This window comes from Zootoca vivipara, chromosome 8 (assembly GCF_963506605.1).
Source record: "Zootoca vivipara chromosome 8, rZooViv1.1, whole genome shotgun sequence".
In the NCBI taxonomy this organism is placed as follows: Eukaryota; Metazoa; Chordata; class Lepidosauria; order Squamata; family Lacertidae; genus Zootoca; species Zootoca vivipara.
The window spans coordinates 23,189,047-23,477,404 of NC_083283.1; the positions used below are offsets into that span (position 1 = coordinate 23,189,047).

The 288,358-nt window shown below is 43.1% G+C and overlaps 9 protein-coding genes and 1 non-coding gene across 15 annotated transcripts in view; 4 read left to right on the forward strand and 6 right to left on the reverse strand.

Annotated features, from left to right (window-relative positions):
* Positions 1-5,290, forward strand: part of NIPAL2 (NIPA like domain containing 2) — a 55,469-nt gene extending 50,179 nt beyond the window's left edge. The window contains exon 11 of the mRNA XM_035125965.2: positions 1-5,290. This exon is cut by the window's left edge and continues 3,930 nt beyond it. The gene's annotated coding sequence lies outside the window, so the exon portion shown is untranslated.
* A 7,455-nt stretch (positions 5,291-12,745) lies between these two features.
* On the reverse strand, positions 12,746-36,274 carry POP1 (POP1 homolog, ribonuclease P/MRP subunit). 2 transcript variants are annotated; one of them, XM_035125919.2, is made up of 16 exons: positions 36,151-36,274; positions 34,672-34,809; positions 33,504-33,578; positions 32,970-33,145; positions 31,478-31,726; positions 30,852-30,939; positions 29,328-29,515; positions 28,091-28,341; positions 27,217-27,310; positions 25,402-25,513; positions 24,788-24,904; positions 20,497-20,612; positions 19,322-19,513; positions 18,207-18,361; positions 16,613-16,945; positions 12,747-14,790 (listed from the first exon to the last, which is right to left on the reverse strand). In XM_035125919.2, the coding sequence occupies exons 2-16, from the start codon at positions 34,805-34,807 to the stop codon at positions 14,136-14,138; spliced, it is 2,937 nt and encodes a 978-aa protein (XP_034981810.2). In that variant the 5' UTR covers positions 34,808-34,809; positions 36,151-36,274; the 3' UTR covers positions 12,747-14,135. The 2 variants fall into 2 exon arrangements, with proteins under 2 accessions (XP_060133676.1, XP_034981810.2); XM_060277693.1 differs by lacking the exon at positions 36,151-36,274 and having other exon boundaries at positions 12,746-14,790; positions 33,504-33,661; positions 34,672-34,733.
* A 7,548-nt stretch (positions 36,275-43,822) lies between these two features.
* Positions 43,823-53,772, forward strand: RIDA (reactive intermediate imine deaminase A homolog). The gene is made up of 6 exons (XM_035125539.2): positions 43,823-43,980; positions 49,253-49,358; positions 50,332-50,386; positions 51,199-51,267; positions 52,104-52,159; positions 53,001-53,772. The coding sequence occupies exons 1-6, from the start codon at positions 43,916-43,918 to the stop codon at positions 53,064-53,066; spliced, it is 417 nt and encodes a 138-aa protein (XP_034981430.1). The 5' UTR covers positions 43,823-43,915; the 3' UTR covers positions 53,067-53,772.
* A 274-nt stretch (positions 53,773-54,046) lies between these two features.
* Positions 54,047-64,503, reverse strand: ERICH5 (glutamate rich 5). Of its 2 annotated transcripts, XM_035125537.2 has the most exons (4): positions 64,055-64,499; positions 60,097-60,582; positions 58,485-58,592; positions 54,048-55,948 (listed from the first exon to the last, which is right to left on the reverse strand). In XM_035125537.2, the coding sequence occupies exons 1-4, from the start codon at positions 64,353-64,355 to the stop codon at positions 55,926-55,928; spliced, it is 918 nt and encodes a 305-aa protein (XP_034981428.2). In that variant the 5' UTR covers positions 64,356-64,499; the 3' UTR covers positions 54,048-55,925. The 2 variants fall into 2 exon arrangements, with proteins under 2 accessions (XP_060133677.1, XP_034981428.2); XM_060277694.1 differs by lacking the exon at positions 58,485-58,592 and having other exon boundaries at positions 54,047-55,948; positions 64,055-64,503.
* Positions 64,504-67,017: 2,514 nt separating this feature from the next.
* LOC132591097 (tigger transposable element-derived protein 1-like) lies at positions 67,018-72,150 on the reverse strand. Of its 2 annotated transcripts, XM_035125536.2 has the most exons (3): positions 71,995-72,150; positions 70,308-71,747; positions 68,505-69,187 (listed from the first exon to the last, which is right to left on the reverse strand). In XM_035125536.2, exon 2 carries the CDS (start codon positions 71,397-71,399, stop codon positions 70,323-70,325), a length of 1,077 nt encoding a protein of 358 aa, XP_034981427.2. In that variant the 5' UTR covers positions 71,400-71,747; positions 71,995-72,150; the 3' UTR covers positions 68,505-69,187; positions 70,308-70,322. The 2 variants fall into 2 exon arrangements, with proteins under 2 accessions (XP_034981426.2, XP_034981427.2); XM_035125535.2 differs by lacking the exon at positions 68,505-69,187 and adding an exon at positions 67,018-68,005 and having other exon boundaries at positions 70,308-72,150.
* A 348-nt stretch (positions 72,151-72,498) lies between these two features.
* Positions 72,499-75,796, forward strand: RPL30 (ribosomal protein L30). Its single transcript, XM_035126287.2, has 5 exons — positions 72,499-72,592; positions 72,728-72,778; positions 73,960-74,105; positions 74,881-75,011; positions 75,699-75,796. Exons 2-5 carry the CDS (start codon positions 72,758-72,760, stop codon positions 75,746-75,748), a joined length of 348 nt encoding a protein of 115 aa, XP_034982178.1. The 5' UTR covers positions 72,499-72,592; positions 72,728-72,757; the 3' UTR covers positions 75,749-75,796.
* On the forward strand, positions 75,386-75,521 carry LOC118090578 (small nucleolar RNA SNORA72). The gene has a single exon (XR_004693274.1). It is a non-coding gene; the product is annotated as a small nucleolar RNA SNORA72 (small nucleolar RNA).
* Positions 75,797-79,416: 3,620 nt separating the features above from the next.
* On the reverse strand, positions 79,417-144,101 carry MATN2 (matrilin 2). The gene is made up of 19 exons (XM_060277695.1): positions 143,941-144,101; positions 136,634-136,798; positions 133,337-133,906; positions 131,091-131,213; positions 124,804-124,926; positions 114,967-115,089; positions 112,181-112,303; positions 110,394-110,516; positions 107,081-107,203; positions 96,452-96,574; positions 96,008-96,130; positions 95,010-95,132; positions 94,803-94,925; positions 93,182-93,304; positions 90,505-90,918; positions 84,850-85,002; positions 82,079-82,141; positions 81,459-81,569; positions 79,417-80,065 (listed from the first exon to the last, which is right to left on the reverse strand). Exons 2-19 carry the CDS (start codon positions 136,746-136,748, stop codon positions 79,938-79,940), a joined length of 2,907 nt encoding a protein of 968 aa, XP_060133678.1. The 5' UTR covers positions 136,749-136,798; positions 143,941-144,101; the 3' UTR covers positions 79,417-79,937.
* Positions 144,102-154,386: 10,285 nt separating this feature from the next.
* Positions 154,387-205,443, reverse strand: LAPTM4B (lysosomal protein transmembrane 4 beta). 2 transcript variants are annotated; one of them, XM_035126285.2, is made up of 8 exons: positions 205,271-205,443; positions 182,440-182,551; positions 178,425-178,498; positions 177,812-177,934; positions 170,552-170,650; positions 160,804-160,899; positions 157,598-157,645; positions 154,387-156,798 (listed from the first exon to the last, which is right to left on the reverse strand). In XM_035126285.2, the coding sequence occupies exons 1-7, from the start codon at positions 205,370-205,372 to the stop codon at positions 157,637-157,639; spliced, it is 615 nt and encodes a 204-aa protein (XP_034982176.1). In that variant the 5' UTR covers positions 205,373-205,443; the 3' UTR covers positions 154,387-156,798; positions 157,598-157,636. The 2 variants fall into 2 exon arrangements, with proteins under 2 accessions (XP_034982176.1, XP_034982175.1); XM_035126284.2 differs by lacking the exon at positions 157,598-157,645.
* Positions 205,444-209,682: 4,239 nt separating this feature from the next.
* Positions 209,683-232,142, reverse strand: MTDH (metadherin). 2 transcript variants are annotated; one of them, XM_035126276.2, is made up of 13 exons: positions 231,465-232,142; positions 222,672-222,776; positions 221,500-221,584; positions 220,467-220,643; positions 220,148-220,216; positions 219,190-219,408; positions 217,659-217,745; positions 217,157-217,255; positions 216,082-216,209; positions 215,746-215,865; positions 215,300-215,416; positions 214,074-214,230; positions 209,683-213,150 (listed from the first exon to the last, which is right to left on the reverse strand). In XM_035126276.2, the coding sequence occupies exons 1-13, from the start codon at positions 231,894-231,896 to the stop codon at positions 213,080-213,082; spliced, it is 1,866 nt and encodes a 621-aa protein (XP_034982167.1). In that variant the 5' UTR covers positions 231,897-232,142; the 3' UTR covers positions 209,683-213,079. The 2 variants fall into 2 exon arrangements, with proteins under 2 accessions (XP_034982167.1, XP_034982166.1); XM_035126275.2 differs by having other exon boundaries at positions 219,163-219,408; positions 231,465-232,141.
* Between the last annotated feature and the right edge of the window lie 56,216 nt (positions 232,143-288,358).

Sequence of the window (288,358 nt, forward strand, 5' to 3'; positions counted from 1 at the left end):
ACCCTTCTAAATTTGATGCATTGATGTTTTTAGCTGGAGAAATATAGTTTTTTTGAAACTGGTTAAATGTGCAATTCATCTAATTAATTCTGTAATCATCATCATCATCAAGAGGGACCTGAAATTTAGATGTGGAAACATCTCAAAAAAACCATGTACTGGCAGAATTGCGAATCCAGCATTCATTCCACAACCATGTTGGCTCTTAAAAAGTCAGCATCCTGGTCACCCTGCAGCTCCCTCTAACATAACATTAATGAATCTAGAGTGTGTGCTGCCATACAAGGAGCTATTTTGCACAAGAGATTTAGAGGAGTTTCATGTCATCCTGCTGGCTCCAACACCATCCTGGAAGAAGCTCCACATACTGAACAAGAACTGGGCACAGGAAGAGGAAACTGGAGGATACATGTGAATGCCATCCTATATTACTTATGTTTTCTAGACACATGGGGAATATTCAACGAAACAGTTGTGCCTATGGTAGCCAGTTCAATAAGGCACACTAGTGCAATGGGACTTCTCCCCAGAATAGCACATGGGGGGAGGACAAATGCTTGCGTTGACGGAATGACCGCAATAGCGCAATGTTGACTTCCACCCATGAGGTTGTATCCAATTCTAGCCCTGCTCAGTGTAAACCCATCGAGATGAATAAACATGACTAACTTAGGTCCATTAATTTCAATGGGTCTGCTCAGAGCAAAACTTGAGCTGGCTACAACCCACACTTACTGCTCTGAATAAAGCATGTGTCAGGGTTGTTGCAACTACTCCAGAGTAACGACTTTCCACATGCTTGTCTTTTAACAGTCTTTATTGGTGCACTCTATTCACAGTGTAACGAGCTGTTGGATGCATGTCTGCTCATTCCGATCCAGAATCCGGCACTGCCCCTTTACGCGACTTTGACCAACATAAAAGCCGCAGGACAGTGAATCTCCTCCCCTTTCTCCTCCTCCTTAATTCTGGTGCCGGGGGAAAGGGTTTACGATCTGTTCTTTCCCTGTCCTCCCTTTCCGCCTCTTTCTCTTCCCGTCTGTGGAGCAGGGGCTCTCCCATGCTGCCAGAGACCTGGCACTTTCTCTCCGTGTCCTGACTAGCCCCTTCAGACCCCGCACTTTCATGGCTGCTCGGGGATGAACTGCTCCTGATGAGAGGGGGAGGTTCTCTATAATCTCTCCCCCTTACAGCATGCAACAGGAATCCAAGAACCTGCTTGCATTCCTCTGCCTAGGATGCACATGTGCATAAAAGAGAGAGAAAATTGCATGTGCAGCTCACACTGGATGAAGAGCATCACTCAGAAAGAGCCCAGCCCACATAGCTCTTGCAACTGATCCCAGGGCTGCATTCACACAGTCCTAGCAGAAAATCGGCAATAGCACCAAGCAGCTGCTTGGGAATGAGAGCAGGCGGGTCCCTGGTCCTAAGCACACATCTAAGAAAGTTTTTTTAAGAATATCAAAGGCACTTTTGTTAGTCTTTAAGGTGCCACAGGACTCTTTCCTGTTTTTAATGCAATGCGTCCAGGATTACATTGCAAATCATTTGAATTAGCCGAACGGCAATATCATGACTAAAATGCTTACTTTGACCGAATTCCCAACAGACCTTTCCTCTGCTGTCCAGCTTCGCATGTGTTCTGTGTGAGAAGCCTACAGCGATTTGCTCTGTGATTGGGATGACTCATTTGCTAATGGCTATTTTGCGACCAAAACCTCTTCCAGTGAACCAGGGTTACTGCTCTTTTCCACACATAACATGAAAAATATCCTTCCACCAAGCAGAGTGAGCTATAGCACATCTGCTGGAACTTGGCTCTCGTTCACTTAAGCATTACACATGCCCTTTGGTAAAGCAAACCACCTGTTGCCTGCGCACAATTTAGCCCCAAGCGCTCTAAATGTTTCTCCGAGGAGGAAATCCATCCAAACCACTGATGGGGAGTGACAACCTTGGCATTCTTTTCTACTCCATTTGCTGGTGTGCCATTTCTTGTACTCTCCAAAGAGCCCTGCGGTCTTTAGCCTAGTTTTTGCCCCTGTAACGAAAACAAAATGGGTTCACACGATGCCAAAAGCAAACAGATTCTGCATTTCCCATTTATTAAGTTCTCTCGTTTCCCAAGTGGGAGCAAAATTCCCTCTTTTCCCCATGTCACCATTCCAGAGCCTAAGAACGTACGCGGTAAATAAGGTTGGGTGGGGGAGGGTTAACATCCTACCCTTTGCAACATGATATGGTTAAATAAGCTGCTATGCTAATCTAGCCTGTATTTTGCTTCTGGTACGAGGCCAAAAATTTACTCGTACTTAAATATTTTATTTTTAGAAACATAAGCTAATCAGTAAGAGTGTGCCAAAAGTCCGTTTCAGGCCAGATCGTTTGAGGAGTAAAGTTACTAGAATGTATTTTTGCTGACATTTTGTGAGGTTACTAGTGTTTCCTTTCACATAGACCCCTGCGTGGTGAGAGATCTGAAGATGACCACGTCGAAGCGTAACTGCGAGACAGGTTGAGCTTCTACTGGCTATGGTAAATCGTTGTTCTCAGCCTGAGGAAGGGGGATGCTGGAGAAATGTTTGCCAGATGAAAGTGAAGGTCGCCTCTTCTGTTGAACTTCCGTTGAAAACAAACATTTAGAATCCACGCTTGGATTCCTTGAAAGCTGTGTGTATCCCAAAATCACGCACTCACTAAAGTTGACAAGAGTTTTTTGAGACAGGGGAATATGTGTAACTGCTTCCCTCAACCACCTAAAGAACATTGAGCATGATGGCCATGCACCCAAGCACACTGTTTGTCTAGTTCTCCAGGGGCTCTTGAGAGTATGCACATGAAGCAATTTCAGCACTGTGGGAAAATCTTATGACAGTTGTGCACACTTGAAGCAAGTCTTGTCAAGCTCAAGTGCCATGTTTAGGATCTGGCTTTAAGAATAATGCCATGTGAGTTGCCGGGGACTTGTAGGACTCCAGCAACGCTTGCATCCAGGCTGCTGCAAAATCCCAAACAAAGAACTCCAAGCATGTGTAGGACTCTCCACTTTCCTTAGAACAGGGAACAGGGGACAGCTGGTAGAATACGTATAACCTTCACTGCTTATAAAAGCTCTTAGCTGCATTTCATTGCCTCATTTCCAAAACAGATCTATCTACATATGCTAAAATTGCCCTCCTCCAGAGTCCTGAGGCACAACTGGGACAAGCAAGTATTTTAATGCTCTTACTTTAAAAATTTATGGCTGAGGCTACAGCGCAGCTTTTTTCCCTGGCTGCTTCAGCTAATAAAAGTGGCTCTGATGTGATCTGTTTGTCTGTTTGCTCCATCTACAATATTATTCCAACAATGTCACCACAGGCAGTAATGATACATTCTGTTAATAATAATAATAAAAGGAACCAAATGGAGATATTTTTACAAGATAAAATATAGCACACAATTAAAATTCCCCTTCAAAATAAAAAAACAACAACAAACATCTGTTTTCCTAATAGCAGGGTTATATCAAATCTATCTTGTAAAAAGAAGGCATTCCTGACCTTTGGGAATTTAAAAATCCACACATTTTTAAAGCCTTCTGCAACCATAAATAAGTAATTTGCATATTCCCCAGCAGACATAGACAAACCATCTGGATTGGGAAGCAACAACCTCCAAAACTTGTAGATTCCCCAACAGATGCGGGAATCTGCATGTAGACGTCTTTGAGCAATGGGTTTCTATGGGTGACTTCTAAGTAAGAGGGGCCCACGTCTTGGCAAAGGAATATGTGGCTCACTTTCTTTCTGCTTTGGATCTCAGTATGCAATTTGGGGGGGGGGGGGACGGACAGACATGGTTATGTTCAGTGCTATTTTTCTAGAAAAAGAGGTGCCAGAACTCACCATGAATAGCACCCATGTTGTGTTATAATGGCCATGGCGCCAACCTAGTGGCGTAGCAGTGGTTGCCAGTGCCTGGGGTGGGTGCATGTCAGACAGGGTGTGTCAGCCCAGCCTTCGCCGCCACTGCCAGAGTGACCCCACCCCCACCAGAGCAGACCAGGGCTGTGCTGAACCGCTTGCCCTCCAGCCCCTGGGGGGGGAGCCTGACCGGCTGACATGGCCCCTGGCAGGTGGGTAGGGCCACACTGGGGTCACCTGCATGGAGGTGCCTGGTTCACCCCCACTCAAAAATTGTGCACCTGGCACAATGCCCCTCCCCCAGCACCCCCCCATGTTATGCCCCTGTGCCTACCTAAGAAGTGCCAGAACTGAGTTCTGGTGAGTTCCAGCTTTAAAAAAACAACCCTTGTTGTGTTCATTTGGTTCACTAATTTATTAGACTTTTGTAAAGCATTGTTCTGCATGTGATTGCATGTGGGAAGGCTTTGCCCAGTGGCCCACAGCCTGGAAAGAGGTGGAGAGGTAGAGTTCTTTTTTAAAAAGCAGAAGTTGGTAAGATAAGGAGAGCCCTGCTTGTTCAGACCACTGGCCAATCTTTGTCTACCATCTTTTTTCATATCCAACAACCTTCCAACGCTCCTTCTGAGTTTCTCTGAGCCTTTGCGTTCACATCCAATGCTATGAACAAGAAATATCTATTATAATTATTTATATCCCGCCTCTTAAGGAGACAAATCCTTCCTATGTGAGTTGCAAGCAAAATCAAATTACCTTGATAGAATCGCAACGAAGCATTATCAAAGGATCTGCAGATGTTAGTCTGTGGGCAGAAAACTGCAGCGAACAGGAAGCCACGGGCTCTTAATCTTCCTGTCCCCACACCCCCGTGCCCCATCATGCCCCCCAAATCACTATGAACACATATAATTTATAAAGAAAATTCAGCTATACAGACTCTGCATTCATTTGACAATTGCTCTTAACTCCCCCTGGATGATGGGCAAACAGGAACTCAAGACACATGGCACGTAAAGGTTGCTTAGTTACAATCAACATGCTTTCTGTGGGATTAAAAGTAGATTTTTCGAAAATCTGATTACAGAGCACATTTAAGTCCTTCCCTGTACTTGCCCTGGTGTTCCTATGCATCTCTTCATCTGCTTTCCTTTGGAAAGATCTGGTTATAGTTCTTAGCTAATTTGATACATTTTTGTGATATAATTTGGAGTCCCTTGATATATTTGCCAACTAACTTACAAGAACTATTGCACCGCGAAAGTATTCGGGAAGCCTGGATGCAATTAATATGCTGACAAAATGGCTTGCAGAAAGCAGTTCTGGTTTCGTTAATTCTTTAAACTTGGCAACAGACTAAAACACCTCAACCAAAGTGTCCGCATTACCGCAGCAGGTTGGTCACGTCTTTTGAAAGCCACATTGCATTGGGGGATACTAATCTAGGGGGAGTCTCAAGGTGTGTGGAGCACATGGGCTGTTTTGCATATGACAGTCTGCCGTGTGGGCCTGGGTCTTACATGCAAGGCAGTGCTGCCAAGCATAGCAATAATCAGCCCAGATCAGACAAACTGCTGGTGGTCATTTCTAGTAGACTTCTTTATTAAGCATTTGTCCTGATTTGTTTGCACAAAGCTGGTGGGGAGGTTATACGATGTTGGCTGCTTATGGAACATCCGTGCCAATTTGTTTGTGGGGAGGTTATACAACGCTATGGCAAGCAATTGCTATCCCACGATTTTAAGTTCTCTTTCCTTCCCACAAAAAAGTCCAGCTTTGGTTTTTGGAGGCAGTGTCATTGGGCAGTTGCACAATCTGAACTTGCCCCTATATGACAGAATCACACCTGCACAATAGTGACATTTTGGAAAAATCCTTGGTCAAGTTGGGACCAAATCTAACAAAACTATGCAACGTGAGAAGAAGAAAAAACACCTGATGTAACTGTGAACCCCTATGTACCTCTTGACACTTAGCACGGTGGTCTCACATCAGCATTAAGATCCTATCCTGGCAACCACAAAGAAGTCACGGAGATAAATCTTCTAGTTTTTAAAAATGGCTCTTTCAAGTCTCAGACATCGACTGTGTCACTTGTGGAAAACAAGTAAGGCATCAAGGGGCTTATTATGACTGCAGCATACCGGTAATTGTTGTTGTTCAGTCGTTTAGTCGTGTCCGACTCTTCGTGACCCCATGGACCATAGCACGCCAGACACTCCTGTCTTGCACTGCCTCCCGCAGTTTGGTCAAACTCATGTTGGTAGCTTCGAGAACACTGTCCAACCATCTCGTCCTCTGTCGTCCCCTTCTCCTAGTGCCCTCAATCTTTCCCATCAGGGTCTTTTCCAAGGATTCTTCTCTTCTCATGAGGTGGCCAAAGTATTGGAGCCTCAGCTTCGCGATCTGTCCTTCCAGTGAGCACTCAGGGCTTATTTCCTTAAGAATGGATAGGTTTGATCTTCTTGCAGTCCATGGGACTCTCAAGAGTCTCCTCCAGCACCATAATTCAAAAGCATCAACCGGTAATTAGGGGTATTTTATTAAGCTCAGTATGGACAAAGGAAGCTGCCTTCTACTAGACTATTTGTCTGTATAACCAAACAGTGTCTACTCTGAACCTGCAAAGTCACTGACAGACAGGCAAGATCTCTTAAATTACCTTAACCTTTTTAACTGAAGACGCCAGAGCCCTAACTCACCAGCAGAACACATGCAGAAGGACCCAAAGTCTCAGCACCTCAGGTGGAAAGATCATTGTCTGAAGCTTTAGGGAGCTGACATCATCTACGTGTGCTTCAGATGTTTTTATTATTTATTGAATTTATATACCGCCCTATACACAGAGGTCTCAATTCCCATCAGAACCAGATAGCAAGGCCTGATGGGAGTTGTGGTCAAACAACTATTACTAATTATTGTTATCAATAATCAATAACCATTCATTGTTATCAATAACTAATTTAAAACAACCTACAATCACCAAAATAAGGTGAGTACTGCACTCAAAAGATACATCTCAGGCAATTGCCTCTCTCCATTAATACTATCACTGTTTAAATATTCAGAAATGGTTTTTTCGGTCGCCTGTTTATGAATTCACACTTCTGGCTAAAATATCAACACAGAAAAAAATATAGGTGTGAAGGAACCCTCATATTCCACGTAATTCTACTCAAATAGCCATTAAGTGTTTATTTAAAAAGAAAAGAAAAAACCACCAACCACTCACAGAAAGCTACATTTTCAACATTGCCTCAGGCAACAAAAATTCACCAAGGAGGCCTACTGCCTCAAGCAGTTCAGAACTAGAAAAATATCCTAAAAGTGGGCAGCGGGTCAGAAGTGGTGAATTGACCAAGACCTTATTTAAAACCTTTATACAGACACAACAGGCACTGACTCAGAGGAGTCATGGGTCTTTTTCAAGAGTGAGTTTCCAGATGAGACAGGCATTTGGTACTCATCAGTAAAAAAAAAAGACAACAGGTAGGATTTGAAATTCTATGTCAAAGGGAAAGTGCCAGGAAAGATGGTTCACCAAATATTGTAAAGTTCTCAGTGTTGGTCCCTGGCACTTATCTGAGAGTTATGAGGCAAGATAGTCTCCTTTTGTCTTTGTCAAGACCCTGATGTTGGGAAAGATTGAGGGCACTAGGAGTAGGGGACGACAGAGGACGAGATGGTTGGACAGTGTTCTCGAAGCTACAAACATGAGTTTGACCAAACAGTGAAAGACGTGCTATGGTCCATGGGGTCACGAAGAGTCAGACACAACTAAACGACTAAACAACAACAGTCTCCTTTTAGTAGCCATGAAGCTCTTTGGGCTTTGACATTCATTCTAGGAAAAGGGACCCCTTTGCCATCTCAAGTACTGAGCAGCAACTCTTTGTACGGATGCTAATATTGTAAGCAGGGATGGGGGAAGCTGTGACCCTCCAACTGTTCTTAGACTACTACAATTCCCATCACCCCATGACCATTGGTCTTGCTGGTGGGAACTAATGGGATCCAGAGTCCAAACAGCATCTGGGTGGCCACAAATTCCCCCATCCCTTATCTTAGCAGTAGCTTTGGCAAACATTCCCCTTGCATCCTTTGCTGTGGTCAAGCTGGCTTTGTACCAGACAAACTAATCTGAGATACGACACTCTTCTTGATCATCCATGTACACTACAACAGAAAAGTGTACCAGAGGGAGAGGGGGGAAATGCTGTTGATGGATTTCCCTGGGAAGAAAGGCTGACTGTGAAACCGCTCTGGAAATTGTAGCTCTGAGAGGGGAAAAGGGGTCTGCCGACAACTCTTGGCGCCCTTAAGAAATTACACTTCCCATGATTCTTTGGGGGAAACCATGGCTGCTTAAAGAGGTATGATACTGCTTTAAATGTATAGTGCAGATGGTAAAGGGCCATAAATGGCAACTCTTTAACAATGGGAAATAGCAGAAATGCTTGTGATATATATTCAGAGTGGGATATATATCACATAGCATTTCAGCTTACTCTGGCAACCAGATGGAGAGGACAACTCAGCACAGTCTTCAGATTGTTCTAGGGTGGACTCAATTTCTTGTCAAAAACCACCCCCATATATTAAAAAAAAAATTGCTCGGCTTTAGATTCATAGGCTGAAATGCCCTTCCTCCTCCATATCAACGTGGCTTGCACAGCACAGTGTCAAATACCTAAATAAGGATTTCATCAATACTCCTAACTTGAAGTCACCAAGTTAGCACGTACACCCCATGTTCAAAATAATAACTGGGAAACTGGCCAGCAAAAGGAATCAAATATGTAAGTGGATTTAAAAGAAACCAGGATATATTAGCAAAGTTTGCAAAAACCGAAGCTTGTATTTCCCCCAAGAGCCAAAGTGCTAATTCGGGAGAATGCTACCTCCTTACCAAACTATCTGACCCCAAGGCCTGCACCATCTCTATGGCATCTAAATAACTGGTTAAATGTATTTCCTGGGTTTCTAAGTACAGGTTGAGCAGCTCCCCGAGATGAAATGGGACAGGGGGAGCCATGCAACATACAGAGCGTGAAAAAAATATGGTAAATTAACCTATCAAAATCCACACCAGATTACTGTATAAAATTAACTTGGATCCAAATGACAATGGTTTGCTGGAAACCTAGATGCACACACTTGAGACACCAGGATGCAAGCACTGCAAAATTTGAGACTGAAACAGTCATTTTTTTTCTAGGCTTCCTATGCCACATTTAAATCTAGATAACAATGTTATAAAGGTAAATGTAAAGGGACCCCTGACCATTATTGCGGCGCTCATCTCGCATTATTGGCTGAGGGAGCCGGCGTACAGCTTCCAGGTCATGTGGCCAGCATGACAAAGCCGCTTCTGGCAAACCAGAGCAGCACACGGAAATGCCGTTTACCTTCCCCTATTTATCTACTTGCACTTTGACGTGCTTTCGAACTGCTAGGTTGGCAGGAGCTAGGACCGAGCAATGGGAGCTCACCCCGTCGCGGGGATTCGAACCACCGACCTTCTGATCGGCAAGCCCTAGGCTCTGTGATTTAACCCACAGTGCCACCTGCGTCCCTACAGCGCCACCCGCATCCCTAACAATGTTATAACGACTAGTAAATCTGGACTGTCAACCAAAGAACAGGAGAAAACAGAGCACCAGGACTTCCTCAATTGCCAAATCAATGGTTTGAAGTACTAGAAGCAATCAGTTGCTGGAAACCACAGATGGGGAGAGTGCTCTTGAAGTTGAGGCATCTGATTGGCCACTGTGAGAAGATGGACTAAATGGGCCATTGGCCTGATTCAGCAGGGTCTTCTTATGTTCACTCCAGGCTTTACTTATTGCAATTAGCCAAAAGTGCAGCTAAAGGAACAAATGTTACATGTGGAGAGACAGGACAGGCAGAAGCCAAGGAAGCATGGTCCCAGCTCTGCAGCTCCCACCATCCCTGACCAGTGGCCATGCTGGCTGTGGCTGATGGGAGCTGGAGTTCAACAATATCTGGCAGCCAGTAAGTTGTGCAGAGCTGCCCATCGTGAGCCAAATATAGGAGGCTATGTGCTAAGGCAGGGCTGGGGAACCTGCGGGTCTCCAAATGTCATTCCCTATCGCCCTTGACCGCTGGGGCTGATGGGAGATGGAGTCCAACAGCATTCAAGGGGCCACAGGCTCTCCATCCCTGGCTTAAGGGATAGTCAGGGCAACAGAAAATCCTTCCGTTCTTCTTTAGGGAATCAAGAAGCAAGGTGTAATTAGCCTCACCACTGGCAATCGTTAATGACTTATCTCACTGTGTTCTGTAGACCAAAGCCCGTGCTAGTAAGCCAATAAAAATTGTTGGCTTTAAAAAAGGAAGAATGAAAAAGAGGTAGTTCAAAACAAACATGATAAAGAGCCTTGGAACTGTCTTTGAATGGGAAACAATTCAAAAGGTTGACTGAAATCCATCATTGCTGACCTGAGAAAAACACGCTCAGCCTATTTAAAGGTTTTTATTATTTGCACATGGGTATGAGACGAGTTATCGACTCAAAACCAGCCATTGTTTTTCCTATGGGGACATCTTGTGGCCATTTTTAATGTTGACAGCACTGTTACTTGAAACAAGACTATTGCTGTGGCTTCTGCAAATAAGGAAAACCCAAGAACCAGACACCACCACAAAATAACCAGTTGTAAGCTCCTTAAGCTGCCGCAACCTGCTTCCTGTCTAGCAAGCAGGTGCACTGTGTCAGGCTTAGCAAAGGAATGGCAAATGTCCCTTAATGAGCTACATGGAAGTGCCAGTGACCCAGCACACAACAAAGAGTCTTTTCTGCAAAGCAGCTAATTAGGAGGACATCTAGCTGGAACTAAGGAGTCTACAAAGCATGGCAAATGCGGCCTTTGAGAAACCCCACAAGCAATTAATCCACCCAGAGCACATCAGTATCTGAATTATTTAACTCCCAAGACAAATAGCACTAACCCCTGTTTCTCCACTGTCCACAGCAGCCACTTAGAGAACTTAAGTACCTTAAAGCCGTTGAAAACCTGCCAAAGCAAAACCTTCAGTTTCTACAGTTAAAAGCTTTTTGATGTTAAGCAAGCCTGAAATACAAGCTGCCCTGGACTTCTTTCAGAGGAAGTCAGTTAGATCAAGCCCTTCCTTTTATTATTATGCTGAAAGGTTGTGTATTTTATATACTGGATTTTTGAATGGTGTTTATTGTGTCAATAAAGAAGGCTGATCGCCGAAGAATTGATGCTTTTGAATTATGGTGCTGGAGGAGACTCTTGAGAGTTCCATGGACTGCAAGAAGATCAAACCTATCCATTCTGAAGGAAATCAGCCCCGAGTGCTCACTGGAAGGACAGATCCTGAAGCTGAGGCTCCAATACTTTGGCCACCTCATGAGAAGAGAAGACTCCCTGGAAAAGACCCTGATGTTGGGAAAGATGGAGGGCACTAGGAGAAGGGGACGACAGAGGACGAGATGGTTGGACAGTGTTCTCGAAGCTACGAACATGAGTTTGACCAAACTGCGGGAGGCAGTGGAAGACAGGAGTGCCTGGCGTGCTATGGTCCATGGGGTCACGAAGAGTCGGACACGACTAAACAACAACAAAGCCAAACCTGTTGTTTCTCCCCAATCCTTTTTGTTACTGTACAATGCTAAGATAAGCCAAGACTTGGTTTAGACTAGAGCATCATCTCGACTACGGCTTGCAGTTAAGCTTGTTTTCTTAGGTATTTTGTGTTCTCATTTTGTAATTTTGTGTTATGAACCGTCCTGTGATTGTCAGATAAATGCCAATATGCGAATTAAATAATTAAATAAACAAATTCTCACCATGGTTTGGCTTAATGTGGTGTGCAAACTGTGTCTCTGTGCTGAGTTGCCAGAAGCTGCTATTCTTTATTTTGCCCAGGCAAAGCCCAACTCAATCATGAAACTCATTGGTTGACCTTGAGCCAATCAACATTTCTCAAGCACAACCTATCTCAAAGGCTTGAAGGGAAAAAAGGAGGGAGGGAATTATGTATTGTAAGCTAACCTGAGCTCCTTGGAGGAAAATGATAATAAAATAAATAATAATAATAATGTCAGTTAGAAGCATGTAGCTCCTATAGTTTAAACTAGTCTCATTATCTTATACTCCAGGATGGAAGATGCTGTTACTCAACATTGGTCCTCTTTGACACTGTTGGTCCAGCAGCGCCATCTGCAAATGAGGGGATACCTGAAGACTTAAATCAACCCAGGCTGGACAATATACAATAGTATTTGGGATAGTTCCACACCTGGAAGAACAGTTGACTTTCAATATTCATATAGTGGTACCTTGGTTCTCGAACAGCTTAGTTGTCGAACAAATTGGCTCCCGAACACCCCAAACCTGGAAGTGTTCCGGTTTGCGAACGTTTTTCGGAAGCCGAAGATCCGATGCAGTTTCCGCTTGAGTGCAAGAAGCTCCTGCAGCCAATCGGAAGCCACGCCTTGGTTTTGGAATGGTTTCGGGAGTCAAATGGACTAAGTTCGAGAACCAATATACCATTACATTCATTTTGATGAACTGGAACTTATCTGGCCCTGCTGTTGCGTTTTTTGTCAATGAATTATGACCCCACCACAATTTTATAACAAAGAAAGGTTAGCAGACAGGTTACACAAGAGATGAAACTGTGCTTCCTTCCTTTCTCCTTTTAAAAAAATCTTTATGATTTGACTTTTGCTTAGTTGTCTCAAGCAGGAATTCTTTGTTGAAATGGCATCTTTTGACGTAGACGAGTTATCGTTTTTTCAAAAAATGAAAAGTAATATTTTTTGAAGTTTGCATTCACCAGATGGTAAAGCAAACTAAAAATACGGCAACAGGTGCAACAATTATCTACTGGTTTGGGGAATATTAAGTATGTATCCAAAACAAGACACACTATTAGGTTACTATTTAAGGCAGGGGTGGCTAAGATGGGAGCCTTCAGGTATAGGTGGGGGCAACAACTCCCATCTGCCCCAACCAGCATGGCCAATACCAAAACTATAGGAATCTGCTATACACAGTCAGAACTTTCCTCCATCTGTCCACACTAACTGGAAGCAGTTCTCCATGATTTCCAACAGGGGGCTCCCAACCTTATCTATCTTTAAAAGGTAAAGGGACCCCTGACTTGTAGGTCCAGTTGCGGATGACTCTGGGGTTGTGGCGCTCATCTCACGTTCTTGGCCGAGCGGCGTACAGCTTCCAGGTCATGTGGCCAGCATGACTAAGCCGCTTCTATATTTACAGGAGGTCAAAACACTACGACAAATGTTTTTATATTGTGAGCAAGTTTATTGCCTTCTATGTGTTTCAGTATACTTACTGATTACAGAATATCACCTCTCGCAATAAATTCATATTTAAGGTGAAGGTAACATGATTCTTCTAACATGATTCTTCTACTTGATCATAAAAGGCAGTGTGGCTTACAGGGCAAGTCAAGCCATCTTCTCTCGGGAATAAGTGAAGGAGTTTTGTCCAAAGCGGAACACTTGCACTGTATAATTTGTTCAGAAAAGCTGAGGCTAAGGTGAGGGAGCCAACCCTTCATGCAGTTACCATGGCTTTATTAACATTATTTCAATTCGACATCCGGGGGATAGGGGGAGGGGCAGATTTGGGGGAAATTCTTCCAGTATTAACTGAAACATGAGGGAATACCGTGGTTCCAGAAAAAGTATCATCTTAAATACCCTAAAATCTTACTTGCTAAATTTATGGGCCCCAAAAGCCACTGTAAGCCTGAAATGTGCAGCCAAAACCACCATGTTACAAGGGGACGGGGGCAGAATTCCTTAGTTGAGGCAAATCTGTATAAGGGGGGGGGGGAAGAGAAGATAGTATACACCAATGTGGGGAATTGCTGAACTACAACTTCCATCAGCCCCAGAAAGCATGACCAATTATGGTAGTTACAGAGCAGCAACATTCAGAGAGCCAAAGATTCCCCACACCTGGTTTAAACATAAAAAAGTAATTAGCATTTGTTGTTTAAGTATAGATGTTTAGTGTGTGTGACTAAGCAATGGAAGAGATATTTGATATTGAACACAATATGGAATAGTTTTAAAGTCTACTTCATGTCACATACGCACAAAGATAAGGTGTTTTCAGAAGCTCTGACTCAAAATTAAGATGCCTGTACATGTTCAAGAGAAAAGCGTCTTTGGTACTTCTGAATGCCAATGGGTTCCAACCAAAGTTAGACTTCAACCGTAAGCCTAGCAAATCTGTATTGTAGGGATGCTGGGTTTCTTAACACCACAAGCCCTTTCTTGTCCACTGGCTGACCCACCAACATTTGCAGCAGCCCTGTCAGACTAACAAACCCTAAAGCCTCACCACAGCCGGAGGCCAAGGAGAAGTCCCCTTGAGTGACAAATCCCAAGAGGACTCTGGAACAGTGTGATGTAAGATCTGGCAAAGGGTTTGGCCATAAGCCCAGAACCAGATCTTTATGTTCCGTTGGCACAGCCTTCGTTGTATTCAAGGCATTGCTGTCTGTGGCCTTCCCGACGTCTTGCCTCTTTTTCCTTCCCTTTCGTTTCGGCATCTTGCTCTTAAATCTGTCGCTGTGCTTAGGTTCCCGAGGACCACAGTAGTCTTGGTCTTTGCTGAGCTGCAATAAATCTCCTTTGGTTGGGATGCAAATCATTGCGTGTAACTCTGGGCTACCTTTTTTGAGAAGGGACAAGCTGACCCAAACCAGTGACCTGGGATAGCATTGAAAGATAGGCAGGAGGGCATCTTCAGTCAGATCCTTCTGATCTGGCCTGGCAACAAGGCGCTGGAGCCTCCGATTTCTCCCAGGTGTTGGCTGGCACCAGACCGATACCTGCCTTAATAATTTTCTGCTCCTATTGAAAAAGATACAACAAGAAGTTATGTTTTCCTGCAGTTGAGTACAGAACAAGTGGGCCCTGCAACGTAATGTTGCAGTATGGAATGCTCCCGTACAGAATTCCCACCCTTTGCCAGGGAACACCGTTCCATTTCCCCTTCCTTGTTTTCCTGTAGTTAGTCAACTGTATGTGGTCACTGAGGTTGCTCAAGTCTCAATGGGCTGTTTATTTTATTTTTTGTTTGTTTTATTAAAGGTTTTCTTGAGTTACAGAAATATATGCAATGTCTTTCATAACATCTTTACAAGTCAGTTTCATTTGTTGAGACATTGGGAAGAAAGAGGGGGATAGAAGTAGATGGGGGAGATGGGGGGGTCAGGTGACGGTGTTTCTATTTTACTTAATATACGTTGGGGGGTGTCAGCGTCGCTTGTGCAGGTTCTCTGTTGTTTCCTTGTGTTCCTTTGGTGATGAGAGAGGTTGGGGTCGGTCTAGGGTATGGTTATTCATTTGTGGGTGGCTGTAGTGGTTTTTGTTTCGTGTGTGAGTGGGTGTTTTGGATCAGGTTAGCCATATTGATTTGTATGCTGTTGGTGGATTTTTTTTGTTGTCCTGTTGGGCTGTGTACTTCTGCCTTCCCTTGGGTGCATGGATCCATGCCACATAAGGATCCATACCTGCAGAATGAACTCATTGTAAGTATATAGGACAGGGGTAGGCAACCTAAGGCCTGGGGGCCGGATGCGGCCCAATCGCCTTCTTAATCCAGTCCACGGACGGTCCAGGAATCAGCGTGTTTTTACATGAGTAGAATGTGTGTCCTTTTATTTAAAATGCATCTCTGGGCTATTTGTGGGGCCTGCTTGGTGTTTTTACATGAGTAGAATGTGTGCTTTTATTTAAAATGCATCTCTGGGTTATTTGTGGGGCATAGGAATTCGTTCATTCCCCCCCCCCCAAAATAGTCCGGCCCACCAGATGGTCTGAGGGACGGTGGACCAGCCCACAGCTGAAAAAGGTTGCTGACCCCTGATATAGGATGTTTTGCTATGAAAAAGTACAGTATCTGTAAAGATGCTATTTGTCTCTCTCTATGTGGATGATGAAGAGCTTATGGAGACTGCACAACTTTGTTCAGAGCTTAAATACTGCATTTATTATGTGTTTATCATGCCCTTCCTTCAAGGAGCACAGGGGTAGCATACAATGTGCTCCCGTCCACCTTTTAGCTTAACTTTCACCCTGCATTTTAGGCTAAGAGAGTGGCCCAAGGTCACACAGTACGTTTTGGAGTAGAGTTGGATTTTGAATATAGGACTCTTGCACTCCTACGCCACTCAGAAAATATAAGCATGGGAATTTGCAGGGCAAGAGACTCCTCTTTAAGAACCAATTGCTACAATTCTGTCTTCAGCCTGTTGAAACAATCAGGTGCTAACTGACCACACTCATTTGAAACAAGCCTTTAAAAGCTCCAGAGTGCAGAGGACATTTGTGTACACAGGTAGTTCGTAAGACATCTCATAAGCAGAACAGCTTCTAAAGCTTGTCACGTCTTACCAGTGTAAGCCTCAGAAGATGAAGTACTCAAGGATCTAACTCAGGCATCCCCAAACTGTAGCCCTCCAGATGTTTTGGCCTACACCTCCCATGATCCTTAGCTAACAGGACCAGTGGTCGGGGAAGATGGGAATTGTAGTCCAAAACATCTGGAGGGCCGAAGTTTGGGGATCCAAGGCAACAGCTTGCACACTCAGAATCGCTATGTATGGATTCACATGAGTCGAAAGTTGATTTCCCACTATGGTCAGTGGGGGAATTGATTTGGTGTGCATACCTGAGAACACAGAAGGTCCAACCTGATGCAGCTTCATCTCTCTTGCATAGACCCATCATTTTTCTCTCTTCTTCCACCTGCATGTTTGGGGAGCTCATCTCCATTTGCTGTTCTGAACTGACAGCCACAGGTGATTCAGCCGCAGGTGCTCCAGAGCTGGGGCCACAAGATGCCTGTTCCTCAGGTGCGCAAGACTCCTGGTCTGATATGGGCACATGTTTTGCAAAAGCTCCGTTTCGGGCCTCCCAATCTCTGTTCAGCTTATCCCAGGGACAGAGGAATGGTGCCAAGGTCCCATGCTTAACATAATTGGCTCTTTTCGCAGGAGGACGCCTATGATAAAGAAAAAAACTCCTCATTTAGAAGCAGCAAAACATAGAGGGAAATACAAAATTATTATTATTAATAATAATTTATTTATATACTGCCTAACTGCCAAGAATTACATTGGTAAAAAGGATACAGTATATTCCTGCGTATAAGACTACTTTTTAACCCAGGAAAATCTTCTCAAAAGTCAGGGGTCGTCTTGTACGCCGGGTTGTATTTCTTATACAGTGAGTATATCCCAAACTCTATATTTTAACTGGAAAAGTTGGGGGTCGTCTTATACGCCCAGTCATCTTATACGGTAAATTCTTTTTAAAAAAAACTTGGCTAGATTAAAAGAAATTATTTCCCTAAATTATTGGCTGGAGGAAAGTGCTTTCGCGTCTTTTGCCGTATTGAGTTGTGACCTAAATTGTCACGTTCCCACTGCCTCCGGAAAGGTAATTTTTGTTTATGACGAGCTGAAGATTTTGGGGGAGGGGGGGGTTTAACCTTTCTTAAAAAAGCCAGAGACCTTTTTACTAAGCATCATAGGCAATGACATTCCGAAAAATTTAAGAGAAATATTTTATATGCCACAGCAGCAGCCCAAACATTGATAGCAATGAACTGGAAAGGGGGAAATGCTCCAACTATAATGGATTGGCAAAACAAGTTACAGGAATATGTAGACTAACAGCTTGAGAGGCAACATAAGGCAAGCATTCGCACAAAAATGGGGAAAATATAAGAGATATTTACGAAATCACAACAGTGGTATAAAGTCTATGGCAGCATTTGATTGACCCTGGATCAATGAAATATAAATGAAATAAGTCAAAGGTTAAGTACTGTTCTAAGAATGTATTAGAAAGGGAAAAAAAGGAAAAGCTAATAATGTTAGGTATATTTATCATCAGAAGGAAAATACACATTGGTAAATGATAGGAAGTCCAATTATGTGTGTTTTTTGTTTTTTTTAATCTATGTTAATAAACAGAGAAGAAAACAAGATATAGTAGAAATATAAATGAAGTTTATTGTTTATTAACAAATGGAGTATTACTTGTACATGGTGGTTGTTTCGTTTATAAGATTTCTACTCATGTCTAGTTAAAGAAGATGTATACTATATTTGTTGTATAAGATTGTCAATAAAGTATTAAAAAGGACCCCCCCCCCAAAAAAAGGAAAGGTAATTTTTCTGAAGCTTTAATCTGAATATATACCACATGTACTGGCTGAGGTAAGGGAGGAAGCTCCCAGGTGCATCTCAGACACCTACCTCTTAAACTTTTCAAGAAGATTTCTCTCCAATGTTTTGGCGAACTGCATGGCAGGAGGAGAGTCCGGGTAATCGTGTGGGATATGCGGTGTTCTCTTATACAGGGAATGTTTCAGAGCCTCCTGCAATCCCCCAACACGTGCACCTCGATATAGCTATAAAACAAATGTGTAAGATTGACTTTTATGTATTTAGCAGTTATGAGTCGCCTTTTACGTAAGGCTCAAGGTGATTTAGAGACAGGCCATAAAAGCAATTTAAAAGTAGAAACAAGGCGATTTAGAGACAGGCCATAAAAGCAATTTAAAAGTACAAACAGCATCTGAAGATAAACAAAACAAAATGAACACCTAAGGAAGGACATTTTCATCGAGGTGGGAAAGCTTGCTGGAACAAAAGTCTTCATCGTTTTTCAGAAGATACAGATATCAGGTGGCCATTGTATCTCAGTGATGCTGTTCCACAGGCTTGGAAGCTTCAAATTGTAAGAAAAGCTAATACTGTATTGACAAGGTTCTTAGAAACTGCCCAGGTCAGTCCAAATAATCTACTTCCGGTTTCATTGCGAAGAGGGTTTTTTTTTAATAATCCACAGCAGTTTCAACGTTTGGTTTGCATTTTGTAGCCTCGGGATCTAGGCATAGGGACGGCAATGCGATATAAAAACTCCTTCTGCAACCATTTATACCATTGTAAGTTAAGAGAATGCAAGAACAGGAGGAAAGGTCCGTAAACTAAAGTTACTGCTGCTTTTCTGGATTGCATGAAAACATGGCAGCAGATTTGCCTGCAATGAATCCTCATTTTGAACACTTAAGGCTGGGAGAGGAGGGGCTGCAAGTCCTTTTAGGAAAGTGAATCTAGTGCGGATGCTCAGCTTCCATTGCCTGTGGGGCTCTGTTTCTCCAACAGAACGGGAGGAACAGAAGTGGTATCAATATAAAACCATAAAACCACCATGGGATACTTCGTAGAAAACATGGAGTTAATTTCATCATGAGCTGTCAGGGTGCGTGCATTTTTAAAAATGTCTTAATCGTCCTGAAGAGCAAAGGTAGGTTAGTCAGCAATTATATTTCATTACCCACAGTCTTTCAATCTGAAACATAACTTACAAAAGGTAGCCAAAAAGCCATGCCCCAACCTTTGGGCAAGCAAATATCCCAGCCACTACCCCATCCTGGTCGATCTTCTCCAGCCATTTTTCCAGGCTGCTGAACCAGGAGTATAGGAATCTTGGATTCTCGGGGGCCTAAGTCAAGACGTGATCCAGGCACCAAGAGTTTGCTTCTCAGATTATTCAAGTCCTGGGATGAGAGGGGACAGACAAAGCACACAAAGGGTTGCTTAAAAAAAGAAAAAAGAGGTACCAGAAGAAGAAAATATTCTTATTCTGCATTGTAAGGACTTAAATTTATCTTTGCCTTAAAACAATTTATTAAGCCATAATTAAAAGCTTCACTGTAAGCTATTCCTGGAACACAACAATTTTTCTTTAATGCAGTACGTTTCCTGTGTGTTAGTAGAGGAATATGGCAACTTGCAGGCCTGATCTGATTTTCTTTCTGCCAATGGCTCTGTAGTTTAGTAACTGTTTATAAATCACTGTTGAAATGAGAGATAAGAGCCTGACATGTCGCCCATCTATATCAAACAAAACTGTGTCTGCTATGATGCCATTTCCATGTTTACAGATCTCGGGACACAGGATCCAGCCACCTTGCTGAAACCAAGCAGGTCTAGGTCTGGTCTGCATCTTGATGGGAGATCGCCTAGGAACCTCACATATACTTCTTTGAGGTCCTGATGGAAGAAAGGCGGGTTATAAAATATACTCAGTAGATTGCCTGCGGGCAGTATCCGACTAAACACTTCTGCAAGAACAAAGACTTCTGGCTGTGCAACAAAACTTCCCCTCCCTCTCCTCTAACCATGTGCCCCCTAAGTCTGTGATGGGGGTTCCTCCCTCCACCCTAACACTCCAGAGCAGACACAGAGGGAGAGGGGAGGGAGGGAGGGAAAGGTCCGTTTTGTCAGCTGTCAGTCCTTGCCCCAGCAGAATGGTTTAGCTGGATATTGCCCTATGTAAGTGCAAATTATGTAACTAGAGATGGAGAGTAAATGATGAGGTAACATTTTGAAATTAGAAAACCAAGCCTACTCTGGTACACTTCACCAGCTGGAAAGAAATTGGGCAGGATTTTGAAACAGACAAGTCTCAAAGTAATTGCACTGAGCGGCTGACATTTCTATCCAACTGCTTCACTGTAATTTCTGATGCACAGGTTACCTGTTCTGGCATTTTATTTTCTGTGACATTCTTGCGGACCTTCTGGTCCCAAAGAAAGCTCTGCGCACACTCTGCTGGCACCCCTTCCAAGATCAGCTGCTTAACTTTTTCATCCTCTAAAGAAAAGGAAAAAAAGAGGAACCTGTTGTCACTAAAAGGTTAAGAGCATACAAAGGGGAATGCAGAACAGCAAGTTGTGGAAAGATCATCAAAGCTTCTAACCTTAACAATTTCAGTTCATAATCCACGAGAAACTAGCTGAATATCTTAGGAGCATAGCAACCCTTGCTACTTCATTTAAAGGGGTATTTTGTACAAAGAGCAAACACACATTTAACAGCACAGAGAGAAATGAACCTTGAGTTCTACTCTTAGAAGTTAAAGCCTTCTAGGAGTTGGAGCTGTAGGCAATAGTCCTAATTTTACAGAGGTCTAAAGCGAGGGAGCAACATTTTATAAGACACAGTCTCACTTTAAAAGCATGGGTGGGGAACTTGTGGTCTTCCAGATATTAATGGATTCCAGCTACCATCATCCCTAACACCTGGCCAAGTTCGCTTGGACTGATGGGAGCAGCAACAACAGGCTCCCCATCCCTGCTTTAAAGGCTGATGTGAAGGTGGTGATTTCGGAGTTCCCCTTGTACTTTATGTTCTGGAACTGCTCTCCTTTTCCTGCCCGAGCATAATGAGATCCAAGCCTGATGCACTATTTTCTCACTGCAGAGTCAAGCGCCACTCTCTAAGAGAATATTTAAACACCCCTTCACTCCTATCTACAGATCTTCAGGAACTGTGTGACAGGATCAGTGTGCACTCATATGCCATGCAGATAGTTGGTATTAGGTTTTGGGTGAAGAGTGGGGAAATTGTGGTGCCAAAAGATGCATGTGTTTAAGAGAATGGTTCTGTTGAAAGGTGGATATGCCTGTGGCCCATTGTCACCCTTCTTATTTTTAGTACAGTGGAACCTCGGTTGCTGAACGCAATCCGTTCCGGAAGACCGCTGGACTTCTGAAACGTTCGGCAATCGAGGTGCAATTGCCGGTTGGCAAAATCCATTGAAAAATGGAGAAACGCACCTTGGAAGCCATTCGACTTCCAAGGCGCATTCGTAAATGGAAACATTCACTTCCGGGTTGTTGGCGTTGAAAGCCAAAGTGCCCAACTTCCAAAGCGTTCGGCAACCGAGGTTCCACTGTAATAGCTATTCCAGCAAAAGGAAACTTTAGATTGTGATGACGTGCTTAGCAAATCAGTATACCCTGCCTAAAGTACCCAACTTCATGTGCGATACTTGGAACGCTTTGCCCAAAACACAGGGGGCAATGAATCTTCAAATGACTGCACCTGAAGAAATCCTGGCTCCACCATGTATTTTAAGGGAGATTGCAGAACCTTAATGAATAGAATGCCTCCCTAAGAATGTGAAAAGCATGCGTGCCAAGTAAGAGAATGAACTACTAAATAATTATAGTTAATATGTAAGATACAGAAAACCAAATCAATGTTTCCTCCATGACTATGGGTTGTATCCATTGCCAGTTGTACTCAAGAGGAGACCAACTGAAATTAAGGGACATGGCTAACTCATCCCTCTAATTTCAATGGCCCTCCTCTGAGTAACAATATTAAGAACCCTGCTGGATCAGGGCCAGCATCCTGTTGCCAGTGGACAACCACATGCCTATGGAAACCTGACAGCAGGACCTGAGCAGAACAGTGTTCTCCCTGTGCTTCCCAGCAACCAGGTTCAGAGGCACATTGCCTCTGAGAACAGAAAGAGAACATAATCTGAGTGGTCAATAGCCACTGAGAGCCTTTTCCTCCATGAATCCTCTAATCCTCTTTTTAAGTCGTCCAAGTTGTTGGCCAACATTACGTTTTGTGGGCTCCCATTTCCAGCAGGACTGTACCATCCCAGGGATTTATTGAAAGAAATCATAGCTGTATAATCATGTGTGTGGTCGAAAAGGATGATCTGAGCTTCGTGGCTCCCTTGATCAGACTTTTTCCACCTGGGTTATAGAATATATGATTTGTTGGATAAGCTCTTTGGGATGCTTGTATTCTCCATTTCTCTGTACCTGGTAAATCACATTTCAACCTAAGATGCAAGACACAAGCCATTTGGCTAAGCATTTGTCTCACATGCTTACTACAGATCTGGCCAAAAGGGCATCTGGCATTCCTCTTTTCTTTCTGTAAACAAGCCTTTGATGTAGATCCTAGAGGTGGTAAAACCTGTTTCCTGGTGTTCCCCCTGCCTAATCCTTTCAGGAATTCCTATTGCTCCTCTTTCCTGTTTACATGTATGCATGGAGAAATGCTTTGTAGTATTAATAAGAGAGATGTTGGAAGGGGGTAGGATTTCAGGATAGCTTTTTTAATTATTCACTGTACTAGGATCTTATTGGAGCGTTTGAATTTTGGGTTGCCACCTTGATTATAATAAAATAGCCTGGAGGGAGAGGAGGAGGTTTCATTCTTTCTCTCTCTCTCTCTCTCTCTGGGCTTCTTGCTGGTCAAAAGCTCTCTTCGTTTGTCTTTCTTTTCCCCTTTTCCTATACTCATGAGTAGACTCCCACACAGGACATTGTTGGACACAATCCTAAGCTAATGCAGGGGAAGAGCTGTGGGGCACTATCCAAAAGAAGCACCAGCTTTCCTTAAGATTTCTTTCTTAGGTGGCATCTGTTTGCAAACACGAGTCTTCAGCCATCCAGGCTCCCATTGCTGGTCCCCCACATACATCCATTTAAGATCTTCTCTTGCTACCCTTTGTTCTTCAGCCATCAGCCTTAGCTTGCATGCACTCCTTATGGGCATGCACTGCCTGCAGAATGCCTCAAAACAGAAAGGGTTATTAAATTCACAAACATATATAGTGAAAGGCTATGGTAGATAGCAGAGTCACACAGGCTAGGAAGGGCTGGCGTGTCCCTCACTGCCTTGCACAACCCAAAGTTTCTCACAGGGCTATTTGTGAATCTACACCAAAGCAACTGGAAGTATCAAACCACGGCTACCTGAGTGCATATTTATGGCTGAAAAGCACTTTATTAGGAAACACCAAACAATGTTGCCCTGGCAAGTGGAGAAGGACCTTATAATGTAGAAGAAAAGAACCAAAGTTTTAGGGTTTTCTTATGGTTTGGTCCAGGAGCAGGAGCCACAACTCAACATCATGGCACATCCTTTGCAAATAGAAAAAAAAATCCAAGCGTTAATCCCTGGCATCTTCGGGTAAAGGATCCCAGGACTAAGAGATACACCCTACATAACAAAATGGAGAGCGGCTTCAAGTCAGAATATACTGTTTGGTTTGATGGGCCAGTTGTCTGTAGCAGTTAAATCCATATTAAAAGGGAGAGATGTAGATAAGCCTAAGTGAAGCAGATGCCAAATGTAGACAGGTAAAAGAAATGTGTGTTCAGAGGGATTCCCTTTGCCCCAAACTTGCCCCATTACTGAAAAATAATTGTTTGTGTGCAAAGAAATGGTGAAAAGTGAAATAATTATGGAACTTCTGATTCTTACTCTCATGACAGAAAAATATTTCTAAGGCTAAATTAGCGTGGCAAGCCAAACCTTCGGTTGTTATATGTGGAGAACTCTTTAACACTTTTTCTGAAGTGTATGTTTGTAGGCAATACAAGCACGTAGAAATGAAGTGTTGCATCTTGAGGTATAGCACCTGTTGGCCTCGCCAGGATTCGAACCTGGATCATCTGTACCATTTAACAGAGGCTTCCATTGAGCACAAGACCAGTTTGGTGCCAAGTCCCTTCCTCGCAACTGCCATTATTCTCTACAGAGCATTAATATAGGATGTGTGCATCTATTTGGTATGTTTAATGGAACCCTAAAAAGCCATGACATAAGAGCAACGCTCCCTGGAATATACTCTATGTTTTAGGAAATGGTTTGCCTGTTTGCCTGCGTGTTCTCTATAGGTTTGGCTACCTCTTGAGATTTCCCCGGAGAAACTCACTACAAAGGTTCCCAAGGTGAGGTTAAGTGGTCTTTATCAATGTTTGGGTGGCAGCCATCTTGAATCAAGATGGTGGACTAAAACGTGACTTTGGCATGACTCCGCCCAATTGTTAGCATGATGGGTCCAAACTCACTACACTATCCCTTTAAAAATCACAATACGTTTTGGTTTCTAAAAATTCCCAGGTAGCCCTGGGCACTCTCTGCTAATGCTTAATAAAGACACATTAACTTAACCTGACATAAAAGTAGACCGATGTACGCTCTACAGTCACATATTAGATGAGATACTTTACCTTGATATCTTTCAGGATTTGGCATGGCTTTCGACCTCTTTTTAGGCAAATTCACTCGAGGATCCCCCACAGTCAAACCCAGTACAGTACCTGATGGAACGTCTGATGAACTTAACCCTTTAAACACATAAAATGGATGCGCCTTTAAACATAAAAGTTTTACCGACAAGTACAGGTGAAACTCGGAAAATTAGAATACAGTATCATCAAAAAGTGCATTTATTTCAGTAATGCAACTTATTATTTTTTCTTTTTCTTTTAATTTTTACAAATGCTTTCTTTTGGAAATTCCACAGTAATAAAACAAATAGTTACAATAATTCAAAAATAAACATCGCTATTGCATTTCATTAATTACATTCCATTTATAATTGAACTGCCTAACAACAAATAATTACAATTGCAACAAATAAAGGCTTGACATATCTTGCGTTGCATGTCATGCATTTATCTCCTATATTGGTTTCACCTTTTAAGTTGCATTACTGAAATAAATGCACTTTTCGACAATATTCTAATTTTCCGAGTTTCACCTGTATTACATTTTGATATTTCAAGATCAGATGTACACCAGCAAGTATATGAAGCATGTAAACAGAAGGCTAGAATGCTACCTTGCAACAATTCAAAGATGGCTTCTTGACGGCGATGAAGAGACACCAGATCAGGATCTCTGCAATTATCTATCCACCAACTGTTGATTTCAGAATCTGTAGGCTCCACTTCCTAGATAACCAATCACAACACGTAAGGTAAGAGGGGGAAATATGTAATTCGCTGCTACAAAGCTCAGTTCCTCCCCTTTTACCTCAAGGACTGCCAATGGACATACCGTGTTTCTCCGAAAATAAGACACCGTCTTATATTTAATTTTTCCTCCAAAAAAAACCACACCATGGCTTATTTTCAGGGGATGGGATGTCTTATTTTTTTTAATCAACCATGCATAAATATTGTACTTTTGCACCAAGCACTCTGGGGATGAAAGCAATTGCATGCAATTAAAGCTTGCATCAACCATGCATAAATATTGTACTTTTGCACCAAGCACCCTGGGGGTGAAAGCAATTGCATGCAATTAAAGCTTGCATCAACCGGGGCTCGACGCAACGTGCACTGCGGCTCTTGCCGGATCCTGCCGGGTCAGGGCTCGGAGTGCTACGCGCTGCAGCTCTTGCTGGGTCGGGGCTCCACGTGGCGCACGCTGCTGGCCGTTTTGGCGGGGCAGCAGCATCCGGTTCCGGGCGCCGACAGGCACCTTCCTCTTCCATGGCGCCATCCAGACCTGCTCCCACCACTACGGCTTATTTTGGGGGGTATGTCTTATATTTTGTCAACGCATGAAAATCCTGCCATGGCTTATTTTATAGGTACGTCTGATTTTTATGAGAAGCACGGTATGTGTAACTGTCTCCTAGAGAACCAACTTCTACATGCCAAGACTTCCATGAAGTGTGGTCAAAGGCTTGGTGACGATTGCTACGAATCGAATCCAAAGGATGGCAATGTACAACTCAAAATATATCCAAAGCACTCAAGTGTTTTAGAGTGGTTTTGAGTACTGAGCAAGGGAGTTTGCACCAGCGCATAGTAGAAGTAATGATCCAGCATCCTGGCGTAACCAAGTCAATTGGTCTTCCTGCTCATACCAAAGAGAGCCATAAACTTCTGCTTCTGCTACCACCATGCACACAAGATTGCCACAGAATTTCTCTTGCAGTTGGAACACAGGAAGCAGCCAGACCCCTGGTTCACCTAGCTCAGTACTGTCTATACCAGAGTATCCAACATGGTGCCCTCCTGATGCTGTTAACTACAACTCCCATCATTCCTGACCACTGGCCATGCTGGCCGGGCTGATGGGAGATGAAGTCCACCATGTTGGTTACCACCAGTCTATTCTAAGTGGCAGGGGCTACCCAAAGGTTTTCCCCAGCCCTTCCTGGAGATGCCAGGAATTGAACCTGGGATCTTTTGCAAGCAAAGCTTGTGATTGACTATAGTTTTAAAAGAGGGCTTACTATACAGCTCTATCCATTATACAGCTCTAGGCATTATCCATTATTATTTTATCATATGGAGGTCCAGAACATTAGGCCAGTGGTATGACTAACACATGATGCCCCAAACCAGGCACCCCCAAACTTCGGCCCTCCAGATGTTTTGGACTACAATTCCCATCTTCCCCAACCACTGGTCCTGTTAGCTAGGGATCATGGGAGTTGTGGGTCAAAACACCTGGAGGGCCACAGTTTGGGGATGCCTGCCCCAAACCTTTCTAGATGAGTTGGGAATCATATGCTAATGTAGTACAAACATGTGTAGTACCACAATAATAGATTCTAACAGTTGACTACAGCAATGCAATAACAACAATACGATCTTGAGCACATGACAAAAGCAAGCATGAAAATTGCTGATCAGCTTACAGTATGGACGCAAGCAGCTTTGAGTGCCTCCGTAAGGACGCAGTTTGAAAGGGGACCAATTAACCGAAATCTGAGAATCTCCATTGTTAGGTCGCTGGAAGAGACAAAAGCTACATGTCAAAACATGAAGTCAGGGGTGATGAATTAGTCCAGTTCCAGTTTGTGTCCACTTCACATGGTCTGATTCATAAATCTGTTCTGTCACATTTTGCATTCATCTGTGTGGTTTTTTTAAAAAAAATCTGAAAAATTATTTCAGTACCTAATTAAAACTGTATTTTATCACAAAATATGCACAGATCTAAGTTTGTATTTTCCATTGCATGCATTTCTAAATTATTTTACCCTGAAATATTTCATCACTGCTAAATTTGGAGAGCGTAAAATGCAAAGGAGAATTATGGTCCTATCTGGATAATTAGGCTCCATCTGCACTATACATTTAAATCAGTATCACACCACTTTCAACAGCCATGACTTTCCCACAAAGAATCCTGGCAACTGTAGTTTGTCAAGGGTGCTGAGAGTTGTTAGGAGACTCCTATTTCCCTCAGAGAGCTACAAATCCTAGAGTTCTTTGGAAGAGGGATTGACTTTTAAGCTACTCAAAATTGTAGCTCTTTGAGCGGAATAGGGGTTTTATAACAATTCACAGTACCTTTAACAAACTACAGTTCCCAAGATTATTTCTGCTTAAAGAGGCTGTTTAAAGTGGCATGACACTGTTTTGAATGTATAGTGAAAATGGGGCCCTAGTTCAGGTGATGCAGATTAGGCCAATTTGCTTACCAAAGTTCTTCTTCATCCCTTTGTATAATGAAGCAACTTGACTAGACTATAAATGAGAAATGTGTTAAGAGTACCAAACAAGCACCTTATCACAACTCCAGTAGTTTGTGATGTCCAGCGATAGGACTGGTGGAGATCTCTGGTGCCATCGCCAATAATTTTTTTCACTGGGACAGCCATTTCGCCTCCATTGTCTTTCCTCTTCCTTTTCTGGCCAACTTCCTCAGCAACAGCCAACTGGCTTTCTTCACGAGGCAATATCTCAGCTGGTTCAGGGTTACAGACTTCCATGGGCTCAGAACACCGGAAGGCTGCTTTTAACTCAGCCAAGATCTCCTAATGGGAAGCAGGGAAAAGGGCTCATCAAATGTGAAGGCCACCATCTTTTATGCAGGTTTCAGGCAAGAGATTTACAGCGGCGCCCTTGGAAATAAGCAGCTGAAAGAGAGGGCCGGCAGATGGACTTTCTAGCTCCGCATTCTCTGTTTGCCAGCCCTCTAGACGGAGCTTAAGCCCACTCAGTAGCATATCCTGCTGTCAAAAGAATAAAGGGGCTTTTTATATTTAAAAAGATCTCAATGACCCGACAAACGATTGATGTAAGACTCTTTTTAGAAAGCACTTTCTACAAATCTAGTTTCGCCAGTACCACGTAAGATGAAACAGTTGCTCAGGCAAAATGTCAGAGTTCTTAGCTCAGCTTTTACAGCCTGTGCAGAAGGCCCCCAGGCTCAACCCCTGGCATCTGTGGCTAAAAGCTTCAGGTAGGCTGAGTGGAAGGCCTTTGCTCGAATTCATGGAGAGAGCTTCCGCCCTTAGGTTAGTTGAACAAACAGGTTGACCTGGTATAAAGACAGCTTTCCCTGATCTTCTACTTGTCCTAAAGGGAGGGTTCAGGCACTCCCTTCACCCACAAGACCTTTCTGACCTTTTTTTAGTGGGAATAAATCATGTGAAAGGCTTCCACTTCAGGCCTACTTCCCCTTCACAAGAGGTTAGCTTTTTAATACACGGATTTTTTTTACTACAGTGGTACCTTGGTTTGCGAACGCAGTCCGTTCCGCGGAGGCGTTCGCTCGCCGAGGCATTCGTCCGCCGAAGGCACGCTTCTACGCATGCACGAAGCACCGATAGAGCGCTTCTGCACATGTGCGAGCTGCGCAGATCGCATCTGCGCATCCGACGCCACGGAACCCGGATGTAAACACTTCCGGGTCCGCGGCGTTCATAAACGGAGGTGTTCATAAACGGAGGTAGTAGTAAACAGAGGTTCCACTGTACATGAATTATAAATGGTAGAAAAGAAAAGAAACGGCTTGTACCTGCTTAAAGACAGGGTGGGTCCATATCCACAGTTGTCTGTTTTCGGAAGTACTATCAGTCCCATCTCTGGGTTTCCAAAGGAAAGTAACCGGACCGAGTGCACCTGCAGGATACTGGTCTGCCTGGTACATGGTGAGAGCACCCTGCCGTTTCCCAGATAGACAAGGAATAGCTGCAAATGTTGGCCCTGAGAAGAGACAGGCTAAAAATGCTCAAGAAAATAGTGCCCCCTTAGAAAGATAATATAACCTTTGTAACTGGGAGACCACATCTAGAAGTAGCATTCCGAAGTCTAAACTGGCAGAGTTAAGAGATGGAACATGGGGGTGGGGGGGAGAATAGCTCCTTACAGTAAGTTCTTGCTTTAAAGAATTCAGAGCTGGTCACACACCAGGTCCACAATCAACCTTCTTAAGATGTTTTTATCCTGCTAAAGTTGTATTGGGAATGGAAAGGAAATGACAGCTTAGTGTTGTTTTTTTCCTAAACAAACTAGTCCTGATTAGCTATGACAAGAATTTCTTCTAGCTGATTAACTATAGACTTGTTTTGTTTTCCCCTCACAGACCAACATAACATAAAATGATTAACAGGCTATGGTTACACTAGGACAATACAGTGGTGCCTCGCAAGACGAATTTAATTCGTTCCGCAAGTCAATTCGTTTTGCAAAAAAATCGTTTTGTGAATCGCAGTTTCCCATAGGAATGCATTGAAAAAATTTTTTTGCCCATTGGAACACATTAATTAAATTTCAATGCATTCCTATGGGAAACCGAGATTCGCAAGATGAATTTCTCGTAAAACGAATTCGACTTGCGAGTCACCTTCAGATCGCAAGACTCATTCATCTTGGGAAAAATTAGTCTTGCAGGGCATTCGTCTTGCGAGGTACCACTGTAGTCCAAACAACAGTTTGGAGAATCTTGAACAAGCCATGTATGCATATGCTTATACGTCACCCCCTTCTTGATTTAATTCCTTATTTTGCCTTTTGTTCTAAGCAGAGTTTACTGCAATACACAAGCTAGCAAACTATGGTTTGAACCACTCCTCCAAACATGAACGGGAACCATGGTTTGGAGGATTGCTTCAGTGTGGGAGAACAACTTTGGAAGATGTATCTGGAAGGATGCTCTAAACACAACATGGCCATCACAAGTGATCACTGCTGCGAAAGTCACAGTATGCTTTATGTTACAAACTTCTAATGTGCCACACTGATCACAGGCATCTATGTCACAGTGGAGCTAAACTACACTCAACAGCAAAATAGATAATTGATTTTCAGCAAATTAGGTGGGAGGAGAAGGAACAAATAATGCAAAGTGCAAATAACTATTTCAGTAAATATACACCTAGCCCTTCATTATGCCCTTTCCCCTTGCATAATATGTGGTTGTATTTTGCAAAAATACTAAATGTGCATACTTAGTACCACCCAGCCCTAGACAGCAGGCGCCCATGCCCAACCCAACAGTTGGTATTCACAATGTATGCATTTTGAAATAAGGAAATATTACCTGCATCTATGCTACACATTCGAGCAAGTGCTGTAAGCAGCTCTTCCTCTTTTCCAGTCAACTCCAAGCAACAATAATAAGATAAATCCTGATGTAAAAGAAAAGCTATTGAATTTTAAGCTGGGAAAGAGAAAGCTGGTATGCTTGAGAGGTCAGAAGAAAATGATGGGTTTTGTTTATTAAAAAACTGAGTCATTCTTCTAGACTAATTCACATGTCAGGAGACTGAGTTTGCAGAAGCATGGCAAGCATTTAGAAAATGTGGATAGAAGCACTACTCAAAATCTATCTCATCTGTTGATAAGCAACATTCTCTGACTATCTTATGAGGTGCATGAAGACCAAAAGCTGAGTTAGCTTTAGATATGCAGATTATTATATGTTAACAAGGACTCAACAGCCAGTATACTGAAAATATGAGGACAGGATGGTACAGAGAAACAGACAGATACCGATAAGCCAATTTCATTTTCTTTCTCCACTCAACAGGTGCTTTAGAACAGTAAGGAGAAAGACAGTCTATGGGATCGAGTCCCCCAAGAGGACATGCTCTGGAGCTTGTCTGGTTTCTTAAAAAGCTGAAGTGTTTCTCCTGCCAAATCTGAAGGCATCAAAAGCCACAGTACCTGAAGGAGGCAGTGGCTAGTCATGGCCCGGTAGCAGGCCCGGTAGCTCTTGGTTGTGGGCCTGTCTCCTAAGCAGTACCCCCACTTCTTCACCATGTGAAACCGCTTTGCATGCCAGATGTGCGTTTCCAGCCACACGTTCTTCTTTTGCCTGCGGTTGAACTCCACCACCAAGTTTGTATGGCGCCGCCTGGCTTTACGGCACTTGCTCTTTGACAGCTCTTTCTTCTGATGTTCAAATTTCTCTGTCTGCATAGGTAGAACAAGGGAACAATGGTTTCTCCCCCTTGGATTTGTTTCCCAAAGAGAAGGCAACCCAATTCAATTCACCCACATGACTTTTAGAAGACATCTGAAGGCAGCGCTGCACAGGGATTTTTTTATTATTATTATGTTTTATTGTGCTCTTAATATTTTGTTGGGAGCTGCCCAGGGTGACTGGGGAAAACCCAGTCAGATAATAAAATTATTATTATTATCATCTAGGGCAGTGTTTCTCAACCTTTTTTGGGCCACGGCACACTTGTTCTATGAAAAAAAATCCCGCGGCACACCAACTCTGTGCCGCCCTATATTTAGTTTAGTTTGGAGGGGAGACGTAATCATTACACACACGGGTGCAAAAAGTGCATGGTGTAAAAGTTGGAGTTTAATGGCAAAAGACTGTTGAGGGGTTCCTTTGCGGGTCTGTTCTGCATTATGTCCTTGGCGGAGCCACTCGCCGCCTTCTCCCCGTGCGCGCAGCCCTGGCGGCGGAGTTTCTGCAGCGGAAGGGAACAAACGACGGACCGACCTCCGATCGGTCCCTGTCTGTGTGGGCTGGGGCTTCTTGGTGAGGCTCCCTTTTGAGGCTCCCACATGCGGCTCCGGAGCCGCGGGTTGCCGACCCCTGGGCTAGCAAGAAGAGCACCTCACCTTCTGCAGGACTCCTTGCCGAAGAGGCCGCTCACTCCCGCGCCGACCAAAAAACTCCCGGGCGCCGCCAGCAAGAGGAGCGAGAGCGAGACAAACAGCCGCGGTGGTGGCTGTTGAGAGCTGCGCTCGCCCCGCCCCCGTCGTGACCCGGCCGGCTTCCTTTCCGGCGGGTCAGCGCCCCAATGGCAGCCGCCAGTCACGTGACAGGGCAGCAAATCGCCCTTCTCGTCGCCAGCATCTCCCGGCACACCAACCAGCGTCCCGCGGCACAGTACTGTGCCGCGGAACAGCGGTTGAGAAACGCTGATCTAGGGTGGAGGGCACAGGGACTCGTGGGGTTTATATTGGAGACAGCACAGTGACCTATCACTACCGTCTAAGCCCTCCTGCCAAAGAATACGGAGAAACCATCTGGCGTGGGGGAAGTCCCACAGAGGCCTGCCATGCCTTGCAGCAGCAATTACATTCCCCACCCCCCACCCCGCAACACACACACAAAAGGAAAGGTTATTTACAGGGATGAACTATTACACGGAAGCACCAGCAAGCTAACTGGGAAAACAAGCTAAAGACACACCTCTATTCTGGCAAGCTCACGAAGTCGCCTGGGCAGTCGTTTGATATTGTGGCTCATAGCTCGCCTCCTCATGTGTCTCGGTAGAGACTGAAACACTAAAGTGTTGGAAGACTTCTGCGTAACAGCTTTCAGCATAGCTTTTATTTCAGCGGCACGAGCCTGAACAAAAGGAGACACTGAAATAAAGAGAGATTTGTTTAGCACCTGAAAGCACTAAATGAGGGCAGCTTCCCACTTGGCAGCAATGAGGTTCATAAATTGTATTAAATCTCTTTTTAAAATCTCTTAAAACTATGGGTATGTAAATTAAGGTTGAACATGGAGAATGCTGAAACATTGCTGGAAGAAGAACTGTGATTATTAAAAGTCTGCAGTTAATTGTAATTATAAATTTAAATCTCTGAACTCCTCCTCAGTGGCTGTGCAGATGAGTCTGTGGCTCTCTTTGCTTGTTCTTATTGCACTAAGAAATAGGTTAGTTTGACATCTTAACACAGACATGTTGAGTGATATTAATTGTTCATGTATGCTTACCTGTGACATATTTGGGCATTTCACAGGAAGCTTTTTGTTGTGAAAAGCCCTGTTGTGAGGTGTCAGAACGCAGATCTGTTGGCAAGTCAAAGAAGAATTACCGTGTAAATTGATTGAAGTCACAAACTAAGAGCCTACTACAACCTATATCGATAGCCCTGAAAGAAAATTGATTCCAGAATTTGGCAACAACTCTCCTATCACTTTGATACGTTTAAAAGCTCAATCCTTCCTTTATCTAAACAGCGTTTAACATTTTACAGCACATTTTAACACTTTTAACATTTTACAGCAGTGAGCAGTTCTGGAGTTAAGTTGCCGCCTCTTCATAAACACCTAAACACCACACCAAGTGATAATGAAATACACCAGCTGAAGTTTATTGAAGCTCCAGGGTGGTGCATGGTATTCCACTCACAGGGTCTTTTTTTGTAGTAACTGCAATACACAATGTTATATGCTGTAAGATTTTTAATTACATTTCTATAGGCATGCTGCAGACCATTGGTGGTCTGTGGACTGCAATTTGGGATTCTCTCCTTTATTCCTACGATCACTGTTGGACACTCCAACAACGCTGCTTTTCAAGCATGGAATGAAACACAACCTCTTCTTTCCCAACTGGAGGCATCTGCTGGCCAGCTAAGCTACTACACGCATACAAACTTGGGGACTAATCAATGCTGCCTCCTTATGTTTGACAAGTGGACCAACTAGCCCAAAAGCAGCACACAAGGGAGCTATTTCTCAACCAATCAGCCAGTCCCCTTACCACCACAAAGTTCTCCGGACAAATCTCCCTTCCTTCCCCCCCTTCCCTTTTTCAAAGTTACGTGACCACACATAGCCCTCCTTTGGGCCAGTGGAATAGGACAAGGGCTGTGTCAAATTTGGCCCTGTTTTTAAAAGGCCCCTTCTCTAAGGTTTCATTCTTATTTCCAGATTACCTCAAATTTGTTAGAGTCAAAGTTCCATGGGTAATTCGTACCAATTCAGATGTCTGTACCAGTAAAATGGGGATGGGGAACCTCCAGATGTTTTGGGATTGAATTAATTCCCATCCTCTTTGACCATTGGCCATACTGGCTGAGGCAGATGGGAGCTGGAAGTTCAACAACATCTGGAGGACCATAGATTCCCTAGACTTGTACTAAGCCACAACAGCTACCTTGTTTCTTGCATTCATCACCACCATTTTGAAAGAGTATTTCACTGTGGCTTGGCCCACCATCGAAGGTAAAGGTCACATTGGTAGGCTGGTTTTTCATCTTCTTTGCTCTTTTCTTCTCTTTTGCATTTGACATTCCTGTGGTAGCAAAACGTAAGTGACTAAAGATGTAATTTCACCATTTCCACCTAGCATTGTAATACAGTAAGCCTGCAAATCATGTGGGAATAATGTTTCAGGAATCATGCCTAAAGCCAAAATCACATAGTCAATGCCCTTCGGGTTCAATGGAAAGTGGAAGTGACAAAGCTATTTTTCCCTTTCAGGTTTTTTGTTTTTGTTGTTTTGTTTTGCCACTTGCATAAAGCTGAATGTGCACAAATTACATGTGCCTAAGTTGTGGGGTCAATAGCATAATGAATATATGTAGTGCTTCAGATCTGACGAAGACCTGCAGCTCTTCAAAAGATTCATTACAAAGCAAACATCTTTTTTTAAAAAAGATGGTTGCAGAACTATGATTAACAGCAACATCCTACCAGAAACTGATTTTCACCTGTTTTAGTACACCAACACATAATCATGTCTACGTCTGTAATTTATGGGGGGGGGGGAATAAAAATACTATGAAATGAACAATATCAAAGGCATTGTACCAGCAAGGAGTGGACAATGTTGCATTAAGTTTTCCCCTCCCACTTGCCTGCATTTTCGCAGAGTCATCCCATCACTCTCACAGGCAGCGCCCAATACCGAGTCAGCATCTTTCTCTTATTAGGGCTGCACTTCCATCAACACCAGCAGCGTATAACAATACTGTTTACTCTAGTGCAGAATTACTTTAGGAGCAGTAAATAGAAGAAAAGCAGCAGCAATTTGGGTGTTAGAAGCATTCTGGTTAACAACTGCCAATCAGGGCAAAAGAGGCTGGGGAATGAGTCATGGCATCATTTTCACTACCATTTTAATTTGTGCAATGCCACAGCAAACATTTGCACTCATTTTTTCTTTAAAAAATTTACAGTCTGCTATATATTCTTGAGCAGCCTAGAACAAAAATGCACGGGCAAGGGAACTATTTTTATGCGTTTTTCCTAACGCTGCAAAGCAACTGCAGGCTTCCCAGGGCCTCTTAGTGGCTAGACTAGACATCCCTAAGTCTGATCTAGCGGGGCTCTTGTGCTCCAGTACTGTATTTTAAATGCATTTTTAAGAACATGCGCTGAAAATTAAGCCCCTGGTTCCTCCCCATTCCCAAAGCATGCCCTCTCCCCCTGTCCCCAGGGGGGACAAGCCAATGAAAAGGCAAGGACACAAATGCGTTAGTGTGGGACGTCCAGTTGGAGAGTAGAGAGCAGGATATGTTAGAAACTGCCTTCTTACAAGTCACTTCTGCACCATGAGCACCATTCAGCCGGTGGAGCGAGCCTCCTTCCCCGTCCCACGCCCTTTCCCCACAACCCGCTACCTGAAACTTGCCTGGGCTGGGCTGATGAAGCAGGCCTTTAAAGGAAAAAGGAGTCAGCCAGGCTCTTCTCCTGCGGATCCGGCGCGCTGCACTTCGCCCAGGCGACCACGTTGCGTCCACTTCCGCCTCGCGGCAGTTTCTTTATTCTCCTATCTGGCCCCTTAAACCTCAAGACTACATGCCCCATAATCCTTCGCGGCAGGAGGCTGTACGGTGGGCGGCGAGGGACTCAAAAGACCGTATAAAAAAACAAAAACCCGCGTGGTTTTAGAGCTGGGGGCGGGGCATTAAGTCTTTTAAAGTTCAAGCGCAAAGAGCCGCCGGCTTCGTTCGTCCAGCGGTCCGTTGAGCGAGGAGGTGCTGCTTGTTGCTGCGATGGCCGCCTTAGTGAAGAAGATCATCAGCACCGCTAAGGCTCCGGCTCCCATGGGCCCTTACAGGTAAGGGCAACGTTCCTCCCATGTACGCGGACTGCAGTTCACCTGCGGGACTCGCTGCCACAAGATAGGCAGATGCCAGCGGCTTTAGAAAAGGAAGCGGGTGGTGGTGGTGGTGGTGTTTCGCTGGAGGAATCAAGAATGGCCACTAGCCGTTGTTGTTTAGTCGTTTAGTCATGTCCGACTCTTCATGACCCCATGGACCAGAACACGCCAGGCACTCCTGTTTTTCACTGCTTCCCGCAGTTTGGTCAAACTCATTTTGGTGGCGTCGAGAACACTGTGCAACCATCTCGTCGCCCCCTTCTCCTAGTCTTTTCTTCTCATGAAGTAGCCAAAGTATTGGAGCCTCAGCTTCAGGATCTGTCCTTCAGTGAGCACTCAGGGCTGATTTCCTTCAGAATGGATAGGTTTGATCTTCTTGCAGTCCATGGGACTCTCAAGAGTCTCCTCCAGCACCATAATTCAAAAGCATCAATTCTTTGGCGATCAGCCTTCTTTATGGTCTAGCTCCCATTTCCATACATCACTACTGGGAGAACCATAGCTTTAACTATACGGACCTTTGTCGGCAAGGTGATGTCTCTGCTTTTTAAGATGCTGTCTAGGTTTGTCATCTGCAGTGATCATGGAACCCAAGAAAGTAAAATCTCTCACTGCCTCCACTAGTCACTATGGCTAAACCCAATAAAGTAAAATCTCTCACTGCCTCCACTAGTCACTATGGCTTAATATTCCAGGCGCAGAGAGAGAGGCATCATATCTCTCTGAATGCAGTGGTTAGTTGCTGGGGGGTTCACAGGCTCAGCGAGCTTGTGAAAAATTCAGGAAGTACGGCAAAGGGCTTCAAATCGCCCCAAATCTGGAAAGGACTGCTGTATGTTTGGAAGAAAGCACTTATTCACCCACCTGGTGGTTAAACCATGGAACTTCCTGCAGAGAGGCAGTGATGCCCACCAACTTGACATGGAGGTTGCATCCGATCTTAAAAATGGAAAGCGTAATGCTAGTGGTCAACAAAAGAGGTTTAAAGACTGTCTCAAGGAAAATCTAAAAAAATGTAATATAAACACTGACAACTGGGAAACACTGGCTTGCGAGTGCTCCAGTTGGAGAACAGCCTTTACTAAGGGTGTCATGGGCTTTGAAGACGCTCGAACTCAGGACAAAAGGAACAAACGTGCTAAGAAGGCACTTTTGGCAAACCCTCACCATGATCAACTCCTGCCTGGCTGGTTGCATCTACATACGCTGAACAATGCTGAGGAGCGGAAATGGGTAGAAGGTAGAATATTTAAGGCACGGGGGGGGGGGGGCTTCTAAAGTTCTTAGAAAAAAGAGTCTAATTTTTAATGTTCTGCCCTGAACAGCAGAAAGGTTGGTCCCAGGCTAGGCTTGCATCATTTTAGCTTGTTTTAAGGTGTTCCCATTTATAATTGAGTGTTGCAATCTGCTGTTCTACATTAGTTGGCTAGCGCACCATGTATTTAGGCCAATGTTCACTGAGTTGCATGTTAAGGGAATGTGGAGGGCAGTGTCCTTTAGCATTAAATTTGTGCTAAAACGATGCAGTTAGGCGCTTTGAAAAAAATACTACAAGGGAATGCTTAACAACACAGCCTAAATTTCTATAGTAGTCATTTTAATTGGTGTATTTTGAGGTTTAAAGGTAGATTTCAAATATCTAAAAAAATTGCCCAGTAGCACCTTAGAGACCAAGTAAGTTTGTTTTTGGTATAAGAAGTGTGCATGCACACAAAACCTCCTACCAAGAACAAACTTAGTTGGTCTCTAAGGTGTTACTGGACATTTATTTATATTTCGACTGCGTCAGACCAACATGGCTACCTACCTGAAGGTAGATTTCAGTAACATAGCATTTGCTGTGCTGTGACAAGAGCTGTTCAGGTAGGTGAAAGCAAAGGTCTGGCTCGCTGTTTCTAGCTCCACTGCCAGTTCAGTTTCTGCTAACAGGATTTTTGCAGAATCTTTTGGGTGTCCATCATATACTGAAACTCACAGATAATGTTGTGGTGGTTCGTGGATTTCTGTCGCTCTGACTGAAAAAGTGTGATGATATGGTTCTCTGAACTCAGCCTGAGTGTTCCTAGAATTGGTGTAGGTAGCAATTGGAATGACTAGCAGAGCATTAGATTAGAATATTTGCAACTGCACTGGTTCCACCAAATAAGAAACTTTTAAGCCAGGCATCCCCAAAACTGTGGCTCTCCAGATGTTTTGGCCTACAACTCCCATGATCCCTAGCTAACAGGACCAGTGGTCAGGGATGATGGGAACTGTAGTCCAAAACATCTGGAGGGCCAAAGTTTGGGGATGCCTGTTTTAAGCCTTAGAAGGGGAAAAGAGAACTTGAAATCACATTTATAGTAGGCGGCAGATTGCTGCTTTCCATTTGGATGTTTGCCAGGCGGCAGTGGTTTTTGGCACCAACTGAACAGGCATGTGACAAGGACTTTACTTAACTTACCAGTAATTTTGAGAATTTACAGAAAAGAGGCAGTGTGCTATATTTATTGCGAAACCTAACAATGCAATCCTATATATGACTGAGAACCAAGCCCCATTGAGTTGAGTGGGTTTACTCTCAAGTAAGGGACGCAGGTGGCGCTGTGGGTTAAATCACAGAGCCTAGGGCTTGCTGATCAGAAGGTCAGTGGTTCGAATCCCCACGATGGGGTGAGCTCCCGTTGCTCAGTCCCTGCTCCTGCCAACCTAACAGTTCGAAAACCCATCAAAGTGCAAGTAGATAAATAGGTACCGCTCCGGCGGGAAGGTAAACAGTGTTTCCGTGTGTTGCTCTGGTTCGCCAGAAGCAGCTTAGACATGCTGGCCACATGACCCGGAAGCTGTACGCCAGCTCCTCGGCCAGCAAAGCGAGATTAGTGCTGCAACCCCAGAGTCGTCTGCGACTGGACCCAATGATTAGGGGTCGCTTTACCATTAAGGGCATATAGGATTTCAATTTAAGAGTCTTTTGGCACCTTAAAGACCAATAGACTTATTGTGACATTAGCTTTCATAGACTAGAAGACATGTTTGGAAGACATGAAGTGTAATCCTCAATGGATTGTTTACAGAGCCAAACAAGGATGAAACTTAAGAGACTGTGTGTGGCAATTCCATGTAAAGCTTAACATGTTTAAGGTATGCTTTGTGACCATTTATAATAGCAGTATTAGGTGTCGTTGTGAATTGCTGCAGTGCTTGTATACATTTAAGCTTTGCATAGAATTCTCATAGACAACAGCGCCTCTCACATTTTTACAGCTTTTAAGTGGCATGAAGGGCTGCAAATTTTGCACGTGCCCCCTCCAGCAAGTGGAAGTGCTTTCTATTACACAGAAGCCACCATTGGAATATAGGCCCTTGGAGTTAAGGAGGATTAAATTGGAATGGACGCAAAGTTGTGGGGTACAGAAGACTCCTGCACTGATTTTATAATGCAGTTTGACATCTTCCCTACAGGGTGCACGTGTGGAGATTGAAGCTATTGCAGTCACTGGACCTCTTCAAGATGCCCCAGCACCTTAGTTGTTCTTGGTAGTTGTTCTTGGTATTTCCTTTCCATGGGATCAGGAATGATTTGTGTAGGGATTCAGTTCCGACACTGGCTTCTTATAATGTAGTCAAATTCAGGATTGGGATCCTGCATGAATTCTTCTGGCAAAGATTCTCCTCCCGCATCCCCTTTCAACTGTGCCATAAATGCTCTGAGCCTATGCAGGATTTGGTACATATGAAGCTCATTCAAGATCTGAATACTTGGGTACATCTTGACCCTTGAATTAGTATTTTGAGGGAGACTGTGAAATAGTTTATAGAAAAAATTAACGTAGATTCATTCCGTAGTGCTTAGAAGCCAATATAGCATTCTTGCTATGCACTACATGAAACAACCCTACCTGTAAAAATGTTTGCAGGAAAGACTATGATGGATTCTTTCGGAATATTGTATTGGAGGTGGATGTTAACTTTAGATTTAGCCACTTTAAAAAACATAGTCATAGAACCTCTGTCCTGACCCCATCTGACTTTCTAAACAACCTAATGTTGATGCCAATTTTATACTGAGAGGATCTTTTGAGGTGTTTTGTGTTTTTAAATAACATTACCTTCAAAAGTTGTTGTTGTTGTTTAGTCGTTTAGTCGTGTCCGACTCTTCGTGCCCCCTTGGCCACAGCACGCCAGACACTCCTGTCTTCCACTGCCTCCCGCAGTTTGGTCAAACTCATGTTCGTAGCTTCGAGAACACCGTCCAACCATCTCGTACTCTGTCGTCCCCTTCTCCTTGTGCCCTCCATCTTTCCCAACATCAGGGTCTTTTCCAAGGATTCTTCTCTTCTCATGAGGTGGCCAAAGTATTGGAGCCTCAGCTTCACGATCTGTCCTTCCAGTGAGCACTCAGGGCTGATTTCCTTAAGAATGGATAGGTTTGATCTTCTTGCAGTCCATGGGACTCTCAAGAGTCTCCTCCAGCACCATAATTCAAAAGCATCAACCGGTAATTAGGGGTATTTTATTAAGCTCAGTATTGGAGCCTCAGCTTCAGGATCTGTCCTTCCAGTGAGCACTCGGGGCTGATTTCCTTCAGTATGGATAAGTTTGATCTTCTTGCAGTCCATGGTAGCTAATTTTAATTAACAATGTGGTTTTGGGTGGTGTTACATAATAAACCAGTTGCATAAAGTATAAAATGTAGACTTGTTTCTTCATTCACAAATAAAAGTGTTTGGGTGTTTAAACTGGACCTTCTATTCTTAAAAATACCACATAGAAATAGGTAGCAGTGAAGGCCAAGTAAGTACTGCTGCATCACAATTACGTCATTCACAGTGACACTTCCAAGCCAAATTACATATTATAATCTTAAGAATTACCTCTGTAAGAACTAGTTACACAAACCAAGCATGGAATACAGGTGTGAGAAGAATTTAAGGAGCTTTTTGGAGCACTCCATATTACCTGCACTTAGTATGGGACATGTGCTCTTAATTTGTACATGTACTGAGGCAAATGCATTAAAAATGGCAATAAACTATTTTCTTCCTATAATTATTTCACTCTGAAGACTAAATGGGCAGATAGTCCCTTCCATTGCAAACATGCAATCAAGCTTTGAAGACTACTTCACCACACTTAACCCATTTGTAGGCAGGAAAATAATGTATGTACTGGTGGCAACAGAAGAGTCTTGGTGCTGCCATTATGAAAGTTGTTGGCAAAAGATTTATGTGCCTAGAAGTTTGATTGGCCTGAATACCCCACACTAAAGCTTTTACATAGAAGTATTGCCTGAGTAGAAGGATAGAATTATCTGTCACAGCACTACACTGTTCGGCATTTTCAAAAGCTAATGGTATGTTACAAAATTTTGCCATCTAAAAAAGCCCCTTAACAGGCCTCCCAAGACTGGGTGAACTTGCTTTGCCTCCGAGGTGTGGGGTAAATGACTCCTCTGTAGGAATCCTTGCCTTGGACTTGTATCTCACCTGAGGCAAATAGGCAGCCCAATTAATGGATACCTTCAAGCCCTTATATGCACCTATTCCTTCCTTCCAGGAGATATGATTGATTACCCACCTAGATTAAAGGAATACAGATTGTCAATTGGTATTCCGTGGTGCAGAACAAATACACAGAGCAGACTACTTCCCAAACCAATAAAAGTGATACTGATTGCAAACTCTGCTGAAGTTTCAGGAGCATCCTAGTATAGGGCCAGCAGTACTTACCATGCTAATACCTCACAAAAATAAGTTATCCATCAAGTCATGGACACTGATAGTATGCAAGTTACATGTTCCTTACAAAAGAAAAATGTATTGCAAGCGGTTTCAGTTTCCAAAGATAAAGGTGTGAAACACACAATACAGAAGCCTATAGATATTAGAACAGAGAATCAGTTTTCATGCAGATTTTTCATAAATGCTTTATTTCAGTGTTTAAGATTACCATTTTATAGACTACATGAGGCACCAATCCCAACCATTATCAAGTATACACCGGCATAAAACAAAGGTTTCCTGGTTCAGACATAAGGTGGGTGAAGATCAGCTCTGCTCAAGTTTACCCAACTTCTCAAAAATATGCAACCAATAGAATCACACTAAACGTCTGGGGGAAAAAAAGTTTTATGTGAAATTATTTTCTGCTCACCTATAAGATTTGCACTTCAAGGTTTCTCTTTGAAAAGACTGAAGGGTTCACTTTTCATAATTACTATCAAATAACAGGTTCATTAAGACAAATAGAATCATATACACTTTGGGGGGGAATCTATAAAGTGTTCTGGAAGTACACATAATTGCACACTAGAGGCAGCAATTCATTTGGTTTATAATTTTACGTTAACATGTGTTTTCAGGAATTGATTAGAATTTTACAGATTTAAAATTTAACATTTTCATTTTAACACAAGTGCTACCACCACAATACAGTAACAGTGTATGTTGCTGTTGTGCTAATCAGTAGTTTCTTACTAGAGTGTACAGAATTGCTTGTTTTGTCAACAGGTGACAACCGTTATCCTGTGTTTTCAAAGTGCCATAATTACATGCTAGCTCTCATCCCCTGAGTGCTGGATTGCAGTGACTACTTTCATTAGTTTTAAAAAATAAGACATGAATTGATGCATCTTTCCAAATTGAACCAAAGCAGCAATATTAAGTTCCAATATCCATACTTGTTTTATGTAACAAAATTCACTTAAGAGTTGTACTGGTAGAGTTAAAAAACCTCATGGCTGCAACATTATTACTAGAACCTAAGAATGCTCAGACCCTTTCATATCTAGCGCTTGGGGAATCTCCATGCACCCAGTTCTACAATTCATGGTGTCAATACAGTTTGCCCTAGCAATTAATTTTTTAAAACTGAAATATAGTAGATGAAGTTCTTGATTTGCAACACATGATTTCACTTAAATGGAAGTTTACAGAAGGCACTCTATGGCAAACATGAAAGGTTGCCTGGGCTGGGCTGATGAAGCAGGCCTTTAAAGGAAAAAGGAGTCAGCCAGGCTCTTCTCCTGCGGATCCGGCGCGCTGCACTTCGCCCAGGCGACCACGTTGCGTCCACTTCTGCCTCGCGGCAGTTTCTTTATTCTTGATCCTCAAGACTACATCTCCCACGATCCTTCGCTACAGGAGGCTGTACGGTGTGCGGCGAGGGACTCAAAAGACCGTATAAAAAAGCAAAAACCCGCGTGGTTTTAGAGCTGGGGGCGGGGCATTAAGTCTGTTAAAGTTCAAGCGCAAAGAGCCGCCGGCTTCGTTCGTCCAGCGGTCCGTTGAACGAGGAGCTGGTGCTTGTTGCTGCGATGGCCGCCTTAGTGAAGAAGATCATCAGCACCGCTAAGGCTCCGGCTGCCATAGGTCCTTACAGGTAAGGGCAACGTTCCTCCCCTGTACGGGGACTGCACCTCACCTGCGGGACTCGCTGCCACAAGATAAGCAGATGTCAGCGGCTTTAGAAAAGGAAGCGGGGGTGGTGGTGGTGGTGTTTCGCTGGAGGAATCAAGAATGGCCACTAGTCGTTGTTGTTTAGTCGTTTAGTCGTGTCCGACTCATACATCACTACTGGGAGAGCCATAGCTTTAACTATATGGACCTTTGTCGGCAACGTGATGTCTCTGCTTTTTAAGATGCTGTCTAGGTTAGTCATCTGCAGTGGTCATGGGACCCAAGAAAGTAAAATCTCTCACTGCCTCCACTAGTCACTATGGCTAAATATTCCAGGAGCAGAGAGAAGCATCATATCTCTCTGAATGCAGTGGTTAGTTGCTGGGGGTTTCACAGGCTCAGTGAGCTTGTGAAAAATTCAGGAAGTACGGCAAAGGGCTTTCAAATCGCCCCAAATCTGGAAAGGACTGCTGTGTGTTTGGAAGCAAGCACTTATTCACCCAGCTGGTGGTTAAACCATGAAACTTCCTGCAGAGAGGCAGTGATGCCCACCAACTTGGATGAGATGGATTAATGGATAAGGCTGCCAATGGCTACTGGCCATGATGGCTATGCTCTGCCTCAATGGCCAAAGGCAGGGTACCAGTTGCTAGAAGGGTCCAGCTTGGATGGTGAAATAGAGGGGCCTTTTGCCTGATCCAACAGGCTCTTACGTTCTTAAATCAAGTGGGCCAATGCAGAAGGGCCCAGGTGCAATCCCTGCTGCAGATACCGGTATCAGGTGATGGGAATGGCCTGTAGCCTGAAATCCTAGACAGTCACTGTCACTTGGAGTAGTCAAGTAGTCTGTCTTGGTATTAGGCAATTTCCAGGGTTCTTAAGTGCATTGTGTTAACTTGCTATGCCCCAATATGTGAGGGGAGATGTGCTTTATAATATTAATAAATAATAATAATAATAATAATAAATAAATATTATGTCTGCATGTTTGTAGCCAGATCAGTCAATTGCTTGTGTAAAGGAGTAATACTTTTAAAAACATGAGTTCAGCCAAAAAGGTAATTGGTTGAAAGTATTATATTCATGTACGTGAATACCCCAGATTGGTGGGGTATAAATAATAAATTATTATTTTTCACTCAGACTTCGGTTGTAGTCTTGGGTGGAGCTCCGTATTAGTGCCTTTTACCAACCTGTAAAATGCATGATAATATCTTTTTCTGGCCTCTGGAAAATTTCCCTCAGGGTGACGCTTCAGTCTGGCAATCTTTTTTCCCCCTTTAACCACCTCCCTGTTGAGGGATGAGGAAGCTACTAATCCTTTCAATTAGAATGGTTTTAATAAGGACGTGAAGAGCTTTAATACATTTCAAATTTATTAATAAGTCAAACAGAGGCAGGTTGTCGTAAAACCTGAATACAGTATATGTAAAGTTTCTTGAACTCCTCAAATGGAAAACGCTGTCCTACGCTAAACGTAGTAATCTGTCCATTGAGCAAGAGCTGGTTTGCCATTACTGGACTTCTTAATCATTAACGAAGAAGCTAGCTGCACTCAAAGTTTAATTAGTGTAAAATGAAAAAGGCCAAGTAGTCTCTTCAAGGCGAAGTCTGGAGTAAACTGATATACCTGTAGAAGGCATGTTAATAATCTTTAATGAGATCTCAATATTGCAAAAGATATTTTCTTCCCCAATAATAAGAGGTGTGGTCAGCTTTGGTTTCTTAGTTTGTAGTTTCTGTTCTGCACATACCTCAGCATCTGCAAGTAAAGCTATTCTCTTACATCAAGCAAGACACCAGTTGTAGACATGTCTCATGTTCATAATGTACACACTCTGAGGTGGTCCCGTTCCTAGGTTGTAGTCTGCCATTAATAATAGGTTTGGGTCCATATCTGAATCCCGACCCAGATGAAGGCCTCCTTCCCCTGTAACACACAGTGGCAGGAGGTTGCATCCGATCTTAAAAATGGAAAGCGTGATGCTGGTGGTCAACAAAAGAGGTTTAAAGACTCTCTCAAGGCAAATCTAAAAAAATGACAACTGGGAAACACTGGCTTGCGAGTGCTCCAGTTGAAGAGCAGCCTTTACCAAAGGTGTCATGGGCTTTGAAGCCGCTCGAACTCAGGACGAAACGTGCTAAGAAGAAGGCACTTTTGGCAAACCCTCACCGTGATCAACTCCCGCCTGGAAACCAATGTCCCCACTGTGGAAGGACGTGTGGATCCAGAATTGCCCTCCACAGTCACTTACAGACTCACTATTAAAACCATGTTCATGGAAGACAATCTTATTTGACTACGAATGATCGCCAAAGAAGGAGGCTGCAAGTGGGGGGGGGTGTGTGCATGTCATGGTCTGGTTGCGGCCTGGATATGGTCAGTGAGCATGGAATGCTGACCTACTGGGGGAAAGCTGTTTGTTGGGAGGGGTGTGGAAATAAATTTAATGCTCCTTGGAAAATGCTGCAGAACCCTAAATAGGAGCACACTACATTTAATGGCTGGTTTCATCTACATATGCTGAACAATGCTGAGGAGCAGTAATGGGTAGAAAGTAGAAGAATATTTAAGGCACAAGGAGGGGGGGGGCTTCTAAAGTTCTTAGAAAAAAAGCTCAACCCCATGTGATCATCAAATGAAGAGATTTTTATCCTTTTGTGGCATGCACTTGGCTTTGTTTACCAACTTGTAACTATTAGTCTAATTTTTAATGTTCTACCCTGAACAGGAGAAAGGTTGGTCCCAGGCTAGGCTTGCATCATTTTAGCCTGTTTGAAGGTGTTCCCATTTATAATTGAGTGTTGCAATCTGCTGTTCTAAATTAGTTGGCTAGCGTGCCATGTATTTAGGAGAGGCCAATGTTTGCTGAGTTGAATGTTAAGGGAATGTGGAGGGCAGTGTCCTTTAGAATTAAATTTGTGCTAAAACGATGCAGTTAAGCGCTTTGAAAAAAATACTACAAGGGAATGCTTAACAACACAGCCTAAATTTCTAGAGTAGTCATTTTAATTGGTGTATTTTGAGGTTTAAAAGTAGATTTCAAATATATATATTAAAAATTGTCCAGTAGCACCTTAGATACCAACTAAGTTTGTTCTTCGTATAAGAAGTGTGCATACACACGAAAGCTCATAACAAGAACAAACTTAGTTGACCTCTTAAGGTGCTACTGAATATATATATATATGTATATATATGTATATATATGTGTATATATATATATATATGTGTGTGTGTGTGTGTGTGTTAGACCAATACGGCTACCTACCTGAAGGTAGATTTCAGTAACTTAGCATTTGCTCTGCTGGGACAAGAGCTGTTGAGGTGGGTGAAAGCAAAGGTCTGGCTCGCTGTTTCTAGCTCCACTGCCAGTTCAGTTTCTGCTAACAGGATTTTTGCATAATCTCTTGGGTGTCCATCATATACTGAAACTCACAGATAATGTTGTGGTGGTTCGTGGATTTCTGTCACTGACTGAAAAAGTGTGGCGATATGGTTCTCCGAACTCAGCCTGAGTGTTCTTAGAATTGGTGTAGGGTAGGAATTGGAATGACCAGCAGAGCATTAGATTAGAATATTTGCAACTGCACTGGTTCCACCAAATAAGAAACTTTTAAGCCTTAGAAGGGGAAAAGAGAACTTTAAATCACATTTATAGTCGGCGGCAGATTGCTGCTTTCCATTTGGATGTTTGCCAGGTGGCAGTGGTTTTTGGCACCAACTGAACAGGCATGTGACAAATGCCCAGACTGCCATAAAGCTGTGTGACCCATCATCCTATAGCAAAACCTACCTTGATGAATCTGTTTATATCCTGTCCAGCATACAAGGATATCTGTACCAGTAACAACAACATTTCATAAAACACAATTGGTCTTGTAAAATACCACAATACACCAGATTCAATAAAGACAGTAGGTAATGCAAGCTTGAGTAAACTGCAACAATGCTAATGTCCAAAGGCCTGAGCGAACAGCCTTTGTGTTTTAATCTGGCGGCTGTATGTCTGCAGTGTAAGTATCTTTAAATATCTTTGTTACTTACCATTAGTTTCTTTGGTTTCCATCCAATACTGAAGGTCTCACTGAATTCAATTGGACTTACTTCTAAGTAAGGTGTGCCTAAGATTGCATCGTGAGTTGATTTGGAAAGAGAGCTTTATGGCTGCTTAGTTGTAACCTGCAAGTTTCTAGTACAGTGGTACCTCGGTTTATGAACACAATTGGTTCCGGAAGTCTGTTCATAAACTGAAGCGTTTATAAACTGAAGCGAACTTTCCCATTGAAAGTAATGGAAAGTGGATTAATCCGTTCCAGATGGGTCCGCGGAGTACTCAACCTGAAGCGTACCTAACCCGAAGCATGGGTGTGATTGGTTCTGGAAGTCTGTTCATAAACTGAAGCGTTTATAAACTGAAATGAACTTTCCCATTGAAAGTAATGGAAAGTGAATTAATCCGTTCCAGATGGGTCCGCGGCGTTCGTAAACCCGAAAATTCGTAAACCAAGGTGTTCATAAGCCGAGGTTCCACTGTACTTCATTTGGGTCAAAACTACATGTTATGTGGAGTTGTGTGTAACTGTAGCCTGATTTTTAGATTATTATTTAATGGGAAGCATTCACAGATTGCTGTAATCTTGAGCAGAGCATTGGGGGAAGATCCATCTTTCCTCAAACCATTTCCCCCCTCAAAATCCCCCTCCCCTTGCTTTTTCTCCCTTTGGATCAGGATTTCTTAGCAGCTGGACAAAGTTATATTACATGAGAATTTAGAATACTGTAGCTAACTTCAGGACAGAATGAAGAGCAAGATCTTTCTACCACCCAGAAGACTGTGATGTACTGATGCTTCTATGTTGAGGATTAAGTCAAGCTAGGCTTGTTGGAGACCTTTCTGTTCATTCAGACATTTTCAATAACTCATGTAGACTGGTCCTCCATGGTTTTAATTAAATCAAAATGTTTTAATTTCGAGGTCATGTTTTGTTTTGTTGTTGAATTCATGTTGCTTTTGGTTTAATGGCTCTTTTATTTTGTATTGGGTTTTTTTAATTGTTCATTATAATCCGTCCAGAGAAATTTATGTTGTGGAGCTGCATGCAAATGTCATAAATAAATAAAGCAAGCAAGTGCATGTCTAAATTAAGAATGGGAAATCTTTGGGAAACCGAAAGAAAATACTTTAAGATAGCAAAAAAGTAAATCACTTTCGCTTGTTCTCTCTCTGTTTTGCTCGACTACTGAACCTTAGCCAAGCAGTGTTGGTAGACAGGACCATGTATATCTCAGGACAACTAGGCTTGGATCCCTCAAATGGACAATTTGTACCTGGAGGAGCAAAGGAACAAGCCAACAAGGTGAAACACGGTTATTATGCTGACAATGAGTCTGATGTCATTATTCATGTAGCATAAATTAAATCTTATGGGCATGTCTGCAAGGCTCAAAATAGAAGATCAGGTGTACTGTTTCAACATGTCCATTCCTGGGGGCTCTGGGGGCTGGGTCCCACTTAACCACATAGCTGCCAGGGACCATTGAAGATCTTGGTGCCCTGCACCCGAGGGATACTGGATGAAAGAGTGCCCACGCTTTTCAGGACCCTTTTGGGTTACAGTGCTGAGTAGGAGCACACATTCTGGGCCCCTATTTGGGGAATGGGGAAGGCCATAGCTTAGTGGTAGAGCATCTGCAAAACATCCTAGGAACAATCCCCAGCATCTCTCTGCAGGGCTGGGAGAGGCCCCTGTCTGGAATCCCAGAGAAGCACTGCCAGTCAGTGTTGACAGTGCTGAGCTGGATGGACCAATGGTCTGACATTGGCCCTGTGTGACAACCAGCTGCCACATGGATGTGCCTTTAGGGGACATTGCAGCAAAAACATTTCTATGTGATTTGCAATTTTATTTAAACAGTTGCATTTTATTAATATTGGTGTTTTTACTATTTTATTGTTCTATCTATTTAACTCGCATGCTGCCTGGAGGCTGATTGCAACAGGTAGTATATACTTATTTGTATAAATAAATGACTAAAATCCCAAGGTTCTTGTGCACATTGTTGCCACTGCAGAGAAAGCTAGTTTTCCTTACATTTCATTGAAATTCATGGAACGTAGGCTGGTTGTGACTTGACTTGTAAGCACAACTCTTTCTGGATGAGGGCCTTGGTGATTTAATATTTTGCTGAATTTTGTTTGTCATTATAAATTGCTGGTTCCCACCCTGTTTAAAAGTTTTTAAATGGTGCATATGTTGTAACCGGCTGTGACTCCTAGGGGTGAGGTGTGCAAATCCAAATAAATGACTCAAACCCATTTTATGTGTTTAGGCCCTTCAAAATATTGGAGAAATTCTGAAAGCTGCTGGCTGTGACTATAACAATGGTGAGTAAAAGCTATGCTAAATGAGTTTCTTCTGAATTATCTTACCTTGAATCAGACAGGAATAGGAAACATCTCTACCTTGTGAGAGACAATGATAGAGGTGGGGCTGCTGTGAATATCTGCAGGATTGGAATCAAGAACACTCCCTCTTCTCATATTTACATGACCTATGTCCCTTTACAAAAAAAATTCTGGTTGATACAAACATCTTACTAAGCCCCCATTTTGGTGGATTTTGAAAGCTCTTAGTATGTCACCTTCTTTTTGAAGGATTACCTTTATTCTTAATGTGAAATTCTGAATTAACAGGTACCAGTGATCTGAACTATCTCCTGGTTACCATTTAACATTAAGTTGCTATCTGCACCTGGGAAACTAGTTATTTGGGTTTGTTTTTTAAGGTATAAAAGGAGAATTCCCAGGTTCCAAGATCCAAATTTGGGGCAAGTACTCTTTGGTGAAAAAATCCCAGCTTAAATTTAAAATCACAAAATATGCAGCAGCAAAGTAAAGCATAGAAATATAGGCTGGAAACATAGACCTTTAAAATCTGCCCTTCCAAGTTCCTTCCAAAGTTTCCTTCTTTCCGACTTCCAAACTCTCCAAAGGTCAGATTCATGGGCTTTTCAGTAAAAGGTGCAAGGAGTAAAACTTGGCTTAGTTACAAAGTGGTGATTGTTCTTAAATTATTGGTATAGGAACTCAAGAATGGCAACCAGCTCAATCCATAACACACGCTGAAACATTGTTATTATAGTTTTAAAGCTTGATAATTGGGAATGGAGTTTAAAATACCATTTTCTCATGTATAGTGGTGAAGACTACTGTGCTGATGGCTGACATGAAGGACTTTGATGATGTTAATGAAATCTACAAGCAATGTAAATACCGCTACAGCTCTAACACTTGTGTACCGCTAGCTGTACAAGCAACAATGTTTTGCCCTGTAAAAAACATGAAGTGATGTGGTCTCCACCAAGATGGCTTCAGCTGACATGACAAGAGCGACACAGAATGGAATGAGAAAATCAAGATTGGGGGTGGCGAGTGGGAATGGAAAGAGAATTGTTCTGTTTTGAATGCTCATGCTCTTGAGAGCCCTTTTGTTAAAACAGTCTGCGAGTTGCTTTTTTTGTAAATGGTTATATCCAGTGCTAGGCCCATGGGCATAACTTAGTTCCATTATTTCTATATGTCTACTCTGAGTAGGACTTAGTTGGATTCCAGCCAGGCACTATCACTAGAGGATAGCATAGAGCAGGCCTGGTGAGGAATTATGGCCTAGTGAAAATGTTGATAGGCTTGGAGGGCTGGATTTGACCCCTGGCCTTGACATACCATGACATACAAACAAAGCCTCTCTATATCAAGGACAGCTGAATTATACAACCTGTATAAATTATTCAAAATATTTTTATATTATAAGAGCTTTGTGGGATTTCAATGCTCTGCTCCTTGATTACTGAAAATTCCTCTTTCTTGTAAGGCATCACTAGGCATTTCCCACATATCTGCAAGCATTTTCTTGTCTTAAGGCTTAAAAACTTAATAATACTGATTCTACTTCTTGTGGTTGCATAGTACAAGACTATAGATAGCCTACTGTATCATTGGTGAATCTATTTACCTAACTCGGCAAGCTGCTGCAAATGTAAGCAAAACTCCATCTTTAATGCTGTCAATATAATCATGGAAATATCTTTTCTATTCTACTCAGTCTTCAAGAGCAACTTTCCAGCCCGAGCCGCTTACCAAGTTGCTGCTCTGCCAAAAGTAAGTGCTGTTCTATTGCTACAAAAACAGCTTCTATCTGATTTATTGCAGATAGAACTGCTTCTAAAATTATTTAAAGACACAAGGACTTTAAATACTTAACTTACCAGTAAGTTTGAGAATTTACAGAAAAGAGGCAGTATGCAATATTTATTGCGAAACCTAACAATGCAATCCTATATATGACTGAGGAGCAAGCCCCATTGAGTTGAGTGGGTTTACTCTCAAGTAAGGGAAGCAGTGGCACTGTGGGTTAAACCACAGAGCCTAGGGCTTGCCTATCAGAAGGTCGGCGGTTCGAATTCCCACGATGGGGTGAGCTCCCGTTGCTCAGTCCCTGCTCCTGCCAACCTAGCAGTTCAAAAGCACAAAGTGCAAGTAGATAAACAGATACCGCTCCGGCAGGAAGGTAAAGGGTGTTTCCGTGTGCTGCTCTGGTTCGCCAGAAGCGGCTTAGTCATGCTGGCCACATGACCTGGAAGCTGTACGCCGGCTCCCTCGGCCAGCAAAGCGAGATGAGTGCTGCAACCCCAGAGTCGTCTGCGACTGGACCCAATGATTAGGGGTCGCTTTACCATTAAGGGCATCTAGGATTTCAGTTTAAGAGTCTTTTGGCACCTTAAAGACCAATAGACTTATTGTGACATTAGCTTTCATAGACTAGAGCACATGTTTGGAAGACATGAAGTGTAATCCTCAATGGATTGTTATTACACAGAAGCCACCATTGGAATATAGGCCCTTGGAGTTAAGGAGGATTAAATTGGAATGGACACAAAGCTGTGGGGTACAGAAGACTCCTGCACTGATTTTATAATGCAGTTTGACATCTTCCTTACAGGGTGCACGTGTGGAGATTGAAGCTATTGCCATCACTGGACCTCTTCAAGATGCGCCAGCACCTTAGTTGTTCTTGGTATTTCCTTTCCATGGGATCAGGAACGATTTGTGTAGGGATTCAGTTCCGACACTGGCTTCTTATAATGTAGTCAAATTCAGGATTGGGATCCTGCATGAATTCTTCTGGCAAAGATCCTCTTCCTGCATCCCCTTTCAACTGTGCCATAAATGCTCTGAGCCTATGCAGGATTTGGTACATATGAAGCTCATTCAAGATCTGAATACTTGGGTACATCTTGGCCCTTGAAGTAGTATTTTGAGGGAGACTGTGAAATAGTTTATAGAAAAAATTAACGTAGATTCATTCCGTAGTGCTTAGAAGCCAATATAGCATTCTTGCTATGCACTACATGAAACAACCCTACCTGTAAAAATGTTTGCAGGAAAGACTATGATGGATTCTTTCGGAATATTGTATTGGAGGTGGATGTTAACTTTAGATTTAGCCACTTTGAAAAACATAGTCATAGAACTTCTGTCCTGACCCCATCTGACTTTCTAAACAACCTAATGTTGATGCCAATTTTATACTGAGAGCATCTTTTGAGGTGTTTTGTGTTTTTAAATAACATTACCTTCAAAAGTAGCTAATTTTAATTAACATTGTGGTTGTGGGGGGTGTTACATAATAAACCAGTTGCATAAAGTATAAAATGTAGACTTGTTTCTTCATTCACAAATAAAAGTGTCTGGGTGTTTAAATTGGACCTTCTAGTCCTTAAAAATACCACATAGAAATAGGCAGCAGTGAAGGCCAAGTAGGTACCGGTGCATCACATTCGGTCATTCACAGTGACACTTCCAAGCCAAATTATATATTATAGTCTTAAGAATTACCTCTGGAGGAACCAGTTACACAAACCAAGCATGGAATACAGGTGTGAGAAGAATTTAAGGAGCTTTTTTGAGCACTCCATATTACCTGCACTTAGTATGGGACATGTGCTCTTAATTTGTACATGTACTTACCCCACACTAAATCTTTTACATAGAAGTATTGCCTGAGTAGAAGGATAGAATTATCTGTCACAGCACTACACTGTTCAGCATTTTCAAAAGCTAATGGTATGTTACAAAAAACTGCCATCTAAAAAAGCCCCTTAACAGGCCTCCCAAGACAGGGTGAACTTGCTTTGCCTCCAAGGTGTGGGGTAAATGACTCCTCTGTAGGAATCCTTGCCTTGGACTTGTATCTCACCTGAGGCAAATAGGCAGCCCAATTAATGGGTACCTTCAAACCCTTATATGCACCTATTCCTTCCTTCCAGGAAACATGATTGATTACCCACCTAGATTAAAGGAGTAAAGATTGTCAATTGCTATTCCGTGGTGCAGAACAAGTACACAGAGCAGACTACTTCCCAAACCAATAAAAGTGATACTGATTGCAAACTCTGCTGGAGTTTCAGGAGCATCCTAGTATAGGACCAGCAGTACTTACCATGCAAATACCTCAGAAAAATAAGTTATCCATCAAGTCATGGACACTGATAGTATGCAAGTTACAATGTTTCTTCCCAAAGAAAATGTATTGCAAGTGGTTTTAGTTTCCAAAGATAAAGATGTGAAACGCACAATACAGAAGCCTATAGATATTAGAACAGAGAATCAGTTTTCATGCAGATTTTTCATAAATGCTTTATTTCAGTGTTTAAGATTACCATTTTATAGACTACATGAGGCACAAATCCCAGCCATTATCAAGTATACCCCGACATAAAACAAAGGTTTCCTGGTTCAGACATAAGGTGGGTGAAGATCAGCTCTGCTCAAGTTTACCCAACTTCTCAAAAATATGCAACCAATAGAATCACACTAAACGTCTGCAAAGTTCTTGCTTTTTATGTGAAATTATTTTCTCCTGCTCAGCTATAAGATTTGCACTTCAAGGTTTCTCTTTGAAAAGGCTGAAGGGTTCACTTTTCATAATTGCTATCAAATAACAGGTTTATAAAGACAAATAGAATTCATATACACTTGGGGGGATTTATAAAGTGTTCTAGAAGTACACATAATTGCACACTAGAGGCAGCAATTCATTTGGTTTATACTTTTACTTTAACATGTGTTTTCAGGAATTGATTAGAATTTTACAGATTTAAAATTTAACATTTTCATTTTAACACAAGTGCTACCACCACAATACAGTAACAGTGTATGTTGCTGTTGTGCTAATCAGTAGTTTCTTACTAGAGTGTACAGAATTGCTTGTTTTGTCAACAGGTGACAACCGTTATCCTGTGCTTTCAAAGTGCCATAATTACATGCTAGCTCTCATCCCCTGAGTGCTGGATTGCAGTGACTACTTTCATTAGTTTTAAAAAATAAGACATGAATTGATGCATCTTTCCAGATTGAACCAAAGCAGCAGTATTAAGTTTCAATATCCATACTTGTTTTCGGTAACAAAATTCACTTAAGAGTTGTACTGGTAGAGTTAAAAATCCTCATGGCTGCAACATTATTACTAGAACCTAAGAATCCTCAGACCCTTTCATATCTAGTGCTTGGAGAATCTCCATGCACCCAGTTCTACAATTCATGGTGTCAATACAGTTTGCCCTAGCAATTAATTTTTTTAAACTGAAATACAGTAGATGAAGTTCTTGATTTGCAACACATGATTTCACTTAAATGGAAGTTTACAGAAGGCACTCTATGGCAAACATGAAAGGTCAACACATTGCAATTCTTCAGTGTCTTGGCAACTTGACTTCCCAAAATAAAATCATTAAAATGGTTTCTCCCCTAGTGCTCAGAAGTGACAAGTCCATACAAGCTTCTATAAAAAACCAGATTATACCAAAACTCACAGTGCTAATATTATTTGAGCAGCCAAAGATGAAGTCCAGGCAGAAGCCACAAGTCACTCTTCATTATTTGTAGCTTCTGCAATATAAAACAAAAACAAAACCCAAGATTTTAAAAGTGGCAATGACTTTTAGACAAATATATTCTAGGAACAGTTCTTTGAAAGGAAGTCATCTTTATGAATCATATGAAGAAGCTTCTGCTGCTAATATTTAGCATGTCAGAACAATGCAAGCAAGGCAGTGAATCTTAAAGTGGATTATCGGGAAGAATCAGATCAGATGAAAATGGTGATCCTTTCTTAACTGGAAATAATTGGCTATTAAATTTATGACTGTCAGAGAACCTTTTTCAGCCTGATGGCTGCATTCGCTTGGGGGCAATTAGGGGCAGGGGGTACATACCAGGCCGGGCCAGAAGCAGTAGTCAGAGCAAGCAATATAAATTTTACCTTTGTACAGTAGGCTACTTTCTGCACATGCTTGTATACTCCTTTCTATCCTCAATCCAGGCTAGCAAGTAGTTTTTATTACCATTGAAGGACACATTCCAGCAAGGCAAAAAATACTTGAGGGTGGTACAAAACATGGCTGGAGAGGTATGGCCTGGGAGATGTTCCCCACCCTGAGGTTCCCCACCGTGGTCCATAAATACATACTGACTTCCAGCATCACAGAACAGCTAAACAAAAGCCAAACGGGAGTTCTTAGCACACTGGAGGATTGAAAGGAGCATGTGCAGAAAGGTCCATAAAACAAGACAAAGTCATCTGAGCATCTGTTGACCACTAATAAGACTACCTGATGCAAAGTGTCGCCATATGATAAAACATTTAAAGTTCACACTTGCTAAGAGTCATCTTTTGCTTCAAATTGGTTTGAGAAAGCAGATTCAATTAAAGGGGAAAAAAGAAATCTTGACACTGGTAATCTGAGTTTTCAAAGAGTGAGCAATGCGGGAGAGGGGAGGGTTGCAACTATTTCTTATTTGTAATTCTGCACGACTCAAAACAGCAAGTTATTAAATACATATACGTGTGAGAGGGAGAGCTAGGAAGACAAAACACAGCTATCTTTTCATGGGCATATTTATGCACAGGCACTTCCTCTTCCCACTATAAGAAATTCCAGTAATTTTATCAAGCATTTCTCCTGGGTGGTATGAGCTTTTAATTGCAGACCCTGGCTTCCAAAGCAGTAGGGGGCCTTCAGTTTCACAGAAAGGAAATCTCCACCATCAATTAAGATTGAGGGAAATTAAAGTGCTGTAATGTTAGATCTGCCCTGAGCAATGAACCCTTTTGCCTGCCTTTTCATTTGTTCTTTTGTCTCTAGTCAAAACCTGTACTTTTGTCTCTAGTCAAAACCTGTACTTTGTTTTGTTTTGTCCAGTAAATGAGCTAAACCCTACCCATTCCTCACCTATTATAACAGAAATCCGAGAATAGGAAATCCCAGAGCCATGGTAGCAATCTGATCATTATTAGAATGTGTTTGGCAAATAGTAACTATGGAATTAAATGTGTATATTTAAGCTTCTCATTTCCCACATGTGCATCTTTTCCAAGTCTATTTTTAACTAGCTTATCTGCTTCAAATGGCTTGGGGCCAAAGTAGACGAAAGTAGACGAAAGCAGGTAGTGGTAGTCCAATTTTGACAACAAAAGGATTCACACAATACCCACTGTGCCCTGCTGCTTGCTTCCCTACAGTCTGACCCCTCCCCAAAGGACTTTTCTCTACAGCTGTGCTATTATGCCAGAAGTGAACCCAAATAAAATAAAAAAAATTCCTTCAGTAGCACCTTAAAGACCAACTAAGTTTTTATTTTGGTATGAGCTTTCGTGTGCATGCACACTTCTTCAGATACGAAGAAGTGTGCATGGTATCTGAAGAAGTGTGCATGCACACGAAAGCTCATACCAAAATAAAAACTTAGTTGGTCTTTAAGGTGCTACTGAAGGAATTTTTTTATTTTACTTCGATCCAGACCAACACGGCTACCTACCTGTAACCAGAAGTGAACCCAGTTGAAGTGAGGGCTTTCCAAGGGGGTTGTAGGAGGTAAGTGGCAGACAGACAGGCTCTACTTTCCCCAACCTGCTGCCCTCCAGATACTCTGGACGGCAGCTCCCATCGTCGGTGACCACTAGTCATGCTGGCTGGGTTAGTGGGGGTTTCCTTCCAAGACGTGGCGGGAACTCATTTGGAGAAGGCATCATTCCATGTCCCTACTGCCATTTTTAAACAAAAGCTGACAAGCTCTAGATGAGGTTAGAGCAGACCTAGACACACAGACCAGGGATGAGGAACCTGGTTTTCTCCAGATATTGCGAGGCTACAGTTCCCATAATCTTTGGCCACTGCTCAGATTGGCTAGCAGCTGAAGGAAGTCAAAGTTCAACATTTGGAAGACCACAGGTTCTCCACCTCAGAGTTAATCCTACACAACCTAGGCAGATTTACAAATAAGCAATTTCCTGCAGGACACTGTTTAAATACCTCTATTTAAATAATGCAGGCAGCATCCAGGAGGTGCCGATGAAAGGTTATGAATACGAATACAGCATTTAAAACTTCTAATATATTAGCCCTTTGCTCCTCCATCAACATACCTATCTCTGTTGCTGCCGTAGCTTCTCCCATTTCTTCTTCTTTTGTTTCAAAGCCCTCACTTACTGCAACACGGTGCATCTCAGTTTCCTCCTTTTCTCCTGTCTCACCTGGAACAGTAACCATAGAGATCAAGCCAGGGAACACTGAAAGAGTATTGAGTGCCCTAGCAGGTTCTGCACGGGCGGCTGGCACCCTTTGGAACTGGTAGAATGGAAGACAAGAGAGGCCAAAAGTAGGTGGAGCCAATGACAGGCAAAACCCACTACGGTAATTCCAGCTTTGTCCCCATCCTCTTCCTTCTTGCAGAGTTCTATAAAGGGCAATACTCAGACTGAGGAGAAGCCACCCCTGTGGCTGATGGTAAGGCAGGCAGGCAGGTGGTGTCTGCCTGAAGCTAATGGGACAATGTTCCATTTGTATAATGGAACAGCCCCCACTAATGCTCTGGGTGTTCTTTATAACATCAAAGAAGAAATAGTTGAAAGCACAGGAGAAATGCAGCACTTGCCAGCTGATATAAATGTATCTGCCACATAAAATTGTACCTACCATTGTCCTCTGTGTACTTTTAGAAAAGTTGCTGGTGAAATAAGTAACTTAAGTTGTATTACTAAACTTCAGTCAAAAGCTTATTATATGGTTTTCATCTGTCAGCGTTCCATGTGTCAATACATGTACGTCCATGTAAACAGAATTTCCATTCACCCTTGCATTAAGCGATTTTGATGTTTTTCTAACCATTCAGTAAATGAATGCAACCTTGTTTCCTACAGCCTGCATTTTGCAGAAATCCCGCTGCACATAAGTGGTACAGAAAAGATTTATCATGGGAAATGGTTATCATAGCTAATAGCCACTCAGCACGAGGTATAATTCTTGACATGTTCAGATGCAGAATACCTACAGTTACCAAAAGCCAGGGCCAAACAGCATCTCAAAGTGGAATTTTCCTGGTGTGATGGGAGACCGATAATGGACAAGATAAACGCTTGATCTAATGCAGCAAAGCAAGTCTAAATAAATACTATTACTTCACAAGCAGACTGAAACCAATAATAGTGTTGTATTTTTGGTTAACTTATACACCGCAATAATTTTGACTGGACTGATTTGGAATTTAGCAATAACTTGTGAACCGCCCTGTGATCTTTGGATGAAGGGCAGTATACAAATCTAATAAATAAATAAAATAAAAAAAGAAACAAGTTATTTTGATGTCAGAATGTTCAGATCCATCCCCAAATCAAAGTACAGTCACCTTTGTGTCATTTGTCTTCTGGCAATATGCACCAAAGCAGGGCTTTCCCACCCACTCTCTTGTTAGCATCTCACCTAGCATAAATGATTGCTGGGGGCGGAGGAGGAAGTTAAATATATGAAATGAGAGCACAAGGAAACAAAACAAGGCAACAATTGGTGGCACTGACCTGTTATTCAGATGGGCCCCTTTTAGTCTAATTATTTGTCAAAGCTACACATAACTCAAACCCACAGGGCAAGATTTTTGCCCTCGGGTACCTGCATGCAAAAAATAATAATAATTAAGCTCAGCAGAATCTGCATACAAGTCAGAACTTGGCCTTCTCAATCTGAAATAACACTACTTATTACCCTCAGTCTGTTGTTCTTCATCCACTTGCAGCTCCTTCACAATTTCCGTTACAAGACTCCTAACAATTTCATCAGTTGCAGGCTCAGCTGTGTCTGTCTCTGCTGATTCAACAGGATCAAGCTGACTGTCCTCTATGGTTTCCAGAGGCAAAGTGTTGGCAGTTTCTGTGGCAGCTTGAGGCTCACCAACCTCTTCGGCTGGTTTCGCAGGTCGAGGCTCACCGGCTTCTAAAAGGGCGACAGGCAAACTGTTGCTGAACTTCTCTTCCGGCGCCACTGGTTGAGGCTCTGTGCCTTCGGGGTCGACTCTTTGACAGGTAGAAAGGGCACAGTTGGTCATTCCAGGGATCAAAACATCTGCTTCCTCTTCAGCAACACCCTTGCTTAGTTTTGCTCCATCCGAGCCCAGCTCCACTTCTTCCATTGCCCCAAGTTTGGTCTGATCAGAAACGCTTTCATTTTCGACTGCGATGGGCAAGTTGTCCTCTAATTTAGGAATGTCGATGAAGCAAATAGAAAAGAAGACCACAAATTATTACTGAGAGCAAATCTATAGTTAGGTTCATGTATTTTAAAGTGTTATATATCCCATTTATCCATACAATCAACTGTTCTTCTGTGAACTTGATGCCACCCATATAAAAGCACATCTGAAAGAGTAATTTCTAGGAGTGGCATTACTATACCACCAGAAACAACTCTAGGGCTACTTTTTCTTTTTTGATAGGGTGGTTATCAGTACAGGTATGCATGTTAGCTATAACTTCTAATGAAACACGTAGAATGCACTATAAGAAATTCAAAACGGAGAGTGGCTCAATTGTCCCATCCAGATCTAAATTCGGACAAAACAGAGGGGTGCATAAAACCTGCCCCAGTACTAAAGTCAGTGGGAGTAAGCCCACTCCAAACCAAGTACTTTTACTGAGCTCCTTCCGTATGTGAATCATTGTCGTTTATTGCACATAAACTACTGTTCTTTTACTGCAGCCAATACAGTGGACCAGGCCTTCAACAATACAGACATAAGGCAATGCATAACCCTTCCTCCACAGTTATCTTGCATCTCATGATAGCAGCTATTTCACGAATTATTGAATGAACATGTCAAGTCATTTAGTTCTGATGCTTAGAAGCAAAAAGGTTCATGTTGTAGCCTGAAAGCAGAGGTATGCATAGATGTTACCCACCTCAACAAGTCTGAATGGTAATGACGAGCACAGTGTCCCACCCAAATTAATTTTGACAACTTATTAAACCATCCTACAAAAACTGTTTTGAGTGAAGAAGCCTTAATGGAACTCAGGAAAAAGCTTATAACAGCCGAATGACACGTTTGTTTCCTGGTAAAATGATCTCACCAAGAGTACAGCAGAATTAGTTACATGCCTTTATATATTCAGTGGCCTCCTTACCTTCCACTACGTAGATGTGTAAATCCTTTAAAAAGAAGAGGAAGGCCTCATTAAGATTTTGCCATATGTGTAACTAATTGCTAAAGCCCTTATTTGTCCAAAATGTCAAAGGGATATAATTTCAACTTTAACCATAGGGTTGATTATTTCCCCCAGAATTTTTTTCCCTCTTTTTGAAGTGTTATATTTTTAATTTTATACTATAGCTTTGCCCTTGTCCATTTGTCGTTTATTCACACATTGAATGTAGTCCACAAACTGGAGAATAGTGGATTTGTCACAAAATCAGCATAATATGTCCCTAACTTGCAGCCCCCAAACCACAAAGTCACCCCATTCTGGACCAGTCACAGTTTCTACACAGCCTTCAAGGCCAGCATATAATGGCTGTCAAGTTGATAAGTTAACCACAGTAAATTTTTAGACCAGTTGTAAGAAATTGCATTGTTTAGTAGAGTTTGTGTCACATTTCAGACTCCTGAATGCAATGGAATCAGACAAGCCACTTCATCCAGGAGATATCAGAGCATCCAATTTAAAAACGAAGCAAAAACTTTTATCATAAATGTTTATACTACACATAAAATCTGGACTCAAACAAAAATATGAAAAGCTGTTTATTCCTAGGTCTGTTTTCACAATGCCAAGGCTGTATTGTGTTACTGGACATTAAAACAAAAATTTAGACATAACTTTTTCATGTGGCATTTTATCAAGCAGTACCAGGTAAGTTAAAAGTCTGATTAAGAAATATATACTTTTAAAAATCTTTATTGAGAGGACTAGCATGTATCAGCATTTGCACAGTTGTTAAAATACAGTATAGAGAAGAAAAATGACTGTACAGTAGTGCACTATTTACAAACTATGAAAGCCTGAGAACCTTTTTGCAAGTGTAACCAAGATATGTTTATTTAAAAGTAGGTCCTACCATGTTAACTGAGGTTTGCTGACCGGAAAGTATACACAGAATAATAACCGAAACAATATACATCCTCAGTGTGTATTGGGTGTAAACACTATTTGTTTATATGCAAATTTATATACAACTTATTCTCAGGCAAGTTATGCAGAGTTTCAGCACAGCTTTTTTTTTTGAAGCCTGGTTATAATTTATACTGGAGAGTTAATGCCTCTTAACTCTTAGCAGTCCAGTTTAACACAGGTCTGTAAACTAGGTTATTAAAACAAAATATCTGCCAAACTTACGTAACAATGACACAGCCATATGCAGTTTATTGGTAGTTACAAAATAGGTCCACAGTCCTATAGTGGCTTATTTAGAAGTACAATTAAATGGACTAGCTTCTGTGGATCAGGATGAATATTGCCAGAATGGCAGTTTTAGTACTAGAACAAGCCAAGATAAACTAAGGTGGGAGGTGGGCTCCCGCCACCCCAACTTTTGATTCTTTTCCTTATCTCCATTAGCCACAGAGAAAGTAAAATGGAGGTATGGGAGTAGGCAAGAAAAGAGGGAGCAAATTTAGTGTTCTATTCAACTAATTTTTTCCTCAGAATAAACCCAGTGCAATTAAGGGACCTAAAGTTAGTCATGTTCATTATTTTCCATGAGTCTTCTCTAGGTAGGACTAGTAGGGAATACTACCTTACAGATTAGAGGTTAAAAGTACTGTATATTCCTGCGTATAAGACTACTTTTTAACCCAGGAAAATCTTCTCAAAAGTCAGGGGTCATCTTATACGCCAGGTCGTATTTCTTATACGGTGAGTATATCCCAAACTCTATATTTTAACTGGAAAAGTTGGGGGGTCATTTTATATGCCAAGTCGTTTTATATGCCGGATATACGGGTATCTTCCCATCTGAAGAGAGCAAGGAATGCAGAACGTAGGATAATCAAAGGACTGTTACCTGCCTCTTTACTGGTGTATAGAAGGAAACAGAACTTCAGCAACTGTACTTTATTATGTAGGCTCAAGGAAAGCGGAATTCCCACCCCAAAAGAACAGGAAAAGAACAGGTAGGTATGGTGACCCTAACAATAATACGGCTCCAAACGGATTTGAATCCTTCTTTCCCCACACCAGATTCAACTCTATTTACTGAGCGCCTCTTGCTAAGAAAAGAATATTACAAGACCTTTAAAAAACCCCAAAAACTTACACACCGTATATTTCAACCACACACAGGATCCTGTGGGAACTGCGGTTTGCTACGGGTGCTGGGAATTATAGCTCCGTGAGGGGCAAACCACATTTCTTGCCCCTTCCTTACAAACGTATTACGGCTCGAGAGGCTTCCTTTGCTGCACGACGCGCAAACCCTCGACTGAGCGGAACATATAATAAAAGTTTCGCTGCCACATAACCCCCAACATATTTATATTACAAAGGGAGCGAATATCAAGCGGGAATTAAATTAGGTGCTGCTTTTACCATTAATTACTACAGGTGTTTTAAATGCTCTCCACCCCCAGCTGTGCTGAGCCCGCGTCAGGGCAGGATAGAAACTTTTTTTTTTAAGGAGAAATAATAAATTGGTAACATCAGCAGCAGCAGGGAGCCTAAGAGGCGCTCACCGCATTTCAGCAGCCCGTTGGCGTCCGGAGACATGGGAGCCGGTCGGCTGCAGTCCTTGACCTGGGTTTGAGCGCTGCTGGAGCACCCCATTTGCGCGGCGGGACCCCACTCCCCACACCGGGCCCGAGGCAAAGAAACGGGTCTCCTCCCGGGGCGGCTCCTCCGCGGGAAGCGAACCTCCCGCTCCGCTGCTGCCGAAGGGAATGCGCGCAGGTGTCTCCTCTCCCAGGCGCTAAAAAGGGGGGGGAAGCGGCCGCCGCCTCCTGCTGAGCTGCGCGTGCCGAGGAACTTCCCTCTCATAGGCTCCCGCCGGAGTGTTTATCGCTCGAGCTCGGTTGCCATGAGAACGGCGCGCGGTCAGGGGTAGCCGAACACGGGGCGCTCCAAACTTTGGGCATTCTTCTTCGCACGGCGCAGGCGCGGCGGGAGCGGGACAGGCGCCTCGTGGAGGCTCGGCGACCCAACGAAGTGATGGTGACGCAACGGGAACGGGGCACGCCGCTTGTGGGCGGCCGGTGTCGCTTTTTTAAAATCGCAATTTAACGCGGCAGTAGGGCCTAGTGGGCGGCTGCCCCCTCTGTTTGCTTTGGGCCTGCCTCTCCTCTCCTGCGACCAATATAGATATTAAAGAAGAGCAGGGAGATAAATTGGTGCTGGGGGCGGGGGCTGATGTCCGGGGGCCCCTTCCAGCAGGGCTGGCTCGCCACAAATTTGAAATAAGTGTTCCAATGAATATGATCCTCTGAAGATGACGTGGTGGGCAGCCTTTGTCTCTCCGGGTGTTGCTGAACTAAAGACTCCCAGGCAAGTTTTGCTTGCTGGGGTTGGTAGGAGTTTTAGCTGGAGTCTCCATATTTGATGGTGTTTCCTGCTTGGCAGGGGGTTGGACTGGATGGCCCTCGTGGTCTCTTCCAACTCTATGAGTCTATGATTCTAGTTCAAGGACAGCAGTAGAGCCAAAGGCTCCCTGTAAATCCTGAGTTTCAAATTACCAATTGCACCCCTGCCTCTCAAAATGTGTGTGAAGCAGCTATAAGGCTCCCATGGTGGGTTTTGTTGTGGATTATATTCTGCAGTGCTGGAAAATAGCCGTTATGAGTGACATGTTTATCCCACCCTTTTGCCAAGGAAATCTGGATGAGGTACATCAAGGGTGGTGTCCCAAGGCAGGAGTGTGACCTGCCAGTACCTCCTATAAGGCCCACAAATAGTCTATTGAAAATGCCCAGTGCACCAGAGATGGTTCGTACTTAGTTCCTGTTTGCACGACTCATCCTCTTTTGCAATGAACCCATGGACATAGCCGAAGGGGGAAGGCAGGGGAGACCTGCTCCCCTAAATCAAGTAAATAAATAAAAATAGTTAAGTACCACTGACCAATCACAGATAGCTTGGTTGTGCCCCCAACATAAATCCTGGCTATGCCCATGATTGAACACCCCCCCCCCAACACTTTAAACATTTCCACATTTCAGTGGATGCCAGAATTCAACACCCATTCTCCCATCCCTTCTGAACAGAGAAGAGGTACAAAGAGCTGCTTTCTGTATGTACCTTTTCCCACTTATGGAGCAGTTGATGCAGAGGTAGTGTATGTTGCACCATATTGTGGTCCTGCCTCTTTTTTTTTATGGGGTAGGCATTTCGTGTTATGCCACACCTACAAAATGGCACCATTTTGTGATTGTTGCCAAGGGATCTTTCTAAAAATTCCAAATGTGCCAACTGGCCCAAAGAGGTTGGCAACTCTTGATGGTAGGTGGTCCCTTCAGTCTCAATCCCCCCACCCAATTTCATCTGTACCACAACCCTCACAGTTTAACCCTGTGAGGAAGAGATAATTGACTACCCCAAAGTCACCCAGTGAGAATCCTAAGTGGGGTCAAGGAGAAGTGGGTGGCAGACCCATTGGGACATCCCAAGATGGGAATGGGTCAGTGGTTTTGTCAAATTTTGCTACACCAGATCAGGCTCCTCAGGAGATCTGTGGGGCTTCAGATCCAGCAGATTCAAATTCGCTGGTGCCCTGTCCCTTTTGGACACTTTCTATGTGAATGAAGGTAGGGCCTCCACAACAGAAATAGCTATATGTCATCCAAACTCTGTTCCCACCTAAACACCAGGCAGTGGGGAAAGACCTATTTATTAGCCAGGATTCGACCTGGTGGTCAGTCACTGCACGTATGTACAGTATTTCAAATATTAATATCCTACTTTTCCTTGTACAATCCAATGTAACTAACATGAGAAACATGAAATACAATAAAAATTGACAAAGGAACAAATAAGAACAGCCACACTGAGCAAAATACATTGCATGTTTCCATTGTTTTAAATGGCTTCAGTATAAGAGTCCTAATAGGCCTTGCTTAAATTCATGTATTTATTTAACAAGATTGTATGCCACCTAAAGCAGTTTACATAAAGTTATGTAAAACATTAATAGGAGAATACCAATAAAATAACAGACTTTAAAAACAAGTAATTATGACCTTTTTATGCATTATATAACCAGTACTCATGCTTGGTTGCTGTGAGGTTGCTGCTGCTTCCTGCGCATTCCTGGTGGCTTCCTTGAGACTGGCATACTTTCCATGCCAGTCCACAAGGTATGCTGCTCTCATAAGCCCCTGCAACCAAGAAAACATTTCTTGGCAGCCTCTTCATAGTGACTGTAATTATGAAACTATGGTGGATGTTTTCATATGACAAACCACATAAACTGGCTCAACAAATAAATCAAACGGGGGTGTTTTCAGTGTAAAAGCAAATTGTTTTGAGGGGGGATGTTATCAATTGTCTTATTAGTTTGGTAACATACCTTTACAATAGATAAATGTCTTTTCTGGGGATGATGTTCTTTGAGTCAGAGTCATAAGCTGCCCACAGCAGAGTCTTAAGCTGCATGAGATCTCTCATGTAGGTGCTGGCTGGACCCCTACCAGTTTAGTTTCAGCATGCCTTCAAACCATAACCTTGATTGCACTTCTGTAGAATTAAAAAAGAAGTTGCCGCACAAAACAATGTGAAAAAGAACTGACAATGAACAAATAAGTTTTGAAACCTAGGGGGCTTTTTGGGGAGGGGTGTTACTTTACGAATTAAAGTTTAGTTAAAGCTCTCCTATAGACCTTTACCTGTAAGCCCCACTGAACGCAGTGAGGAATATTTCTGAGTTGAATTGTACAGGATTGCACTGCAAACGTTTCCTTCTGTGACTATCTCAAGGAATTGTTATATCAGGTCAAAGAGCATGTGATGCTGGTCACTGTTTAACACCAAACGATGCAATAGCGGTGGCATCTGCAACATACCAGTGGATAGATATGAATCACTAAGGACACTGGTTAAATGAAACAACTGTCGTGCTGCAGGGCATGCCTTCAGGGGGCTATGGTCTTGAGGCAAAGTCTAGCACAGAGAATCAGACTAGGTCCAAAATGTGATCCAAAACTACACCCAAGTTCAACATCACAGTGAATTCAGCAAGGTGAGGGAATTGGAAGCAGGACTAAGGATCCCACAAACAAGAAGAGAGATCTGTGTTGTTTCCTACAACTAGAAGGCTAATGTGTGAGACCTTATATACTGTGGCCTCATACATAACACCCTAACCCCAGCTGTTGGTAATAAAGGAGTTCCAACAATTTCTTACCATGTACAACGTCTGGGTCTGTAGACCCATGCTATGTCATTGCTCTTCAGTCTGTGCCCAGGCCAATTGGTGCCAGAGTTATTCAGGACTGAGGGCTGGCTCAGTCTCTTCCTCTGACAGCTCAAAGGGTTCTTCAGACAGTTTCCCACCAGACAGCCTGTCAAGGGGATCCTCAGCACTCATTCCAGGCGATCCAGCATGGACCTCAAAGTTATCCACTTTTGGGGTGTCCATTCCCCCCCCTTCAAGATTTAGTGCCAGTTCAGGGCTAGACATGGCACCAGTTTGTGTAAAGCTGTAAGACACAACAGCCATTTATGTTCTGCCAGAAACCTTTTACATGCAACGCAAACATAACTGAACACAAAATGCACAACTCTTTCACGTTTACTGTAGAAATTTAAAACCTTACATTAACGAAAACAGTGTAAGCCCTCAAATGTCTTAAAATCCAACCACCATAAAAGGTATCAAAACGCATTATGTCAGAGTAATCTTATTGAAACCACAGACCTAATCATGACCACATTTCTGTTGCCAAACAGACTTCAAGAATCTGTGCCGTAGACACCCATTAACTTCTGCAGATGAGAGGCTGTGTATCTAATTGTTCTAATTATTGCAATATTTGCAATAAAGAGACTTCTAGAATGGTTTTTTAAAAAAATGTGCTGTACTGATTGCAGCTTGTTCACAAAGCAGACCAGGGCAGGTGTACAATCTAAAAGCTGGGTGGGGAATCTTAGGCCTGGGGCAAAACGCCGCCTACAAGGCAGGAATGGGGAACTTGCTGACCTCCCTTGGTCTGCTCTGTGAACAAGATCTTATCCCTAAACATTGACCATGCTGGCTTAGACTGATGGGAGTTGAAGGGTCATAGGTTCCCCACCCCTATTATAAAGGAATCTCCTACGACTGGCCTTTAATTGTATGATGGAATAAGATGCTATATTCGTAATAATCTAAGATGTGTACACACTATAGCTTTAAAGCACATTTGAAACACATTCTTCCTCTCAAAGAATTCTGGGCACTGTAGTTTTACCTCTCACAGAGCTAACATCACGAGCAACCTTAACCAACTACAATGCCCAGAATTTCATGGCTTTTTACAAGATTACTTAAGAAACTTCTCTGTATATTTCTGTATAGTTCCGTTTCCCATAGTAAAGTATTACCAGTTTCTTTTCTCTCTGGACTCCATTTGTGTTATTCGAGTGACTCTTCTAACAGTATTACTCATGTTTAAACTGGGCATTGAATGTTTTTAGATATGCTCAAATTGACAATAAGCATCAGGATTTTCTCTGCCCTCCAGCGGACTTCATTCCTTTATCCATTTTTGTTCTGGAACTGTTTTTTTGATTGGATGGCTGAGTGACAAGAAATGTTGATGCTGATTCAGCAAATGCCAACCTTGTTAGTATCCCAAATTCCAGATTTGCTCACTTTGGAACAATGAGGCACAGTTGTTTTCCTGACAATAAATGAATAGGACAGTGCATGAACCAGGGAAAATTGAATGAACATGTTTACACTTGCTTTAAATATGATCATTATCATAAAGCTCAGTCTGCCACTTTTTAATACCCATAGAAAGAAAAGTAATTAGTGTGGGTGCCAGAATGGAATTCTAATAAAGCCTTCTCATTTGTCTGAGGGTACAAAGGCAATAAGTTTAATATCTGCCTGTTTATAGGGCATGTCAAAACAGCTCTGGCAGCTTTTAGAGTATGACAAAGATTAGGATGTCCACACTGATAAAACACAGCTGGACTATAAGTCTAAAAGAAGCCAAATCAAATCCATGTGAGAGAAATATGCATTCTGTGTGGCATAAATTTAAGCACAAATTATCCTCAGGTTTGCCATCTTTAGTAGCAATAGATTATAAAGAAAACAAGAGTGAGTCTTGTGGCACCTTAAAGACTAACAAATGCATTAAGATTTTATGGGCTACAGTCCACACCATCAAACGCATGAAGCGTTTTTCTGAGTGGCAGCTATATATACACATAGTGAAGGGAGTAGGGAATTGTAAACAGTGAGGTCAGAAGGAAAGGAAATCCAGAAAGTTGCGCTATTTTGCAGTGTCCAGAAACTGAACTGCTTGCAAAGACTGGCTTAGTCTTAGGTTGTTGGCACAGTGGGATTTATTGAAGCCTTATAGAAACTGCACTAAGTGCCTCCTGTTGAGATGATAAAGATGGAATCCATGTATCTTGGGTAGAAATGAGACTTTTTGGAGACAGCAGCTAAGTGTTGTTCTAACCAGTCATGAAAATGTTGGGATACTGTGGAGTCGTGGTAACCCATGACAGGGCCATTGATTTGAATACACAGTGGTACCTTGGTTCTCAAACTTAATCCATTCGACTTCCAAAACATTCAAAAACCAAGGTGCACTTTCCCATACAAAGTAATGCAAAAAGGATTAATCCATTCCAGACTTTTAAAAACAACCACTAAAACAGCAATTTTACATGAATTTTATTATCTAATGAGACCATTGGGCCATAAAATGAAAGCAATAAACAATGTACTGTAACATAAAACAGTATTGTAGATGATAAAAATTAAATGTAAATTTTTCTTACCTTCACTGATGATAGTCATTGTTTGGATGGGGGGTCGGGGTCCTCTTCTACAATCGCAGTCGGTGACTCCTCTCCTACTGTTACTTCTCTTGCTTTTTTTACACCACTGACACCTGGTTCAGACCTGCTGATTCTTTTCCTCACTATCATTTTTTCAATTGAGATTTGCTTTTTCCGATGTTTTAAAATTTGTCTAAAGTGAGACATAGCATTATCATTGAAAGTGTTGGTGGCACGACTTGCAGCAGCTTTATCAGGGTGGTATTTTTCAACAAAACTTTGCACTTCAGCCCATTTTGCACACATTTTTTTGATCAGTGCAGTAGATACAATTTCTCTGCTCTCCTCCTCCTCAGATATTTCCTCACGTGCCACCTGTTGCTGCTCCACCAGAGTGTTTTGAAGTTCTTCTGCGGTGAGCTCAGTCTTGTGGTCCTCCACTACCTCCTCCACATCATCACCATTCACTTGCAATGATTTCTCCTCCTTTGTTATGTAGGTCCTCTTTGGCATTTTTTTCTGAAAGAGGCCTGTCTCATCACAGTTGAAAACTTGTTGGGGAACGAAACCCTGTGACTCAACATAATCTTTAAAATCCAAAACAAATCGGTCAGCATCTAATTTGTTGGCACTGGCAGCTTCACCATGTCTCGCCACACTGTGTATGCCACTTCTCCTCTTAAAATTATCAAACCAACCTCTACTTGCCTTGAAAATCTCACCCTCAGCACTTGCTCCAGGGGTGTTTCTGATGAGGTCAGCATGCAAATGTAAAGCTTTTTCACAAATTATGCTCTCAGAAATGCTGTCACCGGCCAACTGTTTTTCTTTTATCCATATTAAAAGCAATTTTTCCACTTCTTCAATTGTCTGTGTTCGTTGCCTTGTGAGTGTTTTAACACCTTTTGCAACATTGGCGCCTTTAATGGCTTCCTTATTTTTTAAGATGGTACAAATTGTAGATTTAGCCATACCAAACTGTGTTGCCAGATCACTTACACGGACACCACTTTCATGCTTGGAAATAATTTGCTTCTTCACCTCTATTGTTGCTCTGTTAATGGTTCTCTTGCCTTTGCAACTTTTATCCATTTTCGCACAGTCACACAATCAAATTGCAAGAGTGCTCCTGAAAATACAGTAGCTGGGTTCCACAAAGTCACAAAAACAAATTAACCAAAATACTCACAGAAACAAAATCGCCAAAGTTGCAAAAACAAAATTGGCAAATATAAGCTCCAAATATCACCAGCGAGTTGTGTGGGTGCTTGGGACCTCAGCGGAAGCGCTCAGAATGGAAGCATTTAGCTTCCAAAAAAGGTTCACAAACCAGAACACTTACTTTGGGTTTGCAGCGTTTGGGTTCCGACTTGTTCGTCAACTAAGGCGTTCGAGAACCAAGGTTCCACTGTACATGTTCTCACCAAAGCTGAAATCATTCTAGGTAAGTACAAAGCAGCAAAGTTCAGTGGCCTGGTGTACAACAATTGTTGCCCCATCCACACTGAAAATAGAATTTCAAGATTTAAGTGCTAGTGAGCCCTGCTTTGCTTTGAATTAAGTCGTTTGTTTACTCCAGAGTAGGATGTTTTACATTTTTTAAAAATTTAAGCAGCTGTGTCTTTCTTCGCAATACATTCTTTGACCATAGATCATATAAGTCAGAGGACTCTTCCCCCACGCCCACCTGAATTATATGCCTTTTTATTTGAGCCTATCCTTTCAAACACAACTGCAGTCTAAGTTAACAGGCCATGCATGCCCCGAGGATGGCTCGACTCGCTCTCTGCGGAGAGAAGCAAAGAGAGGCTGCTCGGGCCAAGTGCGGCATAGAGATAGGAAAATGTAAAGACGCCGCCGTTCTCCGAGAGCCTGAATGGAGGGAGCCGCCTCCTCTCTAAACAGCCCGCTACTTTCAGAATGGCCTTTACAGTTCTTCTCTGTCAGCCTTCTCCAGACCAGTCTACCTCAACCTTGGGTCTCCAGACGCTGTTGGGCTACAACCGGGGGATCAAGTATGATGGGGACCGTAGTCCCAATACTGTTTGAGAAACCAAGGTTGAGAAAGTCTGCAATAGACTTTTTTCTATCTCTATGGTACCATCTCGAGGCTTGTGCGCATGCTCCACGCAACGCACTTCCCGTTTGGGAAATTGGCCGCGGGGAAATTTCCCCCTCTCGCGAGCGTAGCCGTTCTCGGCGGCCGGGCCGCGTGGTTTTGCGCGTTGCATTGCGGGAGCTCCTTCCTTTCCTCGCTGCCCGGCCATCTTGGAGGTGCCTCTCTGGTAAGCGGGTCTCCCCGGGGTTGGGTGAGGGGAGCCGGTGGGGGGCGGGAGCCAAGTTCACGCGGGGCGGGGGGCGCACCAGGTGGGACTGGATACGGTGGGACGTTAATTCTCTCCCCGTTTTCCTTGGCGCAGGTAACGGCAGAGTCGACGTGAGCCGACAGGATGGTGGCCGCCAAGAAGACGGTGAGAGGAGGAGCTGGGCATGGGGGGCAGCAGGAGGGCAGAAGGGGCTTCATGTGGGGAAAGGCAGAAGCGGGAGGAGAGGAGGGTGATCTTCGGGGCGAGGAGCCTGTGAAACTTTGGTCCAAAGCCGGTTGTAGAGTCATTAATTTTTATTTAATCGTCGGATTTTAATTTATAGATCGCGGGTTTTTTTTAAAAAAATATTGGCTTGCTTCAAAGCACAGCCTAATGTGATTTATTTGCTTATTTGGTGGAGCGGTATGCATTTCATAAAGAGCATGTTCTTGGTTCCTTGCAGCTCCATAGGCCATTGCAGGGCTATCCTTGCCAATCCACTACTTCAGTGTTAGTTTCCTAGGCTTTTGCTAGTAGACATGTGTGCAAGGAGTACTGTGTCTCTTCTATACATAAGGAGCTGCCTGTGGCCTATTTGCACAATGGTGGCTTTATATGAACTGTATCTCTCCGTATGTATGATGAGTTGAATGTAAGGTTGCAGGAGAGTGGTGTTGCATGTGGCCTCAACTTTTCTGCTTAATCAAATGGCAGTGAAGTTGGATTGTTTTTGAGAATGACAGGTGTATAAATTGTGGGAGAGGCATGTATTTTCTGTCAGCATAAGGCTGCAGATTTCCCATACTTTGTAAAAACCCAGGCCCACTGAAATTACCAGGTTTTTAAAGTAATTTTTAAAGACTTTGGTATAAAAGAGATAGAATTAATGGGTTTTAGTTTTAGAAAGCAGAGACAATAGTGTGAGGGCAGGGAATGTGTTCAAAATTGTCAGTAACTTACAGTTTAAGAGATATATCCTATCAGCATGGCTATGTAAGTTGTATATTATGAGGAACAAGTTTTGGGACTAAAGGAAAGCAGTAACTATTAAATACTATTTCATTGAGGATGTTTTTCCATTTTCTTCCTAAGACCCTGGGTTTTTTTTAAGAGGGAAAAAGTCTATTAAGTTTTAACATTTAAGTTCCTCATCATTATGCACTTGAATGTATTTTAAATTAATTATAAGCTTACAAAATGATGTGTTTTGTGTGATGCATATTCTTAGATGAGTGCAGTGTAGTAAGCCCAGACATGTGGAATATAGAACTTCATTATTCATAAGTGCTGTATGCATAAATGCTGGAATCATTTTGAAGTTGCCATGCCTCAACATTTTCTTTCAGAAAAAGTCCCTTGAGTCCATCAACTCTAGACTTCAGCTGGTTATGAAAAGTGGTAAATATGTACTGGGATACAAGCAGACTCTGAAAATGATCCGACAGGGCAAAGCCAAGTTGGTCATCCTAGCCAACAACTGCCCAGCTCTAAGGTAAGTGTTTATCTACAGCAGTTTCTCAACCTTTTTCTGACTTCTATTTTCTTCACTTCTCACTTCCCTCTGTAGCCCCCTAGTCTCATGCTGTGGCCCCCCCATTTATGTGATTTTCATCTGTGGCCCCCTTGGAATATTCTGACCCCTGGTTCGGAAACTGATGGCCCCTGGTTGGGTAACAGTGATCTACAGTACTGAAAATTTGAGTTTTTGTAAACAAATTGAGCATGTTGTTTAGATGGCCAGGGTTTGTTTTTTTTCAAGTGGGACTCCTGTGCACACTTGCCTGATGGCAAGCCCCATTGAACTAAATTAGAATTACTTTTCAACAAGCATGCATAGTATTGTGCTGTTAATCTTAGGTGTAATCTCCCAATAAAATAATTTTATAAATTAAGTTCTTCCAAGTAATGATGAAGGTAGACTTGGTCACATTTTCACCATCATATTTTGCTCTTTATTTATTTATCTCTTGGTAAATGGGAGATAAATAAATCTTGATACCAAGATCCAAAATGTACTGGAAGTATTGATTTAGCACTTAAACATGACTATTTTTGCTATGGCATAGTAATGTTCCATAATCCCTTATAAAACAAAGATATCTTTATAGCTGCTAGACTCCCCATCTAGGTAGTAGAAAGTTGCAGGGATAAATCATGAAGACTTTCATGAGGAATGTTTAGTGCTTGTGAAATTTCCAGCCTGTATTGTAGATTAAAATCCATAAATTTAAACATTGGTTTTGCTTCCATGTGTGTTTAATTCTCAGGAAATCAGAAACTGAGTACTATGCTATGTTGGCCAAAACTGGTGTGCACCACTACAGCGGTAACAATATTGAATTGGGTACAGCTTGTGGAAAGTACTACAGAGTGTGTACACTTGCCATCATTGACCCAGGTACGTATTTTATTTGGTACCACAATACCCTTAGATATGCTGAAGAGTCTTAAGGTGATTCTACCGAAGTCCATTCATTACGTTCTCTGGAAATTGTCCTGATCCTAAACCCCCAGCTCTTCGCATATTTATTAAAGAGCACAGTCGTGTAGAGCTAAGTCATAGTGAACTTCACCAAGCTTGCATTATATTGTAGTCTGAATCAATTAATTCTGGTGATACATAGGAAAGCAATCTACAGGTCCCTGAGAATATAAATCCAAACCACTCCAACATCTTCAAAATATCTGGTCAGTTTAAGTAATATCTTACTGTATAAAAGCCATTACTCTCAAACTACTCATTAAGGTATTGCATTTTGAACTTTTAAAGCACTGCGAATATATTCTCGCTGTCCTGATATTTCAGTGATCAGGGCAGGCTAGACATTCGCTATATTATAACTATGTAGTGTGTCCCCAGAGCTAGTTTTGCCTCCCTAGTTCTGGTTTTTAACTGCAAGTAACATCTTTAGAGTGTGCTTCCCCATGTAATTAGAAGTTTTGAATTTATGCTGGAAAATGTTCATATGAATGCACGTCTAAAAGGAAGAATGGGTTGTTTGGGATCTTGATACGAAGAATTAATTGTCCAGCACCATTTGCTGTGAAGTGTTTGTTAAAATATGTCTTTCCCCCCTCCCAACAGGTGATTCTGACATCATTAGAAGCATGCCAGAGCAAACCAGTGAGAAGTAGATATTGCTGAACTTTACATTTTGTGTAATAAAACTGGTTACAAATCTACCATTGGCAGGAGCTTTCTTGAGTTGTATATATTCATAGTTGCAAAACATGAAGACCACAAGATTGGGGAAGCCAGGTCTAGGGTATGTTACCACAAACTTTGGAACACTGATGTGCTTTTGACTGCATCTTTAGTAGAAATTGTGCTACCTTATTCTCCATCCTCTAGAATGTAGTGCCTCGCAGCTGTGAAAGCATAATGTTTTATCATACTTGGCTCAAAACTAGTTCAGGCAACAAAAATGTCAATAGTCACTCAGTGAGAAAGGGAGGCAATTGCTTAACAGAATTTATATTAATGGGAGTTTTGTGAATTTGGGTTGTCTACCAAAATGCCCTGCCCATTTCATCTGGTAACATTACTGGCTTTGTCATGCAAGCCTGTGGCAAGTAAGGTATGAATTTGCAAACAAGGGTGCTATCAATTGAAAATGATACATTACAAGATTGTTACTATTTCCTACCGTGTTTCTCATATTATAAGTCATGTCTTATATTAATTTTTTTCCTGAAAAAAACACAGCATGGCTTATTTTCAAGGGATGTCTTAATTAAAAAATAAGTACCGGTACCGGTATCTGTACAGACCACAGACCTGCTCCCACCGGGTCTTCGCGCGCGGCAGGCAGAGGCTGCAGCCGGGTCCTGGGGCTGCGCGCGCGGCAGGCAGAGGCTGCAGCCGGGTCCTGGGGCTGCGCGCGCGCGGCAGGCAGAGGCTGCAGCCGGGTCCTGGGGCTGCGCGCGCGCGGCAGGCAGAGGCTGCAGCCGGGTCCTGGGGCTGCGCGCGCGCGGCAGGCAGAGGCTGCAGCCGGGTCCTGGGGCTGCGCGCGCGCGGCAGGCAGACGCTGCAGCCGGGTCCTGGGGCTGCGCGCGCGCGGCAGGCAGACGCTGCAGCCGGGTCCTGGGGCTGCGCGCGCGCGGCAGGCAGACGCTGCAGCCGGGTCCCGGGTGTCCGCGCGCAAAGGCTACAGCCGGGTTCTGGGGCTGCACGCGCTGCGCGCTGAGGCTGCAGCCAGGTCTCGGGGGTTAACGCGGCAGCAGCAACCCTTCTTTGCCACAGACCTTATTTCACCACCCGGTATGGCTTATTTTCGAGGTATGCCTTATATTTTTCCACCTCAGGAAAATCCTGCCATGCCTTATTTTGTAGGGATGCCTTAAAATATGAGAAACACGGTACCCTCCCTTCACCCTAAGGTGAAGTTTCAAAAATTAAATAGAATTAAAAATGGGGCTTCTGGGTTCTGTATTCGAATGGGTAAGTGGTCTGGTTGCTGCTCTAAAATTCAAAAATAATGGAGATAATAAACAGTAGCCTTTGGTCTGATAATCATAAGTGAAAATCAAATGTTTTCAGAAATATTCAGAGGTGGCTTCCAAGTGCTGAAGCTTTATTGTATTCTTGCAGCTCAACCAAAAGTATTTATATAAATTCTCTAATGATCAGAACTTTGGTTTCAGGGGCACTTCTGTTTCTTACAATGCTGGGATAAAAATGTCTTACGACTGTTTAAGCTCCAGAAGCCAAAAGGTCTTGGAATCAGTAATGTTCTTCCTTGGCAGCAGAAAGGAGTCTGGGATAGTAGCTTGAGATAAAGCCACTAAAAAACTAGATACTGGGAAGGAAACAAGACTGTTGGGACTTGGGCTTCACTTTTCACGTAATTCAGAGTTGGAGCTGCCTGTATTTCTTAGACTATTAATGCTGAATTGTGCAGTTGTAACAATAATCCAAATGTGCATTGTGGCATAAAAGCCATTTTCTCAATGTACTAAGTGGACATTCCCTCTTTTGCCTTATTGGCTGATATTTTTGGAGTGTACTTGCATCTAGTGCCATGTTCTTTAGGATATTGTATGTTACAATATCACAGGTATCCCAAACTTGTGTTTACTGGTTAACATGAGTGGGGGTTTTGTCAGGAGCTGTATGTACCGTGTTTCTCATATTATAAGACACGTCTTATATTTATTTTTTCCTCAAAAAAACACACTATGGCTTATTTTCAAGGGATGTCTTATTTTTTTCCTCCTCCTCCTGCCGTGGCCAGCATTGCTGCTGCTCCTATCACTATGTCTTATTTTCGGGGTATGGCTTATATTCCTTGAATGCTTAAAAATCCTGCTATGGCTTATTTTATGGGGATGCCTTAAAATATGAGAAACAGGGTATGTGCTTAAACTTGCTAGCCAAGGTGCTCCTACCAGTGCCTCAGACTATTTTCCCTTGAGGGTTAAAGCATCTTTCCCCATATTGGTATTACGGGCCAAGCTTGGGAAGCTGCTTGGTAACATGTACGTGTTTCCACTGTCTCAATTAGATCAAAGACTATATAATAGGGCCTTGTATGTCAAGCCTAAACAATTTAAACTTCTTTTAAAAGCACCATTTTAATATTTCATAGCTTATCTCAATTGATAAAAAATATTACAATTGTATAAAAAATTAAATCTTGCCATTTTTTTTTGCAGTCAATACAAAAATGCAGTCTTGAAGTACTGGAACCATAAATTCTTTCTTCCAGCAAGAGACTGGCTCTTTTACATAGCTTAGATTTGCTCTCTTCATATGTATAAATATCCAACTCAGCACATACTTTTGAGAACACCATCAGTATCTTAATCGATTTTCCAGGGCTTCCATTCTTTTTGACATTTCTTCTAGTAATCTTAAATTAAGGAAACACCTCTTCACTCTTATTTATAATATTATAAAGTATAGACTACAGCAGCACTGTATAAATACCGTATATTCTGGCATATAAGACGACTGGGCGTATAAGACAACCCCCCAACTTTTCCAGTTAAAATATAGAGCTTGGGATATACTAGCTGTATAAGAAATACGAACCGGCGTATAAGACGACCCCTGACTTTTGAGAAGATTTTCCTGGGTTAAAAAGTCTTATATGCAGGAATATACAGTAGTTAGGAATTTTCAACCAACTTGTACATAATGAGGATCACATATAAGGATGTTCAGTAGAAGTAACTTGTCCTGATTCTGGTCTTCCTAGAGGCATGAAGATCAGCACTGTGTATAACAGTATATTGGCTTAGGTAGGCCTTTGGCAAGGGTAAGAGCAATAGGCCTGATCCTGCTGTAATAGAGAGTACTGCTATGCTGTTGCAAATACACTTCTAGGTATATCAATGAGAGGAGATGAGTTAGCCTGTTTCCTACACTTCTTGCCTGCGTGTTCTTGGCTGGATTGGGCTGCATTTGTACTTATCAAAGGTCATCCAAGAATTTATCATTACATGAAATAACCACATCACCCATTTGTAAAGTGCACATGTAAGCCCTACGCAGGTGGTGCACCTTTTGGGATTTAAGTAGCCTATGAGACACAGGCCTAACTACCTATTTGATGCTCGCTATATTCTTTATTTTTCTGAATTGAAACTGCATTACAGTACAGTGGTGCCTCGCTTAACAAACGCCCCGTAAGACAAAATTTTCGCTTAAAGAAAGGATTTTTCTAGCGGAGGTTGCCTCGCTAGACAAATTCGTTTTACGAAAAATTCGTCTAGCGAATTGCGGTTTCCCATAGGAATGCATTGAAATTCAATTAATGCGTTCCTATGGGCAATTTTTTTAAAAAAATATATTCAATGCATTCCTATGGGATTCGCTAGTCAAATTTTTCGTTATAAGAATAGACCCGTGGAACGAATTAAATTCGTCTAGTGAGGCACCACTGTATATATATTGGCCGCAGTTCTGAATTTTGGTGTGGCCACTAGAGGGAGCCTGTGCTCCACATTTATCACCACTAACATTCTTTCAGAAAGCCACCAGATAAGCTAAAATTGCCCAGCTGCTATTGCTTGTGCCTCTGATCTCAGCCTCCCTGACACAGTTCAACAGGCAAAGGGGGTTCAGAGGAAAATCCTTACATCATTAATGAAAAGCAGAGGTTCTAGTGGAATAGAAGCTATGGATGCCATGCAATCACCCCTTTCTGTCTCTCCCACCCCACTCCCCAAAATACTGTGGATGCTGGCTATTGAGCTATTTAGAGTAGATGGGATTGCAACCAACGGGATTTGCATCCTATTAAAGACTAAATGTGATTTAACTATAAATCTGCGTGTTAATTTGAGGATTTGCTGTATTACTTTATCAGAAGCTGAGAATTTATGAAATAGGTATATAAAAAAGGATATGTTGCCGTGTTAGTTTTTTAACTTCAGCATTTGCAAAATTCTGGAACGTCGTAAAGTTTTCACATTTACATGGGTCTTTCTTGTCTTCTGAAGGATTTCCTGAAAAACAGATGGGAGAGGTTTAGAAAACCATACTGTAACACATTAACTAAATACAGATCCATGCTAGAAACATTACTCACTTGGATCTGTCCTATTTTAACATAATGAAGGTCATCAACAAGAAACTATGAAGTACAAAGGAAACTTATGAAGCTGGTTGAGAAAAACTTTTTACCTGTCAATTTTTTATTAGATTTAGTCATGTTTGCTCTATGGCTGAAAGTAATGCATTGATACTAAAAGGGCAATCCATGACAGATGAATCTTAGATCTGACATAAGAGTTGCTCCAGTTGGGACAGAGGAAACATTTCCACCTTCAATGAGTTTGAGGACTTGAATCCAAGGAACCCTTAATCTCTTCCAAGGGGTGATCACTGACTGGGATACAAGGACCAATTTGTTCAGCAAGGAAGCTTGAGAAGCTGCCCCATAGTAGGATAGATTTATTCAAATTTTTACATAATTTCTACTCTACATTCAGTGTTATTCAAGTGTACTGGCTATTGAAAGTTCCCCATGGTTGCAAGTATCTGCTATCTAATACTCTTTAATGGAGATGACAAGATTTAAACATGAATCAGAATGGTAGCGTCATCTAGGCAAATCCCTTGCAATGCAGGAATCTCAACTAAAGTGCAACTAAAATATCTGTGTCTCAACTAAAGCACCTGTAACCTATGCTTAAAAACCTCCAAGGAAGAAGTGCCCACAACCTCCGGAGGGAAGTTCCCATGCCAAAGCATGTGCCCTGCAATTGAGATTATAGTCACTTTCATAGCAGTGCAACATGCAAAACCCAGGATCAAAACAGAAACTTGTATAATCCGTGTAACCCTTCTGAGGGTTGACAATCATGCAGGACAAGAAGTGCATAGCCTGCTGGGGAAAAAAAAATCTCAGGGTTGGGATTATTTGAAGTAAACATTTTTGCACTGACTACATTGATAAAATTGAATACTTAATGCTTTCCCAATTCATCACAAATCCAAGCTGATCCAGCAAAGCCCTCTCCATTCAGATTCAGACTTTGCTGTGATGAATTACAAGTAAATAGCCAATAAATAGAGTAGAGTAAAATGGTACGTGTGTGTCTGGAATGGACTACAGTCATACCTCGGTTTAAGTACGCCTCGGTTTGAGTATTTTCAGTTTAAATACTCCGCAGACCTGTCTGGAACGGATTAATCCACTTTCCATTACTTTCAATGGGAAAGTTCGCTTCAGGTTAAGTACGCTTCAAGTTAAGTACAGACTTCCGGAAGCAATTGTGTTTGTAAACCGAGGTACCACTGTACTTCAGTTGTAGGTGGGAATTGCAACTGAGGAGGGGTCCTCCTGTGTCGGAGGATAAATAACCATGCTAAAGTGCAGAAGGGAAGTAGATTTACCTGAAGCTACTTTTGATCGCAGCTGTTTTTCTTCAAAGAGATACTTGTGATGCACTGCAAAATTGGAACAGGCAAGAACGTCTGTGATTGCTAGGGTAGCTGCTTCGGGTTCTGTAAGGAACCATAAAAAACAAGACATTTTAATATAGTAAGCCACGTTTTATCTTACATATTTTCCTTATTGCCATCCAGCTTTTTACTTTACAAGTTTTGTGTATTTGTGTATTTTAGTGAAAGAAGACTGCGTGCACTGTGCTAAAAAACACAATTCCTCAGTTTGCTTCTTATGTGAAGCTTTTAGATTAACCCAGATCTACAGAGATAATATATAACATGCACAGTATGTTTTCAAAACTAAAGAATGGATTTAGTTGAAACGTTCTAATTTTAAAAATACTTGCCTGCCTGAACTTCTACATAAGGTTATGAAAGAGCATGTGTTGCATATGGATTTGCACCCATTTTATATTGATATAAATACTTAAAAACGAGCTCAGCAACAGCATTACAATGAAAGTGGCCTGATATTACTTTTTCAAGAAATGATTGAGAATGACAAATGCTTAGTGGAGAACTAGGTGAGCTGGAAATGGAAGATACACAGACTTAGAATCTCAAACCTTGAGAATGTGCATCTTCTGAATAAAGCACACTTGCTGGCAAATCCTGGTGGCCTTTCAAACCTGTAAGAAATTTTGTCAACATGAAATAAAATGGCATTTCTTGCAGAAATCGGAAACATACTAATGATCTAGAATAAACTGGGAAGACTAATGATATTTCAGTGTGATTTAGATGGCTAGAATTGTTTTTGGACAACAGAAAATCATTCAACAGGATCGTTTCAGTTGTTACTGCTTGTTCTTTGCTAAGTCATCATTGAATATATATGCATATGTGCTTTGGGAGGTCATGGTCTTGCCTGCAGAAACATGTATTACTTCAGAGAGTATGAAAAATGTTCCTCCTATTGCAGAGGTTGCCACAGATAAAAGGTGAAATAATTGTGAGTGTAGGGATAAAACACAAAAAAATACAGGATACCTGAAGGTGGTATGATGCAAAGTGGGTTATTTGTCAATTATCTGAAGGTGCAAAGGGAAGCATCTATTAGAACCCCATTATTTATTCAATGGATGAGAAGAGGCTGTTTCTCAGTAGGAGACATATTGCTAAAGTCTGAACCTGAGCTTATTTTCAAATAATGTGGACTTTGCATTTCGTTTTATATTTATCTATTATATTTATATGAGAGTTTGTTATGTGAAATGACCTAGGGGGCAAGAATGTGTTGCTATAAATTGATGCCAGTAACATTGTGGGAGGGCAGGAAAAGGAAGATACCGTATATACAAGACACTTGTGCTACATTGTCTGACCAGGACTCTTCTGTATTTTGAGTTTGTAACAGAAAACTGCTCACAAGACTTGCAACCAGGGAGGTGGGGGGAGATTACCCAGGCAAACTATGAGCAGAAACATCTTAAGCTTAGCAAAAACTAGTGGTGGAAGACAACTAACTTTTTTTACTTGCCTCCCAAATTGCCCATGGCTACTGCAAGTGTATTCACCTCAGTCTCCTAGGACTATCGTAGAAGCAAAGGCTAGCAACTGACAGGATGGGACGAAAATGAACTGCTTATTAGGTTTGGGGGGGGGGCTTACTGCCTCCCAAAGAGGTTTTGACCTAAAAGTTCTTTGCCTCTGACAGCCAGTGTGGTGTAGTGGTTAAGAGCGGTAGACTCGTAATCTGGTGAAGCGGGTTTCCGCTCCTCCACATGCAGCTGCTGGGTGACCTTGGGCTGGTCACACTTCTTTGAAATCTCTCAGCCCCACTCACCTCACAGAGTGTTTGCTGTGGGGGAGGAAGGGAAAGGAGAATGTTAGCCGCTTTGAGACTCCTTAGGGTAGTGATAAAGCGGGAAGAGAAGTGCTCCTTTAGCTGACAGAAGGACTCCTTTCATGGGATCCAACCCAAACTTTCTGAAGTGAGGGGCATACAGTGCTACCTTGGTTCTCGAAAGTCTTAGTTGTCGAACAAATCGGCTCCCGAACACCACAAACCCGGAAGTAAGTGTTCTGGTTTGTGAACGCTTTTTGGAAGCCAAACATCTGACACGGCTTCCAATTGAGTGCAGGAAGCTCCTGCAGCCAATCGGAAGCCGTGCCTTGGTTTTCGAATGGTTTCGGGAGTCGAACGGACTCTCGGAACAGATTAAGTTTGAGAACCAAGGTACCACTGTACTCTGTTTTTAGATTATGCATTAATGTGTCATTTTAGAAGACGGATTATTACTTGGTGAGAGAAGAGAGGGGGCAACACCACTTTTAAAGATTGTGCTTGCAGTCAACAGGTTTTTAAAAAAAGTATTTGCATTGAAATATTTTTAAAACCCTCAATCTGCTGCCTAATTAATTGGGGACAGCTTTAGTTTAAAAAAAATGGTTTAATCAGTTACAATCCTGGTAAAAACTAGAATTGTGTATGCCAGGCAGCATGATAAGCACTTGGGTTTTCAAAACAGATCCAGCACTAGTTATCTCCAGCTCCTATTGGGACATTTTCATACATGGCACTAAAAAGAGCAACTGAGATTCTTTCGAGCATTTGTGTCATGTATGAATGCAAGTAATGAACGTGGGAGAGAATATGGAAGATAAATGGAATGCAGGGTTTACATTCATGTTAGCAGCTGACCTGAGAGAATAGCGGCCGCCAGGAAGAAATTAAAATAAGCAATAGAAAGCCAGATCCATGGCTCCAAGAACTGGAATAAAACACTTCAAGCCTGGAGTCGTTCATTTCTGAATTTGTCTACTCATTTTTATTCTAAGAATCACTATGCCAAAGAATATGTTTTTACGGTGACTCCCTCCTTGTTGCCACTCAGCGCTGCCTGTGTCCTTCCCCTGTATTCCATCATATTCCCTCGGATGTGACTAATACTGACCAACAGGCCATCTTAACAGAAAACTATAAATTACCAAATTTCTGCGAAATATCCCCAAAGGAATGGATCGTGCATGGTGTTGTGGGTTTTTTTTAGCAGAACTGATGATCTTTCTGCAGTGTATAGGAAGGGGAGGGCGTTGCCAGTTCTCCTGGGTTTCCTAAGTTGTACATTTCATACATGACTTGTTAAGCTGGCAGAAGTAGTACAAATGATTGTATATGTCCCTGGCGTTAGAATAAAGTCATATATTCCCCAAGTGACAAACAGCTGAAATATTACTCTTCCCAGTGGCTCATTGCTCATTGTGTTTTACACATACCCCTGTGACTTTTGCAGATGTTCAAGACAAATGCTTAGATCGCTTCTGCCAGGCCCCAAACGCCTGCCTGCATTAATTGTTCATACAAAAAAAAAATTGAATCTGGGACAATTATTACCTTCACATATTCTCTTTTGCAGCTTCTCACTAATCTCTTCCATGGCACTGAAATCCTCCGCATAGAAAAGATGCTTGTCTGGAGGGTCGGAAGCGATTTCTCGTAATTCTTCCTCAATTGCTTTCCCTATTCCGATGGCATACATTGTGATTCCTAAAAAAATGAATTGTTTATGGTCAAACGATACTATGTTAAGGCACAGCATGGTCAATGGAAAGGAAAATGCTTCAGTGTCATCACATGACCCCTTACGCCAATGCAAGATAACTCTGCAGGAATGGAGATTAGTGGATATTTAGGGAGGGTGTCCATGGGGACAGGACTTGCATTCAGAAACTTGTCTTTTATTTTATTTTAAAAAAAACCCAGCAGCCCCTAGCTTAAACCCCCATACATGCACTAGCTTAAATCAATGGGGCAAGTTAGTCCCAACAAACTGAAGCAGATTCAGTTGAACCATGATTTGTCTTTGACTGATGTCAAAATGTAGTGGCTGCTATGTTCCTTATTCCAGCCGATGGCTCAGTTGGCTATATCTGGCCAGTCTTGTTTAAAATCTCTATTTATTCATTACCCATTATCACTTCATTCAGATTCCAGAATCTCTACCAAAGGATTTCAGTATAACTGAACTAAAAATAAAATATTTTAAACATCTTAAAACAATTAAAAAACAATGGATTCAAACTACAAGAAAGAAGATTCCACCTAAACATTAGGAAGAACTTCCTGACAGTAAGAGCTGTTCAACAGTGGAATTTGCTGCCAAGAAGTGTGGTGGAGTCTACTTCTTTGGAGGTCTTTAAGCAGAGGCTTGACAGCCATATGTCAAGAATGCTTTGATGGTGTTTCCTGCTTGGCAGGGGGTTGGACTGGATGGCCCTCGTGGTCTCTTCCAACTCTATGATTCTAATTATATAACCTCACAGCTAATGTTTTTCAAGGTTGCCACGAACAGTATCTTTCAGACACCAAACGTCTGGGTAAACAGGCATGTTTTTAAATTCCCTGTGAATATTGATAATGAGGGTCACATAGGCGCACCCCACCAGTGAGGGTATTCCACTGTTGCAGGTCAACACCAAGCAGAGTGAAGCTCTTCCATTTGTGGAAGGCTGAAATTTTGCCCAATCCTATGGCGTCAACTTGCGGCTTGAGTAACCCAGAAACATCACTGATAGCATACTTTTTTTTAAAAGGAACAATGAATAATTGTCCAGATTGCTCTCCGTTTGAAAAATCCTCTCAGCAACATCTGACTTATCAGCAATGTTTGTTTTTTAAAAGGGATATCAAGTACTATAGTTCCTTGTATTTAATTAATTTAATTGAGAATTGCCTTCTTTGGAGGTCTTTAAGCAGAGGCTTGACAGGCATATGTCAAGAATGCTTTGATGGTGTTTCCTGCTTGGCAGGGGGTTGGACTGGATGGCCCTTGTGGTCTCTTCCAACTCTATGATTCTATGATTCTAGTATATTCTTGAACAGAAGTAGATCCATGGTCATTCTTTAAATCAGGGATGGCTAACCTGTGGCCCTCTAAGAGTTTGCTGAACTATAACTCCCATCATCCCCACATTTCCTGCACTGCAGGGGGGTTGGACTAGATGACCATTGGGCCCCTTGCAACTCTACAATTCTATTATTCTACTGGCCATGCTGGCTGGAGTCCAACATCTGGAGGACCATCCATTAGCTACCTCGCTTTAAAGGATATCCTTGTTACTGAAGAAGTCTTCAGAAATCAGAAAAGATTGCTGTACTTGTCAGTTTTTATATTTCTGTGGAAGCCCCTGGGAACAGTGAGTACATCCAGCAATAACTTGCATGTCTATTACATTTTGTCATATTGCTTCTGTTTCAGGGTGGGGAAAACAATGTAAGTCCTCTCCATTTTGAATTCCTCCATCAATGTCCCCTTAAATAGCCTTTCATCAGTCAGGAGAGAAAATACCATTCCAAATACTTGCTTTATTTTCATGAATGAACTATCCATGCTGGACACTCTAAAAGGTGGGATATCAATAATGAAACATTCCAGACCAAACTTCATGCTGAGCACAACTCTTATTGGCTGCTCTGGGGTTGCACTGACTCATAGGTCTCATTTCTGGCAGAATCCTGGCATGTTTGTCAATGGGGAAAGCAGCAGCATGTGCCATTTTTGATTAATGACTTCACTGTATGTCTTTGGAAGTAAATCTAGGCCTGGATCATAAATGTCTCCTCTGCCTCAGAAGATAACTCACCACAGGCCAATTCCTAGCAATGTATCAAATGTTTCTGGTCCCACAACTTGTGCAGCTCATCAATCTCAGGTTAGGTTACCGGGCTGAAAGCCAGAACAACATGCATATACCTTTAAATCTGCTAATGAAGAATGGGGGAATGGGGAAAACCAGAGATCTGTTCAAGAAAATTGGAGATATGAAAGGAACATTTCGTACAAAGATTACCATAATCAAGGACAAAAGTGGTAAGGACCTAACAGAAGCAGAAGACATCAAGAAGAGGTGGCAAGAATACACAGAGGAATTATACCAGAAAGATATGGAGGTCTCGTACACCTCAGGTAGTGTGGTTGCTGACCTTGAGCCAGACATCTTGGAGAGTGAAGTCAAATGGGCCTTAGAAAGCATTGCTAATAACAAGGCCAGTGGAAGTGATGATATTCCAGCTGAACTGTTTAAAATTTTAAAAGATGATGCTGTTAAGGTGCTACACCCAATATGCCAGCAAGTTTGGAAAACTCAGCAATGGCCAGAGGATTGGAGAAGATCAGTCTACATCCCAATTCCAAAGAAGGGCAGTGCCAAAGAATGCTGCAACTACCGCACAATTGCGCTCATTTCACACGCTAGCAAGGTTATGCTTAAAATTGTACAAGGCAGGCTTAGGCAGTATGTGGACCGAGAACTCCCAGAAGTGCAAGCTGGCAGAGGAACCAGAGACCAAATAGCAAACATGCGCTGGATTATGGAGAAAGCTAGAGAGTTCCAGAAAAACGTCTACTTCTGCTTCATTGACTATGCAAAAGCCTTTGACTGTGTCGACCACAGCAAACTATGGCAAGTTCTTAAAGAAATGGGAGTGCCTGATCACCTCATCTGTCTCCTGAGAAATCTCTATGTGGGACAAGAAGCTACAGTTAGAACTGGATATGGAACAACTGATTGGTTCAAAATTGGGAAAGGAGTACGACAAGGTTGTATATTGTCTCCCTGCTTATTTAACTTATATGCAGAATTCATCATGCGAAAGGCTGGACTAGATGAATCCCAAGCCGGAATTAAGATTGCTGGAAGAATTATCAACAACCTCAGATATGCAGATGACACAACCTTGATGGCAGAAAGTGAGGAGGAATTAAAGAACCTTTTAATGAGGGTGAAAGAGGAGAGTGCAAAATATGGTCTGAAGCTCAACATCAAAAAAACCAAGATCATGGCCACTGGTCCCATCACCTCCTGGCAAATAGAAGGGGAAGAAATGGAGGCAGTGAGAGATTTTACTTTCTTGGGCTCCTTGATCACTGCAGATGGTGACAGCAGTCACGAAATTAAAAGACGCCTGCTTCTTGGGAGAAAAGCAATGACAAACCTAGACAGCATCTTAAAAAGCAGAGACATCACCTTGCCGACAAAGGTCCGTATAGTTAAAGCTATGGTTTTCCCAGTAGTGATGTATGGAAGTGAGAGTTGGACCATAAAGAAGGCTGATCGCCGAAGAATTGATGCTTTTGAATTATGGTGCTGGAGGAGACTCTTGAGAGTCCCATGGACTGCAAGAAGATCAAACCTATCCATTCTTAAGGAAATCAGCCCTGAGTGCTCCCTGGAAGGACAGATCGTGAAGCTGAGGCTCCAATACTTTGGCCACCTCATGAGAAGAGAAGAATCCTTGGAAAAGACCCTGATGTTGGGAAAGATTCAGGGCACTAGGAGAAGGGGACGGCAGAGGACAAGATGGTTGGACAGTGTTCTCGAAGCTACGAACATGAGTTTGACCAAACTGCGGGAGGCAGTGCAAGACAGGAGTGCCTGGCGTGCTCTGGTCCATGGGGTCACGAAGAGTCGGACACGACTAAACGACTAAACAACAACAACAACAACAACAACAACAATGAAGCAGGAGACAAGTCCAGATGTGGCTTCTTCCCAGCCTCCTCCCAGCTCATCTCTCTTCTCCAACTTGCTGTAAGTTATCAGAACTCCAGGCATGCCAGGAATGGGATGTATGGCAGGGCTGAGGAAGGAGTGGGGAGTAGAAGCTGTGGCTGCCTTGTCTCCTGTCATGCTGTAATGCTAAACTAGTTTAGCACTACAGAAGCAAGCAATGATGAGCTTTGGCCTCATGTGCTCCCCCATCCCCTTCTCTCACACAGCCAAGAGGAGATCAGGTTTTTCAATTGCCTTTAAATTAACTCAAGTTCCCCTTTACAACTGACAACTAGGAGCTTTGGTTAGTTTAAGCTAGGCATAGGCAAACTCAGCCCTCCAGATGTTTTGGGACTACAACTCCCATCATCCCTAGCTAGCAGGACCAGTGGCCAGGCATGATGGGAGTTGTGGTCCCAAAACATCTGGAGGGCCAAGTTTGCCTGTGCCCGGTTTTAGCTATGAACAAACCATAGTTTGAATGAACCAGATTACCCCAAGTTTGCCTGCAATGAGGAATTGTGATTTAGTGCTATGTGCCACTGAAAAATTGAAAGGCATATGCATATACCTGTACGCTGGCTTTCAATCTGGAAACTCTAATCCAGGCATCCCCGACCTTTGGCCCTCCAGATGTTTTGGACTACAATTCCCACCATCCCTGACCACTGGTTCTGTTAGCTAGGGATCATGGGAGTTGTGGGGCAAAACATCTGGAGGGCCGCAAGTTGGGGATGCCTGCTCTAGTCTCAAGAACTCTGGTGTACAAAAAAATATATCAATGGGTGCTTCCACATTTTCATTGCTTAAAGAAGCTTTCCTCAACCTTGGGTCCCTAGATGTTGTTGGACTACAACTCCCATCATCCCTAGTTAGCAGGACCAGTGGTCAGAGATGACCCTAAGACTTGGGGTGGAAGGATTCATCCATTTCAGTTCTCTCTCTTTCATTTTTCCTAATTATAAATTGTTATGAAAGTTCTCTTGCATATTGGTGCACATTTCTCCTAATAATTTTTTTTACATGTGTGCATTTCTGCAGGCAATTTCTCCTAAAAGAATACATTTTTATGTTATTTTTACCAATAACATTTTAATGCACACATGCAATTTTGTAAACATGACACTGCATCACAAAATTCAGATAAGTGCCAATTTTGAAGGACATCTGTGTTTCAGTTCTCATATTGTTTTGGAAAGTGTGGATTTGGTAGACTGGCCTTTAAACTGTGAACTGAATTGAACTTCTCCCCAGCCCCTACCCCAGACACTCTGCAGGATCACCTCTGGTGCAAGCCCACAATAAACTGTATACACAGGCAACAACCATTTTAGATGCATTTAGGGATCACAAATGCTCTGCCCGTGTGTACAGGGGTCAGGAATGCAACTCCCACACAAAGTGGTTATTGCCTGTATAGTTAGGGTGCAAATACACACCGGTAACTAGCACTTTTGCAGACTTCCCGCTTATAGTTTTAAGTATACTTCCATCATACCCTTTTGCTTTGCTTTAGCAGCCCATTCAGAAACTTCGTCTTGGGCCCGTCCATCTGTAAACACAATAGACACTCGGGGCACTTTTGCCGAGAATCGCCTGGCGCCCTCTGCTTCTGTGAAGCTTCTCTCAGCCATTTGCTTCAGGGCAAGCCCAGTCATGGTGCCTTTCCCCATATATTTAATTTGAGACACTGCTTTCTTCAGGTCTTTGGCAGAGCTGAATTGTTTCAGTGTGAATTCGGTGCGGACCTGAGTAGAATATTGTATCAAACCAACTTGTGCCGATTTGGGAGATATGGTGAGAGTGTCCAGGATTCCCAAAACAAACTCTTTGACAATTTCAAAATTATTTTCTCCCAGACTCTTTGATCCATCTATCACAAACACGAGATCAACTGGGCCTTCAGTGCATCCTTTGAAAATAATATGGGAAAGGAAGAATTAATAAATAAAAGAAAAACCAGGTGTTTTTTTTGTAAACACAACGGAAAAACATAAAACAGCAACATAAAAACAACAGCACAGTGAAATAAACTCAGCGTATCACCTAAGGGTGAATAAATACCTTTTATTCCATTCTGAAAATCCCATACTGACAGCAAATAAATTAAAAAGGAGAAATCAGCCCAGGTTTCCGTCATATCTCAGACATAACTGAGAATGTTATGAGAACCAAGGCTATTTGCAATTAAGCACAGGCAGATTAAAATAAAGGCAGCACAGTGTTCATGCAGGCACACTACTAGGATTTATTTCTTGTAACCAATAAAGTTGGTTTCCATCTCTTCCAAAATCTAACATATATATATACAGTGGTGCCTCGCTTAATGAATGCCCTGCTTAACGAAATTTCCGCTTAACGAAATGATTTTTCGAGCGGAGGTTGCCTCGCTAGATGAATTCGTTTTATGAAAAATTCGTCTAGCGAATCGCAGTTTCCCATAGGAATCCATTGAAATTCAATTAATGTGTTCCTATGGGCAAAAAAAAAATTTCAATGCATTCCTATGGGATTTGCTAGACGAATTTTTCGTTATAATAAAAGACCCGTGGAACGAATTAAATTCGTCTAGCGAGGCACCACTGTATATATATATATATATCCTGTCTAGAATAAAGAAGTGGATGGTAAAAGCAACTACCCAAATCTGGTGCCTGAAATGTACACACAGGGACTCCAGTTCACACGACACACATTGTGTTCCATATGAGCACAGACTATCCTGCCATCTTTAATGGTAGGGAACCCCCAATTTGTAAGTGTGACTGATGGACTTTGAGTCATATCTCTGGAGATCCTTCAGCCAAACAGGGATGGGTGAAGTGTCAGCCAATCAAGATAGAACCTGTCAGTTTTAAAAGTCAGATGGGACTTGTAAAGGCCTTGGCTAAGAGATTAGCTGGATGCTTATGGATTTGCCAGGCAAGGTAAACCAGTCTGGTTCCCTCAGCTCCTGTAGTACGAGAAGATTTCTGTTCCAAAAGCAGAAGAAAAAGAATCTTGTCCCACGAGTGGGTTAGGCAGAATCCTATATAATAAAGTGCAAGTGTCTCTGCGTCGAGTCCCTGTGTCCGTGGGATTGCCTCTACTGCGCATGTGCCCCACGGACAGCCGTTGGGACTTGGAGCGCAGAGACTTCGGACGGGATAAACCAGGACCGTAAGAGAGATTTCATGCTTGCATATACACAACCATACAAAAAAAAAAAAGTGTGCGGCTTCCCCTTGCCTCTGCTGCACTACAGAAGGATCTCTCTCTTTCCTCCTGGTTTCTTCTCCATTAGAGGGGAAGGAGAGGAGGCAGGCGTGTGCTGGCGAAAGGGAAAGGGAAGGTAGGTGGGTGTGGATAGAGAGCGTGCGTGAGCCGCTAGTGATGCGGCTGCTGGGCTGAAGGATCGTTTAGCCGTTACTGAGGGGCAAAAGCAGGAGAGAGGGCAGGCGGGCGCACTCGCGGGGGAAGGGGGAATTAGTCCCTGGAAGTGGGTGTGGATTGGGGGGGGGGTTGGAAGGGCTGCTGCAACTGAGACCAGCGAGGGGGGGAGAGAGAGAGTAGAAAAAAGAGGGTGGGAAATGGGGAAGGAGAGAGGAAGCTGAGGAGGCAGCTGGCTGGGGCGGGGGGCGGGGAAGGGACTGAGTGAGGGTCTGAGGTGGTGGCGGTGGGTGAGTCACCGGGGGGGAGACTCCGCTAATTAATTCTAGCACCCATTAATTTAACGGGCTTCTTGATACTAGTGGGCTACAATCACCTAGTGAGGTTCAAGCTGAGTTGGGATTTGAACCAGGGTGTCTTTAGTCCTAACCCTAACCCAATAGCCTATCCACTTTGCAACCCTACCAGCCTATCAAAGCACAACCCTGAATATGCAGGGGGCTGGGGGCCACCTTATTAAACATTAAGAGGACTGTCACTTTTCATACTGCAAAATATCTGAGTTGGAACAGTCCCGTTCCCAGTGCTAGGCTGGAAAAGAATTGTAGATGTTTATTGATTCCGAAGGAAGGCTACTTATTGTTTCCTCTTGTTGTCTCCTACTGTTGGTTCCTAGAATGCTCTGCATTTTCCAGCTTTCATGACCTCAGATTTTATAGCACTTTTACAGGGCTGGATTCTTTCCTTTAAGAATCAAAGGACACCTGCTGAAGAACGAAACAAAGACTAAAGATCTGGTGACTTACTTCTGCATGTCTTCCCATTCTCTTCCAGTATGAATCCCTCATGGCATTTGCAGGTGTATGAATTGTTATTATTCATGCAAACATGTTCACAGCCATGGTCAACGGTCTTGCAAAAGTCTTTGCCTGAAAACAAATTACCTAGAATACTTAGTTGTTTATCAAAATATTATTAGTAAGTACAAAGATTGTAGAATAGTCAGGTCTGGTGCTTCACATATTTTAATCTTCGCAGCCTAGGGCCTGAAAGAAACAGGGAGATGCACCTGGCTGGCTGGACTCCACTTCCTAACCTGATGCTTCACTCATCTTCCTAACTCTATTTGACCTCCCAACCAGCATGTACCAGAGAGGCAGACTGAAAACATTCTTCCTGGTTTAAACTGCATTGTTTAAAGCAGTGCTTCCCAACCTTTTTATCGCCGCGGACCAGTCGACGTTTGATAATTTTACCGCGGCCCGCTGAGGGGGGGACATTGATTGTTTATATTTTATTTAGATTGTTTTGATTTAATAATTTTAATTTAATTGTATTTAAATGTTCCTTGGGCGGCCCGGTACCAATTGATCCACGGACCGGTACCGGTCCGTGGCCCGGGGGTTGAGGACCACTGGTTTAAAGTGCATTGTCAATGGCTGAACCATGATTGCATCGTTTAAACCAGGCATCCCCAAACTCCGCCCCCTCCAGATGTTTTGGACTACAATTCCCATCTCCCCCGACCACTGGTCCTGTTAGCTAGGGATCATGGGAGTTGTAGGCCAAAACATCTGGAGGGCCGCAGTTTGGGGATGCCTGATTTAAACTACGCTTTACTGGAACAAGCCAGAATCAGAAACCATACTTTACTATTGGCTTGTTTTAATACACCATAGCTTAAACGAAACACAGTTCGACCTCGTCAGACATCACAGGGTCGTCTCTGTGGTGGTATCCCTTTTGTGGAATGCCCTCCCTTGTTATTAACATTCAAGGGGAAATTAAAAACATTTCTGTTCACCTAGCCATTTGAAACTGAAATCCTGGCAAATCTTGAAATTATTGGTTGTGAAGGCATGTTTTTAGATGTTTTTAGGTGTTCTTAAATGCAGTTCGAAAGCACATCAAAGTGCAAGTAGATAAATAGGGACCGCTCCAGCGGGAAGGTAAACGGCGTTTCTGTGCGCTGCTCTGGTTCGCCAGAAGCAGCTTTGTCATGCTGGCCACATGACCCGGAAGCTGTCTGCGGACAAACGCCGGCTCCCTCGGCCTATAGAGCGAGATGAGCGCCGCAACCCCAGAGTCGGACACGACTGGACCTGATGGTCAGGGGCCCCTTTACCTTTACCTTTTAATGCTTTTAAATGTCTATTTTATTTAACTATTGTTTTAACTGCTTGATTGTTTGCGCCCTGGGCTCATTTGGGAAGAAGGGCAGGACAGAAATAAATAAAATAATAATCAATAAAAATGTCAAACTAGGGTTAGTATAGCCCAGAAGCAAATGCCTCCAATCTCTTCTTGTGTGTGCTGGAGTAGCAGCAGGGTTGCATGTGAACTGGGCCTGTTTTTTCTACAAGTAAAACAACAACTTCAAACAACAACAACAATTCATTTGATAGGAGGAATAATCAAATTACTTACTTCCACACATTTTCCCATCTTGCTTTAATAGAAATCCCTCATGGCACTTGCAGGCATATGAATCCCCATTAGTAACGCAGACATGTTCGCATCCGTGGTCAACAGATTTGCAGACATCTCGATCTGAGTAGAGTTAAGAGTTTGCTGATTAAAACAGATGGAACAGATTTACGAGAACTATCTTTTGATCAAGACTGAGCTGCTTACTTCTGCATGTCTTCCCATCATCTCTTAATACAAATCCATCGTGGCACTTGCAGACATAGGAGTATCCACTGTTGACACACTGGTGCTCACAGCCATGATCAACCGATTTACAGAGGTCTTTACCTAATGATAATTTTCATAATGAATACGTTTTCCAGGTGAAATAAATGCAAAGGTAGAATGACCAATATTGCAAAGATGAAACAAAACCCAGATCACGTCCTGCTTTCGCACAATTGTCAAAATGAATTCACATGACGATTATGAGCCCACTTTTCACTGTGTACTTGGTTCAGGTTTTCAAATCCTCCTTTAGTAGGCGTGCTTCCTAGTATTGCAGATATAAGTGATGCCGTATTTATTAGCGCAAACACAGCCATAGCCAATTGATTTGGGGACATATTTCTCAATGGAGACTTTAGATTAGAAACGATGAACCGGTAGCATCCTGCTTACAAGCTTCCAAGTGAGCTCTCCAGGACCTCCCCAGCTCTATTAGGGGGCTGCAAGTCTTCTTCAGAAGTAGCATGCAACTAGCCATGTGCCAGTCAGAGATGCTCTTTGAGACACAATCTCAAATTTGCTGAGGACTTCATTGCACGTTACAAGAAATTTGGGGAAATAATATGTGCAAGTGTACTGACATCTCCACTTTCTGCAGCCTCTTATAAAATACAAAAAGGAAACCTGTGCATTCCCCCCGTGGAAAGATGTGCAAGCTCCAGCAAGACAGCAGAAGCATGGGACCACTCCCATCATGCCTAAGGAGGCCTAGATGCCCTTGGATGCCTATGGATTCAACATGAGATAGCAGCAGGGTCTATCTCTACAGCCCTCACTAGTCCTCTACCTGCCACACCCAGTTAATTCAGTAGGCAAAGATGAGCTAAAGCATGCCACACACCTGAGCTGCAGGGAGGGAAGTGCTGAAACAGCACTCCCAGCCTCTGAGACCAGAGCCTTCAGAATGAATAGCCCATTAAGGAGTGCTTGCTTACTTCTGCAGGTCTTTCCATCTTCGCTCAGTACGAATTCCTCGTGGCACTTGCAGGCATAGGAAACGCCGTCGCTGACACAAAGGTGCTCACATCCATGGTCGACAGATCTACAGACATCTCTACCTGAAAACAGACCATTCGTTTCTTTTGTAACGCTACATGATCACCATATGAGGCAACATGAAGGCTATGAAATCTTTGGCTCTGCTTCCCCAAGCTCCCTCTCATGATCATTCATTTGAACTTTGGTTTGAGCTCAGCAATCATCATACTACACAATACTGCTTAAATCTACTAGTGAAGTCTGAAAACATTGCCCCCCCCCCCGGAATTCTGTAACTGTTATTCACAGTAATAACAACAGGCAATTTTTATTTATCTGTTTTATACAGTCAACAAAGACAAAAAATAAGTTAACTAGGTTGGGGGGGGGGACAAACTTACGTTTGCAAGTTTTCCCATCCCCACGCAGCACATATCCTTCAAAGCACTGGCAGGTGTAAGATCTTTCACTATTTACACACAAATGTTCACAGTCGTGGTCATTCAGCAAACAATAGTCCACTCCTGGGAATAAAAAGGTTGCAAATATTATTATGTATATGCAAAGAAGAGGTCCTGGCACCCAGGGAACTTGAAACCTGAAAACAGGTGAAGGGAAATGAAGGCAGGGCAAACAGGATAATAACTGAGGAAGTTTCTGAAGAGTTGGTAGATTTAGTCTTCTGTGTACAGAATTAAAATAAACTGGAAATAAATAAATAAACCAACCCCCTCCCACCCAATATTTTTTGGGGGGTGGGGGTGGAAGAAAGGACGTGCACTTTCATTTAGTGTCACACCAAGAGCAGACCAACGGACCCTATGACTCTAACTCAACACTTGTGTACTCCAATGTGTATCCGGAGTTCCTGTGCATTTAAAGCAGGCAGAATTGACAATGTGGAGTCCTCCAGAGCAGTGTTTCCCAACCAGTGTGCCTCCAGATGTTTTGGGACTACAACTCCCATCATCCCTAGCTAGCAAGACCAGTGGTCAGGAATGATGGGAGTTGTAGTCCCAAAACATCTGGAGGCACACTGGTTGGGAAACACTGCTCCAGAGGATACTGGACCACAGCTCCCATCAGCCAGCATGGCCATTGTTCAGGAAGTTACAGTCCAACAATATCTGGTGGGTACCACATTGGCTCCCTGTGATTTAAAGTAAAGGTAAAGGTACCCCTGACCATTAGGTCTAGTCGCGGACTCTGGGGTTGCGGCGCGTTCATCTCGCTCTCTAGGCCGAGGGAGCCAGCGTTTGTCCGCAGACAGCTTCCAGGTCATGTGGTCAGCATGACTAAGCCGCTTCTGGCGAACCAGAGCAGCACACGGAAACGCCGTTTACCTTCCCGCTGGAGCAGTACCTATTTATCTACTTGCACTTGATGTGCTTTCGAACTGCTAGGTGGGCAGGAGCTGGGACCGAACAACGGGAGCTCACCCTGTCACAGGGATTTGAAACCGCCGACCTTCTGATTGGCAAGCCCAAGAGCCACAGTGGTTTAGACCACAGAGCCACCTGCGTCCCTGAAGTGATTTAAAGTACCACTTGGTAATTGGACCAATCAATCATTTTATTTGTATGGCACTTTTCCAAAGTTAAAAGCCATGCTGAAGGTGGCTTACAACCTATTAAAAAGAAGATACACAGACTTCCGGTCTGCCGCCATCAGCCGCCGGCGGGGTCCGTTTCGGTCTCCGAGACACCCGCCGCTACCGGGGAGGGGGAGAGTCGCGCGGGCGCCGCGACCTACCGGAGAATCCCCAGATTGTGCGTTCTGGGGGCCGATACCCAGCAGCGCTCCAAAAAAAGCCATGGAAACCGCCCAGAGAGCCCCCGTTGGAGCCTCTGAGAGCAGGCTGTACATGGCGGAGCCTTGGGTCCATTGCTACCCCGGTGGCGGAAAGCTCCGAGCCGGAGACAGAGGAGCGGCAGATACCTTCAAATCAAGATTTGGACTGTTAGTAAGATAATTCAATTTGACTTTAAAAGAAGAATTTGGACCTGGGAGGGGAATAAAAAACGGAGGTCGTTCCCCCCCCTACCCGGAAGGCTGTGCCACAACTAACTTGCCTGCAGCCGATTGAAGAGAAGGGGCGCAGATCCCCCTGAAAATTGAACTTGTATCCCCCCTTAGAAGGCAGAACTAAGGGGGGGAATATATATTTTAGACTGCGTTGGCAAATTTGTTATCGTGTTAAAGAACCCCCCCCCCGGAAACCGGGGGCAGGAGCCTAAAGCCGCGACCAGTTGACAACATAAGGATTTATAAAGAGTAACTGCTGCGATTCTGTGATCCTTTTTTTGGATTATACTTTGGATTATATTTAAGTTGATTGACGTGACAAAGTGGAGAATTGGAAAATTTGGATTAAGAATTTGAATTATAAACGACAAATATGGTTGGAAACCAACAAAGGAACTAGTTTGGACATTACAGCACCATCTCTGGCGGATCAGGTTACAATTCCCACGGGAACATAGAAGGACAAAGAAGGATCCCAGCCAAAACAACCCGCTTACAAATGGAGGAGGTCGAGCTGCAACATATTTTAGACTTTATTAGAGAAATGACAGAGGAAGTACGTTATGGCAAAGGAAACATTCAGACTTTAAAAGAAGACCAACAACAGATATCCCCAACGGAAACTTTAGAATTGGAAGAAGAAGAAGATATCATTGAACAACGGACAGAAAATAAGGAGCAATGGATTGAGAAATCAATGCAACCTGTGAGAGAGGAAGCATTGACGACCTACGTGACTTTGGATGCTAAGGACCAAGATGGACTCTGGGACCTGGTCTGCCCAGTGAGAGAGGGCGACCAGATCCCAGAAAGAAACAAAGAAACTGAGGAGGGAGGAAAGAGTCTGGCCATTGCCCCCCCAGTGAGAGTGAGGGGACGCAGACCAGACAGAAGATTGGAAACAGGGGACACTGGAAATAAAGATGAGGGTGGGAGGCTGGTGGAAGAATTAAAACAACGGAAGGGGAAGAAGGAGGAATGGGGTGGTTTAGAATGGCTAAGAGTGGGTGTGGGGTAAAGAAGGAATATAAGGTAGATGAATGGATGGATCAAAAGGCTTGAAATTGGACAGTATGAAGACGCTGGCCGGGGAAAAGGGGAAACTGCTACCTGGGGAGGGAGGGGGTGGGATATGAGGTTTAGCTAAAAGATTGGATAGAATCTGAATCAGGAAAAGGTATATCTTTTTAGGGGGAAATTATAGGCTAAAGGAAATTATTAGAAATAGTTAAAAGCAATGTAGTTTAAAATTTAATAGAAATTGTTGTGTGGGGTAAAAAAAAGAAGTTGTGAAATTTGATATGGAATTGACCCGGGAGGGGAGGGGCGGGGAAGTCGGGGACAAGATATTGTTAGAGATATTACTTTTCTTTTTTCTCTTTTTTCCTTTTTGTGCTTTTTCTTTTGTTTTTCTTAATTTTTCTTTTCTACTTTTTAAGCTTTTGTATTTTTGTGTGGTATTTTTTATTGTAAAAACTTCAATAAATATATATATATATATATAAAAGAAGATACACAACTAAAAACGTAAAAGAAATTTGTTGGCATTCGTCTCTCTTGGGAGACAATGGTGGGTCACAAAAAGGCTAATTTGCCCCCAATGTTGGATAATTCTTTGCTCGCACAAGGGGCTATAGCCACTTATTTCTCAAGTGTTTTGTATTAGAACTAGAATGAGTGTGTTGGGCTCTTTCCTCTGCTGTTGATTTAAGCAACTGTTAAACTTCTTGTCAATTGAGTAATATAACCCATGAGATTTCCTAGCAGCACAAAAGAAGTAGTGCCTGTTTCTAAATAATAAGCAAGGCAAATTGGGAAGTAAGAATCTCCAGAAGGAAAAGCCATAAAATGGGAAATTTACACACAGCAGTTGTGTATTGTTATGTACTGAGCTGAATCCTAGAACAATAGGATTCAGAATCAGCGGGAGCTACCCAATCCAACTCCAGGTGGAAGTGAATCCGCAACCTGATTGGCCTGCTGGAGCAGCCAATCAGGCGGCTGGCAGAAGTGAATCTGCTACCTGATTGGCCTGTAGGAGCAGCCAATCAGGCTGCAGGCAGAAGTCAATCCACAATATAATTGGCCCACAGGTGTAGCCCTGAAGTAGCCAATCACGCAAGGCCCATTGTGTAAATAATGTATATAAGCAGATGGTTTTGGGAAAAGAGCCATTCGTCTTCTCTTCTCCTCCTTGATGACTATGAGCTGAATAAAGAGCATGAAATTCACTCTCGACTCCGAGTATATTTCACTGGCGACGAAGGTGGGATCCTGCTGAGCTGACCGCCACCACGCACTGCACCGCAGCACCGCCACCTGCTGCACCGCTGCATCGCACCGTGCATCCAGGCTTCAGCTCCAGGACCCAAGGAACCCAGAATGGCAACCGACAGCAGCTTCTCGCCATTCAAACCAGCATCAGGAGACTGGGAAGGGTACGCCGCCCGTTTCAACTTCCTCCTGCAAGCGAAAGAATTCACCAACGATGCCATGAAGAGGGCGACATTCTTCAGCGTCTGTGGAGAGGAGACGTTTGAAATCGCCCGGGCTCTCCTTGCACCTAGAGATGTCGCTACCGTCTCCTACAAAACAATAATGGATCGGCTGAAGGAGCACTTCTCGCCACAGCCCTCAGTGGTGGCTTGCCGAAATGCCTTCTACGCAAAGCGGCAAGCCCCGGGGGAAACCATAACTGGGTTTGTGACCTCCCTCCGCCAAGCCGCCCGGCTATGCAACTTCTCAGAATTGGAGAACATGCTTCGTGACCGCCTCGTCGGTGGCCTGAGGGACGAGATGTTGCAACGACGCCTCTACGCCAAAAAAGACCTCACGTTCCAGATTGCTCTGGAGGAAGCCCTGGCAACCGAAGCCGCCGAGAGGTCAACGCAAGAGGCACGACCGGCCCCGCCATCCCAACCGAGGGTCTACCACGAAGACCTCACCGACGAATCCGAATCTGACAGGGAGGAAGTACACAGAGTACAGCGGCGCACTCAAGCAGCACACACACCACAGCAGCCTCGACGAGAAGGAGGGAACTGTGCAAGCTGCGGGGAGAACCACGAGAGGAGGACCTGTCGTTTCCGCAACGCAGAGTGCAGGCAGTGCAGAAAATTAGGACACATCGCCCGGGTGTGTCGGGCTCGACTCACCCGTCGACAAGCATCAGATGACCGACCCAGGAGCCCCAGGTCACACGGCACCATGCACCAAGGCAACTCGACGGAGATCACGGACTACCAGGTATTCCAGTTGCCCCATCCCAGCACAGAGAAAATTTATATAGAGGTACAGATAGAGGGAGCCCCATGCCGCATGGAGCTGGACACGGGTTCAACTCTATCCATAATCTCGGCCCGAACATTAAGGGAACTGTGCCCTAATGGGGGTCCCAAACTAAGGCTGGCCCCATTCACCCTCCGGGACTTCCAGAAACGTAAGGTCCCTACTATGGGGGTGGGGACCTTCAGGGTGCAATATCGAGGGCGAAAGCAACAATTGGACTTGCTGGTAGTTAAGGGCCCCTACGTTAGCTTACTGGGACTGGCATGGTTTGGACCTCTGGGGCTAGCCGTTACCGGGGTGAACCGCACTAGCTTACAAGTGGACGTGGACGCCATATGCAAAGAGTTTCCAGGGGTTTTCGATGGGGCATTGGGACGATATACAGGACCCCCCATTGCCCTACAGCTAGACCCCGCTGTACGACCCATCAGGCACAAGGCCCGCCGGGTCCCGTTCGCCCTGAAACCCCGCATAGACGAGGAATTGGACCGGCTCGTCGAGCAAGGAGTGCTGGAGCCGGTGCCCAACGCCCCCTGGGAAACTCCAATTGTCACACCCGTCAAGCCTAACGGTTCGGTCCGCATCTGTGCAGACTACAAATGCACCATAAACAAGGCTCTCACGGCCCATGCATACCCAGTGCCAGTGGTCAGCCATGTCCTCGCCACCCTGGCTGGGTCAAAAATCTTTGGCAAACTGGACTTGGCCCAAGCGTATCAACAGTTGCCTGTGGACGAAGCCACAGCAGAGGCTCAGACGATTGTGACGCACAGAGGGGCATTCAGAGTAAAGCGGCTGCAATTTGGCGTTAGTGTGGCACCAGGAATATTCCAGAATCTAATGGACTCTCTCCTTAAAGGGATTCCTGGCGTCACCCCCTTCTTCGATGATGTACTGATCGCCGGGCCCACACCAGAGGAATTTGAGGACCGCCTCCGCTCCGTCCTGCACCGTTTCCAGACGGCGGGCCTCAAGGTGAAGCGGGAAAAGTGTTTACTGGGAGTGCCGCAGGTGGACTTTCTGGGATTTAAGGTGGACGCAGAAGGGGTCCATCCAACCGGTGACAAGGTACGGGCCATTTGTGAGGCCCCAGCGCCCAAGAGCAAGCCCGAACTTCAGTCATTCTTGGGACTATTGAACTTTTACCATGCCTTCCTTCCCCATAAGGCAGCGGTAGCGGAGCCCCTACACAGACTCCTAGATAAAAGGGCCCCTTGGGTGTGGGGCCAGCGACAAAGGGCCGCATTCCAGGCAGTCAAGGACTTGCTCGTCTCGAACTCGGTCTTAGCACACTTCGACGAGAGGCTGCCAGTGGTGCTGGCATGCGACGCCTCTCCCTATGGCATCGGCGCTGTCCTGGGACACCAACTCCCGGATGGAAGAGAGGTGCCGGTGGCATACTTCTCCCAGACGCTTGCTGCAGCCGAACGAAACTACTCACAGATTGACAAGGAGGGTCTGGCAATCGTGAAGGGCGTAAAAAAATTCCATGATTTCTTGTACGGGCGGCCCTTTACCATAGTGACTGACCACAAGCCGTTGCTTGGCCTGTTTGCCCCTGAGAAGCAGACCCCCCAAGTGTTGTCTCCACGTGTCCTCAGGTGGTCAATTTTCCTTGCCGGCTACCAGTATGCACTAATCCACCGCCCTGGGAAGGCGATGGGCCACGCAGACGCCCTCAGCAGGCTACCACTACCAGAAACAGGCCCCGACCCAGCGCCTGCGCAAGAGGTTATGACCCTGGAGCTGCTTCCCGACCGACCCATTCAGGCACAAGAAGTTGCGCACCATTCCACAAAAGATAGGGTCATCTCCCGGGTCCTGAACTGGGTGTGGCGAGGATGGCCCAGCAGCAGCCCCGGGCCAGAATTCGCTGGCTACACAAACCGCAAACATGAACTGTCGGCCCACAAGGGGTGCCTGTTATGGGGAAGCAGGGTTGTTGTTCCCCAGCCCCTCCGCAAAAGGGTCCTCACAGCCCTACACGAGACACACCCAGGGGTAGTGAGGATGAAGGCCCTTGCCAGGAGTTATGTGTGGTGGCCGGGGATTGACAGAGAGATAGAGGCCTGGGTCCAACACTGCCAGACCTGCCAAGAATCCCGCCCGGATCCCCCAAGGGCCCCAGTCCAGCCCTGGGAGTCCGCCCGACATCCATGGTCACGCTTGCATGTGGACTTCGCTGGCCCCTTCCAGGGAAAAACATTCTTCATAGTGGTGGATTCCTACACCAAATGGCTGGAGGTCGCACTGGTACCATCCACTTCTACGGCGGCAGCCATCCGGGTACTACGTAAGCTGTTTGCGACCCACGGGCTCCCTGACACCCTCGTCTCGGACAATGGAACCGCATTCACATCAGAGGAGTTCCAGACCTTCACAGCGCAGAACGCCATCCGCCACATCCGCTCAGCACCATTCCACCCTGCCACCAATGGCCAAGCGGAGCGCATGGTGCGGACCACCAAGGACAGCCTCCGCCGCATAACACAAGGGGACTGGGAATACCGCCTTGCCGCATTTCTTCTAGCACAGCACAGCACCCCAAGCACAACGACGGGCCGGAGCCCAGCTGAACTACTCATGGGCCGGCGCCTTGCAACTAGACTGGACCGACTTCACCCCGACAGAGCTCAGGATGAGGTAGTGGTGGGGAAAGGCAGGAACCCCCGGACATTTGTGGCCCAGGACCCAGTGTATGCAAAGAATTTTGGGGCAGGCCCAGCATGGGTACCCGCCACAGTCACCAAGGTGACCGGTCCCGTGTCGTACGAGGTACTAACGGAAGGGGGGCAATGTTGGCGCCGCCACTGCGACCAGCTACGGCGACGATTCCCAGGAGGAACCCGGGAGGAGAGCGGGACAGAGGGGTCCCAAGGGGACAGCAGGGCAGTGAGGCCTGTAGAGCGAGAGGGGTGGGCAGGGGAAGCAGAAGCAGTAGGCACAGAGGGGCGCCCCGAGGCTGGAAGGACACCGGAACCAGAGCTACAACCTAGTGGTTCAGTGGCGCCAGACCAGACAGCCCCGGCACAGCCAGCAGCCTCGGAACACGAGCCAGAACCAGAACCCCTGACCAAGGAACACCCCAGGCCACAACGCACACGGAAGCGGCCAGCAGACCTTGGGGACTACGAATGCAACTTCCCGGGCAGGACTGGAACTTAGAGGGGAGGGGTGTTATGTACTGAGCTGAATCCTAGAACAATAGGATTCAGAATCAGCGGGAGCTACCCAATCCAACTCCAGGTGGAAGTGAATCCGCAACCTGATTGGCCTGCTGGAGCAGCCAATCAGGCGGCTGGCAGAAGTGAATCTGCTACCTGATTGGCCTGTAGGAGCAGCCAATCAGGCTGCAGGCAGAAGTCAATCCACAATATAATTGGCCCACAGGTGTAGCCCTGAAGTAGCCAATCACGCAAGGCCCATTGTGTAAATAATGTATATAAGCAGATGGTTTTGGGAAAAGAGCCATTCGTCTTCTCTTCTCCTCCTTGATGACTATGAGCTGAATAAAGAGCATGAAATTCACTCTCGACTCCGAGTATATTTCATGTATCAAATATAAAATTTTAGAGCTTTTGATGGAAATCCCAAGTGCTGCCCGGAGGAAAATAAAACTGCATAAAGGATAAACATTTCTCCTATTACCCAGAAAAGAACTACTTCCATTGGTAGGTTGATAAAAACATTTTCAGCAAGCCTGTTGTTTTTTTGGCTAGACTGGATTCAAACAGAGACCTAGGGTTGGGTTAGAATAGCTAGTACTAAAGTGTCATTCCCCTTAATTTTCAGTTTTTCCTTTGAAGCCATAGCATCCCAGTTTCTTTTTTAACTGCTCAACCACAAGGCGTTGCCATATGATTACATACATACTAGGTAACAAAAAGTAAAAAAAAATTCCTTCCAGTAGCACCTTAGAGACCAACTGAGTTTGTCATAGGTATGAGCTTTTGTGTGCCTGCACACTTCTTCAGATACATACTAGGTACTTATCTTAAAGCTACATATTTCTGCTAACCCTGATCAAGTACCAGTAGTACCATAATCATGAATGGCTGCGTAACACCGTTGTCGTTCCGATGGTCACATTGCTTGATTTTACTTTTATGTAGGAAAAAGACTAGCTGATATTAAACTGTTTTACTCAGAGGGAGTAGACCCTTTGAAGCTAATGAACTTAACTAAGGATTTAGCCACACTTCCTGTTGTCTTGCTGCTTTCCCACCTGAGGAAAACTGCTCTTTAGTGCTCAATCAGAGCAAACCGCAATCAGGGGCATTGCAATAGGGGGGCGAGGTGCCAATGGCCGCTGAGGCCCCGATGTTGCTGGTCTTGCTCCTCGCTTCTTCCTGGTGGGGCGGAGGCAAGGGGCGGGCCAGAGAGCAGCGTCAGCGGCGGCCACTGACGCCCCTCACCACTCCACCTGAGTAAGAAGAAGCACATACCCGGTAGTGTGCGGCAAGCCGATCCATAGCACACTTTGTGCTTCTTCCTACTCTGGCGGAGCGGCGAGGGGCGTCGGCGGATCGGGTTGCCAGTGCCGCCACTCTAGCATCAGGATCCTCGGATCCGGGCGGTGGAGCACCGCCCCCAGCAATACACTCCATAGCGCGCGCGCACGAGGAACCCGCTCCGTCGTGCGCATGCGTCATGACGTCACGACGGAGCGGGATGCCACCCCGGGCAGCAGAGAGGCTCTGTACGCGCCTGACGGCAATCAGGTTTTCCATGTCTTGCTGTTTGTTCTGATTTAGAGCTAAAGAGCAGGTTTTCCCTGGGAAAGGAGTGGGCCAAGGGGAAAACCACGTGGCCCCGTGCTTTCTAGGCACGGCTCAAGCGGAAGTGTCTGCAAGCCCTTAGTTAGGTCCATTAATTCCAATATGTCTACTCTAAGTGAAACAGAGTTGAATACCACCCAAAGATTCTCAAAATTAACTGAGCGGGGAAAGGGAAGTTATATCACTCATTACTAGTGATTTGGGGAATTGGGGAATTGGTAAGGTCCAATGGGCCTTCTCCCCTTTTAAACTTTGGCTGTGTACACACCAAAGTGCTAATGCACATATAAGTTGCGCATATTTGTTTTTCCCTTGTGCAAGTTCATCCACACATGAGCACATTCAACTGAATTCTGTCTCAATTTTCCCCATCCACACAAGTGGGGTTTGCTTGATGGGATGTATTCTCACTGTGTGCTGTTTCCCCTTCCCCTCAATTAGTACTAACCCACCCACCCTGAGTTCCACAAACCTGGGGTCCATTGTGGGCATACAGGCAGGTGTTGTTTACCCTTGCATGCATGCTTTTGTTTTGTTTTTAAAGATACAAGTCTTCCAATACACCAGACTCGAGTAAAACAGTGGGTTAAAACAAAAACAAAAAGGTGTGTCACGCCTGGCCCCACTAGCAGCCCACTGAGGAATGCCTCACTAATGGAAGAAAGGGGTGGTGCAAGATGGCAAAGAAAATAACGGGGAATGTCACTATCAATTTTAAAGGGCTAGCTTGGAATATGGGACTATGAAGCTTTGTTTCTGTTTATTGGCTCAAGATTTCAACCTGTCTGCTTTAATTATGGATTCCCAAAAAACCCGAGTGCATGCTATAATCTCGAGTCTTCCTCAAAATTGCCTTTCAGAAGAAAATAAAAAAATTCAGCACTTTAACCCACCTCGTTTTTCTCTAATTATATGCAATAACCAAATCAAGAGACTTACGTGAACAGGTCTTCAGATCCTCATTAATGATGAAACCTTCGGAACACTGGCAAATGTAAGAGTCCTTGGTGTTCAGGCACAGATGCTCACAGCCATGGTTGGACTCAGCACAGTGGTCTTTTCCTGGATTGTTATGTATCAGCAATGGCAAAGAATGCATTGGAATGTTAAAGCATTTTTAAAGCCCAGAAACAAAAAAATATGTGAGTAACAACGATCAGCAAAGCCCACCGTTGTAAAATGTGACTTTGTTAAAACTTTGCACAGAATGGACACAGACTGTACTTTCTGCATTTCATTGTCACGTGGCCCCATTTTTTTTTTACACCCACACCCATTACAGTTGTGCCTTGGAAGTCGAACTGAATCCGTTCCAGAAGTCTATTTGACTTCCAAAACGTTCGGAAACCAAGGCACGGGCTTCTGATTGGCTGCAGGAAGCTCCTGCAGCCAAACAGATGTCACGGAAGCTGCACCAGACATTCAACTTCCAAAAGAACGTTTGGAAACTGGAACACTCACTTCTCGTTTTCGATTGTTCGGGAGCCTAAACGTTTGGCAACTAAGCCGTTTGAGATCCAAGGTACAACTGTATACCTGAAAACTGAGGGAACATCTGATCAAGTGTACTCTATTATATTAACAAAGCAATCCAAGCCTCCCTTAAACTGGGTGGATGGTGGATTGGACTACTGTTTACATTTTTTGAGTAGAAGTCATACTTGGTAAAGTCACCACAATGTGACATTCACAGTGAAATCTTCAGGATTGACTGTGTAGCAGGATTATAATTTAATCATATGAAATGAGGTAACCTGAAATATACTCGGAGTCCTGTAGTGACTTCATGCTCTTTATTGCAGCTTGTAAAATAGTGAATGAAATGCCCCCCAAACCTTAGGCTTTTATGTACATTATTTACACAATGAGTCTCGTCTGATTGGCTGATTCTGCTTCCCTCCTGGAGCCTGATTGGTCTTTTCCTGCAGGCCAATCAGTTGTTGCATTCCACGATCCTACCAGCCTAATAGGCTGATTAACTTCTTCCTGCAAGCCAATCAGATGTTGCATTCTAGGATCCTACTTGCCTATTGTTCTAGGATCCAAGCTTAGTACATAACATAACCTAACATCACCATTTTGCAAATTGGCGTGACTGCTCAGCTGTTGCAGGGGCACTTCCTAACAGAGGAGAGAGAATGCCAGATATGCATGTAACAGAGGATTTCTTAAGGTTTGAAGCCTGGACTGTTTGTTTCTCATGCAAAGGAACAACTGGGAGGTGCAGCTGATACATGCTTTTATTAATGTACATTTCTCTCTATGCTGGCTCTGGTACAGAGCAAAACACTTTCTTTTTCCTGGGGGGAAATAGAGCCGAGAGAGAGAGAGAGAGAGAGAGAGAGAGAGAGAGAGAGAGAGAGAGAGAGAAGGGAAGAAATCCCCTTTTCAAACAAACTCCTCTATTAACTTTCTGCTAGCAGACATTCTTTGCTATTTTTATAGCTCACTCTTAGAACCATTTCAAATAGTCAAACAGTCTGCACGATTCCTCCAGACTGTGTCTAAGTACAGGAATGGGATGGAAAAAGCTCACGCTACATGAAAAGGCACACCCTCTTTGATTTCTATGATTATAGTAGAGGCTATTCAAGGCTGATCGCCGAAAAATTGATGCTTTTGAATTATGGTGCTGGAGGAGACTCTTGAGAGTCCCATGGACTGCAAGAAGATCAAACCTATCTATTCTGAAGGAAATCAGCCCTGAGTGCTCACTGGAAGGACAGATCCTGAAGCTGAGGCTCCAGTACTTTGGCCACCTCATGAGAAGAGAAGACTCCCTGGAAAAGACCCTGATGCTGGGAAAGATGGAGGGCACAAGAAGAAGGGGATGACAGAGGACGAGATGGTTGGATAGTGTTCTCGAAGCTACGAATATGAGTCTGACCAAACTGCGGGAGGCAGTGGAAGACAAGAGTGCCTGGCGTGCTCTGATCCATGGGGTCACAAAGAGTCGGACACGACTAAACAACAACGACTAGTGGGCATTCTTGATTCCTCCAGCGAAACACCACTTGCATGACCTGACTTTTCAGGGCCAAACTGGAAAAGAGACCAGGGGACCTGTGTTCAGGTTTCCTGTGTTTTTTATTGGTAAATAAAGCCACAAGGAGATTGTGGTTTGACATTTAGTATTGAGGAGAGGTTTTTTTTTTCAAACAAACAAACAAATAAACGAACCTGTATCTGTGTACCATTTTCTCAATATGAATTGCCTCCCTGAAGCTTCAGTTGGTTCAGGGTGGAAACCCGTGGTACCATGGAGGACACTATACGTTTTCTGCTACAAAATAGTAGTCTGGGGGCAGATTTTGCATCAGGAAAATGTTACAGGGAGAAAGGATTAAAAATCCCGTCCCTAGTGCCATAGTCCTGATTCTAATCCTACCCCTCCTGCAGCTGCATTTACCATTTTTTTTTAAAAGAGATTTTTGGACAGATGAGAGATACCCTGATTTCAGAGGTGCTGAGTTTCATGTAACATGGGGGGGGGGAGCTCATCGCATGTGCATGGCATCACACATGCGACACAGACATACAACATCACACACGTCAGGAGGAGGCCCTGCTGGATCAGTCCAAGGCCCATCTAGTTCAACATCCTGTTCTCAACCTGGCCAATCAGATGCCAAGTGGAAGCTCACAAGCAGAACCTGGTTGCAACAGAGCACTCCCCACTTGTGATTCTTAGCAACTTGGCAGTCCAAATCATATTGCCACTTACAGCAGAGACAGAATACAGCCTTCATGGTAAACAGCAACTGATAATCTTATTCTCCACGAATTTGTCTAATCCCCCTTTAAAGTTATCCAAGCTGGTAGCCATTGCTACTTCTTGTGGGAGTGAATTCCATAATTTAACTAAGTGCCGTGTGGAGTTGCAAAAATAAATCAGTAAGTCATTTTTTGTGTAAGAGATGCCTAAAGCAAGGAAACAGAGAGGCCCAGAACCAATAACAAAACACACACACGTGTGCTCTCGTTGTTTTAGTTATTTTCTGCACTTTCCAAGATAAGGACCTAAAATACACCCAGCAGTAATTAATTCCTCTTTCTAGAACTTTGCCGCAAGTTTGTTTGTTAAAGAAAAATATTTAAATCACATGCTGGCATTATCTCAGCTTATGTTGAATCTTGCTAGCTTTACAAAAGCCCGTATTTATAAAAGCCTTAGGAGATACATAGCATAGGTTTGCATCAGAACTCTGTCCAGTATACAGATTAACTCCACCAGAATGTCTGACATACTCACTTCTGCATGTTTTGCGGTCACGGTTCAGAGCATATCCAGCTCGACATCTGCAAGTATACCCATCTTCCGTGTTAACACATTCATGTTCACAGCCATGTTTTCCCAAAGCACAGACATTTATTCCTATGGGAAGGAAAGGAAAGCATGTAATGTAGCTATGCTGGAACATAATTGTTTAAAAATAATACTTAAGAACCATCATGCAAAACCATTAAAAAATACCTCACCTTCCAGCTTGGTGCTAGACACCTAAAGCAAAATAAAGAGTTCACTAGGACTGTTTTGCATATGCAAGAGACAGTAGCAGGAGGGCAAGACCTTTCAAAATATTTGGCTATTGCAGGGAATATCTGTGTGTATTGCACTTGATATGGTTTGTTTATGTAGAGTTCTTGGCTGGTTTTAGCAGGTCCACCACCACTGCTTAGCATACCCAGTAGAACACCTGCTGAAACCCAATGCTGCCATTAGTGATGACATTGCCTACTGGGGCCTCCACTGCACCCGCCAACTTATTTTCCCCAAAATGCAATGCTCTACAAAATTTCATTTTTGAAGTGGTGCATTGTGGGGAGAAGGTGACAAACCATGGTTTGCCAAAAAAAAAAAAAACACATGGGGACTGCCATGCTTGTTTGTTCTACTTGTAAAGTGCAGGAATAATTTGAATTGCATTTCATTTTGGGAAAACTAAGAGGGGGTCTGCAACTTTAACTGTTGGCAGTAGTGGATGGTGTGATGGGGCTACAGTGCTCATCTGACCTCCCATCTGTCGTGCTGCTGCTTACAGGCAAGGTGGCAGTAAGGAAGGCATGTGTGCAAACACACAAATGGGAGTGCCAGATAGGCTCCACCACACCAACCTCTCCCTTCCCCCTCTACCGCTTAGTAAGCAGCAGCAGCAATGTTGCTGTCTGGAGGTCAGGTGAGTGCTGCCCTCTCTCTAAGACGTATGCTGCTGGCTCTTGGGGTTCCATTTCACTGCCCCCTACCAAGAGCCTACCATTCAACCCTAGATACAATTCTGCGTCTTAGGGTGGTTTCATCAGTTTCTTTGTGTAAGTGTTGTTCTCCAAAATGCATGGCTCTGGCTATTTCTGGGAATAATAGTCAAATAACTTTGCACTATCGTAATATATAAGGTAAAGGTAAAGGCACCCCTGACCATTAGGTCCAGTCGTGACCGATTCTGGGGTTGTGGCGCTCATCTCGCTTTACTGGCCGAGGGAGCCGGCGTACAGCTTCCAGGTCATGTGGCCAGCATGACAAAGCCGCTTCTGGTGAACCAGAGCAGCACACGGCAACGCCGTTTACCTTCCCGCCGGAGCAGTACCTATTTATCTACTTGCACTTTGACGTGCTTTCGAACTGCTAGGTTGGCAGGAAGTTAAAACATAACTTTTTAACATAAGGTTAAAAAGGTAACATGCAAAATCCTCCACGCAAACCAGCCGCCAAAAGTCAGTGCAACTTCTAAGTTTCATACTGGTTTTTAAAGAGGCTTAGGGATGGTCTTTTGGTAGAACGCCATGGGACCGGAGTTCCACCAAGAAGGCTTCTTAATGCACATGCGCTGCTTTAAGTTGGCACAGAGATACTTCTATGCGCATGGGGGATTGGTTGGTTGATTTTTAGAAATTATAATGCGGACATACGGAGGAGGTGGTTTTTAAATGCATGTTCAAAAGTTACACCTCAAAACGGCAAAAAGGAACTGAAAAAAGCTGTGATGGTGATGTTGAGAAGTAAAAACAGATGAACTTACTATACACTTTAGGACAACATACTTTTGCACGTTCTCTTATCTGGATTGAGAGTAAACCCTTGCTGGCATCGGCAGTAATAGGATTCATCTGTATTGACACACTCCTGCTGGCAGCCATGATTTTGCATTGCACAGTAGTCTGGTCCTGAAAATTGGGAGGGAGGGGGGAATTATTATTATTATTATTATTATTATTATTATTATTTAAGGACCAGGAGTAGAACACGAAGTGAGCAGACTGTAATAAAAAATAAAGGCTTCAGCCAGAGATGTGACTATAAGAAGAGCATTAGTTTTTCACAGAAAATTGGAGAAAATATAAATCTGGGGACAGAAGCAAATCGCAGGCCAGTCTGACACTCCCAAAGCTGCATCTGCAACATGTTGAGGTCAGTGCTGCTCTGCTTTGCCCTGCCCTCTAAATAACTGGCGGCAACAGGAGGTGTTAGGAGGTCCACCCTTGCAACCCTGCCAGCCACTAATGGGAACAGAATACATCTAATTTGCCTTGTTGGACCCATAACCCCAACATTCCGCAAATGAAGATAGGGACCTTCTAGTCTACATCAGTATCACTGCCAGGAGGGGCTTTTTAAGGGGTTTTTGCACATTAATATTCTTATTAAAGTTTTCCATGATACAGACAACCCCTCCCTGAAGCCCAGCTAGCTCCAATGACTCCCATAATCTCCTTGCCCCTGCTACCGCTTAAACTCCAGCCTCCCCCCCACAGGCCGGCCTGCACCCCACCAGCTACACCCTTTCCCTGCTCTTGCCCAGGGTCTCCTCCAGCCACTGTCTTCTCGTCAGGCCTGACCTAGCTCACTTTCTCCTTGTTTTTATTTGGCATGACCAGCTGGATGGGTGGCTAGGGGTCTGCCAGCCTGGAGAGCCGCAACCTCCCATGGCAAGGATGGCAGTGGCAGTGGCTCGGTTGCCTCCTTCCCCTTTCCTCCTCTTCCTCTTCCTGATGCTGCTGCTACTCCACTGGCTGGCCAGCTTGGTCAGCCTGGCTTCCTGCCTCAGACCCAGCACAAGACTCTTCTGCCTTCCTTCCAACTGAGGAGGAGGCCTCAGTTGGCAACACTCTCTTCCCCCAACATGAAGCCATTTCCGGTTAGCGTACCTCAACAGAGATGGGAATTCGGGGCTCAGCATGAGAAAGTGAGAGGCCATGATGGCTTACAGGTTTTTGCGACAGTCCTGCCATTTTCAGGGGCAGTTGGAGACTATGTGGACTAGGCCAGTGTTCCAACTAGCCCATAATGCTGACTACACTATTTACCAGAAAGACAGCTCAGGGAAGCTCGCAAACCGCACTTTGGGTGGCAAAAAGCAGCTGCTGGTGGGGGGGGGGGGAACCCATTTCCAGTTGGCTTGGGGGCTGCAATCTGGATGGGAGCACATGCTGGAACAAGGGCCCTGTGTCGCTTTCCCCTCAAAATAAAATGGCCAGGTTAAGCCAATTTGATAGTCACACGCCATTTGGCCCTAAGGTATACTCTGAATGTTTGCAAAAACCAAACCAAACGAACGGAAATAGAAGTAGACCTTCTAGCAAACAATCCCATACATGCCTACTCAGAAGTAAGTTTCATGGGGCTCCCTCCTAAATGGTTCAGGGCTGGAACTTTAGTGACTTAGTGGTGCTTCACATATTATGTTCTTAAGGCACATATGTAAAATATTTCAAATGTAAAGGTAAAGGGACCCCTGACCATTAGGTCCAGTCGTGACCGACTCTGGGGTTGCGCGCTCATCTCGCATTATTGGCCGAGGGAGCCGGCGTATAGCTTCCAGGTCATGTGGCCAGCATGGCAAAGCCGCTTCTGGCGAACCAGAGCAGCACATGGAAACGCCGTTTACCTTCCCGCTGTAGCGGTTCCTATTTATCTACTTGCATTTTGACGTGCTTTCGAACTGCTAGGTTGGCAGGAGCATGGAAAACAGTACAGTTCAAATGTACTGTATGCTAAAACTGTACTGTGTTCATGCAACAAACACATGTTTTCTGCCACCTGTATCATAGAGGCACAGGGACCCAGGTGGCGCTGTGGTTAAACCACTGAGCCTAGGGCTTGCCGATCGGAAGGTTGGCGGGTCGAATCCCTGTGGCGGGGTGAGCTCCCGTTGCTTGGTCCCAGCTCCTGCCAACCTAGCAGTTCGAGAGCACGTCAAAATGCAAGTAGATAAATAGGAACCGCTACAGCGGGAAGGTAAACGGTGTTTCCATGTGCTGCTCTGGTTTGCCAGAAGCGGCTTTGTCATGCTGGCCACATGACCTGGAAGCTATACGCCGGCTCCCTCGGCCAATAATGCGAGATGAGTGCGCAACCCCAGAGTCGGTCACGACTGGACCTAATGGTCAGGGGTCCCTTTACCTTTACCTTTATCATAGAGGCACATGTACTAAAGAGTGTTGTTAATTGTACATTATGGAAGTACTTCATCTAGGCCAGTTTCGCCTACTAGGAATGGCCATTCAAGAATATCTGCAACCTGAGATCCTTTTCATTGGAGAGGCCATGGACCAGGCATCCCCAAACTGCGGCCCTCCAGATGTTTTTGCCTACAACTCCCATGATCCCTAGCTAAGAGGACCAGTGGTCAGGGATGATGCGAATTGTAGCCCAAAACATCTGGAGGGCCAAAGTTTGGGGATGCCTGCCATGGACTGTAGCCAGGACCTCCTGCATGCAAAACAGATGGTGGTCTGGCGTGGAAATGTGACACTTCCCCTTACAACAGATTGCATGCACCTGTGTGCTACTATCTGAAAGAAACTGAGCATAGATGTGGAAAACTTACGTCTGCAGGTTTTTTTATCCGGATTGAGAATGAACCCTTTGCGGCACTGACAGTAGTAGGAGTCTTCAGTATTAATGCATTCATGTTGACAGCCTTGGTTATTCAAAGCACAGTAATTTACGACTGAAAAACAAACAAGAACAACAAGCTCACTCGGGGACGGAACTTGACAAATGAATGTTTGCAACGGAAAACTCTGATCCTAAACCTCCGTAGCCTTGCGGGATATCTTCCGGAGAAGAAAACCCTACACAAATATGGAGTGGAGTTCCTAAGATGACTGGATGGTGCCTTGTACACTTCCTGCCAGTAACTCTTGCAGCTAAGCTGCTGACGAAGGTATAACTCTGCTTTGCTTTGGACCACATCAGCAAGGCCAAAGGGGGCGTGTGTCGTCATCTGGGCAGCCCAGGACCTCCATACACACTGCCCAGGCTTGCACCCTGAGGAAGTCACTTTGGTGTTGCTAATGCAGCAGCTTGACTTCATCCCTGGAGGCTAGCTCCATTGTCTCTCAACACAGACGGATGCCAACATAACAACAACTTATCAACTAAGGCCCTTAGTCAGGTGCTGCTGAAAGAAGTGGACAGTGTTTGTGTGGTTTTCCATCTAAATTCAATTTGGACTGCAGTGACACGAAGAGCATAGCACAAGTTTAAAATGACCTTCCCATCACATTGTTGCTATAATCCTGTTGGAGCAGCTGACATGAACTTCATTCTAAGGCATGATCTTCCATACCTTGTGTTCATGGGAAAGGGAAGTGAGGTGTCCTGGGGAAGAATTCCAACATCCCTTGAAGATGTTGGAAGCCAACTGTGTGAACTACACCGTGGACAATTTTCCCGTGCAAGTCAGCTGTGGGTTGGTAAGACGCCAGTGATAACTTAAACCACAGGTAAGGAACATGCTTAGCCTGAGGGCCACATTCCAATCTGGGTAACCTTCAGAGGGCCACATGTCTGTGGAGGGCAGGGTCAGAGGGAAAGGGGGGGCAACAAATGTGAATTTCACCTTTCTACAGTAGGCTTCTTTCTACACATACACACCCCACTCTACCATCCATCCCTTTTCATTTTTTCATTTCACTTTTAATTTGTATACCGCCTTTCTATATTACTATACACAAGGTGGTTTAGAAGCTGAAGAAACAATAAAATAGACAGCAAATATCACACACCTCATAACAATCTCATCCAATACCAGAAAAAGTCACAATAACTTTAAAATAAACAACTTATATCAAATAAAGCAATATTCAACAATGCATTAGAATATAAGAGTAAAGAGTAAAATTAAATAGCAAATAATAATTGAACAGTTCACACTTATCAATATTTTTTTTACTAAACTATAATCAGTAAAAATAATGGCAAGTCACAATGCATTAAATACCACAAAACCACGTAAAATGATCAAACTGAGAAACAAGGAGACACAACTTATAAAATTGTACACACACACAAACACACACACAAGCTCCTCTTCTCTCTTCCCAGCTGCTTTTGCAGTTCTCAAAGACATGGTCTGGGGAAGGCTCCTAAGGTTGGGGCAAGGCAGGTGGAAAAAGTCACTGCCTGATGAACAGGAGCAAGCAAGCCAGAGGCATTATCAGATTCCAAGGACACATTGCAGCCAGGCAAAGACATTCAGGGGGGTTAGCAGAGCCAGTGAGGGGTATGGTTTAGGGAGAGGGTAAATGGCCTGCAGAGAGTTCTGAGGGCCAGATGAGGAGACCTGGGAGTTTGCATTTGGCCCCCTGATCTGAGATTCCCTATTTGGTTTCAGCATACCATACATCTGGACTGCAGAGTTTGGAGGAATGGTTCACAATCCTTGAAATTAAAGTTGCCTTCATGGACCCTCAGGTGAGACAATGCACACGGGTGTAGAAATGGTGCTGTACTCAGTCTGACACATTCCAAACTCTGTGCTAGCTGTTCTAATAGACATTTGAGCACTGATGCTCAACAGCAATCTGTTCTCTTTCTTGACTATCACAGTGGAGCCAAAATAAACTTGACTCTGACTGCTCGAGGTTAAACACGAAAGTTTCCTTTGTCATCGCCTAGGAAAATTTACAGTTTAGAAGAAACCTAGGGTGTTACTTAAAATGTGGTGCGTACGGAACAATATTCAGGAACTGGATCCTTTGGGAAGCAGTGATTTGGTTAGAACTAGTCTCTCTCTTCCAGTGCTATTTTTCCAGAAGAAGAAAAAGGTGCTGGAACTCACCATGAACACCTCCCTCGTTCTCTTAGAATGACAATGGAGCCCACCTGAAAGGTGCTAGAACTGAGTTCAGGCTGAAAAAAAGCCATGCTCTCTCCATACAACACTGAAGGAAGAACTCCACCTTGGCAGGATATCAATGAAACAAACAAATTGACCCAGGAATGCAATTTTTGGTAGACGCTCCGTGTTGTACTCAACATGGAGCGTCTACCAAAAATGGCACCCCTGGGTCAATTTGTTTGTTTCATTGATATCCTGCCTTTCCTCCAAGGAGTGAAAGGCATGAGAGACTGTGACTGGCCCAGGGTCCCCCGCAGAGTTTCATAGCTGAGCAGGGATTTGAACCCAAGTCTTCCATGTTCTAGTCTAACACTCTAAACACTGTATACTGACTTTCCTTTTCTCCTGTATTGTGTTGTAATATCAATTCATTGTGAATTTTCCAATTCCCACCAGGGGTAGCTAATTATGCGGATAAATGGTTTAAAAAATGATGTCACACCTTTAAACCCTCTGAGAAAGGGTGTAACATCTATGCTTCACACCTCGTTCCACCCCTGATTCCCCTCACCTGTTCTCCCCATCAAGAGGGCCTTATTTGAGCACCACCGTGCCAAACAGAGGAGGACAGAAGCGGACATGGTTGAACACAGCAGCTTCCTTCTCTCTCTCCCTTAAAAAGCATTTAAAGGAATGAGCAATTTGTGGATCTCGCAACTGTCCAATGAAGCCACTTACTGTTCTGCAAACTAGTTTTGTCCCTCTGTGTTACCGAGCTTATGATGTAAACCCTGACCTCATAGGTCACCATGACTTGTTTACTTACATTATTATCCCATTCTTCCTCCAAGAAGCTGAAAGATGCATGCATGCTATTCTCCGTCCCCTATCCCCCCCTTACAACAACCTTATAAATTAGGCAACTTAGCCTCAGGGCCTCCCATTGAGCTTCACAGCTATTTGAACTCAGGGCCTTCCCAGCCAGCCCTCTAGCCCAGGCATCCCCAAACTTCGGCCCTCCAGATGTTTTGGACTACAATTCCCATCTTCCCTGACCACTGGTCCTATTAGCTAGGGATCATGGGAGTTGTAGGCCAAAACATCTGGAGGGCCGCAGTTTGGGGATGCCTGCTCTAGCCATTACACCATACTGGGCTTGTATTGCTCTTTGACAGCAAGAAGCATTGTTGTAGTCATTTTGGTAAATTATATTCTCTAAACATAAACAGAACATAATATTTATCTACAAAGCACTAGGCAAGATGCCAAAACTAAACTAATTTGGGAAAGTGGATGTGAAATGGTGTAAGCTATACCCCGAAAATATTAAACATTGTATATCTGTCATTGTGCAAACTCCCATTACCCAAAATTTCTGCTTATTAGAAAATATTTGTGCCCTTATCAAATGCCTTCTATTTGCCTAAAATGTAAACCTGTTAATCAAACCCTCTTTCCGGACATTCTAAATTGTTTGGAATCCACTGCAGATTTTGGATAGATGAAGCTGAACTGTTTTTATCTCTGTGGAGCTTGTGTCAGTTTTTAAAAGAATTATTCTAAACAAAGGATAAACATGATCAAATCACAAAGTAGTTTCTTAGATCATTTGGACTAATAAAAAGAACTAAGTTTCCATTTTTGCCCTTGAAATAATGTCATGTTTCATATAAATTGTACCAAGTACGGCATTCCCAACAGTGCCAACTAAACCATTATGAACTAGCTGCTAGATCCTGTTATATTTCTTTTTTACGTTCCAAAATCATATTACTTTTAAAAAATTTTTTTGATGTCCATTCGTTTGGATTAATGCATTCTCCCAAAACCCCACAACTATAACTCTGCCATAATTTAGGCAACCTTGGGAAAACAGAACAAAAAGCAGCTGATAATATTCTTTCACATTAAGGGGTGTTTCTGCTTTGCTGACTTAAAGAAATTGGGCAGAATCCAAGCAATTTAGACTTTCCGTCATGTAGGATGTGTAACCACTTTCCTGGCAAACACCTTTCTTGTTCCAGGCCGAAGACAGTCATATGGAACATTTCTCGAAAATTAAAGCAATAATCAGCTTTCCCTTAAAAATCTCAGGCGCAATTTTTCAGCAGCCTCGTGAGACAAAATTATAGTAACGGCAATCTACTCTAACCACAGTACATTTCAGGATATAATTTACTTACAGTATTTATACTAATGAAGTCCCAATCAATGCGAAAACATATATTACAAAGTTATTTCGAATCTACAAAAGTAGTCAGTGACTAGCACCTTTGTCGAATAGATGAGTAATAGGGTTGGATCCCTTACTCAGAGTAGACCCATTGAAATTCATGGATATTACTTGGGTCTGCTCTGTGGGTCTGCTCTGAGCAGGACTAGCATTGGCTACAACCAGCATTCAGCTTCCTGAGGACAACAGTTTCTTTCTATCCACTCGACATCATGCATGATGTTATAAATCTCTATCATATCCCCTCTTGCTTGCCTTTTTTCTAAACTAGGTAAAGGTAAAGGGACCCCTGACCATTAGGTCCAGTCGTGACCGACTCTGGGGTTGCGTGCTCATCTCGCATTATTGGCCGAGGGAGCCGGCGTATAGCTTCCAGGTCATGTGGCCAGCATGACAAAGCCACTTCTGGCAAACCAGAGCAGCACACGGAAACGCCGTTTACCTTCCCGCTGTAGCGGTTCCTATTTATCTACTTGCACTTTGACGTGCTTTCGAACTGCTAGGTTGGCAGGAGCTGGGACCAAGCAACGGGAGCTCACCCCGTCACAGGGATTCGAACCGCCGACCTTCTGATCAGCAAGCCCTAGGCTCAGTGGTTTAACCACAGCTCCACCTGGGTCCCTCTTTTTCTAAACTAAAAAGTTCCAATTATTACACACATCATCATTATCATCATCATCATCTTATTATTATTATTATTTGTGCCCTGCCCATCTGATTAGGTTGCCCCAGCCACTCTGGGCAGCTTCCAGCGTATACAAAAACATAATAAATATTTTACAGCTCTACAATATCCACTTTGAAATGAGGCAATATGAATTGTAAACATACTAAACTTATAGGACAGCATGTAGACCAACTATTTATAACATTTACCTGATAGCATTTATAGGAATATCTAGCAATGAAGAGCATTTAAGATGATATTTTATTAGACCAACTTCTATTAGTGTAAAGTAGGCAAAACTTTCCATTAGACTTTAAAATAAAAATAAAAATGGCAGTTTGGTTCTTCTTATACTTTACATGTGAATTTGCTTTATAGCTAATTCCCAGCAAGGTAGTTGACAGACGTATGTCTTAAAGTCACTTCAGGTAGTCCGCTGTATTGCAGGAGAAAGAATATATGCATAGATGGTTGTTTTTACCAGGGATATTGGCCATTGGTGTGGAAAAAAACTGACTACAATTCTCCCATCTGTTTTTTGTTGTTGTTCCTTTCTCCTGGAAACATGTTTATCTGCTTCTGATTACTACTTTCGTTAAATATTTCACATTGTTTGAAAGCCAGAAGGGTGTGGGGGCACTGAACATATTGCCTTCTATGGTCTGGTCCCAATCATATATACATTGCAATGGATTCCAACAAAGAGTTGCAAGAAAGAAATGGTAGTATCCTAATGAGGGTCAGTCATCTCTAATATTAACAGTGAAGGGCACACAATTTTATCTGGTAAGGGATAATGTATACACACAAAACACCACATATGCAACATATTTTGTGTGTTCTCACATACACATATGTGCTGTGCTGCAGTATTACTTCAGTGCTGTCAAAACATTGGTTCTTGATGTTTAAACTGTTTAGTTTCCCCCCCTGTCCTATAGATTCAATTATTAAGCGTCACACAAAATTCAGAATGGCTGGGCTCTGATTCGACTGTAATCTACTCTTTATTCCTGGAGTAAAGTTGAGATGTTCAGACAACATGACTATTCTAGGTTTTTGAAACTAATAGTATCTGGCACATATAATCCACTCTTGAGAAAGAAAGCACTTTTGTCTTCTGCAAAACTTGGGGTTCCCTTGGCCTGCTGACACCTCTCCCTTGTGCTCAGGTGTAAAAGTTTTAGCTACTTAAGCAACAACACTCATGCCTGACCACTGGAAATGTAAGGGAACAGTATTCCCGTGAGCCACTGCAAATTGTATCTTTAAAGTTCAAGGTGTAGAAAAAACTAAAACAGAGTGTACAAGAGGACCACAATCTTAAGCATTGTTAGATGGGTCCACTGAAATCAATGATAATTAAATCTAAGTAAATATGGCTAGGGTAAGGGCATTCATTTAAAAAAATAATATGATTTTCCAGCACACAATTGGAAGTAAGTCCCACTGTGCTCATTTAGATTTACTCATTTGGAAGGTACGTAGGACTTCAGCCTAAGCTGCCTATAGCTGCACATACTGTATTATGGAGTTCCTCCAAGCTAAATGTAGAGAAGCCACACCTCTGTAGAATTAGGTCAAGGGGAAGGGAAAATAAATAGCATGAATATGAGAATAGACATGTTTTGAGCAGTGAGAAGAGGACTCATCATTTCATAAGCCACTAATAACATCCTGCTAAATTATCCAATGAGCCTGGAATATATTTAAGTCTGAGCAGAGAAGCTTATACCATGGTTGAAATTGCATGGAAATGCTTTTTTTAAAATCCTTGTGTCCCTGAAGTGCCAGAAGCTGCCAGGGCTAGAACTGGGTTCCATTCTCTGTGTAGCTGCCATTTGGAACAAGTTCCTCATAGTGAAGCTCTGGATGAGGCCCTCCCTCCCCCAACACACAAGTCGGCCATTGGGCCCTCCTGGATAGGAAGGGCTGTAAAAGTCTTCCTATCAGTCTCTTTAGTCTGTTTCAGCTTCTGGATGACCTGAGAGCTGCCTATAGCTCAGCCCTAGCTTAAATAAAAAGAAAAGTATTCTGGCACTTATGCTAGATACGTATTTGGGCTATTAGAACTCTAGGGGAAAGGAGTTCCACAGTTACGTCTATGTGCCCCTGGAGAAATTAACGAATACTATACAAAAGAAGATGGGTTTGATTTTTAGGGATCTCAGTAGGACACAGGACAGGAGGTATTCAAACAAATGAAAAAACTTAAATACTGAACATTAAAAAAGAACATAATGCATCTAAATGGAAATGCATCCAATCTACATATAAAAAATTTATATATTCAGCAATCAGAAAGTAAAGTATTCATTAGAACAAAGAATAACCCATTCCTCATGCAAAGTAGTAACATAAAACAGCTGTTATTTGAAAAGCAATAAGTTTTATGGGTTTCAGAGTGAAGTTTGCTAGAGAGAATGTACAGCTGTGGGAAGCTGTTTTGCTTACAAAGTACTGGGGTGTGACTGTGTTTATGGGCCTAAGAAAACTTGAACATATGATGGAATCAGTGTGCTTTCACATTTTTTTAAAAGCAAGCTTTCAAAAACTGGAGCCTGAGAAAGACAGTTGTTTAGCATCAAGGAACACTCATTAATGAAATGCGGAGGTGTTCCCTTCCAGTACCAGAAAAGGGAAGACCACAATGTGGGAAACAGCAGATCAATCATAACATTAGGAACAACTCCCACAGCTACCACAAAGAGCTTGTTCCCTTAAACTTACAGTGGTACCTCGGTTTATGAACACAATTGGTTCCGGAAGTCTGTTCATAAACTGAAGCGTTCATAAACTGAAGCGAACTTTCCCATTGAAAGTAATGGAAAGTGGATTAATCTGTTCCAAATGGTCTGCGGAGTACTTAAACTGAAGCGTTCATAAACTGAAGTGAACTTTCCCATTGAAAGTAATGGAAAATGAATTAATCCGTTCCAGATGTGTCCGCGGCGTTCATAAACCGAAAATTCATAAACCGAGGTGTTCATAAACCGAGGTTCCACTGTATTAGTTTGTTGTTGTGTCTGAGAATTTTCCTGCCATTGCTGGAATTCTCCTGCCTAGAGAAATTTCCACAGTGGCACCACATGAATTCTTCCTTCCCTTCATCCTATTCCCACCTTAGTTCTGTAATCTTTTATCTTACGGCTTCCCAGCCAGCAGAACCTTCCATTCCCCACAAGCAATGGAACGTGTGAGCTGACAGCTTATGGGTCTCAGCCACCCTGTCATCCCTGATATTCCAAACTGAATATAGGAGACTAGAAACTAGAGAGGTTGATCTGCCTGCAGTCATAGGTAACCTTCTTCATGGGAATGAAAGTGACCAAGGAGACTCTGTGGGAGGCCCCTGCAGGTGAGGGGGTAGCCGGGGTACACTTCTCTGGGCCTTGGGGGGCTATACTGGCTGGGGCCCCCCGCCAGGGACCAGCTGCTTTTTGTGTGTGTTTATAACAAAACTCCCACTCTGGGCCCCAGAGAAGCTCTGCACATGTCAACCCTGTGGTAATATGAGTACCTACTCTGATACAGTGGCACCTTGGTTTACAACCCTAATCCATTCTGGAGGTCCGGTTGTAAACCAAAACAGGTTGTAACACAAGGCGTGCTTTCGCCATTGGGGCCTCCCCCCCAAAATGGGTTGTAATCCCCAAAAAATTGGATTGTAATCCAAAAAACGGGACACGCGCTTCCGGGTTTGACGTGGTTGTAATCCAAAATGGTTGTAATCCAAAGCGGTTGCAAACCAACGTACCACTGTATTCTTTCGGATATGATATCGAGTGACAGAACAATTTGGCCACAATAAGGAAATTTTGTCCATGGTATGATTATTTTCCACCTAGTCATTTTGACACTTTGGCACCCTATTTGCAAAATTTAACAATTCCAAAATACAGACGTGCTTTCACTTTCGCAAGATTGAATATACTGCCTTCGGCTGTACTTGAGGGTCGATTTCAAAAAATTCTACTGGAAAAACAATTATGTCCATGCGGATGGAGATGGCAGTATGGAGTCAGTGGCTTATGTGCTTCTGGCTTGCAATCTTTATAAAGATTTGAGGAGTGAGGTTATTGCCCTTCTATTATTGACCATGCCGGGTTGCTCAACCATTGCTACTGTGTCCTTTCTTTTAGCAGATTAAGATGATCAGGTGACAGCAAAAACAGCAAGGTTTTTAGCAGGGGCAATCAGAATAAGATCTATTATTTCATTATTGACGTAAACCTCCAAAATGTATTTCGTATAGTTAAGTTTTTAATTCTATCTTCAGTACATTTTATTTTATTTTATTGCTATGGCTAGTGGCTGATGGAAATAAAGATTCTTCTGATTCTGATTCTTTTGGGTTACTGTTATCAAAGGGTAGGATCCAAACAACTATACATCTAGTTTCATGTGCCCTAGAGACTTTGATTTTGTCCCTTTTGACCACCGTCCACATAGCAAATTACTTTTGAAACTGAGTGGACTTTCATATGGCATAGGGTGATCTTCAGTTCATAGAGAGAAAGTAAAAAATCCCACCCAAAACCATTGGTTGTGCCCAATTTACCCATTACTATTTAACTGGTTAATGGGAAGGTTTTCAGGAGCTAAGAGATATCCAAGACAGTTATAGCAATAAAAGCAGCCTCTTTTTCCTTACTTTTTTTTTAGTATAAGAACAATAGGAAGCAGATACATTACATACTGAAGCATTTCTTTCCATCTTCCTCAAGTTCATAACCATCATAACATTGGCAAACATAGGATCCGGGTGTATTCACGCATATCTGTTCACAATCATGCTTTTCGACTTCGCATAGGTCCTGGGCTGCAAAATATAAAAATTGCACCACAATCTTAGAAAGAACTGGGATTGCAGCCTGTGTCATCATCAGTTCTACCTTTTCTTTTTGTCTCGGGTCCTGCAATCTTTCGTATCATATAGTAACTGCATGCAGAGAGGACAGTAATATTGGAGATGTTTGTGAACATATAGATATGCTTTGTTACTTTACCCAAAATTATCTGTTGGATGCAGAACTAATCTGCAGGAACAGCAAATGTTACAATCAGATCATCAACTGGCTTGAAACCAAGCACTTTGGCTAAAGGTGTATCAGAATCTTCCATTACCACATGGACAGAAATGGGAGAACTTCCGGAATATTTACTTGAAATGAAATTGAATAGCACTGAATTGCAAACCTATGCAGATTTCCAGATAATTAGTCCACAACATATGGAGGGCTCCACACCGGCTAGCACCAGTTTATGCCATAATAAACGCTGTGTTGCAAGACTCTGCTGTTGCTTTTGTTGCAGAAGACTAACACAGCTACCTCTCTCAGTTTGTGCAGAGTGAAACTGGGGTCAACAAAGTGTGACCTGTGGGATGCGTTTTAATAGGTAAGAGAAGATACTGTATACTAATTGGAATTCATTTCTCTAGGCCAGGCACCCCCAAACTTCGGCCCTCCAGATGTTTTGGACTACAATTCCCATCTTCACCGACCACTGGTCCTGTTAGCTAGGGATCATGGGAGTTGTAGGCCAAAACATCTGGCGGGTCGCAGTTTGGGGATGCCTGCTCTAGGCTCCCACATGTGTGGGTTGAACAGAGTTTCAAAATCCCAACCTTGGCAGCAAAATCAGAAGTATAGGAATTAGGCTGCAAAGCCTTCTTTTGAGCAAATCCAGGTAACAAAGTAAGTTGGCTTCCCCCTTCTTACCCCGCTTAACAAAGAATTAGGTAACAACTCATAAAGTAAGTAATATATATATATATATAATATACTTACTTATAATATTGCACTGGTTTACAGAAGTGGCAGCAGTAAAAACTATGCAGGCTTATATATTATACTTATATTTACAATATAACCGGCTTCAGCCATGTGCCTAAAAGCTGGAGCAAGCAAAGGCATCTCTGCATCCAACACTAGTCAAAGGAACAGAGAGGGGAACAGGAAGTACTATATGCTCCTTCCTCTCTAGGAGAGGAGGGGAAATGACATCACACAGAGCCCTCTCTACCAATTGTATGGTCTGAGTATCTGCCTATCAGCAATACAGCTCTGTGGACTTAGCCCCTTCTCATGCTAACTAGCAAGAAATGCATAATTTGTTAGGTTTGGCTGATAATCTCCTGACCTACATGAACTATGCTCTGTGTGAGTTGAGTAGGTGCCTTAAAGCATGTCCCTGTATCTTCTGCAATCCCATCCCAAAGCCAATATACTGTATAGCCAACTGGCTGATTTGGTAGCAGTATAAATATGCTTTTAGTTTAAAATTCTGACAGATCTTTTAAGCTAGAATGATCTCCCTCAAGAAATAGGATTCAAACAATTAAAAAAGAAAATACTTTGCAGTATTGCTTTTTTTAAAAAAAACAGTATCAGGTCACTAATTGCCTAGAAACTAAGTATCCACAATCGGTACCACTTAAGTGATTTAAAGTCACCCTTGCTTATTCAGATGGTTTTTCCTACCTCAAGAATTTATGACCAGGGAGATTTGGACATATTTAAAGATAAATGTGAGAAAGAGATTAAAATAAGCAAGTCATGTTTAACATAAGCCCATGATATATAAACAACTCCATTAAAAAACATTCTAAAACAAAGTGTCAAAACTGATATGTGATACTGATGTTTTAAAAACCTAGACATAATTCTGAAAATATAGATTAAATATTTGGTAAAAGAAGCAACTGCTGACTTATACAATCTGTGCTCATTGTGACAAATACACGCATGCTTTCCCGGAGAACGGCATGCTTACTTTTTCTTACTATAGGTTTATTTTCTGCACGAACAAACTGGATACGCTATGCCTAGTCTCTTCAAAGTTCCCTCTATGCCTGATACATTTTGTTTCCTTTCAGAAAGGAAATCTTAGTTGCCCAAATATGAGGATAAACAAAACATTATTTAAATGGTGCACCTATTTAGAAACCAACAAGACAAAGTAACAGTAGTAAAACTAAGGATAGCCATGTTAGTCTGTTGCAGAAAAAAACAATGGGGCAGGTGTGGCTGCATCACTGCTGCTTACCGGGGGTGGGGGGGTGGGGGTACAAAAACACACCAGCAGAGCCAATCTGATGCTCTCCCTGGTGTGCCTTCACTGCCATCCTCTTTCAGCCACTGTCCTAGTATGCAGCAAAACCCGCTGCCGAGAGGCTGGTTTCCATGGCAGTGACCCCACTGACTGCTCCTGATCTTGACACTAAAAATAAAATGAACTATCATTTTAGCGAGCAGAATGGTTTTAAATGATTTTAAGAAGCCTTCCCAACTCCTCCTTTCCCCCCTTCAAACTCTCTTTAAAAACAGGAAGGGATAAGTTGTTGGTGGTTGCTCTGTGCGGGGAATTCCAGACTTGTGATATCAATACTTTAAAGTACCCTTCTTTGATTCAGTCTCTAATACAGGCATCCCCAAACTTCGGCCCTCCAGATGTTTTGGACTACAATTCCCATAATCCCTGACCCTCTTAGCTAGGGATCATGGGAGTTGTAGGCCAAAACATCTGGAGGGCCGAAGTTTGGGGATGCCTGCTCTAATACATGTACACTTCGGGGTTTTCCTGCTACAGGCACCCACACTCAACATCTGGATATTGGGTGTAGGGAAGCCATCTAGCACAGGGATACATTTCCCGTACACATAAGTCAATGCTGATTAAATTAATGGGTCACATATATGTATATACTGGTTGTGGAACTGCAGCCAACGAGTGAAATTCACAGACCTGAATTACTGGCGAGAGCCTTGCCATTTGCTTTAATGAGATGTGAAATATAGCCAGTGACTTTGAGAGATTAGAAAGGGTAAGTGATTTTGAGGATGTTAAATTTAGTGTGGAAGTTAACTGAAATCTGGTGCTAACATTTAGTTAAATACATCTGGTTAATGTTGACCATGTATTGTCTGAAAATGTAAACAAGGCTTATTTATATCTGCAGAGATTAGAGACCATGTGAGGAATGTGCTTTTGGCCTTATATGCTTCTGGTCATTCTACGACACATGGAGAGAGAGAGAGAGAGAGAGAGAGAGAGAGAGAGAGAGAGAGAGAGAGAGAGAGAGAGAGAAAATCAATGCCACACTCTTCCCATCATTCAATCTATGTAATCATTCCAGCTTGCCAGACAGAATGTTATTCCTTTCTTCCTCCTGCACACTGTTCTGTGGGGTTCTCCTGATCCCATCAGAGCCAATTTTGTGGGGTGCAGCGGGGGAAAGAGGAAGAAAACCCTGGCCAGAAAGCTTCTGCTGATGGGACTGGTTATATGAATCCATTCAATATTTTTGGATCACACTGTAGTAGTGGTTTTTTTTTTAAAAAAAATGCTTTTATTTGATGTAAACTGTCATTCTGAAGGGTGGCATATTAATATTTAAAAGAAATCATTAAAATAAGGCAATAAATAAATCACACTAATTACAGGTTGGTCTGCCGTAGTCAAAACAAAATAAAAAAAATCCTTCCAGTAGCACCTTAGAGACCAACTAAGTTCGTCATTGGTATGAGCTTTCGTGTGCATGCACACTTCTTCAGATACACTGAAACAGAAGTCACCAGACCCTTATATACTGTATAGTGAGAGGGTGGGGAGGGGTATTACTCAGAAGGAGTGGTGGGAATGGGTGATTGGCTGATAGGTGATAGTTTGGCAATAAATACCTTGTCTTGGAAGGTCTGCTTCTTCAGGTGGCGAATAGTGGTTTCGGCTTTCTTAGCCATGAATGAACTCAAGCTGCTTCTCTCACACATACCCCACTCACTCCCAATGCAGCGTCAGAGCTCTGTCAGCGTGTTGAGTTTCCCCCCCCCCCAAGTCGGCTGGTCCCCTTGAGACCCCGTTTGTCCGCAGGGCTTTTTAAGGGGGGTGCCTAACCCTGGCACACACCCCTGACACCCAAAGAACCCGGTAACGGTCATCACTTAAGTGGACGACTCATTCTGCACTACCACACAGGCTTCCTTAGCCAGAGTTACCAGGGGGAAAAATATCTTGGGGAATCTATACCTAGCTTCGGCCACAATATAACTATGCCATTTTTCAAAAGCGAGAAAAACCATTAGGAAGGTATATAAATGGACCACCATCACTCTTGCTCCCTCCATGGCTCCCTTTCTCTCAGCACTTGATTGCAGTAAAGGCACTTATGTGCTGTGTCAGGAACAGCAATTCTACCGGTGAATTAATGTGCATTCCTACTGCCCCAATTTCTGGCAATTTTCGTGGACACCCATTGGGCACCACTCATCATAATGTTCCTTGCAGCCAATTTTCTGCACTACTGTCCTAAATCAGAACTTTATAAGAGAAGGCAATAAGCTGTATGTCATAAACTGGTGATGTAGGGGCACCTTCTATTTAATTATGCCCATGCTATTTGTAATTTTTATCACTTTGCTGTACATAACGTGAACTAAGTTATCATAGGAAGGAAGTCCACTTAGAATTCAAAAAAAGCCATGAGCTACAGTACAGTATAATGTTTATTTTGAGACACAAGTGGAGAAAAACATAATGATTTGCCTCTGAGGGAAATCTTCACTATAAACACTGTGTAGAGGTGTATATAAAGCATTTGGTGCCACAATGCCACATTGATCTTCTGGACAGACAATTGCAGCTAATTATTTTTTAAACATGCTACAGGGTAACATAAACAGGAGAGGAGCCCTAGTCTAAGACTCCAGATCTTAGATAAAATATTTTATATTTTAAATGAATTCTACACTATAGCAAACAATAACCATGACAAGATCTGAGACAAGGATTAACAGGGCTAGATATCATGCACTGTTTTGGCAAGGAAAGTGAAGAAATCTTTGGCAGAGAGGAAAAAGAAAATGTGAGACTGGCGGAGGAAGAGGAGTGGGGGGGGGAGCGCCCCACCCCCGGCAGCGCGATCCCGGCAGGGTGCCATCGCGGCTGTCCTCCTGCCCACGCTGGGCACCCCGCCCCCACAGGTGGCACGCCCCGCCCCCAGGACACACACCACACCCCTGTGGGTGGCGCAGCACGCAACCAGGATGCACGCCAGCCCCACCCCCGCCTGTTCTTCCCTCTCTGCATGAAGCTCCACCACTGGTGAAACAAAATGGAAATTGAAAGTGTTTTTAAAAATGAGGATGGGAGAATTGGAAGGGGAAAGACATAGGCAACAGGTACATGTACTACCAACTATAGCAGGCATCCCCAAACTGTGGCCCTCCAGATGTTTTGGCCTACAACTCCCATGATCCCTAGCTAACAGGACCAGTGGTCGGGGAAGATGGGAATTGTAGTCCAAAACATCTGGAGGGCCGAAGTCTGGGGATGCCTGAACTATAGCAATGTTCGTGTTCTTGTGGTGTTCCTGTGAACTATAGCAATGTTGGTGTTCAACATGGACCCGTTGCTGAAAATGTTAGCAATTCCCCCCTCAAAGATGTTTCCCCATTATGCATAGTGCATAATATGCTGGGTGTTGTTATGCTGAGAATTGTCCAGCTCCCACCAGAAGCAGGCAATGATATGGAGCAAAGGAAAGTACAGTGGTACCTCTGTTTAAGTACACGATTGGTTCCAGAAGTCTGTACTTAACCTGATGCGAACTTTCCCATTGAAAGTAATGGAAAGTGGATTAATCCGTTCCAGACGGGTCCGTGGAGTACTTAAACTGAAAGTACTCAAACTGAAGCGTACTTAAACCGAGGTATGACTGTACAGCCTTACATTTACATCAGAAACTGCACTATGTTGTACTAGAGAAAACTTAGTTTTCTTAGAATATGTTTATACACACACACACAAACCATTCCACCATTTTACCTTATAAAAAAAAGTTTTCAGGAGTGGATATATTGATTTTCCAAGGAAGTAATGTCAAATGTTTTCAGGCAGTTGAGACCACAACAGCTTTGCAATTTTACACCAAAGACTGTATTTATGAGTTGGTAAGATATAAGAGAGATACAATAGAAAACTCACTATTGCAAGTCCTCTGGTCTGAGTTCAGAATATACCCTTGTTTGCATTTACATACATAGGATCCAGGAGTGTTGATGCAGAAATGGTCACAGTCATGTTCAGTCACACTGCACATGTGTTGGACTGAAAAAAGAAAAGTAATTAAACAAAACTACTTCTGCTAAAGACTTAATATACAAAAAAAACTAGGGAAGAGGTGTAAAAACCTAGTAAAGAGGTTTTTATTTCAACGGACAAAGAGAACGTGCATGTTAAAGGAATGAAACGAGCACCAAAATAGTCTTTCCTGCTCAAAAATCTTTGTATAAAAATCCCACACTAAAGCAATCCCTTCACAAATCCAGCCATGTGTGTGTTGGTACTCCTTTCCTTTCCTTCCTGTTACTTGCAACCACAGCATCATACCGGTATTTCATTATGACTGAGCAAAGTTGTACCCAGGTCTCCTCGGTCCAAGTTCACCATTCTGCCCAACACATCACACTGTCCCTTTTGTTATCCAAAGTGATCAGATGGGCTTGCTAGATGAATTAAATGAATATACCTAATACCCACAGTCCCCATACCCACTGGTGTTTAGCAAATCTGTATTGCAGATGAGGAAAAAAGAGAGTTTGGAGGACTGTGCTGGCCACACAATTTAAGATTTGATGTCAAGCGTGGTGGTTTCTTTGTGCAGATGGTATCTTGATTTTCAGGATTTTTTTTTGCAGTTTCAAGCTCCAGGCAGGAGCATGCCCTACAGGTCAATTCACAAATTTATGTTCATAGCTCAGTAACTAAACACAGAGAGAGCTTTCATGTGAGGAGTCAGAATGTGATAAGATTATGGATATGCAAATGAGAGTAAATCCCGAATCATTTCTGTGGACCGTCCATGTTCTTCTAATACTTACCACAATGAGAACTATGACACGCTAGGTGTTTATAACCCCACCCCTTAAAAAATTAAAATGTATTTGGAAGAAATGCATTTCTTAAATTTAGATTTTAGATTTTGCAGTCCATGTTCAAACTATCACAATTTTCTGATTAATGTGTGGATGTCATTTCTATCTTCAGGAACATACCACAGATTTCTAAAGACACAAATCCTATGCCAACTGTACCCTGAGAATAACGGGAAAGTAAGAATGTACTCACATGTGCAGAAATTGCACATGGACAGCCAGACTGAAGATCAGGAGCAGCACAGCTGATTGGTACTCAATGCAAAATAGAAATAAATCTATCATGTCATAGAGAAGACTGTGAATTTCATTCAGGATATTAAATTTATATTAAGATTTAAACACAATGATAAATCATCTTTTATTGCCACATGTATGAGCCACGGTGAGATTTGTGCTTGAAGGGAAATTGACAGCGAAACCCTTCAGCACATAGTGTTGATATGTCCTTCATATTGTGCTGTCTGGAAGAATTTATTGCTACCATTAATCCAAAAATTTCCTGGGCACCCGGCAGATTTCCATCTTGCCTTTTTATTGCAAGATACAGATCCATTTGTAACAAAATTAACTTCTGTTTTGTCATACAACAGACGTAATGGATTGCTGTATGGAAATCGAAATTTCCTTATTATATTTATATTTAATTTTGTATACCTATTTAGTCTTTTATTGTTAGTAATTTTTAATCCAATTTGTCTGTGTATTTGTTCTTGTCTTTGTCTGTGTACGAGCTCAAAGCTGAAATAAAGTGATTGGACATTGACAGCTTTCATACGAGGTTGTAACCATCCACAGTTTCCCATTCTGTCTGAACATGGGAAACTCTGCTTTGTACAAATCGTAGTTAATTAACAAACCAGGATATTAAACTATTGTTTGATTCTGGCATGTACATGTGAACGACCTATGACAGCTTACCATATTCAGAGAAAACAGGAAGATGCAGTTCATTACCAACTGCAATCAGAAGTTTTACATTTCCTCCCTTCCAAACCAAGAAAGAAAGTGAAAGTGAAAGTGTGTGAGTCCAAGGTTCACTGCGGCTCATGCATATATGTAATGGAAAACTGTTTTTTGTTGTTGCATCTGAACACAGCCTTAAATAATTATTTGTGGTGCTTCCAAAAAAAACAAACCTGTCTATTCATTAAACTCATTGCAATTTGTCTTTCATGATAAGGAGCCCATGGTTCTGTCATGCATCTGTTTCTTTTAAAAACAAGAGGGAGGTAGGGAGGCACCTTTAAAAGACTTTTCATCCAAACTTTTAAAATCTACGTTTAAGAGCCTTACCGCAAAGTTTAGTCTGGAACACAGAAGTCAGCGTTTCAATCTGGCTGAAATTTGCAACCAAAAACACATGGTCTTCATAAGGTTCACTCCCAATGGACTTGAGGGTATTCATATCTACTTTTCCCACGCCGATAGCAAAAATTAGAATCCCCGAATTCCTGGCTTTTGCGGCAACATCTGCGACAGGATCCTGAGGCCTCCCATCTGTCACTATCATGATCACTCTAGGCACATTCTGTCGAAGTGGCCGAGCCCCTTCGGATTCTGTAAATGCGATGTTCACGGCATACTGAATGGCTAATCCCGTCATGGTACCCGTAGCCAGGTAGAGCATTCTTTTCACTGCTCTCTCCACATCCTGTTTCCTCCTAAAGGTCTTCAGGGAAAATTCATGTTTGACCGTGCTGGCATATTGAATGAGTCCCACTCTAGTGGCATCCGGGCCAATGTCCAAAAACTGCAAGATGGTTAAGATGAATTCTTTCACTTTCTCAAAGTCATACGGGCGAACACTACGAGAGCTATCGATGATGAACACAAGGTCCAGCCGTTTGTTATTGCAAAAATTTTCTAGAAAAGGAGGGAGAAAAGCAGATATATAAAACAAACAATTCCCCTAATTGAGTATGATGGGTCAGGTAGAGTGCTTATTTTTTGAATTGAGAACTAGGAAGCAAATGAAATTTTATTTACAACCCACATACGCTCAATCCACCAATATCTTTAGTGTTGTGGTTAGCGTGCTGGACCTTGGAGACCGAGGTTCAAATCCCTACTCGGCCATGAAGCTCAGTGGATGACCTTGCTACAGTCACCATCTTTCAGCCTTACCTACCTCACAGGGTTGTTGTAAGGCTGAAATGGGAGGGGAGAGTAGCATATGTACCACTCTGACCTCTTGGGTGGAAAGGTGGAGTACAGTATAAACATGCTACAGTCAAACCTCGGTAATCGAATGTAATCCATTCCGGAAGCCCAATCACCTTCTGAAATGTTCAACAACCGAGGCACGGCTTCCAATTGGTTGCAGGAGCTTCCTGCACTCAAGCGGAAGCTGCATCAGATGTTCGACTTCTGAAAAACATTTGAAAACCAGAACATTTACTTCCAGGTTTTCGGCGTTCGGGTGCCGAAACGTTCCCAAACGTTCAGGATCCGAGGTTTGACTGTACTAATAATACTAAAAGAAGAATTGTGAATTAGCATAAAAGACGTAGGCAACAACTAAATTTTAGCTAGTGGTAAGTACCTAACATTATGGGCTCCTATCTTGAGGCTGCATATTCTATAGTCACTGAAGCATCTTTCCATCTTGGGGAGATACAAAGTCAAAATAAGTTTTTTTTTGTTTTTTGTACTGTTGTCTATTGTTGCGTACCTAAGCAAATTGTTGAAGGATAAATACTGAAAACATGTTTCAGCAACCAGAAACATTTGTGGGCACAGAACAACAATGCTTTTCATGGTCTATGAAGTAACCATGTTTTATCCATTTTGGGGCTACAGTCAAGGTTTCTTCAGAGAGTCACAGAAAGGTTGCTAACGCTTTCAGAACCAGAGGTTGCTGAACATGCTCCAAAATGAGCAAAAATAGCATTCCATTTCTAATGAGATGCAGAAATGCTGGCGTATTTATTAGTTTTCCATATTATTACCTCACTCCTGTATGCAGTTATTTCTCTCTTTTCTTCCTAGCGTAGAATAAAACACTAATAATTATGGTATGATAATTGTACATGGATAACACGCGGGGGATATTTGCGGGAATGAAGTCAGAAAGAAAGACGTTAAAACAGAGTTGGAAGGGCTGAACTTAAGTTTGGTCACCACTGGAGACCAAACTAGGAAGCCTGGACCTCAATCTGAGGAGTTGGATCCAGTACATTGTTTCTCTTCCAATTATGCCGTAAGCTGGAATTCTCTGTGTTGATTCAAATGGAGTTGAAAAAAGTCAAAGGGGGGGGTCACCCTCAAAAGATGCTCATCATTTCAAGTAAAAAGATTAAGTGAGCTATTTTCAGTGCAACTTTTCAGACTCAAGTACATGAAGAAATGGAGCCAAAAAGGCAACACAGTCTTCTTACTAGCCTTGAATGCCAGGTGTGGGTTCCTCCTTCCCAGGACATTGCTTTGGCACCACTTTTAGAAGCAGTGATGCAGCTTTGGAATACTAATAGTCAGAGAGCAAGTGTTAGTAACTAAAGCTGTGGATTTTGTATATGTTCCATAATTAAATAATGAGAAATAAGAAGAAATTGGGTCAAATGCAGCACTCTAGCCAAGGCAAATTTGGGAGTCTTTGCAAACATCACATGGAAATGAAAAGTTCTGGCTTTGTATAGCCATGCCCACAATTCTGGCTCTGATTTACAATTAATTTAGTCCAAAAAGAAAAGGGGATAGGACAGGACAGGACAGGACAGGACAGGACAGGATAGGATAGGATAGGATATATCTCCCCTCATGGAACTTTCTGATGCAGTTCTAACAAAGATAACAATATTAAGCAGCAAAGGATTAAAATAACAACTGTGAACATACAACTTTAATTTTTGTGATTTTGATCCCTAACCTCTATTGGGAACCCAGCGTATACGACACATTCGTAAGCAATTTGAAATATAAAAGGTGAATTAGGTCATCTAGTTGAGCTTCTAGCAAAATAGATTTACTGTAGTAGTTTATTCCAGGCACTTCAAGCAATAGGGTATAATTCATATAACTAATGCTATTAATACTAACAATTTCCCCAACATGTACGTGCCATTTTAAGTGTCAAACTAGACATTTATGAATGTAACCATCAACCCACCGTGCCTTTTTAAGCAGCAAAAGCTACTTCCAGAAAGGAACAGGGACTAGAGAGGCAGTGAAGAGAAGGGAGTGCTTGACTATTTTCTTGCTCACTGTTTCTTGCTCCAAATCACTCCAAAGCAACTATCTCTCTGCCCCCCTCCCCATAAAATCATGGCTGTTTTGTAATCTGATAAAGGAAACAGCAGGCAAGGAAAAGGTTATGCAAGCCTCTCTCTGCCACTTCACCAGGTTCTTTGGTCCATCCAGAAGCAGTGTTGCCTGTTTAAAAAGACCACTCATCATAATGGTATATGCATCTTCCCAAACTGTTCTACTTATTCGCTTCCCTATCCTATTTCTAGTGTTGTGGCTTCCACAATAATCATCCCCTCCAAAAGAGGAGAGCAGTGCAGTCCCCATTGCTTACCATCTACAGTACAAGCATTAGGAAGTCCTAAACTGTATGCAGGTATTGTTTGAAAATGCCAACTTGCAACTCACCAAGTAAAGAAACATCATTTCTTTGACTTAAAATTGTCCCTGGAAAGTGTCTCTCTCTGGCCAAGGCAGGGAAAAGTCCAACCAGCAAAAGGAAGCATGAGATCATTTTCTTCATTTTTCAGAAAGAACAAAGAATGGAGCGAGATGGATAATCAGGGCACTTCACTGTGACAAGAGGAAATGAGATTAAGTTTTATTTTAGGCAATCACTGCCAGAAATATGCCGTGCACCTTTCTTTTAATGCTGCTTCTTTATGAATGTACACATAACAATTAATTGTTATTGTTATTATATTTAATTATATCCCACCCTTTCCCCAGCCCAGGACTGAAGGCAGCTTATACAGATAAAATAGAAAAAGCTAAAAATATAGACAATGCCCTCATTAACAATCTTATATAAAAAGACTAAGAACATTTGTAAAAGACTTTAGAAGGTGCTGTAAAACATCTTCCAGTGATTTGATTCATTTGTATTCGGCCCTTCTTCCAAGGATGCTCACTCCTCAAAACAATCATGTGTGGGGCAGGTTACAGAGAAGAGGTTGATTTGCATATTGCAACAGGAAGCATACATAGAGCAAAGATTTTGCACCTGGATCTCCTATGGGGAAGCCTAACACTTCACACCACAACAGGTGTTTCTGTGCCACACTGACATGCTTACTTGCTGTGATTTGAGATTATGAATTTCGTGCATATATTTTCACTTATTTTTGTACTGTGATATGGGCAGTTTATGGCTGCAATCCTGCGCGACACTTACTTGTGGTGGGGATAAAATAGGAAAGGGGAGGGGCTCTGTCTGCCGTCCTGAGCTCGTAGAGCACGGGTGTCAAACACAAGGCCTGGGGGCCAAATCCGGCCCGCCAGACCTCGTCATGTGGCCCTCCGAGCGCCCCAGCCAGCGGGACCCAGCAGCGGGACCTTGCTGCTGAAGCGCCGTGCCGACAAAGCGCCGGCAAACAGCTGGGGCCGGGGGGGTGGGGTAGAAAGGCGGCCGGAGCAGCGCTGCGTGGAGCGCTCCGAGCCACAGCAGGAGGAGGAGGAGGCAGCTTGCCGGGTCAGCGCCCAGCAGCGCCGCACGGAGAGTTCGAGCCTCTGCGACGCAGCAGTGCTCTGTAGCACTTTGAATCCTCCTCCTCCTGCCACGGCTCGGCGCCTGGAAACGGCTGCTGCTGCTGCTGAAGCACAGACAAAGCACCCAGCAGTGCCGCGTGGAGGAGGATTCAAAGTGCTACAGAGCACTGCTGCGTCCCAGAGGCTCGGGACTCTCCGCACGGCGCTGCCGGGCACCGACCCAGCAAGCCGCCTCCTCCTCCTCTTGCCTCACCTCCTCCTCCTCCTGCCTCGGCTCAGCCTCATGAACGTGAGCTCAGCAGCGGCTCAGCCTCACGAACGTGCAACTCTGAGGCTTTACGCACTTCTCCTAAAACGGACACCCACTGCCTCACGCTGCACAGGAAATGCTTTTTGCTCCTGGGTCCCTTCGCGCTCTTTTCTGGCGCTGAATCAAGGCAGCGACCCCCCCTCCCTTTCTTTCTTCCTCTCTCTCGTTCTTATTCTTTCTTTCCCTCTCCTTCCTTCCTTCTTTATCTCTGTCTTCTCTCCCTCTTTCTTTTTCTTTCCTTCTTTATTCCTTCTTTCCTACTCTTCTTTCTCTCTCCCTCCTGCTCCCTCTTTCCTTCCTTCCTTCCTTCCTTCCTTCCTTCCTTCCTTCCTTCCTTCCTTCCTTCCGTCCTTCCCATCTTTCTTCCTCTCCCTCATTCTTATTCTTTCTTTCCCTCTACTTCCTTCCTTCTTTCTCCCTTTCCGTCTTCTCTCCCTCTTTCTTTTTCTTTCCTTCTTTATTCCCTTCCTTATTTCCTACTCTTCTTTCTCTCCCCTCTTTCCTTCCTTCCTCTCTCCCTCCTACTCCCTCTTTTCTTCCTTCCTTCCTTCCTTCCTCCCCTCCCCTCCCTCTCCCTCTCCTCAGAAACATTGTTGTTGTTGTTTAGTCGTTTAGTCGTGTCCGACTCTTCGTGACCCCATGGACCATAGCACGCCAGGCACTCCTGTCTTGCACTGCCTCCCGCAGTTTGGTCAAACTCATGTTCGTCTCAGAAACATAGGATACTGCTTTATACTTCTGGCCCTTAAACCCTGGAACCAGGAGAGCAGCTCCAGTGAGTCAACCTCAGCCAGTCCCTTTGGTGAAGGGTGGTGGCTCACTGGCAGAACATCTGTCCTGCATGCAGAAGGATCCCAGCATCTCCAGGTACTAGTATCTCTGAAAAGGGTCTGCATGAAACCCTAGCGAGCCTCCACCACCCAGTGCAGTTACCAAAAATCATTTTTCAATAAATTGTACAATAATTGTACATTTGAATATCTACTTGCCATTATTCTGACTATGTTTCTGCTTTCAGAGCTAGTTATTACTTACATTATTACAAAAAACAGTAATAATTGAATGCAGTGACAATAATTTATGATAATAAAGAGTGGACACATAGTCCTACAGATACAACCGGCCCTTTGAGGGTGACTAAACTGCTGATGCGGCCCCCGATGAATTTGAGTTTGACACCCCTGTCGTAGAGGAAAGGTAGGTTAGCAATGTAATAATAAATAAGGATCCCATAGAATTCAATGGTTCTGAGTAAACATTCCTAGGGCTTTAGCATTGGAGAAAGGCACGATGTTAAGCTTTTCAACATATAAATGCAAATGTAAAACAAAGAAAAGGCCACATATTTATAAACGCTCACACTATTATGCAGCCCAGTGGGTTAGCAGACTGTAGTGCTTATTTATTTACTCAGTCTTTAGTTTGGGTTAAGCACTCCCTTCCCTCTGCTCCTTCCCTCCTTCAAAGCACCTCTTTCTTTTTCAAAGAAGATACCATCTGGGCTCTCTTACACGTGGCCCGCAATATCATTTGCTCCACAGAGGATACAGTCCAAATGGACGACACCCAATTAAACCAGGCAACACCCATTTAAAAATACGCATAAAGTATCCAAATTAAAATAGCATTAAATCAGCTAAAGCTCAAGAGTACTTAAAAACCTTGGGCACATTCTACTGGAAAAAAATATATATTATGTGCAAGCCTTCATTACCGTGTTCCATTAAAAGACAAACGGACGCAGGAAAACTCAGTCATTGTCATTGCTGGCATCCGCCTGTCTCAACAATGGAAGCGTGCGCCAATAGAAGAGTGCACCATAGGGGCTAAAGTCAAACCATTGGAGAGTTTCAGCACCAGCTGTGGCTGTAGAGATCAATCAGGAGAAACATCTTCTATTGCAGTTGGGCCAGATGAAGGCATCTGGCTGTTACAGATGCACCATGGCGTTTTTTCTATCAGCACTCATTTCTCCTCTGATCACTGCTGTGGATTTAAAGCATACTCAACTCCTCCCAAAGAACCCTGGGAACTGTAGTATGTTGAGGGTACTGGGAGATGTATGGGTAAACTGCAGTTCCAAATAGCCTTTGACGGAAGTAACATGCATCAAATGCGCTTCAATTGTATGGTGTATACACAGTGTCTAAGGACATAAAGGTAAAGGGACCCCTGACGGTTAGGTCCAGTCGTGGACGACTCTGGGGTTGCAGCGCTCATCTTGCTTTACTGGCCAAGGGAGCCGGCGTACAGTTTCCGGGCCATGTGGCCAGCATGACTAAGCTGCTTCTGGCGAACCAGAACAGCGCACGGAAACACCGTTTATCTTTCCGCTGGAGCGGTACCTATTTATCTACTTGCACTTTGACGTGCTTTTGAACAGCTAGGTTGGCAGGAGCAGGGACCGAGCAACGGGAGCTCACCCCGTCACGGGGATTCGAACCGCTGACCTTCTGATTGGTAAGCCCTAGGCTCTGTGATTTAACTCACAGCGCCACCCACGTCCCTGTCTAAGGACATAGAGCAATCCTAATTCCAGCTTGGGTGGAAGATGAAGGGGCAGGCAAAGCCCTGTTTTCTGATACAGCAGGCTGGAGCTGGCAGTGAATCAGGTCCAAAGCCATCAAATGATGGCAGTAGGCCATCTCTGGAGCCAATGAATCCTGGACTAGCTTACCCCTCCCTGTTACCATTTTGAGTCTTTCTGTGGGCTGCTGCCAGTGGGAATCCCACTGGCTGTGTTTCCAACCACCTGCACTTTTGCCAGGCAGAATGGGGATCTTCATGCAAGAGCCAATGAAGCTGTTTTGGAATCCACCGAGGAAGATCTCCAACCCACCCAAGACCCACCTACCTTCAGTGCAATAGATGGGGGTTTGGATCTCTGTCTTATTTGCTTATTATATTTATATCCTAGCTTTCTTTATTATGGAACTCAAGGTGGCATACCTAGGTTTCCAAGAAGGCTCCAGTCTAGGCAATAACTAGGTCTAGACTTGCTTAGCTGCAGTAATTTTGCTGCATCACATGTCTTCATACTATGCTCCAGTGTCAAGGAACAAAATAAGAAAAAATGGAGTTGTGTTACTGTTTACTTGGGATCTTTTGGACACTGTCCAATAGGTGCTCATGGGAACACATGCAGACGCAGTCCACAAAGCACTTACAGTTACAGCACTGTAACGGGAATTTCAGTTCCTTAGAGAAACATTGGGAATATTGGTATAAAAAGGGTTGGGATACAACTGTGATTGAAACGTTGACAAATAACATAAAATTGGCCCAGTCATCAAGAAAAAGGGATGGTTTTGGATCACAATGGTCTGATATTTGTAATGCATGTAAATAAGTAAGCAGTAATTTAATGCCGCCATCTCAGTCTGGTACTTTGTGGAACTTTTCTTTCTTTCTTTCCATTTTTACTGTAGTAACATTAAGAATAATAGTGACATTTATTTGAAGAAAGATGTTTGGCTCCCCTACAGCAATCAAGGGATGGAATCTCTTTCTTGTTTAAAATACCTGGAAAAGTGTTCTCATTCACTGCTGCAACATTTCATGTCAACAGTCAATCCACACTGAGAAACCTAAAAGTTATGCTCTATAATCTTAAATTGCATATGGAGCCACTGGGATCTACAGCTAACATTTTCTAGTTTAATAAAGACAAAGATGAAGAAGCATATAGTGATATTTGAAACAGTAATCCCATGGTTTGGTCAGCTTTGCATAATTTCCACTGGATGTGGGGAAGCAAGATTTACTGAGGAAGATTTTTGTAATGACGTTGGTCTCCTAGTTGGCAAGTTATGTTCAACTGCTCTACAGACAAAGTATCTTTTCAACAAATTGATTCTTTTGGGACAGCTCATTTGATCTCTTTGAAATGAATCTGTCATAGTTTCCACAAAATACTCGAGATTAATAGTACCATGGAGTTGGCAGAGTTAGGTTATGTATTTTATGTGGTAGAACAGATTTGATTTCTTAAGAATTGGAACTTATGGGACTGAGATTCCAGTGTTGTATTGACCACAAGTCATCAGCTCTGAAACTCCTATAGATATTTTTTTTCCAAAGTGCTTCCATGTGAAAATGTACACGGAGCATGTATTCTCCCAGAAGACGTATGTATGCACACCTTCTTTGATTTTTTTTTTGTACTGCTCATGTTTAAAAATTTGGAGAAGTTGCGTGGCTACCTAGTTCCCAATGCAACATTTCCACATTAAGAGGTCCAGCAGTGACTTTGGAAATAGCACATCATTTACAGTACATACAATAAATTTAGCTTTCTTTGCTCATAGCCACTTTCATTTGTCCTTCCTCCATTCATGCCAATGGAGCCCTTGCACGAATTAAGCCATTATTTAGCCACCGGATATCGTGGGAAAGGGTTGATTGCCTGTTGTTGTGAAAAGGGGGTGCATGCATGCAAGATGTATAATATAATTGCATTAAAAGAGAGCCGGTGGGGTGGGGTGGGGTTAGAAAAGGAAAAGCACAATTTGTGGAAAGACGACCTCAAAGGTCTACCATGTGGTTAGAGTCCGTGCCGGATTTACGTATAAGCTAAACAAGCTATAGCTTAGGGCTCCACTCTCTTGAGGGCCCCAAAAAATGTAAAAAAAAAACTATAAAAAAACTGGATGCACATTTCCAAAATATAAGATAAAAAACAAATAAAATAAAACCTACATCCAGCAACAGTGGCAAATGGCTTGAGATACCTATTAGGTCCATAAATTACCATATAGCATATATTCAACAAGGGACCCAGGTGGCGCTGTGGGCTAAACCACTGAGCCTAGGGCTTGCTGATCAGAAGGTCGGCGGTTCGAATCACTGTGACGGGGTGAGCTCCCGTTGCTTGGTCCCAGCTCCTGCCAACCTAGCAGTTCGAAAGCATGTCAAAATGCAAGTAGATAAATAGGAACCGCTACAGCGGGAAGGTAAACAGCGTTTCCATGTGCTGCTCTGGTTCTGCAGAAGCAGCTTTGTCATGCTGGCCACATGACCTGGAAGCTATACGCCGGCTCCCTCGGCCAATAATGCGAGATGAGCACGCAACCCCAGAGTCGGTCACGACTGGACCTAATGGTGGGGGGTCCTTTATATATTCAACAACAACAACAAAAAACAGCGACAATCTGTTGCTGACGAAGGACAACTGGACACATAAAGAGCCCCATTACCTTCAGTAATTTAGGGCCTCATCAAACCTAAATCTGGCCCTGGTTAGAGTGTTGGGCAAGGACCTGGGAGAGGAGGGTTTGAATCCCCACTCAGCCAGTCACCATCTCTTAAGCCCAACCTACCTCACAGGGTTGTTATGAGGATGAAGAGGGTGGGAGGAGAACCATGCGCACCACCTTGAGATCAGATAAAAGTGGTATATAAAATAAAATAAATAAAATAAGTAAGTAAGGAGAGGGCGCTCCCTTAAAATACTTCCCGCTCCCCTCCCCTCAGTCCCTCTGCATTCAGTCACAGATATGTATTAGGATTCTGTGAAAGCCTTGCTCCCCTGATAATGCTTATTCTGCAGGGGTGGCCAACTTCCAAGAGACTGTGATCTACTCACAGTTAAAAGCTGGCAGTGATCTACCCCCTTTTGGGGGGTTCAGGTCAAAGCTTTTGAGCATTTTTTTTAGGAAGGAAAGCCCTGGTTTTGGTGGTTCAGGTCATTTTAGGGGTGCAGGGCAAAGATGTTGAGTTTTTTTTCAGAGGAGTCAAAGTTTTTTAGCTTCTTTGGGGGGAGCCACTGATCTACCGGTGATCTACCACAGACGTCCAGTGAGCTACCGGTAGATCACGATCTACCTGTTGGGCATGCCCCCTGCCATTCACGCCTCAGGTCCGGGACAGCAGCTAGCGCCAAAAGGAAAGGCAGCCCTCCTCCGGCGACGGTTCTTACCTGACTCTCTTCTCAGGCGCTGCGGCTTCAGCCCCGAAAACCCGGAGAGCAGCAGGCAGCGCGCGTCCCGAGGAGGAAGAGGAGGAGGAGGAGAGGGGCCCTCCTGGCAGCGCGGCTCCGGCTCGGCAGCCAAGGAGGACGGAAGGGGGAAGCCGGCGGTGCAGTCGCCTCCCCGTCCCATCCCGGAGAGGGCGCTGAGCGGGGAAGGGGAGGAGACGGCGGGAGAGCCAGCCAAGCCCTGCCGCATTGCCGGGCGGCGGTAGGGAAGGGAAGGGGGTGGGCGAGCGCTGGCTGCCGCCGCCCCGGTAACTGACTGGTGGTCCAGAAAGCGGAGGTCGAAGTCTCCCCTCTCTTTCTGCGGCGCCAGTTTATGCCTTTGGACTCCCTCCTCAGAGACCCATCATTCTAATTTTCTCGATTATGCAACTGAAAAGGAGCAGGACCTTTGAAATCAGTAGTTTTGGTTTTGAGCATAAAGAAGTAAAACATTGCTGTGTTGGCCCATTAAAACAAGCCAAAATACACAATAAGGCAATATTAATTTTTTTTTATATTTGTATAGCATTTTTCTGGCCAAAGAAGCCCAAGGTGGCGCACAACATCTTGAACATGCAACCATTTATATACAGTAATTGAAGCAATGTTTCAAAACTAAACGCAATGGCAGAGGATAACAGGCTCAACCAGGGCAGTCCTAGATCCCAGAGCAAATATACTGTATATCTGAAATGCCTGGGGAAACAGAAATGTACTGAAGTGACAACTAAAAATGGGAAGTGTGGAGGACAATTGCACTTCTGGTGTGTGTGTGTGTGTGTGTGCCACAATTGAGGGGCCACCACCGAGAAGACCCTGTCTCGAGTTGCCTGTTGATGGGAACGGGATGAAGAGCTGGGCACCCCCTTCTCACCTTGGAATACACATTGGAAGGCATGTAGGGCTTTGTACACCAGTACAAAGGTGGCGCTGTGGTTAAACCAGGTGACCCAGGTGGCGCTGTGGTTAAACCACTGAGCCTAGGGCTTGCTGATCAGAAGGTCGGCGGTTCGAATCCCTGTGACGGGGTGAGCTCCCGTTGCTTGGTCCCAGCTCCTGCCAACCTAGCAGTTCGAAAGCATGTCAAAATGCAAGTAGATAAATAGGAACCGCTACAGCGGGAAGGTAAACGGCGTTTCCATGTGCTGCGCTGGTTCTCCAGAAGCAGCTTTGTCATGCTGGCCACATGACCTGGAAGCTATACGCCGGCTCCCTTGGCCAATAATGCGAGATGAGTGCGCAACCCCAGAGTCGGTCACGACTGGACCTAATGGTCAGGGGTCCCTTTACCTTTACCTTTACCAACACCTTGAATTGGGCTTGGTACCTTTATTAGACCAATCAAAATGTTGCCAAATAGCGTGCAAGCTTTTCAGTTCACCTGATATCTTCATCAGCCCTAAGTCTTAGGACCTTTTCCCAAGAGACACTTAACATTGTTTCCACAAATCAGTGTTTGCTTTTCATGCGTCATTAATTCAGATGACCCCACATCATTTCCAAGGGTCCTCAACCCTCAGGGGCATAACGGTACCACCAGGGAGTGAAATGTTGGTTTCCACAAATAATGGATCATTGGGTTTGGGGTTATTCAGACAATCTGCATGTGTGATAGATCTCTCACTAAATAGTTTAGGGAGCACTCATATGCACATGAAACTGGCCTAAAGCTGAAGTTAAGCCAAAGTAAAGTTACACCAGATCCAAATTCTGTTTAGCAGCACTGCTGCTCTGCCTAAGCTTGGCAGAGGGAAAATAAGTGTTTAAAATGGTGGTGTTCCCTGCTGTACTTCCAGGTAAAGTAACCAAGCTGAATGGGTTTAGGATCCAGTGTAGTCCCGTCCCTGCCCCATCCCTAAATGCCCCCTTTTCAAGACTTTACACCAGCCTCAGCTCAGCCAACCTCATCTGAGCCCTGGATGAAAGAACAAGTTGCACTGGGGTATTTTGGGCTGAGATGAGGCTGGAGATTTAACACCAGGCTGCACCAAGATATTGTTGGGATTTCATTCCTCCGTTGCAGGATGTGTGATTGCTTTCATCACATGTCTGTGTTGACATTCCATACGGTTGTAGTCATGAGAACCGAAGTTCAGTTACACTGTTCCGTTATCTTGTACTATTGCAAAGGAGCCATGTTCCTTTGTTCTGTAACACTTGTTATATAATAAAGTAGCTTAGATTCCACACCTCCAAAGCCTAGCTTCTGCTTGCACTCTGCTATCGTATTGTGTGCATGTATCTTCGGATATATGTTGCAGAAGCTCATCGGGAAAGAAGAGTGATGCATCATCCGGAGGGTCGCTTCTGGGGGAGAACGCAGCTGCCTGGCGTTTTCCAAGTTGGTTCAGAAGCCCAGCGAGGTTTATACGTACCAACAGATATTGCCATAGGATTGCCCCTTAAACCACTTTAAGAGGTTAAATAGTTTTTATCTTTAGTGGCAGAAAAACCCAACTTGCTTTGTATGTAAGGTAATGTGTATGTGTATGTGTATGTATGTGTGGTGTGTGTGTGTGTGTTCTGCTTTTCATTTTATCTGAAACTGAATTCTGGCAAAATACAACATGTTCCATTCCAACCAATAAAAGTTGATACAATAAATGATATCACCTTTCCTATTACTTTTTCTCTTACATTGTGTGGCCAGCTGCAATTGTAATCAAAGCTTATTGCAGTGGATGGAGATGCATAAACTCACTTTGAGTAAGGTGGACATATGACTTAATATTTTCGTTGGAGGCAGTCAAATGGCTGGCATATGAATATTAAAATTATTATCACTACTATAACTAGCTTACAACCACTACAAATGCAGTCTAGAAATGAGAAAATGTGAAAAATATTGTAGTAGGAATAAGTTGGTATAACATTGATTCTGTAAACATAAAGGTAAAGTAAAATATATAAAAACATTTATATCAATCATATCTCAGCACCAAGAAGAAATTGATTCTCATAGTTCTAAGCAAACACCTGAATCTTTGGTCGTTTTCATATTGAATATTTTTATTTTATTAAAAAATTGAAACTAGCAATCTTAAATTAAACAGAAGAATAATCACTGGGTCATCCAAATATTGCTCAGACATTTAAAGCATAGCGTGGGCAATCTGAATTTGACATGGTTCCATTTCACCAAAACAAATGCAACTCTTCAAAGAAAAACAATGTAGAATCTCCAGGATTCCAGACATTCAAGTTATTGAAATAAGTAACTCTCTTGGAATCCTACCCCAATTGATGTAATCTCTTCAGCTTGTTTCTCCAGTAAATATCATAAAGATGTCACGACCTTTGCCAATCTGATTCCAATCATAAGCCGCTTGCTGTCTCTTAGGACAAATAAAGGGGCAGATGCAGAACACCTTACCAATATTAATTGTTTAGTTTTTTCGAACTGGCTGCAAGAAATCTCACTTCAAGGGGGCGGGATCAGAATGTCAGTAGCACAAATACTGTCTTTTATTTCTTGAGAACTCCAGCTGTTTGTAAGGGCGCTGCTTTTTATGGCAAGATGGTGCACACATTGGGAAGTGAAGAAAGAAAACATTTTTGCTGCAGCTGCAGACAGTAGGAAAGTTCCCTTTGCAACAACCTTTGAGAGCCTATATTTCTGATGCTCAGGAACAGTTAAGGAAAAAAGGAGGATGGGGAAGAAAAAGCCAGGAAATACACCATAGAATCATGTTGGAAGGGACCACAATGATCATTTGGTTCAACCTCCTGCAATGCAGGAATCTTTTGCCCAACATGGGGCTCAAACCCACAACCCTAAGATTAAGAGTCTCATGCTCTACCAACTGAGCTATCTTTCATGAACCAGATTGCCCAGCATTAATAGAAGGCCTCATCTGTCTCCTGAGAAATCTCTATGTGGAACAAGAAGCTACAGTTAGAACTGGATATGGAATAACTGATTGGTTCAAAATTCGGAAAGGAGTACGACAAGGTTGTATATTGTCTCCCTGCTTATTTAACTTATATACAGAATTCATCATGCGAAAGGCAGGACTGGATGAATCCCAAGCCGGAATTAAGATTGCCGGAAAAAATATAAACAACCTCAGATATGCTGATGACACAACCTTGATGGCAGAAAGTGAGGAGGAATTAAAGAACCTTTTAATGAGGGTGAAAGAGGAGAGCGCAAAATATGGTCTGAAGCTCAACATAAAAAAAAAAAGATAATGGCCACTGGTCTCATCACCTCCTGGCAAATAGAAGGGGAAGAAATGGAGGCAGTGAGAGATTTTACTTTCTTGGTTTCCATGATCACTGCAGGTGGTGACAGCAGTCACAAAATTAAAAGACACCCGCTTCTTGGGAGAAAAGCAGTGACAAACCTAGACAGCATCTTAAAAAGCAGAGCCATCACCTTGCCAACAAAGGTCCGTATAGTTCAAGCTATGGTTTTCCCAGTAGTGATGTATGGAAGTGAGAGCTGGACCATAAAGAAGGCTGATCATCGAAGAATTGATGCTTTTGAATTATGGTGCTAGAGGAGACTCTTGAGAGTCCCATGGACTGCAAGAAGATCAAACCTATCCATTCTGAAGGAAATCAGCCCTGAGTGCTCACTGGAAGGACAGATCGTGAAGCTGAGGCTCCAATACTTTGGCCACCTCATGAGAAGAGAAGACTCTCTAGAAAAGACCCTGATGTTGGGAAAGATTGAGGGCACTAGGAGAAGGGGACGACAGAGGACGAGATTATAGAATTATAGAATCATAGAGTTGGAAGAGACCACAAGGGCCATCTAGTCCAACCCCCTGCCAAGCAGGAAACACCATCAAAGCATTCTTGACATATGCCTGTCAAGCCTCTGCTCAAAGACCTCCAAAGAAGGAGAGACTCCACCACACTCCTTGGTAGCAAATTCCACTGCCGAACAGCTCTTACTGTCAGGAAGTTCTTCCTAATGTTTAGGTGGAATCTTCTTTCTTGTAGTTTGAATCCATTGCTCTGTGTTGTTCGCTTCTCTGGAGCAGCAGAAAACAATCTTTCTCCCTCCTCTATATGACATCCTTTTATATATTTGAACATGGCTATCATATCACCCCTTAACCTTCTCTTCTCCAGGCTAAACATACCCAGCTCCCTAAGCCATTCCTCATACGGCATCGTTTCCAGGCCTTTGACCATTTTGGTTGCCCTCTTCTGGACACATTCCAGCTTTGTCTGTATCCTTCTTGAACTGTGGTGCCCAGAACTGGACACAGTACTCCAGGTGAGGTCTGACCAGAGCAAAATACAGTGGTACTATTACTTCCCTTGATCTAGATGCTATACTCCTATTGATGCAGCCCAGTGCATCAATGGTTGGACAGTGTTCTCAAAGCTACCAACATGAGTCTGACCAAACTACGGGAGGCAGTGGAAGACAGGAGTGCCTGGAGTGCTCTGGTTCATGGGGTCACGAAGAGTCGGACACGACTAAATGACTAAACAACAATAGAAGGCGAAAGAGAAGGGACTAGTTGCTTGAGTTCAGGTTGCGAGGTAAGTAGAAAAGTGGGAGCACCAACCAAACTGGAACCTAAGAAGCTGCCTTCTGAGTTTAACTTTGTTTATCTAACTCAGTCTACACTGACTGGCAGTGCCTTTCCATGATTTCAGACAGTTCTTCCAGCTCTATTTGTAGATTGTTATGTATTCAGTGGTCTGTGTTTGCCTGAGCTTGACTAAGGAATCTGAGCTCCTGTATTCTGATTCGATACATGTTGTCCAGTCACAGAACATTTCAGGATTTGGGCCTCTGCCATTGACCCTTGAACTTGAGTTGTTATTCGCAGTTTGGAAGTGTAGACAGCCAATCATGTTGGGAGTGGGAGTGGCCCAGGCTTTCAGAAATGTATATAAGTACAGTAGTTGTTTTGCCTCTGTTTCCCAGTTATGTAGTTCAATGAAGATTCTTGGTATTATCACTGTGTCTTGCCTTGTGAGAACCCACCTACACTTCATAGATGCTGGGGACTGACCCCAAGACATGCAAGAGCAGATGAGTGACCATTGGGATATGGCTCTTGGAAAGTCTCAAATCCCCCAACTCCTTGTTAGTGGCATGTAAAGAAATGCCTGTTTGGCCTCCAATACTGGCTCCAGGATTTTGGAGGTCCTTAGCCATGGCACTCTTAGTGAGTTCCTTGAACCTGAAAGATTCAGAACAAAAATTTTATTAATCTTCATGTGATCCTTTTGGATACTCTGCAGAGTAGGAATGATAGAATGGAAGGTGGTGGGCCCTCTGCTGAACCTGAGGTCCTGGCAAATGCTCAACCTTTAGAATATAAGACGAACCTGCGGGAGCAGGCTAAATAACACCTTTTCCAGTAGCTACATTTACTCCCTCATGTAAATATCAGGGCCATTGGCTTAAACCTCTGCCTTCAATGGCCATATAGGAATTGTATGAAAGTGTTTTTTTTGTTAGTTAAAAAAGGGCTACTGTAATGCACACACAAATTCATATACATAGAGCCCATTGCATTTAATTGTGCCTTAATAACTTATACAAAACAAACAGCTGTTTCAGGTAAGTGTCAAGATAAAATGTGTGTTTATAGTGTTTGCTTGTACTTCCAAGTAGTTTTATATTTCTTGGCTGAGCAACAGTGCTGTCATCCCAGTGGTCCAGGATCTTATCCATAAGACAGGACATGGATGCAAAAGGTCACAGATCTGGCATCTCCAAATCCAGCTGAATTAATAAAACAAAAAGCTGGCTAGTTTTGCAGAAGCTTTTTGGTTGAAATCCAAGGATGTCCAGACAGATGTATTGGAGCCAAAATGCCCTTTGAATGGTGTCAGACGCTATTTTACAGCTTTTAATATTATGAGTTAAGATGCTGGTAGTGCTTTAATTTTCATTGCTCCTAGCGGAGAAACTCACTTTAAAAACGAGGCAGCAGATTGAATTTTCTAGAAGCAACTGTGCAGTCCATTTGCATGATCTAGTAACATACAAACCAGACACTGGACACTTCATTCAGGACAATGCATTGTTAAGACACAATTCCCAACTCTTTCCTGACACCTGTTGCTAAACTGATTACCTTGCTAGAATAGTCTCAGAGGTCGCAGCCAAGATGCCTGTCTTGCTAAATCTTGGTAACACATGACCACTTAACAGCCTCATCAAAGATGAAATTCTGAGCAACTGATATTTTGATTGGCATCAGATCTTTTCCGTTGTCACACCACTATTTCAACATTTTTTGCATTCCTTTCTCAAAGTAGCTGTCCTTTCCCTAGAAAGTTCATCCAAGAAAGATTATATTTTTGTCGAAGTAGAGCCACTGTCTGTGCATTTGGATCCAGCAGGATTCTTCCCAAAGCACTCTGTTCCTACTCATGGCATGAGCATAACTCCTCTCAGGCAATGGTGCTTTCTTCACCCTCGCTCTGCTCCTGAAAAAACACTCCCAAGGGCCAGGGGACCTTTGGAAACAGCATGGGTGTGGCTTGGGCGACTGAGAGGCAAAACGATGGAAACTGGAGGGACACAGTATACAAACCCACACAATGCACTCTTGAATCCATGTCTATAGCTACCTAGGCTGCTTATGCACCATATATTGAAAGCACATTCTCCCCCACCCCTGTGTGAAGCCTGGGAACTGTAGTTTGAAGGTGCTGGGAAGTCTAATTCTGTAAGGAATAAACTATGGTGCCCAGGATTCTCGATGTGTATGTGCAAGTATGCAGTTCAGCTTTTGTAGCTTTACCGTTTCATAATAATTTTAAGGTTCTAATGTTATTTATTTTCAATATTTATCTACCATCCAAGAACCGAAGTTGTCTTAGCAGTTTGCAAGTTAACAAAAATTGAAACCTATTACGAGAAACATGAAATATAAAACCAGCTTTGTTCTGTACCAGGGTGTAAGAAAGTCTTGTTGATTATTTGGGCCGCCATAAAATATTTTCTGCTGGTCTCAAGCAATAGCATATGTATTGCCTGCATTTCCTATGAAACAATAGGAAGAATAGATTTGCCATTCAAGGCAGAAGTGCAATACAGCAAAATTATTTTAAAAGACCCATCAAATGCGAGCCAGTGTATAGGGCTACTTTTACAGGCATAGTTCTTGACTGCTTTGCACATCTGCCCACCTAACACTCAACTATGTATTTTTTAGTATGCTTCCTAGGTTTCTATGTTAAATCTGCCCATGTGGTGTAGTGAACAGAGTGGCAATCTTAAATTGAGATGTGGAATTAAAACTGTGCCAAACCATGCAGACATTGATCAGCATTTAGCTACTGTCCCCTCAGGCCAATGTATCAGACATATATATTGCAAAGTGACTCCATATATTTCGCCTTCACCTTCTCAAAGGAAGTGTGATCCTTACAGTGAGACTTACAGCTGCTGATATTCTGATAAAAAAACACACCCACCCACACCCAAGTGAAGCAATGCTAAAATGAAATGCTTGGGGGGAAAGCAGTGCCAAAACCAACCTGCACTGAGATGGTATGGACACTTGTATAACACAGGAGTGGGAAAGTACAGTGTAATTCTGGGTCATATAAGCAACAGAAGAATCAAGGGTTACAATAAAGCAGATGGGAAATGTCTGTACACTTTGGAAGGCTTAAATTTGAGTGCAAAGTACTGCAAAACATTTGCTATGTGGGATAGGGGATTATTGGTTTTATGTTTTATTTTGTATTCTCATTTTCTGTTTTTATGTTGTGAAGCGCCTTGTCATCTTCAGATGAAGGTCAGTATACAAATGCAATAAATAATAACCACAAACTGCACACAGCACAGCAGATTAATTATAGGAGTGAAGAATGTGCATTCCTTACCTTTGTTGGTCCGTTTAAAAACAAACAGCAGCAGCAGCAGGGTCTTAGCTTTTATTGCTGTGTGTATCAAAGGATATGCAGAAATCTGTGCATCAGAACTGTGGGTCAGTAGGCTGATCCATGGCAAGTGTCCTTTTTAACTCCCACAACAATGCAGACTATTCTGTCCTGCAAATTAATTTGGCACAGTCCCTGAACTTCTGTTAAGAAACCAACACTGGATCATCAGCCAAGGCTCTTCTCTCTCTTCACTGTTAGAGGCAAGGCAGGTGATGACAAAAGAGAACCTGGAAGTACCCTCAACTCTAACTTCCATGCTGAAGTATGAGCCGAGTTGGTTTTCCTCTTCTCTTTTGCAACAGATGGGAAGCGGCCAGAGTACAAAACAGCAGACGAGGCTATGATTTGCATGCAAATAATAAATATAAAATTAGAATCCTTTTTATTGGGGGGGGATGTATTGTTAGTTGTACAAACCAAGGGCATACACAGACATGAGGAAATATCCCTTTTTATTAGAGACTGATTTGTTTACACAGAAGATTTGAATGAGAAATATGCACAAGCACTTATTTTCATATGTTCCTTAATATTCCCCAAAAATTAAATAGCTCAACCAAACAAATGCCTAGTATGGTTTCTGGTCCAGGTAAGCCAAAGCTAAAAAAAAATCCTACAATTTAACCTGTCTACAAAGATTCCATGTTGCCTTGCAAAGCAAACAAAAACTCCATGCCAACCTACTTAACTCAATGAGAAGGTTACATATCAATGCACTGATAAGTTTATAAACTAAATTGGAACATATTATTGCCCAGTTGGTAGGTGAGCATAAAGTCAACAATGGTTTGCACAGGATGTTTGGGCACTCACAGTGGTGACCTGGCCACAGGATTTCCTTTCAGCCATCCGCGGTGGAAGAGAGATGTCACATGGCTTTCGGTGCCTTTACTTTATTCTCCACTTGATCACTTGGCCAATTTGCAGGGCCTTTCAGAGGCTGTGACGGGCCCCGTTGCACCATGTGATGTCATGTGTGCACTGTGCCGTGCCATGTGATGTCATGTGTGTGACGCACATGACGTCACACACACGTGCCAGGAACACCTGTTCAGCAACAAGCTATGTAGAATCTAGGCGATGCCTATATATGTGCATGAGTGCGCGCACACACACACCCCCACCCACACACCCATTGAAAAGTGCGCTAAAGAACTGTTCTTCTACTACCTGCTAGTAAAACATACTGTTGCTGACCTTACTGGACTTCCTGGCCTATTTCCTTCTACAACCACTGGGTTCAATGACACAATCTGCTGTTGAGCGGACTACACTCTGCACACAACCCAACAGTGTAGTGGCTCCGGTTGAACTACACATGACACTAGTGATGCTTGCTCAACACGACTGCTTTCTTTTTGGACAAAAAGCAGCTGAAGGCCCTGACCTGGAATGCGTTCCTCAATAGGGACCCAGTGCAGGCTCCCTGTTGGAAACACACATCCATTATTTGCTTTCCAAAGGTGCTGTTTGGAATAAGCACTACAGAACTTTGGAGGGCAAAAAGTCACCAGGAGAGAAACAATTTTCAGCAAAAAAAAAAAAAAGTGGCACAGTTCTGGACTGGGCTGGGAGCATGCTGAGGCTTCTCTTAAAGGTAAGATTGGCCAGGATATGCATGCTTGTTTAAAAAACGCAACTAGCATTATTTTGTAGTTTGGTTCCCAGTGACTTAGGATACAAGCCAGGAAGTCCCTGATGTGAGGTTTGACTCTGCTATGAACAAACTAGCTGGCCATTATGCAAGCCACGCTTAGTCTCAGCCCCACACCTGCAGCATGAAGGTAATAATACTGATCTACCTTACAGGGCTGTTGTAAGGTTAGAAGATAACGAGTGCGCAGTGCTTTGAAGTTAAAGCACTTATAGAAATGCTAATAATTCACAGTAATACTTAACAGGGCACTAACAAATGAATCTCACTAGAATGTTTGTAAATGCAAACAAGAGGACCAAATATTCTCACACTTAAGCAGAAAGCTAGATATACATATATCTGATGGGCACAAAGAGTTGTGCCCAAAGATACAACTGGGAGAAATAATTTATCCCAACTGGTGTGTTCCTTAGTATATGGTCCCCAAAGTGCTATATTTACAAGCGGACTCCCATGGGAAAAGGTTCACATTTTGGATACTCAAAGAGGTATTAATTGTTTACCAGACCCAACGACTCAAAAGAACGTATGGCATGGCCTTAAATCAAACTGCACACAATCCATACAAAGTTTAACATTTTAAAATCACCACTGCTTCCAATGGGAGGTTTATGCACTTGCTTGTCTTCCACTGAAAAGAAAGAAATTTCAAAGTGGTTTCTTCCCATTGTTTGCAATTGTCGGATGGGATTACATCAACAGGCAAAATAAATTATCAGAACTATCTTAAGAAGAGAAGGAATCACTTGGCCAAAGGCTGAAACAAAGAATTTCCATAATAAATCTAATCTGGATTGAGACTATGCCCCCCTTTTTCCCACTTGCACATTAATTTGCCATAGATGTGACTACGTTCACCATCTTGATACAATGCATGATGTGGTGCTCTGCAGCTCTATCATGTTTCCAGCTCTGCTTCCTATGATTAATCTTAGGGCCACAGATGAAAGCAGTAGGAAATGTATTTGTCAATCCATGTCATGTGTCAGAAACATGTTTTTCATCTCTCTCCTTTACACATACATACAGACCCCTATTTTAATGTGCATCTATATATAGAGAGAGATGTACTCCTTACAAGCATCCTAAGTGAACAGGCCTAGCATGGATGGGGCACTGATGTTAACATTAGACTTCCCGTTACAGAAAATAGTTGCAGTATCAACAGGGATGCAGGCAGGATTTGCAATGCCTTGAAAAAGCCACATCTGTGCAACTTCAACGTCCCCAGACCAGGCCACTTAGGGATCCAGATTTGGAGTTGACTTGAAAAAGGGGAGTTTTGGTCTGGAGAACCACATTAAGACCGCTGGTAAGAGGAAGGGCAAAAAAAGGGGCCAGTGGTCTCACTTACAGCTGAACAGGGCAATTATTCTAGGGCAGGGGGTTAGTAGGTCAAAGTGCTTGCAAGAGCCAAAATTTCTGTAGTAAAAAGTTCAATCTAATCTTGATGCCCAGAGCTCCTCCAATACACACATTTGCCCTCTGCATCAGCCCACATTTCTGAGCGATCAGCCAGTCAGAAAGCTCCTTTGCGCTTAGAGCACAATTCAAAGCAATCTTGTCCTTTTTATTAATAGCTGAGTTAGACCTTTATAAAAGGAATTGTGTTTTCAACCACAGCTCTGCTGTAGAACGATGAAAATTTGTTTCTTCAAACCTCAGCGTAGCTATCCACTTTGTTAAATTTTGAGCTTTGAAGACACAAGCTTTCGCTACCACAGCTGAGAAGTCTGGTTAAAAAGGTCCCATATATTCCTGATGAAATAATTATAAACTCAACTGTTCAGGGCACCTTCTGTTTTGTTTTATGATTGTGGATTAAAGGACAATGTCACGGCCTGAGGCATGATCCGGGAATTAAGAAGACAAGAGAAACAAAACTCCCACTCTACAGTTTATACCCCTATATATTTTCTAGATTTGCAGGAGAAGATGTGAAATAAAACCACCCCAAAACAAACCTACATTGCAACGATTATCACTTTAGCTAATCAAAATGGTTCTCAAGCCAGTTCAATGCTGCTTTAGGCAAATAGGTTTTTCTTTTGAATAATCTACAGCAAAATAGCAATAAAGACAACCTGGGAGATAATACACCTGTCCTGAAAAATGAAAGAATCTATTGCTCAGGTGTCGTGAAAAGTAAAGCTATTTGTTCTTTAGGTACATTTCACGCACACACACACACACTCGCTCACACACACGGCTCCTCATGCAGACACATAAGGGGGTGGGGGCTCTTTGGCAGCGCCATTTGCAGGATCATCATAGGGCGGCAGCAGCACCTGGGGAGAAGCAAAAAGGAAAAGGTCAGTGTTGAAAATGTAAAATTCCACAAAGACTCATGCAAATCCATTACCAAGTTTTCTGGCTCTCAGCCTCAGTACGTTTCCGAGCACAATTCAAAGTGCTGGTGCTGACCTTTAAAGTCCTCAACGGCCTCGGCCCAGTATACCTGAAGGAGAGTCCCCACCCCCATCATTTTGCCTGGACACTGAGGTCCAGCGGCGAGGGCCTTCTGGTGGTTCCCTCACTGCGAGAAGCAAAGCGACAGGGAACCAGGCAGAGGGCCTTCTCGGTAGTGGCACACGCCCTGTGGAACGCCCTCCCATCAGATGTCAGAGATAAACAACTACCTGACATTTAGAAAACATCTGAAGACAGCCCTGTTTAGGGAAGTTATTAATCTGTGACATTTTATTGTATTTTAATCTTTGCTGGAAGCCGCCCAGAGTGGCTGGGGAAACCCAGCCAGATGGGCGGGGTACAAATATATTATTATTATTATTATTATTATTATTATTATTATTATTATTATTATTATTATTATTATTATATCACCTTACGTCATAGGGTGGTTGTGAGTTGGAAATGGGGAGGAGGAAAACCATGTATACTACCTTGAGCTCCTCGGAAGAAAAAAGGGTGGTATATAAAAGTAATATAAATAAATACATTTGTATCCCATTTTTGTTCCTTCAAGGGGCTGAAGGATTGGTACATGGTACTGCTCCAGTTTTTCTTCCTAGCAACCCTATAATTTGGTTGGACAGTGAATTGGGTAAGCAATCTAACACTACTCACACAAGGTTGTCAACTTCAGGCAGTTTCTAACCCTCCTGTTCAGCAGTCCTGTAAAACACACCCAACTACGTTCAAGTAGGTTGCTTCAAGCTTTCTAAGGGCTGCCGGGGCAGGGAAATGGAAATATTGGTTGTGTAAGCTGCCATCTGTTGTTGGCTAGAACCCAGGCAGTACACAAGTGGTCTGGAAATGGAACCCAGTATGGGCCAGAGTCTGCTGCTGAATCCTCGCTCTTCATAGCTAAGGAGGTGAGGAGGCAAGGAAAAGAGCAAGATAATGAAAACGGAATAGGCGTCGGAGGCCAAGTGCAGTTGTGGGTTTGAGCAGATGCACTGTTTTTCCTCCTGCCACACCTTTGTTCATGGTGGCTGATGGAGCAATTCAAGAATCAGTGCTACTAAGGCTGGACTTGTGCTCAACACCTCTAAAGATTAGCAACTCCAAACTTTAAATTCAACAAGGAGAGAGCAGCACACACGCAACATGTTGCAAACATATTGGGTTTAAACAAAACTGCACTTAAAAATAAATAAATAAATAAAATCAGACATTTGCTTCTCAGTCCTCTTGTTTTGTCTCAGGAGACATTCCTTCCACACCAGCACAGCTGTGAAGAGCTAGCAGCAGCAGCAGCAAACCTTTGTTTCCTTCAGCCAAGCATTGTAATGGAGCAAATAGTCAAGAGCTTAGGAGAAACATGAGAGGCCAGGTCATTAAACTGACCACCTGCTTCACTTTAGGTTCCCTCCCCCACCAAGCCCTAATATGTATCTGCGGTTACACAAACATATTAAAAGACCACCCAGGGACACCAACAGATTAGTGCAGATTGATGGGGCTGCTGCTTCATGCATAGGGAGCTATGAGGCTCTACCTGCCCAGTCAAATTAAATGCAAGTGGAATGGGAAACAAAAACAAGTATGGAAAAAGGCAAGCATGCCCCTTCCATTTGTCATTTTTATTATTTGACATATCAGTGAGTTATTACAAAACAGCCTCTTCGTAGCTTACAAAAAAAGGTTAAAAGCCAAAAAGGCAAAACATTAAAAATACATTTCAATGAAACCATTCCATTAACCACGAACCCATTTTAAAGTGCTGGTTTTTACCTATGAAGCCTTGTGTGGCTCAGGACCCCAATGAGACCACCTCCTTCCATATGAACCAATCTGGATCCTGCATTCAGCATCCAAAGCCCTTCTTCATGTGCCCCTTCCAAGGAAGGTGTGGTGAATGGTGACATGAGAACTAATGTTTGCAGTGGTGGCTCCTTGCTTAAGGAATGCTCTCCTCGGGGAGGTATGGCTGGCAACATCGCTATCTACTTTTAGGAACCAGGCAAACATTTCTTTCTTTCTTTACCTAGGGCTTTGGCCCTCACTTCTATATATCTATGGCCTCTTTCAGTGGGTAGAATGTGTTAGACCTGTCTTTTAGATGTACAAATGTCTTTTTCAGGTTTTTATTCTATTTTGGTTTTTCACCAGCTTCAAACTTTGTACTATTTTGTACATAATACTTTGGGTTAGGTATTGCAAATAAAAGTGATTAATAAGTGCGAATAAAACCACCCCGGCAGAAAAATAACAAAAACTTCAGAAGCAAGAGCGGGGTCCCATGCCAAGTTCTGCCCCCTGAACTGCTTGTGATCATTGGCAATGGCAGGCACTACGGTAGCCCCCACAGTGGACCTGTGAACATGCCACTACTCTGAGGAGGACTCCATACCTTGTAATTTTCGTTCTACCACTTGGGGAGAACCATGTCCTGCATTAACATTGTTGTTCTTAAAATACAAGCAAGCTACTCTGGTTTTTACAAACCAGAACATGGTTTGGAGATTCTGTCTGAAGCACACAGGCCATGTGCCGCTTGTTTAAGCTTTCCTTAATGCATTATCATCTGTCAAGAAGTAGACTCCAGAGTGCCTCCCTCTTCGCCTGGGCAGGAAGCAACCTAAATGTTTATCTATGAGCATTTCCATTAGAAACCACCCTGGAGTGATTACAGATGGAAGCTGGACCGCCCTGAGATAATTTATAACCTCAAATTCACTGCGCTGCCAAAACATTCTTAAGCGCACATTTGTACATTTTCCACGTGCACGAGTATATGGCTGCCCAATTACAGAAGTGCTCTATGATTTTTAGGGAAATAAAAGGGCTCCCTCTTTAGGCAAACAGCATACGTTTAGCAGAAGCAGTTGCATAAAATATATACTGTGCTGCAGTGAGATCAACTGGGACTCATTAAGATAATATTTCCAAGAAAATGGCTGATAGCTCCTTATCTGCAGCAGAGACTGTGAGGAAGAACCTTAGATTCTTCCAACACATTGGTGTGGACCATCAGAGGTCCTAGTCATAACAAGGCAGCTCTATTGCTGAAATGACATTAAAATGTTCCGGAATAGGATGCATCAATGTTTGGGGTAGGGACTTGTCACTTCCACCAGGGCTTCCTAGATTCCAGGGACCACAGAATGTTTAAGGAAGGAAGAGGACTTGGAGCAGGCAGAGAGTCAAGAACTGTTTGAAAGTTGTCCTGTTTCCCACAAAACAACATGGATAGCACAGACACAGGTCTGCTGCCTGGTAGTTGTAAAAGAATGCAGACTGAACATCCCTTGGGTGTACTATGGCTTTACTAAGTGGAGTTATGCATCAGTTTTGTGCCGCTTTGTTCTCATGCTGCCCCCTTCCCTTTCTATCACACTGCAATTCAACACCTCCAGGGTTAATTTAACCATTGTTTACGCCCCAGCAAATGGTGTTCCGAAGCAAGCATATTGCCTCTGAGCCATGAGAGGAGGCTCCATTTAACCACAGTTGATGAATTACTCGAATCTCTTTTGCAAAAAGACTGATTTGACAGACAGGCCTTCATTACTCAGCTGCAATTTGCATGAGAGGGAACCAGGCTTGCCTACCCTGTTTGTGTGAATCAGCTCTGGAAAGCGCCAGTTTACAACGCGGCTAAGCAAGGCATTACACCAATGCACTGATGGGGCATTTGGTCTGGAGGATATTACAGTACCTGTACTGTACTAGGTGCTACCATCATCCAGAGTGCATCAGAAATGGGGGCTCCCCAAAAGTAACTGGAAACAGAAGTCAACAGCCACAGGCTAGACAAGAAAGTGGTTTCATGCCTACATTGCACACCCAAAGGCCGTCCGAGCCCCATTTAATGTTGACATCCTTACCGCTGTGTCATTAGTAGTAATGTAGACCAGGACATCCGAGTTGTTTCTGTTGTTAATGTATCGATAACAGTTCCATACGCAGCTGATCAGGTAAGCCTGTGGGAGGGAGAAGAGGGAGAGAAAGAAGATGCGTTGAATTTGTAACAGATTTTCTTTACCACACATTCTTTGTTGCAACATGCTACGTAACGATTAAGAAGTTGATTTATTTTTTTGGTAGTCTGTCCAAATAATAACATTAGCTGGTTGTAGCAAAAAACCAAAACAGCTGAGCATTTTGGTACCATAAAGCTGAGTTACCAATGGTGAGTCCAAATTGACTGCAGGCCAGGGGCTTGCTGAGCCTAGGGCTTGCTGATCAGAAGGTCGGCGGTTCGAATCCCTGTGACGGGGTGAGCTCCTGTTGCTTGGTCCCAGCTCCTGCCAACCTAGCAGTTCGAAAGCACGTCAAAATGCAAGTAGATAAATAGGAACCGCTACAGCGGGAAGGTAAACGGCGTTTCCATGTGCTGCTCTGGTTTGCCAGAAGCGGCTTTGTCATGCTGGCCACATGACCTGGAAGCTATACGCTGGCTCCCTCGGCCAATAATGCGCAACCCCAGAGTCGGTCACGACTGGACCTAATGGTCAGGGGTCCCTTTACCTTTTAACCAAGCAGAGAAGAAGTTGCCAGCTGGAAGAGTCCTGGAGTTTCTATTAGTTTCTATTCTATTTTTTTACCCCTTGGTAGCCCATGGATGTCATGGAGCATGACTATTTTGATGTGCCCCTTCCCTAGAGCTACAATGCACTGGTGTTCAAATCATTGACAGACAAATGCATTGTGAAGGCAAGGCTTCTTCAACAGGAGAAAAAAAAAGCTGCAGTACCGTAAGTCCTTTTTTGAAGATATCAACAGGGAGGCTTCTAAAAATTTCTGTGGATTTATTCCACCTGTATAGACTTATTTGCACGGCTGCTTTAAATGCTTTAAAAGACTTAACAGATGTTGGTATGGATGTGATATCTGGAGAACTCCCAAGTGAAGTACGATGCCTCAGAGGGATTTTTGGCTTCTGGAGAGATGAAGGAGAATCTCTATGAAGCAGTGCAACTCAAAGCATGGACTCCTGAAATACTTCGCTGCACCTCAGCTATCCTGATGTCAAAAAATGCTGCAGACAAGTATCTCATTAAAGCAAAAGTCACATCTCTAAACATACCAGGGAGTGGGTGACGGGGGAAGGGACAACAAGCACAAGACTGGGGAGAGCTCCATTATGACAGGGGGGCTTGTCATCTATATGGAAGATTTTACCTGGAAAGCAAATCCCTTTTAGCTATTCCTGCCCAAACAAGGTGCCTAGCACAAAATCCTCTGGACTTATTTTGCCTATGATTTGGCAGGCTTCATCCACCCTAGAAAATTTGCCTGCAAATTTTACCCACTCCCATGAAAAGAAAAAGTTATAGCTGTGGTGTTGTTTTTTAAATTTCATGCCAGAGGGAACTGGAAACCAAAAGCTTGCCATGGTTTGCGCTCATAATGCTAAACCATAGTTTAGCATCACATCTGAACTGGCTCCATATATATTATCTGAGTTTGCCACAAGGAGTACATTCAACAGGGAGGTGTAAGATACACAGGCTTTCAAACAGATTCATAATTTAGATGTATGCTTCAGTGGGTGCTTCTAGTTTCCCATGAATAAATGAAAGTAATTCCAAGAGATAGCAGGTTCTGATTCCAAATAATAGTATTTCAAGCTGTTAAGGGGACAATGGTTCCTCCTCATGCTTTGCACCTTCTTATGTTGAAAATGCTTCTATGTAGAAAAAGAGAAAAGACCCTGTGTTTAGATCTACATCTTTTTACTGCCATGCTGCTTGGTCTCCGGCTGTTTGTTTCTTTATACTGATTTTATTGTTTAAGGCTTTTAACTTCGGAAGTTGCTTTAAGTACCGTCATAGGGATTGAAGTGCAGAGTATTAAATATTAAAAGAAAATGAATGAAAAGTACACAATTGCTGCATGTGAAATAAGCATACATAGCAATTAATTGGAATTGGATTCTTCTAAGGCTTCTTTCCCTTAAGCAACATCTGTCATTCTAAGCATGAGTAGCAAACATTTGGCATCAACCTCTGTGGTTTTTATCCCTGCTCATCCATGAATAAACTCACTTTGTGACCCTCAGGCAAATTGCTGACTCTCAGCTTTAATTTGTGGCGTGCAAAAATAATTGGCTGCTTTTATATTTCACAGTGTTCTAGGGAGGCTGAGTGATCTAGATTGTAGAACACTTTGTACTTTATAAGGCTGATATTCAGTCCTTAATAATGCTTTTCTATAGTGCTTTCATAAGAACATAACCCTACAATGTTGTAAACGATCCATATGGGGGCGTTTGCCGCATTTCTCCATCTCATCGATCATTCTGGTTGCCCTTCTCCGAACCTTTTTCAGCTCTACAGTATCCTTTTTTCGAAGTGAGTTAACCAGAACTGTACACAGGATTCTAAGTGTGTTCTTACCATAGATCTGTATAACTGCAAGTGAAAATCCACTCCCTTATTTTTGGATAGGAAAGGTATGCACTGCGAAATAGGTCAGTGACTCAGCCTAATGGTTTTTCAGCAGAATAAAAGGCTTTTCGGGACAAATCAGCAGGAAATTTGCTGGGGCAAAATGAGTTTCCATTGCAAGGGCTCGGCATATGCCTGTGTGTGTCCAAGACATTTGGCTAGCATACTGGTTTTAGCTGCTCATCTTCCCAAGCACGCGTAGGTGGTGTCTCTGGCTTCCATTTGCCTGTTGTGGGTGAGCTGGTGACCTCCTTGGTTAGGAAAACTTTGTTTGCTTGGTTTATACAGAACTACTACGAAGTAACAACATGCTTTGGGGGCTTGGCTGCAAGCACTGGTAGTTGCAGAACAGTGAGAAGCCTAGGTTGCTGTGATTTTAACATAACAGCTGTAATTTTGTTCTAATACATTGGCTCGGGAGCAGCTTAGCATTCCTACATTTTTTGGTTATGGCCTACGTTTGGACTTCCTTGGGGAAAAGGTAAAGGGATATGGATCTGGACTCTCTGAACTCTGCATTTTCTGGTTTTGTAACATTTTAAAGATCCATCTACTTTAGCCTTTGCCTTCGAGAGCTTGGCGTAAACAGAGCAATCCTATGTATGTCTTTGTCTACTCAAAAGTAAGCCTCACTTAGTTCAATGGGACTTACATAGACGCAAGCGTGTACAGGATTAGAGCCAAAATCTAGGGTTGTGCAAGATTGGTTTGGACCCTGATTGGGTGCTTCAGAAAACAGATTGCCTCAGTCGGACTCCGTTCAACCCCCAACCCCATTCACTGCAGGGATTTCTGATTTCAAGCCAGCTAGATTATGTTGGAAGTTGGGAAACTCCAGTTAGTTTACGAACCATGGTTAGTGATCAAGACAGGTTCATAAATCATGGTTTGATTCTGGCTTGGTTTAAATGAAATAGCCTTGCTTTAAATTTACCAAAGTTCTCTCTGGATGTAATGATCAGATATACTGTAATGGGGAACCCTGGTTAGTTTAAAATGGAAAGCAACAGATTTTGATCGCTTTCTCTTCTGCGCGCCTGAGAAGGAGTGGGAGGTGTAAAAATATGAGGCTTACTGCAGTTTATTGATGCAATACGAAGATATCATTTAGTGCTACCTCTGAACCGGCCATCTGTATAATGTGTGAAATCGATTCATCATCAAAGAGGGATCGTGTTGTACTCGGGCCCTTAGAGCACCCCCCCACCTGCTGGGGTGGGCAGGGCCATGGCCTGCTCCACACCAGTTGGTTGTTCTCCGGTTGCTTGAGCCCTAAAGCCAATCGCTTGGCTTGTAGGGTGGATGGGGAACAATATATAACCCTGCACGTTGTTGGCTGGTCCTCTTTGCCTTCGCGCAGCAGATTCCCCCCCTCCCTTTATTTAGGTCTGTCTGGCCTTGCTATGGACTTTGTTGGTCGCCTGTTTTTTAATGTCTAAAACCCTGTGGTGGGCCTAGGGCCATACCAGGACCCCACGGGGGCACCGAGGGGAGCTTGAGCCTGCCCGCAAGGGTGGTGCTCGCTCCTGCTGGGGGTGCTTCACCCTCGTTATCGGATTCACCGTGAAAGTGGTTGGGAATCTGATATAGTCTGGTGATTCCAATGCCTAAACCAATACCACTAACATTCTGTATTTAATAAAGTTGAGGCCTAAATTTTGCCCAATAACTTAAACTAAAATCCTGTGTCACTGTGTCTCATTTCTTGGGGGTGCTTGGGGGCCTTGAAGCACAAATGAGCCTATTAAAGGTAGAATCATAGAATCATAGAGTTGGAAGAGACCACAAGGGCCATCCAGTCCAACCCCCTGCCAAGCAGGAAGGGGCCCCTGACCATTAGGTCCAGTCATGACTGACTTTGGGGTTGCGGCGCTCATCTCGCGTTATTGGCCGAGGGAGCCGGCGTACAGCTTTCAGGTCATGTGGCCAGCATGACAAAGCCGCTTCTGGCGAACAAGAGCAGCGCACGGAAATGCTGTTTACCTTCTCACTGTAGCGGTACCTATTTATCTACTTGCACTTTGACGTGCTTTAGAACTGCTGGGTTGGCAGGAGCTGGGACCGAGCAACGGGAGCGTTGTAGGGATTCGAACCACCAACCTTCTGATTGGCAAGCCCTAGGCTCTGTGGTTTAACCCACAGTGCCACCCACTTCCTAATGAGCCTATTAGTGCTACATAAGTTAAGAACATGAAATTTCAACATCATCAGGTCCTTGGGCCCTTTTAATATTTTAAATAAATGAATAGAGCATGCCTTCACTGTCTATACATTGCATTTTAAACAGAACTTGTACACTCTCTTCTAAGGAAGTAAGGCAAAAACCCTGGAATACAGTTAAAGAGCTGCATAATTTAACTTCCTATTATTTAGTTCAATTTTATTAGCGCCCTCCTTTTCCTAGTTGTAAAATGACCGTAACATTATATACCATGATGAGTATAAAAAAATTAATTGGTCATACTTGGTTTCAAATGCTTCTGTGCTTTTGAGAGTAAATGCAGAGGAGGGTGGGGCAATTTCATATTGGTTTAAGCAAATGCAATGTGGTAAAAGCTTTTCCCTTCCCTTTCCAAAAAAAGAATACAGCAGAAGTAGAAATGGCCAAACATAAAACACTCTCTATGTACAGGAAACCACAAAGCAGTGCTCTGCTGCCTGCCAAAGATTAATAGGATCCAGTGGTTTGGTTTTTACAAGGCTTTAAAGGGCTACTAACAGAGTGGGCTTCATTTGTTGGCTCATAAACAATGGCAAATTTAAAATGAATCTTTAATAAAAGTAAGACAGACATACACTTCAAACAGAATAGCTGCTCCTTGCCCATTAGGGCACGTGTGAATCTTCCCCTGCCTGGCAGAACTTTTACTAATTCAAAACAAATTTTCAATATGCAGGCCTTGTGAAATTTGCTGACAGCAGAGAAATATTGGGTGGGATTGGGAGGAAGGAAAATTCATACAAGCAAGTATAAGAGGGGACGGGGTAAGTGGCTTAAAAATAGCATTGCTGAGAAAATGAGCTGAGGCTTATACTTTCCCCGCAAATGGTACTGGGTCAGCAATGCAATATGGTTACAAAGAAACATAATCCTATTCCAGAGTGCATTTAGCAGAAGCATAGCCAAAACTCAGAAATAATATTATTTTCCTCTAGCTGGACGAATTTTCGGGTCCAAATGTACCGTATATTGTAGAAGAGCAATCATAACTTTTGAGTTTGGGATTTAAATTGTGTAAGTAAATAAAAGCAATCGTTTATACTGGAGAGAAGATAACAGTGGCAGGACGGAGGAAAATTTTTAAAAGCCAACAAGTCTTCAAAGATCTGAAATATTGTGTATAAACAGAAAGGAAAATGCTTGTTGTCTACCCTAAAAGAAAAGGATGGGGCAAGGAAAAAAATATACTGTATAAAAAATACTTAGAACTTCCTACAAAGAACATCTCAGTCATGGAACTTGTTGGTCTACCACAGTTGGAAATATTTGTTGGCAGAGACTATTAAAAAGAAGCTAGCCAGAGCACTTGTCATCTTCTGGGTCTGAGGAGTCATGTATTCTGGCAAGGGTTTCTAAAGCTTGTTTAATTTTTGACTGACCAAGCTGAACACAGTCCTCTGGCTACTGATCAATACTTTCCAACACTACCATATTAAAAGGACATTAAATGCATCCATAGACTATTTCATCATTAATGCCTTGAAAATGTAGCATTTTCACCGTGCGGTAATGAGAGTTGCACCAGGATTTAAAATAAAGAGAAGATTCAGTAGTTCTGTTATTGGAAACTAAAATGTCATCCCCGACTTGGGTCAGGAATCACCATCACCTGGTGGTACCCTTGAGGTCTCACCTGTGAGCTAATGAGATTTTGTTGGCCGTTGCGTTTTCCCCTTTGAAAAGTACAGGGCTTTTTTTCCAGCTGGAACTCACTGGAACTCAGTTCCGGCACCTCTTGGGTGGGCACCTGTGACGATGGGTCCCACTCTCTGTTACTATCAATGCGACACAGGGATTCAGAGGGGAAAACACCCACCTTCTTCTCCTGCCGCCTCAAAAATAAACCCCTTTTACTTGTGGGTTTCTTAGTAAGGAGAGCCTTCCAGCTTGCGTGGCCTGGTACCTTAAGAAACTCTAGGCTGTCCGATGGAATAACCGCTTGCCTACAGTAAAGGGTCTCTCTCAGTTTGATTCCCCACTGTAAAAGTTTGCCCTTTTCACTCTGGCAACTTCTTGGCGCCTCAGGTTACCCTACTAAGCCTCCTCCATGTAACTCCAGAACACAAACTGCCACCTCCCTGCCTGAGGTGAGTTTTGCCCTCTCTTGAGCCACCACGGCTGTGAGTCCTGATACCTCGCTGGAATAATAAAGACGGACCCTTTTGGCAAAACAGAGATGAAGTTTTATTGTCTTAAAAGCATAAGTGTTTCTTTAACGTGTCATGTATTTATCTGCCTTGTTTCAGTTGTACAAAAAAAAAACTCAGTCAAACATTTAACTTCAAGTTTTCCTAAATCTTATCTAAATTCCCCGTCTCCTGACCTCTCCACTTTCTTCATATCACACACCACCACATCACATCACACCACACCCTCCTCCCTCTCCCTAACTGACCAAACCGACACTCCCTCCTTTTTGAACCGGGCACAGTCCCGCCCCCATCAGAATTCTATGTCAGTCAGGCTGGAGGTGGCTTAACTCTTTGCCAGCCAGGTAGGAATAAACATTTCAAAACTGCGTCAATTTGCCACAGCACCATTGCCATTATAAGAGAAATAAGGGAGATGTTCTTGGTGAGTTCCAGAACCTCTCTTTCTAGAAAAATAGCACTGGAAAAGTACATAGAGCTGAAGAAGGAAGTTGGAAGAGTAACCTCCTCTTTCAGCTCTACGTGCTTTTCAAGGCTGAGACTAATTCTTATTTGAACAGACTTTTATCCAGATTGCTTGTAAAAGTGAAGTGTGTGCATGCATGTTTTCTCTCTTTCTGTCTCTCAGGGAGGTGTGCTGATCCATTGGGTGCAGGAAAGGTTAAAGCCATGGCATTTGCTAAAACATTCAAATCTGCCCACAGGCCTACAAACCATTGGGACAGCTGACATAAGCTAAAGGCAAACTCCGTGATAATTCAGATATACATGGAATGCAAAGTCATAATAAGAAATGGAAGATAACTACCAAAAATTCAAACAAAATGGAAGGCAAGAGAATGGTCTAGATGCAAAGCAGAATGGGGCTGATCAAGGCCATGACAAAATTCTTTACTCTGCATTGTCTTTGCAGTGTTTCAGGAAAGAAGTAAAATGCCATTCCATTTTGTTTGAAAATAATATCTTGCTCCATTTATAAAGTTGAGTGTTCTGGCTCCAGATGATCCATTCCAGTCTGACAGTACAAGAAAAAGGTATAAAAAAATTAAGAACATATGTTTTAGGAAAAAAAACCCTAAAAGGTTTTATTTATGATGCTTTTGGGGATTGTGGTAGAAGATGTGTTTGAAGAACTACAGGCAACATTTAGCTGCTCCAATTATGTCTAGATACAGATAATATTTTACAGAACGCTGGGTGATTTGAAAGAGCGGGTCATTGCTTGTGGTGTAAACAATCATACCACACTTGCCTCTGCTTAACATAGTTGGAAGGTATTTTTAAAATTCCAATCCTGCAAAACCTGTTAGGGGCAACAATGCAACAAAAGTGTGTTTTCACAATGAGAAGGGAAGCTGCTTTCAAATCGCCTTCAACTCTATTTGAAATTAAAAAGCTGAATAACTGTCTATATTCGAGATACCTGTCCTTTGCTTCTACTGTATCTCCAATGATTATGTCAGACTGCCTCTGCTACTTGACAGGTGCTGTTATTAGGAACAGGGAATGAACTCAGAAATATTGAAATGCAGTACCGTTTCATTTCATTTCCTGGAAATGTTGCTATCTGCTATATCTATCAATGGTGAATGACATGCTGCACTTGATTATGGATTTCATTTCATTATACAGATTCCATAAATCTGCAGAGCACATTTATGGTTTATGCAAAACACAAGGAATGCAAATGAGAATAGCAGAAGCTGATTGAACTTATGCATCAAGTTTGTACCTCTCACTTAGCAAGTCAAAGGAACGAAAAAATGATATAGCCATTATAATGGACATATAGGCTAATGTCCATCTTCCCAATTAAAAAATAACAGCCTTGGCCTTGCTTTCTCCATTTTTGCCCGTTGAAGGGTTTTCCATTTCCAAATAACAAAAGGGTAGTCCAATAAATGAGATAATCTTGACCTACTTTCAGCAAAACCTGTTATGACAGAAAACTTTTATTTAAGTCAGTTAATGTTCTTGAAGTAAATGGGACCGAAAATCCAACCATACAAACTTAGCTAACTTGTGCATCACAGCTGGTGGCTCATTCTAGCAAATCCACAGGGCAACTAGGTACACATTTAACCATTATATTTCTACAACAAGCATTAGGAAAGTGGGGCTAAGGAACAGCAGCTTCTCACACTCTTGATTGTTGCTTATCAGACTCTCGCTAGAGCAGTCAATCAAGATTTAGACAAAAGGCAATCATTTGCCTCTGTTGCATGCTCACTGCAGGTAGCCATGGGTCATATTTCAAAATGAGAACATGCTCTTCTGCTTCCTGAAGATTCCTCTACAATGCTTTGCTTGGAACAGCTATTTCATGGATGCAATCCAAAAAGCAGCATGGAAACTTCTGCATAGGCACAGAATTTTAGAACAGGAATAGGAAAACTGTGGTCCTCCAGATATAGCTAGACTCCCATCATCCTTGACCATTGTTGTTGCTGCCTGGGGATGATGAGAGTTGGGAGTCCAAAAGGCCCCCCACCACTGCTATAGAACACCTCAACTCTGTAAGCATCTGCATAACTACCCCTGAAGCTCAGGGATGCTTGATGCTTCAAAATAATTTTCCATGAAAGTGCAGGGAGAAAAGACCCAAAAGGAAGACCCACGGACAACTTCAGTTCTCAGGAAATGTGAGGTTCTCTACTTCTTGAGCCAGCCCTGTGGCAGCTGTGGTGCTTTCTAAGTCACTGTCTCTGTGACCCCTGCTTTTTTCAGTCTTCCTGGGTTCACAACTACTGCTGTGCAGGGAGATGAATGATCATGCATTCCAACAACTTTGTTTCTATAGATAGATGCTTACCTTAAAAGCCAAGGTGATACTTATAAAAAGCAGAATAATCACAATTAGGCATGTGGGATTGACAGACATAATATCTTCCTTGTAGGGAAAATTACCAGGCTGCAAAAGAAGAAGAACAAAAATTAGCAATAATAATCCTGCACCTCCCTTGTTAGAGAATACTTTACATGACAATATAAGGCCGCTATTTATTTATAGGTAGCCTGTTGGCAACACATGGCATTCTTGGGCAGCTGCGAGGGCATCAGTGGGGCCTACCGTTAATGTTTTCCCTGTGCCTTGAAATAATGTCTAGGGCTAGGGGTTGGGGACATGGAAGAACTTCTCCCCAGAGTTTCTGAAGCCATTGTTAATTCTTTGGTATTACTGCCAAATTCATTCAGGCTGAATCAAGACAAATATATACTCCTGTTTGCATTAATTTCTTTCTTTTTTTGCCAGCTGCTGGCAAGAAGTTTTCCTCTTCTTGAATTTCATTGAAGTGTTCCAATGGTTTCATCTCACCAGATGGTGTGTAACAGATTGGAGATAAATGTTACACAACTCTGCTCTCAGCTTCTTTCTTTAAAAAAACAAACACATCTTATTCTTGTTCTGATCTAGTACAGTATTTTGATCGCTTTTGGCTTTGCCTCTGCAGAAGGAAAATTATCGGAAAGCCTTACACACCAAAACATAATGTCACTTGCCTGTCACACCCTAAGCAACCTTTTCATCTGTTTGTTAACATACAGTACTCCCTTTTTACTAAGACACTGGCTGTGACTATACTGGGGCAGCCTGAGTTAAGGATGTGCAAAGATGAAGACTGTCACCTCCCATGCTAAGGGTGAAAGATGCACAAGCACAGTACCAGAAGGGGTCCCCACCACCCCAATTTCTAATAAGGGCTAATGCCACAATAACCATACATTACTCAGAAATAAGACCCACTGAATTCCGCGGGGACTGCTCCCTAATAAGTGTGTTCAAGATTGCAGCCTGAATTGGTTGATTTTTAAAGGTGCTGCACAGGACTGTTAACAAGAGCTGGATCTACACATATCAAATAAGCGTTTTGGTTTAATGCATTGCAAACTTTGTATGAGAAATTGGGTTGGCAAAAAATGGAACTCCACAGCACCATTTGGTGTCACAGTGTCAGAATGCATAAAGAACATGTGTGCATGCACACAAAAGCTCATACCAATGACAAACTTAGTTGGTCTCTAAGGTGTTATTGGGGACACAGGTGGCGCTGTGGGTTAAACCACAGAGCCTAGGGCTTGCCGATCAGAAGGTCGGCGGTTCGAATCCCTGCGATGGGGTGAGCTCCCGTTGCTTGGTCCCAGCTCCTGCCTAGCAGTTTGAAAGCACATCAAAGTGCAAGTAGATAAATATGTACTGCTACAGCGGGAAGGTAAACGGCGTTTCCATGTGCTGCTCTGGTTCGCCAGAAGCGGCTTTGTCATGCTGGCCACATGACCTGGAAGCTGTACGCCAGCTCCCTCGGCCAATAATGCGAGATGAGCGCCGCAACCTCAGAGTCGGTCACAACTGGACCTAATGGTCAGGGGTCCCTTTGTTAGGATTCATTCCCCATCTGCAGTCATAGGGTTATTGTGTATCATATTACTGTATGTGTTTTCATTCCCACAGAGTGGAATTGACGTAGACAGGATGTTTACGTGGGACTGTTGTTCCTTTGTTCTTTCTCTTTACTGGCTGTTATGCCAGAGAGAGGGAGCCATGATGTAGAGCTCCCAGTTTGTTTATATGTAAATAAAGCAGTTAAGCCTTATTTACTGACTTGTGTGTTGTTCATCACGTTTGTGAGAGCAATCGCATATTTGGCCTGTGGGACCAGTCTAACAGCTGGCCCCCGGGACGGCCAAATTATTGACACCCTTTTCCTTACCTAAGGTAGTACTGGAAGGAATTTTATTTTTTTATTTTGTTTCAACATATAAAGCACTTTTTCTTTGCCAATGTAGCTGAGTCCAAGGGCTCCCCATAAACATCCAGACCTATGGAAAAAGATTTTCCCCTCCCAACTTACTCACATCTATACCTTGTTTCCAGAATGTGGGTTAAAAAGAAGGGACTAAGTGGACAAGGACCACCTAAGTTCATTGGGGAAAGCAAAATAAGTTGCAACTAAGCTTTAACTGCACCATCACTTTGCCAGCTTAGTGGCAGGTAAAGGATACTGTATTTCACATACAGATGTTGAAGAGTGTTATCTGAATCATGAAAATAGTAAAACCATGTGGAATGATACTGGTAAAAAGTGGATTAACCTTTGATTGCACAGTAAGATCACAGCACAAAGGAATGCATATGATTCTTACAAAATGTAGTTGGGTCAATGCTAAATCATTTTTTGGGTATCCTTAGTGGGTCAGCAGGGCTTCTATCATCCACTAGGAAGCTACTGCCAAGATTTGGCAACATTTATGTTGGCATTTGTGTGTGTTTATGCCGTCCATATACAAAGCAGCACTTGCCCCAAAGTCAGAATTCAACAAGATGAAGCAATTGAACATCAAGATTGTGCTAAAATATATGACTGGGACAAGAAAAGCAGTAAAGTCTTAATCTATACTGCAGATGAACGGACAAATGATTTGCTGCTGAATATTTGGGCAGTCCAGATGTGTGGCAGGTCCACATGTTAAACACATGAAGAAATATTTACTGATGCAACCATTTACTGGCAGTGCTGTATAACTAAATGTGGAATTTCTTCAGCTAGGTTACATAAAAGCACCGCCTTGTTTTGAAGCTGGGAAAACAAACCCAATTGAATGTTGGACCATGCGTTGAGTTTTGTTTACACCCTGCTGCAAGGAGAAGTTCGTGGCTTCAGATGACAGCCATTGGGCAAACTGATGAGTGATCACTACCGTAGTAGTAGTAGTAGTTGTTGTTATTTATTTATTTATTTATTTATTTATTTCCCGCCCATCTGGCTGGGTTTTCCCCGCCACTCTGGGCGGCTTCCAACAAATACCAAAATACATTAAAATATCACAGATTAAAAACTTCCCTAAACAGGGCTGCCTTCAGGTGTCCTCTAAAAGTCTGGTAGTTGTTTTTCTCTTTGACATCTGGTGGGAGGGCGTTCCACAGGGCGGGCGCCACTACCAAGAAGGCCCTCTGCCTGGTTCCCTGTAGCTTTGCTTCTCGCAGTGAGGGAACTGCCAGAAGACCCTCGGCGCTGGATCTCAGTGTCCGGGCTGAACAATGGGGGTGGAGATGCTCCTTCAGGTATATAGGACTGAGGCCGTTTAGTTGTAGCGATCAACAGGGAGATCCACTTGGAAAACCACTGTGCAGATGGGGCTTATGTCCAAGACCCCATGGTGGTACCCAGAAGTAAGGGAATGGAGCAGTGACAGAACTGTAAGGACCCCACAATTAGAGTATTTGTGTCCCACTTTTCCACCAAAAAACCTACCAGAGCCAATTAAAACATGACATTCCCTGCCCGCAGGTTTATAATCTAAAAAACACGACAAATAAGTGAAAGGGCCAGGGAAGGAAGAGGAAGAAAACAAACTCAGGTGCCAGTTCTTAAGCAGTGTAGTGCATAATGAGCCCCTGGCATGAGGGAGCTGTCTTTTTAGCAAAGCTTACAGAACCATAGAATCATAGAGCTGGAAGGGACCCATCTAGTCCAACCCTCTGCAATGCAGGAATATCAACTAAGCATCCACGACAGGTGGCCATCCAACCTCTAATGATCCCACTGAGGTAGCCTGATGGAATGGCTGCTGCCAGGTGATAGTTGAGGGAGATAAGTTCTGCTTTTTTATGGGCAGGTGCCAGGGCTGGCCAGTGAGGACTTTGAGCAAGTTGCCCTCCATAGCTCCCTTTCTGCAGAGAGTCTTGTTCCTCGCCAGCTTGCAGCTCCACGCCCTCCTCCTGGCTTCCACTTGCTTGCTTGCTTGCCAGGCAGACAGCCCACCTGCCATTACGACATCTCCTGACCTCCCTTCCTCTCATGTATGTGGTACTTCAGAGTGTAAAATTGCAACAAGATTCCTGTCCCAATAATCTTAGGGCATGGCAGAATACCTCCTTTATGTTCTAGGTAATGAACATGTATCAACACCAGCCTTGTAAGGGAAGAATAAGAAAGAAGAACTTGGCACAAGCAGGACTTTGACTTGCCATTGCCATCCTGTCATTAGTAAAAGTTCTCTTTGAAGTAACCCAGCTCATGCACTTAACTATAAACAAAAACAAATGAACAAAAGAGCAGAATGGCCAGGATCCAAGCTCAGCAAAACCCCAAATCTCTTCCAATCTTCTGAGGGAGTCGAAGCCATTTCCGCTTTTTAAGAACGCTTGCCACAGGGAAAAATAAAATCTTGAGCGGTGTTTTGTAAGTGCTTGCATTCCAGTATCACATCATTAAGCTCACTGCTACCGTACTATGAATGGGGTGCTTAATATGATGAATCCCAATAGATCCTGTAAGTTTCTCAAATTTGATGCTTGATGAAGCTATTGCAGTTCATGCAGCCATTAATCTTTATCACAGTCCATATCTCTATTTGATTTGAAATAGTTTTCACATATGAGATTATTTTTAAAGTTGTTATATTTTGCTGGGAAACCCATTCTAGATATTTTATGGGAAGAAATTCATAAGCAGAAGAAAATAGATAAAATAATTTAGAATTTAGCACCCCTTGTCAATGGAGAACAGAGTGGGAATTAAGAAGCAAGAGACATATCTCTAGAGGGGATAGAAACAGAAATTCTGCACTACATTATTTCCCTTCTGCCTTCTATTCCATTGTTCTCTGGACCACTATGAGCTAATTCAGCATTCTTGTGGGTTTAAAACAAACAAATCCACATATGGTAACCAGGTTGGCAATTAAGGATCAGAGCAAAACTAAATACAGTATAAGGGACAAGGAGCGGTGTGCGTTCTGTCTCTTTTAATCCTTCTTCTCCTTCATAATCACATCAGCCTTATAATGCAGCATGCAACATGATTGCACTGTGTGTCAGCCTACTTCCAGCGGCCAATGATTTAAAGAGGGGGAGAAGCAGACCATAGCACAATAGCCTTACATTTCATGTTTTTATTAGGACTTTTGCACTTCCAAGTTGTTGTTCTTTATGCAGTTCTCACAAAATGTGCCCAAAGGCATTAAAATTTATTTTTAAATGGCTTTGAAGATTTTTGTATACAATAAAGCGGCAAACAGAGTTTATGAAATAAATAAATATTTTAGGATAAAGCAACATTGCTATAAAATTAATATTTTGTCTAGGCTAGGGAGAAAAAATATGAGGTTGACTTTAAAAAAAAATGTTTCTTTGAAGGATATAAGTTGAAATTAGGGCATATGAATTGTTTGTCTAGATAAATAGCTTGGGGGCTTGCTCTCCCTTTCTTCCCCGCTGTCCCGGGGCCTCTTGGTGGCAGAGAGAGGTTCTGGGGGCGGGAGGGGGGGAGTGATAAACCAAGCTATAAAAGGGAACATCTTTAACTGCTCGTCGCCCATGGGCCTACTTGTGGCAGGGGGGGCACTGTGGGTTGGAGGGGTGGGAGAAGATGGATTTTATGTTAATTGAAATAAGAGGTAATGTGAAATGATAATGATATGCTGTATGAATTTAGGTTTAAAGACCATGAGTTGAATTGCTACAATGAAATTGCTATGATTGAGTAGGAGAAGATATGAAAATCAATGGGGAAGGATGAGGGGAAGTCACAAAAACAATGTTAACTAAAAGAGGATGAATATGTTTTGTTTTATTTTGTAAAATCAATAAAAATTATATTTAAAAAATAAAATAAAAAAATTAATATTTTGTAAAGATCCATATCTATATGCATAACACATTTAAATGTATAATACCATTATGTGATTTTTTTAAAAAAATGTGTAACATAACAATGTGATAATACATTCCCCACCCTACCCTGTCAAATGGAGAAGAACCATAAAGGTAGAGCAGGTACTTTGCAAGCAATAAGATTTCTGTCCCTGGCATCTCCCATCTTAGAGCTGGAAGATGGCTTTGTAGGCTATTGAGTTCAAGCCCCTGCTTAATGCAGGAGCCAAAGATGGAAAAGTCATTTGCTGAGACCCTGGAAAGCCATTGCTAGATTAGACGGTAGTGGTCTAATCTGGCCTGCTTTGACAATTTCTTGTATTCCAATATAGCTCCACCTAGAGCATTTGGGGATTTCAGACCCCCACTGCGAAGTATGAAAAGTGTCTTTGAACAAACATCCAGACATCATCAAGTTCTTTTTTAGAGTCTTTAAGGAGGCGGAACAACCTCAGGGTCAGCCAAAGGTACATGAACACAAAAAATGACACTTGCTTGGGTCAATGTCAAAATAACAATAAGAAGAGATACCAGTTTTTACTGATCTCAAGAATCTCATAAATATTTGAGGCTTTAGCCTCCATTTTGGACTCCTGATCAGACATTTCCAGGGAGGCAAAGATGTTCTCTCCCAGGAGTTCTCTTCTGCATTGAACTCTGCATATGCTCTGAAACCCAGGGCTATGCTCAAGCAGGTAAAATGTAACAAAGTCAGACTGACTTTTCTAATGATACCTCATAAGCGCGCTCGGAGGAGGTGGCCGGCCGCCTCCTGGCAGCCCTCGCGCGTTGCAAAGGTCTGGCGAAGCGTGCGTGTTGCAGCATGGGGTAGGTAGGGGAGGGCGGGAAGCTGATACAGGAGGCGCTGCGTCCAGCCTCCACATCTTCCGTGGCAACAGCAGGCGCAGGCTGTAGGCGGTGGGGCGCCGCGACTTGAGCCGGCGTGCAGGGAAAGAGGAAGCCGCCGGCAAAGTCGTGCAACTCCCCCACTCGCTGGGGCGCCCCTGAGGCACCCCTTAGAGGCTGGCGCCCTGGCACAATGCACCAGTAGCCCCAATAGGAATGGACGGCTCTGTGTGCAGCAGAACTTTTCCTTCCTCTTCTGTCACCATGTACTTCTGCACCCCCTAGATTTGCTCTGGGGGTTCTCCATACAAGCAGAAGCCCTTGCACTAGCAGAAGCACTTAATTGGATACTGAGTTAGTTAGATACAGACATAAAAGCTTTGGGGTATTTTCACATGTGAGTATTCGAGTTTTTGCAAAAGCCAAAACTATGGCAGGTAAGAACCATGATTCATCCAAACCTCACTTGGGCTGTGACACAAAACCTTTGTTTAGAACAAAGGAACAAACTGTGCTGCAAAGCTTTGCCCTTAGTTTCTTAAGGAAAGCAATGAATGGGGAAAAGGGACTTACCAGTTGCTGCACATAATCCTGAATTGTGCTTGGGTACACAAGTATGCTAATAGCGACCAAGGTGTTGAGTGCAAAATCAAATATTTGGTAACAGAAGAAAGGGATGATCCAGGCTGCATGTTGCTGTATGTTAAAGAGAGAGAGAAAGAAAGAGGAAACTTAATGGTTATCTAGAGAATTCTAACACACTTTTATTTTACTTTCCCAGAGAGCTCAAAGCAGTTCACAAAAGAACCAAACCATAAGGACAAAGAGATATCACAAAGATAAATATTTCATTAGGCTTAGATTAAAAGTCAGTCATATCATGACCCCTTCTCCCCAAATGGCATCCCTGTGTTGACATTTCCACATATTTTCTGGCATCTGGAATGCCTTAACAGGCAGATGGCTACAAACATGAAGACCCTTCTGGCCCTGCCATGGGAGTTGGGGGGGGGATAGGTGTTTTTTCACATGATATGGCCACATGCCCAGTTAAGGCACTGTAAATGTGACAGCTTGTTATTTCCCCACGAACCTATCGGCTGTTTCTCTACCAGCTTTATGTATTCAGTTTTTATGCAGGAATGCTTACGACTGAATGAATAAGGGGCCATAAGCCATGCGTTACCTTATATGCGCCGTATGTGGCCATTGCACAGATAAGAATCATGAGAAGAGAAATCGCAGTAGCGATGCACATATCTGAAAGAAACAACCAGTCAGTCTTTGGTACATGGTGAAATGGTTCAGCTAATTCTAATCTCAAGGTCTTTTGAGAGGTGGCAGGGAAACGCTGACAAAATATGCAACACTTGATTTAGCAGAAGGAAGCAAAAGATATACATCTAAAGAACGTGCGCCCTATCAGAGGGTGCAGGAATCATATTGCTTCCCCCCCCCTTTTTAAGGAAGACTCACCGCCGTTCAAAAAAGTATGAAAGAACTGGCACAAGACAAAACTGGATTGCCTTTGGTCTCTGTGTAAGTTGTATCATGCCTAATCACTTCTCCCTCAGTTTTGATAGTGCCAGCATTCCTCTGATACATGAGCGTCCTCTGCTGGAGGACTTAAAAGTCTAGGATGTGTTTAGCATTGTGATGATGTGTGCAGCTATTTCAAGATAACTGTGTCTTTGTTTGCTTTTCTTTGGGTGGTGTATTTTCTTTTTTGGGTGATGTGCCATGAATGCTGTGTTCTTGCCTTTTCCCTCAATTTGTTGTTGTTTAGTAGTTTAGTCATGTCCGACTCTTCGTGACCCCATGGACCAGAGCACGCCAGGCACTCCTGTCTTGCACTGCCTCCCGCAGTTTGGTCAAACTCATGTTCGTAGCTTCGAGAACACTGTCCAACCATCTCATCCTCTGTCGTCCCCTCCTCCTTGTGCCCTCCATCTTTCCCAACATCAGGGTCTTTTCCAGGGAGTCTTTTCTTCTCATGAGGTGGCCAAAGTATTGGAGCCTCAGCTTCAGGATCTGTCCTTCCAGTGAGCACTCAGGGCTGATTTCCTTCAGAATGGATAGGTTTGATCTTCTTGCTGTCCATGGGACTCTCAAGAGTCTCCTCCAGCAGAATAATTCAAAAGCATCAATTCTTTGGTGATCAGCCTTCTTTATTACTGTTTCTTTCAATAGTAAGCTTATATGATTTGCCCCAAACAGTTGGAATTCCTCACTTGTTTTGTCTCATGCAGTCCTTTGCTACATAATTAGCTGCAAGTGAGCTCTGGAGTGAGCTGCAGGGGAACATGAATGATACTCTTTTAAAGTTTATGATCTAAGGCAGCTGTGACGATGGCCTCTAGTTTTGCCTAAGACTTGAATGAAGCAAGGCACCCCAGCCCAAAAGCAGCATTTTAGCAGTATTATTTTCTGAGCTCTGTATGTACATGCAGACAGATGATTCGGGGTGGGTGGGGACCTTATGTCTCAAACTGCATTAAATAAATCGACACTGGACTAGTACTGGGTACCAAGCACCCAGAAGCAAAAATGATATCCCTGCAATACTTTCCAAAGGAACACAAATATGAATAATGTTCTTGGCTACTAACAATGACAAAACAAAAATAAGTACTAGAGCCATGACTATTTTTCTTTTTACTGTTTTGATAGGAACACTTCAAAGTTTTCTTTTTGACAGGACATTTTATAAGCCAGTTTTAGGGTGCCTCCATTTTCACCTCCCCACTACTGTAAACAAAAACAAAACAGTTTTAAGTCATTATATATATTGCTGATCAATCTTTCCAAAACATGAGCATTCAAGGGAATGAGGGTAAGTTGATAAATGAAACTATTCAATTAATAAAATATACTTGAGTAATAAAAGCTCCGAATAACTCAACAGGAAAAGCACCACCTATTGTGATAAGACTAATGGTGGAATCTTTAACAACTTACCTAGGAGTAAGTCCTATTGATATCTACTTCCAAGTAGACGCATATGGGATTGCACAGTAAGAAACTATCTCCTTATTGATCTACTGACATCAGACAGGCTCCTTCATTGTGCTCTTTTTGGTGGGTGCTTAAAACAATTTTATTTAGACAAGTCTACCCAGATATGTAGACTGTTGATATGTTTCTTCTTCTTTTAATTGGGTTTTATACAAATAAGTATACCAAGTTTTCTGTCATTTGTATATCACAAAAATAGCACAATGTGGAGCAATATCGACAACATATGGTTCATTATTAGTGGTCAATGTATAAGTTCATGGTTCATGAACTGGTTTAAACAATTAGGAAGAAAAGAGGGGGAAAGGGGGGATGGTAAGTTGGTTGGGGTGGGGTGGTTATGCTTCTATGCTTCTACTTAGTGTATGTGTGGGGTTTTGTGTCAGTGTTACTTGTATGGGTTCTCTTACTATTCACTTGTATTTCCTTAGTGGTGAGAGAGGTTGGGGGTGGCTTAGGGTGTGGTTGGTTTTCTTTGATTGGTTGTAGTGAGAATTGTTTTTGTGTTTGAGTGGGGTGTGTGTGTGTGTATTTTTGAATCAGGTTAGCCAGATTGATTCGTATGCTGTTGGCGGAGTCTTATTGTTATCTTGTTGGGCTATGTACATGATAAAGGGGAGCCATACCTCAAACCTATTAAGTTGCACTGACATAAAGTGTGATGGGCGGGGGTGGAGGGGGATTAGAATTGTTGTTGTTTAGTCATTTAGTCGTGTCCAACTCTTCGTGACCCCATGGACCAGAGCACCCCAGGCCCTCCTGTCTTCCACTGCTTCCCGCAGTTTGGTCAGACTCATGTTGGTGGCTTTGAGAACACTGTCCAACCATCTCATCCTCTGTCGTCCCCTTCTCCTAGTGCCCTCAATCTTTCCCAACATCAGGGTCTTTTTCAGGGAGTCTTCTCTTCTCATGAGGTCGCCAAAGTATTTGAACCTCAGCTTCACGATCTGTCCTTCCAGGGAGCACTCAGGGCTGATTTCCTTCAGAATGGATAGGTTTGATCTTCTTGCAGTCCATGGGACTCTCAAGAGTCTCCTCCAGCACCATAATTCAAAAGCATCAATTCTTTGGCGATCAGCCTTCTTTATGGTCCAGCTCTTACTTCCATACATCACTACTGGGAAAACCATAGCTTTAACTATACGGACCTTTGTTGGCAAGGTGATGGCTCTGCTTTTTAAGATGCTGTCTAGGTTTGACATTGCTTTTCTCCCCAGAAGCAGGCGTCTTTTAATTTCGTGACTGCTGTCACCATCTGGGTCTTTTCCAGGGAGTCTTCTCTTCTCATGAGGTGGCCAAAGTATTGGAGTCTCAGCTTCACGATCTGTCCTTCCAGTGAGCACTCAGGACTGATTTCCTTAAGAATGGATAGGTTTGATCTTCTTGCAGGTTAGAATTATATTTGGGTTAAAGAATGGGGGGTAGGTCACAGAAAGTAGGTTTTCATCTGTTTATCACTGATTAATTCTTCTGAAAGTTTTATATAGTTGTTTTTAACTCTCTTTTTAACCATTTTTTATTGTTTTATTCTTTTTGTAACTGCTTTGAAGGTTGCTGTTGTTGTTTACAATCAAGTAATGTATACACTTCATAAAATAAATAAATATAAGTTGCAAGTTCGTCCCTGGGCCTATAAGCTAAAAGAAAGGATGCAAAAGAAAAAGGACTAAGGAGGAAGGGCAGAACAAGACCCATGGAATGATATTGCTTCCTTTCTTTCCCTCAATGGCAGCCTGCTAGAATGGCTTCTTCCATGTGACCACTTGCAAGCTGCAACAGTAGTTCACAAAACAGATTGAAAATTGTTATTCAAAGACCGCCTCCAAAGAAGGATTTGTTCCAAATGTGTCGAGCCTAATAAAGCATTTAAAAAATGTGTGCACCTGGAGAACTCCTCCCTCAACTGCTATATTAACCTACACTGACTTTCATTGTCAAGGTCATCTCCAAGAATAAAGTCAAGGTAGTCGGTTTCAATAAATCAGCTTCAGTTGCAGCCCTCTCTGCAAAACTCATATTTAATGTCCGCTTATTTGTCAAAAGAATTCTTATTTTTTATTTTAAAAAGAAGGCTTTCTTTTTGTGCAAATTCTAAACCTGGTTCCCAAAGTGCTGTCTTGGCACAATACCAGTTCAGTTTAATGGGGATCTGCTTGTAAATTACTAATGAAATGACGTATACTTACTGGCATCGTCCATAAATTCAAAGTCACCCCCCAATTCAGCAGTTGTTAAGTGGTACTGGCCAGGGTCTGTCAAGGCGCTCAGTATAATCAGCAGAACCACTGAGTTGATGATCTGGGTAGGGAAAGGAAGTTGGGAAAGCAGAAGGTCAAAAATGAACAAATTCTGATGCTAAGCGTTGTCAGCATTTCATGGAAGTGAATAGAAGAAACAATATTTCATGAGAGATTGCTGGATCAGGCCGATGCCCATCCAGTCCAGTATCCTGTTCTCACAGTGGCCAACCAAGTGCTGCTTATGTGAAACACACAAGCAGGACTTGAACAATATTTTCTATTGTTATACTATGAGAATGATGTTGATAGGATGACACTTCTCCCTCAGTCTTCTTCCTAAACAGTAGGTATGGAAAACGCCTGGTTTTTTAATATAGAATATTTATTGATTTTAATATATTTATATCTCACAAGCCTTCGTAAAATTTAAACAGCTACCAATAATTAAAGCAGTATCAGCATATAAACTCCTGGCTTGATAGAAATATTCTACATTAAAATCAATAAATATCGCATATTAAAAACAACAATAGAGGTGCAGAATCAGCAATATGTTAGTCAGGCATGTAAAGATGGGAAGCAATTCAATTGAAATTTTCTATTTGGAAAATTCTAGGAACATCTTATTGACGACCTCTCTTGGTGTGATAGTTTGTTTTTTTGATACTGAACACAGGGGAGCATTTCAGCACAGCCATACAAAAGCATCTGTCGGCTTCTTTTCCTAATGCTCTCTCTCTCTCTCTCTCTCACCTGTACCGGTATATGTGCATATGTATTTTAAAAACAGCCTGCTCCCAACAAGGGCTGCATCTGACTGTCTTGCTAAACCAGCGATGGGAATCTCAGGGCACTCCAAACGTATTTGGGGTCGTTGGGACTCTCTCTAGGCCACACCCCCTTCCCGAGGCCATGCCCCTCACCAACTTTGCTTTTACGCCTGCATTGTGTGTTTTCGCCTGGTGAGAGTGTGCCCTCTAACTCTTATCGTGATGCTTCTTGCTTTCCTGGTCAGAGGGGAATGTGAAAAGTAAATGGACATTTGTTGTGGTGCAATGGATCGTTGCGTCTGTCTGTTAACCAGGTTGCTGCTGGTTCAAGCCCACCCAGAGCAGGATTCCTGCACTCCAGGAGGTTAGCCAAATGGCCCTCAGACTGAAAAAGGTTCCCCACCCCCTGCACTAAACCACAGTTTAACACAAGGTGCACAAGCAGAAGGAGACACATCTCAAGGACTGTTTGCTGCCCTCACTCTGCATGGCAGGATTCTTCTTACGTTCCCCCCCCCCAAAAAATACATACCCTCACCAGCCATTACACTTGGCATATTGCTAGTCAGAAATAAAAGTCACCTCTAACAATGGGTTATTCAGGCTGCCTCAGTAATCCTGTCCATGTGGATTATAAAATCCCTATTTATAGTTTTATTTGGTTCTAGGAATCTAAATGACCGGGAGGAAAAAATAATCCTAATTGGGATTCTTGTGAATGTTCCAATTCACAGATTCCTAATCTGAGTAATGTTGATGAGCTGGAGTCAATGAGAGTTTGCCCTAAGCTGTTGCTAGGATACCGTATGTGGCTGCCTGTGGGAAGAGGCCTAGCAAGGCCAATCACAGCCGAGTCACCCAAGCCCCTAAATTCATGGCTGCCAACCAAGGACTGGTTACTGTGGCATATGACAAACTCAAATCTACACATGACACCGGCGGAGCATTATGAGCATCTTATCATGCTCATAATCCATTATGAGCATCTTATCCATAGAGGCTACTGGCGCAAGGCACCACGGTGTGAAGTTCTAGAGGTAGCCTCCACCACGCCACACCATGCCCGGAGCCTCCTCCCTGCCAGAGGAGACGCCCTCAAACCCTGCCGGCAGCGCCGCCCTTCCGCCACCCCATCGCGGGGATTTGAACTGCCAACCTTCTGATCGGCAAGCCCTAGGCTCTGTGGTTTAACCCCAGCGCCACCCGCTGTCCCATGATTCTGAAAGGGCTCACCAATTTATAAACCTTGAGGTGTTTTGTTTCAAGAAGCACCTCACAGAACAATGAAGAAAGAGGTTAACCAGAGTCTGAATCCCAAGTAAATAAGGCAGGACACCATACTGTGATTTGAGTTCAGGTCCCATTACTAACTGCTCTGTGGAAAAGACTGGTGTCACGACCAGGGGGATGGCAGAATGCTCAGCTCTTATTATAAACCATTTAAATTGTTTCACACAGAGAAGGGGATCATCATTAAGCTACTGCACAGAACAAAGCGTTGGGCATATCCAAAAAGGTCGTCCTATTTGCACAAGGGCTTCCTTCTCCTTATGCATCAGAACTGCCCCCTCCCCATCATGTATCCTTCAAATCTGTTCTCGCCCCCGCCCCAAGATCTTCCTGAGCAGATCTGGCAGACACAGAGGGAGAGGAGGGGGTGGGGAATTTTCATTGCACCAGCATAACAATTTCATTGGATAGAGTTACATCCTCATAGAATCATAGATGAAAGGACCATAAGAGTAATCTAGTCCAACCCCCTACAATTCAGGAATCTTTTGCCCAATGTGGGGCTTGAACCCATGACCCTGAGATTAAGAGTTTCATGCTTTACCAACTGAGCTAGAACTACCGAATCCAACAGAACAGGTTAAATAGGTGCTATATTAAGTTTTGTGGCATGTTGAAGAAGAAGAAGAAGAAGAAGAAGAAGAAGAAGAAGAAGAAGAAGAAGAAGAAGAAGAAGAAGAAGAAGAAGAAGAGTAGTAGTTTGGATTTGATATCCCACTTTATCACTACCCGAAGGAGTCTCAAAGCGGCTAACATTCTCCTTTCCCTTCCTCCCCCACAACAAACACTCTGTGAGGTGGGGTTGAGAGACTTCAAAGAAGTGTGATTAGCCCAAGGTCACCCAGCAGCTGCATGTGGAGGAGCGGAGACACAAACCTGGTTCACCAGATTATGAGTCTACCGCTTTTAACCACTACACCACACTGGCTCTTTGTGTGCACATACTCCGGTGAACTCATGGATAGGGGACAAAAAGATGCCCTATCTACAACTGGTTAGTGTCCCTGGAACCCAAAGCAATGGTAGCCATACATGGACCATACAGAGTACTAGCATCATCTGTGCCACATCCTGAAGAATGCTGTCAAGTGCAGGTGGACCACTTATTACAGTGGTAAATATTTAACTTTTCTACAAATAGGGAGCATTGTTCTCAAGAAGCTTATCTTTGAAATGGCCTGCTAGTACTTGCAAGTAGTTCTGCTAACAGGAATGCATTTGGAAAGGCAAGCAGGAATGCTTACTTGAAAGCAAATGGAAATGCAAGCAAGTTCCTTTCTCTATCACATGATGCAGCTTTCTTGGAAATAGTTTGCAGTGTGGTTCTTTGGACATCTGAATCCTACACATGCAAAAAAAAAAACTGGAACAAGGAAGGCTGGTTTACCTCTTCATGTTGTGAAAAGAAAATACACAATGGAGTATTAGTACTCAAACAGCCTAAATGCTGCATGGGATTCTTTCAGCATTTCATCTTCTAATATGTAGGTTTCTGGATGGTGCTAAGACTCAAAATGGCAGTCTCTGGCCAACGTCCATAGTGGAACATCGTAGCCTAAATCAGCACTAGTGATTATAAACAGGAAGTGCCAACAGGAAAAGCAATATTCACAGTCCCAAAGGATTTAAGAAATCAGTAAAGAAAAGATAAATCACAGAAGACTAGTAATAGCGGAGACAAGCACACAGACAAACAAGCAGGCAGATAGATAGTATTAGCACATAATGGATTAAAGGAGGCTGACTGACCCAAAGGATGCTGAGTGTTCTGCCTGCATGCCAGGCAAAGTAAGGTGACTTATACAGTGGTTACATAAAGGATAAAGCTTGAGCAAATCACTGAGCATGTAGTTTAGCAATTCCATTTGTCTGCTGCAAAATGCTTAAGTTACAAATCCGTAACTAATAACTGTCTCCGAAGACTCACCAAAGCATGAGATGTACAAGATCTGTTACAGTGGAACCTCGGTTTATGAACACCTCGGTTTATGAATTTTCGGTTTATGAACGCCGCGGACCCATCTGGAATGGATTAATTCACTTTCCATTACTTTTAATGGGAAAGTTCGCTTCAGTTTATGAACGCTTCAGTTTATGAACAGACTTCTGGAACCAATAACACACATGTTTCAGTTTATGAACGCTTCAGTTTAAGTACTTCACGGACCCGTCTGGAACGGATTAATCCACTTTCCATTACTTTCAATGGAAAAGTTTGCTTCAGTTTATGAACGGTTACTCCGCGGACCGTCTGGAACGGATTAATCCATTTTCCATTACTTTCAATGGGAAAGTTCGCTTCAGTTTATGAACGCTTCAGTTTATGAACAGACTTCCGGAACCAATTGTGTTCATAAACCGAGGTACCACTGTATTTCAGATGTGCTGTGTCTAGTTCAGCTGATCAATCACACAGCAAACGCAGCACTGTTTGACCCTCCCTTGGATATGAGGGGTTGGATACATACATTTTTACAAATACGTAAATGGTAACAAGCAGAACCCAGCTTGGTCAGGTGTCTTGACCAGCTCTGTCAACTCCAAACGATGTCCATCCAACTGCATCCAGCTACGGATATGTATTCAAAGTCACACACATCGCTTCTAACAGGACCACTGAGAGACAAACCCCGAGGCTTGAGAAAGTTCGCTTAAAAAAACTGCAGAGCAAAAATCAACGCTGAAACCTGCCCAGTGCAGAATGAGCATAGTCAGAAGCCACAGAATGTTTTGAGTATCAGATTCAGAAAACTGAATTAGAAAACTTGGGGGGTGGGGATGTAATGAAGTATCATGGAAGAGGGTGGGGCTAACTGGCTGGCATTATGAACAGGGGTATTTCTGTAAAGAGGCAAGGGCACTCTGCAGCTTCCATTTGCTTAAATCAGGGATGGCCAGTTTCTCTGTTCTTGAGGGTAGCTTTGGTTTCAAGACTGTGCCCCAAGGGCTGGGAAGTGTATTTTGCCACAGAACAAGATTCCATTATGAGCAAGACAAGCAGAGCCGTCTTTCCCATAGGGCTTAGTGGTGCGTCACACCAGTGGTGCGTCTCTCAGGGGCGCCCCAGCAAGTGGGGGAGCTGTGCCGCTTTGCCAGCGGCCTCCCCTTTCCCTGCACGCCCACCAGCTGCACCCCACTAACCATAAAGCTGGTGGCCGTGCAGGTTCCCTCCCAAGCCTCCTTGGGAGGAGAGCGATCCTTGCAGAGGCTTGGGAATGAAGTTGCGCCCCTCCCAAGCCTCTGCAGGGATCGCTCTCCTGCAGCGGCATGGGGGAGAGTTGCACCCTCCGATGGCTGGCAGTGCGCAGCCACGGCCACCCCAACATTATCCGTGGTAATTTGGGGGTGCTGGGTGGATATTTGCACCCCAGCGCCGCATCTGCTAAAGACGGCCCTGAAGACAAGACAGGGATTTTGTACTTGCACACACCAGCCACAACAAATATCTCTGCTAAGCAACCTGCTCAGCATTGCAAAAGGTCCCAGGTTCTATTACTGGCATCTCCAGGTAGAGCTGGAAGAGACTGCTGTCAGGAGGTGGGCCGGTAAATCAGTAAAAACATATTGGGAAATGATATATAATGAATTAAAGAAAATGTTTAAAGTGACTTTTAGTAAAAAACAAACAAACAAGCAGAGGCTTTTCTATTAGGTATAATGGGAGAATAAATCCCAAAAGAGAAAAAGGTCCTATTCGTGTATGCAATGACAGCAGCGAGAATGTTATGTGCCCAGGGATAGAAGGAAGGAAGAACCCCATCGAAAGAGAAATGCATAGCAAAATTGATGGAGAGCGAAAATGACAGGGAAGATCAGACACCAAGAAGACAAAAGATTTTAAAAAGAATGGATTAATTTTGTAGAATACCCCAAGGAGCACTATAAACACTTAAAAACATTAGTAGGCTTAGAATAGCACCAGTGATATAATTGGGGTAAATTTTGAAACAAGGGAGATGAAAAAATTAGATAATGATATAAAGATGCAGAAAAGATAGTAGGCAATGATGGGAAACCGGGGAGGAGGTGGGGGGAAGTCCAGGGGTTGAGAACCCCCAAAGGATAAATGTTTTGTTGTGTTGATACGGATGTAAAAATGTAAGCAGAAAATCCTTAAAATTAGAGAGAGAGAGAGAGAGAGAGAGAGAGAGAGAGAGAGAGAGAGAGAGAGAGAGAGAGAGAGAGAGAGACTGCTATCTGGAAAGCCACTGCCAGTCAGTGCAGACAGTACTGAGCCAGATCTACCAATGGCCTGACCTGGTATAAGGCAGCTTCCTATGTGGAACACAAAGAGCTAGGGAGATTTCCCAGACATGACTGCAGATTAGAACCACATATGCATGCCAAAAATACAGTTCCTATTGGCATCTCTCACTCGAGTGACAGGAGTCTCATCAGAGAGCTCTGAAATAGTAGTAGTAGTAGTAGTAGTAGTAGTAGTAGTAGTATAGTAGTAGTAGTAGTAGTAGTAGTAGTAATAATTTATTATTTAGACCCCGCCCATCTGACTGGGTTTCCCCAGCCACTCTGGGTGGCTTCGAACAGAACATTAAAATGCAAAAATCTATTAAACATTAAAAGCTTCCCTAAAAAGGGCTGCCTTCAGATGTCTTCTAAAAGTCTGGTACATGTAGTTGTTTTTCTCTTTGAAAAGGACACCTGGTGAAAGGCCAGAACAATGTGGCTTGGTGTTCAATAATTATGGATTTGGTAAACTTTTTGTTAGAATGCCTCCATGTCACATTGAATAGGTTGTGAACATGGAAGCTAGTTTGAGATGAGCAGCAGCAGGAATCTGAGATTTACACTGCTAAAATTTAAGTTCACCATCCTGGCTGGGAGCTTAATTAAACAAAGTAGGATTTAGCTAATGATATTCAGTGCTTATGTAATCCCCTGGAAAAAAAATTCTGCCAGCAGTACATTGATGAGATACTTCTCAGTTAACAGTGAAGCCTATCTTTGCATCCATTAATTATACAAAAGGAAACAGCCAGCATGTATGGCAGACGGCACACAGTTGCCCCAAGGTCGCTAATCCCTAAAGCGAAAACTGACAGGTTCTCATCTGGCTTCAAAACAGTCTGCAGATCTGGTGCATGTGACTTTTCAAAACCATAGCCTCCTTTGTAATTACAATGAAAAGTCCTTATCCCGGGTGCTTTAAAGACGCTTAGGAAACTCATTCAATAGGAGCCAGAAATAAAAATAGACGCACATTTCAAAGGCTGTGCCCCGTGCCAGGCACTGCAAATGGTGGTTTATGAATGTTTCAGTTGTAAACAAAAACAGCCCATAATATATGTAGGGAAGCATGAAGGGCACAGGAGGGAGCGCTTGTCGTGCATTAAGCTGCTTTCAACTCACAAAGCAGGATCAGTTGTGAGGTAACCATTTGCCTTCACTCAACAAGTCATCCTTTGCAACAGACCTGATGAAATTCATGGCAGAATCCAACACTACCACCCAGGGGCGTAGCAAGGTCAGGTGGTACCCGGTGAGGAAAATCTCTTGCCACTCCTCCCCACATTGAAATCTAGTTGGACTCCCAAGAGACTGCGATCTACTCACAGTATACAAACACTGGCTGTGATCTACCCATTGTCTATGGCAGAACTTACTGAGCTTTTTTGGGGGGGTGGGGAGGGTTGGCCAAAGTTGTTGAGCTTTTTAAGAGGTTACAGGGTTTGGGTTGAGGGAGTTGCGGCGCTTCTGCTTCTCTCCTTCCCTCCACCCTCTGCTTGTTCGCTTGCCTGCCTCCTTTCCGTCCTCTCCCTGCCTGCCTACATGCCTCCTCCAGCAGCCCGGGACCGTGGGGCTGTCAAAATGAAGGGGGAAGGGAGGAACGCCACCGCCACCGCCAAAGCTGCACAGCTCCACCCCTTCCCCCGATGGCTCGTGGTAGGTGGGAGTCGCAGGCAGGCGGCGCGCCAAATGTCACCCCCCCAGAGATGACACCTGTGGCCGTCCGCCCCCACCTTGCTCTGCCCCTGCCACCACCTTCCTATTCATAGAACACAGAGTGGGGGGGGAGCTTTTCCCCTAGAGGCAATGTAGCATTAGGGGGGGGGCTGAAGCCTTCCAAACATCCCAGCCTTTGCCATTATCATCATCATCACCGGGGAGCCTAAAAAATGGTCCTTTAGCTGACAAGCAATAAACATTCAATTCTAATGTTTAAATGGCCGCCCGAGAGTAGAAATGTAAGAGTAGAAAGTTGAAGGCCAGACTGTTGCCCTACAATAAGCTGGGACCTGGAATAAATTACTTGGACTTTTATAAAGATAGGTAGAGACTCTGGTTTAAATGTCTCATGTGTTTATACATAAAAAGGTGAATCAAAGTTTGAAGATGAGAGACAGCTACTAAGGTAAGTTTTAATCCTTGGTCACCATTTCCCATCAATGCTGCATGCCCAGAATTCACTAAGACAGTTAACTGCTTTTCCTCTGACGTCCATCTCTTCAACAAGTTTACAAAGCTTTAACATGCTAATCCCAGCCTGGCTATCAAAGGAAGATCAGCAGTGACCTTTAGCCAGGACCTCTAGGCACAAATCACTAGAGTCAAGCAGACCTATTGATTCTTCATCAGGAGAAATGGCAGCAGCAATCTTGACTTGATGCAAATTGGGTGAAAGCTGCATCATATCAGCAGCTTTTTCTTCATAATCCATTACTGATCATTGTGCACAGAGGTGACCATGAAACCTACATCCTTTACCAAGCACTGCTTGTACTTTGCTTCCTAAGGTTTTTTGTCGTAAATTCTGATTTTTTTCTGGACAAGCGACACCCACTGATCCCACCTCTTAGCCCTGCGTATCCTTCTTTTAAAATCCCATTTTCTTTTTTAAAAGGTGAATTTGTACCATATTTTTAAAATGGAGAGACCCATGCCAAGCCAGATTCTACTGCGCAGGGCAGGAAATAAGCCCGAGGCAGAGTTCTGCTTTACTAACTGGTTAAAGACAGGAAGAAAAAGATGCTACAGTCGTAAAAAAATGTTCAGCTTACTTCTCGCTCAGCAGAAATTCTGTCTTCTATAACACTGGGAAAGAATTATGTGAGAAACAGCTGCGGTTTGCGCCATTTAATCCTTAAAAAGAAAGATTTAAGCTGATCATTAACAGGAGCTCTACCACCCCACGGCAAAGACAAAATTCCAGCAGTCTCTTCAATGTTGTTAGTCTAAGACTGTATTTGAAACTTCATGTCTCTTAGAGATACTCTTTATGATTCTAGTTTTAAAAAGGGATTGCCGTAATAATGCACTGGGATTGCATCCTGTAGCCATATACCCATTTGCCTACAAATACCTTAAATCTGAGAAGGGACAGGTAAAGTAGAAATTACAGTATATGCTTTGATTGATAGCCTACATGTGAAGATATTCTGCTTACCTCGGACTGTATTAAGAATGTGTCAAGAATGTTTGTGCAGGCAAAACTTGGCCTTGAGCTAGCCTGAAAGTAGGCAACTTGTTCTTGTTGCGAATCAGGCACCCAGCTCCGATAATGTTTCCTATGGGAACGTGACTTACTTTCTACGCATGTGTAAAGCTAAGGCGAGGGAATGCCTGTGTAATTTATGGGCCTGTGGATATTACTTTTATGGGTTCCCCAGCAGCAGCTGCTATGAGCAAGTAAAGTTGCCTTGAACATCACAATGATGTGGTTATGGAAGAAATCCACTACACGTATCATTTTTAGTCAAACACATCTTCCTACTAAGCTCATAAAAATATCATGCACACCACATTCCTCTGCCAACTCTGATCCCAACCCTGACGAAACTTGCATTCCAGCTCTTATATCTTTATATAATAATTATTGTCCTTCAGTTCACTACCACCATTTTAACAATTACTGATGATGAAATTCCCAGCAGTCAGTTTCCAAAGTACTGCAGAAGGTATATGGCTGCAATGCCCTCTGACCTAGAAATCCTTCTGTGGATGTGCAACTAGTTGTGTTCAGTGGTGGCAGAAAAGACTGCACATGATCAAATAACATTCATTTCTTTTTATTGCTTCATGCATTTCATAGGTGAACCATGACATTTGGCTCACTTTAAAAGACAGTTAGACAATTTCTGGAGGATAAACCTATTCCTACTTTCTGAATTGTATATTGTAGTCAGGGGTGGCCAACTTCCAAGAGACTGCGATCTACTCACAGAGTTAAAAACTGGGAGTGATCTATCCCCTTTTTGGGGGGTTCAGGTCAAAGTTGTTGCGCTTTTTTCCGGAAGGAGGAAGGAGGAATGTGCATGTTGGGGGGGTTCATGTAAATGTTTTTGAGCTTCTTCAGGGAAGAGGGAAGCAACATTGAACATTTTTTTTAGGAAGGAAAGCCCTGTTTTTGGTGGTTCAGGTCATTTTAGGGGTGCAGGGCAAAGATGTTGAGCTTTTTTTAGGGGAGCCAAAAGTTTTTTTAGCTTCTTTGGGGGGAGCCACTGATCTACCGGTGATCTACCACAGACATCCAGTGATCTACTGGTAGATCACGATCTACCTGCTGGACATGCCTGTATGTAGTCCAAGTACCTCCATTGATTGACATGAGTGGAACGACAGGACTGCTGTTGGATAAATCAAATTGTGGTGCTTTTGCAAGTATCCCCACCTACACACATTTACATGGATACCAGCCTCGTTGCTTTCCATAGAATTTACTTCCAGCTTGAAATAAAAACCCCAGCCATGGTTGTAACTTCAGGTTCATTTTGGAGCCTATGCAAACATTTCACATCTTATCCTTTGGAACTGCAAGCCTTTCTTGGCAGGGTGGGCTGTTATTCAACACAATTGCCAAAGTAAATATGTAATTATTGTTAACATAACCACAAAGAGTTCCCTGATATGCAAAACAAAAACAACCAGTTATAAACAGCACTACGTTCCAGCATTGTGAAAGGATGGTTGTCATATTAATTTGTGAATTCAGGTACAAAATTACCCAAATTGTAAAACAAAATACAACTGTGGTGCTATCATTTGAAAACGGTGTACACATGTTTTGAAACTGCCAGGATTCTCTGCAATATATATCAATATATGATGATGGGGAAAGCACTGAACCACCATCTCCACACGCCAGGTATGTACACCATTCACAACTCACATTGCTATAAGTGTATTTTGCCATTTCAATTAATCAGTGCATCATTGATAAGTGTATCAATGTTAAGCCTTTACAAATGCAACCTCAGGCATTATACAAACATACAGAGGGATCTGGAAATGTAATTTTCTATTTCAGATGCAGAGGAATAACAAACATTTGCCTATTCTTTTTCTCCCTTCACATCTGAAATAAACCAATATTCTATCTCCTGGTCCAGAAGGTTCAGCTGCTGCCCCAATTTAGAGATAGCTTGTGCATCATCGTGAGAGAGGAAGGTGAGAAAACTGTATCTTGGACACAAGAAGAGTGCAAAAGAACAGGAAGCACAAGGCACTGGAACTATTTGTTCCTTCCTGCCTTCACCTCATGCCTGAAGTACAAAGAGCAGAATCTCCCAAATTTAATAAGTGTTCAATACAGAAAGAGAATAGGAGGAGCAATTTATAAATTGTGTCCTCCCTCAAAGAGGGTGTTGCAGTGCCACCTGGCAACCAAACCCTTGTGTTGTGGGTGGGTGCAATTGGATAGCCACAACACCCGATTGGTAGGTCCCTTGATGCTGGGTTGAATCCGACGAATGGGACGCTAGCCAGACCATAGCTGCCAAGTTATCCCTTTTTTAAAGGGATTTTCCCTTATGCTGAATAGGCTTCCTCGCGAGAAAAGGGAAAACTTGGCAGCTATGAGCCAGACTGATCAAGGGATCTATATATGCCCATGCACGTCACTCAGAACTTCCTCTTTCGGTGCATGCATAGGAACATCCGCCCACCTCTCCCTACTTTTAGGGCTTGCACGCTTGACTTTGCTATGCTGTCGTGTGTCGTCTGTTGTTGGGACAGGGGCACTTCAGGAATTTTCCCCACTTGGCTGATTGGCTGGTGCCACTCGGGTTTCGCCTGCCAAGTGGCAAATCGTCACAACTTGTAAGGTTGTGGGCAGGCTCTGGTTCAGGTGATAGGGATGGGGGAACGCTCTCGCCATCCCTATGCAAAGGGGTATTCCGTTAAAGGAATCCAGGGACTCAATGGTTTGGTCAACCCTGTGAGGGGTTGTGCCCGTGCCTGAGTCCAGGGGGACATCTGGGTGGTGGACATAGCATGTTCCCGGCTTTCCACCATTCCGGGTGTTCACCCTAGGCTGACCTAGGCTGGTTCCCTGGGTCAGCGCTACCTGCAACGGTGCAGGGAGCTAGTCGAACCAGAGCCTATGCAACCACTCACCTGACGTAATCAATAAAGTTGTGGCCTAAATTCTGCCAAAAAACAAACCAAAATTTGAGTCTTGTCTGAATTTATTTATAGGGTGAGGTTTAAACGTCTAAACACACAATGCTAGCTACAACTTCCTATTGGGAATGAAGTCGCTGGCAATAGACTTGGCACCAATTTGTCTAAGAAAAGCAGAGAGGAGAGGAGTGCTCCCTAAAACATTGGAAGAGTGACCTGATGGGGGGGGGAGCAGTAGCACAGAGTTGTTTCTAAAAGCAGACAGGGGTATATTAGACCAGTAAAGATGGCAAAAATGTACAAAACTGGGTTAAATAAATGTTGGAAATGTAAAGAAAAAGAAGGTACTTTTTACCACATGTGGTGGGAATGTAGAGAAGTCACAAAATTTTGGGAGATGATATATAATGAATTGAAAAAGATGTTCAAAACGACATTTGAGGAAAAAACCAGAAGCATTTTTTTAGGGATTCTAGGACAAGACCTGCCAAGGAAAGCAAAGAACTTATTCATGTATGCTACAACAGCGGCAAGAGTCTTGTTAGTGCAAAGATGGAAGAATGAGGAAATCCCAACGAAAGAACAATGGCAAGAAAAACTGATGAGCTATGCAGAGTTGGCAAAGTTGACATATAAACTACGTGAGAAGGACAACCGTGACTTCAAAGAAGAATGGGAACTTTCTACAAACTATTTAAAAAGACAACAAAAGGATCTGGACTCCTTGGCAGGTTTTGAATAAACATCCACAATTTATTATTGTTTTATCCATTTTTTTGTATTTCTGTCCCACCTTTTATTCAAAGGAGCTCAAGATGGCACATATGGCTGTCCCCCTCTTCATTTCATCCCCACAACAAAGTTAGTTAGGCTGAGAGAGGCAGGGACCGGCCCAAGGTCACCCGGTGAGCTTCATGGCTGAATGAGAACGGTCTCCCAGGTCTCAGTCCAACCACTACACCACACTGGTTCTCCTTGACGGAGACTTCCACCCTTGTGAGATTGAGCCAAGGGCTCCATGTGGCCTGTGGACTGCTGGCTGCCCATTTTGCTCCAGAACAGCCTTTTCCCTAGTGCTTTGCAGAAGGTTCGGACTACGGTACACCTCTCACCAGCCCCAGCCAGTATAGGGAAGGCTATAGCCCAGCGGCAAAGCTTCTGCTTTGCATACAGAAGGTCCCAGTTTCAATCTCTGGCATCTCCAGGTGGGGCTGAGAGAGGCCCCCCCATCTGAAACCCCGAAGAGCCACAGTAGAGACTACTGAGTTAGCTGGACCAATGATCTGACACAGTTTGTGATGTTTCCAAATGGTCTGGGAGTAGCAATACAACATTTGGAGGTTGGCCAAAGCTGGAGAACCGTGAGGCCCAAAGGAAGCAATCCATTTTTTAAAAAGTGCCTGCACACTAATATTTCAGAATGTGCCTTCATGCCACAACATTCACCCCAGTCAGAGAAGCACCGAACCCTTTACCCATGATTTTTAAAAGGAGGGGGGGGGGCTAGGTTCTTTTGTGGAATAAAACCACCTCTAGAAATTCCACTTAATGGAAAAATTTGCCTGGGACAGTCCGGCATGCTGTACACGCAGACAGAGGACAAAGCAGACACTATCCGATTTCTCTCGGAAAGACGATAGCATTTGTTGCTATACAATTGCCGGGAACACAGGTCTACAAACTGCAGGTACTGTTGCTGGCCAGGCAGTGATAGTAATCAATGCTTGTTGGTGACAAAGGCAGAAAGGCAGGACCAAGATGGGCACAAGAATTCCACAGTGAGGGTGAACTATGGCATCTACTTGAAGCCCAGGGAAGGTACTGGCAAACCTAGCCTAAAGGCACATGATGCAGCAACCTCATTTAAGCTAAGCAGGCCTGGGGCTGTACAGCGTCTGGATGGGCGACTGCCTAGGAAACTTTATACCACTGTGAACTCTGCAGAACAATGGTGGGACCTAAATGTGATTCATAAAATAAAGAGAAGGCATAAGCTTTTCTAGCTGAGTGACCATAGTCAGGCAGACTGACTATCTCATCTGTTTACTCTACAGCCTTATTTTAAATTCATTGCATTAGCAGTCTCTTCTCCTATCCAGGAGAATTTATATAGGACATCATTCGCAATTTCACAGCTATCCATATTTTGAGCATAACTTTGTAGCAGAAGGGATGGGCCATTACTCAGTGATAAACACATGCCTTACGTATAGAAGGGTCAAGGTTCAATCCTGGCACCTACAGGCTGGACATGGAAGACGTCTGTCAAACAATGGACAACACTGACCTGAACGAACCAATGGTCTGATTTGATATAAGGCGGCTGCCTTATATCAAATCAGACCATTGGTTCGTTCAGGTCAGTGTTGTCCATTGTTTGACGGACGTCTTGAACCTTAACCCTAGCCTAATTTTAGAACTAAAAGATCTATTGGGGTTTCTTGCTTTAGTGACAAGAGTCTCACCAGAGAACTCTGAAATACTAGAACAATGTGGCTTGGTATTCAGTCCCCCTGATGATATATCCTTAGCCCTCCAATTTATTACCTCCCTACCACCACTCCCACTTTTTCAGATTCTAAAACAAACATTTCTCAACAACTGCTGTGTACTATTAGTTCTGGAGGGCGCCAGGAAAGAGGCGGAGGCTGGGCACAGTGCCTCCCGGCATCAGCTCGCTGCCCTCGGCCGCCTCGCTGAAGCAGCACCACGCCCGGAGCCTCTGCCTCTTCCCCGCCGGAAGAGCCGCCCTCCAGCCGCTGCCCGCCTCCTCCAGGCCTGCAAAGCTGCCAGAAGCGCCGTAAAAAGGTTGGCAACTCTGGGAGACGGGGAGGGGGGTCGCGCCAGAGGGATCTTTGCACCATGGCGCCGGATATACTTAAGACATCCCTGTTCTTGACATGAATCATGCTAAAAGTGCAGTATAATTCTAACCCTAATCTCCCTATTTCACATACAAATGTGACCATCACCTCCCTATTTTACATCTCTAATGTTCATTCATAAATATTTGTAAAAGCTTTTTAGAAAGGGGTCTTGAGGCCAGTTGCTCTCAAGCCAGACTTTCCACCTACATTTGCAAGGTTGTAAACTTGTGCCATTCTAGAAAAAGCTTCAGAAAACCTTTTACAACATAAAATCAAGTCTTTACAACTACAACAGAGATGCATTAACAAAATGAGACAGACAGGAGGGGGAAGGAGGGGCTCTCTCCCAACCCTATAAATATTCTATACACTATCACATGTGCCTGCCAACGATTTTGTTTAGCTTTCGTATATTAATAGAAAATGCTAAATCAATTGTCCATTCACTTTAAAGTGAATGGGACTTCAATGGTTCTATAGGATTTTGAAAATGTTATTGTTAATTTAATCTAGTAGTGTATATCTAATTTCCTATTATTTAGTTGGAATGTCTTAAAGTCAATTTCATCTTCAAAATCTACAGTTGCTTACTAAGGCTTAACAAAAAAAAGTTCAATGAGTAAATCCAACTGCAATCTTCTATGATGTCACTGGTGAAATGCAAAGTCCTGAGCAGTCCTGGCCCCAACGCCTGCTTGATCTTCGTCCATATTACAAGGCAGCAAAGACAATAGTCGGCTTTAACTGCGAATCCCAGAAAAATGTCGTCACTGGCTTCTGGGAAGTAGATTATTCTAAATGCCAACAAGGTATGCCAAATCCTAACAGAAACTGGGTCTGTTCCAACTATTGTTTCCTCCCCATTGACTTCCAGAATTAAGTAAATTGCTGCTGAATTTCCAATTCCCATGTGGCATATTGCTCTCAAATGAACCTCAGACTTTTTTCTTTTTTTAAAAGTGTATTTCTTGGTAGACATTTTCAGGATTTAAGCAGAAGCTAAAACTTCAGGAGAAAGTAATTAAATCTGGTTTGATGTTAATGCAGTAAGTATGTATTCATTCAAAGTCTTATGGTGGATACAGATGCCACTACTGAAGAATCCACTATGAATAAGCTTTTGGTGCCAAGTTTTTGGTGCCATTCACCCAGGCTTTTATTAACCCAGAATGTGTCCCTGCTGAACTTTTTTTTTTAAAGCTATTTCGCTGTGTGTGTGCTCTTGCCTGGTTTACTGGCTATTTACAGTATGATTTTACTGGTATTGCTCCCTGCTATTTAAAATGAGAAGTGGGTAAAACATTTTCTAAATAAACAAATGAAGCGTAGGAGGATGTAGCAGATTTCTCCAGACATAAGACCTACCTAATGAGGTGCTACGTATATTTCACATTGCACCCCAAGAATATTGACTCGGCCCTTTCATTATGTGAAGTTAGAGGAGTGCTGCTGAGCATGTCCAAAGTGATTTCCCTTCCGTCCTGCATATCTCCAATCCGATCTATTTCTACTGCCAATAATGTCCCACTGAATCCCATGGGGATTATTCCCTCCCTACCCAGCAACACAACGCGAAGGGTCCGTGAACATGGGACGTTCACTTGTTCACAGACCTTTCTTCCTCCATTAATTGCATGGCTGCTGGCTTAGATGGCTTTGAAAGAAGATTAGGCATCTGCCTTGCAATGATCATCTGATGAAATGACATTAAGATGCAGATCAAATGGCACTTAACTATGCTCCTTACATTATTAACAGGCAAACTTCCCTTACTCCTCCTCCTCCTCCCTCCCCAGCCTTTCAGAAAGTTGGCTTTGGGGTGCAACTCAAACAAAAGGCAGGATAAGAGAGTTATTTCTACTGCTTTTTACCATTCCTTTTAAAAAATGAGAATACAGTCATACCTCGGTTTAAGTACGCCTCGGTTTGAGTACATTCAGTTTTAGTACTCTGTGGACCGTCTGGAACGGATTAACCCACTTTCCATTACTTTCAATGGGAAAGTACGCTTCAGGTTAAGTATGGACTTAAACCAAGGTACCACTGTACCAGGCTTTGTACCTGGGACCGTCTGTATGCAAAGCATTTACTCTGCTAATGAGCTATGACTATTTCTCAACTGGTCTGGGATGGAAAAGGACAGTGGACAGTCGTAGAGTTGGAAGGGACCTTGAAGATCCTCTAGTCCATGGGTAGGCAAACTAAGGCCCGGGGGCTGGATCCGGCCCAATCGCCTTCTAAATTCAGCCCGCAGACAGTCCAGGAATCAGCGTTTTTACATGAGTAGAATGTGTCCTTTTACAGTCATACCTCGGTTTAAGTACGCTTCGGTTTGAGTACTTTCAGTTTAAGTACTCCGCGGAACTGTCTGGAACAGATTAATCCACTTTCCATTAATTTCAATGGGAAAGTTCACTTCAGGTTAAGTACGCTTCAGGTTAAGTACGGACTTCCAGAACCAATTACACTCATACTCTGGTTAAGTACGCTTCAGGTTGAGTTCTCCGTGGACCTGTCTGGAACAGATTAATTCACTTTCCATTACTTTCAATGGGAAAGTTCGTTTCAGGTTAAGTACGCTTCAGTTTAAGTACTTTGCGGATGTCTGGAACGGATTAATCCACTTTCCATTACTTTCAATGGGAAAGTTCGCTTCAGGTTAAGTATGCTTCAGGTTAAGTACAGACTTCCGGAACCAATTGTGTACTTAAACTGAGGTACCATTGTATTTAAAATGCATCTCTGGGTTATTTGTGGGGCATAGGAATTCATTCATATCCCCCCCCCCAAAAAAAAATATAGTCCGGCCTCCCCACAAGGTCTGAGAGACAATGGACAGACCCCCTGCTGAAAAAGTTTGCTGACCCCTGCAATCTAGTCCAACCCCCTGCAAGGCAGGAATATGCAGCTGCCCCATACGGGGATCAAACCTGCAACCTTGGCGTTATCAGCACCATGCTCTAACCCAGTGTTTCTCAACCAGTGTGCCTCCAGATGTTTTGGGACTACAACTCCCATCATCCCTAGCTAGCAAGACCAGTGGTCAGGAATGATGGGAGTCGTAGTCCCAAAATATCTGGAGGCACACTGGTTGAGAAACACTGCTCTAACCAACTGTGCTATCCAGGCTGGATCCCTCCCTTTCAAATAGTTTTGGGGAAACAACCGTCATCTTAATTTATATTGCCATGCAGTTAATCCATGTTCACAGCGGCCTGCTAAAGACAAATGCAAACATGCTGTGGTGTTCAAAACACAAACTTTCAAACATTTAAAAAATAAGCAGTTCTTTTTTCTTTCTTTCTTTCTTTTTAAGCACCTCGGATTCAGCTCTGCATTTTCTTTACAGTTCATATACTCCATTTTGTACTGCACTTCGGAAGACTTTGTGGCCCATCTGTAAAGGAAACTGCCTGTGGGCTTACAAACAGTGGCAGCCGCAGGGAATTACTGTTATCTTATAAAGAATTACGTTGCTAATAATACATCGCTTTAGGGTGTTAGCTCTCCAGAAATAAACTCCTCTTCTGAAAAGCAGCATTAGCTGCTGAAGTCAGCATCCCTCCACAAAAGTAGCATGAACTACAGTGAGAAAGGGCAGAGAGCCAACGTAGGAGGCAATGAGCCAGGATAATGGAAGGCAGCATGAGTGTGGGGAGAGAGAGAGAGAGAGAGAGAGAGAGAGAGAGAGAGAGAGAGAGAGAGAGAGAAGATAGCCAACAGGCAGGGCAGACCTTTGCTTCTTTGCTCCAAGTAAGTGTCCATAGCATTGCAGCCTCAGGATCGTTGAAGCCAACAGGGCTAACCTCTGAGTATTTTGCAGTATAAGCTACTGTGCAGTTGCCAAAAATAAGGCAGGGTGATGGAACCTGCCACCCATATGACTTGCTTGTTGCTTGGCACTTTCCAAACCACATGGCCAGCATGCTGTAGTATTTAGACTGTGTCAGATTAGGACCTGGGAAAGCAGGGTTCGAATCCCCGCCCAGCCATGAAGCTCACTGGGTGACTTTGGGCCAGGCAATGTCTCTCAGCTTAGCCCAACCTCATAGGGTTGTTGTGAGGCTTATATGGGGAGAAGGAAAAGCATGAATGCTACTTGAGATCTTTGGAGGAAAGGTAAGAAATATAATAATAATAATAATAATAATAATAATAATAATAATAATAATATAGTGGTGTAGGGAAGGAAGTTTGGTTGGGGGAGGGAATTATAATGAAGTACATGCCACCATTTTTGTGCGCTAAGACCTGAGAAATGGAAAGCAAGTGTAACTGCTTATTACGCACCAATCCTTCCCCCCCCCCAGTCTAGAACATCTTGGTATATAGCAGGCATGTCCAACTCCCAAGAGACTGCAATCTACTCCCACTATAAAAAAACTGGCAGTGATCTACCCATTGGATGGAGCTTTTGGGGGGAAGCCTTCACCAAAGTTGTTGAGTGGTTCGACATGCCCGGTATATAGGAATACTATTTAAAAAATGATGGAAAGGTAAGAGCTGAGAATCTTTAATTTTCACTCATTTCCCCTCGGACTTTTATACAGCATACCATGGTGACCAGAGGTGGGGAACCTGTGGCTCCAAGATGCTGCTGGCATACAGCTCCTACATCACTCCTTCCCATTGGCCACCTTGGCTGGGGTTGAGGCAAGTTGTGATCCAACATCATCTGTGGGACCACAGGATCCCCACTCCTGATCTAGGCACACAACTACAACTAAGTTCTCGAATGTACACCCAGAATGAATGAATGAATGAATGAATCTTTATTTGTGTCAGCCATCAGCCATAGCAATAAAACAACAATACAATATACAAAGAATAGAAATAAAAATTAATTATATAAAATACATTTTAGGGTTTTGATGTACACTCAGACGCACATTCAAAGGGTATATGTGTTATTCTTTTATGCACTGAAAATATTTATGCACCACTTTTCAATTAAAATATCCAAAGTGCTTTGCAACAGCTTTAAAAGAAAGCACCACGCAACAAAACCAAAAGGCAGTCTGAATCCAATACACATTTATCAAGGAGTGAGACCCATTGACGTCAACAGAGCATGCTTCCAAACGGACATGTATGTTGCTATTATTTTTATTATTGTGTACCCATGCTTCACCATAAGGTCCCAGTGTGGGGTACAACATTAAAACAATTTGCAGTCACAGAAATAATGTCATGAATATAGCAGGTGTGGAAAACCTGTGACACCCCAAAATACTGCTGGACTACACCTCCTATCAGTTACTACAATTTATTATTTATGTAGCACTTCACAGTACAAAGTGTTTTACAATCTTTACCCAACAATTTTCAAAGCAAACGAGGAACGTGTGTCATTAAAACTGCCTTTTGGCCGATAGAAAATGGAGACAGGGAGAGACTTGACCAACTACGTCACAGCTTAAACTTGGAACTAGGTGCTACAAAAGGTAGGTTCAACTTCTCCACCATAGTCCTTGCTGTTAAACTAGACGCAGTACCTCAAAGGCTAATGAATTTTGTTCAATATTATTATTTCCAAAGTGCACAAATTGTTCTCTTTCATCAACTTAATGCTCCTGTTGAGATTACGAGTGCTGGCTGGAATGCGTTCCGCCATGTTGTGTTATATTTTAAAGATACCATTTTTCTGTAAATTTATTTGGAGATGAAACACTCTGGTATCTGAAGAAGTGTGCATGCACACGAAAGCTCATACCAAAATAAAAACTTAGTTGGTCTTTAAGGTGCTACTGAAGGAATTTTTTTATTTTACTCTGACACCAGTAAGCCAGACTTCAGTAGCAACACCACCAACCCCATGAAAAGCAACCATAGATGGGAAAAAAGGAAGAGGACTTCTCTAACTTAGGTCACAACCACACCACACATTTAAGGCACATGACTTCCCCCAAAGAATTATGGGAACAGTGGTTTTTTAAGGGTCCTGGGATTTGTAGCTCAGCAGTTTGAAAGCACATCAAAATGCAAGTAGATAAATAGGAACCACTATAGCGGGAAGGTAAACGGCGTTTCCATGTGCTGCTCTGGTTTGCCAGAAGCAGCTTTGTCATGCTGGCCACATGACCTGAAAGCTATACGCCGGCTCCCTCGGCCAATAATGCGAGATGAGCGCCGCAACCTCAGAGTCAGTCACAACTGGACCTAATGGTCAGGGGTCCCTTTACCTTTACCTTTAAGGAGTACAATAGCTCCCATAATTCTTTGGGGCAAGCAGGCAAATGTGTGCCGGCTCCCAAAAAACGGCCACCACTACCTCCCAACTGCATGCTCCATCTGGGAGGTACAGTGGCAAGATTGGGAGAGGTCACAGGTGAGCAAGTGGCAGCAACAGCTGCTGGCTGCCTGCCTCCTCTTCCTTCTTCAGTGGCACAGTGAGAAGAACAGAGCCCAGCTAGGTTGCTCAAGTGTGCAAGAAAAAGTAAAGACATTAGCTGCTCCTTGAAGGCATGTTCTCTCTGGAAGGTTCCACCAGCCTGCTCTCCCAGTAAAGCAGAAGTTCAGACTGGGCCTACAAAGAGACTGAGCCAGGGAGGGCAAGCAGGTATAGAGGGAGGTGTCAATCTGGTAGTAAGGTTGCAGCAGGTACTCATCTAATCCCATCTGCTGTGACCAGGCGTGCAAGGGTGTGGAGGAGCAGTCACTGTCTTATTGCACTCCCGCCTCTCCCTCTCCCTGTGGATGGCACATAGCAAACAGGAAAGCGATTGCTGCGAGAAAAAGTAACTTCTCCCTCCACTGGCTCACCTGTCCACACCTGGCAGGGCAGGGACAAGGAAGCTGGACTCCAACTCCCATCGTGCCTGAGCAGTGGCCATCTGGGGCTGATGGGAATCTGACTCCAACAACATTTAGAGGGTCACATGTTCTCCATCCTTGTCCCCCCAGAGGAAGGGCAGAGGTGAAGAAGACAAGACGGCTCCTTCTGCCCACTCCCTGCCCTTTCTCTGGCAGGATGGCAGGTGTAATGGGCGCTGCCAGCAAGCAAGGATTTCTATATTAAAATGGAGAGTTTCATATACTCCTGCAGAAGCCAAACTGGCAACACTGCGTCTCCGGGATCGGAGTGTCTGTGTGCGTGTAAAGCACACAGCCCCCCCCCCCCGGCCGGGAAGATGTGCAGCAGGGAGGACCAGGCTGCCTCGACCCCACCTCCCCCAGCGCGGTGCCCAGAGGCAGGAGGCGCAGGTGGGCGAGCAAGTTGAGACCAGAAGCGGACAGCATAGTCTTCCTCACAGCTGCTGGGAGAACCTGAGGGCAGGCAAGCCAGCAAACGCAGCAGCTCCGCAGGGCCCAGTTCTCAGCGGGAAGCAAGCGCTTCTTCACCCACCTGCTACCCGGGTGTGCGAGTTGCGCAGGGTCAGGCCCCTCCCGCAGCCTCGACGCGCCGCGCTCTGCTGCACCCGCTGCGGCCCCAAATCCGGAGCCTAACCGCGGACCCCTTGGATGCCTGCGCCCCGCTCGCCTTCCCTTCCTTACCAGGTACCAGATGCCGAGGATGATGGTCCCGGTGCGGACATGGCAGCACATGCAGCAGCTGTTGGAGTAGAAGCGGGCCCAGGGGGAGCTCATCATCTTCATGGCGCGCTGCCCGTGCGGCCGCTTCCCAGAAGCGAGACAGAAAGAAAGAGACGCGCGGCTCCAGTCCCGACGGCAGCTCAGAGGCGAATGTCCCCAGCTCTGCAGCAGCGCCTGGACACCGCCAGGAGGAGGAGGAGGGAGGGGGAAACCTCCGTTCCATGACGTCATCGGGCCTCCCGCACGCCAGCGGGGAGGGGCGGAGCCTTCGAGTCCCGGATTGGGCCGGCGAGGAGCGCGCGCCCGAGGGAGGCCGGGCGGAGGAATGAATGAGAATGCCGGAGTGGGAAGATTCGAACCGCGGCCCATTGACAAAAGAGAGGCGGCGCGCGTTTGTGCTGCAGAGGGAAGTCCATTCCACGCCGCCCCTAAAATTAAAGGGTCTTCCCTGGGAAATTGTGGCGTCTTTGCGTCGCCATCGGAAAGAAAGGAAAATTACAGCAGGGACGTGGGCCGGAGGGATGGCCGCGCGCTGGCTGTGGACTTGGTCACAATTTAAAAGCATCGAGAGAACACAGAGTCACTGCAAGGGAGGCCCTATGGAGGCACCTTCCTCCTCTAAACTGCTAAAAGTAAAATGCGAGGTGAAGGGACCAGGAGTAAAGGTTGCGCTCTATGCGTGTGGGGGTGTTGTTGGTTGAATGCTTTATTGAGGAGGAGAGGTTTGGGGTATGTAATAAGTCATAAAAGAAATCACCTTGAATGTTAAATAAAAAAATTCCTTCAGTAGCACCTTAAAGACCAACTAAGTTTTTATTTTGGTATGAGCTTTCGTGTGCATGCACCTCTGAAGAAGTGTGCATGCACACGAATGCTCATACCAAAATAAAAACTTAGTTGGTCTTTAAGGTGCTACTGAAGGAATTTTTTTATTTTACTTCGATCCAGACCAACACGGCTACCTACCTGTAACCTTGAATGTTGTGATCTTCTCTTTTTCTCTCAAGGATGGTGCTCTCTAGACCTGCTGTAGTCTTTCCTTTCCCATACAAAATACCCGCATGAACAGAAAGCTATTGTTTTGCACCCCAAACTGAGTCCTAGACCCAAATTACGGCCCCCGGTGAAAGTACCGTATGCACCAGCGCAGACCTTGGGGCCTCAAATCTCAGTGGCGCAGACCCCTGCCTCTCACCTTCCATTCTACACCATAGCTGTGGCGCCTCCTGCAACACCCCTGAGGCTCTGCGCCTCCCCTAAATCCGCCTCTGACTAGCATTGTCTTCGGCTCAAAGGTTCCTATGATTCCTACTCCACACCACCATTGCTTGGAAACCCAGCTCACTCCTATGCGTGTATACGGATCTTGGGACTTATTGCTATTCATGGGACTTACTGCCCAAGTCAGGAAGCAAAGAATTACAGCCTGTACTAGATAACAGTGAAAATCAATAGCTGAGTGGCAGAGTATCCCAACCTGCATACAGAAGGTCCCAGGCTCAATCCCCAGCACCTTTAGAAAGGGCTAGGAGAGCCCACCTGAAGCATGGTAGACAAAACTGAGCTTGGTTGTTGATCAGACCCGGTAGAAAGCAGCTTCCTGTGTCAGGGAAGGGACCACGAGGGTAATCTAGTCCAACCCCTTGCTATACATGAATCTTTTGCCCAATGTGGGGTTTGAACACATGAGATTAAGAGTCTCATGCTCTACTGGCTGAGTTTTTGAATCCCAGGTAATCAGATATTTTATTCCCTTATCTCATTTCACATGTTGGAGCATAAAAAGACATTCAGTTCCGAAGCTGCCTTTATATTAAAATTTCTAAGCAGTGCTGAAAGATTTTTAACCTTTCATATCCTCTCTGCTCCATCAGGTATTTCAGACAAGCCCACAAGGTCAAAAACAGACAGTGGAGCTTCCTGTTCTAAAGCAGGAGAAGATTGAAGTATTTTAATTATTTTGGAGCTTCTTAGATTCACTCCCCCCCACCCTCAAGAGATTGATTGGATTGGTTCAGCTGATTATAGAAACAGAATAAGTTCTTGGCTTCCCTCCACTGTTTGCCAATTCACCTCCTAGGAGCTATTCAAGGACCCTTTCAATGGTGGAAGATTGATGGCAGAAATAGAGATGAAAAATTAGACATTTTAAGATCTCTTGCACGCCACTCTATAAATCCTGTTTTAATTCCACTGAAATAGAATACAATTTGGCCACTTTTCAAAGTCCATTTGAAACGTGAGCATTGCTTTAATGTGCTCTTTCTAAAGAGGATTACAGCACAGCTCTGCACACTTCTCAAATGGAAGGCCCATTAAGTTAAATGGTGCTTTCTCCCAATTAAGTGTATACTGTAGGGTTGCAGCCTTCGATTACTTATAAGCAGGCATCACAGCTTGTCAAAAATCATATACCTGTGCCTGGAATACTGAGTATTTAGTGCTTCAGGGATTGGAGTCATGTGATGTGAGGGCAGAAGATGCCATTTTTTTTACAGCAGTAATGACCACATATTATACTTGTTTAACTCCTGCTTAAGTCCCATGGAGGTTAAACAAGTCCTAGCTGACTGTTGAGTATACATGAATAGGAATGAAGCATCCAAGCCACCACAAACCAAGATCAGGAGTCATGATAAGGCTGAGAAACAAGCTCATGGAAGCATCAAGCCTGAAAAGGGACTGCAAATCACAACCCACTAATTTATATGCTGGGATGCAGCCGAGGTTTGCAATCCTGCACAAAGGGTTGCTAAAAATTTCACTGACTTCCAATAAGCTCCTGCATATGGGCTGTTAATCAGTTTTCTAATGGTGGCACAGAGCTAAGCACAGAAAAAGAACATGTGGAATTCAAGGAACAAGAGAAAACAATATAGTATCAGAAGATGGGAGTTTGCAGAGCCACCAGTGAAAAAAACCTACAGTTGAATGGAAAAATCAAGCTTCTATCTTACTTCTGTGAGTTATTATGAGAGATTTTCTCTCCAAGCAGAAACAACTTCACTTATCACTTGTAGGCTACCATTTTTATTGCAAATGTTGGACTTTAATGGTACGTCTTAACACGCCCCAACCTGGTGTCCTCAGGATGTTGTGAGACTGCAATGGGAGTCATCCAACGTTCAGAGGGTATTAGGTGGGCAAAGGCTACTCTAAGGACAATTGTACCAGAGGCTGATGGGTGGAAGGAAACAGCCTAGTTCTAGGTCAAATATGTGGGATTTGCATACGCCCTAGGAACTCTTTAACATTGACAATATTATTGAACTTGCATTTAGAGGTTGTTTTGTTTTTGCAGTTTGCGTATGTATCCACAAGGCATTTTTTAAAAATGTTGTGCTTTGGTTTTGAGGGCATTGCACTCTATACTGTTGTGTATTAACAGTAGACATATTTCAAGGACTTCACAAGCGTTCAAGCTATTTAGCAACAATATGGCTTTAGTGAGTTTGAACTGGGAGGGAAGGAGATCCACTCCCCCATATCCTCCAGTGTTTTGCCAGTCTTCCAGTTATCTCTCTGCAACCTTGGGCAGGAGCTGTGTGCACCCAGCTTAGTCTTCTCTCTTACTGCAACAGATTTGTTACCAGAGGAATAAATCCCTCCCCTGATGGAGAATCAAACAAATACACTTGCAGTCATGTCTGCTGTGTGTGTGTGTTCCAAGTTAAAGAAAACACACAGCTTTTTAAATGAAGTGTTTCCAACATGCAACCACGGCTATACTTATTTACACAACTGGCTCCGTATTCAGAGATTTGTGCAACATGCAAATAAAATCTTTCCAACCAAGGCCCTAGGCGAACTCTGTGCTGCTATCTAGGGACTTGAAATGCCTTCTTCACAGCTTTGCAAAGTATCACTGAAGATGTGATACTGACTTCTAAAAGTTTGTGATTGGCACCTATTTCCTATTCCTGCCTGCAATTCCTTGTGTGTGTTTTTGCCACATTATAGGCTATACTTGTCTAAAGCAATTGAAGTAGGGAGTCACACTGACAGCAGTCTTCTGATTCCACATACTCAAAAGTGCTTTAAAATATATTTTCAAAGTATTCCACAGAACTGGATTGAGGCCCAACATCAAATGGACTGGATCAATAGTCACAACGCCCCCCCCCAATTCTTGTTTAAGGTTTTGTTTTAAACAAAGGAGAACAAAGACACACAAAAAAGAAATTAAAACACAGTTCCTATAATGCAGGTTGGTGTTAAGCTCTGGGTCTGAAAGATAAGACGACTTACAAAATTAAGGCTGCAATCCTAACCCCACTTACCTGGGAGTAAGCCCCATTGAATTCAATAGAAATTGCAGAGGAATAGTGTTACCAAAACGGCAAACAGCAACACTAAAAAGGTATTTCTGTGAACAGTTTTGAAAATTGATTTTAATGTATAACATTCTTTAGCAAATAGTTAAATAATGTCTGTCTACTGTAATTTTTTTGTTTTTTTAAAAAAACAAAGTTTTCATCCACCTTGAGCCAACTTTGTAACAAACATGTTATGAATTCTATACACTTTCCCCAAGAAAACCAAACAAAAAGTCAAGAGTAAAGCATGCAGTGACTACCCAATTACATATCACATTTTTTTTGTAAAGTTGTGCATACAAATAATTTCAAAAGTTACAAAACCCACATTAATCTTTGAAAAAACATTCCATGCATTTACTAATGAGAATATGTTAGCTGCTTTGCTTGTGTTTGCCCCATAAAAGGTTATCTGGACGCAGTTGGCCATGAAGGCTATAGTTAGTCAATATGAGTAAAGTGTACATTCCACATTAATACAACTTTGTTTTGAGAGAGAAAAATGTCATTGCCAATTGCACAAAATAGAAAATTCCTGTCTTTACATTTTCTGGTTGCTAAATTTTGCTGCCTTGCTGACATTCCTCTACTTAGGCAGGAACATTTATGTTTTATGGACTCAAGTCTTGTGCTTTTCAAGAACTTCAAGAATGCATTGCTCCAGAAGCTGCAGAGACTGGGAAATATTTACAATCCCCATAGATAACTGATTTCAGCTGTAGTTGGAGCACAATACCAAAATTTAGGATTCCAAAGGTGGAGGTAGGAGGAAATCCATAGAGACCTCACCCTTCAGTAAAGCCGAAGGCTGCTGTTAGAAACCCATGTCAGTTGAAAAACATTTTTAGGACTGGAGTGGATGTAAACTGACATTTTAGGTTACAGTCCTCTGCAGAGGTAAGTGTTCCAGTAATGACAACTGAAAAAAGCAGGTATTGAGAACTTTCAATTTTTACAGGTTCACTCCACATTTACTTCAATCCGATTTCCAAAAACACAAATACTGTACTTTGGGGCAGAGTTTGAAAGCAGCAGTTGGTGTTCAAAGTAACACCAAAGAGACAACCCAATTAATTCTTAAGCATCTCCAGTTCGTAGGGCAACTGTCCACAGCTGACTGAGCACAAGGGTTCTTTGCAAGGATGCCATGAAATTGCTCAACAGCAGGTTTAGAATTGCAAGTGGCTGATTGTGACTGAAGTTGTGATACTAGAGAGTACCATTACACCATCATTAGTAGCTGGGTCACACTGATTTGTGAGAAGCTCACACAAGCAGCTTTACTGTCAAAACACATTAAAATGCCTCTCACTTTGCATTTGACCTGCAAGCAGATATGTATATAAATCCTTCCCATTCAACAATTCTCCTTAAATAGGAGGGATGGTGGGGAACTCTTGTGAATTAGCAAACATGGTTTAATGACTCTACATAATATATGGACACACTTACTTAGGCCAATCACAGAAGCAAAGGCATTGCCCACCACATTTCATGAATAGCTGTTACCATTTCTCTACCTTTCCCATAAACTGACATTTGATCATGTGTGGAGAGTGGCTGCAACTTTTAAAAAATACTGTCAGTGGATGAAATTGGTTGCACTCCCTGTAGATGTTGATGAAGAATGGAATTTACAAGATACATGATTTCACATGTTCAACATTCTTTTAAAAATCATTGTTGAAAATCAAATTTCAACATTTGGTAATTTCATGGACACTTGTGTCTACTCAGTAAGATAGTCTACGTACTATATACTACTAAATAACACAATCTTATCAATTTGCTCAATTTATTTTAACAAAATTGATTTAGAAATGTCACTGAATTAAACAAAACATCTGAACATGTAAACATCTGCCATGTTCCTGTAACAGGAGTTAATACCTGTGGAAATTAGTATTCGTTTATTAGGAACACTATCAATTAATAAGGCTTGTCTTCAATACAACTAAATCCAGTTTGTTGCTTTAATTGTTCTTGCATTGCAAGTTAATTTTTTACCAATTTTTCTGATTTAGACAATGAAACATTATGGGAGAGTCAGTAAGTACCATCGGTTACAGCTGTTACAATTTCTCTGCCACATGAAAAACCTAAGCCAATCACATCAAATAATCATTGCTTTTCTTTAATAGATGCTCACCAAGTTATGTTAATTATGGTCCTTTAAAACACACACAAACATTTTGTAAAGGCTATATACAGTGTACATGGCTGAGCATGCACTATTCATAGATAGATATCTGCCTGCTTGATGTGATGTAATTTACACAGTGCCTGAAATGATGCAGCTCAACTCCCATTTTAATCAATAATTCCAAGAGGAAAGTTGGTTTTACAATTGCTATATTTGCATGATTTTTTAAAAAATACAAAACACACTAATCCCATTTAAGAACTCTAGATGCAGATTCTACATAGGTTAAGGCAGTAAAAAAGCACTTCCTGATACAGGTGGTCTCAAGATCAATTAAAGCTGTCTGAAGCCATTATTTCCCTCTTTCATTCTCTACCACATCTCTGAAGAGTTTATGGAAGTTTTCTGTAAAATTACAATTAATAAAAATAAAAATGGGACATGGAAGAGACATGAAATACAACTTCAAAATTAATGTGAATAAAATTTTAAGGGCAACAACTAACCTATTACCTTAAAAAGGAATAAAACACAAGACTCATTTGGAGCATACAGCCCCTTCTTAAAAATATATTATTTGAGTAATTCAAGTAGAAGACTAATCAGAAGCAACTTCATGAACCACGCTCAAGTTTTGACCAATTTTTTGTTTCTTAATTCATAACAGTTTCTGCAAGTTTTGCATTCTTAACCACATTTCTTATGCTACAGAAATGACTTTACTGAATGGTTCTAGTCATAATTTTTCCACTTATTTTGAAATATTTCCTTTAAGTCAAGGGGACTATTCAAGAGCAAGCATTTATGACTCCAGGCTCTCTGTACTTATAATTAACTTTATAATTAGCACATTCCATTAAGTATTAGAAAGATATGGCAGATTTAACCAGAGTTCTTTGATTTAGGCATTAAGAAATTCAGAATGGACACTACTCAGAGTGACATAAGTTTTACAGATGATTTAGGAAATTTTAAGACCAATCCTTTTTCTCCAATGGACGTAAAATAGAGATAATCTGTTGTAAACAGGGCACTGTTGTAAAGACAAGTCGTTTTTATAATTACTTTCCCCATATGTTGAAATAGACTCTTCAATGTGTCTTCCAGTATTGTCATATTTCCTGTTAAATTATGTCACCAACTTATTTTCCTTCTGTTCCTGTTCTTAAAGATGGTTGTGTTCAAAGCAGTTTGTTTTTTAAAAAATCTGTTGAAATTTATATAAAATTCTGTACAGGTTCACAAATTATTGCATAAACAGCATAATCTTCACGACAAGTGTTTCTGCAACACACGTCCATCTCAGAAAATTCACGTTTCCCTTCTGGCCTTTTTCTTCTTTTTAATTTGTTTGGGAGACTCCCAGCTCTCTTCAGACTTGGCTACAAGTTTAAGAATAAAGAATATTTACTGTCAATTATACTTATGTATAGTTCATTCATACCATTTCTCTCTTTTTGGAATAATATTAAGTTCCCATGCCTCTAATTGTATATTATAAACAAAATCTTACGCCCATTTAATCATAACTGTTTTAACCTCTTCATCATAGATTTCATTCTACATCACACATTTCATTCTACTGAGTTACTCAGGTAAGGAAATGCAAAAACTAGAAATTCCACTAAGGCAACATCTCTTTTATCTATCTACGTCAGGCATAGGCAAACTCGGCCCTCCTGATATTTTGGGACTACAGTACAACTCCCATCATCCCTGACCACCAGTCCTTGTAGCTAGGGATGATGGGAGTTGTAGTCCCAAAACATTTGGAGGGCCAAGTTTGCCTATGCCTGATCTAGGTAATGTCATGACTTGAGAACTGTCTTGGTATGACTTTTGGTGTGGTGACATTCAATATGGTATGATTTTCCTACATAAACATAGGAAGTTATTGGTTCATTTAGCCCAGTTCTGTCTATGCTGACCGTAGGGTTTCAGATGGGAAGCCAATTTCCATTCACAAATGTGGTTCATTATAAGCAAAGTGTCACATGCCAATTTCATTGTGTGACATACTGGTGCAGGAAAATAATCAAGAAACAAAGACTCTCAATTTCCCAGCCTCCTGACAGCTCAAACACATAAATCTTTAAATAGCACTTTTTCATAGTGCATACAAATCCCACTGGTTTTAAAAACGGGACTGATGGATGTTGAATGTTCAGAATCATTCCTATGAGGGATAAGCATTATCTGCAAAAAGATCTGCATGGTTGTTATGACACAACCACCCTTTTGGTTAAATGAAAATAGAGTACTTCCCACTGCGTCTAGCAGGCACCTGGAGGAAGAAATTACTTACTCTGTGGTGGAGGCACACTGTTTTGTTTAACATTAGAAATAGGAACTTCTGTCTCCGGTAGCATCTGTGGCACTTGGGAAGTTATCTTGTCAGATTCACTCTCTGATACAGTTACAGATGGCTCAGTAGAAACAGCAAATGAGGGCATCTCCTCAGGCTAAAATAAAAACTGCAGATCAGAATACAGACTTTTTGGCAACATTTAATTATGACTGTTTATAATAGAGGATGTTGAGACATTTGAGTGCATTTTTAACGTTTCATTTTGACTAAGTGACAAAACAGGAGAATGAGAAGCTATCATTTCCAGATACATTAGTGTAAAACTAACAAATTACAACTGTGACCTGTAACTATTGTAAATTTCCTTGGATAATGGTCAGAAATTTTTTTAAAGAGCTGGGTCTTGTTAAATAAATAAATAAAAATGTCACTGAAGATGACAGACACTGAGATTCAGCTCTGGGATTTCTGCAGAACTCGTAACATATGCAAGGATATTCTTTCGGGAAGAATGGCAAAGTAAGAAATGTAAGAACATAAGACCAGCCCTCTGGGTCGGACCAAAGGCCCATCTAGTCCAAAGATTCTTGGTGGAATTCTATGCTGCACTATGACAAACAATCCATCTGTGCAAACATTGCAACTTGCCAGATGGTCTGATTTTCCCGTTCTCCTCTTCCCACAAAGTCTTTTGGGGATTCTCCTTACCCTCTTGGGAGTCTATTTTGGTTGGTGCATTGGGGGGGGGGAGGGAAAGCCCCATTGCACAAGCAAAAGTCCTTGTTCAGGGTTTCCACTGACAGGGAATCCCAAACCCCTTTCCCACAGAGGCCAAACAGATGTCTCTGCATATGTATACTTCTTCCTGTTGTATAAATGATCTGTGTTCATGGCATGTTGTGGTCTAGACTGATCTATAAGGAGCTCATGTGTAGAAGGGTCCTGAGAAATGGAACAACACCTCTTTGCTTATAAAGTTAAATTATACCTCAGCCTTTAGGCCAGGCTTCTCAAACCTGCGGCCCTCCAAGTGTTTTGACCTACAACTCCCATGATTCCTAGCTAACAGGACCAGTGGTCAGGGATGGGAATTGTAGTCCAAAACATCTGGAGGGCCGAAGGCTGGGGATGCCTGCTTTAGACCCTCAAAAATATGGGTGCTTTTTGTTGATTGTAAGTACTGAAGGTATGCCTAATGAGCACCTAGATCTATTTATCTATACCTCAGCTTGTTCACTAGTGCTGATGGTCTTTAAAGAGAAAGCTATCTCCTCTTGTTGAACTTTTGAGGTATCTTCTGGAAATTCTTCTCCAGCATGTCTTTCCAAGTCATCAGCATCCTACCAAGAAAAAAGAAACACAAAGGATACTGAGGAACTTGAACCACTCTTTCTAATCCTGTAAAATAAATTCTGCTGCAAGATCAAATCAGTGTAATGAACCAGAATTTAAATACCCAATTTTGTAATCTAAAATCAGTTGCAATGAAACTTTCTCCTCTCTGTTTAAAAGATTGATAAAGCATTTCATGATAGTAATAAATGGGGAAATATTTCAATTTCATTATGTTCTAGCAGTTCTTTTCTATTGGTCAGAACCACCGTCAGGTAAAAAGGCAGAGTATAAATATATCTATAATAATAGCAACAATAATAATATTCTGCCTCACTTGTACAGGAGAGCTAGCCTCTTCTCCCTGCTTCTTCTTTTTCTTCTTCTTCTTCTTTGATTTACCACTTGCAGTACTTTGCAGAGTTGGTTCTGCCTTTTCTTTCTCATCATCTGAAGCCTAATATAAAAACAAAAAAGAACAGAGAATGTTTATTAGAATAAGCTGCCTCTCTACATAACCATGAAATTAAACAATGTTTGATTTCCAATCCATTTCAGTTATGCTTTTGTCTATCGTATTAGTCCACCATTTCTAAAAAAAATCTAAAAATTAAGAAGCATTTTTAGGATAAGACTAATTCCATGTGCTTTCCAACAGATCTCATACCAATACCTTTTGAGCCTCAGATAGCGGTTCCTCAAGCTGTGGAATGCAATGAGTCTTTTCTTCTTCTATCCAGTTTCCCCATTCCTCTGCAGGGGCATTCCAGTCAGAACTGGGGTCAGCAGAAGATAGGCCGTCTGTGAATAATGAAGGAACCAGTTTCAAGTAGTATAGTAAAAGTCATGTGACATGACTCAAGTCACACACTAATTATGTCAATTTTTATCGTGCATAACTTTGCTTTATTGGTCAAATATTATTGGTCAAATATCAGTCGAGTATTTTTTTAAATATTTGCTATATTACTACAGAAAACAAACTTTAGCATAACTATTAAACTTGAATCTTTGAAAAATATCAGTCAGTTGCTGTGAAACAATGAATTTACCTTTAAAATTACTACAATTACAATTTTTAAACACACATAAATCAAAGTAGCAGCAACTATTAAAAAGCTGTGGAAAGCAAGATGGGTACAGTCATACCTCGGTTTAAGTATACTTCGGTTTGAGTACTTTCAGTTTAAGTACTCTGTGGACCCGTCTGGAACGGATTAATCCACTTTCCATTACTTTCAATGGGAAAGTTCGCTTCAGGTTAAGCACAGACTTCCGGAACCAATTGTGTACTTAAACCGAGGTACCACTGTAATTCCAGACAGTGACCTTGTCACTGGTCAACTGACTGTGTCTCTGTTCCCAATGGGAGACATTTGCAGTTACAGCAGGTAGCCAGTAGGAGTTTTGCTCCATTTATTGTAGTACAAGCTTTCTTGGGTGAGAGCCTCTTGCATAGTTTAGCCTTTTGGCCCTTGTTTTATTTTTTAAAAAGCATTTTCTTGGGTGTTCAACTTACCCACCAAGTAGGCACCGCATGCATTGAATAAATTCACACTCTGGTCCCCAAAATGCATGTCACAATATATGTCTTACGTTTTAGGATAGCAAAACCACACTTCATTGTTAAAACCATGTGGATAAACACCTGGTCCCATTTGCAGTAGACACATGGATGATTAGGAATATGAATATGAATGTAAATCTTTCTAGTGTAAGTCATACAAGGTTGTTTAAAAACAACTTACTTAACCCAGACCATTCATCATCAATATGCGCCTGATTACGATTTAAATCCCATTGGAAGTCTGTAGTAGTAGGTTGAGGAACAGATTCACTGCTGGCTCCTGAAAAGAAGACAACACACACACAAAGGCATGTTACTACAGATTAAGATTTTCAAATGGAAAAGGGCCTAGTGTTTTGAGAATTCTACATGCAATGGAATAGCTTGCTTCTTTGCTGTCCCTGATATTACCAATTAAACCCAAAGAGAAAAGCTGATTTACATAAGATCAAACACCCTTCCCTCTTCTGAAAATACAGAGAATGAAGTATTTTAGTAGTCTGCTAAGCCAATAATGATAATTGACATTTCTGAAAACCAGCCTCTTGACTACCATATACAGTTTATAAGTTTTTCCAAACTTAGATGCAACAACTCTTTCAATTAACATAGATGACCAGAGGTTTTCAGGAGAGTATAACTTAAGCATGTAGTTCATCTGTAGAGCAATTTTAAAATATTACCAGAAACTGGAGGATTTAGCCCCAATGAAGTGAATGAAGTAGAACTCTGTTCAGGAGGATTAATCCTTCCATCCACTCCAGACCAGGCTGTTGAAAAAATACAAAATAACCTATTTTTGCTACTGAAAATTAGGCACACATTCTTAAGACAAGCCTCTTACAAGACTAGCTTTTTCCAATGATTTTAGGGAACAAAATATTCCAGATTCATTGTACAAATACAACAGCTTGTAACATTGTAGCCACGGATTTGACCATGTTTCATTTCATTGTAACAAGTAAAATAAGCTAATGTCCTGGAATTTCACAAGTGTCATAGTTCTCATTCACCTTATTCAAAGACTGCAAGATCATTCTTCTTCTAAGCCTTATGCCTTTATAACCCCCCAAACAATGAATTAGGGACCTACTAGATCAATCAGCTACCAGGTGCTGTGCTTCAAACAAGTATTACTGTAAGCTGTGGATAATTACATCTTGAATTTTTATCTTCAACAGGTAATAGCAAAAAATGATGATTCTTCTTTCAGATATGCTCTTAATTTTATTGGTAACAATTTGGATTGAATTTTAACTCTTGTTTTTGAGTTTTCAGATTAAAGTTAGGGAAAAGAGAAATACACTCTGGACCTGGAAACAGAAATCCTTCAAACTTTAAATTAAAGAGTATTTTCCACCCTGTCTAAACATTTTTACACTTCTGCCCTTTACCCAGAAGCTGAGTAATAATTAATAATAATAATTTATTATTTCTACCCCGCCCATTTGGCCGTGTCTCCCTTGCCACTCTGGGCGGCTTCCTACATACATCAAAATACATTAAAATACCACAGACTAAAAACTTCCCTAAACAGGGCTGCCTTTAGGTATTTTCTAAATGTCTGGTAGTTGTTTATCTCTCTGACCTGTGATGGGAGGGCGTTCCACAGAGCGGGTGCCACTGAAGCTGATTATTTATACAGCTGATTATTTATACAGATTATTTCTTTAAGTCCAAGCTGACCGAGAGATGGATGAGTAAGGTTCCAATGATACCCTGCATGGGAATATCTGCTGCTAAGAAGTTAAAATGCTATCCATGTGGCGCTAATCTTCACATGGACCACTAGTAGCTCTTTGTACTTTAACCATAGCATATACAGTGGTAACGCGACTTACGAAGACGATCCGTTCTGCGGCGCTCTTCATAAGTCAAAGCCTTTGGTTGTCGAAGCGCCCATTCTGCGCATGTGCGAAGCGCAATTTTGCGCTTCTGCGCATGAGCAGAACGCGCACACGGCGAAAAGACTTCCGGGTTTGTCGACTTCAGAAGTCTAAACCTTCGGAAGTCGAGTCGTTCGGATGTTGAGGTACCACTTTAAAAGGAAAGGCTAAAACTTCCTAATCATTACTCAAAGAATTTTGTTACAATGAGAGCTGAAAGAAGAATGTTGGGCAGGATGTTAAAGATACATAATGCCATTTCTTAAAGACAGTTTTTGTTCTTAGAGAAACAAGCACTTACCAATACCAGGGAACAAAGTGCGCTCACCCCAGGTTCTGCCCACCAGGGAAACTCCCCAGTCCTTCCCATTTCCATGATCTCCAGCATCTTTTCCCCAGGCTGATGTCTCATTCTTCCTTTTGCTACCTGAAGATGATACTGAACTCCACTTCTCCTCACTTGCACCAATCTGAGGAGAAAGCTTTACAGGCTTTTCGTTCCAGTTGCCTCCATTTACTGTGGGGCCTTCACTCAGTCCTGAAGGAGCTTTTTAACACAAACATATACTTAATTGTAACATGCATTTTAGTTGATACTATGAATGTACTTGATTAAAGAAATAAAAGTTATATTCTGCCAAGGGAAGCTTATAAAAAGACCTAGATTACATTTAACTTTTTGTTGTTGTTGTTACTCGGCTTTTATCTCATTTCTAATCCAGTCCTTTTCTTTTTCCTCACTTCTTGCTCAGGAAAAGCTGGCTAACATAGCTGAATACCACTCATGTGTTTCTCGGTTCATAGTTGGCAGTCACTATCAGATGGGGAAAGGAAGGGTAGAAAGAAGTGCTATCCAGAAGGCAATAACTACAGTATATAAAAATGGTGAAATTTAGCCTTCACTAGATCTACAAAAAACCACTTCTCCCTATCTGTATTAATCGTATTGTGAATACTTGATGTGTCTCACAAAACTCAGTTGTATTTAATTCTGATGTAAGATCAGGCTGAAAGCCTCACAATTAACATAATCACAACAACATATTCCTATTGCTACCAAATGTGAATTCTCTTCATGTATGTTAAGAGAAATTAATGGCTTTTATTAATAATTCAGGTTAGTAAAAAGTAACTGACAGCAGAATTATAAAAAAGGAAGAAGCTGAAACTAGGCAATTTAAGTTAGGAAAAGAACTGTATAGTAATTATCCAATACATTACACCCCACATAACTAGTCAGTATCACAACTCCAATTAGGTTATTATATGCAGAAAACAGTCCTTACCTTGCTGGAGTGTAATTTCTCCTTTTCCAGATTTAGAATTACTAACTTGAGCATTCAGAACAGGATCACCTGATCAAGAAAAGCTACATTAGTGAAGAAATATCCTACTATAATCATTTTATTTATGCCGATGGATAGGCAATCCTAGGCTCCATTATTTTTAGTTAACACCTTTTAAAAGCGTTAAATTAAATCAACAGAGCAGAGTTTCAATTTTTAGCGTGTAATATGTATTCTTCTCTTGTTCTTTAAGTGTTGCTGCCCGGCCCCCTAAGATGAGAAGTGAAAAACAAAACTAGAACAAGAGTCACACATCTACCTTTGCTTTTTCTGGTACCAACTGAAAGGGATGTAGCAGATGTTAGCTGTTCAGTGGAGATTGTAACTGAATTTTCCATAGTTGGTAGATTTGATTCTGGCCCAGCATCGGTCAGTACCTTGTCACGTTTACGCTGCTGCCGTTTCTCTCTGTTACTGATTTTTGTTTCCCAAGCGCCTGAAAGAGGTATAAAAAGCCATTAGATAAAACAGAGGAAGTAACCTATCTCAGTGGTTTTCAAACTCAGTGGTTTTCAAACTGTATTTCAGTGAATGTTGGGTGTTCCTCAAAAGCTTGTCAGAAGTTGCTCAATGAGGGAGTCACCAAATGGCAGACAAACTGATCTGAAAGACCACTTACCCATAATTAAGAACTTCTATTGCCTACCACAGGACCCTGTTTCCTAAATATATATTGAGAGATACCCTCAATATCCAGCTTAACTTCCATATAGTTATATAGCTTGATGCTCTCTCAAACTGTTCTTTCCCCACTTTCAAATGTCATCATTGCAGGTGCAAACTCTGGCTGTCCTGAAACCTTGTGGGCATTTTTTAAAAATCGCTATGGAGGAAAATCATTCTAATAGTTACATCCAAGTTGCTTTTATTGAATTTCCTCCAACTCAAGTGCAGTGATCACACTCAAACCCCCAAAACACATTCTGACATGTCTCCAAATGGATGTTTGTTCCTTCCCAACACTGAAAATACAATTCTAGTTCAAGTCTGATACCTCACATTATCTGATAAAATCTATAATTTAGGCAGCAATCGTAACACAATTATATTCTACAATCACATGAACTGGCAGCTTGCTGCTCCATATGGATAAATTGACCCATTAAGGCAAAGAGTTCAAACCTATTAACCGATTAAAAACAAGTTTCATTTTAAAGACCATAATAGAATGAACCACAAATTTCTTAAAATGTTTTTATTAATAGCACCATTATTAAATTTTTTAACTTGCCCTTCCTCCCATAGGAGCACACAGATTTTTTTTTTAAAAAAACATACATGCTTTTCAGTACCTTCATCAACTTCCTTTCCATCAGCACGTGACTGGTCCTGAACTGTTTTAGCATCTCCCTTTGGTTTCTTCTTATTCTTCTTTGACTAAAATAAAAAGAAAATATTTTCTTTGACTAAAATAAAAAATAAATATTTTCTATCAATATTAATTTAAGCCAGGCATCCCCAAACTCGGGCCTCCACATGTTTTGGGACTACAACTCCAGCCATCCCTAGCTAATAGGACCAGTGGTCAGGGATGATGGGAACTGTAGTCCCAAAACATCTGGAGGGCCGAGTTTGGGGATGCCTGATTTAAGCTATCAAAATACCTGAAGTTGCACAGTCATATTACATTTAGTAGTAATCTTTTTGAAATGCACTGCTTCACACTGCAGTATAGGCATTTCATAAGGGGTCTAAAAATGCCCCAAAGCAAAAGTATAGGTTTTAAAAACTTGAGTGTCACAAAAGTCAATATTGATTAAAATGTATTACTTAAACAGAGATGTATTTTAAAAATTGTAAAAATTATGGCTGCTATCCTAAACCCATTTACCTGGGTAGCCACCCCTTTTCTAGTAGCCCCATTGAACTTGGTGCATCTCTATTCTAATTAGACAAATTTATGATTGTGCTGAGTATATTGTTAACAATAAGCATACCAATGATTATGGTTGAAAGTATTGTCCAATACTGAAGTTGCACATGGGAGCTACTTTTTTAAAAAAATGTATTCCTGTATAAAAACAATGTAGTCACAATGTAGACTTTATGTCAAATATAAGAAATTAATATATGAAGCAGAGGTTGAGAAATGGACTGCTTCTCTTTTTAATTTAGTAATAATTCCTATACTTTCATAGAGTCAGTAGAAGGGGAGGTACTTTCTTCTGATGCTACACCAAGTTGCTTTATAAGCTGTCCTGAAAGCGGTATGAGGGCAAGGAAGTATGCACCCTTTTCTTCAAGCATGGAAGTCAGGACTTGCTTCTAGTCAGACTAGGTCTCAGAGGCACAAAGCTCAAAGTGATTGTAAAGATTGGACGGTGCAACAAGGCTGGTGGAAAACAGAGATTTTTGGCTGGTTCCCAAGACCAGTCAAAATAGCAGAGCCTTTGTCTGAAATTCGCTTTAGACACTATCAACTTATATATATTATCTAGCTTTCAATCACTTACAAATAACCAACCTTTTCAGCTTTCTTTTCTGCCTCTGACTGCTGTTTAAGGTTTTCTCTTCGAACGGTCTGTATTACGTCCTCTTCAGACACTTCATGAGCAGGTTGACCATTAAGCTAGAAATCAGAGAATTGTCACATTAATTTTAGACAGAGTTCACATAACTACATATTGTATTTCACTGTTTTTCAGTCTAAATGTTTAGTTCTACTGAAGTCTGCCAATCATAGCTGCCAAGTTATCCCTTTTTTAAAGGGATTTTCCCTTATACTGAATAGGCTTCCTCGCGAGAAAAGGGAAAACTTGGCAGCTATGCTGCCAATGTGACACACAGTGGTGCCTTGCTAGATGAATGCCCTGCAAGACGAATTTTTCGCTTAACGAAGCGATTTTTTGAGCGGAGGTTGTCTCGCAAGACGAATTCATTTTGTGAAAAATTCGTCTAGCGAATCGCGGTTTCCCATAGGAATGCATTGAAATTCAATTAATGCGTTCCTATGGGCAATTTAAAAAAAAGATTCAATGCATTCCTATGGGATTCGCTAGACGAATTTTTCATTATACAATCTGACCCGTGGAACGAATTAAATTCGTCTAGCGAGGCACCACTGTACTTACCTACCCACTACTTGTTTGCTCACTTCTAGTTTAGAATAGAATCTTAAAACTTTCACTTAACAACTACTCACTACAATTTAATATGACCAAGAAAGTGGTTTAATATAAATTGCTAATTGGGTCAAGGTTACCCAAACCTTGTATCTGAAGTAGTGCTGAGTAATGGTTAATGGAAGGATTTATGCTTTTGAAACAGGAATCCCCTTCTCCTGCTCCTGCAATCTGTTCTAGGGGCTCCCCAGCACAGATTTGGGGAGCGCAAAGGCCATGCATGGAGGAGGGAAAATCCATTGTGCAAGTGTAAATCCTTGTCCTGATGAAATGAGTTTGTTGGATACTGCCCAAGGTTTTGTAAAAATTCCACCAAATGCACTGTTATGAATGGAAAGCAAAGACAGAAAAAGGAGCTAGTAGTATTTCCCCAGTATTACTGAAAATATGGGCTAAATTTACAAACAAACAAAAAGTGTTCACTGGTATCTCCAAACACTTCAGTGCTATTCCACCCACAGCTTAATAAAAATGAAAGCATAAGCCAATTTACAAATTGGCAGAGAAAAGGCTTTGAGAAATTCAAAGATTGGATTGTTTATAATCAAGTAAAATCTCCGGATGAGATGCAAGAATGCATAAAGAATACAGAACTTGCTCTGTTTGAATATTTCCAAATTAGAAATTTTCTGATAAATTGGCTAAGACAATGTGAGACATCTGAATTATTTACTGAATTATTTAACCTATGGGGTAAAGCTGCCTGGTGGACTATGTTTCAAAATGGATACAAGTGATAGGAATAATGATAAGGATATCTATTCCAACTGAAAACTGGAAGTATATCTGGCAAAAAACGCAACCATACTGCTTCGTTAACTTTAATATATAATGCAGAAAAACTCTGGATATTATGGCATTTAACCCATTTAATACCAGTAATTATAGTTGTTGGAATTGTGGTTCAACTAGAGTCAATCTTATACACTGTTGGCAGAAGAACCTTGAAGCTAAGAATATTGGCAAGAAATAATACCCAATGTTAGTTCTACTTTGAAATATATGGTTTGGAAGGACCCCCAAATAATTTTGCTTACATATTTGGAAAATACCCATAGAGGGTGGGAATTTGTCATGTCATACAATAGTGGCAGCACAGATTTTATATGCAAAGTATGGTGGAAGTTGAAATTCCTAGTTTGAAGGAATGGTATATCATATTACTGTATGGGGAATAGCTGTTCGAGTAAAATTACTTGTCTATTTGGGTTCACCAAGGGAGATAGGTAAATTGTCTTCTCAGTATTCTTACCAATGGGGCATATAAATGTATGTATTACTATTTAATATGATTTATTTATTAAGGATACAGATATTTGATTTTAAAATAAAATGAATATTAATAATAAGTCTCACTTGTCCACAAAAGTGGAAAAAGTTAAATGAGTGGCACTGCTTAATTTCCAAGCCTCAAATAATATTGATGTTTCTTTCAATTGCATGTAGTCCAAGGCCACAAAAGCAAATCCTATCCTAAATACCGGTATTATGCAGTTACAGAACAGTGATATTACAGTACCAAAGCTAAGGAGATTTGTCTGGTCAAGGACTTGGGGAGGGAAGACTCACTGGAAACTTACGAGGTATACTGCTTTCAATTACATGAACCAAAGGCAGAATAGAAGCGAAATAAGAATGTTGGGTTAAGAATCTGAGGCATCAACTCATCTACAACTAAAATTAGTCTCTGCAATAACAATAGGTATGATCCAGTGAATCTCACTGATTTCAATGGAAAAAGATCCAGGTGGTGCTTAAGCCTTTCATTGAAGCCTTTTGAGAAAGTTGACCTCTGTACTCCCTTCACACTGACTACAACCCCCAAAATGCTTCACGTGCCCTGCTTCTTTGGCAACTCTTTATGGATCATAATTAAGCTGGCTTAAATAGAGGCCAAATAAGAAAAGAGGCTGTAGGCCAAATGGGACCGTATGTGTAAAGGTAAAGGTAAAGGGACCCCTGACCATTAGGTCCAGTCGTGACCGACTCTGGGGTTGCGCGCTCATCTCGCATTATTGGCCGAGGGAGCCGGTGTATAGCTTCCAGGTCATGTGGCCAGCATGACAAAGCCGCTTCTGGCAAACCAGAGCAGCACATGGAAACACCGTTTACCTTCCCGCTGTAGCGGTTCCTATTTATCTACTTGCATTTTGACGTGCTTTCGAACTGCTAGGTTGGCAGGACCAGTAATAATAATAATAATAACAAAAAATTATTTATACCCTGCCCTCCCCAGTCAAAACCAGGCTCAGGGCGGCTAACACCAATAAAATTACAATAAAACATAAAAAGCAATTAATTAAAATACAGTATTAAATTTTTAATGGCTTAGTTCAGATGAAGGAGTTATCAAAAAAGTAGGGTGCACTCAAGTTTATCTCCTATATCCAAACCATGGTTTGGAGGTTCAGAATCTGATAATTGAACCAGGCCTATGTGTTTCACCTTCAATTCCCTGTGTGAAGAATTAGTGTATTTTCCAGGCAGACATCGCTACCGGATTACTGCAAAACTTCAGATGTTGAGACACCACATCTCCTCAAATTAATGCCTACTTTCTGTATCTGACACACACAGTCACAATTCACAACAAAACAAAGATGAAGCTCACTAGTAAGATATCTCCAGTTAGAGCATTTTGGCACATCATTTTACAAATTTACAAAAAAAGAACTTTAAAATAAACACTTTAATAGCTAATGTGCATTATTTGACATGCCCTGGAGCCACTTGGATGCCATAGTTTTTATTCATCAAATATTAAGACTTTAAGAGTAAAAGTTGGATAAGGTTATATTTAAAATCCAGAACAGTAAAGTGGCTTTCATCTTTACAGGAAAAAAGTTCTAGTCTTTCCTACAAAAACTTTGAGAATATATGAGACATGCCTAAAACTTTATTATAGAAGCTTTATTTTCAAACATAGGAGCCTGAAGTTAGTAGTGTCATGAAACTGATTTCCAAATATAACTACAGTAGTTTGAGTTCGTGTCAAATTCTCATTTTACAACATGAACGACTGGAAAAGGCCGCAGTTGCAGAATACTCCCTTCTACAATTACATCCAATCCTTGATTGAAATGGGGTAAAGAATCTAACCTTTATACATATTATGATATACTCCCAAACAGCCTTGACACGATTTCTCAGGCAAAACACATAGTTTAGTTCAAGTTTAGCAGATTTTCTGCTTCTCTATCCAGAAGCTGGTAATAGCAACTGAAAATACAGTGGAACCTCGGTTTACGAACACCTCGGTTTACGAACTTTCGGTTTACGAACTATCCTAACCCGGAAGTTAGTAAACCGAGGTGCCCGAGGCCTACTGAGCGTCTGATGCCTTCGGGGAGGCCGGGCCTTCGCTCCGATGCCCCCTGGAGGCCCGCAGCGAAGGCCCGGCCTCCCCGAAGGCATCGGAGTAAAGGCCAAACCTCCCCAAAGGCATCGGAGCGTCCGATACCTTCGGGGAGGCTGGGCCTTCGTTCTGATGCCTCCCAGAGGCCGGGGAGCGTTTCTGTGACTGGGCTGCAGCCGCGAAAGTGCTCCCCAGTCTCCGCAAAGGCATCGGACCGAAGCCCCAGCCTCCGGAAGGCATCGGAGCCGGGACTTCGCTCCGATGCCTTTGCGGAGGCTGGGGACTGCTTTCACGGCTGCACTGCCCAGTCGCGGAAACGCTCCCCGGCCTCCGCGAAGGCATCGGAGCAAAGGCCCTGCTGCTTTAGGGGGTGTTTTTCCTTGTCTAGAACGGATTAATCAACTTCCCATTACTTTCAATGGGAAAGTTCGCTTCGGTTTATGAACACTTCGGTTTATGAACAGACTTCTGGAACCAATTGTGTTCGTAAACCGAGGTTCCACTGTAACCTATGAAAAGTGATGAAATCCCTCAGCTAGGATAGTCAAAAATACCAAAAAAAGAACATGGCTCAACAACCAGGCTTTGAGAACTTAATATTCTCTCTTGCACAAAGTACTACAGCAGTAGGGAGAGGAGAAACACCAAGCGATCAGACTATGGTAGCCCAATTCTTGCCTACACCACAGCATAAAGCAATCACATTATACACTATGGGATTACATCTCCTGTCATAGTCACATGCCTTCCTGCAGCAAACAATGCTAAAATCTGAGGCATAATCATAGAATTATACAGTTGGAACTTGGAAAGGGTCCCAAGGGTAATCTAGTCCAACCCCCTGCAATGCATAGGGTGGGGCGGCAAATTTTCACAAAAGACTTAGAGAGAACCAAAGCTGTGCTGCTGATACAAAAGTGCCCATGGCATGTGGCAGAAGTTAGGGAAGCTCAAATGCAGGAGAGGGTTTGACTGGAGTTACAAAGTCGACCCATACTTGAGATCTGATGACTAAAGAGCTACAGGATTTAGCACAAGGGGAATCTCTGGTAGTTTAAATGACAGTTGTTTAGCCAGTCACTTTAATGATGATTGTATCATTTAAATGGTGTTTTATGTTTTATTGTTATAGCTCTGAGTGGTTTATAAGAAATACTTCAAACTTTCCCTTTCAAAAACCTCTCCACCATGGATGCTAATAAATAAAAGCCTATGACTTTGCCACAGTCATTGCTTATTTGTTGTTAGGGAATAGTAGATATGGATCTTCTCAACCGTAAAATAATCTGGCTTTAGCTGGCCTCACGACTGAGGGCAGGGAGCTTGACAGGCTTTGAGGCAATGGCTCCTCCACAGTCTACTTAATCAAGTACACTTAATGGTTAGGACAGGACAAGGACAAAGAGGCATGTTGGGATGCTACTAAGCAGGGCCAGCCTGTCAAGCAAAATAGCAGCGGTGTTGGCCCATGCAGAAGCCTAATTATTGTTTCTTGCATTACACATGTCGATTGACTGAGGTGTGCTTGGATGTCTAAAGCTCCTCCCCTTGCATTAGTGTGGGATGATAACCTGGATTATAAACCTGGAATCCTGCCTCCTGTTGTTCCATGCAGCTAGGATTTCTTCAGCAGCCCTTATGTTATTGGCATCAGGCTGGTGCAAGAGAGAGACAAATACTCCAAGATATGTCTGATTCCTTTCTGCTGCTGTGGCATTTTACAGTGTGTATGCAGGTCCTAGGAGCTCTTTCTTTTGGCCATGTCATGAGAATGATGTGGCTCTCCGATATTATATGGTTGTTTTATTGGATTTTAAATATTAATTTGTTTGTTTGTTGCCCAGTGAACCTTGGTTACAGGTTAACTAATAAATGAAATTACCAAAACAGATGCACTTTTTGGGGGGCCAGATATTCAAGAGGTAAATGAGGGCATCTACTTGCTGGTAGGATTCAATTCCCATCTTATGCTTCTCAACCGCATGTGCTATGCATTGAGCGACGAGAGGTTTCTGCTGTCAATATGTCCAAGGAAATAATTGAGGGAGAGCACACCTCTAAAATAGTTGCAAAAGCTTTTTTCTTCTCCTCTCAGTAAAAAGTACACAGCTATAGCAGCAAACCAGCCATTTTTAAATTCTTAATTGAAAAGGGGTGTTTTTATAAAGCTAGGAAAAATAGACTCTCCCTTCCTAGAGTTTGAAAAATAATAAAAGGCAGGGACAGCTACAGCGGAGGGGAAGCCTTCTCTTCTCCTATAACTTTTCCCTCGAGGACTGTAAAAGCAAGAATGAAGGAGGAATTTTTCCCTTGCTGGGATACCTGCTTCATTCCTTCCAGTCTGGGGTCTGCTGAACTCTAGAGTAGCTCTCTTTCAACAGCATACAACACACTAGCTTGAAGTAAGTGACAGTCAGGAGCCAGTTAGCACCACACAGGCACTGAGGGAAAGAGAAACTTCACAGCAAAGATATGACTGGCTGTGGGCTTCAGTGAGGAATGCTCTCTTGCATGCAAATGACTGTGTTCAGAAGAGTCCTAATTGGTAAAGTATTGCAAATTACAATAAAAGCTGTCTGAATGGAAGATTGTTTAGTCTGGATGCCCCACCACATTATTTTCAATGGGAACTCCTAAATGAGCAAAGGACTTGCCTGAATTAACATTAGACTGTGTACATGTGCATGCAGACTGACCAGCAGTATCAGAGACTGACAATGGATTCCAGAGAATTGAGTGATCAGATTGTCATAATGACTGATAATTATATGTGTGGGCAGGAGAACAGAGAATGGGTTCTGGGTTTCTTGAGGGTGAGCACACCCATCTGACAAAGTTTAAAAACTATACCAATCTACTTGCATAGGAATTATGGGCAGAACTTGATAAAATAAAATACTATTTGCCACAAAGCTCTAACCATCTTTCGAAATTATCATTTCAAAACTGGCCCTACTACATTTTAGCCTTCGTGAGATTGCAGTCCCTTGAAAACCTGCTCAAGGGTGGGGCAGTACAAGTGGCGAAGAAGTGACTGGCAAAAACTGGATTCCAGTTCCTTCTGCTCCATGAGTAGAAGGAGCTTTTCTGTTCATGGAGGTCTAGTTACAATCAAACCCATGGGAAAGGTAATAAGATGGTCCAAGGTATTCTGGGCAGTTTACGGCTTTGAAGGCACAAAACAATTTAAAGACAGCACTGCATAAGGCATATTGCAGTGTGTGGTGTTACCAGTCACAAGCTAGGTCTCCAGAAGGGGAAAAAGCTGAAAAGGATGGACCCTGTCAGATTTCACCTGAGCATCAAGACAAAGATGGAATAAGGAACACCCTAAAGCTGCTAAAGTGCTGTTCCAACAGATAGTTCTCAAGAACACTGAATTCACCTGTTTTTACGCCAATTGCTCCTCAAACCATCAGCCCCACAAATTTTGCTGGACAGGCTTTCCCCCTCATACGGACTATTAGCAATTCAATGCACTGCTTTAAAGAATCCATCACTACTACACTTTCATAGCTGCCAAGTTATCCCTTTTTTTAAGGGATTTTCCATTATGCTGAATAGGCTTCCTCGCGAGAAAAGGGAAAACTTGGCAGCTATGCACTTTAGAAGCGGGGAGAAATTTGGGTGCCATATTTGAACACTTTGCTTATCTTGCCCTGTTAATTAGATCTGTCAACAGCACCAAGCTTAACGTGAACACCATTTTAGCCCATTGAAAACTGTCAATATCTTAAAACATTGCCAATGTACCACATACAGAGGCTTCAGTTGATTCCAATTTTACACAGTATTATTTATCTTGCCTAAAACTGTATTACTCTCAACAACAAAAAAGAATGAGATGTGACAATCTAGGATATAGGATGCTATTGAACAGAAACCCTCAGCTTTATAGGAGCTAGCATCAAACTTTTAGACAAGCATTTTGCACATGTCTGAAAACAACCTTAAATGCTTAGATGTCACTTCTTTCTAGAAAGCACCAAGGGCAGGAAATTTCCAGGCCTGTTCACTGCCATGTTATTGTTAATTTGCTTTTTAATATTCAGTCTCCAAATCCAGAATAATCTTCCTTGTCCGTCTACTCCCAAACCACTCAGAAAGAGGGAGAATAGCCACTTTTTAACTACTTTGACCATGAGAGCTGTGTGAATAAAAAGGCTGAGTCCAGTGTATACCTAGGATTAAAACAGATTATTATTAACAGACTTATCTACACCAAATGAGATAATGTTAGAAAGTTTTATGCTGAAGTCCTAAAGGTCAACTATTCAACACACTGTGTGTAGGCGAAGTCACGTGGATCCTCAAATGAGAAAATCACCCATACTGCAGTACGTATATGTTCACTGGTAAGAAGAGAGCTGGTGCAAACTTTCTTGCAGTCGGCTAGAACCTGTAAATTGACTTTTCATGCTCACAGGTGCTTGCAGACATTACAGCCTTGATAAGAAAAACATCAATGTGCAAAATTCATGGAAAACTGCAGCTGCAGTTCTCTGCTTCAGACAGTACTTGGAAAGCAGGAAAAAAAAAGAAATGGGGGAAGGGAAAAAGGAGAGAAAAAACATATTTAGAAATGCAGCATCAGGTGGAGCTTTGGCCACTGGCACTTTCAATTAAACACATAGACGAACGTTGTTATATGCAGAATGTGTGAAACCGAACCAGAAGCGCTACAGTTTTCTTATGGTGTTGAGTCAAGACATTGAAACTCCCTCTATTCCACCGAGCCACTCATGCAAATGTTCTCCTTTCCCACCGTGTTTCCACTCACCCTGCCTGCTTTCTCCAGCGGCCTCTTTTTATTCCTCTTCTTCTGCTCGTCTCCCTTCAGCAGGAGCATCGTCCCCTTGTGAGGAGGGCCTCCTCCCCCTGCTGCTGTCAGGCCCCGCGTCGCCGCCACTTCCTCCTCGTCCTCTTCGTCGTCGTCCTCGGCGGTTCTCCTGAGGCGGTTCTTCCTGCGAGCATCCCCCGCTCGGGCGCAGGCCGCGGCCCACAGGAGCGCCAGCAGGAGCAGCAGCGCCAGGACGGACGTGGAGAGGAGCACCAGCCAGGTGGGCAGGCGCTGCGGCTCCAGGCCCGGCGGCAGCTCCAGGCCCAGCTCGGTACGGAGCAGGCCCACGCCGGCTGACAGCGCATCCCGAAGCCGGGCCGACACCTCCTCGGCCTGCTGGGCCACAGCCTTTTGCCAGCTCGGCGAAGCCATGGCTGGAGCGGGGGCCGCGACAAGAGCAGAAACTTGCGTCACGCCGAGCGCATCGCTCACCCTCCGAGGAGAAGCCGAAAGCCCTCCGGGTCTCCCGCCGCCGCCCCAAGCCGGAGACGCGAGAGAGGCGGCGGTTGCGCCGCTGACTGACTTGTTTCGGCCCAAGAGAGCGCAACGTCACCACTCCGCCGTCGAACGTCGGCGGCCACAGCGTTCGAGCGGGCGCGCACGGGGCGGCGGTGACGGAAAGGGGTCACGTGGAGCTCAAGGAGCCGTTGGCTGGGAAGCGCCGCTTGCGTCTGCGCGCTCGCGACTGAGCGTCTGCGTGTGCTCGGCGCCCCTCCCACTTTGACTGGCGACGGGTCCTTCTTTCTCCCATCTGCCCATCCCTTACAGTTGTTACGTAGTCGGCGCAAGTGGGCGGTTCCTAAGGTGGGCGTCACTCCTTGCGCGGGATTGGGCAGCGAGAGGGATTTGTAAACTAGTAATCTCGACGTGGCAGTGATTTCCTCGCCGAGGGAGGGGCGGTGGAGGAGGAGGGAGGGGGAGGAGCCGTCGGTGCCGCCCTCGACCTGCCCCGTCAGAGCTTTGAGGCCGGGGGGGGGGCGAGAGCGTGGAGGCTGCTTTTTTGGGGAAAGCAATTTTAATAATAATAATAATAATAATAATAATATGGAATGGAGTATCCTGGGAAAGGGTATGGCTGGCAGCCATGCGGGCAGTAGTAAGACCCAGTGAATTTAATAGGACTTCTGAGCAGCCAGGATTAGGATTGGTTGCAGGGCTGCCATCTCATACGCCTGAGAATACGCCCCACTGAACATCTCTTGCTTGCATTACAGGCATGCTTCAGCCTTTTGCAATCTCTACTTTGCAAGAAGGTTGGTTGTAATGGGGTTTTTTGTTTTTGTTTTTTTAGTTACAGTAATCTAAAGTATCTTAATGTATTGCAGCGTTTCTTGAGGCATGAAAACCTTTCAGAGACATCTCTGCAAGGGCTACAAAATACTATAAGCAGGTTTATGTAAATCAGACCTAAATACTGTATTTAGGCTACTCCTGTCCAGATGGGGGAACAGCTGGGCCACCAGCTGAAGCTTATGGCCTAGATGAAGCTTACAGGTGAAACTTGAAAAATTAGAATATTGTCAAAAAGTTCATTTATTTCAGTAATTCAACTTAAAAGGTGAAACCAGTATAGGAGATAGACTCATGACCCTGACCAAGCCAAGCACATTGTCTACTTCCTGAAGCCTTGTTAACTGAAACTCATCCAGCATAACAGGATTATGCAGTTGTTTGGACACCTATCAATATTCATCTGCTGTAACAGTGGAGTCAAGGTCTTGGTGGATACAAGCGGGTTTATCCTCAAAATGCTTTTCAAACAAGTCACAGTGACCTGGAGTTGATTCTGTCACCTCATTCAGGCCAGACTGTAACCGGCCCCACACTACCCAGAAAAGCTCTGTTAGACAGCACAATGAAGGTGCAATGGAGGCAGCACAATATACCTTCCCAAATTGCTCTTTGGAGACATCCTGCCTGCTCTAGGAGTGCCCTTTGGTTCCATTATGCTCTGCTTGTATTTTTGAAAATCAAACAACTCTTACAATAACACCATAAATCTCCAGTGCTCTTTTGTCCACCCTACAACTCTGTCTTCAGATTAAAACTTTCTTACCTCTTGGAGTAGCTGGAAGTGTGGAACAAAGCTTATACAGTGGTACCTCTGGATACGCACACCTCTGGTTGCGTTTCCTTCAGGTTGCGAACGCGGCAAACCCGGAAGTATTTTTATGAGTTTCACCGCATGCGCAGAAGCACTCTACGCACCGCACACATGTGCAGGAGCGCTCTACCGTGCCGCGTGCATGTGCAGAACAGGCACCTCCGATTGCGAATTCCTCGGGATCCGACCAGAGCTCTGGAACGGAACCCGTGCGCAACTGGAGGTACCACTGTATTGGACTGCATTGGCTTGGGAGAGAGAGTTGAACCCACACCTCTTGCTTTCTGTTGATGTCACCCTTTTCGGTGTTAAATGGATGTTTCTACCCTGTATGCCTTCATAGATGGTTGTGATTTAAACTGAAAATGTGGGCCATGGAAGAAATGGTAGAGCTATAGGGAGAGTTTGGATTTGATATCCTGCTCTATCACTACCCGAAGGAGTCTCAAAGCGCTAACATTCTCCTTTCCCTTCCTCCCCCACAACAAACACTCTTTGAGGTGAGTGGGGCTGAGAGACTTCAAAGAAGTGTGACTAGCCCAAGGTCACTTTTTATTTTGTGCTCTCTGAATTTCTAGTCTTTAACACTGATATGGGAAGATGATTATTCCCATGCATCTACAATTGTCTTTGGTATTTTGACACAGGTTAACCGTCAACCCCACCAAAGTAACATTGCCTGCTTTTTGGCACTTTCCACACACAGATGCTAGGGGAATTGTCTGTGTGCAACATTTGTTTATTCTACCTGAAGCATTTTTATCCCTCTCTTCAGCAGAAAAGGTTTCTCCAGCGATCAGAAATAAGGCAGACCCTGCCCTCAGACTTACAATCTAAATTGCACAACACAAAAGCAGAAGAGATAGGGAGGGAAGTGGAAAACAGTGGATCTTAGTTACAAAGTTATTTTAATGACCTGCTGGAATAGAAAGAGTTGAAGGAGAGGATGAGACAAAAGGTGCTTGTCTCTTAGCTGACCCAATGGACCGTCCCGTCTTCCAATCTCTTCTTCAGCCTGATGGAACAGCTGCTGCTAGGTGATAGTTGATGGAGGGGGAGGAACCTGCTGAGTGTGGCCCACTTCTCCATTCTCACTCTGCTGCCAACCCATGAAACGGCTGTTGCAAGATAACTGTTGATTAGTGGGAAATTGAACCGTTGTTGAGGGCTCTATGGGTGTGGCTGTTAATTGTGCCTCATTTTATTTGAAAGTGGTTGCTCTTTGAGCATAGCACACAGTCTTGCCTTACACCAAGAATTAAGGAATGATCTTACAAGAAGGGTCAAGCTAGCCAATTCATAAAAGGAGTTGGTTTTGCTTAACTGTTGTCACTAGTTCAAATAATGGGAGTATGCATTGTTAAATAATGTTGTGTGTTATAACCCCATGCACGTATCTCACACTGTAGGTAGACTGATAGTTAGAATAACATGTTGAAAGCAAATCATTGGGGACTCGTGAGTTTTCTTTCCCATTTCTTCATCATGGTTATAATCCACAAAACCTTCACTCCACAAGTATACATCTACAAAAGAATACCATCCTCAGTGAGATCATGACACATGTTCTCAACACTACTTCATAGTTTCAACAGCTCCTGATTTTCCATATGATCGTATTTTAATTCCCTTGTTTCTGAGTTGCTCTTTTCTGCTTTGAAAAATATCTGCACATAACTTTTCTGCTCTGAGCGATTTATCTGGAAGAAATACTCCATGAGAAGATTCCGTATGCATACTCCAAATGCACACTGAAAGTTCCCACATTTCACCACCAGCTTTTGAAAGAACAAGGTAGCAAACATTTTCAAAGCTCCTTTTCCTTATTTCCCAATATCCTAAAATCCCTCACAGGGCCAGTCTTCAAGGAGCGGCTTAGTCAGGCACCTGCTCTGGGTCACACCTCAGCCGAGGACCCATTAACAAGAGTCCCCTGGACCTGCACTTTCTCTCCACCTTTTCAGTGTGCCTGTTGAAGGGTCATAGGCTTCAATCTGCTTGGAAGACACCTATAGCTCAGTGGTAGAACATCTGCTTTGCATGCAAAAGGTCCCAGGCTCAATCTTTGGTGTCTCCTGTCTGAGAATCCAGAGAACTGTTGCCAGTCAGTGAATTTTGGGTGCTGAGCGTTGTTAGGAGACCCCTATTCCTCTCATGCAGCTACAATTCACCAAGCTCCCTGTGAAGATGAGTTGATTGTTAAACCAAGGTTAACTCTACGAGGGGGAGATTCCTAACAACTCTGAGCACCCTGAACAAACTGCAGGTCCCAGTATTCTTTGGAGGAAGCCATGAGTGTTTAAAGTGGTATTGTAGTGCTATAAATGTGGCCAGTGTAGACAATACTGAGCTAGGCAGCTTCCTATGTTCACTTCTCTCTCATTCTGGCCCAGAGGAAATGCGCAAGTAAACAATTGCAGTGGGGAGCAGCAGCAGCAGCTGCCCAGAGCCACCTTGCTCATTTTCCCTGCCTACCAAGCAACCAGGGGTCAGCAATGATGAGGCAGAGCAGCAGCAGGCAGGCACCAATGGCTGGGAGGGGATGGACTCATGAAGGGAGGCCAGACATTGATGGTGTCATGCTGAAGCCTAGAGCTGGACCTCAAAGCCTAGAGCTGGACCTGGGCAACTATCTTGTAATGTAAGCTATTCTTCTGACTCCAAGCTTCCTCAGATATTTGAGTCCACGGGTCAGATCACACATGAATGCATGGAGAAGCCTTCCCTTTCTCCATTCTTGAGCCCCCAACAGGCCTGAACAGTATAAAGGCTCTGGTTCCAGGTTGGATGGAGCCCTGAACAGGAGCACTCAATAAAATGTTTATACTACTACTACTACTTATTAAATTAAATTTCTATACCGCACTTCATCCAAGGATCACAGGGTGGTTTACAATATTAAAACACAAAAATACATACCATAGTAACAAACAAAAGCAATAGAATGGCTACATACAACATACACTTAAAGAAACCTGCCCCCTCCCCCAATCCTAAGAACTATATTTTAGCCCTTGCAGAGTTGCAACTCCCAGCACACTTAACAAATTACAGTCCCCAAGATTCTTGGGTTTGCGTAGGCTTTTAATGTACTTTGAATGTATGGTGTGTAGAGTGTATTTTAAGCGGTTTATAAATATTGCGTTGTAGGTTCCACTTGTAGGATCATAATATATAGGTCACAAGGGATTCACCAGATCACATGTACTGTACAATACAAAGATGATAATTACCAACAGTTTAGGCTTATTTTTAATAGATAAAAGTGTTAACTCTCCAGTCGGCGTTAGATGTATTTTAGCCATGCAAATTATATTACTATCATACTGCCATTTTGATATCGCTTTGGGTAGATGCTGCAATGGTTTGAACACGTTCTTGGCCGCTATTGTGACTAATACTTATAAATAAAAGACATGTTTGTCTTGGTGAAAAGGAGGTAGCAAATCTTTTTCAGTGTCAGACATTACAATATGCCTATTATAAATCTCTTCTTAGAAGTGGCATATAATGGACAGTACAATCCATAAATGGATGATATCCTTCACTGCCTCCTAGCGCAGACACACTTATGTAAATTGACAGACATTCTAGTATATCTGTCATCATGATAGGCCGAGGGCATTGTTTGAAAGTGAAGTGCCATTGGGCTGCCCAGATGGTGTAACGCCAGTTCTAAAAATAAGTTTGCAGAGTGCGATCATGCTTTCTATGTGTGTTGGTATAGATGTTTACCCACCGTGAAAATTTGGTGTCATATATGCCTTGCTTGAACATTTATTTTACATATAACATGACTTCTTGGTAGCTTCAACCCCACATATATGCAATATCTCTAATTAGCCATTAAAAGATTCACACTGTTTATGCTAGCTGGTTATTTGCAGCTCTGCTCCATCAGGCAATTTTTAGGTAGTCTGTCATCTAACATTAGTTGCAGTCTGACCCCATTCATAATTACAATGTTATGAACACTGAGCTTCAGTTGAGGGGATTCCAGCTTCTGCGTGTAGGACTGCTGGGGGGTAGGGGTGGGGTGAAAAACAGTGCTCTGCAGAACTGAATTTATATGATCTCATTGGAAAGACTGGCTGCATCAAGCATCTAAAACCCCTAAAATGTGCCAGTTGTATATACAGTGGTGCCTTGCAAGACGAATTTAATTCGTTCTGCGAGTCTGTGTGTTTTGCGAAAAATTCATCTTGCGAATAGCGGTTTCCCATAGGAATGCATTGAAATTTCTTTTTTGCCCATAGGGACACATTAATTAAATTTAAATGCATTCCTATGGGAAACCGCGATTCGCAAGATGAATTTTTCGCAAAATGAATTCGTCTTGCGAGTCACCATCAGATTGCAAGATGCATTCGTCTTGCGAAAAATTAGTCTTGCAGGGCATTCGTCTTGCGAGGTACCACTGTATAAGAAAAACTGTTTACGAAATGGTGCCTGAGCTTGATTTTTCATCTTCCCTCTCTGTCTCTTTTCCTTTGTGTGTTGTATTTGTTTGTTTATTTAGATTGTAAGCCTGTGAGCAGGGACTGTCTTTTTTAAATTGATGATATGCATGTAAGCCACTCTGGAAGTCTTTCTGGCTTCAGGGGTGCAAATGCTTCAAATACATACATACATACATACATACATACATACGTGATACAAACATGAGTGGAACCAACCATGCTACAGCTTCTTGTCTGCCTACATAAGACTTTGGTTAGCTTCAGCTCTCTGCTGAAGCAGAGGAGGGGAGTCAAGAGGGTGCTGAAGAATCCAGGGAGTCTCCCTCTCCTGCTGGGACAAGCTCTCCTCCCGCCTGGTCTCCAAGAACATGCAGAATAATGAGAGCAGAGGTGCACACACGCAGTTTGAGACTGCTTGGGAAACATCTGAGAGAGGAGGAGCCCCAGGAAGGATCAGTCCTGACAAGTGGCATTCGGCACTACAGGGGCAAGACCTACTGGAAAGTGTTGCTGAGTTGTATGCCAATTCCTTGAATAGTTAACTTCACTGACAATGGAGTCCTGTGTCTTTCGTGTGGACCTGCATCTGACTCCAGCCCTGACCCTCCACACAGGCCTGGATGAGAACTGTAGTCCAGCAACATTTGGAGGGCTATGTGCTATCCACCTCTGATCTAGGCAAAGTAAGAGTAAATTCCCTCCCTCCCAGTTGCTGCTTGCAATCCTTTGTCCCTGTTGCTGGTTTTTTACATTTCATCCTCAGGCAATATCTGAATACCTTTCCTCGCACTCCACTTTCCAGACTGTACCTGTCTTCCTCCCCCAAAGGACTGATAGCAAGAGAGAAACATATCTCCTGGAAAAAAAACAATCCACAAAGCCTTTTCTATTTTTATAGAAAAGAAGTTGCTGGAACTCCCTTGTTCTCTTATAATAGTGTCCACCTGAGAGGTTCCGGAATTTGGTTCCAGTGAGTCCCGGCTGAAAGTAAGCCCTGCACAAAGCCTTCCTCTTACCAGCGTGCCCCAACAAACTCCTCAAGGATATACAAAAGCCAGTTTAATACCTGCAGATTTTGAGGAGTGGGAATACTTTGTGGCATTCAAGAACCCGCCTAGTCTTTAACCAAGTGACTCAGCCTCCCCCTTTGTACCCAAATATTGACAAGGGAGTCATTGTCTTTCGGCAGAAGCCTCCAGGGCAGAAGGCATTTTTTTTGTAGCAGTTGAGATAAGGGATGAGGCTGGAACAGCTAAAACCAGCCCCTCTAAAAGCCTCTTTGGTGATAAATGAAACCACTACCCCCCCCCCCATCATGCAAAAAGGTAAATTTGTGATGGCTTGACTGGAGAAACACAGCAGATATAAATATACATGTGTGATTCAGTGCTAGTTCGTTTACACTATTTCTGCTGTTTCAAAATACATGGTTGTTATTTCCTCAGATTGTAAACTGAAATATTCCATTTGCTTGTTTTCTTGGGATTGTGTTTTCGACAAGCTGGTTGTTTAACTGGGTTGATAGGGTGGTGTCAGGGCAAGACTTTGGGTCAGAAGTTCAGGGCCCCACTGAGGCCCTCCAACTACAACAGGGCAGATTTGCCATATTTTGAAGTAAATTAAGTAATAGGTGGCGCAGTGGTTAAAATCACTGAGCCTAGGGCTTGCTGATCAGAAGGTCGGCGGTTCGAATCCCTGTGACGGGGTGAGCTCCCGTTGCTTGGTCCCAGCTCCTGCCAACCTAGCAGTTCGAAAGCACATCAAAATGCAAGTAGATAAATAGGAACCGCTACAGCGGGAAGGTAAACGGTGTTTCCATGTGCTGCTCTGGTTTACCAGAAGCGGCTTTGTCATGCTGGCCACATGACCTGGAAGCTATACACTGGCTCCCTCGGCCAATAATGCGAGATGAGCGCGCAACCCCAGAGTCGGTCACGACTGGACCTAATGGTCAGGGGTCCCTTTACCTTTAAGTAATAGATATTACCTCCCCTTTTTGCTGGTAAAGTCCAGAATTAAAGAATGTGTTTACATTGCAGGTCACAGCTGTTCCCCCTATCTGTTCACATAAACACAACACAGCTTCAATTATTTTGTGTTTGTGTATAATGTACACCAGGTTGCGTTGAAGGCAATGGGAAAATATTTGCCATGCAAAGGTATTCATACCTTGGCTAGAGCCTAATTGGGAAAGGCTTAAGGGACTCCCACCATTGTGAAGCTGCTTTGAGAAACAACACATCAAACAATAGTATCCTGTAACAGAGTACAGGATACATATATGTTTTGGATAACGTCGTAAGAACACAGATTTAAAACCCTGTACTAGAAACACAATGAATAATACTCGGATATCTAAAGGGCTGCCACATGGAAGATGGAGCAAGCTTGTTTTCTCCTGATCTGGAGGGTAGACCTGAACCAATGGATTCAAGTTACAAGAAAGGAGATTCTGATTAAACATCACGAAGAACTTTCTGACGATGAGTTGTTTGACTGTGGAATGGACTCCCTTGAAAGGTGGTGGACTCTCCTTCATTGGAGGTTTTTTAAGCAGAGGTTGGATGGCCATCTGTCATGGATTCTTTAGTTAGGATTCCTGCATTGCAGGAGGTTGGACTAACCCTCAGGGTCCCTTCTAACTCTACAATTCTATGATTCTATGAAATGGGAGTGTGAATACTGTACCATCTAAATTTACCTAATTGCATCGCTGTTGATTTGTGCGAAAATGTATGTGGCCAGCAGATGGCAGCTGCTGCTCATTCAATACACCTCCAAAGGTCTTGCAATCTCAGAATTGGAAAGACCTGAAACACCAAGAGCTCACTAACTGAGTAACAACACACAGCCATATTCTCCCCATAAATTATAACTGGGATGATGAACGGGACCCCATTTTCTGTGTATGTGAAAAATATTGGATGCATAGTTCCCTGCAGAAGTCATTGCATCTGATACCATGGATGAACCATTCTGAACTTTCTTCCAGGGTAAAAGAAGTTAACAAGGCCTTCTACCATGGGAAAAGTCATAATGCAGATCTTGAATAATATACAGTACTGTATACAAATATAGAAGGTTGATTGACTTCACCTTTTGCGCACTTGACTCTGTTAATGCCATTTCTCCTGGTTCTACAGAACCAAATACAATGGAGGTGAACATAAATCTTGAGATGAATGCAGTGCGTCTGCCATTTCACTTTAGAACTTGCTAAATGTTAAAATATATGCAACTTGAGCCCTGTGGGAGGAAAGCAGTTGGAGGATGATTTTGAGGAGGAAAGCAGCCAGAATGGAGTTGAGCATACAACTCCTGTGCCTTTGACTGTGTTGACCACAGCAAACTATGGCAAGTTCTTAAAGAAATGGGAGTGCCTGATCACCTCATCTGTCTCCTGAGAAATCTCTATGTGGGACAAGAAGCTACAGTTAGAACTGGATATGGAACAACTGAGTGGTTCAAAATTGGGAAAGGAGTACGACAAGGTTGTATATTGTCTCCCTGCTTATTTAACTTATATGCAGAATTCATCATGCGAAAGGCTGGACTAGATGAATCCCTAGCCGGAATTAAGATTGCCGGAAGAAATATCAACAACCTCAGATATGCAGATGACACAACCTTGATGGCAGAAAGCGAGGAGGAATTAAAGAACCTTTTAATGAGGGTGAAAGAGGAGAGCGCAAAATATGGTCTGAAGCTCAACATCAAAAAAACCAAGATCATGGCCACTGGTCCCATCACCTCCTGGCAAATGGAAGGGGAAGAAATGGAGGCAGTGAGAGATTTTACTTTCTTGGGCTCCTTGATCACTGCAGATGGTGACAGCAGTCACGAAATTAAAAGACTCCTGCTTCTTGGGAGAAAAGCAATGACAAACCTAGACAGCATCTTAAAAAGCAGAGACATCACCTTGCCGACAAAGGTCCGTATAGTTAAAGCTATGGTTTTCCCGGTAGTGATGTATGGAAGCGAGAGCTGGACCATAAAGAAGGCTGATCGCCGAAGAATTGATGCTTTTGAATTATGGTGCTGGAGGAGACTCTTGAGAGTCCCATGGACTGCAAGAAGATCAAACCTATCAATTCTTAAGGAAATCAGCCCTGAGTGCTCCCTGGAAGGACAGATAGTGAAGCTGAGGCTCCAATACTTTGGCCACCTCATGAGAAGAGAAGAATCCTTGGAAAAGACCCTGATGTTGGGAAAGATTGAGGGCACTAGGAGAAGGGGACGACAGAGGACAAGATGGTTGGACAGTGTTCTCGAAGCTACGAACATGAGTTTGACCAAACTGCGGGAGGCAGTGCAAGACAGGAGTGCCTGGCGTGCTATGGTCCATGGGGTCACGAAGAGTCGGACACGACTAAACGACTAAACAACAACAACAAGCTGCAATTGTATACACACCTACCTGGGTGTAAGTTCTAACGAACTCAGTGCAGTTTACTTCACAGTATATACAGTATGTACAGGACCCAGTGCAAGTGCAAGACATTCTGCCCCCTGAAGCAAAGCAGCCATGTGCCATGCCTGTGGACCGACCTCTGTCTAAGTACCCTCTTCTCCAGCAATCAGAGACTGTGCCTGTGTGTAGCCAACCTCTCCTCCACCTTTTTCATGCCTCTACTGGTTCTGAAAGACGAGGGAGAAGGGGCGCTTGTCCCAGCAGGATGGATGTAATCTTCCCTAGTTTAAAATGGTGTCTGGTTGCAGCTCTCTGTGGATCGTTAAGATAGGAACCTTATTGAAGCAAGTCAAGTTTTCTTTGCTGAATTTTGTTGTTGTTGTTCTTTGAAATACATTGTTTAACCTTTGGACCTGGTATGATCAGCATTTTTTCATTTTCTATATGTTCGTTAGCTTTTGCTACGCTTAATAAATCAAAATATTGTATAAATAGTTGTGTTTTGGTCTTGCTGTTGTAGCTGTTTGAATCGCATTCCTTTGGGGAAAAAAGAAAGGAAGGGAAAAGGCAGAGGAACACAAATAAATCTTCCTTTCTTGGCACGGAGGTTAATCTGATTTCCTTTTCCACCCATCTTAATATATACTGTATCCCTTGAAACGTAAATGCCTGCACATTGCTCCAGACAATGAAATAACAACTAAAAAGAGAGAGAACTTATTCCCCTTTATGCCTCTCAAACCGAATGTGATTGGGCACTTTTTGTGGGATCAATATGTTACATTCATTATTATTACTTATTACATTTATTTGTACTAAAATTATTAAAATTATTTGACAAGGTGAAATAAAGCCAGTAAAAGCAATTGAAAACAACAAACAATACAAAACACACAAATTGCTCATCCAGTAAAACAGAAATAATGCCCTGATATGCACTGATTGGAAATGATGGTGTGTGACCACCCCTCCTGCCCCAAACCTTTTGCAAGTGCAAACGGTATTGAGAGTGGGATCACATGCCTCCCAAGAGCATCAAGACTATGAATCACCATGAATGCATAATATAAAGAACGCCTTGAGGGGTTACTTATTTAGAAATGATTGGTTATTTATTTCTGTTCAGTGTGATTGCTGCTGAATTTAACATGGAATTAAAAGAACTGTAATGACTTCTTTTTAAAACAACAACAAGAGTAAGCGGGGAAAGGCAGCCCTAAAAAATAAATCTTGCTACTTCTTTACCCATATTCTTCTTATTTCTTTTTTGTTTGTTTGTTTGTTTCTTTTATAAATCACTTCCTACGAAGTGTATAGGGAAGTTTTTAATGTTTGATGTTTTACCGTGTTTGATGTTTTAATTTGCTGGAAGCTGTCCAGAGTGGCTGGGGCAACTACACACACACACACACACACACACACACACACACACACACACACAGCAATTTCAAGACAGAATAAAAACATACATAAAGCAATTGCACATATATAAACAGTTAAAAAAACAATTAAAAACCGTTACTTGTATAAAAACAGTGATAACAACTGCATCCATAAAAACAATTTCAGATCAAATTCAGATACAGATTGGAACAAAAGCATCTGCCAAGGAGGCTTGATGAAAGAGGAAATTGTTCAAGACTCCAAAAAGACTAAACAAGTGAGAGTTCCTGGCTGATATGTAATGGGAGGGAGCTCCAAAGGGTGGATGCCCAATTCTAAATAGGCTTCCCTATAAGATGGTATCTGCTGCATGTCCTCTCCTGTAGACCACAGAGATTGGTTGGGCGTATAACGGATGAGATCATCTGGCGTGAGCAACTGTGCAATCCTCTGCATGGCTATTCTGAAGTAAGCTTCACTGAGTTCCAAGGGCCCTACTCCCAGGTAAGTGTGCGCATGACTGCAGCCTCAAATTTCCAGCTTCCTTGAAAAGCAGGTCCTACAGTATTGTCCTTTTCACGTAGTTAACAGAGCTAGAAATATACAGTGGTGACTTGTTTCTTGTGGGAAAGCCAGATGTCTTTCTTCAAGTTATCCCTTCTGCTGTGGAGATAACTGCATTTTTTCGAGCATCCGCACAGCAAACGTTTGTCAACGTACGATGCAAATTCCTTCCTCCACAGCTCACACATCAATTGTAATTAGGAGTGCAGTATGGAATGTGGCTGTGTGTTGCAAACATCTGTTCCGTGTGATGTGACTGGTGATTAGAGGCACACCCACATCTCAACTTATGCCACATTGGGAAGCTGGAAGCTTATTGTATATATTTATATATACACCAGCTATTTAGGAGCTGAGCTCTCCCCCTTGCCTTCACAGGACCACTAAACTACAGAAGCAAGACTACCCTCGCTCTAGAAGCCTTTTACCTCTACCATTTCCTAAACGTTTTCTAGAAAAGTTCAGCAGTGATGTCTTCTGTGCATCTCTTTCCAATTACAAATGACATATTTAGATCCATTCCCCAGGTTTGTTTGGTTTTTTTGTCACAATCTGCAGGCCATGATCCGTTTTAAACCAGAAAAACACAAGAGCAGCAAAAATGGATCAATAACAGCAATAACATCAACATAGCACTAAACCCAGTAAAAATGTAAAATCCCAACAATAACCAAAAGTGAAACAACACTGTTGTTGTTGTTGTTGTTATTATTATTATTATTATTATTATTATTATTATTATTATTATTATTATTATTACATTTGTATAGCACCCTTCATCCAGAGATCTAAGCAACATAAAAGTACAATCTATATAAAAAATGCAATGACAAACCTAGACAGCATCTTAAAAAGCAGAGACATCACCTTGCCGACAAAGGTCTGTATAGTTACTATGGTTTTCACAGTAGTGATGTATGGAAGTGAGAGCTGGACCATAAAGAAGGCTGATCGCCGAAGAATTGATGCTTTTGAATTATGGTGCTGGAGGAGACTCTAGAGCAGGCATCCTCAAACTGCGGCCCTCCAGATGTTTTGGCCTACAACTCCCATGATCCCTAGCTAACAGGACCAGTGGTCAGGATTGATGGGAATTGTAGTCCAAAACATCTGGAGGGCTGAAGTTTGGGGATGCCTGCTTTTGAGAGTCCCATGGACTGCAAGAAGATCAAACCAAATTCTGAAGGAAATCAGCCCTGAGTGTTCACTGGAAGGACAGATCCTGAAGCTGAGGCTCCAATACTTTGGCCACCTCATGAGAAGAAAAGACTTCCTGGAAAAGACCCTGATGTTGGGAAATATTGAGGGCACACGGAGAAGGGGACGACAGAGGACGAGATGGTTGGACAGTGTTCTCGAAGCTACTAACAAGAGTTTGACCAAACTGTGGGAGGCAGTGGAAGACAGGAGTGCCTGGCGTGCTCTGGTCCATGGGGTCATGAAGAGTAGGACACGACTAAACAACAGCAACAACAACAATATAAAAAACACAAAATACGCAATAAATATAAGAACAAAACAATACCAATAATCCCCCCTCCCACAACATATTTAAAAAGACATTAGATGTCAATCAGCCAAAGGCCTGGTTGAAGAGGAAAGATATTTAATGAATGCTCAAGCTGAGCTCTCTGGGGAGAGCATTACACAAGCTGGGAGCTACTGCAGAAAAGGCAAGCTTTCATGTTGCCACCCTCTGGACCTCTCGTGGATGAGGCACAAGAAGAAGGGCCTCAGAGGATGATCTCAGTTGGCCAATTAAAACTCATCATCATGAGTAAGAAGCAGTGAACAAGTAAGTTATGAGAGCCCTTCTTCAGACCTGCACTGATGAGGCTTGGTAGCTTATAGCAATTGGCACAAAGGTCGCTCAACCTGTTTATTGAGCAACTATCCTAATTTGTTTCCAGGGAGATTAGATGATGTGCATTTCCTCATCACTTTTTTTACAGCAGAAGTCTGATTTTTTTGAGCAAGTTTGTTTGCTCAAGAGTTTGTTTGTTGACCTGCCTAATGACTCTCAAGACAAGTTGGACTGTCAACTCAATTTGTAGTGTGAAGGTAGCCTGTTCAGATATTATTATTATTCCAGCAAGTGTTATCATTACAGAGACAGAAACATTGCTGTGCCTTGGTGTCAGAGACAAACAACATTTCAGAGGACTTTTGTGAGATAGGTGCTGGGGAGCAAATCTTTCAGGTCTGCCTGATCTGGGCTGTTCACCGACTGATGCCTTTTACTGCAGCCGATCATTACAAACTGCCACGCCACTGGCAGCTAAGGAACAAGAGTTTTCTATAATCAGAAGCAGTCTGAGTGTCTCAGAGTATGGAGTATCCTTACCCTGCAGGGTTTTAAGAATTGGTTCCATCCATCATGGGTAAGAATGCCAGTGGCTTAAAGAAAAAGGCTTCCTTATGCACTGATTAATCTAAAGATTTCCCAGCAAGGTTTCTTATTCCGCAGCCTCCCCACCCTTTGGAAATGAGGCATCCTTGGCTGAAAAGTGACAGAAACATTTTCTCACATCCATTTTAGCGATAATTAAATTAAATGATAATCAAATGCAATAGTACCAGTATTCTTTTCCTGAAAATTATTATTGCAATATTGCATTTCTTACCCACCCTTCACCAACGGATCTACTCTGAGCATGAGTAACATAGGATATGGTCCCGTATTATGAACTACCAAAGACTGAAGGCAATATTCAACAAAGTGTTTCTGCTAACACAAGGATTTCCACTTGTGTAATGGAAGTTCTTCTCTCTCTCCTCTCCCAGTATTCCCAATCTGCTCTGCAGTGTTGGGGAACCCCTAGAATAGATTTTAGGGGGTACATTGGGGATGCACAGGTAGAGGAGAAGCAGGGAAAGTTCTGTTGTGCAGCCAAAAGTCCTTTCACTATTGGATGCCGAAAGAGTATTTCCATCTTTAAATCTGTCTTTCTTTCTATACCTATGCTATTTGTAGTGACTTTTTTTTGTCAATACCCTTCTTCATCTGTTCTTTTATTAGGCTTGATCCTCCTATAATCTTCCAGCCTGGTTTTGGACTGACTGAAATGTAAAGAACTGGATAATTTAAGAGGGGGCTTAATAGACCTCAAAGAAATTCCGTAACCAGCATCATACTGAAAACATTTTGATTCCTGGTATAGCAAATATGCTGTGGTATTCGCTCTTCATTAAAAAGCAAATGGCCACAGTGCCAGGATGTGGGTAGCCTTTAAAAGCAGTGTGCACATTTATGCCGATGCAGTCTTTTGGGAACTGACTTGCTTTTTTATCATAAAAAGTAATGAGGAGTTACTTGAGGGATTCATTCCGAAACTTTAAACGGCATGTAAATTCCTGAGGATCAAATTAACCTGAAGGTAAATAGCACTCTGAATGGGGTTTCAGTCAAGGCCGACGGAGGCAAAGAGACAGCTTAGTGAAACATTTCTGGTGTAGAGATAGACACTTCATTAAGATGCTCAAAGATGCCGTATGTTGATGACAAAAGGGCATCTTTCATAATTCGACGTTTGGATCCTCCTCAAACGATCAGTTGTCACTTTCCAGATGATTTAGCCAGAGGTTATGGGGTGACAAAATGGAAATGGGCATTGCTTCGGTGTAGCTTCTAGGACTAAAGATGCATAACCAGTTGCATAAGATTTGCACACTGGAAAATTCTGGAAACAAATGATCGTGTATGGGTGTGCTTTTTTCAGGACTGTTTTGGTCACATAGGCTGCAATCTTTCTCCCTCCATCTGCTGGGAGATGATTGCAGAATAACTCCTCCTCATAGGAACTGAGGACAACTCTGTGTCAGCATTTCAAACTGAGGCCTGGGCTTTCTGTGAGTGGTGTCAGCTAGCTCTGTTTTGGAAGGGCTGTGACTCAGTGGCAGAGTAGGTGCTCTACAGGACCTTCATTGCAGGTTCAATCTGAGACATCTTCAGGCAGGACTGGGAATGCCCCCATCTGAAACTCTGGAGACAACACCGAGCTATCCTTTGTATACGTTTCGTATGCCCCTGTTTTTCTTCTGAGGTTCTGGAAAGGAGCACACTGCCAGTTGCTTCAGCGAGACTCACAGGTGGGCCTCAGGTTAAAGTGAGTAAGTAGGCTCCTTGCATTCCAGACGCCCAGCACAGAGGCACTCATTGTCATCTATATATAAAAAAATGTAAACTGGCCATGTCTGTTAGTATCCACTTTTCACCAAAACTGCTTGACCGATTGCATTCAAATTTTGACACAATGCCGCATGCAAATATGAGAGTGACCCCACACCATTTTCAAAGACAAATGTCACACCTGTGCCAGGTAAAAACCCCAAAACCCTGTGTTTCAAAACACATCTCTCAGACGAAAATGCATGCTGGGAAAAGAACCAGGCTGCAAACCAGCGCCCTCTAGTGGCGGCTACACTGGTACTGCACCTATAAAACCTTCCCTCTCAACAGCACCTCGGCTCCCATTTACATACTAGGGCAAAGTCTTTACAGACTAGTCCGAATGGAGGTACTGACTCGCCTGGCTGGGGGTTGGGGGGAGGAGGGGACAGGATAGGTCAGGACACGGTGGGACCAGTCACAGATATGATCTGGGGGGGGGTGGGGGGAGGAAGGGGCAGGATATGTCATGGATCGGCACAGGGTGGGGGAAATCACACGGATGAGCCACAGCAATGCATGGCAGGGCCAGCTAGTAGAATCAAAGAAGTGTAGAGTTGGAAGGGACCCTGAGGAACATTTTAGTCCAACCCCCTGCAATGCAGCAATACACAATTGTCCCATACGGGGCTCAAACCTGCAACCTTGGCAGTATCACACCACGCTCTAACCAACTGAGCTATCCACTTGCATGTCTCCTCCCCGAAGATGGCTGCCGCCTGGACATATTGGAAAAGTCTCATCACAGGAAAATATAACTGTAAGAAAAGCTTCAGAAGATAAGTTTGCCACTTGATCATTGCACTTAAGGTGTGAAAAACACGGTTGGGGTAACTTTGAAAAACACCATGTTAGTCTGAATAGCAGTGAAAGATTAGTTACAGAGAATCCAATGATGAAGGGGGTATCCTCACAGAGTATTCCTCAGCTGCAGGATGAGCCTAGCTTTATCTTGGTTTCTTGTATGTAATAAAAGATGTGTGTTTACATACCAGGTAATCGGCCTTTTGTTCCTGCTATGTTTCAGGTGTCCGTCCCTCCTGTTGTTGTTTGTTTTGTTTTACAGAGCCTTCACATCTTTACCTGTTCAGTCTTAACTTTTTTATAAAAGGAAACTTGACACTCAAAGCTGCTCCAGGGATCATATACCGTAAATGTGGATTTTGGGACTGAATGTAACAAGAGTGCTTTTGTACACTTCCAGAACTGAAATGGGAATTAAAACCACTTAAAAGTGGTTACTGTTACCTGGATCAGACATTCGTTTTCTTCTCAGTTCAATTTTGCCTCTCTGAACCAGTACTTTCAAATAGTCGGGTGAATGCGTGTAGCATGATGGCCTCAATCAGGTTCCTTGTAGGCCAAGAAAGGGAAGAATGAATGAATCTTCAAAACTTCATTGAGACTGGTTCACGGTTGTTATCTTTTTGCAAGCCATGGAGAACATCTTTGCAACACAGTTCTCTTTGACTAAATTTAGTTATGGTGCTGCTGAGATCTAATATCCTTAAAAATGGAATCAAATGCTACTGTCCATTAGCTACCCCTATCACATCAGTTCAACTATAGAGGCAACTATTAGAAAATTATGAGTGGCTGAAATGTTCTCAGCATAAATGGAACTGGGGCTGGAATTAGAACTGTCTGCTGCCCTTTCTAATAAGACTGTAATTGCACAATCCATTATCTTCTCTGCTTCTGAGGGAAAGGATCCCTTTATGACTGGGGCACGTCATAATGGCTGTGCATTATTTTTAATCTGTGGCCCATTTGTGTCTCACTCTGCTCCAGGCCCAAGGCCTGGATACCCTGTACTCATAGTTATTCTCTGAACATACGGTAGTTAATTCCCACACCACACCACTGATTTTAAGGTGTAATTACAATGCAGTAATACAGGGCTCTCCACAACATCCTTTCGCTTTGGAGGTGAAATGGCAACTTCTCTGCCCAAGAAATACTGTGGGAACATGAGGGAGCCTTGAAGCCAAATTTCACTTCTTGATTTTATTATTTGTTTCCTTTTGGTTATCATTCATAAGTATAATAAGACTTCATCATCCCCAAAAGATGCCATTTGTCCAATGAGCTGAAAAGCAGTGATTTTATCGCCTGCATTTCCCACCAAAATGTAGACAGAGTGGAACAATTTTTCAAACCTACACTAAAAAAAACTGTTATTCCGTTTAGCCATTTAAGACGATGATGGGTATAACAAAAGTCTGGGATACATAACTGATGTAAATATTGGAAAAAACAACAATTAAGGACACATTTTTAAATAAATATACTGGATTGAATAGAACATAGTTCTTTATATTTACATTGTTTATATAAACTTTATGCTTAATTTTGAAATGCGGTACTTGATTCTGGAGACAGTGTGTGTAACATGTGTGTATGTGTATATCATGGGTAGGCAACCTTTTTCAGTCGTTGGCCGGTCCACTGTCCCTCAGACCATATGGTGGGCCAGACTATATTTTTTGGGGAAAATGAACGAATTCCTATGCCCCACAAATAACTCAGAGATGCATTTTAAATAAAAGCACACGTTCTACTCATGTAAAAACACGCCGATTCCCAGAGCGTTCGCGGGCCAGATTGAAAAGGCGATTGGGCCTCATCCGGCCCCTGGGCCTTAGGTTGCCTACCCCTGGTGTGTGTGTGTGTGTGTGTGTGGAATGAAATAAATTATTCCCGTGTTCTTGTTTTTAAGAAAGCCTTCATAAATTGTTAAAGAATTCAAGCATTTTGTCTGCTGGAACTTAGCTACAAGCTGTGGGTGCTCACTGAATTAGAATTTTGCTCCTGAAGTGAGGTAATAGTTTAAGGGCACAGAGTTCTGCTCACATTATGTATTTCCAAGTATTGTTATTCTCAATGACTTTTATTCATACTTCGGATTGAATGCAGACTTCCCCTTTCATTTTAATGCTTGGCAAGTAGGAAAAAGGGACTTGAAGCAATCTGTACAAATTGTCGCGCCTCAAGCCACATTGTATGCTAATCAGTTTCATTTAGGGAAGACATCTCTTCCTGCAGCTTCTGTGTCAGGGTGCTCTCTGGTTGTAATGGCTGGCACCTCCTGTCAGGAGTTATGATAGTTATCACTGTGTATCGGAGCATCTGTGTTACAATGCTAGCATAGTGGTAGATTAGGAACACAGGAACCTAAGAAAAGACCAGGTCAGTGGCCCATCCCCATACAAGGGAAAACTTGGCAGCTATGCCAGGTTCGTGTCTCTGCTCCTCCACATGCAGCTGCTGGGTGACCTTGGGCTAGTCATACTTCTCTGAAGTCTCTCAGCCCCACTCATCTCACAGAGTGTTTGTTGTGGGTGAGGAAGGGAAAGGAGAATGTTAGCCGCTTTGAGACTCCTTCAGGTAGTGATAAATAAAGCGGGATATCCAAACTCTCCTCCTCCTCCTCCTCCTCCTCCTCCTCCTCCTCCTCCTCCTCCTCCTCCTCCTCCTCCTCTCTCTTCTTCTTCTTCTTCTTCTTCTTCTTCTTCTTCTTCTTCTTCTTCTTCTTCTTCTTCTTCTTCTTCAAAGCAATTCCTCTGAGGCAAACAACCAGCTACTCATTTTCAGTTCCATGACTAGTAAGAATTTCATTTCATTTCACTTTTTATTTGTGTCACTTTTCTATATGACTATGCACAAGGCAGTCCACAGCAACAAAATATACAACCACACATCTTATAATAATCTGATCCAATACAGAAATCATAATAAAACATAACTTTAATAGGGATGGAAGGATCTCCTAATTTCAGTTCTCTCAGCTTTTCATTTTCCAGTCTTAAAGTAAATTCACATTTTTCCAGCAATTTGCATTAAAAAAAAATAATCCTCATGAAAACCCATCAGCATTATAGTGTGAATTTCTCCTAATAAACACATTTCATGTGCAGTTTTGACTCATGTACCCATTTCAGCAAGCAATTTCCCCACAAGTGATGCATTTTATATGATATTTTCCCCAAATGTCTTCATTTTTATGCACACCTTCCCCTAAAATATGAATTTTTGGAGAATTGTATCACAGCATTTGGATAAGCATGAATTTTGGATAGCTGTTGCTTTTGAAAGTGTGAATTTGAGAGACTAGGCTTTAAATGTGAACTGGATCAAATTTCTCCTCCATCCATAATGATGTTCAATCACAACATTGTTCAATCACAACATTGTTGTAGTCTAATTTGTTTGGCTTTCAAGGAAAAGAGAAGCCTTCTCTCCCCCTCTCCCCTCACCACTGCATGCATAGAAATGAGTAGCAGCAATTTCAATAACTGAAGCTAAACATTAAGTGTACGAGGCCATGAGAGGGCACCAGAGTGCACATTATAAGTCCAACACAGAAAGTTACTAAGTGAGTAATGTGCCTTGTGTAGTAGGAGTTCATTTCAGGTACCGTGTTTGGAAGGTTAAATCCCCATCTGGTCAACAATGGTAGAAAAATGTCACTTAAGGTACCAATATTGGAAGGTCAAATCCCCGTCTGCTCAACAATGGCAGATAAATGTCTGCTCAAAGCGACAGATATGTGCGTCTTTAAAACAGAAGAGAAATAGAATTTCTAGGTCTTGCAGGCGGACTTGGCCTGGACAAAGCAAAGTAAAAAAAATAAGGAGTTGAACTGTATTGAAATAATGTGTCAGTCTTGGGGGAAGAGAAGATGAACACCGATTTATAGCTTTTATTTTGGGGAGGGGGGATTGGGAGGTGTGAGACCGAAGAGGAACTGGAAACGCCTTCTCGGTAGTGGCGCCCGCCCTGTGGAACGCCCTCCCATCAGATGTCAAAGAGAAAAACAATTACCAGATTTTTAGAAGACATCTGAAGGCAGCCCTGTTTAGGGAGGTTTTTAATGTTCAATAGATTATTGTATTTTACTTTTCTGTTGGAAGCTGCCCAGAGTGGCTGGGGAAACCCAGCCAGATGAGCGGGGTATAAATAATAAATTCTTCTTCTTCTTCTTCTTCTTCTTCTTCTTCTTCTTCTTCTTCTTCTTCTTCTTCTTCTTCTTCTTCTTCTTCTTCTTCTTCTTCTTCTTCTTCTTCTTCTTCTTCTTCCTACTACTGTGTGGTAAAAGACTGTTCTAAAATGGGGAGCCTTTGGGACACTGAGCAGCTCTTAATGTATTCAGAGTATTCAGATATGAATACTTCACTACAAAATGAATATTGAGTCAAGCATGAAGGGCATAAGAACCAGGATGCAAACAGCTCTGCATGACTGGAAGTGTTTCTATAGTATACTGGATACTAAGGACTTGCACTTTAAGCCTTGTTTCTAAATCTGAGCATATTCAAAATTCTGATCTCTTTCCAAATTGTTCTTTGTACTCTCCACTTCAGTCTGTAATTCAGCTCCTGAGCCACTCTATAGAAAACAAAGCTTATCTATTCACTAATAGGGGGAATCTAAAAATGGCTGTAATTTTCCACTTTTTTTTTTTGCAAAATGGATGAATTTTACATGCATGGGAGTAGATTAAGAGTAGATTAAGCCGGCCGAATTGCAGGCAAATAGATGCAGGGGCTTTTTGTGGAGGAAGTAAAAATTATTCACTTTCCCCCATAATTCATATTAGTGTAATTCCTTTGATAGTCCAGCTACAACTCCGCAATCTCTATTGGCTTCATTTGGGGGGAGGGTTCTGTCCTTTCTTCTAACCTTTTTGACCGGCCTTCCCCAACCTGACTGCCTCCCAAAGTTTTAGACTACAAATCCCATGAGGCCCAGCCAGCAGAGTTACTAGCTGGGGCTCATGGGAGTTATAGTCCAAAGTATCTGGAGACCACCCAGTTGAGGGAAGACTGTTTTTGACTATTCAATGTATCTCAATTGGATCTCCATGGTACACTTCCTTGCGAGGGTTATGTCCTGAAAAACTGTATATAAACATATACAAATCATATGAACCAGACAAAGGGGCACATAGTAATAAGGGAAGGTTGTAGGGAATAGAATTAAGACAAAGAAGTGATGGGCAGGCCTGAGAATGTGTATACACTAAATCCCTAAAGCATATTTCACACCATTCAACTTTTTTCAAGCCTCAAACCAGGGCGCGTGTCTTCCGGGATGTGCTCCCGGGGAAGTTACATGACCCACGCCTCACTCCCATGCCAAAAAAGTGGGGTTTTTTTTGGGGGGGGGGGAAAGAGCACAGTGCAAGAACCCATGAGAGCATGGCACCCAAAATGGCTGCCGTGTTCTCAAGCGAAAAGACAGGATGCCCCGTTTTGATACTTGAAGCACATTCTTCCCCTCAGAGAATTCTGGGCACTATAACTTGCTAAGAGTTGCTTGGAACTGTAACCCTGTGAAGGTCGTATGCAGTGCAAAGAATTTTTTGTGTGGGAAAGAATGTGTTTTGAATGTTCTTTAAAGGTATAGTCTGTGCACATGGCTTTACTTTTATTGCAAAATTTCTAGCAACCGGCGCATTCCTCCTATATCCTTACTCAGATATAAATCCTATAAATTTAAAGAAAGCAAAGTTATGCATAAGTGGACTAGTGTTAGAGATTTAGAAGTCGGAACTTTTGGGACCTCAGCTATGTGCACAGATTTGCAGTTTCCTGTCCTAAGCCCTTAGAATAGGGTGGGCTGGAAATCATGGTTAATCGTTAATAAAATACAGTAAATAAATCTTCCTCCCACCATATGCTGAAGTGTCATGTGTATTTATAGCCCTTCATTACTGCTGGTCATCTTTCCTATTTAATTGAGGAGAGAGCTATTCTTCTTCTGGGCTTGGTTAATGAACCAAAGAGGGTAATATCTCATCTGAAGCATGTTTCATTTTGCATTGGGTTAAGTGATCTTATAGTACTAACTTGGAACCTACAGAGTTAGGCCAGATGATTCATCCGGTGTATAAATGAAGCCTTGCTTCAGAATGCCACAAAATTTATCTCTGCTTTTCATGTCAATCTTTCTCCACTGTAACATCATCAATCAGCCAGATTGCTCTCATATTTCATTATGTTTCCATGGCGATACGTCCTACAAAGTTAAAAATAAAGTCTCTGCTCTGCTGCTGAAATTTGGAGGGTGAAAGACTCCATGATTGCCTAATAGCGGTCTGGATGAGAAAGTGCCGATAGATGGATATGGATATGTAACATTTGTGGAAAATACGTGGATTAGATATTGTAAATGAAATGGAGAATTGCACTCCAGAAAGTCTACCTGAAGTTACCAATAAAGCCGCTTCATTTCATTTGGTATTGCTTGATCTTTCTTTCTCCTCCATCTGATACAAACCCTTTTCTGGTACAAATTCGCATGTAGACAAATATTTATACCTGTTCATAACTGGTACTGAGTTGATTTGCTGACCAAGTTGATAAGTGCTTTTCCTACAGTGTCCTGCAGCACAACCCTCTGCATTTTAATCATTTGCATCTTAGTATGTTCACCCAGAATTGTAACCCTGATTATTTCAGGGAAACAAAAACAAAATCAATCCAATTAGGCAAGGTTTTAATTTGAAAAAGCGTCACTGAAAATAAGAGATGTATGTACAAAGTAAAGCGAATGCTGGAACTTTTGGGGTTCACTTCCTGATCAGAGGACACACACATGCACCCACTTCATCACACCTTTCTAGTTTACAAATATCATGTATGTGTGCATTTGAGGATTTACAGTTAGAAAATACTTTATAATTCTAGTGCCATTCATATGCACTCTCAAAACTACTCTGTGTGGTTTACAGAGCGCGCCTGGCACATCATATGTACACACACATATTTTTATACCACTTTTCAGACAAATATTGTTACCTCAATCCCCAAAGAACACAGGCCCTTCCCCCAGGCTTACAAACTAAAGGGAAGGCGAGTGGGGTGGGTGGGAGGGAGCAGGGAGATCAGTTTGACAATCCCAGAATAAAGCAGTGAGTTGTGTACAACCATTCATTATACAGGCAACGACTGATTTACACATGATCTTGATCACACACATGCAAGGCACCAAACCCAGAAGTGACCCAAAAATGTCACTAAAAGGGCAGGACAGGGGCAGAACGCAACAGAATGTTTTTCGCAGGCCCCGCAGTCACGTGGGGGTGGGTGGGTGTCCAGAATATAAGCCCCACACCAAACAAGGATTGCCTGTACAGTGGTACCTTGGTTGTCAAACTTAATCCGTTCTGGGAGTCCGTTCGACTCCTGGAATGGTTAAAAAACGAAGGCTGTCTTTAGCATATGTGCCGCTGGGGTGCAAACATCTGCCCAGCGCCCCCAAATTTAGTTTAGCCCCCAAATTAACTTTTATTATGCCTTATGCCACTATTATCATTTGATAAATAGCGCTCCTGCCTGTGCGGCTCCAAAAGGAGTTTTGAGTGTGTGTGTTTTTTGTTTAAAAATCAGCTTTTCTAAAGAAGACAAAGAACACATTGGGAGACGGTGTAAAGACTCCACGCTGAAAGATGAGGCGGGCGGGCATTGTGCGCATGTATGGGAGAGGCATCTTGGGCAGCCTTTCATTGTGGAAGGAACCTTATTTCTAGAGGAGCTCGGAGGGCCCTTGCTAGCGCGCATATACAATTTCTTCTTCTGGAGCCTGTGCGTGCTCCCGTCGCTAGATAGGCGCGTTCTCTTTCCGTCTGTCTCTCCCTCTTTCATGTCACTCCCCCTCTTCTCGGCTTTGGTGAGCGAGACTTTCCAGAGAGCTCTCCCAGCAGCAGCATTAGCAGGCAGGCGGTGCAAGATCAGTCGTGTCAAAGCTGCCACTGACCTCGCTGCCTCATAGCAGCTCAATACAATACACTTAGGTGGCTTCAGCAGCGGGCGCCTGGCACCCCCCAGAATTCGGCACCCGGGTGCCCGGTACCCCTTGCACCCCTGGGTAAAGACGGCCCTAGCGGCTTCCTAGCAGGAGCTTTCTGCACTCATTTGGAAGCCGCAGAAGCTGTGTCGGACGTTTGGCTTCCAAAAAACATTCGAAAACACGAACACTCACTTCCAGGTTTGTGGCGTTCAGGAGCCAAAACGTCCGAGTACCAAGGCGTTTGACAACCAAGGTATGAATGTATATCATTTGAGGGCCAGAATGATCTTCCCTTGCCAGTAGTCTTACAAATCCAACCCCCCCCCCAACACACATCAAAGGGTAAAGGTCAGCCATGAGTTTGAAATTAAATAGTTCCCATCAACACTCGCCAGCAGGGCCAATGATCAGAGGCAATGGGAGTCCACCAAATTCTAGAGGGTGCCCGTTTGAGAAAGGTGGGTGTAAGGTGGGTTTGAGAAAGCTGGGGGTACTGTCATACAGTGGTTTCGCTCCTTCCTCCTGGGCCGTGTTCAGAAAGTGGTGATGGGGAGATGAGTGTTCAGACCCCTGGGCTCTCACTTGTGGGGTGCCTCAGGGTTCTGTCCTCTCCCCCATGCTTTTTAACATCTATATGCAGCCTCTGGGAGAGATCATCAGGGGGTTTGGGCTGGGTGTCCATCAGTATGCGGATGATACTCAGCTCTACCTCTCTTTCAAATCAGAACCAGTGAAGGTGGTGAAGGTCCTGTGTGAGTGCTTGGAGGCGGTTGGAGGATGGATGGCGGCTAACAGATTGAGATTGACTCCTGACAAGACAGAAGTACTGTTTGTGGGGGACAGGAGGCGGGCAGGTGTGGAGGACTCCCTGGTCCTAAAAGGGGTAACTGTGCCCCTGAAAGACCAGGTGCGCAGCCTGGGAGTCATTTTGGACTCACAGCTGTCCATGGAGGCGCAGGTCAATTCTGTGTCCAGGGCAGCTGTCTATCAGCTCCATCTGGTACGCAGGCTGAGACCCTACCTACCTGCGTACTGCCTCGCCAGAGTGGTGCATGCTCTGGTTATCTCCCGCTTGGATTACTGCAATGTGCTCTATGTGGGGCTACCTTTGAAGGTGACCCGGAAACTACAACTAATCCAGAATGTGGCAGCTAGACTGGTGACTGGGAGCGGCCGCCGAGACCACATAACACCGGTCTTGAAAGACCTACATTGGCTCTCAGTACGTTTCCGAGCACAATTCAAAATGTTGGTGCTGACCTTTAAAGCCCTAAACGGCCTCGGTCCAGTATACCTGAAGGAGCATCTCCACCCCCATCGTTCTGCCCGGACACTAAGGTCCAGCGCCGAGGGCCTTCTGGCGGTTCCCTCACTGCGAGAAGCAAAGCTACAGGGAACCAGGCAGAGGGCCTTCTCGGTACTGGCACCCGCCCTGTGGAACGCCCTCCCATCAGAGGTCAGAGAGATAAACAACTACCTGACATTTAGAAAATACCTAAAGTCAGCCTTGTTTAGGGAAGTTTTTAATCTGTGGTATTTGATGTATTTTAATGTTTGTTGGAAGCCGCCCAGAATGGCAGGGGAAGCCCAGCCAGATGGGCGGGGTATAAATAATAAATATTATTATTATTATTATTATTATTATTATTATTATTATTATTATTATTATACATTGAATTACCGTGACGTGCTGATTTGAGAAAGAGTGCATGAACTAGGTTCTCAGAAGCTGTTTCTTTGACAACCATCAAGAAATGATTCCTCTGCCCTTGACGATGGTGAAAATGTGATTTTCCTCAGAGCTGACCTCTCAAGCAACTAAAAATGTCACTGAAAGCATCTCATTTTTCACAGCTATTCTGATAAATTCAAATGCGTCATAGGTGAAAAGGGGAAGAATAGGGATTTTATCTTTCCGCTTTCCAATAAAAAAAAAAGCTCATTGTTATAGTAAAGGAAACCTCAAAGTAAGCCTGAGCAAACAAGGCCATCTGTGTGAAACGGGATCAAGACAACATAAATGAGAATTCCTTTTCTTTTGTCCATTTTATTCTTAAGGATGGCAGAAGGATGCATTGTCCGTAATACACAGTTTTGTTTCCATTTGCACTGCTGAAGGAACAGTGACACTTTGTACAGTACAACTGCATTAAGTTGATGTTCTGTGCTGAAATCTTCTATTCATAGCTGCCAAGTTATCCCTTTTTTACAGGGATTTTCCCTTATGCTGAATAGGCTTCCTCGCGAGAAAAGTGAAAACTTGGCAGCTATGCTTCTATTTCTGTTACTAATTTTATGTAGATTTTCAAGTGTTTTCTTCAAGGTTACGAAGAAACCTCTCTGTTTTTCCTCCCCAGCTCATTTGTTTTTGATGTAGACCAAAGGTGGGAACCTTTAGCCTGTGGGCCAAGCTTGGCCTTCCAGGGGTTCTAGTTTGGACCTCAAGGCAGTTGTTTAAAGTCATACCCAGCTTTCAGTCAGTTGACATCACTCGAAAGGACAGGTTGACAAGGTGGTAGGATTCAGTTCTGTGTTCGCTGCATGCACTGACGGAGAAAAGGGGGGTCAGGTGGAGCACACCGCCCCAGCACCATAGGGAAGGGCATAGCTGTCAACCCTCCCATTTTTGGCGGGAACCCCCCGAATTTAAATCCATTTCCTGCTGCAACCCCAGATTGTAAAATACCCCATAAATGTCCCAAATTTGAAAGGGCTCCTCGGAACAGTCACGACGTGGAGATGTGCAAAGCCCCAGCGCAAAAAGGCGCCTCAGAGACCTGCGCCCCTGCTCTCTCTCACCCCCGCCCCAAGATGCTGTGCCCGCCTTCCCTCCCTCGCTCCCTCCCCTCAGGCCTAAGGGACGCAGTTACCCTTGACGGTCTTTTCCAACATCTCCTCGTCACTGTCCATGGATCAGCATGGAGAGACAACTTCCTTGGCTCGGCTGGCCCTGCTCGGGAGCGCACCCGCCATGCTCTTCTCTGTGTCCCAGCACTCGGCCAGAGAGGGCATCTGGCTGCCGCTGTGTCCCCCTGAGAGCGCACGAAGGTGACGGCAGGTGAGTGAGGGGCTACCACTGCGCAGCGTGTTCTACCAAGCCATGAGTGTCTGCGTCACCGCCCGCTTGCTCGTCTCCCCATGCTCGGTGCTTTGGGGGCCAGGGAGGCTCCACTCGGCACCCCCCCCCCGTGAGTGAGCAGCCAGCCACCGCCCGGTAAAAAACCTCGCTTGGTGGCTGGCTGCTCGCTCACTTGCCGAGTGCTGCCGGAAGCGATTTCCGGTGCCCAGACATGCGAACATGGGCAGCCCGGCACCGGAAGTCACTTCTGCGCATGTCTGGACATGCGCAGAACCAATTTCCTGTGCCACTCTGCCCATGTCTGGGCACCAGAAATCGGGCAGAGGCAGCACCGGAAGTCGCTTCTGCGCATGTCTGGACATGCGCAGAACCGATTTCCGGTGCCGCGCTGCTGGGTGAGGCTGCTGATCCCTTATTTTCCAATCGGAAGTTGACAGCTATGAGGGGAGGGGGGGTATCATCGTGGACCCCTCCCGACACGTGCTACACACTCCCCCCACCATGCTGGTGCCACACCCCACGGGTGGCGTGCCACACCCCCGGGACGCGCACCATGCCCCCATGGGCGGTGTGCCACGCCCCCAGGGAGTATGCCACGCCTCTGGGACACGCACCAGCTATGCCCCTGCCTACTCTCCATTCCCAGGTGCCGGAGCATGCAACTCCACCACTGGCTGCATGCACCAGTTCTCCACATGGAACCGGCTCACACTGCCAAACTGAACAGGATTTAACCAGAGTGGGGTTTAATTCCTTCTCAGTTTGACTGTAGCCTGAGATAGGGTTGCCATATGTCCAGAATTTTCTGGCACAGCCGGGAATCAGCCATGGGAAATTTTGGGAAATTTTGTCAAAAAAGCTCAACAACCCTCCAACATTTCTCCAATGAAAATAGGGATGTCCCATTCCATAATGATAATTTTACTATTTATACCCCACACATCCTCTTGGGTTGCCCCAACCATTCTGGGCAGCTTTGAACATATATAAAAACATAATAAAATATTAAACATTTTAAAAAGCTTCCCTATACAAGATTGCCTTCAGATGGTTCGGGGGTCAGATAACTCCATACCCTCCAACGTTTCTCCAGTGAAAATAGGGACATCCTAAGGAAAAGTGGGACATTCCGGGATCAAATCGGAAACTGAGACGGCTTCTCTAAATCAGGGGTGTCCCTGGAAAACAGGGACACTTGGAGGGTCTGAAGCAGTATAGAAATGGGATGAATAATAACAATACCATTACTCTTTCAGATGCCTGTTTAAAAACATTTTCATTTAGACAAGCATACCCAAAAATGGAGAGCTGGCATTTTATTTATTATTGTTTATTCATTAAATTTCTATACCACTCTTCATCCAAATATCACAGGGCGTTTTACAATATAAAAACACAAAAATATATAGCATAGTAACAAGCAAGAACAATACCCGCAGGAATTTTATTTTAATCTGTAATTTTAGTTTATATTGTATACTCTTAATCTTGTTAACCCCTTAATCTATATATAGAAAAATGTAAACTGGGGATGGGTGTTCTTCTCCAATGTTCAACGAAACTGCTTGACTGATTGCGTTCAAATTTGGACACAAAGTCAAATGTGACTACGAGAGCAAGCCCATGCCGTTTGCGTAGACAGATGTCGCACCTGGGCCAGGTAAAACCCCCAAAACCACATGTTCCAGAACTCACAAATCAGACAAAAGTGCATGCTGGGAACACAGGAGAGGTTGCAAAATAATGCCCTCTAGTGACGGCAACACTGGTACTGCACCTAGGAAAACTTCCCTCTCCACAGCATCTTGGCTCGGCTTTCCAGACTGGGCCGAATGGAGGTGGGGGCTCGCCTGGGTGGTGGATGGGGGGAGGAGGGGGTGGGATAGGTCATGGGTCGGGACAGGGTGGGGCCAATCACAGGGATGAGCCAGAGGGTGGGGGGAGGAGGGGCTGGGATGTAAAACTGGGGGACTCTGAAGGTGAGGGGAGTCTGAAGGGGGACTCTGTGGCTCCATTTAACAGACTTAGCGACAGCAACGCGTGGCAGGGCCAGCTAGTATATATATCTATATATATATATCTATAATCTCAGAGCCATCACCATCAGTCTCTTCTTTAGGCATGTTTATATTTTATTGTGTTTCGAGGGACTGCCTTTCCCTTTCCTCTTTCCTTTTATTTTTAAAAAAATCATTTTATTGCCCCTTTTCTTTGAGCAGTTTTTATCTGGTGTTTCTCCTTCCTTCTTGGGATCCTTCTGCTATCAACAGCAATCAGCATTTCTGACTCACTCCAGAGAAGCAGACAAACTGCAGCCGTTTCATAAATGCCAAGATGCAAACTCAGTAGTGCATTTCAGATGTAACTTATCAATTATCCTTTCTCCCTTTCGTGAACCCAAGTTGTTTCTCCACTAACCATAGCTGCCAAGTTTTCCCTTTTCTCGCGAGGAAGCCTATTCAGCATAAGGGAAAATCCCTGTAAAAAAGGGATAACTTGGCAGCTATGCCACTAACCAAATTGCAAACTTACTTAAAAAAGAGAAAAGGGGGATAGATTTGCCTTTCTAGTCAAGAGGCCTATATAGAACAGGAATAAACGAGATGCCATCTGCACTTCTAATTAAAAATCCAATCATATAATGTAATTAGTTTTCTAGGTACAATTAGCGACCGCTGGTGGTATCTTTATGGAAACAGCTCTACAATTATGAGACAAATTCACTCTATTCATATGTGTTTTTTTATATATCTCTCTAAAATGAGCCTTTAAAACAGTTTGTTCTTTTCTGTCTTCTGTAAGTGAAGTGGAGCATACCCATGAGATATTTCTTGGGCTTGCCAATCAGAAGGTTGGCGGTTCAAATCCTCACAATGGAGTGAGCTCCCGTTGCTCTGTCCCAGCTCCTGCCAACCTAGCAGTTCAAAAGCACGTCAGTGCTAGTAGATAAAGAAGTACAGCTGTGACGGGAAGGTAAACGGTGTTTCTGTGCGCTCTGGTTTCCCTCACAGTGTTCCGTTGCGCCAGTAGCGGTTTAGTCATGCTGGCCACAGGACCTGGAAAGCTGTCCGTGGACAAACGCTGGCTCCCTCGGCCTGAAAAGCGAGATGAGTGCCGCAAACCTATAGTTGCCTTTGACTGGACTTAACCACCCAGGGGTCATTTACCTTTTACCTTTACCTTTTTACTCCTTAGGGGTTCCTAACAACTTGCAGTACCCTTACATGAGGCCTAGCTTGCACCAGTCCAAAGAAGGATTTCTGCGGCAGCCCTCTTGACTGGCTCATAAGATTATGCTGTACAACTCATGCACCACTCAGATGGCCTATTGTTTTGTTTTTTAAATATCAGAAAATGAAAAATGAGTTTATAATGGTGGAGGCAGGCAGGCTGTCCACTTCCACTTGATAAGGCCTGATACTAAATCATGAAAATGTCCGCTTCTTTGTCTAGATTGCTTTCCACCTGATCACAGTGGCACATAAACATTATTCTTGCTGAGAGACCAGCTGAATCACTGGTAGTTATTATCCAGATCACAAGACTTTCTTATTCTCTTCACCATACCGTATACAATTAAAGCGGCAAGACTAACATTCAAATAATTTGAAGTTAATATTGCGAAGACTGGGATTACTTACAAGCAAGGTACAGACGTAGATCCCATTAGTCTCCTGTGCCTTTTGTGTGTTTGTGGTTAAAATCAAGGTAAACAAGATAATATGGGAACCTGATAACAAGTGCTGTTTGAAGGGTTAGCTACATTATCACAACATACGGAGCAATTCTTTGTCCCTAAATGATCCCTGCTTGAGCTTACCATATCTCGGTAATCATCTTATAAGGAATGGCTTGGCACTGTTCTGTACCATCTTTGCTGCGTGGCTATGCTGTTTCTCTCAATGTCCCAGAGAGACCTGCCACTTTGCACTTGGATCTTCTCTTATTAGAGAACATTCTCAGACAGTTTCTTAATCACTGGAAAGACAACATAAAGAACATAAGCACGCTTCCAGACAATTGGTTTTTTTCCAATTACAGTATTTCTCACAACTATGGTCACATGGTGAGTTCTGAAACGACAGCATACAATCCAATTTGCAAAAAAACCCCTCTATGTTCTTTATTGGAAAGCCCCCCTTCTCCTACCCCCAGAAACTTGACAATTGCTGTGAAATTGGTGAACCGACTTTTGTGCTGCATGATTTACTATGCATTTTGGAGTTTCTTTTGTTTTTCTACATAAACATACAAATGAAAATGTATGCATTTGAATTGATCCGGCCAACTTTCTGTCAGATCTCCAAAAAGGTCTTTGGCAATTTGGGAACAGATGCATTTCTTGTGGAAAGTTGCAGCAAAAGGGTTTTTTTTAAGCATACCTTGAACATATCATAATCTTTTGATTAGCAAGACATGTTCTCCTGAAATTTCGTTGTATGCCACAACAAAATGAGCCTCTGAATGACACTGAATGAGAGGTGGAAGGATCTGTCAGTTTCTTATTTTTCCAGTCTTATATTCAGTTCTCCACATTTCCCAGAAATTTGTGTGTGCGCACACGCACAGTTATGAAAATTGATCTGGATTTTTGGCCAAATTTATCCCAATAAACACATTTTTGTAAGCAATTTTGACGAATCTACACATTATTTTTTTGCAATTGCTCCAATATAATGCATTTTGTATGTTATTTTCACTTATATTTTATGCATCCTTCCCCTAATACATGCAGTTTCTTGAACATCGTTTGGAAGAAGAACCTCATTGCAAAATTCAGATAAGTGCAAATTGGATAGGCAGTACACAAAATAAATAAAGGAGGCATGCCAGTAAGCTCATTTAAACAGTTGCCACTCATCCCAGCCAAGATAAGGTAAATTATTCCATATTTTAATTTTTGTTGTTAATTCTTTGATTAGGGGCTTGTAGTTTAGTATTTCTAATTTTGCCAAGTGTTTCTGTACAATCTCATACACTTCCCTTAAAAAGCTAAGAGTGGATTATAAGTAGCTCTCAAAGCCCCTTCCAAATACCGATCAGGACCATAGGTGATTAGCTTTAACAATGCTAAAGCATCAGCTGTTCTCGGAACACTTGCGGGTATTTTCACTAATTCCTCAATTTACTGGATACTTCAGCAAAACAAACTGAAACGAATTTAGCAATCTGATAGCAGGACCCCACATAATATCCACATGTTAGGTGTGAACTAACTTTCCCATATTGGTTAGATATTATTCAGTCTAATTAATTGGACCGTACCATACATTTAAAGCAAATGACTTCCCCCAAAGAATTATGGGAACTGTAGATTACCTGTCGTGGAGCTACTATTCCCAGCACCTTAACAAATTCTTTGGGAGAAGTCAGGTGCTTTAAATGTTGGCTGTGTAAGGTAAAGGTGAAGGATCCCTGGATGGTTAAGTCCATTCAAAAGCGGCAATGGGGTGCGGTGCTCACTTCGCTTCAGGCTGAGGGAGCTGGCGTTTGTCCGCAGACAGATTTCTGAGTCGTGGCCAGCATGACTAAACCGCTTCTGGCAAAACAGAACACTGTGACAGAAGCCAGACACCCAATAATGCCTTTTAGCTTCCTGCTGCAGCAGTACCTACTTATCTACTTGCGCTGGTGTGCTTTCGAACTGGGGGGGAGAAGTGTTATTGGGTTGTCGTTTTTATTTTGATTATGTATTTTTTGTGGTTTTATATTTTGATTTTATTCTGTGAACCGCCCTGAGACCTTGAGGCATAGGGCGGTATATTATCATTATCATTATCATTATCATTATCATTATCATTATCATTAATAGGTTGGCAGAAGCTGGGACAGAGCAACGGGAGCTCACCACCATCGTGGGGATTCGAACCACTGATCTTCCGATTGGCAAGCCCAAGAGGCCCAGTAGTTTGAATTCAGAAGCAGCATATAAGTTGCTCTTTTAAAACCTGGGGGTAGATACTATAGTTCACTTTGAGGTCTTCTCTCTCCTTTTTTATTAGCTAAGAGGTTAGATAATGCAGAGATGTCATTCAATGATTTTCCCCCTTTCCCTTTCCCTTTTAAAACTTCAAAATCTTCAGGCTAAACTTGCACCAGTGAATAGAATACTATAATACAACCTATTTATATGCCTGTCATACAAAGACAAATCTATTCCAAGGGAAATGGATTTGAGCATTTGGAAGGAACGATAAATAGATTGACCAAAGCCGGGGGGGGAGGGGGGAGATACCAAGTAAGCCTTACCATCCCATGCTAAATAATAATAATAATATGAAAACAATTTTTAAGTGAAACTCTCAGAAATGAAAACTGTAGAGGATCTAATGTTGAAAAATAATTTCTTGGAAATGTCTATAAGGAATTGGTTTAAAATTATGAATAAAACGTCAGCTTGCATTTCTAACAACTCAAGGGAGATTTATTCTCTTTTGTCAAGATGAATTACGGGTGTATAAATTGCCCTAGATCCTTGTGTAGAAGTGCATTACAGTCTAATTCTCTGAACAGTGCGTATGACTGAATTACAGTCAGAGTGTGTGCGTGTGTGTATTGTATATTGTGTTGCCATTGTATCTGCCTCATTTTGTTCAAGCCCTCCAGATATGTAACTCTCCTGGTTAGTCACAGAAGTCAGATGGCATTACGTTCATAGAGCTACTGTAGTGTCAGGTCTCTGTTATTAATTTACCAAATTCTTTGGAGCTTCATTGATGCAACCTCATTGTCTGCAGCCCAAATCTACCAACCTCAGGGCAACCAACTGAAATCAATTGCAGCAACGACTCTACTGCAAGCTGCTTCAAGTCTGCAGCTATAGTTCCTAATGGGTTTGAACTGAAAAATGGGAAGTTGGAAAAGCTAAGCCCAATTCTCGGCTCATCGGCTAGTGAGTGGCGTATTCAATCTTGCTGGAGTCTGCTACTTTAGTGTGCTCCCTGCGGGGGAACATGCTGTTGAAGAAGACCTCTGCAGGCTTCCATCCAATGCCCCATCCCTTGACAGCCCTGGATTGCTCTGACCTGACCCGGGGCAATACAGGGCTGTCTAAACCAGATTTGGCCCAAGCCTGGATCCTCCCCAAATAAGAGGAAATCTGGTGCACAGCGCTCCTCTTTACTACTACCATCACCACCACCATTAATACTAAGGTACCACCCTAGAAGGGCTTTGTGGGCTATTGTACATTGCTACTACCATGGAATAAGCAAGAAGGTATGTGTTTACCCAATGTGCACCACACATGTGCTAACATTATGTCCTTGTGCATCATGTTCTGCACAAGTTTTCAACCCTTACACCGAGTCCCCCATTTCACTGTAAAATGGATGTTTTCATCACACAAGTCTTCATAGCTGGTTGTGCTTTGCCCTGAAAACAGTGAGACACATTAGTCATGACCTGTCTCATTGATTTCAATAGGTGCAACGAACTTAGGCATTAACAGTCCAAAATGGAAGGTCCCTATTCTGAAACACTATTCTTCCAGTTCTGGGAACCCTTGACAATGGGTGGTGATTGCCATCACACCCCACTTGTGAGCTTCCCAGGATAACATGTGGTTGGTCACATTATTGTAGATGCAGTGCTAGACTAGACAGAAACTAGTCAGGCAATTCTATTCTTACACAGAAGCAGAAACTAGCATATTAGTTTGTACTGCTTAATGCTATGAATTGAGCATTGATTGTGAGGGAACTGAATTTAGTTCAAGTGTGACGTTCAAAATATGCATTAGATTCGTTCTTGGGTCTAATAAGCCCCATAATAATAACAATAACTCAATTGTGCAAAGAAGTAATTACAACAAACATTTCCGAGTGCCTTGGTGACCTAGTCACAAGGATAAAATATGAGGCTCAAGCTCAAATTATATTAGTTGATTTCAATCTTGCTACTAATTGCAGCTCTTGTTGACATAGACAATTCTACTGTAATTCTGGCCTTTTGTCTTGCAGCTTTACAATAGCTCATAAATATCTTTGGGGTGCACTCATTATCTCTTTGAAATTATTTTCACCCATGTAATTTTAGGTTAATTAGTTGAATTCATGCTTATAAATTTGCAAAGCAAAATATGTTTGACCCAATCTGTTTTGATGATTTATAAGCCATAATTTATTTTTAGTTAGATGGCTAAACATATTGAATCCAATGGCATCAGCCTGTATATTCTTCAAGTAAAGAAAGGGTATGCATTGAGTGGGGGTCAGGAACTGCCAAGACTCAAACTGTGAGCATTTGTATTTTAGACAGATGCCTCATGCGGTGGGCCAATGAATTGCACGTCTACCTAGTATCTTCATGACTTAGGGCCACATCTGTCAACCCTACTTGTATGCCTCCTTCCAGCAACTCCTGCAGCCAAGCTGGTGCCAAATGTATTGCTCTGTTTTCCTTTGGACCACATCAGCTGAGAGAAGGGCTGTGTCGTCTGGGCAGCCCAGGACCTCCATACACACTGCCCAGGCTTGTGCCCTGAGGAGGTCACTTCTGTGTTGCTAATGCAGTGGTTTGACTTCACCCCAGAGGTGCACTCCATTGTCTCTCCAGAAAAGACAGATGCCAAGAACCTTGACTGTTAGTCACTCTGCAGGGTATCGGGTAGGGAAAGGACCCAGTCCTACTTGGAGACACCAGGGGTGGAACCTGGGACCTTTGGAAGGTCAATACAGCCCAGGTGGTTAGGAAGGTCCAACAGAGACTTCATTTCCTTAGGGTCTTGCGAAAGAACAAGGTTGGACTGCAACGGATGATTTCCTTCTATCGGTCCATAGTGTTCTCTCATACTGCATTGCGGTGATGGTATGCTGGTTTGACAGCCATGGACAGAGAGTCCCTACGGAGGGTGGTGAAGACAGCTCACGATATCGTGGGCTGTCCCCTGAGTCCGCTAGATGTTATTGCGGGAGACTGTTGCCTCAGAAGAGCGAGGAACATTCTCAGGGATGACTCACACCCTGGCCAGCACCTTTTTAATTTCCTGCCCTCAGGCAGGAGATATAGAAGCATGATAAGCCGCACCAACAGGTTAAAGAACAGTTTCTACCCATGGGCCATGAGGCTGCTGAATGGAAGGCAGCAACATTGCAGCTGATGTTCGGGGTTGGTGGTCGTACGACAGCACACAGAGCGTAAAAAGGACTGAGAGATTGGGGGGAGGGGGGCTTGTTCAGTCTCACTGTAAACAAGTGGTACAGAGACAATAAAGTATTTCTATTTGACCTTTGAACCTGTGTGCAAAACAAACACTCTACCTCTGAGCCATGACCCTTCCACAATAAGTGATGGCAGCAAAATCTGATTCCTGATATTATTGGAGGTAAGGTCCTCAGAGCATTGCCTATATTCAAGGAAATGGAGTCTGGTTTAATGGGGTTATATGTACGTATGTGATAGCAACATGAACCTTGAAAGGTTTCTCATGGTTGACTCATATATAACCTGGATTTAGAATACCTTCTGTCGGGCTCTTTGTTAACAGGGAGCAGCTAAAAGCAGATAGAAATTGAGAAAGTAATGACCCTTATTGTTGGCATGAAACTTATCTTTCCTATTATGTTATTTCCTTCTGAGGGGGGCTCATTTGGCGCCATCATTGCTTGCCTTCAGGTAAGAAGTACAATTTTTCAAAGGGGCACTGATAACTAGGGCCTATGTTGTATAATGCTGCCAGATCTCTGCTGTTGCTATGTTGCAACTTTTTTATGCTTTTCCTTGCTGTTTAAATGTGCATTGTGATTTTATTTTTATTGGCCATTCTGGGGTTCCTTAGGGCTTTAAAAATGCATTCAAGGATATACAGATGAGAAAAGAGATAACCATACATAGATAGTATGGAAATACATAAGAAGAACAAACTATTAACCAATAAATGGATACAATATATTAACTACTGGTAAACTGCTAATTAAGGCTGCAAATAACATTCGTAGTACTAGCAATATTTTCAAATAAGCACTCTCCCTCTGATATTTGCTATTGGGAAACATCTTGAATATCTCCCTTCCTGATGTGCTTGCGCTTGAAATAAATTGACTTCCTTATGGCTTGAAAGGTAGGATATAAACATTCAAAATAATTTAAATGGTCATTTAGAGGCTTGCCTTTCAAACTTCCTGTCCTCAGAGAACAGCTGCAATGCTATACATGCATACCTCAAAACTCCTGATTCTGAATAAACAAGCATAGGCAAATGAGTGTTGCAGAGGAATCTGTTAAGTGTTCTGTGGTGACCATTGCCTATCAGTGCTCATTGCGCACCAACCAGACTTTGCCATTCCCAGAGGATGCTTCTAAGTGTTCTGTGGTGCACCACCGCTGATAAGTCTACATGGAGCACCAACCAGACTTCGTGATTGTCACACATAGATCGAGAATGTAAACACTCCCTGGTACAGTTCATTGCAGGGGGAAGTCGATAGCAGTAGCCCTCTTTGTGGAAAGATTGCTTATCGTCACCAATCTGATAGAAATGTAACTTCCTGCATGTACTGCTCTACAAAGAAGCTATGAAGAACAATGACAGTTAGTATATTTCACAAATTCTACCCACCTAAGGAGGAGCCTACCTACTTAGGGACCCGGGTGGTGCTGTGGGTTAAACGACAGAGCCTAGGGCTTGCTGATCAGAAGGTCGGCAGTTCGAATCCCCGCAACGGGGTGAGCTCTTGTTGCTCGGTCCCAGCTCCTGCCAACCTAGCAGTTCGAAAGCACCTCAGAGTGCAAGTAGATAAATAGGTACTGCTACAGCAGGAAGGTAAACGGTGTTTCTGTGTGCTGCTCTGGTTCACCAGAAGTGGCTTTGTCATGCTGGCCACATGACCTGGAAGCTGTACGCCGGCTCCCTCGGCCAATAACGCGAGATCAGCGCTGCAACCCTAGAGTCGGTCATGACTAGACCTAATGGTCAGGGGTCCCTTTACCTTTACCTTTAAGGAGGAGTAAGGAGCTAACAGACCCTATGAGTAGAGTTTGAAAACGGGTGATATAGGGATGGTCTACAACTGGGTTTTCTACATTCCTAACTCAGAATTAAGTTAGGAATTTAAGTGCCGTATCTTTTTGCCCAGGCTCTCCCTGACCCATAAGATTGGACCCTGTTTTACATGTTTAAATCCTCTGGATTTCTGTTTCTTTAACTTTTATACACTTTTATATGTTTTCATATTGCTGTTTAGTTTGCTTTAGGTGGTGTTTCTGTTTTAATGATATGTTGTTTGTTTCTTAGACTGCACGCCACTTAGGGATGTTTGAAATTTTAAACTGTTCACAATTGCTTTTTTAAAAAAAGTTTGGCTACGGTTTATTGTTTTTTTAAATTAATCTTAAAGCGATTCCACAATACAGCAAAAGCCATATATAAAATGACAGCGTATATATAAAAGCAATTACATATATAGGAAATTGAGACAATTCGCATGAATCCAGTTACTGACTGGGGTGATAAAATTCCACTTTAGAAGGCTTGTTAGTGCCAAAATAGCCTTCTAGTTGGTTTGCAAAGTATAAAAGAAACAGTTTCATGAACATTAAGATATAAAACATCCATAATTAAAATGCACAATAAAACAAGATGATTAAAACAACCCAGCAACTAACAGGATACTTGTGTTGAGAGATCAAAGCAATGCCTGTGTAAACAGGCATGTCTTCAAAAGATGATGGGATGCCAATACAGATGGAGGCTGTCACATAGCACATATCAGCAGGCACTGAATTCCACAACACTGGCGCTACCAGTGAAAACTCCTGCATCACTTGATCACAAGCCAATAATCTGGGGCAGGGGAACTAATGGCAACCCCACGCCCCCCAGGCCTGGAGATGGTGCTGCACTTGTATTGCAATTCTTCCCATCTTCAGGTCGGGTCACAAGGCTTCCGTTGGGGGAAAAATGCACGCAGTTCCTGCAAAAATACTGTTAACGGGCGTACGATTCCAAAAAGATACCTGCACAAAGTTTCGGGCCAGAGATAAGCATATTACATCACAAATTTAAGAAAATGCAATAATAATAATTTGTGTCATTTGCAAGAGGCAAGCAGAAAACCGAAAGAGATTATTCATCGTGAAAAGCCTTTCCCCAACACAGCTCTCGGCATACAGACAGAATAACCGCACGGATTCTAATGGCTTGATACTGAAGAGAGCCATTTAGTACATATTTTATGCTGCTTGCTTCAGTGCCAGATATCTGGTAATGTAACTAAAATGGACTTTTAACTGCCAGCGGAAGATCTCCTTTCAGGACTTTGGTTTCCTTGGGGAGGAAAAGAGAAAGCGTATTCAGTCGCACACAATTAATGTTCTGCTCCCCGGCATTGTAATTCTCTCCCCTTTTCTCGAGTTTAGCAGGGGGTCTTTTCGGCAGGATTTACATAGTTTGGTGGTCTTGGGATACTAGATATAGTGCTTTAATTCTCTTTGTCTGGAAGAATAGATGTGTGAGCTCAAATGAGAGGGGACGAAGGCAATGAATAAGAGGGAGTGGCAGAAGGAGGACCAGTAAGAAAACAGATGGTGGAGAACAGTCAAAGCAATAAAGGGAGAGAGAAGGATCAATTGTTACACAATACACACGGTGGTTGTGTGTACAGTGGTGTTTCTTGTAGCAGTGTAGATAGTTTATAACACAAGAATATATGCTAACTATGGGATCTGTAGCCCCAAATGTCTAGAGCAGGCATCCCCAAACTGCGGCCCTCCAGATGTTTTGGCCTACAACTCCCATGATCCCTAGCTAACAGGACCAGTGGTCAGGGATGATGGGAATTGTAGTCCAAAACATCTGGTCTAGAGGGCACCAGGTTGATAAAGGGTGCATTAAGGCCATTTTCATAATCCATGATACTACTTGGGAGCCCTCAAGACTGGTGTGTGTGTGCGCGTGCAACATGTCACCAATGCAATAATAGTGGATGATTCACACTGGAAAGTCCACACACCATTCTGCTTTTTTGGTTGTTTTGTGATACCTCCCCAATACTCTCACATTATTGCAATTTAGAGGGGCACTCCTCACTAGAGTGAAACAAAAGCAGGACAAAAAATAAACTGGAACATTTGTGGTATGAAAAGTTTCAGGATTTCAGCGGGAAGTTACAGGGCATGCACTGATTGGAAAAGAGGCAGCTACAAATGGTATTAAGAGTGTGGTTGTGTATGGACTGGCACCTATCTGTCTCAGGAGACAATGGAGGGGTGTGCCTTTGGAGGTGAGGTCAAGCTGCTGGGATGGTTGCAGCACCAGCTGTGGCTGTAGAGATGTGGGGGAGAGATGTTTTGTTGCAGCTGGGGCGGATGAAGGTGTCTGGCTGTGCTGCTGCAGATGCACCGTGGCGTTTCTTCTCTCCGCGCTCCTCCCAGCAGTCATTCCTCCTCTGGTCACTGCTATGGAAGTGTGACCTGACTATCTGTCTCCAGGTACAGTACTGCGGTTGTCTGCAAGGCATTTCCACATGGCAGTGGACGCCCTCCTGTCATGTTTGCAGAAATCTTTGCTACACAGAGTTAGTCCGCCAATTGGCCTGGTGCCGGAAGTCAGTTTCCCATAGATCATGTCCTCAGGGACCCTGCCATCTTCCATTCTGTGGATGTAATGAAGCCAGCATAGATGTTGCTGGGACAGGAGCGTGAACAGGCAGGGAATATGGGCTTGGGAGAGCACCAACGGTCATGAATGGACAATAAAAAGGACATCTGGAGAGCCTTGGTCATTCTGTGAAACTGAAAGGAACGAATCCTTGATTGCAAATGCTTATCCTCTCAAATACCCACTTAGACATACAATTTTTAAATCCATGCACAGGGTATGTGTAACATTTTTATATGCAAATGCACCTTTGTGATTATGTATGCTGCTTGTTGAATAGAGAAATATATGGAAGGTTTTTTTCCTTCTTCCAAAGATGCATCTAGTTATTTATTTATCACCAGGCTTAAAATTTCCACCAAAAAGCATTCCAAAAGAATGCGCACCCTCCTCTTCTCAGAACACAGGAATTTTTGAATATGAACACGTCTGACTGAATTCAGCTTTGCTTTTGAGTGGAGCGTGCGCCCAGGGTGTGCGGTGCTCGTTTCATAAACGTAGCAGCCTCCAAGAAGAAACAAATGCCTGAAGGATACACTCGATTCTCGAGGACAAGGAAAGCATTTGAAGAAATGACAGTATCTTGCTGTTCTTTAAGCACAAATAGGAAGTAAAATAGAATATTCCGGGGCGCTAACCAGAGCAGTCCTATAGCGACGGCGGAGCAGCTCTGAGATGGAGCAAAGGCCACATCCAATGGCCAGTTGACAGCAGTGCCAACTTGGCCCCATAACTGTGGGCGCCCGGGGCCGTGGATGCCATGCAGCGTGCACGGCCCTGGCACCAAAATTTGTGGGTGCCTGGGCCCTTCATGGGCCCCAGGGAGCAAGCATCTATGCCCGTTGGCTCACTGTAGTGAGGGAGGGAGGTGGAGAGCAGCTTTATTAATTTTCCTTTATCCTTCCCCTTACTATTGAAGGGAATTTACTACGCCAACTCCAGGGCTGGTTACAGGTAGGTAGCCGTGTTGGTCTGGATCGAAGTAAAATAAAAAAAATTCCTTCAGTAGCACCTTAAAGACCAACTAAGTTTTTATTTTGGTATGAGCTTTCGTGTGCATGCACACTTCTTCAGATATCTTCTGAACACTTTCGTGTGCATGCTTTCGTGTGCATGCACACTTCTTCAGATATCTGAAGAAGTGTGCATGCACACGAAAGCTCATACCAAAATAAAAACTTAGTTGGTCTTTAAGGTGCTACTGAAGGAATTTTTTTTATTTTACTTCCAGGGCTGGTGTAAGTCCAGAGCCATTTGGGGGGCATACTGAGAAGAACAAGGAAGCTTGGGATCCTGCTTGCACGGCCTGCCCTCACACCTCCCCAACACCCCGTTTCTGCCACCACCACCAGAAGGCACTGATTACCATTCTGACATGTGCTCATCACATGTGACGATGCTTCTGTTCTGCTGCAGTTCTGCTTGCCTGCCAAGGCACCCAAGCCGCAAAGCTCCCAGGAACACAGTAACTCACATTGACACAGAATATTTGGTTTATTGGTTCAAATAGGCCACAACCTTTATTGGATGTGTGCCGTTTGGCTTAGGTATTGGGCTGAAGCCAGGCTATATATTGACTGCTGTTCATCTGCAGCAGAGAGTCCCGGAAGGGTAAACCCCTATATAGAGGGTGCCCTATAACATATGTCAGATAGTGGCACTCCTTGGGGTCCCTGTAGGAGCTGTGACATGGGCTTCAGACAGTATTCATACCCTGGATCCTTTTTACAGGATACCCTTACTGAGGAGGGGCAGGCAAGGCCACAACCTCTGCTCCGACCAAACAAATACCCAACCTCACAAAAGTTGTGGCGATTACTACTAGGTAGGCGAAAACCAAATGGCCAGTGCCAATTTGCCAAGTGGAAAAAATTCCTACCCGGCCCCCACAACAAGGCGACCGACAACTGTCATAGCAAGGTCATATCAGAGCAATGCATGAACAAGGGTGGGTGGGTGGGTAGGGTGATCTGAAGCAAAGGCAGAGAAGAACGAACCAGCCCGCCGCAGCGTAATTAAATGGCCCGTGACCACGGCCCCCCCCACAGCAGATTGGCTTGGGATGTCCCCAGCACCGATGACGTGGCCGGCAGTGACGCGAGAGGGAAGGCAAGTACCTCCCCTGATACCAGAAGGGTGTTGAGGCTTGGCTGACTGGCTGCAACACCGTACAGGTGAACGGACTTCGGACAAAAACCACATAAGTTGCCTTGCTGTTTGCTGTGGCAGAATTTTACACAACTAATTGTGTAACTAATTACACGATTCTACACCATTCCTTACAGTGCAACAGAAACACAATGCAAATTGAGGGAGGGGAACATCCTTTGTGGACTTATAACAACAGTGAATATTGATCATCCGACCAGGCATGGAGCATGGGTGCTCCATGATATCTTACTATTTTTGTCCCAACTGTTCAATATGATGAGCTTAAGGGGCTTATATATAATTTCTGTCGTTCCACTGTCTCTTAAATATTTCTAAATAAGTATCAGATGAGTCCTGTGTAGGTGAGCACACTTTCTGTATGCAGGAGACCCTAGATGCAAACCCAGGTGTTTTGAGCAAAAAGATTCCTGCATTGCAGTGGGTTAGAATAGATGATCCTTGTGGTTCCTTCCAGCTCTACAATTCTATGTTTCTAAGATTCAGGTTGGGCTGGGATAAACTCTCCTGTCTGAAACCTTGGAGAGGCTTCTGCAAATCAGAGTAGACAATACTGACGATACCGAGTTAAATGGACCAATTGCAGCTTCCTATGCTCACACGCCAACTTGTGACATGAAATAATGCAGAAAGCTAGTATCCAGCATTGTGTCACAGTCTTCTGTACCCTAAGACAGCAATCTAGGGATCTAGGCAGACAACCTGGCTAACTTATCCCAGTTATAGCCCCAGTTACAAAACAAGCTGCATGTAACAAACAGCAAATGCCAATTTAATTAGATTACCCATTTAAAGTAATTGAAAGCATGGTCTAAAAAGGCAATTGCAATCATGAGATACATTAGCAGCTGACCTTAGAATTTATGATGACGAATGCTATCTTTGAGTAATGTAGAGCATCATTGTGATGCAATTAGGATGGCTCTGTTTTTCACCTGAATTAATCTCCGAGTATAAAGCTGATCCAAATTGAAATGCTTTTCACCATCTGCTGTCAAACACCCAATAAACATGAAAATCCCACAAAGCCTGTACAGTACCTCCCAGCACTTTGCTGTGGCACATGGAGGAAACCAACTTTGCTGAAAGATCACACTGCTTGAGAAAGCAAATCTTCTTCAAAGCTGTGTTCATCGCCAAGTCTGGAGAAGATTGTTATGGTTGTGCAGCCTCACTGCAATCTTTTATATGTGAAAATAAAATCCCTGCATCTAAAATCTGTAAAATGAGTTTCTTTATTTATTTTAACACATGTTTTCTCACAAAGAGTGATTGAAGGCAAAGACAAAGGTCAAGGACAGAAGGACCATGTGAGACATCATAGCAGAACAAAAATGAAATGAAATAGGAATTACAAGTCATGGGGAACAGTGGAACCCACTCTCTGAACACTTTGAAACAGATTGTCAGGATGCTGTCAGCGGCTCCCGGCTGGTTGCCCAGGAAAGTATAAAGACAAGGAAAAGTTTATTACCGTCCTTTTTTTATTTCAATATTACAGAGAGAGGCTATAGAACCCGGCCTCTTGGATAATGGTGTTGTCCCAAGTGAATCTCCCCCCCTTCTCCCCCCTGCTGCTACTTGCCGTCTGTCTTTGAGCTCTTTGCTCTCCTTCTTTTAAGGCTCGCCATTCCTCCTCTGCCCAGTGCCTGACACAGTCAGAGCAAGCGCCCACTGGATTTAGAAAACCGACAAATCTATTTATAGTTAACTATTATGGCATTAGGACGCAGGTGGCGCTGTGGGTTAAACCACTGAGCCTAGGGCTTGACGATCAGAAGGTCGGCGGTTCGAATCCCCGCGACGGGGCAAGCTCCCATTGTTCAGTCCTAGCTCCTGCCAACCTAGCAGTTCGAAAGCACGTCAAAGTGCAAGTACCTGTAGATAAATAGGTACCGCTCCGGCGGGAAGGTAAACGGCGTTCCTGTGCGCTGCTCTGGTTCGCCAGAAGTGGCTTTGTCATGCTGGCCACATGACTTGGAAGCTGTACATCGGCTCCCTTGGCCAATAAAGTGAGATGAGCGCCGCAACCCAAGAGTCGATCACAACTGGACCTAATGGTCAGGGGTCCCTCTACCTCTACCTTTATTATGGCATTAAGAAGAGCCTCTTGGACCATGCCAGTGGCCCATCTGGTCCAGCATCCTGTTCTCACAACCAACCAGATACCTGTGGGGAACCCACAAGCAGGACCTATAGTTTCCAGCATCTGCTATTCACAACAGCATTTGTAAACCGTAATACAATAACACTACACATGCTAAAGAAAGAAAGTCATCAATCTTGGCTTTGCAGAAAACCAAGGTAAGCACAAAACAGAGTTTGAGGCATACGGCAGTAAATGAAAGGGAAGAACGTCATCTTCTTAAGCTAGGGTCGAATGAAGGGGACATCCAATGTGTGACTAATCAGTCAAACAGTATGAAATATGTATTGCCAGATAAAGTCACCCTTCACTGGGATAAGCGGCTTCTTCTGTTGTTTGTTTATGTGGGTCACAAGCACTGGTGCCATCTGTAGGGGGCTGGGATCCATTGCCGCCGCCCCCCAATAATTTTTTTGGGGGGACACCCTCCAAGGTGAAAGGTTTAGATAAGTTTTTAGTCAGTAGAAGGGGACTTTCACTGAAAATTAAGAGAATACAATGGTACCTCTACTTACGAATGTTTCTACTTACGAATGGAGCTCCGTCCGCCATCTTGGATGTAGTTTAGATAGGATTTTTTCTACTTATGATTTTTTTCTCCCAATGCATTCCTAAGGGATTCGACTTACAATTTTTTTCTACTTACAAATGTGCGTTCGGAACGCATTAAATTTGTAAGTAGAGGTACCACTGTAACAAGGAATATTGTAAAAAGGAAGACTAACAAATGCTAGAAAGGAAGCTATAGAATCATAGAATCATAGAGTTGGAAGAGACCACAAGGGCCATCCAGTCCAACCCCCTGCCAAGCAGGAAACACCATCAAAGCATTCTTGACATGAATTGGGAGGGAGGGAAGCAAAGACTCGGATGAGCAATATACAAAGTGAATGTTAAGATTATGCTTGAATGTTAAAAATGGAAAAAGGAATAAAAAATATTATTAAAAAAAAGTTTTTAGTCAGTAGTACATTTGGTCATTTTCACTGCCTCACCACTTACGAAAGTCCAGGCTGTGTGAGTTCCTTGCAAATCACAGACTAATAACTGCATGTTTTATGTACCTGTTGGGAGGGGCCATCTTGTCACAAGGAGGAAGCTTACAATCTTTTGAACTTAACCAACCTGCTTTTACTTTAATCTGTAGGCATTATCAAAGCTGAAATATAATCAAAGTTGAAATATAATTGAATCACTTTGACCAGCATGAATAATATCTATTATCCATAGGGCTTAAAAGCACGTTACACAAATTGGAACTTAAAGCAAGTAAAATCCTTAAAAAATACATTAAATTGTATTGTATTGTATTTTTCTATCTATCTATTTTTATTATTTTGGCCTGATAATAAAATATGGCTTAATATTCAATAAAAAGCCATCCTTGTTTCTTGTTATCAGTGGTAGCTCTTTAGCTGTGGAAAGTACAAAATGCAAACTCTTAAGAAGATTTTTTTTAAAAGCTGAAGGAGAGATGGGAGGATGAGGAAAAACCTGGTTCAAGAGGAGAATGTTGAAAATATGCTTTTAATTCTAAATGCATCTGGAAGCTGGAAAGCATAATACAAGCGGATTAAGAGATCCAAGTTGTTTGAATGACTGTGATTACCCTGTGGGGCTCTCTATAAAATTCCAGAGGAAAAGTTGAGGTAGATTGGTTGGCTTGTTTGACAAGAGCACAGCTGAGGTGAAGTGCTTCTCTAATCTTCCCTTTTTGACAGTTCATTACTCACCTCCACTTGCCGTACACATTATATGTGGCCGCCTTTGCAGGTTCTTGTTGAGAGAGAGAGAGAGAGAGAGAGAGAGAGAGAGAGAGAGAGAGAGAGAGAGACCAAGACCCTTATGAAATATATATTGCCAGTGACACTCTCAATAGACCTCAGGAAAAAAATGTATTTATGATCTCACGCCAAGGTATCATCTTTATCACTTGGAGCGGGCCGCAGAGGGCAAGTGCAGCATGAAGTCATGGAAATCTCTGAACTAAGTAGAACCAGATCTCCTTTCCAGCATATCAAAGCCCCCTGGTTTCTTCCATAGCCCATCCTCATGCATGTTTATTCAGAACTAGCTGGCCCTGCATGCATTGCTGTGCATTAGTCTGTGAAATGGAGGGTAATAGCCCCCCCCTTCAGATCCCCCCGAGCCTCAGAGCCCCCCTGAGTTGAGGTGAGACACTGTGGAGAGGGCAGGTTTCATCCCTGTGTCTCCCCCCCGTTCTGACCCATTACTTATCTCTGCCCTCTATTGCCCCCCCCCACCTCCACTTGGCCTAGTCTGGAAAGCGGCCTAGTATGTCTGATAATGGCCGCCTGTGTGGTTTCAGTTGCTTGGTTGATTATGATGTCATTTGGTTTGTGGGTGTGGCTTAGATTTCACAGGAAGGGAGGGGGTGTACTGTGGGAGGAATTCCACTTGAGGGCACTGTTTGAGTTGGTGGAAAACCAGGTCTGTACCTGCGCAGGTGTGCTATTTGAGGGATTTTTGCCCCCACCAACGCGCGGGGAGTGGCCTGGATCGTTGTGTCAAAATTTCAGGACGATCGGCCAAGCGGTTATGGAGAAAAGTGGAACCTGGATTTTCACGATTTTTACATTTTTATATATATTGATTAGCAGTGCAATCCTAAGCATATTTACTCAGAAGTTTGAATGGGGGCCCCAATTCAAAGTGCTGTTTTTCACCCCCAAAGCTCTAAACCGGGGTTGCCAACCTGTTTTGGGCCAGTGGGTACACACCTGGAATTTTGAGCAAGTGTTGTGGGCGCCAGTCAGAAAATGGTTGCCGTGCGGGGCGTGGTATAACACAAAATGGCTGCCACTTCAGAAACAGAAGAAAAAGAGACAGGGCCACAGCACAGCATGGACATGCCCCATCCCCATCACTTGGGGAAAGATGCCTACATCAGCCATTTTTTGGGGTGGGTGGGTGGGTGGTGGAATAAGTGCAGTTGAACATATTTCTGACATGCATCAGATTGGCTGTAAGCCTTTCTTTGCGGTCCAAACTGCTTACTTCCAAGCAAGCACGTTGGGTTCCAGCCTAAGGTTTATTCCTACAAAGAGAGCATATTATATATAGATAAAATTTCACACTTCGGTTGTCATCTAACTTGACAAACTGAGTTGTTGCCTTCTCCTCTGCCGCCCCCTCCTACCCGCCACACACAATTCCTGGGCTCCACGATAGTTTTAAATATGCATATATTTTAAATGAATGGGAGTGCACAGATTAGAAGACTTTTATTTCTTCTGCTAGACCGAGCAATTCTAATTCACGCTACGGCTTTATTGCACAATAACAGCAGGGAGCGCCTGGGCGAGCGTTTTTTCATGCGGGCTTAGCACTGCATATCACAAAATAAAGTGCGCCCTAAGGATATCTGAATGCCCTTTGGAGTATAGCCCCAACCGCTATCTAAATAAGCGACCAAAAGCAGCTTGCCTTGCGGAGATGCTATACTAGTTTCCTGGATGGTGAGTTCCTGTTGCTTACCACCCTCCCAAACACCTCACCCTTCCACTCCTGGTAAGCAGCAGCAAACCCACCTGCTGAGAAGCTGGTGGAAAGGGTTTTTTCCTCTTTCTCTGTAAGACTAGTTTTCATTACTGAAATCCGTGGGGGGGACGGGGACTTCCCTAGCAAAAGAAATTGAAGAAGGGAGGACTACATTTCGAGGATTACCATATCACAGGCACCATTCTCTTTCTAATGGCTTCCAGAGCCAGGACATAAACAAGGATCTTCTTGAAATGTCAAAATTCTGCCTACCTACAATGCTGTAATGACATCAAGCTGTAAGTTAGAGGATGGTTCTGTTGCCAGGATTTCTTGAAATGGTCTGTAAACGCAGCCAGATTTCTCAAGTGAAGAAAGAGTGCAGACCAGCAGTGCATAAAATCACGGTGTAGCTAGCAGCTTCACAATATTATTAGAATAGTACTGGAACAAATTCCCCAAGCCCACCACAATATTGTGGAAACTAAAAACAGTTCTTGGGGGTGGGACAAGATGTAGGTATAAAAACACATATCAGGGAATGAAACCACATGGGAATGAATTGATATAATGAACTATGTGGCATAAATTTTAGTAGCACAATGCATGATAAAAGAATCGTTATCAAAATAGCTTTAACCTTCTTCCTTGGCAGCTCACATACAATATGCTAAAATGTCTGTGCCTGTATATTGGATTTGAAATTGTTCTTATATATGAAATTGTTTTTATTGTTGATGCTTCTGTTTTTAAATCACCTTGAGATATACATTTTGAGAAGCGATTCATAAATGGAATTAAATAAATAGATAAAAATAAACAAATGAAAAGGATTTATTCACAGCCACGTGGTATCTACTTGTGATGCATACAGATAAGGCCCGCACCATGTGTGTCTCTGGTAGGTAAAGGTAAAGGGACCCCTGACCATTAGGTCCAGTCGTGACCGACTCTGGGCTTGCGGCGTTATTGGCCGAGGGAGTGTTATTGGCTGAGGGAGCCGGCGTACAGCTTCCAGGTCATGTGGCCAGCATGACAAAGCCGCTTCTGGTGAACCAGAGCAGCGCATGGAAACGCCATTTACCTTCCTGCTTTAGTGGTACCTATTTATCTACTTGCACTTTGGGGTGCTTTCAAACTGCTAGGTTGGCAGGAGCTGTGTCTCTGGTAGCTCAGGTTAAATTCTGGATCAATGTCTTCTGGAAATAAAGTCTATATAATGAAAAGACAATATTTCACTTAGGTGGATAAGAGAACAGAAATGAAGGCTTGGGGACAGTATGTTGTATTTTATCATCTTCAGGTTCAGATTATGTTAATAGGTTGTAGCCAATGCTAGTGGTACTCAATAATATTTAAGTTAATTAACGTGATTCCCTTAGTTCCATTAATTTCAGGAGGTTTACTCTGAGTAAAACTTGGTTGGAGACAAGCCAATAACTTATAGTCAAGACCCAATATTGGAAAATAGATATGTTTTTTTTATATAAACGTTTTCTCTTTCAAAAAGAGCCACCAATCAATTGCCCACCCCACCCCCACCCCCAGACTGCTTCTGGGTCTCCATGAAACCCAGATGCATTCTGGGGAATGAATAAAGAAATAAATTATGTAAGTGGCTTGTGTCAACCCCAATAGGCTATCCTAGGGCTCATGAGCCCTGGCATTTGCCTGGCCAGGCCAGGTGCTTATGCCAAGTCTGGTGTCTTGGCTTGTATAGTTTATCATCTGAATTATCTGGTCTAATTTTTTTTTAGTTCCTATTTTCAGTTTTGGGGGCCATTTAGGAAACTGCTTCATAGAAGCAAGTCCATCCAGCTCAATATTTCCACACAAGCTGGCAGCAGTTCTCTAGGGTTTCAGTCACATGACTTTTGCAGTTGGTATCAGGGACTGGTTGGACGCAGAGGAATGGTTGGAGGAACCAGCTGGGGAACCCCCAAAGGAAGAAGGCTCAGAGCTTGGGGAGTGGTGCTGGGAAGACGATGAGTGGAGTTGCTGTGCTCATTAGACCTAACACTCCTGTGAAGATCCTGTTTTTGCTAATAAAGAGTTAACACCAACCTGCTCAGTGTGATTTACTGCTGGCTTGCTCCTGTCACTTGGTAATGTCAGGGACTGAACTTTCAACCCACTTCATGCAAAGCATTTGCTGTTCAGTTGAGCTGTGGTCCTGTAGATAAATGATGCGTTTTATGTTGGTGTCACTCCATGAATGTCCATTTTCTTCCATGCCATGCCTCTGGGCTGCCGGGCTCCACCTTGGCCTCTTCAAGGTGCATGTGCAGAGAAGAAGGATCTCTGAGTCCATCTGTGAAATGCTGAAGAGCAACTATGGGATTCGGGCCACTTCCAGGGTCCCATAAATTGTGCCTTGGGTGTACAATTCCAACACAGAGGATCATTAGTCTCCATGATGTAAGCATTGCCATTTGCTGGAAAATTTCCTCAAATGCCACATCCCTCCCCTAATGCTACTTAAACAGAACTCAATTTTCTACACTTACTATGGATGCTTCCATCGGTATAGAGTTTTTCAGTATGTCAGAACTTTGTAGGCTCCCTTAAAATATTTTGGACTAGCCCTTCAAGGAAGGTTTGCAAATCAAGAGTGTTTATGCAATGAAAGCTACGATCCCAACAAATATTTGCGCTGTAACTTTGCTTGTATACACAGCCTAAGGGTTTGTACAAAGCAAGTGCCAGCTAGATACGTGTTTCCTTGCACAGTCAAAATGACTACTGTATGTTTGCTGTTACTACTAGCACTATATACAAATACAGCTTATTTGAGATGGGGGGGAAACGCACTGGGAATGTCAGAAACCTAAACTCATGAAAGGTGCTGACCAGAAACTGCAATAATCCTGGATCCCGCAAGGTCACCTTCACCTTGTTAAATATAAGGTGATCATTATAACGCTGGCTTATTTATTTCCACCCAGTCCAATGTGGAAGGCAAAGAACTGGCAGTGGGAAAAGAGGAGCTTTATGGACGGGTGAGTTTTATGGCCATTTCCACTTGTTTTGTTTTTAAGTAAATGTGGGAACATGTGTGGAACAGGAACTGTCAGAGGTGGAAAGCATTCAAAGCACTCCCTGTTTGCAGGGCTGGTGAGGCAAAAAAGTTCAAAGTAAACAAACATCTCGGTTGCTGCTTTTAATAATTTCTTCTCAGCTGCACTGGAGTTTATTGTGGCCTTCCTCTGGCAGTACTAGGTTGCTTTGCCAAAGTTAGTTTGACGACATTAAGTCCACTCTACAAGTTTCCGTGATATTTTTCCAACACATTTGAGGGATGTGTGAAGAGGATTAACGAACGCCTAATGTATCAAGGCCTTATTTACAAACAGTTTTTCCCGAGTCCTCTGGGTTGCCCTCATGGACTAGGGACTGCAAACGGCCCTCCATACCTTTCTATCAGGCCCTCCTTAGGTCATACCTCCTTCCCTGGCCACACCCCTCCTTAGTTCATAGAATTTGTACTGCCTGATGAACCTTATATGGGGAAATCAGGTAACTTAACTGGTTTATTAACAGGGATCTCTAGGCTACAGCTCTCTGGCATGAAAGCTGGCATCGTTTTCTTGTAGTCTGAGGGAAGAAGAGAGAGAAGTGGGGAGTCTGGAGACTAGATTGTGCTTAAGGGTATTAATTCACTGTGTGTGCCTGACTACACTGCAGACCTAAAACCTTGTTTACGCTAAGGCTTTGTTGAAGGTTGATATGGATTAGAGGCCATATGTAATGCACAGTTTACTTGGGATTAAGCCCTCTGAAGACTTAGTTCCAAGCAAATATGTGCAGGATCACGTGATTCATGCTCAGTTGCAGTGAAGCATCACTAAGTCAGCCTAGATTTCTAACCTGTCCTTTCGGTTCTGGTCAAGAATTTCTGACTGAAGTATTCAAATTTGGTTTGGCTGTAAAATCTAGGGAATAAATAGAACTACTTCCTTAAAAGCCCCAGAAGGGAGAGGACTCACTGGTCCAAGAAATGAACCAAAGCCCCTTTCCCTAGTTTTCTCTCAGATCTTTGTTTCATCTGGAAGCAATATTGGCGATACGCGTAGGAGGCTTCAAAGAACACATTTCTCCCAAGATACCACCCAGAAAAGGAATGAGAGCAGTCTTTCTCTCCAGAAAGCCTGATTAAGTGCCCCTTGTAATAATAGTTACGATAGAATGGGAAGCACCATCATATTCACGACTATGCACCAAAACTAACACCCATTCGTCAGCTGACATTTATTGCTGCGACAAAACAGCAACAGCTCTTTATTTGTGTCACGGAGCAATTTCCTAAATACTTGCACTGGGGCAACTGCTCACATGCTATGTCCGTGCGGCCCTGTGACACTCAAGTTGGTGCAATGATTGCTTGCAGCCACATGCACTCAGTCCTAACTGAGTGCTTTGGCTGCTAGCTCAAGAGACCAACAGGCAGGGAGGGGGGGGAATTAACCCAGCGTGCAGTTGCCCATCTGGTTGATTGTGTGTGTATATTTTGTTTCAAGTCTCTGCCCGCCTGTACACTTGTGGGAAGCCATAAACCAAATATAGGCTTTCGCCATGGCTGAATTAGATGTGCTCAAAGGGCACAATCTATCGAAATTGCCTTTATGCACAGGTCCCACAGAAATGAGTATCTGATGCCAAGCGTACTAGCAGAGGCTATGCAATAGTGCTTACCTTCCAAGTCCCGGACTGCAGAATCCGGGATCGGCAGCCGTGTGACACCGGAAGTTGCGTCGACGTAACTTCTGGTGTCGCCCCGCCCATCTATGGGCACCAAAATGGCCGCCGCCGACACCGGAAGTCGCACCTACGCACTTCCGGTCATGCGTAGATGCGACTTTTGAAGCCAGCGGTGGCCATTTTTTGTGCCCATGGAAGGGCAAATCAGAAAAAAATGGCCGCCGGAAGGAGAAAATAACGGAGAAAACCAGGAGACGAAGTGATACGGGGGACCACCGGGAAAAGGTAAGTAAAAAGGGGGGTTTCCCGGGGAAAACGGGAGACTTGGCAGCTATGGCGGGGTACCAACTTGAATAAAATATTGAGGGGGTCCAGGTAAGCTCTGCCCTGAATAGATGATCACATGACACAGCACACACACCCTGTTTGAATGGCAGTGCCCATTAACTTGGTGGGGCCTCAAATGTTTAATTGGTGGGGGGGGGGGATGAAGGGACCTCGTTCACTAGGAGCTGGCTCCTATGTGCATAAGGAAGTTACAATTCCTTTTATAGGACTAGGAGAGCTAGTGACTCTTCCCATGCTGCAGATTGAGCACATCCTCAATGTTTCTCATTCACTCCTGATGTTATAAGAGTAGCCACTGGCCTGGCTAGTGAACCAGCCTAGAATTTCTCCTTAAAGCAGGAATGGCTAACTCTTTTTTTGCCAATTCTTTTGGCCAATACTTTAATTTGTCTTCTTCTTGCCACCCAAACTGGTGAGGTCTTGGAGGCCCTGCAACATTTCCCCGGGGACTGGCTCAGGACCCCAAACTGGGGGCTATCCACCCTTGCCTCACGGTGGAGACTGGTTACTGGCTGAAACTGAGAGACTGAAAATACTGCCACACCATAGCTTCAAATCGCATTCAACACATATTTAAAGCCCAAGACTTCCTGGGAACTGTAGTGTTCCCCCCTCATATGACTACAATTCCTAGAACCATTAGCAAACTACAGTTCTCAGGATTCTGTGAGGGAAGTCATGTGTTTTAAATGTGCGCTGAATGAGCTTTAAATGTATGGTGTGGATCTCCCCAAGGTAATTTTATGGGTGTGGCAACACTCTCTTTTGTTCCGTGGAGCTCCCTCCCACCCCAATCTCCAAATATGTTCCTGATTTGCTATTTTAAAAAATAGTAAGTAATTTCTCTTGAATGCTTCACCTTTCTTTTTTAAATCCAGAGATACAACAAAACAACAATTTTATTATTTATACCCCACCACTCTGGCTGGGGTTTCCCCAGCCACTCTGGGCGGTTCTCAGCAGAATAGTAAAAACATGATTAAACACCAAACATTTTAAAAAAAACCTTCCTAAACAGGGCTGCCTTCAGATGTCTTCTAAAAGTCAGATAGTTGTTTATTTCCTTGCCATCTGAAGGGAGGGCATTCCAAAGGGAGGGCACCACTACCGAGAAGGCCTTCTGCCCGTTTCCCTGTAACTTCGCTTCTCACAGTGAGGAAATCAACAGAAGCCCCTGGGAGGAGATGCTAAATGAAAGGACAATCCATTTTTTTCAAAGAGGCTCTGGAAGATTAAAAAGAAAACACTTTAGTTTTAAGTTTTGTTTGACTTAGTTGCCCACTTTCATTTATGAAAAATCCCAACTCCACCAGCCCGAGGTTAGGAAGGCTATGCAGCAAAAACTCCCCTGGGCTTTGTGTTTAGGTTCTGTATTTATTCAAAATGAAGTCAGGCAAATCTTATTTAGCCATT

Bases quoted from the DNA above. Each gene is read 5' to 3' on its own strand.
- LOC132591097 (XM_035125535.2), bottom strand. From the start codon at position 71,399: ATGGATAAAAGTTGCAAAGGCAAGAGAACCATTAACAGAGCAACAATA.
- ERICH5 (XM_035125537.2), bottom strand. From the start codon at position 64,355: ATGAGAGGGAAGTTCCTCGGCACGCGCAGCTCAGCAGGAGGCGGCGGC. The intron at 58,593-60,096 runs GTAATAAGTAGT...TTACTGTTCCAG, and splicing joins TGAAGAACAACAGACTGAGG to GTGAGACAGGAGAAAAGGAG. The intron at 55,949-58,484 runs GTATGTTGATGG...TTTATATTGCAG, and splicing joins TACGGCAGCAACAGAGATAG to AAGCTACAAATAATGAAGAG.
- POP1 (XM_035125919.2), bottom strand. From the start codon at position 34,807: ATGTCAAATGCAAAAGAGAAGAAAAGAGCAAAGAAGATGAAAAACCAG. The intron at 33,146-33,503 runs GTAAGCATACAT...TCTTTATTTCAG, and splicing joins AATGCCCAAATATGTCACAG to TGTCTCCTTTTGTTCAGGCT. The intron at 31,727-32,969 runs GTGTGTCTTTAG...CTACCTATGCAG, and splicing joins GTGAGCTTGCCAGAATAGAG to ACAGAGAAATTTGAACATCA.
- LAPTM4B (XM_035126284.2), bottom strand. From the start codon at position 205,372: ATGAAGATGATGAGCTCCCCCTGGGCCCGCTTCTACTCCAACAGCTGC. The intron at 182,552-205,270 runs GTAAGGAAGGGA...TTCCCTACCCAG, and splicing joins TCCTCGGCATCTGGTACCTG to ATCATCAACTCAGTGGTTCT. The intron at 160,900-170,551 runs GTAAGCATCTAT...TCCCTCCCACAG, and splicing joins GTATCACCTTGGCTTTTAAG to GCTTACCTGATCAGCTGCGT.
- MATN2 (XM_060277695.1), bottom strand. From the start codon at position 136,748: ATGAAGAAAATGATCTCATGCTTCCTTTTGCTGGTTGGACTTTTCCCT. The intron at 124,927-131,090 runs GTGAGTTTTCTA...TATATTTTGCAG, and splicing joins AGACCAGAGGACTTGCAATA to CCCAGGACCTATGCGAAGTC. The intron at 81,570-82,078 runs GTTTGAGATTCT...GGTTCCTTACAG, and splicing joins AGAAGATGCACATTCTCAAG to AACCCGAAGCAGCTACCCTA.
- RIDA (XM_035125539.2), top strand. From the start codon at position 43,916: ATGGCCGCCTTAGTGAAGAAGATCATCAGCACCGCTAAGGCTCCGGCT. The intron at 50,387-51,198 runs GTGAGTAAAAGC...TCTCATGTATAG, and splicing joins TGGCTGTGACTATAACAATG to TGGTGAAGACTACTGTGCTG. The intron at 52,160-53,000 runs GTAAGTGCTGTT...TCTTCCTTACAG, and splicing joins AAGTTGCTGCTCTGCCAAAA to GGTGCACGTGTGGAGATTGA.
- MTDH (XM_035126275.2), bottom strand. From the start codon at position 231,896: ATGGCTTCGCCGAGCTGGCAAAAGGCTGTGGCCCAGCAGGCCGAGGAG. The intron at 217,746-219,162 runs GTAAGTGCTTGT...TTTTTTCAACAG, and splicing joins CACTTTGTTCCCTGGTATTG to CCTGGTCTGGAGTGGATGGA. The intron at 215,866-216,081 runs GTATTGGTATGA...TTTTTATATTAG, and splicing joins CGCTATCTGAGGCTCAAAAG to GCTTCAGATGATGAGAAAGA.
- RPL30 (XM_035126287.2), top strand. From the start codon at position 72,758: ATGGTGGCCGCCAAGAAGACG. The intron at 74,106-74,880 runs GTAAGTGTTTAT...TTTAATTCTCAG, and splicing joins AACAACTGCCCAGCTCTAAG to GAAATCAGAAACTGAGTACT. The intron at 75,012-75,698 runs GTACGTATTTTA...CCCTCCCAACAG, and splicing joins ACTTGCCATCATTGACCCAG to GTGATTCTGACATCATTAGA.